The sequence below is a fragment of the Oncorhynchus mykiss genome, chromosome 20, assembly GCF_013265735.2.
Source record: "Oncorhynchus mykiss isolate Arlee chromosome 20, USDA_OmykA_1.1, whole genome shotgun sequence".
In the NCBI taxonomy this organism is placed as follows: domain Eukaryota; kingdom Metazoa; phylum Chordata; class Actinopteri; order Salmoniformes; family Salmonidae; genus Oncorhynchus; species Oncorhynchus mykiss.
In genome coordinates this window covers 3,047,797-3,309,473 of record NC_048584.1, presented here as the reverse complement: position 1 = coordinate 3,309,473, position 261,677 = coordinate 3,047,797, and the positions used below count along the sequence as shown (strand labels likewise).

Here is a 261,677-nt window from a genome sequence, read left to right as displayed (position 1 = left end):
TTTGTTTGTCTGTGTGTGTGTGTGTGTGTGTGTGTGTGTGTGTGTGTGTGTGTGTAGGGAATGTTATAGTGTGTGAGAGGGAAAACGAGTGTGACTGTCTTTGTTTGTCTGTGTGTGTACACACGTGTTGGCTCACCGTTGGTGCTGTTCCTCCAGTGCGTGTATCTCTCCCAGCTTGTCTCTCTGCCTCGCGATCTCAGCCTTCTGCCTGTTGATGATCTCTCTGTACTTGGAGAGCTCATCCTCCCAGCGAGGCCTCTCATCCTCCAGACACTTCACCTAGGACCCAGCACCGCGCATGCACAAGCGAGTGCACACACACACACACGAGAGAATCCCAATTTATACCTGGTGCTAACATGTGTCCTTTGTCCTGATCTTGTCCACATTCTGTTTGTGCCCACATTTTTTGAAAGGTGTCAGTGTTTTCCATATATGCATTTAGCAGCGGCGCACCTCCACTGCTAAATCGCAGCCGCCACTGCAATTTAAAAAATTATAATACAAATGACTTAATTTCAATAATTTTGGGGGGGGGTAAAAAAATGTCAGTATAAACTTAAATGAGTAAAACCAGATATAAAGCATGTAGAATAGATAATGGAGCTATATATTTTGTAATGACATAATCTTTGAGAACTAACAAATCATCCCCCCCAAAAAATAGAGTCAGGGAGATAAAAAAAAATTCCAGACATGTCATGGCATGGGGCCCCCCCATTGATTTTGTGATAATGTTTGAGTCACTCAGATAGCATAAGAACAAGGCATAAGCCATGGCAAAATGTGTATAATTGCAGGAAATTTGCTTTGAAACTGCAATTTTCTCTCATACCCATGACTAAATGTGTAGAATTACAGGAAAATAGCTTTAAAACTGTCAAATGTTCTCTCTGCCCAATGGCAAAATGTGTAGAATTGTAGGAAATGATATTTAAAACAGCAACATTTTGTCAGCAAAATGTTTTGTCTCCGGACGTAGTAAGGCAGACACATTTCAATACCATGTGTAAATGTGACAGAACTTAATTAGATAGCGAATGGATTATCTTGATTGGATAATGAAAGCCACGTTAGTGCAAGGTGTAAATGAGGCTAGAGAGACAGACACACACACGCAGAGGCCAAGACACACACACACACACACACACACCTTTGCCCGCAGAGTGGTCAGTTCATCCATTCCCTCATTGAATGTCCTCTTTAGGTCTTCTAGCTCCTTGGCCTTGGAACGGTGCATCTGTCAATTAAAGCAGAGGATTCGCTTGGTTAGCTAACAATCTGAAAAGCTAGTGTTTCAGATCCAATTGCCACCTATTCGCGATGACGTTACAAAATGCTTTCTAGAATATGTACTAGAATATGTACAGTAGTAAGAAGAATAGCTCATTTAGCATAATTTTAAGAATATTTTAAAGCTTTCCTATTTCTCAGTAGCCTGAAGTGACTTTGGGATATTACTCAAGCAATACGTGAAAGGTTTGAATCTGGAGAGCATAGGTGAGGTGAATGCAAACCAGCAATATCACTTCCAGTAAAGCAACATTAATCAAATTGAAGCTAAAACATCCTCATAAAAACAAACTTCCCAAAATACTACAAAATGTGCCCTTGAATTAAGTTCTCTTGGCAGTAATATCCATGGCAACGGGGCATTGCATAAATGAGAAACAGCAGTTCTGAAGTGTTTTGAGTTGTGACCGATTGCTTAAATATTGATAATTTCTCTGAAGTGTTAATCTTAAAAGAGGGCAGTGGATATGGGGCAGTGTGTAAGTGTATGTCGGTGTTGTGTTGGACCTCTAGCTGGTCTGTCTGTTCCTGTTTGTGTTTCTCCAGTTCGCCTTTGGTCTCGCGCAGCTTGGCGTCCAATTCGTTCGACTTGATCTCCTCTGACTCCTGAGAAAGCCGGGGGGGGGGGGGGGGGTTAAAGAGAGAAAGCACAGAGAGGAACAGGGGGGAAGGAGCAACAGATGGAGTGAGAGAGGATGGGGATAGAGAATTGAAAAATAAACCAGGATGTGGTAAGAGAAAGAGGAGTAAAGACAGATGGAGAGAAATCATAAGAGAGGAAGGAAAGAAACAAGAAGTAAAGAGAAAAGAGATCGATTTAAGGGTAAGATCGTGTCAGAAAAACCAGTGATTTCCACAAGAACACAGAGTAGCCAGCCAAATATAAAAAGTAGCCAGCCTAGCGATGCCAGGCCAGGGGGGGTCTGGCCCAAGAAGCTCTATTTTGGTGGCTTCTCTAATGCCTTGATTACATCTGAAATACACAGCGAAATAATTGAATACTTTATAGTTCATCTCCCAGATTGGAAAAATGTGTTGTGGTATTGTGTCTAAAGACATGACTGTACAATTGAAATGAAAATGTATGAATTCAGTGAATTGTTAGTTTTGGATATAGTCTTGGTCTAGGCCTACATGATCAGGAATAGTTTCCAAGTACAACATGAAACCTTTTTTAACATTTAACCTGTCTTCTCTTGAGATTAAAGTCTATTTACAGTTTTACTGCCAAATATTTATTGCAACAATGAGGTTAGTTCTTCAAATAATATATTTTCTTAAAACAAAAAAAATGAAGTAAATAGCACGCGCGCGCACGCACACACACACACACACACACACTTGTGGAAGAATTCACCCCCTTGGCATTTTTCCTATGTTGTTACCTTACAACCTGGAATTAAAATTAATTTAAAGGTTTGTATCATTTGATTTACACAACATGCCTACCACTTTGAAGATGAAAAATATTTTTTTGTGTGAAATAAACAAGAAATAAGACAAAAAAAACAGAAATGTGAGCGTTCGCAACTATTCACCCCCCAAAGTCAATACTTTGTAGAGACACCTTTTATAGCAATTACAGCTGCAAGTCTCTTGTCTCTAAAAGCTTGGCTCATCTAGCCACTGGGAATTTTAACCATTCGTCTAGGCAAAACTGCTCCAGGGCCTTCAAGTTGCATGGGTTCCGCTGGTGTACAGCAATCTTTAAGTCATACCACAGATTCTCAATTGGATTGAGATCTAAGCTTTGACTAGGCCATTCCAAGACATTTAAATATTTCCCCTTAAACCACTCAAGTGTTGCTTTAGCAGTATGCTTAGGGTCATTGTCCTGCAGGAAGGGGAACCTCTGTACCAGTCTCAAATCTCTGGACGACTGAAACAGGTTTCCCTCAAGGATTTCCCTGTATTTAGCGCCATCCATCATTCCTTCAATTATGACCAGTTTCCCAGTCCCTGCCGATGAAAAACATCCCCACAGCATGATGCTGCCACCACCACGCTTCACTGTGGGGATGGTGTTCTCAGGGTGATAAGAGGTGTTGGGTTTGCACCAGACATTGTGTTTTCCTTGATGGACAAAAAGCTCAATTTTAGTCTCATCTGACCATATGTTTGGGGAGTCTCCCACATGCCTTCTGGCGAACCCCAAATGTGTTCACTTATTTTTTCTTTTAGCAATGGCTTTTTCTGGCCACTCTTCAATAAATGTCCAGCTCTGTGAGGTGTACGGCTTAAAGTGGTCCTATGGACAGATACTTCAAACTCTGCTGTGGAGCTTTGCAGCTCCTTCAGGGTTATCTTTGGTCTCTTTGTTGACTCTCTGATTAATGTGTTTTTGTGGGCGGCCCTCTCTTGGCAGGTTTGTTGTGGTGCCATATTCTTAATGGATTTAAATGGTGCTCCGTGGGATGTTCAAAGTTTCTAATATTTTTTTATAACCCAACCCTGATCTGTACTTCTCCACAACTTTGTCCCTGACCTGTTTGAATAGCTCCTTGGTCTTCATGGTGCCGCTTGCTTGGTGGTGCCCCTTTCTTAGTGGTGTTGCAGACTGTGGGGCATTTCAGAACAGGTGTATATATACGGAGATCATGTGACAGATGACACTTAGTTAAATAAAGTCCACCTGTGTGCAATCTAAAGGTAATTGGTTGCACCAGATCTTCATAGCAAAGGGGGTGAATACATACGCACGCACCACTTTTCAGTTTTTTTTTTAAATATTTCACTTCACCAATTTCAACTATTTTGTGAATGTCCATTAGATGAAATCCAAATAAAAATCTATTTCAAATACAGGTTGTAACGCAACAAAATAGGAAAGGGGGATGAACACTTTTGCAAGGCACTGTAACTACAACCAGTTAGCATGTCGAAGATTTTAGAGTTCCGACTAGCACATGAACGCGTATGCATGCCAGCTGGAAATCTTTGCATAAGTTATTGTACCCTACTGATGACGTTACAAGCGTAATTGAGAAATTAGGGAGAGGTTTAATTAAAGAAGAAAGGATTGACTTTTTCAAATGCTAGGTAAAGGTCATCACATTTCACATTGGATTTCTTAACAAAAAGGTAAGACTGCAGTGGCGTTCTGCACATACAAGCTTGTTAGCAATCTAGCTAAATGTTTGCTCTGGTCCAACGTTAAACCAACTCTGAAGTTCAAAGACATTAAACTTTCCTCCATAGAAGTTGTTCATCTGTAGGTATAATTCTGTGGGCCCAATTCAGCTTCAAAGCAAGCTTCCTCCATCCTCTCTCGCTGTCTCCTCACCCTCTAACTTTCAGTTGCATCTCGCACCCTACACTGACAGGCAGCAGTGTGTTTGGCTTTCATTATGCTTAAACCATGCTGTTAGGGCAAAATAAAATGATCTTAATGAATTTCCTATTCAGATTAAATTGCTTACCCGCTCCACAGCAAGCTACTTTATCTGCACTTCATTTAATGTTTGCTAAAATCATAATAATACAAAAAAGTATATTTCAGAGGTTTAAAAAGGAACAGAAAGCAATTATGTAAACGGGTACTTTTTGAGGGTTTGAACCAGTTCAGAACTTTGCTGGTCGGAGCAGTGGAATAGAACAAAAAAAAGTATCATTCCGTTCAGAACAAAACGGACTGGCAAATTGAAACTTTTAAATTAAAAGTAGTAGAAAATGTAGCCATCTGTAACTGGCCGATTTGCCCACAGCCGGCACTAATGTAAAACATTGAATAAACATAATCAATTCCAAAGCAAAGATCTGAGGTCATATGTATTAAGTGTCTCAGAGTAGGATTTGCTGATCTAGGATCTAGGACCCCCCCCATAGCCATGTAATCTTTTTCATCGTGCTCTAAAAGGCAGAAATCTGCACTCCTACAGCATGTCGCTTGATACATAATACGGCACCAGATAGCATATGAAAGGATACAGCCCTCTACTGGCCCCTAGTGGACAGAAACTAGCCTGATTTCAGAATATAAATCACATGATACTTTCTTGGATTTCAAATAAAGCTCATCAACACAGGTTTTCCATCTTTGAAAACACACAGACGCACACCTGATATGTGCGGATCATGTCCTGGCAGTTCTTGCGGATCTGCTCCGTCTCCTCCTTGGCCTGGGTGAGTTTGGCCGTGGTCTCTCGTAGTTTAACTTTAGTCTCCTGTGGCGAGAAGAAGCAGGTGAATGTTACAGTTTTTCGCAATCACAGACAAGCATTTTGTGAACCCTGTACACACACACGACACAGAACTGTGGCCTTTTGCAAAACAGTAAATGTATTTTCAAAATGTAGTTGCCATCAAAAATAATTGGTACCATAAAAATTGCAAATACATTACACAAAAGAACACGACTGCCGACAAAAAGATGATCAAACATACATACCACTTGAGTCAAGTTGACAAAACAAAGTTAGCTTGTCTAAATAAATAAAAAACATTTAAATCAATATTTCTTTACAGTCAATCAAAAATGCAGTCACACAAATACAACCATCAAAATGTGCAGAATTATGGGTAATTCGGCTACTCTCATTTTATCCTTATTTCACCAAACAATTTCATAGGCATCAAATCAAAGATTGTTCCATCGGTATAATCACAAACCAATTACAATTACATTGCAGGGGTTGATGGCCCGGGGATAAGGCGAACTGAACAGTCAGGCAGGTGGAATTTGGTCCCGAAGACAACCGTTACTTTGCATTGACTATAATGTTCCATTTGTTCATGTGCATCACACAACAACAAAGAAACAAGGAAATATACAACAATTCTTCTCCCTACATTGTGTTCATAAAAGAAAAGAGATTATTTTCATCAGAATAATCTACTTCCTTTCATTTTTAACAAAAGCCTGACCACCTAGTTTAAGCTCAAAAAATAAACACAGGGGGAAAAAATTAAGCCTGCCAAATGCGGGTAAACCTTCTTAGGGCTCCCCTGAATTATTTCAACATTTTGTTAAAAATCGCGCAACATTTCAATGTCCTGCTACTCATGCCAGGAATATAGTATATGCATAGGATTAGTATGTGTGGATAGAAAACACTCGGAAGTTTCTGATAATGTCTGTGACTATAACAGAACGTGAACAGCAAGCGAAATCCCAAGAAAAACCTGGTCACAAAAACAACAGAAAAGTATTCATCCGCCAGTCTCTGAATTGTTTATTGCAGGCAAAAATAGTTAACGGTGAGGTTGCAGTACCTACAACTTCCACACGATGTCGCCAATACTGGCATTTTCATTTGTTTAAATCCTTGGTAAAATGACAAATAGGCCCTTCCTGTCATCCAGTAAACAGGAAGAGACTTATGGGAGAGAGACAATGGACCATGATTTCAAGAGTAGCTGCTATTGAATACAGATCGCCCAGTGATCAATTTGATCGATTATTAACGTTTACAAATACCTAAAGTTGGGTTACAAACGTAGTTTGAAGTGTTTTGTAAAAGTTTATAGGCAACTTTTTTAATTTTAAAAAATGACGTTGTGTTTTGGAACGAAGGTTTTCCATGATTCAGACGGGCTATATAAATTGACATTTTGGGCATACATGGACGGATTTAATCGGGAAAAAGACCCAATTGTGATGTTTATGGGCCATATAGGAGTGCCAACAAAGAAGCTCGTCAAAGGTAATGAATGTTTTATATTTTATTTCTGCGTTTTGTGTAGCGCCGGCTGCGCTAATTATTTTGTTTACGTTCCCTTCAGGTATTTCGGGGTGTTGCATGCTATCAGATAATAGCTTCTCATGCTTTCGCCGAAAAGCATTTTAAAAATCTGACATGTTGGCTAGATTCACAACGAGTGTAGCTTTAATTGAGTACCCTGCATGTGTGTTTTAATGGAAGTTTGAGTTGTATCGATTAGCATTTGGCGAGTAAACTGCCTGCTACTCTGTCACAGATGATAATATATGCATATTAATAGTAGTATTGGATAGAAAACACTCTGTAGTTTCTAAAACTGTTTGAATGATGTCTGTGAGTATAACAGAACTCATATGGCAGACAAAAACCTGAGAGAAAAATCCAACCAGGAAGTGGGAAATCTGAGGTTTGTAGTTTTTCAACTCTGCCTATCCAAGATAGTGTAAATTTGGTCCGATTGCACTTCCACTAGATATCAACAGTCTTTAGAACTTTGTTTGAGGCTTCTACTGTGAAGGGGGAGAGAAAGAGAGCTGTTTCAACCAGAGGTCTGGCAGAGTGCCCTGAGCTCAGTCTCGCACGCTCCTGTGAGATTTAGCTGCGTTCCATTGCATGTCTAAAGACAAAGGAATTCTCCGGTTAAAACATTATTGAACATTTATGTTAAAAACATCCTAAAGATTGATTCTATACTTCGTTTGACATGTTTCTACGAACTGTAACGTCAAACATTTCCTTTGTCTGGATCTAGTGCTCACGCCTCATGAATTTAGATTTGTGAACTAAACGCGCAAACAAAAAGGAGGTATTTGAACATAAATGGACTTTTTCAAACAACACAAACATTTATTGTGGAACTGGGATTCCTGGGAGTGCATTCTGATGAAGATCATCAAAGGTAAGTGAATATTTATAATGCTATTTCTGTCTTCTGTTGACTTCACAACATGGCGGGTATCTGTATGGCTTGCTTTTGTGTCTGAGCACTGTACTCAGATTATTGCATGGTTTGCTTTTTCCGTAAAGCTTTTTTTAAAATCTGACACTGCGGTTGCATTAAGGGGAAGTGGATCTATAATTCCATGCATTACACTTGTATCTTCTATCAAATGTCTATTATGAGTATTTCTGTAAATTAGTGTGGCTCTCTGCAAAATCACTGGATGTTTTGGAAGCAAAACATTACTGAACATAACGCACCAATGTAAACAGATTTTTGGATATAAATATGAACTTTATCAAACAAAACATACATGTATTGTGTAACATGAAGTCCTATGAGTGTCATCTGACGAAGATCATCAAAGGTTGGTGATTAATTTCATCTCAATTTCTGCTTTTTGTGACTCCTATCTTTGGCTGGAAAAATGGCTGTGTTTTTCTGTGACTAGGTGCTGACCTAACATAATCGTTTGTGGTGCTTTCGCCGTAAAGCCTTTTTGAAATCGGACACTGTGATGGGATTAACAACAAGTTTATCTTTAAAATGGTGTAAAATACTTGTATGTTTGAGGAATTTTAATTATGAGATTTCTGTTTGAATTTGGCGCCCTGCACTTTCACTGGCTGTTGTCATATCGATCCCGTTAGCGGGATCTCAGCCGTAAGAAGTTAAAGGCACAGTCAATTTAGTCTACATAAACTTCTGACCCACTGGAAGTGTGATACAGTGAATTATAAGTGAAATAATCTGTCTGTAAACAATTGTTGGAAAAATTACTTGTGTCATGCACAAAGTAGATGTCCTAACCAACTTGCCAAAACTATAGCTTGTTTACAAGTCATTTGTGGAGTGGTTGAAAATGTAGTTTTAATGACTCCAAACTAAGTGTATGTAAACTTCTGTATACGGGTAAGAGTTTAGCTACAGTTTCAAATATACATTTCAAATTTTGACAGAAAGTTGTTTTCATTGCAAGTTAAAGCATGATGTTAGCTAGCTAACATTACGTGTATAATTTGTGTGTAGTAATGATCTCTCAGAATGTCAATTCCGGATTGCTAGTTATAGCCAAATTTTGATTATTTAATTGACCTCCAACATGATTGGCACTACATTTATATGTCTGACATTATTTCTGTATTTTCCAGAGGTACGTGTAGTCGGGCTATGTGTTATCATTTTAGGTGTGTTATCACTTTCAGTTTCCAAGATGTTTCAAATCAAATCAAATTGTATTGGTCACATGCATATGCTCAGCATATGTTATTGCGGGTGTAGCGAAATACTTGTGTTTCTAGCTCCGACAGTGCAGTAATATCTAACAAGTAATATCTAACCATTTCACAACATATACCCAATACACACAAGTCTAAGTATAGAATACAGCATATACATATGAGAAGAGATATGTAAACATTATTAAAGTGACTAGTGTTCCATTTATTAAAGTGGCCAGTGATTTCAAGTCTATGTATATAGGCAGCAGCCTTACTGTGCTAGTGATGGCTGTTTAACAGTCTGCCCAATGCAACGGTGATGCGTTGGGCAGACCACACCACCCTCTGGAGAGCCCTGCGGTTGCGGGCTGTGCAGTTGCTGTACCAAGCGATGATACAACCCAACAGGATGCTCTCGTGCATCCAAAAGATTGAGGGTTTTAGGTGCCAAGCCAAATTTCTTCAGCCTCCTGAGGTTGAAGAGGCACTGTTGCGCCTTCTTCACCACACTGTGTGTGGGTGGGTGGACCATTTCAGTTTCTGTATGCAGTATTGTATTTGTATTTATTATGGATCCTGCTCTGCACATTTGGAGGTAAGTGAAACTTACCTGATAATGATGCATAAAAAAATGATTACGTTTTACATTACATTTTCCTTTGATAAACATATTTTAATATTATTTTGTTGTTTGCAGGTGCACTATCCTTCTGACCCTATGCAGCCAGGTTCCATCAACTTTTTAACCCATCACAAGTGTGGCTTGTTTGGTGTCTGCTGTGAAGGAATACCACAAGTCAACTACTTGACTGATGAAGGCATGTCATCCAGCAAAGGCAGCAGCGCAGTCATCAACTACATGCACCATTTCTTCACCAACTACGGAGTTGGGGAAACATGTGTGGACCCGAATTGTGATAACTGCGGTGGCCAAAACAAGTTTGTGCCTGGCGGACCATGCACAAGCTCCACCACAGTCTGGACCTTCACTTCCTGATCACAGGCCACATCAAGTTTGCTCCGACGGATGCTTCGGCCTCATCAAGCAGTGCTTCAGAAAGACCATTGTGACCATTTGTCTGAGATTGCTGGTGTTATGAAGGTCAGCACTGTGACAGAGGTCAACATCCCACAGTTGGTTGGACTGGAGGATGGTACGGTGCTGGTGGAAAGCTATGGCTGGCAACAACACCTGACTCTGTACTTCAGGCCGCTGCCACAGATCAAACAGTACCAGCACTTCAGGTGAATATAATTTTCATTGCATTGTATGAGGTTATTATTCTTATCTAAACTTGGGAGGTTAATTGACTTTGTCAGCCTAAAAGATGAGTAGACCTAATGAACAGCAAATGCACTAGCCTATGTCAATCTACTATCCCTCATAGTACAAAAGTTGACCCATTCTATTCTGTGTGAGAAATACATATTCCAAACAGTCTGAGACAGTTGTGGGATGCTCTAGATCCCAAATTAATACAACCACGAGCATCAAAATAACTGTTTTAAGCAATGAGCCTGACACAACAGATCAGAATTTTCAGTTTAAAATTGTGATAAACTATTAGGCTATTTCTTCACATTATAAGTGCAGGAAGGCAGTAGGCTATAAGCGTGAATGTTCCATTAGCAGGAAAATACCATTATCAAGTGACCACAAATGTGATTATGAAGGTAATGCTTTTATTATAAAGGTGCATTTATAAATGGTGAAAATGGTCTTCCCAAACTTGAAACTCACGCGCTACGCTGTGTATGAATGCCAGTTAGGCTGTACACTAGTTGTAAAGCAGATTAATGTGCTTCATTTTAAAAAGGTATTTGGACACTTTAGTTGTGATTAAAACCTTATCACAACATATAGGCCTTAATCTCGTCTTTACATATACTAAATAAGTGTGACCTTTGTTTTGATTTAGAATGAACCATTATCAAGCATTCGTCTCTGAAATAAATACATGTCATCTATGCACTTAAATAGCAAATGGAGGATGCTTTTCCCATGGTTAATTTTCATGCCAGCCAGGTACCCGATACTCCTGTTGTAAAGACAAGCAATGTGCTTAATACTAGGAAAGTTGATAAATAAATATAGTAGGTCTAGCCTTTTGAAAGCTGATGGAATCCTCCTCTTTTTAATAGAGGCCATCACTCTGTTTTCTCCTGCAATTGCAAAGCCTATAGAAATGTTGCGCAACATGAGCTCATACGCTCTCGTGAAGAGTTTGATTAGATTTTCGATAACATTTTCATTGATGTCAGAATGATTAGGAGGACAGTAGAGTGCTGAGTAACATGCAGTTAGGAAGTTTGGCAGGCTACTAATGACCAGCAGCAGCATCATAGCTTGGAGAAACCTGATTACCGTGACTAAACAGTCACCTGGAATTTGACTGCCTTCATGACTCGTGCCTGCCCGTGTGGCGGTAATACGGTCACTGTAACAGCTTCTTTTTACGATGTAAAATATAAAAGAGAATGATATCGACCCGCAAGGTGTGCAGTCAAATTACTAACATGAGCGCCAACGCTGATAAATATGCATAACACAAACTCATTACACTATTGTTGTTCTAAATTAAAACAACCTCAACATACAGTTAGGCCTAATTTAAATGTTATTGTTAAGTAATTTGCACAATCATCGCCCATTGTCATTAATTCAGTAATTGACATAGTTTGCGTCGCTTGACAGAGTCAAGGATATGTTTCGCATTATTCCAGAGGTCTACTGCAACATGATGAATGTTATCGTTTCCCTTACAAGACATTCGATTAGTAATAGAGTTATAGTAAATAAAACAGTTCCATAAGAGCTTATTTTTACAAAGAAAAAAATAAAATAGAATAGTATCAACCCCCAAGGCACGCATCAAATGATTTGCTGCTGATATGAGCATAACAAACTCATCATTACACAATTCTCTTTATAAATTAATTCAACCTCTTCACCCTCATCATTCAGTTAAGCGTAATTTAATTTAAATTGTGAAGTAGGTGCACAATTATCGCCCATTCACCTATTTGTCATTCATTCAGTAAGGAGAGAGACGCATTTGCGCCTGTAGCACATTGTCTTGGCGGGTTAAGTTACGAATAGGTGTGAAAAATAAAAGGTTAAAAGGCTCTAAATACTTTTCTATTTGCAATTTCAAAATTCTGACAAATGAGCAGTGTAAAATACCACCATTTAGGAAAGTCAGGGAAGGAGCCGGACAAAGCTTTTTATTTTTTTTATTTACAAAATCAAGTGTCAGTGGCCTTTGGCGGTTCTCGTGAGATTTAAATAGTTTTTCCCCCTCATCACTCTACACACAATACCCCATAATGACAAAGCAAAAACAGGTTTGCAATAAAATATAAAATTGAAATATCACATTTACATAAGTATTCAGACCCTTTACTCAGTACTTTTTGAAGCACCTTAGACAGCGATTCCAGCCTCAAGTCTTCTTGGGTATGATGCTACAAGCTTGGCACACCTGTATTTGGGGAGTTTCTCCCATTCTTCTCTGCAGAACCTATCAAGCTCTGTCAGGTTGAATGGGGAGCGTTGCGGCAGAGCTATTTTCAGACGTCTCCAGAGATGTTACATCAGTTTCAAGTCCAGGCGCTGGTTGGGCCACTCAAGGACATTCAGAGACTTGTCCAGAAGCCACTCCTGCGCTGTCCTGGCTGTGGGCTTAGGGTCGTTGTCCTGTCAACTGTGACAGGAGTATATAGACGGGTGTGTACCTTTCCAAATCATGTCCAATCAATTGAATTTAACACAGGTGGACTCCAATCAAGTTGTAGAAACATCTCAATGGACATGATCAATGGAACAGGATGCACCTGGGCTCAATTTCGAGTCTCACTGCAAAAGGGGTTGAATACTTATGTAAATAAGGTATTTCTGTCATTTATTTTTAATAAAACTGTTTTCACTTTGTCAATATGGGGTATTGTGTGTAGATTGCTGAGGATTTTTTATTTTATTTAATCAATTTTAGAATAAGGCTGTAACGTAACAAAATGTGGAAAAAGTGAATGGGTCTTTATACTTTCTGAAGGCACAGTAGGTGTCGATATGACAGCAGACAAAAAGTCCATGATTTTTGTATGTCGATACCATTGCAAATGTGTGTTTCCAGGAGTCGCATTCTCGCTTTGTCATCAAAACAGAGGTAAGGCATGATCTCTCTTAAGCGATCCCATGAAATGTTCTCTCCAAAGAAAGGTATCCCATATACAGTACCAGTCAAAAGTTTGGACACGCCTACTCATTATTTTTTACTATTTTCAACATTGTAGAATAATAGTGAAGACATCAAAATGATGAAATAACACATATGGAATCATGTAGTAACTAAAAAAATGGTTAAACAAATCCAAATATATTTTATATTGGAGTAGCCACCCTTTGCCTTGATGACATCTTTGCACATTCTTGGCATTCTCTCAACCAGCTTCCCCTGGAATGCATTTCCAACAGTCTTGAAGGAGTTCCCACATCTGCTGAGCACTTGTTTGCTGCTTTTCCTTCACTCTGTGGTCCAACTCATCCCAAACCATCTCAATTGGGTTTAGGTCAGGTGATTGTGGAGGCCAGGTCATCTGATGCAGCACCCCACCACTCTCCTTCTTGATCAAATAGCCCTTACACAGCCTGGAGATGTGTTGGGTCATTGTCCTATTGAAAAACAAATGATAGTCCCACTAAGCGCAAACCAGATGGAATGGCGTATCGCTGCAGAATGCTGTGGTCGCCATGATGGTTAAGCGTGCCTTGAAATCTAAATAAATCCAAACATTTGACTGGTACTGTATGTCTGACCAGAAGCTCTCCATATATACACCAGGCAGTGTCTCCTTGCTCCCTGTGCACGTCAGCCACAGTACAGTGCCTGATGTGACGTAGCATGTCAGAAAACAACAAAAGCTGGTGAGCGCGTTGCTGATGTTTTTTGCTTGAGATGTCAGGCCTGCTCTCTTAGTGATGACATTTTGTTCTGATAATCAGACTGTGGCTTGTTCTATCCCAACGATGCCATCCCTTCCACTCTCCTGCCTCACACCGTTTAATTTGGTGGTGGCACAGGCAGCTAGCTGCTCAGTGCGCATCGTTCACGCTTTTTAGTGCTTAGGCCTCGGAGGTGTAGGTTCACCTTCTGAGTCGTTTTCATTTAGATCTTGTAACGGTGCTAACGCAGCATGTGCATCCATCAAGTGTTATTTATGTGTTCATTTGTGATGCTATCCTTGATATGATCCTGCTAATGTCATATGCACGTGTGCGCACATGCAGCTATCCATCCAACGTTATCATGATTTGTAATAATAGATATTATACTTTATTAGAATTTTACATTGCCAGGTCATTGTGGATTACTAATGATATTATCTTCCATATTCCTACAGATATCTTGCAACTGGAGATTCCTTCAAAATCATTGCCTACAGTTACCGTGTACAGTGGTTCCTCCTTTAAAAGTTGCGAGCTTGCACCGTGGGACTTAGAGGTAGGCGTCAGGGCTTCATTGCTCTTGACCACCACAAGGGGTGGTTCCAATGATGATTTTTTGACGCGAGCCACCCGTCCCTGGGTGAAGATGGCTGACAAAATGTACAATTGAGAGGAATATTTTAGTTAATGTGATGTAGAGACAAACGTTTATGACAAAAAAATATGCGCAAAGTTAATTTACGGAAATCGCTATTTAGCAAGTTCTGACTTGCTTGTGTTGCGAGAATGAATTTGTAATTCGTGTTGTTTAATGTTTTAGGGACTCCTGAGAAAACCAGCAAACCAGGCTGTCGTCTTGTGAAACATTGGTGTAAAGAATCTAGCTAGCTAAAGCATTTACTGAAAATTGAATGTACAATTGAGTAAGCTTGCCTTGCAATGCAACTGAAGTAACATAGCTAGCTAACTATTTACTTTCTTATTGTGTAGTGGAATATAAAAAATAACTGTATGCCTATGGATGTGTAGCTAGCACAGTTGACATTATCGAGGTGCGGATGTTTACTTGCTACACAAGTAGTTTTTTTCCCTGTTTCGCCCGACGAACAGATTGTAGTGGTAAAATAAAAAGGGATACATTTTTAATGGAATCTAAGCATCACTCCAGTCAAAACAGGGTCTGCGAACATTCGATTACATTGATTTTCTATGGGCTCGAGCTAGTGTTCCAGTTTAGCCAACGTTCTGAAGCCGTTTTTCAGCCGGGTGAATTTTGACTCGTTCTATTGTCCAACCTATAGATAGCCAGAGTGAATTTAACACCCGAATGTCCATTGAGAAAGCACAACGACTATACCATTTAGCTAAGCTAAGAATGACGAGAATTATCAAGTCAATAAACGTTGGGTAGTTAGTTAGCCTATAGTTAACATACTGGCAAGTTTGATGTATAACTTCTACTACATACTGCTGTAATGATATGCTGTGTGGTTCATAAGGATAGGGAAGCTAACAAATTGTCAGCCAACATAACGTGCAAGGTAACTTATTTGAAAAGTCATTACTTTCTTACATTGAGAAGTAAGCTACCCCTTGGTCGTTAGGGCAAATCTGGTCTGTGATAGGAGGAGGGGGGGGGTTCACACCTAGCTAGGCTATTTGACTATTCTTTAGTAATGGTTGAATAGTCTATTGTTCAACTATTAACACCCCTCCCCAATTATGCAACAAATTTTTGTTCCCATCTCATTCCTTTCCCTCTTCCTCGCGTCATCATTCTTCTCCCGAGTGGCTCGCTTGTGGGCGTGCTGGCAGGATATGGCAGCATCTTCGGTTGTGCGTCAAGAATTCTGCATACAGTAGCACTATTGCATAGTTACAATGTGTAATCGTTGATGTCCCAGGAGCGGTAAACACTGTTGAAGTGTATAATTGTAATACATACATGCAGACACAGCATCATTCAAAGACTGGAGTTTGATATGACTGAAAAATAATGTCTCAGAGATTCATACCTGAACCACACCTTTATTTGCCAAGGAGAGGTGCATGATCAGTGAATATATTCAATGTACAGGCTAGAATGTGGGAATCTCATGCGTGGTAATAACTACAGTACATGTGTATATAGGACTTGCATCCTTGGCACAATAAAATTATTATATTCTACTCTATCCATATTTTTTTATTTTACCTGTATTTAACCAGGTAGGCAAGTTGAGAACAAGTTCTCATTTACAATTGCGACCTGGCCAAGATAAAGCAAGGCAGTTCGACACATACAACGACACAGAGTTACACATGGAGTAAAACAAACATACAGTCAATAATACAGTATAAACAAGTCTATATACGATGTGAGCAAATGAGGTGAGATAAGGGAGGTAAAGGCAAAAAAAGGCCATGGTGGCAAAGTAAATACAATATAGCAAGTAAAACACTGGAATGGTAGATAGCAATGGAAGAATGTGCAAAGTAGAAATAGCTTCCGTCCCTCTCCTCGCCCCTACCTGGGCTCGAACCAGGGACCCTATGCACACATCAACAACAGCCACCCTCGAAACATTGTTACCCATCGATCCACAAAACCCGCGGCTACTACTTCAAGGTCTCAAAGCGAGTGACTTCACCGATTGAAACGCTATTAGCATGCACCCTGCTAACTAGCTGGCCATTTCACACCGGTTACACCAGACTTGAAAAAAACTAAATATACACAGTGAGATATTTGGCGAAATACACCGACATGCCTCTCCGTAGGAAAACAATGGGGGGAGCTCAGCGTTCCAAGGGCAAAAAGTATTTTGGGGCTAGCATTTGATGACAACCAAGCTAGCTGCCCAGGCTTACATAATTAGAAAGAGGAGATTCTCATGAATAAAATGGCGTCCTACTTGGAAAAAATCTAAATATACACATTGCGAAATAAACAGACATGCCTAAATTTCCTCCCCGTAGGAAACAATGGGAAGACCGCAGAGTTCCAATATTATTTTTGTTGTTTACATTTTAACTATAAAACAATGTGAGTAGGTCTCATTGCCAACCATAGCAAAGCAGGCATTGTGACGTTGAACAATATGCTGGGAATAGAACGTTCGGAAGGCGAGTTGGTGCCACGGTGCTCAAATGAACTAATAGGAGCTGGCAGGGTGAAAAATGCACTAAAATAAGGCATGTTTTTTCACGATTACTTCAAAACGACACCAAGCAGCTGGGAAATATGGTCATATTATGAAACTGGGCTCCACGGCAGATGCAATTAACTTGTTCTTATCAGAAAATAACATTGTTAAAAAAATTCATGTGTCTAGCCTACTACAGTGCCTTGCGAAAGTATTCGGCCCCCTTGAACTTTGCGACCTTTTGCCACATTTCAGGCTTCAAACATAAAGATATAAAACTGTATTTTTTTGTGAAGAATCAACAACAAGTGGGACACAATCATGAAGTGGAACGACATTTATTGGATATTTCAAACTTTTTTAACAAATCAAAAACTGAAAAATTGGGCGTGCAAAATTATTCAGCCCCCTTAAGTTAATACTTTGTAGCGCCACCTTTTGCTGTGATTACAGCTGTAAGTCGCTTGTGGTATGTCTCTATCAGTTTTGCACATCGAGAGACTGAATTTTTTTCCCATTCCTCCTTGCAAAACAGCTCGAGCTCAGTGAGGTTGGATGGAGAGCATTTGTGAACAGCAGTTTTCAGTTCTTTCCACAGATTCTCGATTGGATTCAGGTCTGGACTTTGACTTGGCCATTCTAACACCTGGATATGTTTATTTTTGAACCATTCCATTGTAGATTTTGCTTTATGTTTTGGATCATTGTCTTGTTGGAAAACAAATCTCCGTCCCAGTCTCAGGTCTTTTGCAGACTCCATCAGGTTTTCTTCCAGAATGGTCCTGTATTTGGCTCCATCCATCTTCCCATCAATTTTAACCATCTTCCCTGTCCCTGCTGAAGAAAAGCAGGCCCAAACCATGATGCTGCCACCACCATGTTTGACAGTGGAGATGGTGTGTTCAGGGTGATGAGCTGTGTTGCTTTTACGCCAAACATAACGTTTTGCATTGTTGCCAAAAAGTTCAATTTTGGTTTCATCTGACCAGAGCACCTTCTTCCACATGTTTGGTGTGTCTCCCAGGTGGCTTGTGGCAAACTTTAAACGACACTTTTTATGGATATCTTTAAGAAATGGCTTTCTTCTTGCCACTCTTCCATAAAGGCCAGATTTGTGCAATATACGACTGATTGTTGTCCTATGGACAGATTCTCCCACCTCAGCTGTAGATCTCTGCAGTTCATCCAGAGTGATCTTGGCTGCATCTCTGATCAGTCTTCTCCTTGTATGAGCTGAAAGTTTAGAGGGACGGCCAGGTCTTGGTAGATTTGCAGTGGTCTGATACTCCTTCCATTTCAATATTATCGCTTGCACAGTGCTCCTTGGGATGTTTAAAGCTTGGGAAATCTTTTTGTATCCAAATCCGGCTTTAAACTTCTTCACAACAGTATCTCGGACCTGTCTGGTGTGTTCCTTGTTCTTCATGATGCTCTCTGCACTTTTAACGGACCTCTGAGACTATCACAGTGCAGGTGCATTTATACGGAGACTTGATTATACACAGGTGGATTGTATTTATCATCATTAGTCGTTTAGGTCAACATTGGATCATTCAGAGATCCTCACTGAACTTCTGGAGAGTTTGCTGCACTGAAAGTAAAGGGGCTGAATAATTTTGCACGCCCAATTTTTCAGTTTTTGATTTGTTAAAAAAGTTTGAAATATCCAATAAATATTGTTCCACTTCATGATTGTGTCCCACTTGTTGTTGATTCTTCACAAAAAAATACAGTTTTATATCTTTATGTTTGAAGCCTGAAATGTGGCAAAAGGTCGCAAAGTTCAAGGGGGCCGAATACTTTCGCAAGGCACTGTATCTACATGGATTTCATAGCACTCTCGTCGAGTGTACCAGAGCGCAGAATACCAGAGCACAGTAGCCTAATACACAAATAACCACATTTTGTTAAAAAAAATAGATGAAAAAAATAGAGATGTTGATTTAGATCCATAACAAATTACGGATCCATAACAAATTACTATGGGAATAAATATCACTGATTTATAGATGTATTGGAACAAAGTTGTCTAATAAAGGCGAACCATTTAGAATCCTCCAATCCTGTAGCCTACTCCCGACAATCACGTTGTACAGCACCATATTTTCCATTCCATCCAACGGAAACACCATAATATTAATCAAATTAATTAAGCCAAATTTCTTCAAATCAATTCCATATACTATGTTACTACAAAAAAGTTGTTAAATTCTCTGGTAATGCCAATATGGAATACTATCAAATGCTTCTCAAAGATGCCCTCTGGTGGTCAAACTAGCAATAACTTGCAGTAACAGAAGAAATGGCTGAGAATTAAGTGACGTGCCACAGAATGCAAGGTGTGCTGCAGTATAACGCAACTTTTAAAGGAGGAACCATTGTAGGACACTGCACAGTTGGGTGACCAGGGCCATCTGAGACTGCCTCCTGGGGGAATTTGAGCGTGTGAAGGCTACCTGTGTCCTGCATAACTTGGACACGCGTTCCAGGAGAGGATCTGCACCTCGTGTGCCAGAGGAAAGGTCTGCTGCTCTGCAGGATGTTTCAAGGATGGGGTCGAACAACGCAGTAAGAGAAGCAATCCTTGTGCAGGAGATCTTCATCCCCTACTTCTTCGAAGAGGGTGCTGTTCCCTGGCAATCCCATAGACTATACTATGCACAACCAAAGGCTCTTTCAAGAGCCTTCCGCATAGCAATAAGAGTCCATCTTCCATTTACTTAGCTATGTCAACTGTAGTTATTAAATTCCCAGTTTTTCTCCCTTTTATTTCTACTTCTCAAGTGAGGGTGCTGTTTAGGTAAGGGTGATGTCTGTACAAAACCAAAACATGCTCTTAAAATGTTAAGTGGGGGGGGGGGGGGGTGACCTGGGGGTTAAGATAGCGTCTGCCCCCAGATGGCCAGAAGGTCCGTTAGGACACACCGCAAGAGACACTATTATGTAATTGTGATGAACTGAGAGAATAGTATGTTTAGTTGCACTGTTACTCATAAAGCATTTGCAGTCTTCCCTGCTCCTCTGTTCTTACCTCTTTCCTTTTACAGTCTCTCACACCTCTCTCCCCACCTTCTCCCTCTGTTTTTATCATGCACACCAGATGTGTACCTGATTTAACTTAAATTACAATTCTAATCTTTATAATGCATGTATGTATTTAGAACACTTGGATAATGAACTTATTTCAATAAAGCCTTTCACATTCCCTACTGGTTGAAATTCTCTCATTTGATCAAATACTACACCTATCCTGTGCTTATCAGATCAATGCAGATGAAGGAAATTAACCGGTTTTAGAGTATTTACATGACACATAGGAAGTGTACTGTTTTTAAAATTATATTTCTGTATATATGAATTACAAATCAGCCTTAAGCTAGTTAAATCATGTTTCTAGTCTATTGCATAGTTACAACGTGTAACCATTGATCTCCCAGGACCAGGACTTGTAAACACTGTTGAAGTGTATAATTATAATACATTAATGCAGACACAGCATCACTCAAAAGACTGGAGTTTGATACTCCTGGTATTGGATAGGACTGAAAAAGACATGCATTCCTGAACTGCACCTTTATTTGCCAAGGTAGAGTCAATGAGCATATTCAATGTACAGGCTCCAATGTGGAGATCTAATGCTTGGTAATAACTAAATGTATATACACGACTTGCATCCGTGGCACAATAAAGTTAAATTACAGTGCCTTCGGGAAGTACTCAGACCCCTTGGTTTTTTCCACATTTTGTTACCTTACAGTCTTACTCTAAAATATATATATATTTTTTTTAATGTAAAACGTAGCAATCTACACACAATATCCCACAATAACAAACCAAAAACGTATTGTACAAATTTTTGCAAAGGTATACATTTTTTAAAACTGAAATACCTTATTTACATAAGTATTCAGACACTTTGCTATGAGACTCAATATTGAACTCAGGTGCATCTTGTTTCCAAGGAGATGTTTCCTTGAGATGTTAGTACAACTTGATTGGAGTCCACCTGTGGTAAATTCAATGATTGGACATGGTTTGGAAAGGCACACACCTGTCTATATAAGGTCCCACAGTTGACAGTGCATGTCAGTGTAAAAACCAAGCTCTCATAGTCCAAGGAATTGTCCAGTTCCCAGACAGGATTGTGTCGAGGCACAGATCTGGGGAAGGGAACAAAAACATTTCTGCAGCATTGAAGGTCCCCAAGAACGCAGTGGCCTCCATCATTCTTAAATGGAAGAAGTTTAGAACCACCAAGACTCTTCCTAGAGCTGGCCGCCCGGCCAAACTGAACAATCGGGGGAGAAGGGCCTTGGTCAGGGAGGTGACCAAAAACAGGATGGTCACTCTGACAGAGCTCTAGATTTCCACTGTGGAGATGGCCCAAAGGGCACTTAAAGGACTCTCAGACCATGAAAACCAGATTCTCTGGTCTGATGAAACGATGATTGAACTCTTTGGCCTGAATGCCAAGCGTCACATCTGGAGGAAACCTGGCACCATCCCTACGGTGAAGCATGGTGGTGGCAGCATCATGCTGTAGGGATGTTTTTTAGCTGCAGGTACTGGAAGACTAGTTAGGATCGAAGAAAAGATGAACGGAGCAAAGTACAGAGAGATCCTTGATAAAAACCTGCTCCAAAGCGCTCCGGACCTCAGACTGGGGCGAAGGTTCACCTTCCAACAGGACAATGACCTTAAGCACACAGCCAAGACAACACAAGAGTGGCTTCTGGACAAGTCTCTGAATGTCCTTGAGTGGCCCAGCCAGAGCTTGAACCTGATGGAACATCTCTGGAGAGACCTAAAAATAGCTGTGCACCAATGCTCCCTATCCAACTTGACAGAGCTTGAGAGGATCTCCAGAGAGGAACAGGAGAAACTCTCCAAATACAGGTGTGCCAAGCTTGTAGTGTCACCCCTAGAAGACTTGTTTCTGTAATTGCTGCTAAAGGGGCTTCAACAAAGTACAGAGTAAAGTGTGTAGATTGATGAGGGGGTAAAAAACAATTGAATCAATTTTAGAATGAGGCTGTAAAGTAGCAAAATGTGGCAAAGGTGAAGTGGTCTGAATACTTTCCGAAGGCACTGTATATTCTACTCAATCCATGGGCTTCATTAATACCATTCAGACTGTTTTGAAGTTGATACAACCGGCTATGATAGCTGAGGTTCATAACAAGGTTCCAGACTAATATATATACCAAACGTTTTAGGGTCCATACACAGATTGGCTACATAGCTAGCTACACATCCATAGGCATACAGGAATGGTTATCCTCCACTGCACAATAAGCAAGAACATAGTCAGCTAGCTACGTTACTTCTGGTGCATAGCATGAACATATCAGCAAGGCAAGCTTTTTTTCTTCAATTTGCAGTAACTGCTTTAACTAGCTAGATTCTTTACATCCACTATTTCACAAGACTTGTCAACTGGTTCTCTCAGGAGTCCCGAAAACATTAAACAACACGAATTACAATTGCATACTCATGTCACAACGGCCATTTTTTAATGATTTGTTGTGACGTTATAGTTACTTACATTTGCTTCCATCCTAGTATTTTTCTCAGACATCTTTGCTGAAGAAAGTCTCCAGCGTTGGGTTGCATAGCTTCAAATTCGTAATGGAAACCACTCGATATGACTGGTTATCGCCCAGCGGTCGCCGCTAGTGATTTGCATAAAGTTGTAAAATGTACTTTTTCCACCGCCTCCCACACCACGTTCGTGCCGCCCAACGGTCCCCTGCCCACTCTACTTTTCACCACTTTACTTCCATTAAAATTGAATGGGAAGTGGCGTTTCCCCACACAGCACCACGTGTTAGTGTACACGAAGGGTCACGGAGTGATGAAACTCAGAGACTCCAACAGGGTGAGTCAACACTTCTGTGAGGCAGAAATATAATTTGTTTGTGTTGTGCATGAAGAAATATGGAAAGTAAATCGTCACCACGAAAACCAAGTATTAGATGCGACTTTGAAGAACACCAAGCATTAGATGCGACTTTGAAGAACAGTGAGGATGCAGAAGATTATTTGGTCCTGACAGCTTCCTGATTATGATGAACAGGCTGAAATTCATTGTGGCAGAATCGTAGATTGTCTGGTCCGGACAGCTTCCTGATTATGATGAACAGGCTGAAATTAATTGTGGCAGAATCGTAGAATGTGTGGTCAGGACAGCTTCCTGATTATGATTAACAGGCTGAAATTAATTGTGGCAGAATCGTAGATTGTCTGGTCAGGACAGCTTCCTGATTATGATGAACAGGCTGAAATTCATTGTGGCAGAATCGTAGATTATCTGGTCCTGACAGCTTCCTGATTATGATGAACAGGCTGAAATTCATTGTGGCAGAATCGTAGATTATCTGGTCAGGACAGCTTCCTGATTATGATGAACAGGCTGAAATTCATTGGTGGCAGAATCGTAGATTATCTGGTCAGGACAGCTTCCCGATTATGATGAACAGGCTGAAATTCATTGTGGCAGAATCTTAGATTATCTGGTCAGGACAGCTTCCTGATTATGACGAACAGGCTGAAATTCATTGTGGCAGAATCGTAGATTATCTGGTCCTGACAGCTTCCTGATTATGATGAACAGGCTGAAATTCATTGTGGCAGAATCGTAGATTGTCTGGTCAGGACAGCTTCCTGATTATGATGAACAGGCTGAAATTCATGGTGGCAGAATCGTAAGTAGGCCTACCTCATAATTGTGACAGTATTTGGAAAGATAACACATTGGCAATTTAGTTTATTTTAAAATGGCAACGTCCAAGGCATTCTATTTTCTGTGTTGATAGTCCAACGGTAAAGTCGCCGTCTATTATTTGCTATGTTGATACGATATGGGAGTAGCCTAGTCTACAATATCTTTATTGGATGTGCTGTTATTATTTACTTAAAACCTCTTAAATGTAAAGTCCCCATATTTGGAGACCCGATTAGATGTATTTTATTAAATTCAGTCTGGTATGAGAACGGTAGCCCCTATCTGGAAAAGCAGGATGTTTGCAGAAAGCTGAGTATCTTGGCTATTGACCGGAGACACTTACTACCCTATATGGGCATACGATTGTATAAGGGAAGGCGATTAATCTAATTTCAAGATGGCTGCTACCTACATTCCGGTTAGCGTTGTGAAGCATAAATTAAATAAACACGGAATACGTTGATTCACACCGAAAGACAGGTCTCCTAAGATCATGAGGATGTCCTATTTGTCTGCCTGTGACCTACCGTTACTGACCTCCAGCCCCGAGAGTCAAAATATTTTTTTTTAACAACGTTTTCACCAAACAGCAAACATTTTACAAGGTAAGCTTCGATTTGGTCTGTGTTTGAGCTATAGCTACATGGGGGTATGAAATTAATCAAAGGGTTCGGTAGGAACAAATTTAGGCAATGTTATATGAGTTAATGGCAACATCGAATGTCCACCGAGTGACTATATCTTTGCGCATTAAAAATATGATGAAAACACTTGGATATCCCCTGCAATGTTTGACAGAGGTTGGTGTTGTATACATTTTGTTTTTATAACAAATAGCATTTAGGAATTGCAAATATGTAATAGCACTGGAATTATCTAATAAGACATGTCACTTTGGAGAGGTTTGGAGGTTTGGAGGGACACTTGGAAAAGTCCTGCGACCACACCTGACACCACTTACTACAACATTTTTCTGATATTGTTCACATGTTGTGGAAGCCATCTGATGTGTTTCCAGCTCTGGGCATCAATAATTAACTTATGGCTTGCAAACAAAAAGATGACTCTGAAAATAAAATATATTTTGTGTGTGCTTAATCTTGTGTATTCTGAACTACGTAACTCCTACCGATCTTCTGATAATTTCCTCATAATCTTTCCAAATATACCAAGTTATATTCATGTCAGAATCATGTAATTACACATGAATAGCAGTTACTTTTGGGTATGTCTATTTAGGCGGAAATCCACATTTTGCCATTACATCTGAGAGGTTTTTAATTGATAAATACAATTGTATATGAAAATATACACATTTGGTGATAGAGTTTATTCTATATTGAAATAGGCTTACATCATGATAGGCTACAACACAGAAAATAAACAATGTAGCCTAGTATGTTATATTTTACAGCACAGAACTTCCCCCAACCCCACAGTATTACTCTACTGTGTTGATATTAAAAATAAACACACTTGGTGATACGGGGTTTATTTTATATTGGAATAAGCCTACATCATGATAGGCTACAGAAAATAAACATTGAATGTAGCCTAGTAGGACAATGCTACATTTCCCCTACCACTCTAACAAAACAATAGCATAGCGCAGGCTATAACATTCTTACCTTTCAAATCTCCATTCCCTATAGGGAATGGTAGATCATTTAGTTTAAAAAGCATGAATGTTTGTCATGAAGGATTTTCTGCTTTTGAAATGTGGCAATTTTTACAATGTTGAACTAACTCCTAAATCTATTTTTCTTTTAGTCAAGATGATAAGATGAGCCAGACGAGTCAACCAACCCCACTGAGGTGGACAGAGATGGCAACCTCTTCCTTACCAGGTGAATGAACACTACAGTACTACTCTGCGCACCACAAGACTAAGAGATGGCACAGGACCCTGTTTTACCATCTCATTGACATTGCTGTGACCAACTGCTTCATCATGTACAAGAAACTCTGCCTATAAACAGTCATTAGTTTGAGCTTTCCCTTGGGTGCAATATTCATGAAGGCCAGTAGATGGGGACCTAGTCCCACTAATGAGTGTGAAGGGATGGCTTTCACCTGTGGCAGAGCATGTGAGTGACAGACAATTGTGTGATTGGGCTTTTTGTTTTGCTGAAAATTTGATGTGGACAGAAGTCCAAAAAATGTATATAGTCATTGGCTTGATTGATATTTGTGACTTGTTTCAGGAAACTAGGCGTATGTCGTGCATCACAACTTCACAGCAGTGCCATTTGAACGTACATTTTAGTTGGTTTAGCCACGGAAAAAGCCAGCAACCTTTCGGCTAGTCATGATTGGCTGAGATAATGAGTGGGAAGGACATGCCGAGAGATGAGTTCGGATTGGTCTGCCATGTAGCAAGCTTTTTTGAAAGCTATCGCGTAGTAGAACAGCATAACTGTTGCTCTCTACTTTCTGGTGGACCGAGTTTTGAAATCAGTGGAATTAGAGTATGATAGCTAAGGAGATGGGCTGTTGTATAAAACACCTGTCTCCGGATTACATCTTCAAACTAAGGGCAACTATGACATCCGTGACAGAGAGGGAGAAACGTCCATCCATGTATACAAGTAAGAGAGTCTAGCTAGCTACATTTTCCGATATTACACACTTCTAATTTTGTCAGAAAGATGTTTTCATTTCAAGTTGAAGTGTAATGTTAGCTAGCTAAGAGAGGGCACAGGACCCTAGCTAAAAAAGTATACTCTATCAGAGTGACCATCGTGTTCTGTTGGGTGGCAAGCTCTAGGAAAAGTCTTGGTGGTTCCAACCTTCTTCCATTTAAGAATGATGGAGGCCACTGTGTTCTTGGGGACCTTCAACGCTGCAGACATTTTTTAGTATCCTTCACCAGATCAGTATCTGTTTTTTATTTTTTAATACATTTGCAAACATTTCTAAAAACCTGTTTACACTTTGTCATTATGGGGTATTGTGTGTAGATTGCTGAGGATTTTTACTTATTTAATCCATTTTAGAATAAGGCTAAATGTAACAAAATGTGGATAAAGAGAATATGGCTGAATACTTTCCGAATGCACTGTATCTCATTGTTACCATACACCTGCAACAAGATAGCTATGGTAGAAGCTCTGTACAACAATGTGGAAAAATAAAAGTATCCAAAACACGTAAAGACCTCTATGGCCTATTTATTGCCTTACCTCCCTACTCTTCTGCATTTGCACACACAGTACATGTTTCTATTGTGTTATTGACTGTACGTTTGTTTGTGTGTAACTCTGTATTGTCGTTTATGTTGCATTGCTTTATCTTGGCCAGGTCACAGCTGTAAATGACAACTTGTTCTCAACTGGATAAACAAAGGTAAACATTTTTGTTTTAAGATTGAGAGACTAGTCAAGGATCATATCACCTCTACTTTACCTGACACCCTAGACCCACTTCAATTTGCTTACCGCCCCAATAGATCCACAGGCGATGCAATCGCCATCACTGCCCTATCCCATCTGGACAATAGCTCAGCATTCAACACCATAGTACCCTCCAAGTGCATCATTAAGCTAGAGGCCCTGGGTCTGAACCCCGCCCTGTGCAACTGGGTCCTGGACTTCCTGACGGGCCGCCCCCAGGTGGTGAAGGTAGGAAAAAAACACCTCCACATCGCTGATACTAAACCCTGGGGCCCCACAAGGATGCATGCTCAGCCTCCTCCTTTACTCCCTGTTCACTCATGACTGCATGGCCATGCACGCCTACAACTCAATCATCAAGTTGCCAGACGACAACAGTAGTAGGCCTGAATACCAACAATTACGAGACGGCCTACAGGGAGGAGGTGAGGGCCCTAGGAGTATAGTGTCAGGAAAATAACCTCTCACCCAACGTCAACAAAACAAAGGAGCTGATCGTGGACTTCAGGCACCCCCCTACCCACATCGATGGGACCGCAGTGGAGAAGGTGGAAAGCTTCAAGTTCTTCGGCGAACATGTCAATGACAAACGGCGAACACGTCAATGACAAACTGTGGTGAACCTCAGGAGGCTGAAGAAATTTGGCTCGGCACCTAGAACATTCAAACTTTTACAGATGCACAATTGAGAGAGTCTTGTCGGACTGTATCACCGCCTGGTACGGCAAGTGCACCGCCCACAACCGCAGGGCACTCCAGAGGGTGGTGAGGTCTGCCCAACGCATCACCAGAGGCAAACTATCTGCCCTTCAGGACACCTACAGCACCCAATGTCACAGGAAGGCCAAAAAAGATCATCAAGGACAACAACCACCCAAGTCACTGACTGTTCACTCCGCTATCATCCAGAAGGCGAGGTCAGTACAGGTGCATCAAAGCAGGGACCGAGAAACTGAAAAACAGCTTCTATCTCAAGGCCATCAGACTGTTAAATAGCTATCACTAGCACCTTAGAGGCTGCTGCCCTCTATACACAGACCTGGAATCACTGGCCACTTTAATAATGGAACAGTAGTCACTTTAATCACATTTACATATTTTGCATTACACACAATTCTATACTATTCTACTGTGTCTATGACGCTCTGACATTGCTCGCCCACATATTTATATGTTCTTCATTCCAATTCCTTTACTTTAGATTTGTGTGCATTGTTGTGAAATTGATTGGTATTACTATTAGATATTACTCCACTGTTAGAGCTAGAAACACAAGCATTTCGCTACAACCACAATAACAACTGCTAAACCCATGTATGTGATTTGATTAAAATCTTGAATTTGTTTTTAAATCTCCATTATACAAATAGTGCAAATTCATAATGCCCTTGAAAATCATAAACTAAGTCACACACAATCATACTGTATTTTGGCGTATAATAGTGTAGACTATTATTCTTCTGCCACTTCCATCATGTTTCTTCCTGTCTTTTAACTTTTGTTCTGATGCGATTAATATTCAGGCTTTGGCCACAGCGAATCTGTGTCTGAAAATCACAGATTGAGCCAATGGTTTTTCAATGGGAGTCATCCGTTAATCATCAACGGAGATGATTGTCTATCAAAAAACACGATGTTTGCTTTTTTAGTTTGTCCAAAAATAAACTTGAGTTGAACTTTTGACAGACAAAAATAGACAATTGAAGAACGCATGTAGGATTTCATACATGCTCATTCTTTGTGGCTGTCGCCTTACTATTCAACAGTGTAAAAAAATGCAGTTGGTCTTACCTTATGGGCCTCGGTCTCACTACTCAGCTTGTTCTGGGCCCATTTGACCTTGATGAGGTGAGAGTTGATCCCCTCCTTGACGTTCTCCAACTCCCGATTCAGCCTGCTCACCTCTCCCTCCTGAGGACAACAAGAGATGGATTCCATTAGGATGTAACAGGCACGGTATGCCATTTCATTTGTAATTAATGTTAAAGGATCACTTTACTCAAAAAACATATTTCAGTATTTTGTTCATTAGTCCACAGCAGTAAAGTTTCAGTAAAAAGCACACGTTGTGATAATGCAATAGGCAGCAGGTACAAAGAAAAACATTCCACCACTATCATGTTCATCATCATCAAAATCCTTTGAGCAGACTCCTTCCAATTACCTACAATAAATATGAAAGACTCAAGGCGAAATAGATTTTCCAGTGCAAATAAAGCAGCGGTGTCAGAAAGTCCATCTAATATTGCACCAGCGCCACCTTAGACATTAACCCTGCGTTACCTTGGCGTCGTGGAGCTGCTGCAGCCGGCCTTTCTCCTGGGCCAAACTGTTTCCCCTGAGGGCCTGGCGGTCCACCTCCTTGGTGGCCTCCCTCAGCCTCCTTTCCAGCCCCTCCTTGTCCCTGCGCAGGTCCAGAGCCTCCTTCTCCCCGCGAACATACTTCATCACCATGGCCTCCTTCTCCTGACGCGCCTCCTCACACTTCTTCCCAGCCTGGGAGGGACACATGAATTAGTAGCTGTTACATTGATTATATCATTATGTATTACATTGATTATATCATCAGTATAGGCTGGCGAGAGGAGGACGGCTCATAGTAAATGGGGGATGGAATGGAATCGATTGAATGGTATCAATCACATGTTCCATTAACTTCGTTCCAGCCATTAGTCCTACTATGAGCCTGTCCTCCGATGTAAAGTGCCACCAGCCACCACAGGTTAGTATGCAGTTATGTGGACAGGTAGACACAGACATGGACAAACATGCAGACACACATTCACTGATCTACACAGAAACACAGGCGCATGCATTATGCAAGTTTACACACAGACATGCAGAAAAATAGACAGAAATGATGCATGCTCAAGTGCACACTCATTCATGCTTAATTAAAACTCTTGTATTATATCTGGGGGTGTAGTGACGGTCTCCCTGATTGCATGTTGTAAGTGGATAGTGCTGCAATTGAACGTGGCAGTTTGGTTGAGGTTTCAATACAAAAATCCACAATGAGTATGTGTGAGATCTAAACAAGAGCCATACAAAATGGTAGGGCAGTGCATTGATAGGTCAGCTTGTAATCTGCCAGTTAGGAAAATCCTCAGTCATTGGTCAGGGTAAAAAATGCCAGCTGGCCCAAGGACAGTTGGGTGTTCTCACACAGGTGTGTTCATTTCTCAAGAGAACGCTTTCCCCTCGATCTGTCAGACAATATTAGCAAAACGTTACCATGCTCATCCTCAATTGATATCTCCATCAACACAAACACAAGGGACTATGTGCGAGGGAAGGTGAGAAAGAGTGAAAGAGAAATAGAAAGAGAGAGAAAGACAGACCGAGAGAGAGGTGGTATATTGCAGTAGTGTTCATGTCTGTATGGCAGAAATTGTTTGAGACTTTTAGAGATTTAGTGAGGGTAGAATGCAGGCGTCATCTTGAGATATGGAGTAATATTTAGATGGCGTGAAAAAGCTAATAAACTTCCCCAAAACAATCTTATATTGTTCAGCGAACAGTGAAATGGAATGTGTTATCTTTCCAGAGCTACCAGACCGTCACAGACCATTTTAGCCAAAAAACTTGGCTGCAAGTGGATCTTCTAGCATGTCAATAACCAAAAGCACACATAAAACTGCACTAAGAAATTGTTAATTGAACACAAAATAAAAAATGTTCAATGGCCATCTCAGTCTCCAGTTGAACCCCATTGAAAACCTGTGGTTTGAATAGAAGAGGGCAGTCCATAAACGTAGATGGACTTCAAGGATCTGAAAATATTCTGTATCGAGGAATGGTCCAAGATCCCTCCAAATGTGTTCTCCAATCTCATAAAACATTTTTGTAAAAGGCTCAGTGTCATTATCCTCACAAGCGGAGGGTTCTGGAATATTGAAGAGGGGTTCCAATAATTTTGACCCCTATCTTTGAGAAGAAAAATGTATTATTTGAAAATGTATTACTTTCTCTGAGCAATTGTCTTAGTATAAAATAATATTTTTTTTGCATACAATATAGCTCAGAAAAGTATTATTTCTTTTATAGAGTATTTGTTGCTCATCTATATCAAGGGATCCAATAATTCTGGAACCCACTATATAGGAATGGAATTGCCTTTTTCACTGCACCCCTTTGATTTGAAGAAAACATTTCCATACACGTTTGTAGAAGTGGTCAGGAAGATACCTTTTGGACCTGAATGCAAAAACATTCAGGTGATAGAGGTTCTCAAAGTTGACCCATTTTGCATACCACACGCTACCATGTAACTTCTTCATCACTGAAAAAGGTAAAACCGCTGCGAATTATATCAGTTGAAGGCTTACAAAGAGGGTTGTCAAATAACGTATAATTTCTTTAAAATAAAATGTTAACTAACGTCAACTATGTACAAAAACACAAACTCCACACAAAACAAAATCCTTGCAAATGTTGTAGCTTAGACCCCATTTTAAATAATCTGAGGTGTTTGTGTTGTGCTCACCATCGGTTGAGACCCAACATACACTTTAATACATGGTGAGTTTTTTATTTAACCTTCATTTAACTAGGCAAATCAGTTAAGAACAAATTCTTATTTTCAATGACGGCCTAGGAACAGTGGGTTAACTGCCTTGTTCAGGGGTAGAACAACAGATTTTTACCTTGTCAGCTCGGGGATTCGATCTTGCAACCATTCGGTTAGTAGTCCAATGCTCTAACCACGAGGCTACCTGCCGCCCCGTGTGTCATTTCAATCATAGAAAAATCCCTTCAGACCACCGTAAACTAGCTGGAACACAACTGACATTTTAATTGAATTGTCCACACACAGTTGAATATCAACTTGAATGGGAGTGCCTATTGTATTATCTGAGTTTCTATGATTTCAATTAAGTTGACTATGAAAGTTTACTATTGACAAAATAATTTAAAACAATGTGTATTCCCATTCAAGTCAACAGTTTATAATGGGTTGGACCTGCAACCATCTTGTGGTACCATTTTAAAGTTGAAATTTCAAATATTTTCACATTTTAGTACATTTATCAGCCAAACATGACACCCGCCCTGCATTCAAGAATATTCTTAGTCTCATCCGATGGCGGGCAAAACACATACACCTCAGATGATGTGGAAATAAGTGGTGGGTAAAACATGCGAAGATGACATCTGTATTTACGCTTATTTAGATAATTGACTTCAAAAGATACATTTGAGAGCTCATTCAGATCCAATATTCACATTCTGACCTTTTCTAAAACGGGCAAATATGTATGTTCAAATCAAACCGGTGTGGTCAAAATTCCCCTTTTTGATTGGTTTCACGTGGAACAACGTGAGGCGAAATTAGCTAGTTCAGTTACTCTAAATTGGGAGGGACTGTGTTTTCAATACCAGGGCTTGACATTAACCTTCTAATTTTTACTCGTCCGAAAGCTCAAATCACACAAAACATTTTCTGTAACACCATGGGCTAGAAAGGTGAATGAACATGTTGATGCTTTATGCAGGGAACCACTTTACAAAATAAAATTCATCATCATCATCGTCATTATTACCATACAGAAAATCAGACAACGTAGGATAACCTCTTGGCTTCCTTGTATATTCAAGCCTGTCTCAACATACAGCTCTGTAACAGTTCATGTAATAACACTGGTTATTGTAATAATAAATAGTAATAGCGTAACTTTCACATTTTTTATGTAATAAAACCTGTTCATGTAATACCTTGCCGGATAACGTAATAGGTAAGGGATAAACGTTGTGTACATGATCTGGAAATAATGGACGACCTGGTAAGGGCGACGCACAGCGGAGTCCCTCTGTGGAGTTCCTTAGTTCCAGAGAATGTACAGAGGAGGCGTTTATCCCGCTTATACCAAGGTTGCCAAAGAAAACAATCCTAAATCACACATTCAACAAAAGAAAAAAGAAGTCCTACTATTTCATCCTTTCACTAAACCTGGTCGTTAATTCTATCGGTTAGGTTGCTAGAGAAGCGGAATGGTCGTTAATTCTATCGGTTAGGTTGCTAGAGAAGCGGAATGGTCGTTAATTCTATCGGTTAGGTTGCTCGAGAAGCGGAATGGTCGTTAATTCTATCGGTTAGGTTGCTCGAGAAGCGGAATGGTCGTTCATTCTATCGGTTAGGTTGCTCGAGAAGCGGAATGGTCGTTAATTCTATCGGTTAGGTTGCTCGAGAAGCGGAATGGTCGTTCATTCTATCGGTTAGGTTGCTAGAGAAGCGGAATGGTCGTTAATTCTATCGGTTAGGTTGCTCGAGAAGCGGAATGGTCGTTCATTCTATCGGTTAGGTTGCTAGAGAAGCGGAATGGTCGTTAATTCTATCGGTTAGGTTGCTAGAGAAGCGGAATGGTCGTTAATTCTATCGGTTAGGTTGCTCGAGAAGCGGAATGGTCGTTAATTCTATCGGTTAGGTTGCTAGAGAAGCGGAATGGTCGTTAATTCTATCGGTTAGGTTGCTAGAGAAGCGGAATGGTCGTTAATTCTATCGGTTAGGTTGCTAGAGAAGCGGAATGGTCGTTAATTCTATCGGTTAGGTTGCTAGAGAAGCGGAATGGTCGTTAATTCTATCGGTTAGGTTGCTCGAGAAGAGGAATGGTCGTTCATTCTATCGGTTAGGTTGCTAGAGAAGCGGAATGGTCATTCATTCAATTTGAAATGTTGCTAGAGAAGCGGACTTTGATTTGTTCGATTGCTATGCCGACTGGCAACGTTCTTATCCCTTGCTTGCTAGCAAGCCAACTACAGCTAACACAGTCACGTCAAACTCTGCAAGTAGAATAAGAGCAAAGGACATGCACTTGCGTTTAAGCTGTTTTCTAGTGACATTTATTTGGATACATGATACATACAAGTTAAATTAATGGCACATGCACAAGTACAGTGAAATGCCTTTCCTGAAAACGCAAAACCCAACAACGCAATCATCAATAACAATGTACTAAAGACAAAAAAAACTTGAAAAAATAAGAAAGATTGAACACAATAGGTAAGTAAGTAAGTAAGCCTACTATATACAGGGTCAATCCAATACCATATTTACAATGTGCAGGGATAATGGAGTGACGGAAGTATAGTTGTAGTTTGAAGTTTTCAGAAACTTAAGTTGGAGTCATTTAACCTCGTTTTTCAACCACTCCACACATTTGTTAACTTGTTCAAACTATAGTTTGGCAATTGTTTTCAGACAGATTATTTCACTTATAATTCACTGTATCACAATTCCAGTAGGTCAAAAGTTTACATACACTAAGTTGACTATGACTTTAAACAGCTTGGAAAATTCCACAAAATTATGTCATGGCTTTAGAAGCTTCTGATAGGCTAATTGACATAATTTGAGTCAATTGGAGGTGTACCTGTGGATGTATTTCAAGGCATACCTTCAAACTCAGTGCCTCTTTGCTTGACATCATGGGAAAATCAAAAGAAATCAGCCAAGACCAGAGGAAAAAAATGTGTAGACCTCCACATGTATGGTTCATCCTTGGGAGCAAATTCCTGAAGGTACCACGTTCATCTGTACAAACAATAGTACACAAGTATAAACACCATGGGACCACGCAGCCGTCATACTACTCAGGAAGGAGATTTGTTCTGTAGAGTAGAGTTAGTTAGAGTTCTTTAGAGTTAAACGTACTTGGTGCGAAAAGTGCAAACAGCAGCAAAGGACCTTGTGAAGATGCTGGAGGAAACAGGTACAAAAGTATCTAAATCCACAGTAAAACAAGTCCTATATCGACATAACCTGAAAGGCCGCTCAGCAAGGAAGAAGCCACTGCTCTAAAACCTCCACAAAAAAGCCAGACTACGGTTTGCAACTGCACATGATGACAAAGATTTTTGGACAAATGGTCTGATGAAACAAAAATAGAACTGTTTGGCCAAAATGACCATTGTTATGATTGGAAGAAAAAGGGGGAGGCTTGCAAGCCAAAGAACATCATCCCAACAATGAACCACGGGGTGGCAGCATCATGTTGTGGGGGTGCTTTGCTGCAAGGAGGGACTGGTGCACTTCACAAAATAGATGGCGTCATGAGGGATGAAAATTATGTGGATATATTGAAGCAACATATCAAGACATCAGGAAGTTAAAGCTTGGTCGCAAATGGGTCTTCCAAATGGACAATAACCCCAAGCGTACTTCCAAAGTTGTGGCAAAATGGCTTAAGGACAACAAATTCAAGGTATTGGAGTGGCCATCACAAAGCCCTGACCTCAATCCTATAGAAGATTTGTGGGCAGAACTCAAAAGGCGTGTGCGAGCAAGGAGGCATACAAATCTGACTCAGTTACACCAGCTCTGTCAGGAGGAATGGGCCAAAATTCACCCAATTTATTGTGGGAAGCTTGTGGAAGGCTACCGAAACATTCAACCCAAATTAAACAATTTAAAGGTAAGGCTACCAAATACTAATTGAGGGCCCATGTCAACCTTCTGAGGGGGAAGAGGCGCGGTCACTCCTTCACAACTGTGTGAGTGTGTTAGGACCATTTTAAGTCTTTAGTGATTTGGACACCAAGGAACTTAAAGCTGCTCTCGACCTACTCGGCTACTCCGCTCCGCACAATTGGCCAAGTGCCGTCTGGGTTAGGGAGTGTTTAGCCGCAGTGCATGCTGACCAGGTCGCTAGGTGTACGGTGTTTCCTCCGACACATTGGTGCAGCTGGCTTCCGGGATGGATGCATTGTATCAAGAAGCTGTGCGGCTTGGTTGGGTTGTGTTTCGGAGGACGCATGACTCTCGACCTTTGCCTCTCCTGAGTCCCTACGGGAGTTTCAGCGATGAAACAAGACAGTAACTACTACCAATTGGATACCACGTAAATTTGGGAGAAAAGGGGGGGGGGTAAATAAAAAAAGAGAGAGATTTGGAGTTAATTGAATTTGGATTTTACGGCAACGCTCGCGGTGTGGACAGCATGTTAAAGCCGTCCTGACACTGATTTTATCACAGTGGGGATTGCTGTGGTCTGCAGTGGCGAGGTCTTTTGTTTGTGTTTTCTGCGAATGTGATACAAGAGTGTGTGAGGGTAGAAATAAGAGTTAATCTTAAGTTCGGATAATAGGATATAGACGTTTGCATAATAAGATGATTGAAATTTGGATAATAAGTTTTGATATAACGTTATCTTGGGGTTCCGTCCATCACTGCCCATCATAGAATATCTCGGGGTGGTATTGAGAGCGGGATGTTATTTTAGATCGTAGCAGAAATTCTACAGTTTCTGGGAGGCTAACTTTTTGAAATCTGACACAGCGGTTGCATTAAGGACAGGTATATCTATAATTCCATGTGTATAACTTGTATTATCATCAACATTTCTCTTAAATCTTTGTGGCTATGCAAAATCACAATGTTTTTGGAACAAGTGAATGTAACGCGCCAATGTATACTGAGTTTTTTTTAAGTAAAAATATAAACTTACATGTATTGTGTAACATGAAGTCCTATGAGTGTCATCTGATGATGATCATCAAAGGTTAGTGATTAATTTGATCTCTATTTGTGCTTTTTGTGACTCCTCTCTTTGGCTGGAAAAATGGCTGTGTTTATTGGGGTTTGGTGGTCACGTAACAATCGTTTGTGGTGCTTTCGCTGGAAAGCATATTTGAAAATCAGACACTGTGGTGGGATTAACAACAAGACTACCTTTAAAACGGTATAAGATACATGTATGTTTGAGGAATTTTAATTATGAGATTTCTGTTGTTTTGAATTTGGCACCCTGCACTTTCACTGGCTGTTGTCATATCATCAGAAAATCACATTGTAGGATTTTTAATGAATTTCTTTGCAAATTATGGTGGAAAATGAGTATTTGGTCACCTACAAACAAGCAAGATTTCTGGCTCTCACAGACCTGTAAACTTCTTCTTTAAGAGGATTCCTCTGTCCTCCACTCGTTACCTGTATTAATGGCACCTGTTTGAACTTGTTATCAGTATAAAAGACACCTGTCCACAACCTCAAACAGTCACACTCCAAACTCCACTATGGCCAAGACCAAAGAGATGTCAAAGGACACCAGAAACAAAATTGTAGACCTGCACCAGGCTGGGAAGACCTAATCTGCAATAGGTAAGCAGCTTGGTTTGAAGAAATCAACTGTGGGAGCAATTATTAGGAAATGGAAGACATACAAGACCACTGATAATCTCCCTCGATCTGGGGCTCCACGCAAGATCGCACCCCGTGAGGTCAAAATGATCACAAGAACGGTGAGCAAAAATCCCAGAACCACACGGGGGGGACCTAGTGAATTACCTGCAGAGAGCTGGGACCAAAGTAACAAAGCCTACCATCAGTAACACACTACGCTGCCTGGGACTCAAATCCTGCAGTGCCAGACGTGTCCCCCTGCTTAAGCCAGTACATGTCCAGGCCCATCTGAAGTTAGCTAGAGAGCATTTGGATGATCCAGAAGAAGATTGGGAGAATGTCATATGGTCAGATGAAACCAAAATTGAACGTATTGGTAAAAACTCAACTCGTCGTGTTTGGAGGACAAAGAATGCTGAGTTGCATCCAAAGAACACCATAGCTACTGTGAAGCATGGGGATGGAAACATCATGCTTTGGGGCTGTTTTTCTGCAAAGGGACCAGGATGACTGATCCGTGTAAAGGAAAGAATGAATGGGGCCATGTATCGTGAGATTTTGAGTGAAAACCTCCTTCCATCAGAAGATGAAACGTGGCTGGGTCTTTCAGCATGACAATGATCCCAAACACACCGCCTGGACAACAAAGGAGTGGCTTCGTAAGAAGCACTTCAATGTCCTGGACTGGCCTAGACAGTCTCCAGATCTCAACCCCATAGAAAATCTTTGGAGGGAGTTGAAAGTCCGTGTTGCCCAGCAACAGCCCCAAAGCATCACTGCTCTAGAGGAGATCTGCATGGAGGAATGGGCCAAAATACCAGCAACAGTGTGTGAAAACCTTGTGAAGACTTACAGAAAACATTTGACCTCTGTCATTGCCAACAAAGGGTATATAACAAAGTATTGCAATAAACTTTTGTTATTGACCAAATACTTATTTTCCACCATAATTTGCAAATAAATTCATAAAAAAATGTGATTTTCTGGAGAATTCTTTTTTTCTGACTTTGTCTGTCATAGTTGAAGTGTACCTATGATGAAAATTACAGGCCTCTCTCATCTTTTTAAGTGGGAGAACTTGCACAACTGGTGGCTGACTAAATACTATTTTGCCCCACTGTATGTCGTTGGACATTGGGGGCGGCAGGTAGCCTAGTGATTGGTTAGAGCGTTGGGCCAGTAACTGAAAGGTTGCTGGATCAAATCCCTGAGCTAACAAGGCAAACATCTGTCGTTCTGCCCCTGAGCAAGGAAGTAAACCAACTCTACCCCAGCCCCCCCCCTTCAGAGGGGCTGGGTTAAATTCGAAGACACCTTTCAGTTGTACAACTGCCTAGGTGTCCCCCTTTCCTTTCCTAGTAATAATATCAGGATAATTGTACATGGTTATGTAAGAGAGAGACCAGTCATATAATATGATATGGGAGTGAATTGTTATACTTGTTGGCAAGATATATGTTGCGGTGTCTAAGGGTAGGGCATGCTAAATTAAGTGCACATAAACATTGGGATATATGAAAACAAACTATTAATGATTTGGGGGAGTACAGTGCATAAAAACATTATATTTTGTTCGTAGTTAAAACCTTATGATATATTTTGTCTCTCTTTGAAATGTTTCCTGAGGCTATGGTCTTGGGAGAGCAGTGAGTGAAATTCTGCAGTGTTGTTAGCATAAAGGTATCCAAACTGTTTGTTTTTGCCATATGGTTTACAACACACACACACACACACACCTTACTAGTTATGAATATGGGTTAGTGCCGAGGTATCTTAAAGAGGCACACACACACACACAATTTTCTGAAGTCTTTATTTTCTGAGTTTTAATTAAACAATTATTTTGATAAGAAATGTACTGGAAACTTAATGTCAACTGGGATATGAAATGTTTGACTGTTTTTCATGAATTAGTCTAATACAGTGAGAAACACTTCTTTTAAGGGTTTGTATGACCTCTGTCCTGACTTTCCAGTGTGGTTTGATCGCCTTCAATGGAAAGCCATTTGGATGATGAATTTAAGGTAATTTGTAATACTGATAATTATGATGAAGTTTATAGTTCATAGCCATATTTGTAATTCACACCATCGGGAAGAGGGAGAGGGCGTTGCCTTTGAAAAGGGTAGGCTGTCTTAAGTCTATTTTACTATGACCATATGGGTAAAAAAAAAAATCGTTATGGGTAGTGATCCTAATTCGATTTTGTTATTTGAAATTGTTTTGTTTTTACACATGACACATGGAATTACCAGTCCTCTGGGGGTTTGGATTGAAGTTTACACACCTCAAGTGATATGTAGGAGTGTATTGAGTGATATTTGAAGGAGTATATTGTTGTGTTGCTTGTTCTGTTCTGTTTCGATACAAATCTCCCAGATTGAGTCTGCTGGAATTTCTCCTGGTGGGTTAGAGGTCTAACTTCCTGATCCTGTGGCTCTGCGATGAGGGGAGTATAAGCCAACTTTAAAAAAAACTGTTCCAATAGAATATGTTGTTATTCTCTTTCACATATGTTGAGATTTGTAGTAAGAATAATTGGTAAAAGTAATAATTTGTCATATAGTCCATGTTTGTCTGGATTTCCAGAATCAGAAATGAACTGAACTAAACTGTTGTTCTGATCTGTCCTTTCTCGAGGTTATCACGAAAGGTGACGTCAGATGGTGTCTTGATGCATAGCAGGGATAATTTGGCCGAGAACGGTGTGAACCTCAAAACCCCCTCTAACCGGCTGAAGAAGAGTGACAAAGGTGTTCAATAAGGCCCTGTCCGCACCACTTCTACCGAGAGACCTGAGTCTGAGCCAACAACCAGTGTACAGCCTCCAATCGAGACTGTCAACTGTTTTTTCTCTCATGCTTTTTATCTCAGGAGTGTGACAGGAGTCCACGTGGAGTGAGCAAGGAGAGAAATCCGTTCCAAAACTACGCTCATGTTGCTGGTATATTGGTTGGGAAATGGACAAGACATAATTGGTGGTAGAGGTGGTGGCGGCCCAGGTGGGATATTGAAATTGGGACATTATCATGGGCCATCCCCTTTGAACTGTAAAGCTATCTGAAGAAGACACCAGAAGAATCAGTGCCTGACGGGGGTGGGGTCAATGTGTGTTAAATTGAGGATTTTCACAATGAGTGATATGACCAATGTGAATCACTGAAGAATATCACTAAATTTTGAATTAGGTTTTGATTATGATTTGGAAAATGGATGGTTTTTTTTAAAAACTGAGTTTAGAAAAGAGTTTAAAATTTGAGTTTAGTATGTTAATAATTATATGAGAGAAGCAATTCATGTATTTTTGCTTGATTGGTGATAGGAGAGGGTGAACTCTGATCCTGAGAGTGAAACTGATCCTAATCTATAAGTTGCCTTATAAATAGGGGAATCATGATGCTTGTCCTGGGTCATATTCATTAGGCACCAACACAACATATTTTACTTAAACCAGGAGTCACTACCTGGATTTGTCCAACAAGATACGCTAAATTTAGTTTCTGGGATTTTTTCCACCAGGCTGGTCCATTGGAGTGTGCTAGATAACTAAAGCTTATTTTCTTAAACTCCATTGTTGCATGCACTGCATTATGCTTTTAATATGTGCTTTTCACGGTCTATGAATATATAGCCTTGAATCATATAAACTGTATGCATCTTTTGTTTTCTTCATGGGTTCGTGCAGATGACTGTGTAGCATGACCTCCCCAGACAAATTAGTAGAATGCTTAGAATTTGTGTTGGAGGTTTAAATTGGAGACGGTGCCAAGATTCTTGGGAGGAGGCTTAGCCCGTGCTATAGCAGCCGGTCACATGCAGGAACCCATGAAATTAAATATTGCTTTTATGCTTCTTGTTTTATGAAGAATGTATGCATTTTCTACAAATATTAATGTCTCTTTAAACCTTGTAATTTCCTTTTAAGTTGAAAGATTTTGCAAAATGGGGGAATGTGAGAGTGAAACTACAAGATTGTTTTAATGCTATTATAACATCAACTGATTGTTTTATGCAACTGAATAGGGTTCTTAAAAGTTTGTGTCTGTGTGAACTGAGAGTGGGCCTCTGACTTAATGCTGACAAGTAGATGTACGATGCCTAAGGCCACATTCCAATCATGTGAGAGAGATTGCGCCGATTTGACAGGAAGGTACAAGGGATAGATGGCTCAGGTATGGATAATTATGAGGAACCTTGTTTTGGGGACCAGACCCTGATTTCTACACAATAAGAACAGTATTCACTGCAGATACTGTCTGCTGTGAATTATTAGTATCTTTCATACAAATCCTAACCTTGTGACGATTCCATACATCTGTTGTTTGTTATGAACATTCAGGAGGGTGTGTCTTCGCTACAAAAAGGTGATGTATTCTTTGTGTCGGGGCTTTCAACGAATCACCTACGGGTGAGTCATCGACCAGCCATCGTTATTGCAGAGCACTCAATCGATTCACTTTGTATGTGTGTGTTGTATTGACCTGCTCCCTTATTAATAACTGAATACAGATTTAGTATAATTGACTTGTGTGATAAGTTTGTCTCTCCTCATTTGATAATACAGAAAATAACCACCACAACACCTACTCCCGTTGCCTGCTGCACTGCTGCTTGGATTCCACCTGGTGATCTGTTCACCATCTACCCTGGCCTGTCTCCCCATCTGGTACAGCTACCCCCACCACACTCACCCCTCTCTCCCGAGCTTTTACTCGCCTCCAGCACACACTGGAGCGAGTGACTCTGGGGCGAGTTACTCTGAACTTACAATGGCTAGCCCAAAGTTGTTATATATTTTTTTTTATATTGTGCATTTTGCTATTTGCCTCATGTCTCCTGCATGCTTTGTTGACTATGAACTGTCTTGTTTACCCAACCATGGGCCAGATTATGTTTGTTCCCATACTCAGGACTCTGACTGTCTATTGGTTACACAGCCCATCAACTGTTGCTAGCCCCAATTCTGACTCTGATATCTGCTTCACTGATTTCTGCTCTCATAAAAGCCTGGGTTTTCTGCACGTTAACACTAGAAGCGTATTACCTAAAACGGATCAATTGAAAGTTTGAGTTCACAGCTCCAATCCAGATGTGATGGTCATTACTGAGACGTGGTTCAGGAAGAGTGTTTTGAATACTGACAACCTTCCTGGTTATAACCTTTTTCGGCAAGACAGATCTTCCAAAGGTGGGGGAGTGGCAATCTTTACCAAGGATCACCTTCAGTGCACCTTCAAGCTCGCTCCTGGCCCCTTATAATGAGTCTGCATTTGTCCTGCTAGGTGACCTACACTGGAACATGCTTAAACCATCTGACCAATTCCTAAAGCAATGGGACTCCCTAAATCTTTCTCAGATTATTACTAATCCCACAAGTTATGACTCCAAAACACCCAGACATTTTTAGTTGTGGGTTATCAGGTGCCTATTTTCAATCACCAGGTGCACGGAGGTATATCCTAATCCGTTTTTCAAAAAATATCTTAAACCTTCCATAAATCACTCAGGCCGGCCCCCATTGGTAGAGGGCCGTAGTAGGGTACTCCCATAGCGGGCATGAATATTAGGAAGCCAGGTAAGTGCCAGGCTCTTCTCCTCAATGTTATCCTCACAAATAATCCTGATAGGTATCAGTCTGGTGTTTTCTGTAATGGCCTTAGTGGTGTTTAAAGCACAACTGTTTTACAGCCTGTGTTCGTAATAGCTTCTCAGTGAAGTGACCTGTCCTGATTAGTCACAAACGCGTGCTAAAAAACTTTAATGAGCAAGCCTTCCTTCATTAACTGGCCTCTGTAAAACTGTATAGAATCAGCTTGATCCCCTCTGTAGAAGACACTTGGACCTTCTTTTTAACAAACAAAAAGAAAATTATAATTAAAAATAGGTTTAGCCCTTTGTTCGACCATGATCTTGCAGAGTTACTCCAACTCAAGAATTGCATTTGGCGAATCGCTCGGCACAGGCATACTCAGGCTGACTGGCTCTCATTCAGGAAAATGAGAAATAAGTGCACTCAGGTTATCCAGAAGGCCAAAGTTAGTTACTTTAAGGAACAGTTCTGTCTTTCTAGGTCTAATCCCAAGAAATTCTGGAAAACGGTTAAATACCTCAAGAATAAACCCTCCTCCTCACAGCTGCCCATGTCCCTTAATGTTGATGTGGTTATTACTGACAAGAAGCACATGGCTGAGCTCTTTAATCACCACTTCATTAAGTCAGGATTCCTATTTGACTCAGACATGCCTCCTTGCCCGTCCAACATTTCCTCATCTCCCACCCCATCCAATGTCACTAGCCTCAATGCTCCTCCCACTTTTCCCCCTGCCCTGCTACAAAGTTTCTCCCTGCAGGGCGTCACCGAGTCCGAGGTGCTAAAGGAGCTCCTTAAACTTGACCCCAAAAAATCATCATCTGGGTCCAGGTTGCTTCCCCTACCATTGCCAAGTCTATCTCTGACCTTTTTAACGTGTCTCTCCTCTCTGGGGAGGTTCCCATCGCTTGTAAGGCCGCCACAGTTCGTTGTTTATTTAAAGGGGGAGATCAAGCTGATCCTAACTGTTATAGGCCTATTTCTATTTTGCCCTGTTTATCAAGTGCTGGAAAAACTTGTCAATAATCAACTGACTGCATTTCTTGATGTCTATCATATTCTCTCTTTTATGCAATCTGGTTTCCGCTCAGTTCATGGATGTGTCACTGCAACCTTAAAGGTCCTCAATGATGTCACCATTGCCCTTGATTCTAAGCAATGTTGTGCTGCCAAAGCTTTTGATACGGTAGACCATTATTGTGGGGCGGCTAAGGAGTATTGGTGTCTCTGAGGGGTCTTTGGCCTGGTTTGCTAACTTCCGCTCTCAAAGAGTGCAGTGTATAAAGTCAGAACATCTGCTGTCTCAGCCACTCCCTGTCACCAAGGGAGTACCCCAAGGCTCGATCCTAGGTCCCACGCTGTTCTCAATTTACATCAACATAACTCAAGCAGTAGGAAGCTCTCTCATACATTTATATGTGGATGATACAGTCTTATACTCAGCTGGCCCCTCCCCGGGTTTTGTGTTAAACGCTCTACAACAAAGCTTTCTTAGTGTCCAACAAGCTTTCCTCTGCCCTTAACTCCTCCAAAACAAAAGGTATTGTGGTTTGGTAAGAAGAATGTCCCTCTCCCCACAGGTGTGATTACTACCTCTGAGGGTTTAGTACTTGAGGTAGTCACCTCATACAAGTAATTGGGAGTATGGCTAGACAGTACACTGTTCTTCTCTCAGCACATATCAAAGCAGCAGGCTAAAGATACATCTAGATTTGGTTTCCTCTATAGTAATCATTCCTCTTTCACCTCAGCTGCCAAACTAACCCTGATTCAGATGACCATCCTACCCATGCTAGATTACGGAGAAATACCTTATTGATCGGACAGATAAGGGTACTCTCGAGCGGTTAGATGTTCCTTATAGGACACATCACTGCACTCTATTCTCCTCTGTAAACTGATCGTCATCTCTGTATCCTCGTCTCAAGACCCACTTGTTGATGCTTATTTATAAAACCCTCTTAGGCCTCACTCCCCCCATCTTAGATATCTACTGCAGCCCTCATCCTCCACATACAACACCTGTTATGTTGTCTCTACCTTCTTGCCCTTTGTGCTTTTGCCTGTGCCCAATAATGTTTGTACCATGTTTTGTGTTGCTACCATGTTGCGTTGTCATCTGTTGCTGCCTTGCTATGTTTTTGTCTCAGGTCTCTCTTTATGTAGTGTTGTCTCTTGTCGTGATGTGTGTTATATATATATTTTTTTTTAATCATGTTTAATCCCAGCCCCCGTCCCCGCAGGAGGCCTTTTGCCTTTTGGTAGGCCTTCATTGTAAATAAGAATTTGTTCTTAACTGACTTGCCTATTTAAATAAAGGTTAAATAAAAATAAATGACGCCTGATTAAATAACTTTCTCACATTTCTCGTGGAATTTGAACGGCCTTAATATTCCTATCAAGCATTCCAGCTGTCTTGATATTCTAGCAAGAAACCATATTGATTTAGCAATGCTCCAAAAACACACCTGCTCCAAAAGGACGCACTTAGAATAGAGTACTATTTGTACAAATTGACTCCTTTTTCATCAGCCCCAAACAAAACTAAAGGTGTAACCATAATGATATATAATAAAATGAAAATCACCGTCCTTGGTAAAGGCAAAGTCCAAGAAGGCATTATCACTTTCCTTTCCTTAAACGTATCCATAATGGAAAGAAAATTGCCTTTATTGATGTGTATGCTCCAAATTCATATGATCCTAAGTTTTCTGAATCTTTTCTGATTCTCTGAACATTATACATGTTAGAATTAACTTAATTCCAACTGGTTATTGAGAGACAGACATGAATGCCATTCTGGACATGCGGGACAAATCTAATAAGACCAACTACAATCCAAAAGCTCTCCAACGTATGTGACCTATTCCAGGAAGATAGGTATATGTAGCACATCACTACTTCACAGCAGAGGAATTTGAGAATTTCTTTGGAGCAGAAATGCCATCTGGAACACGTGCCTTAATAACAAACTTGTATTCCATCTGTAAATATGAATAAAATTGTTAAATTATTAGCCTAGTTGGTTTAGCCACAGAAAAAGACAGGAACTTTCCCGTTAGCCATGATTGGCTAAGATAATGGGTGGGCTGGACATGCCGAGAGATGAGTTCGGATTGGTCTGCCATGGAGCAAACTTTCATTTTATTTGATATAGTGTGTGTTTATCAGAGATAGTCATTAAAATGTTGCTACATAGGACCAAATGAAGGTGGTGGGTCATATATACTCTCGGATTGATGCCTGGCGACCTCATAACCCTAAAAAAAATATAAATATATTTTTTAAAGAGTACACTTTCTAATCAAACAAGCGAATCTATTTCGTACGATTATCTACTCCTCATTTTTCATTCATCAAGAAAATACATTTGACATATGATCATATCTGATCATCATGCTTATTAGGTTAAGATGAGGCAAGGTTTTAAAGACTGCACCAACAAATATGGCCACTCTGTTTCTAGCTCCTTTACAAGCATTTCTCTACACCAGCAATAACATCTGCTAAATATGTGTATGTGACCAATAAAATGTGATTTGATTATTACTGCCATATACAAATGTCTGAATCTTGTAAAAGAGCCACAAGCTAGCATGAGGGACAAGAAGTAGCTAGCGACATTGAGGTTTGTTTAGAGAAAAGTCAGCTAACCTTGTACGCTAACTAGGTATAATTAGATAGCTAATAGCAAGTTCAAATTCTCTTAAGATTTAAAAGCCAACAACATTTTTATAAAACAGCATATTATTGACCTAAAGGTTTAGTTGTGTTAGCCCTGTCGCCAGCTTATCCAGGATCAGTCATACATAGAACAACCATGTACTGTCTATCTATGGGAACAACTGCAACCTTTTTGCAAGCAACATTGAAATGAATAAAATATGTAATGCTCATTTTCTGTAGTCTAATTTTCATCTCCATACTGTACCTAAATGACCAGGGTTCCACTAAACAATTTATGTCAGCACTTAAAGGACATGTACAGAATCTGGTATATGGTTTGCCTATATTGTATAATTTTAAATTGAGAACATATAGTTCAACATGTAAACAATGTGCGAGTTTAGCTATTCTCTGCTTCAGATGGCAAATGACCAGTAATGCCCTCATACTGTAGGCCTATGCATGCCATATGATAAGATGCTAAATGGATTCACATAGTTGAGTGAGTGAGTGAGTGAGTGAGTGAGTGAGTGAGTGAGTATCAAATAAAACAGATTGGAGATCTTACAATTAGACAAAAAAGGGAAAGTTAATTTGAGAATACAACACACACACACATTGGACAGAACCACTTTTCCCTCTTTATTGCAGGATTAAGTGATTAATCGATATTGGACACTAGTTCATTATTAATAACAGATCTCTTAAGTTTAAACACTTCACTTCATATAATCAACACTTCAAAAAGTACAAATAAGCTAACTTATATGTTATGATCAGACATCTTAGTCTAAACAACAATAGATAAATGAGTAGTAAGAAGTAGGCTATTATTTACTAAAGCAAAATTGCAGGCAGGGTACCAAAAAATGTCTGCACCATTGAAGGTCCTCAAGCACACAGTGGCCTCCATCATTCTTAAAATGAACGAAGTGTGGAACTACCAAGATTCTTCCAAGAGCTGGCCGCCTGGGCGAACTGAGCAATCAGGGGAGAGGGGCCTTGGTCAGGTGGGTGACCAAGAACCGATGGTCACTTTGACAGGGTTCTAGATTTCCTCTGTGGAGATGGGAGAACCTTCCAGAAGGACAACAATCTTTGCAACACTCCACCAATCAGGCCTTTATGGTAGAGTGGCCAGACGAAAGCCACTCCTCAGTAAAAGGCACATAACTCACTCGGAGTTGGCCAAAAGGCACCTAAAATATTCTCAGACCATTAAGAACAAGATTCTCTGGTCTGATGAAAACCAAGATTGAACTCTTTGGCCTGAATGCCAAGCATCACGTCTGGAGGAAACCTGGCCCCATCCCTACGGTGAAGCATGGTGGTGGCAGCATCATGCTGTGGGGATATTTTTCAGCGGCAGGGACTGGGAGACGAGTCAGGATCGAGGGAAAGATGAACGAAGCCAAGTACAGAGAGATCCTTGATGAAAATCTGCTCCAGAGTGCTCAGGGCCTCAGACTGGGGTGAAGGTTCACCTTCCAACAGGATAATGACCCTAAGCACACAGCAAAGACAAGGCAGGAGCGGCTTCGGGACAAGTCTCTGAATGTCCTTGAGTGGCCCAACCAGAGCTGGGACTTCAACCCGATCGAACATCTCTGGAGAGACCTGAAAATAGCCCGAGTAACGGTGAAACGTAACAAAATGTGGAAAAAGTCAAGGAGTCTGAAGACTTTCTGAATGCACTGTAACTAGGAATAAAGTGACAGGTAGTAAACGGTAGCAGCAGCGTATGTGATGAGTCAAAAAAGTGCAAAAATGTTCAATGCAGATTGTTAAATAGTTAACCAAATAGCTACCCGGACAAACTACTGTATTTAGCAGTCTTATGCCTTGGGGCTAGAACCTGCTCAGGAGCCTTTTGGTCCCAGACTTGGCACTCCTGTACTGCTTGCAGAGAGAACAGTATGAGTTGGGTGGCTGGAGTCTGAAAATTCTTAGGGCCTTCCTCTGACACCTCCTGGTATAGAGGTCCTGGATGGCAGGAAGCTCGGCCCCAGTGATGTACTGGGCCGTACAAACTGCCCTCTGTAGCGCCTTACGGTCGTTTCGCCAAACAGTTGCCACACAAAGCGGTGATGCAGCCAGTCAAGATGATCTCAATGGTGTAGCTGTAGAACTTTTTGAGGATCTGAGGGCCAAATCGGTTCAGCCCCGAGGGGGAAGGGGCAATGTCGTGCCCTCTTCATGACAGTGTTGGTGTGTTTGGAACATGATAGATCCTTAGTGATGTGGACACAGAGGAACATGAAACTCTTGACCTGCTCCACTACAGCTGTGAATGGGGGCGTGCTAGGCCCTCTGTTCCCTGTAGTCCACACTCAGCACCTTTGTCTTGCTAACATTGAGGGAGAGGTTGTTGTCCTGGCACCACACTGCTAGGTCTCTGAACTCCTCCCTATAGGCTGTCTCATTGTCGTCGGTTGTCAAGCCTATTACCATTGTGTCATTGGCAAACTAAATGGTGGTGTTGGAGTCGTGCGCGGCCACGCAGTTGTGGGTGAACAGCAAAAATAATTTAGACAGGTTACCTTGGTGTTCTAGGGCACAGGGACTATGGAGGTCTGCTTGAAACATGTAGGTATTAGAGACTCGGACAGGGAGAAATTGAAAATGTAATTGAAGACACTTGCTAGCTGGTCAGTAAGCGTCCTGGTAATCTGACTGAATGTTAACCTGTTTGAAAGGTCTTCCTCACATTGGCTACGGGGAGCGTGACAAAATCACGCACAAAAAAATAAAATATATTACAAATATATTAAAATATATAAATAAAAGTATACTGCATAATGGAAACATGTGTTTTTGCTGTCCCAGTACCAACTCCATGACACACCAAACACTGAACAGGCTTGGAGCAGTACAGTATTGCCCTTGTAGCAGTTTAGGGAGAAAGTGCTTTAATCAAAGAGACAGAGGCAGTAGGGGATGGCACTTGAAAAGTTGATGTAGGTGTGTAGTAAACTTGTCTCAGACCTGGAGACTTGTGTACACTTCCTGAGCTATTGTCTACGCTTAAGCTTAGCAGGGTAACCGTCTTGTGGCCTGCAGGAGACATAGGTTAAAAACCAGTCTGTACCATTGGTGCCATGACTGGGATCTGTGAGGAGGTCAAATGGGTGGTGGAGTGTAACGAATGTAGTTCTGTAAACCATGCTTGCATGTTGAGTAACCTTATTTGATAACTAAAGAGGTTAGAGTGGCAGGCCAGTAAATGGAAAGTTGAAAGTTTAAATTCCAGGGCTGACAACAAATCTTGCGGGTTTGAGCCAGACAGTTGCTGTTGTTAAAACCTGGTCTCTTGTTACCTTGCTGATCTATGGGGCAGGATGTAAGCCTAAGCCAGGTTAGACGAGAGGTAGACCAAGACGCTATTGGGCCCATGAGCAAGGCACAACCACAAAACCATTCAAATGTGAAATCTTCTTTATCTCAGGGGAACTAACACAAGTCTTCAAGTCTTACACAAGGTTACTCACTGTATGAATATTCCTGTATGATGTGGATGAGTTTGTTTGTGTTTGTAACTGGCGGTGGGTAGTGGTATGTGCATCAAATTAAGGGAAGTAAATTCATTCGGCCCTAATCTATGGATTTCACCTGACTGAGAATACAGATACATTAAAGCTAGCTGTATCCGAAAACTAGTCAGTATCTGGTGTGACCACCATTTGCATCATGCTACGCGACATCTCCTTCGCATAGAGTTGATCAGGCTGTTGATTGTGGCCTGTGGAATGTTGTCCTCTCCAATGGCTGTGTGAACTCACTGGATATTGGCGGGAAATGGAACATGCGGTCATACACATCGATCCAGAGCATCCCTAACATGCTCAATGGGTGACATGTCTGGTGACTATGTTCTATGGAAGTACAGGAACATTTTCAACTTCCAGGAATTGGGTACATGTCCTTGTGACATGGGCCGTGCATTATCATGTGAGACATGAAAATGAACGGCAATGAGCCTCAGGATCTCGCCATAGTGCGAAGCTGAACATTGTATGCTGGAAAAACTCGGTTTGTTATTTCTGATTAAAACCAAACCGCTATTCATTAAAAATGAATACAGAGCTATTTCTTCTCCCAGAATCCCGCCTAAAAGACAGGTTGAAGCATGCTTGACAGAGACGATAAGCTGCAGGCCATCAAGAGAACAAATTTGGTACCAGATAAGTTTTGCAGTGGAGCCCACTGTCTGGAGAAATAAATTAACGGTGCCATCGCTGTATCTACCATGCTTTGTTTTGGGACAATTATAAGATTGAGGTGGCTGGACGCCGCTGGACGGCGTTGGTGATTGTTGGATGCATCTCCACCTTGATGTTTGTCTTCATCCGACTGGCCGGTGTTGCCCGGAGCTCCCACATCTGATAGCGGAGTTGAAGGAGCACAGCAAGAGGAGCAAGGCAATCAACAATGGTCGCATGTCACAGGCAGTGGAATCCGAAAACAACAGCCTGCCGCAAAGCAATCTACACTCCCAACAAGAGGCCCGGAGCGGATCGTCTTGCCGTCTAGCCTGATCATCCTGCACCTTTGAGGGTGCCTCTGTCTGCGGCCACAGTACCTACTAATATGATTTCGAAGTAGCCTTCCGTCCCTGCTCTGGATTGAGGGAGGCTTCTCCATCTGTCGGATGCCTGCACCAGGAGCAACGGGGTCAAGTAATCCTGCCTCTCGCCCGTCCATAAAGGGTTCTCTGAATCCTGTGAAGCGTGGGAGGATTTCCTCATCCTTCTCACAAGCTGTTTTTTTGGGCAGCTCCATGGTAAGAAATGTGACATTTCCTGGTGCAAAAACAATGTCCTATCCCGGAGATCGAGTAAATTACATTACTAAGCTGCTCCCTGAAGGGCAGATCTGAACAGCTGAAACTGGATTTTAAAGAGCTGATTGACTCTCTGCTAAATATTAACAGAAGGCCCATCATATCTGGCCCTGTGCACTTTTGAGAAAATGGCATTTGAATGTTTTGGTACTACTATTGGAGACCCCTTCTTTGTCTACACCAATTCAGCATCGTTCACACCCACTTTAATTTTAGTCCCACCCATATCTTTAAGGGTTGATCTGAATGTACTAAGAGCAGTCAAGCACCCAAGGTAACTTGCGAACAGCTCACTGAACATTACTCACCCTAGCAGAGAAAGCTGTTATGTTATCCAGGGGGTTGGTGACTGTAACTGTGCTGTCAGATTGTCTGTTCGTAAATTCAGAGAGTTTCGCGTTCAGAGCGCACACCGGACGCTCAGGTCGATGAGTAGGGTTGATCCGAACGGTCAGACCTCACGACGACAGTCAAGAACCAAAGCTAACTGGCTAACATTGGCTAGCTACTTCCAGACAAATAATGTGAGAATACCCCACTCTGACCATTTAACTCACCTAAGCAGAGCTGGTTAGGCTGTTTTCATGTTATCCAGGGCGTTGGGGACTGTAACTGCGCTGCTGGCAACATTTTAATTAGCTTTTTTGCCAACGTTTACTGACACCAGCCATATTCAACATGTGTTGAACGTTCGCAAATTAAACTGCGCTCTCTGGCACACTCAGACGAGAGTGCTCTGAAATCAGAGTAGACGGCCAGACTGAATTTACGAACGCACTCAAAATGGTTACTTGCATAGTCTTTTGTAAATACATGTAGCTATCTAGGTAAACAATAACCCATAATCCCTGCAGGTAGCTAACCAACCAGGTTCAATGTTAGCTAGCTAACATTAGGCTATAGCTAGCTAAGCAAATAGCTCTGAGATACGAATAAGGTCATACACGTAACGTTAGCTAGCTAGCGAGGTAAACAATGAACCATAATCACAACTCACTACCCCACATTAATTAGGTAGCCAACCAACCAGGTTCAATGTTAGCTAGCTAACATTAGGCTACAGCTAGCCAAGCAAATGCCTATTTCTGTCAAAATCAGAAACATGTAATATCTGATAAAGTAGCTAGCTAGACTTTCTTACCCCTATACATCATTCATGATTGGATGCGTCTCCTGTCGGATGCCATGGTTGCCCTTAGTTTGAAGATGTAATCCGGAGACAGGTGTTTTCTCCATCTCATTACCTATCATACTCGAATTCCACTGATTTCAAAACTCAGTCCTCCAGAAAGTGGAGTTTTAATACACAATACATTTTTTTTTAAATGGTGTTAGATTACCTAGACATACAGACCAGCTCAAAAGACACAAGTGTGCTATATGGCAAACCAATCCGAACTCATCTCTCAGCATGACCAGTCCACTCACTATCTGAGCCAATCATAGCTAGCGGGAAGGTTGCTTTTTTTTTCTGTGGCTAAACCAACTAGGCTCGTCATTTAACAATTGTATTCGTGTTTACAGATGGCATACAAGTTTGTTATAAAGGCACATGAAAGTTCACAGGAGAGCCATTTGAACGTAGACTTTACATTGTTCTCAAAATGTTTTTTGGGGCAGAAATGCCTTCACGAACATGTGAAGTAGTGAACCGCGACATATGCCTGGTTTCCTAAAACGGGTGACATATTTTCATAGTGATAGGTGTAATGGAATGGCAGAGATGGGGAGTTGACCGTGTGAAACTCACTGCATGCTGAAGACACATTGAGCTAATTTAAATATATAATACTGCTTGCCTGACATTTTTTTTCTACCTGTCTCGGACTGTCGTGCACTGCTATGCAAGGGTCTTCTTGACATCCTCTTTCTCCAGGAGCTTACCTGCTCCAGCCGGTAGGCAGTCTCTCTGTGCAACTGTTGCAGGGCGTTCTTCGCGGCGCCATCCTGGTAAACCAGTTTGTCCCTGGACTCCTTCAGCTCCCTCAGCAGCTCCTCCACCCGGCCCTCCAACTGGGAGAGACACAAAATACGTTGTAGGGTGAAGTTGCCCCTAGACACTTATCTTTGTGCATTTCCCCCCCCCCTAATGGTTAGGATAGGGGGAGGAAAAGATGATCCTAGAGCTGTATCTAGGAGAAACATCACCCAGGAGCAACAAAGAGTAGAGGACAGGTCCGTCAGGTTAGACAGGGACAGACCTGGCTTAACCTGCCTGACTGATAAGCATGCCAACATACATAACAGTGCTTCAGAAACTATTCAAAACCCTTCACTGTATCATCATTTTTCTGTGTTACAGCCCGAAAAAATGTATTAAAATGTAGATTTTTTTTGTCACTTGCCTACACACAATACTCCATAATGTCAAAGTGTAATCACATTTTTTCGAAATGTAAACAAATTATTTTAAAATTAAAAACTGAAATATTTGTAGTCAATAAGTATTCAACCTCCTTATTTACGCTTGCAATAATACATTCTGGAGCAGAAATCACTCTGTGACGACCTCATCTCTGTACCCCACACATACATTTGTCTGTAAGGTCCCTCAGTCGAGCAGTGAATTTCTAACACAGATTCAACCACACTGAATATCCCTTTGAGCATGGTGAAGTTATAAATTACACTTTGGATGGTATTTTAATACAACCAAGCACTACAAAGATACAGGCGTTGCCGGAGAGGAAGGAAACCGCTCAGGGAATTCACCCCGCGGCCAACGGCGACTTTAAAACAGTTACAGAGTTTAATGGCTTTGATAGGAGAAAACTGAGGATGGATCAACAACATTGTAGTTACACCACAATACTAACTTAATTGAAAGAGTGAAAATTAAGAAGCCTGTGCAGAATAAAAATATTCCAAAACATGCATCCGGTTTGTAACAAGGCACTAAAGTAATAAAAGGGCGCTGTACTGCAGCGCCAGCTGTGCCACCAGAGACTCTGGGTTCGCGCCCAGGCTCTGTCGCAACCGGGAGGTCCGTGGGGTGACGCACAATTGGCCCAGCGTCGTCCGGGTTAGGGAGGGCTTGGCCGGTAGGGATATCCTTGACTCATCGCACACTCCTGTGGTGGGCCAGGCGCAATGCACGCTAACCAAGGTTGCCAGGTGCACGGTGTTTCCTCCGACACATTGGTGCGGCTGGCTTCCGGGTTGGATGCGCGCTGTGTTAAGAAATAGTGCAGCTTGGTTGGGTTGTGTATCGGGAGACGCATGACTTTCAACCTTCGTCTTTCCCGTACGGGAGTTGTAGCGATGAGACAAGATAGTAGCTACTAAAACAATTGGATACCACGAGATTGGGGAGAAAAAGGGGTAAAAATGTAACATTTAAATAAAAATATTTTAAATTAAAGTATGTTTGGGGCAAATCCATTACAACACATTACAGAGTACCACTCTCCATATTTACAAGCATAGTGGATCATGTTATGGGTACGCTTGTATTCATTAAGGACTGCGTAGTTTTTCCAAAGGCCAAATTGTCATTGGAGATGCATACCAAGAAAACAGTGATTGTTCCTGAGTGGCCGAGTTACAGTAAAATCTACTGAAACATTTATGGTAAGATGTTCAAAAAAATGATCCTGTTTTTGCTTTGTTATTATGGGGTGTAGATGTGTAGATTGATGAGGGGGGAAAACTATTTAATCCATTTCAGAATAAGGCTGTAACATAATAAAATGTGGAAAAGGTCAAGGGGTCTGAATACTTTACGAATCCACTGTAGGTGTGTTGACTGTGATACAGCTGTATAGAAAGACCTGTTTCAAATGATAAACTTTAACCGCTCAATACAGAATAGCCGTGTGGGCGCAGTCCCTTGGAAATCGGTTGGGAACAATATCATTTGTATTTTATTCAGCTATGTTCAATTGTATACTTCTTACAATAAAATAATTCCACGGGAATTACAAGCACATATTTCTGCTAAATGAACAAGTGTAGCCCACATTGCCAGATCAAGGCCAAACATAAGGACAACTCAAAATATGCTATTCTGTTCATCTGAAATAGGCTACATTTCCCTCATATCATGTTTCTTTAGACCTGCCTAAAATAAATAGATTTACTGTGATGGTGGAGGCTCTATTAAATAGATTTGTTAGACTTTTTAAAATGTAGATGTTCCAAAAGGTCTGCATCTGTGGCTTTTAGGCTGTGCACGGAACTAGGAGATGCTAAATGTGTTTATCAGATCAGTGGATTACCATCAGATCAGTGGATTACCATATCAGATCAGTGGATTACCATATCAGATCAGTGGATTACCATATCAGATCAGTGGATTACCATATCAGATCAGTGGATTACCATATCAGATCAGTGGATTACCATATCAGATCAGTGGATTACCATATCAGATCAGTGGATTACCATATCAGATCAGTGGATTACCATATCAGATCAGTGGATTACCATATCAGATCAGTGGATTACCATATCAGATCAGTGGATTACCATATCAGATCAGTGGATTACCATCAGATCAGTGGATTACCATATCAGATCAGTGGATTACCATATCAGATCAGTGGATTACCATATCAGATCAGTGGATTACCATATCAGATCAGTGGATTACCATCAGATCAGTGGATTACCATATCAGATCAGTGGATTACCATATCAGATCAGTGGATTACCATATCAGATCAGTGGATTACCATATCAGATCAGTGGATTACCATATCAGATCAGTGGATTACCATATCAGATCAGTGGATTACCATATCAGATCAGTGGATTACCATCAGATCAGTGGATTACCATATCAGATCAGTGGATTACCATATCAGATCAGTGGATTACCATATCAGATCAGTGGATTACCATATCAGATCAGTGGATTACCATATCAGATCAGTGGATTACCATATCAGATCAGTGGATTACCATATCAGATCAGTGGATTACCATATCAGATCAGTGGATTACCATATCAGATCAGTGGATTACCATATCAGATCAGTGGATTACCATATCAGATCAGTGGATTACCATATCAGATCAGTGGATTACCATATCAGATCAGTGGATTACCATCAAATCAGTGGATTACCATCAAATCAGTGGATTACCATCAGATCAGTGGATTACCATCAGATCGGCAGTTATTTGCATTACCGACACAGCCCTAGCCAGGCAAAGAGGATGGGCTCCACCTCAAGAGTATGATTTCTCAACAGTCAGTTTTCTCTTGCCACCATGGCTTGATCTTTTGAAGGTTCAACCTGGGTTTTCATTAGTAAAGTAGGTTGAGATGCATTTGTGGGGGGGGGGGGGGGGGGGGGGGGGGAACAGTATTATTGCGGCATCAGTATCATTATTCACAATTGAGTGAACTTGTAGCATCTCCGTAAACTGCCGATATTAGATCATTCAAAAGGGAAACTCAGGTGAGAAGATGTCTAAATGGAAACCGTTGGAGTAAGTAGTAAGCCAGCCTTGTCCGAGCCAGCCATGAGGCAGCTTAATGGAAGTGACACCAGTCTGGAGTTGGAGTGCTTACCTTCTTCATGGTGCCCATGTGCTTTTTCTCAGTCTCCACCCTCCTCTTCAGTTCTTCCCTCATGGTGTCCTTCTCTGAGCAGATACCCAGGACCAGCTCCTGATGCTTGTTGTTTTCATCCAGTAGCCTATAAAAAGGTCAACAATCCAAGCGTAAGGGTACAGCCACACAGACGCATGAACAGGGATGGAAATTGTATATGAAGTATGTTTTTGTCCTTCAAAAGTACAATATCTCTATTAAAAAGCATAGCTTAGCAAAACTTTTCAAATAGACAAGAGGCCATTTTCTACAGAACAGGTTTGGGATATTACAGCTTGTGATTGCAGAACGTGCATAAGGATAGGATATAGGATAATTCATCTATCCACAAAAAAGGCAGGGATATACAGTAGACCTACAATGGTATCATGTGAATGTTTACTTGGCACACAATATACCAAATTATAGCGACATACAACTTGTAAGAATATTTTGAAGATAAATACACCACGCGTACTAAAGGTCAAGAGGGAATTAACAATCAATGGAAAGTGTTTTTTTTTCTGTAAAGGGGAATTAATTATCAATGGGTCAGAGACATGGGAGGAATTTGTCTAGGCATTGAGCCTGAAACAAGATACTTGTTATCTGGCCATTGGCCAAATTTTATTGCAAGGAATTCTAATTGGTCAACCACAGGCTAGAGTTGAGTTATAAAACTACATCCTGTCCCTTTGTTCTGTAGAGAGAATCACTGAGGACAGGGGAGAATGAACATCTACCTCTCAGCATAACATTTATGATTTGTCCCCTTTGAATAAACCAAATTTCGTCCCCGATTTGCTTTGGGGTTATTGAAGAGTAACATCAACTGCTAACAAACGTCAAGACTTTGTTACACATCACCATGGAATGGATTACCTTTTAATAGCCTTTTCCTGCTGCACATACTTGTACTGGATGCACTTCTCGAAAACCATTGGGGAGCCGTCCTGGTCAGCCTGCATGCCATTTACATGGGGTCCACCCTTGCGCCCCCCTCCCCCTCTCTCAGGCAGCTGGCAGGAGAACAGCTCCTGCTCCAGCTCATCCAATAGGGACTCCTGGGAGACCGACCGCTGGATCTGAGTCATGAGCTTGCGGCTGCAGTCCGTGTCGTAGGGGCTGGGCAAAGAGTTGGTGTTCGTGGGGGCCATCGTTCGTGGACTGGAAATTCCAGGGTCCGCAAAGGCAGAGCTGGGTGTGGAGGGTGTGGCTGGGCTATTGGTGACGTTTTCCTTTGTGGGGGAGGGTTCCAGGGAGCACTTGAGGGGGACATCGACATCTGCTGGTTGAGATTCTGCGTATCTGTTCGGAATAGCGGTTGAGCAGTCACCCACTCCAACTAGAATAGCGGGTGGAGATTCCACTGCCTTGCCCAGAAGCGACGACAAGCTTTCTATCGTCACCTCCAAAACCGAGTTGGTGCTTTCCAAGACCGAGAGTGGAGGTTCAGTTGTCTCATCTACAAGAGTTCTTGCGTCTTCGATTGAGGCTGTCCCAATATCACAGCTAATGTCCACATTGACAGACTCCTCTCCACCCTCTTGCTGGCACTTTTTCTTCTTCTCGTGTTGTATTCCATCTCCCTCCAGACTCTCCTGTTTGATGTCAATCCCCCTTTCTGCACAGACCTCATTTTCCTCCATCGTTGTGTCACTCCTGTTGCTCTTGTTGACCACTGATGACCCCTTTGGCAGGGAGTTGACCTCAGATTCCTCAGCCAGGTCTGAGGCAGAGGCTGGGTCAGACTGCTCCATGGTTTTCCTCAGCTTCACACCTGACACACAGAGACAGAGAGGGATGTGGGGTAGAGAGAGATCGATGGGATTGAGTAATATGAAACACTTCGAGCATAAATTGCACATATAGCCTAGGCCTAGAGGATACCCTTTGGAATTTGACAGGGCAGGAGGTAGGCTAATAGTTTTAATGGGACTTTTGCTTTAAATGGGACTAACACCACTTCCTTTTACAGTAACAGACAGCGATGATGGCATTAATTTCCTTTTCCTTCTTACCATTAACCCAGCGGGGCAAATCAGGGGTTCTACACTAACTTTTCCCACAGCATATGATTTGGTCACACCATTTTAAAAATAAATACAAATATAATTGATAATGACCTGGCCTGTGTCCCATAATGTGCCTGCATTCCATACAGAACCTGATGTGCCTGCATTCCATACATAGCTAGCTAGCTAATGTCAACAGGTTAATGTCAACACACCATAGTCATGGAGCCACAAAAATCGATCGAATGGTACTCTACTCATGACAAAAAAATCTGATTTGACATTATAGTGGCTATCGCTGTTTTGGTTGTTTGTTTTTTGCTTATTGACATTGCGAATATAATTTTGCCACAGTGCTGGGAGCTAACCAACCATGTTCAATGTTAGCAAGCTAACATTAGGCTCTAACTAGAACAGCAAACGGCTCTGTGAAACAAATAATAACAGCTATCAGCTAGCTAGCTAACAGTACACTTTAGCTTGAAATGAATATGATTTGTATGTTATTTCCAATACCACAATAGAATTTATTAGTTTATGTTACTCTAGGCTTTATGAGAAAAAAAAATTCAAGTCAATGTTCAATCAATGTTATTATTCATGGAGTGCCTTTGTTACAGCTATGAAACAGAAAGCATGTGTTGGAAGATGGTAACAACTTATTTTTAAAAAATTAAATTAAAATGCCCCAACCACAGTCAAAATCCAGGCAGTCAACTGATGAAAACATCAGCAGCTTAAACATCATTATAAGCGCTAAGTGGCCTTGATAACTATGAAATAACACGTGACCCGATTCAGGAAACTTCAGGATTCAGGAAACTAGGGTCACTACTTCACAGGAGAGACGTTTGAACGTAAATTTAATTTTTATCAAAATGTTTTCTTTTGTCAGAAATACCTTCTCGAACATCTGAACTTTCATATGTCTTAATAACAAACTTGTATGCAATCTGAAAATACAAATACAATTGTTAAATTACGAGCCTAGTTGGTTAAGCCACAGAAAAAGACCGCAATCTTCCCGCCAGCCATGATTGGCTCAGATAATGAGTGGGCTGGACATGCTGAGGGATGAGTTTGGATTGGTCTGCCATTTAGCACGCTTCTGTCTATTTGAGTTGTTCAGTATAATTAATCTGATTTAACACTGCTTTTTAAAAATAAAATAAAATGTATTGCGTAGTAAAAAAATAAAAAGACTCCACTATGCAAGTATCCATTTCAATAGAATGCCACTGCAAAAACTGTTTCAGAGCACTCTCGTCTGAGTATACCAGCGTACAGAATAACTGATGAATTTAGGAAAACTCGACACCAGTTGAATATTGTCTGTGTAAGTAAACGTCGGCAAAAAAGCATACCTAAATTGTTGCCAGGAATGTTAGCTAGCTAACATTGAACCTATTTGGTTAACTTTAGCTAGCTATGACAATCGGTTTGTATTGCTAGTACTCTATGGATTAGGATTATGGTTCATTGTTCAGATAGCATGTCTAAACAAAAGACTCCACTTCACCAGATGATTACAATGACCCATCAAGTTAGCCAGGTGTGTCTGACGGTGATTACAGCTATCTGGAATGTCTTTCAGCATCCGTAGAACACACCTGAATGTTCTAATGCCTCCCATCACAAAGACCTGTAGAACACACCTGACTCTCCTTCACCAGTCATACAATGAGAATGTTCTAATGCCTCCCATCAGAAAGACCTGTAGAACACACCTGACTCTCCTTCACCAGTCAAACAAGGAGAATGTTCTAATGCCTCCCATCAGAAAGACCTGTAGAACACACCCGACTCTCCTTCACCAGTCAAACAAGGAGAATGTTCTAATGCCTCCCATCACAAAGACCTGTAGAACACACCTGACTCTCCTTCACCAGTCAAACAATGAGAATGTTCTAATGCCTCCCATCAGAAAGACCTGTAGAACACACCTGACTCTCCTTCACCAGTCATACAATGAGAATGTTCTAATGCCTCCCATCAGAAAGACCTGTAGAACACACCTGACTCTCCTTCACCAGTCAAACAAGGAGAATGTTCTAATGCCTCCCATCAGAAAGACCTGTAGAACACACCCGACTCTCCTTCACCAGTCATACAATGAGAATGTTCTAATGCCTCCCATCAGAAAGACCTGTAGAACACACCTGACTCTCCTTCACCAGTCAAACAAGGAGAATGTGTGGCAACAATTTTGGTTCAACTATCCCCAAATCAATGGAATTGCAACCCTCTGCATGCACAATGCATTCTTCCATCACATGTGCAGCTGATTCTCAATATCACACACTAATTGAGCCCACACTATTACAGTCGCGGCCAAAAGTTGAGAATGACACAAATATTAATTACCACAAAGTTTGCTGCTTCAGTGTCTTTAGATATTTTTGTCAGATGTTATTATGGAATACTGAAGTACAATTACAAGCATTTCAAGTGTCAAAGGCTTTTATTGACAATTACATGAAGTTGATGCAAAGAGTCAATATTTGCAGTGTTGACCCTTCTTTTTCAAGACCTCTGCAATCCACCCTGGCATGCTGTCAATTAACTTCTGGGCCACATCCTGACTGATGGCAGCCCATTCTTGCATAATCAATATTTGGAGTTTGTAAGAATTTGTGGGTTTTTGTTTGTCCACCCACCTCTTGAGGATTGACCACAAGTTCTCAATGGGATTAAGGTCTGGAGAGTTCCCTGGCCATGGACACAAAATATTGATGTTTTGTTCCCCGAGCCACTTAGTTATCACTTTTGCCAAGGCGCTCCATCATGCGCTCCACCAAACTGTTCAAGGATGGTTGGGAGAAGTTGCTCTCTGAGGTTGTGTTGGTACCATTCTTTATTCATGGCTGTGTTCTTAGGCAAAATTGTGAGTGAGCCCACTTCCTTGGCTGAGAAGAAACCCCACACATGAATGGTCTCAGGATGCTTTACTGTTGGCATGACACAGGACTGATAGTAGCCCTCGCCTTGTCTTCTCTGGACAAGCTTTTTTCTGGATGCCCCAAACAATCGGAAAGGGGATTCATCAGAGAAAATGACTTTACCCCAGTCCTCAGCAGTCCAATCCCTGGCTTCTTTGCTGCCCTTCTTGACACCAGGCCATCCTCAAAGTCTTAGCCTCACTGTGCGTGCAGATGCACTTACGCCTGCCTGCAGCCATTCCTGTACTGGTGGGGCCCCGATCCCGCAGCTGAATCAACTTTAGGAGACGGTCCTGGCACTGGACTTTCTTGGGCACCCTGAAGCCTTCTTCACAACAATTGAACCGCTTTCCTTGAAAGTTCTTGATGATCCAATAAATGGTCGATTTAGGTGCAATCTTACTCGCAGCAATATCCTTGCCTGTGAAGCCCATTTTGTGCAAAGCAATGATGAACGCACGTGTTTCCTTGCAGGTAACCATGGTTGACAAAGGAAGAACAATGATTCAAAGCACCACCCTCCTTTTGAAGCTTCCAGTCTGTTATTCCAACTCAATCAGCATGACAGAGTGATCTCCATCCTTGTCCTCGTCACTCACACCTGTGTTAATGAGAGAATCACTGACATGATGTCAGCTGGTCCTTTTGTGGCAGGGCTGAAATGCAGTGGAAATGTTGTTTTGGGATTCAGTTCATTTGCATGGCAAAGAGGGACTTTACAATTAATTGCAATTCATCTGATCACTCTTCATAACATTCTGGAGTATATGAAAACACACAAATCGGCCGATTTAAACGGTATCAGCTTTTTTTGGTCCTCCAATAATCGGTATTGTTATCTGGGCTGAAAAATCATAACTGGTGGACCTCTGTCTACAGATTTTCTCTTCTCCCTGTTTTTTTGTTTGCTTGGAAATGTTGATGCTGGTAGGCTAATGCAAACAAAGCAGAAATTACAGTTTCAAAATATTCTGTGGAACACCAAACGTATTTTCATACTCAGGTCGTTTATATGACAGTCCGCTCCCGCTTGCAGCAGGAAAAATGGAAGAAGAAGAAACTGTAACCTAACATTTATAGTATAAATGCTTTGCCATTTAATTGGAAGTTTTGTTATCCTCCCACAATGTATGTAAGAAATGTCAAGTTATGTACAGTATCACTAGATTTGTTTTAAGATTAAAGTTATACTGTGCAACTTTTACAAGGTCTGGATGCCTTATGTGGAATATAATACAGCTGCATTAAACAGAGACCTTTTCACACAAGCACTGATATTTAACCCTTTCTCCTAGGCTGTCTCCTCCTACACATCTGTACAAACACTGTACAATCATTGTATCTTTATTGCTAGGCAGGACACTAAGTGATAAGGGCCATAAACTTTTATTTCACCCTTAACGTGACCTGACCTGATCTCGACCCCCCCTGCCCCCCATCACTAATCCAGGGCACTCTCCTCTAATCAATGCCTGCCAAGCTTAATTAACCATATACTTTCCTCCTACAGATAACCATTAACCTCTGGTGTAGCCCCTCGGCTATGGCACCCCTCATTTCTCTATTACAGCTGATGATTAATAAGGATGTAAACTCCATATATCATCACTTTCCAACCTTGTTGAGGATGGCTCGTTGTCAGGCTCAAAAAGCCTCAAATTTGCCTGGATGGCCACCAATTTGTCAAGCCTTGTATTGGTCAACCTGTTACGTAGTGACAGGGGTCTCAGGGTCAGGCAGCCAGGGAAGACCAGTCTGTGACAGAGGTGAGGTGAATTTTTGCAGGTACAACATTTTATTCTCTCCGTTCAGCAAACACTGGACAATCCAGATGAAAAGAAGGAGGGCGCCCAACAAACGTGAGTCAAAGTGCAATCAAAATGTTTTATCATAATTGAAAAGGAAAAAGGCACAACACGCACATAGGTTAAACTACTATGGTGGGCGAGAGTTGCGCCTTTTCAGTTTTCAATAAGTATGGATTACCCATTTATTTGTCTCTGCCAGCAAATAGTCCCCCTAAAAGGTAGGCTATGTCCTATAGGCCTATGCAAACATAGCAAGTGTCACTGTCATCATTCTTGCTGCCTCTATTGCTCTACTGCTATTAGATAGTAATAATAGCCACCTCATAACAGCCACCTCATATCGCTATTTGACAAGATAACTTGAGGCTAGAGCTGACCTTGCTGTAACGTAAACTCACCCCATTCCGTACAATTGTGCGCAACCGCGACATTCAAACGAGGCTACAAAGAAAACGAATGGGACTGTAGCGACTGTGTTGACTTCAAAATCTGGGGTGTGAACTAAGTTTCTATTCAAGCGTTGATCGACATGGTAATGGCTCTATAGTATTGGAGAAAAGTAGAAAAAAATGGACCCTCTGTTACACCGTGATGTGTCATGCCGTAACGTACAGCACACATAAAGCAACTATTTCTGTCTTACAAATCTCTCTCCACCGGGTGTAGCACTTCTAACATCCTTTAAAAACAATAAATGGACAGTGACGGGGGTAAGGGGGGATACCTAGTCCTTTTTTGCGTCATCATTGCATGCGATCATCATTCTCAAAGCCGTTGTTTACTTCTAAGATCACTTTAGCACCGCCCTAAAAACCCGATTCAAATTCGACATAAACCTTCAAATAGGTGTGTAATGACACATTATGTAAACTCTTTATAGTGTTTTATTTACATTTTAGAGGCGATAAGGTGATAAGTTGGACAGATCGAGTGAAAAAAGCCATTTTCCCACACAAGATCTCTCCTTCTCACTATCACGCATAGTTTCGCTTCCCCACCCGCCATTTTTTTTTAAACCCGAAGGAGCTCATTGCCTTCTTGAATTATGCAGAAACGGGCAGCGTGGAGGTCATCTCATTAATTTTGTTGGAAAGGGGAGAAAATGTGCTTTACAATGGTATTGACATTACAGTTGATCTGAAAGTATTACGTTTTTGGGGCACTAAAATAAGGTCAATTGTACGGACCAAGGCGATGTACAAAAGTGAGTGAGTTTACGTTAGTAGCTACTCACTAGCTTAGCTTAATCATTCACCTCAAGAGAGGGAATGAAACAATAGCTAACATTACATGTCAGTTAAAATCCTAGCTCAGCACTGCGATTAACCCCTCGTTATAAAAAATGTATGTTAAGTTAAACAGCAGTTACCTTGCCAGCTGTATCAGTCAACTAAAGAGTAGAAAATGAATGTTATTTTTAAACAACTCGGTGAAAGAGCGCAACGTGTACACTGAAATATGCTTAACTCTCCTGTGCTGGTCCAGCCAGCCTTCCAGAAGCTTTGCCTTCACACAGCCTGTCAGCCCACTCAGTGGTGTCCGTGTGGTCCTAAAGCACACTGTTGCCCTGTTTTGTAGCATATTCCAATGATAAAACTGGGGGACACACAAATTGTAGAATGTGGTGGGGTCATGCCCCTGACTGTAATTGCATGCATGTAGTTTCAAAAGTCAAAAAAGTGGTCTTAAAAAGTACAAAATAAAAACTTTATGCTTAAGTAATTTCTCCAAGGTCTTTACAGGTTGTTACACACATATATATATTATACACACACATTTTTATTGATAGATAGATAGATAGATAGATAGATAGATAGATAGATAGATAGATAGATAGATAGATAGATAGATAGATAGATAGATAGATAGATAGATAGATAGATAGGAGATAGAGATGTGTGGTTCGAAGGTATTGTACAGTGCCTTGCGAAAGTATTCGGCCCCCTTGAACTTTGCGACCTTTTGCCACATTTCAGGCTTCAAACATAAAGATATAAAACTGTATTTTTTTTGTGAAGAATCAACAACAAGTGGGACACAATCATGAAGTGTAACGACATTTATTGGATATTTCAAACTTTTTTAACAAATCAAAAACTGAAAAATTGGGCGTGCAAAATTATTCAGCCCCTTTACTTTCAGTGCAGCAAACTCTCTCCAGAAGTTCAGTGAGGATCTCTGAATGATCCAATGTTGACCTAAATGACTAATGATGATAAATACAATCCACCTGTGTGTAATCAAATCTCCGTATAAATGCACCTGCACTGTGATAGTCTCAGGAGGTCCGTTAAAAGCGCAGAGAGCATCATGAAGAACAAGGAACACACCAGGCAGGTCCGAGATACTGTTGTGAAGAAGTTTAAAGCTGGATTTGGATACAAAAAGATTTCCCAAGCTTTAAACATCCCAAGGAGCACTATGAAAGCGATAATATTGAAATGGAAGGAGTATCAGACCACTGCAAATCTACCAAGACCTGGCCGTCCCTCTAAACTTTCAGCTCATACAAGGAGAAGACTGATCAGAGATGCAGCCAAGAGGCCCATGATCACTCTGGATGAACTGCAGAGATCTACAGCTGAGGTGGGAGACTCTGTCCATAGGACAACAATCAGTTGTATATTGCACAAATCTGGCCTTTATGGAAGAGTGGCAAGAAGAAAGCCATTTCTTAAAGATATCCATAAAAAGTGTTGTTTAAAGTTTGCCACAAGCCACCTGGGAGACACACCAAACATGTGGAAGAAGGTGCTCTGGTCAGATGAAACCAAAATTGAACTTTTTGGCAACAATGCAAAACGTTATGTTTGGCGTAAAAGCAACACAGCTCATCACCCTGAACACACCATCCCCACTGTCAAACATGGTGGTGGCAGCATCATGGTTTGGGCCTGCTTTTCTTCAGCAGGGACAGGGAAGATGGTTAAAATTGATGGGAAGATGGATGGAGCCAAATACAGGACCATTCTAGAAGAAAACCTGATGGAGTCTGCAAAAGACCTGAGACTGGGACGGAGATTTGTCTTCCAACAAGACAATGATCCAAAACATAAAGCAAAATCTACAATGGAATGGTTCAAAAATAAACATATCCAGGTGTTAGAATGGCCAAGTCAAAGTCCAGACCTGAATCCAATCGAGAATCTGTGGAAAGAACTGAAAACTGCTGTTCACAAATGCTCTCCATCCAACCTCACTGAGCTCGAGCTGTTTTGCAAGGAGGAATAGGAAAAAATGTCAGTCTCTCGATGTGCAAAACTGATAGAGACATACCCCAAGCGACTTACAGCTGTAATCGCAGCAAAAGGTGGCGCTACAAAGTATTAACTTAAGGGGGCTGAATAATTTTGCACGCCCAATTTTTCAGTTTTTGATTTGTTAAAAAAGTTTGAAATATCCAATAAATGTCGTTCCACTTCATGATTGTGTCCCACTTGTTGTTGATTCTTCACAAAAAAATACAGTTTTATATCTTTACGTTTGAAGCCTGAAATGTGGCAAAAGGTCGCAAAGTTCAAGGGGGCCGAATACTTTCGCAAGGCACTGTAGATGTATTTCCACATCTAATGGGATCCTATGGGCAAATGGCGTAACATGATATGCCTATAAAGTATCTAAATATGTGGGATATTGACCGAAAACTTTCTTGGGATATCAAACAACAGTATAGGTAAGGGCTAAAACAGGTACACATGTCAAAATGTGGAAAATACACCTTTAAGTGGAGGATGCTCTTTACTGAAAAAACTCCAGATTGATTCTTTAAGTAAATTAAACAGGGTTTATAAAACTCATATTTCTATAAACCCTAACTTAATCATTCCAATTGTTTTTCAAAAAATATATAATAATAATCGATACAATAGTTGTAAGCATTGGTCCTAGTAAATAATTAAAGTTACCAGCAACTATACCTTAGAATTAGCTTATTATCATTACCGAAGCTGACCTAAAAATGTGGAAATTAGAAATGTGTTTTTCAGTAATGAAAGGCCCTTAGCTCAATCTGCAAATAATAGGAGACTGCCATTATGAACCAGCAAACAATTGACCACATGACTAAAGCCCATTCATTCCTCCATGTTGGTGAGGTAATTGTTCTCAAGGTTTTTCCCAATTTTAGTTTTTTGGAAAGGGAAGGTTAAGTGTTTTAAAGGGGGTGTTTGAGAATAAGGTTCTCATTCTGAAGAAATATAAGTGAAGAAATTAAATGAACTTGTGCTCATTTCTTACTCAATTTGGTACTGCCATAGTTAAAACTGGTTTCATGAGAATCACCCATGCAGTCGACATGTCGGAATTGTTTTTGCCCATAATGCAACACTTTGAAAGGCTGGTCATCCACTTTGTCATAAGTGATCCAATCGAACGCCCCACTGACTCCAGATGTTATGTCACAAAGCTAGGCTACCTGTTTCCCCAAGACAAAAGCTGTGTTCGAATACCCATACTGTATACTACATACTTAATGAGTATGTACTACATATGATATACTATTAGTTCATTGTAGTATACTTTAAACAAATGGTATCCTTTCAGTTGCATGTACTAACACTTCACCTGTCGACCAGAAGTTGATGATGTTGCTATGCAACCTCGTGCTAGCTTATTAGCATAACAAAAGGCTAGCTAGACATTTTACAATTTCAGATATGTTCGTAAGGTCAATCTGGAGTGCCAGAGTGTTGTCAGGTTGTCCGTTCGCAAATTCAGAGTGTTTTGCTCGCTCTCGGTGCTCGTCACTGGATGCTCTGGGCGAGGAGCATGGTTGATCAGTCAAGCACCTAAGCTAAACTGGCTAATGTTGGTTAGCTTGCTTGCTATTTCCAGACAAAAATGAGACAACACCTCACTCTGACCATTTTACTCGCCCTAGTAGAGCTGGTTAGGCTGTTTTCATGATATCCAGAGCGTTGTTGACTTTAACTGTGCTGCTGGGAACAATTTAATTACGCTTTATTGACAATGTTTACTGACACCGGTCACATTCAATGGGTGTTGAACGTTCGTAAATTCATCAGTTATTCTGCGTTCTGGCACACTCAGACAAACGTGCACTGAAATCAGAGAAGATAACCAGAATTAACAATGTCCAGTGAGAACGCACAATGACTATACCACTTAGCTAAGAATGACGTGAGTAATCAAAACAAGAAACATTGGATAGTTAGATTATAGTTAATATACTGCCTGGCAAGTTAGATGTATTAGAAGCCAACTAACGTTAGGTAATTGGCTAACATACATGCTGCTGTGATGCTATGTGGTTCGTAAGGATAGCATAGGTATCAAATTGTCAGCCAACATAACGTGTAAGGTAACTTATTTGAAAAGTTGTTACTTTATTACATTGCTCAACATTTTCTTAACATTTGTCATAATTAGTTAAAGCAATGAATTTGTAGCTGTGTTCGAATACCCATACTAACATACTGTATACTACATACTTAATGAGTATATGCTACATACTATTAGTTAATTTTAGTATACTATAAACGAACAGTATGCTTTCAGTTGCACGCACTCTCTCTTCGCCTGTTTATCGGAAGTTGATTCTGTTGATATGGAACCTCTTGCTAGCTTAACAAATTACTAGTTAGAAATTTTACGACTTCGGGTGTGTTCTTAAATTCAATTGGGAGTGCCAGAGTACGCTCGTAAATTCAGAGCGTTGTCAGATTGTCGTTTGTAATTTCAGAGCGTTTCACTCTCAGAGCTATTCACTGGATGCTCTGGCCGAAGAGTAGGGTTGATCTGAGTGTTCTGACCTCACAACTGCTGTAACACACCAAAGCTAACTGGCTAACGCTGGCTAGCTTGCTAGCTATTTCCAGACAAATGAGAGAACACCTCACTCTGACCATTTTACTGACACCGGTCACATTCAAAGGGTGTTGAGCACTCGTAAATTCATTATTCTGCGCTCTGGTACACTCAGACGAAAGTGAGCTGAAATCGGAGTAGATAGCCAGAGCGAATTTACAAAAGCACCTCAATGTCCAGCTAAGAATGACAGGAATAATTAAGTCAATAAACATTGGGTAGTTAGTTAGCCTATAGTTAATATACTGGCAAGTTTGATGTTTAAGTAGCCAACTAAATTTAGCAAACAACATACCGGTACATACTGCTGTAATGACACGCTATGTTGTTCGTAAGGACAGGGTAGCTAACAAATTGTCAGCCAATATAATATAAGGTAACTTATTGTTAAAGTCATTCATTTATTACATTGCTCAACATTTTCTTAACATTTCGTATAATAGGTTAAAGCAATGAATTTGTATCCCCTCTTGTTGTACTTCCGCTGCATATTGTCCTTCGTTTCCTTCAAATCTGAAAACGTTGTGAAGCCCCGCCCATTTCCGGAAGAACTGCATTATGGGCCCTAAAAGCACGGAAAGTGTCCACTGCTGATATACTTCGTATTTTGGCGAATTTAGTACGACATCCGGGAACTTTTGGTATACTACCTATACCCATACTATGACCAATACGCATACTATATACTCAATTTACGTCACAAATAGTGTGGTAGTGTGAGTATTCAAACATAACTAAAGTATTTTGTTAGAATACCCCACGACTGGAGGTCCTTTAGAAAATGATGGGGGCAGTGGTAATTTAAGATGGCACGAGTGCCATATAACTAGGATTCTGGTAATGACTCTGCCTGTGTCAAAAGTCAATAACCTAACTTAGCTACATACCCTATGTAACAAGTACAACCTAAGTTTGTATACAAGCAGGTGGCTAGACAGCTTTCGTCAGCTAGCTCATATGCCGCGTTTAGACCACCTGGGAACTCGGAACATACAAAATCATGGCGTCGGAGCTCTACAAACTGGCCCGAGTTGGGTTAACGTTCAAAAGATTTGTCCTAGTCGGGGCTCTACAAACTGTCCCGAGTTGGGTTAACGTTCAAAACATTCTTCCTAGTCGGAGCTAATTTTTTTCCGAGTTCCCAGTTGTTTTGAATGTGATAATATGATGCATAGCTGGTATTCTGGCTAGCGCAAGTCATATTGAATGCCATATATATTGATGTTGAAGTCATTTTCTATCTAGTAATGATACAACGACCAATAGAAATAGCTAGATAAACACATCTAGCAAGTTAGCTTACGTTAGCTAGCTAGCTAACGATAGCTAGCTAACCAACGCGTTAGCTACCACTAAAATGTCTTCTGTTAACTAGACAGAAAATACGATAAATTGATAGTTTGCATTGCAAATACCCACCTTATATGACATATCCATTTTGTAAGGTTCCGATGTTTCAAAAAAATCGACACTTTCCTTGACAGCTGATCCAGCTCAGCTGGTTACCCCCAACAAGTCGCTGAGGTGACAGTAACACCAGAGACGGAAAAGAAAACGAGACACCCCTCTCGCTTTTTTCCCCAGTTTTTTTTCTGGTTGAATGAAAGTCAATTAACTAAGTAGACCAACCCGGAACTGACAATCGTAAAAGTCCTGAGGGAGCTATTGACCACGTGAAGGTCCTATCTTCATTAATGCACCATCTTTGGTGACACATCAACAAACATGGCCACTGCAGGAAAGATCCTTGCTAGATTGGTTTGAACGGGAAGATGGCGGAAGTGGATGCTGAGTTCAAATTAAGCAGCGCGTCGGGTGAATTTGGTGAAGACGAATGTTGTGAATCGACTACAGAAGTATCTAAAACTGGAACTAAAAGGACATAGTCTAAAATTGGATTGGAGGATACGTGTATAAATGATAATGAATCGCTTCTTGTTGCGATGCGTTTGTTGAGTAAGAATGCATATGTGGGAAACCCGTTTGAGGTGTCAAATGGTGAAGTATGCGCTTGGAAAAGTGGAGTCTATCAGAGTGACCAGGAGTGGTCTTATTTTGATGAACTGTATTCATGAAGATGGCATTGGGCAAAATAATCCGGACAACAGAAGTTGTGTTTTGAACTTCGGAAGACAGTACCCGTCCTGTGGTGTAAAAATACTTGAAAGTACTACTTAAGTAGTTTTTTGGTGCATCTGTATTTGACTTTACTATTTATATTTTTGACAACTTTTACTCCACTACATTCCTTAAGAAAATAATGTACTTTCTACTCCATACATTTTCCCTGGCACCCAAAAGTACTAGTTACATTTTGAATGCTTCGCAGGACAGGAATTCATGTATTTACACAAAATCCCTGGTCATCCCTACTGCAGCTGATCTGGCAGACTGACTAAACACAAATGCTTTGTTTGTAAATTATGTCTGAGTGTTGGAGTGTGCCCCCTGGCTATTTGTAAATGTTTTAAAAAAATAAAATAGATGTATGTTGTCTGGTTTGCTTTAATACAAAGAATTTGAAATTAATTGTACTTTTGATACTTAAGTATTTTCAAAACCAATTACATTTGGACTTTTAATTTAGTGGGTGACTAACTTTTACTTGAGTCATTTTCTATTACGGTATCTTTACATTTCCTCAAGTATGACAATTGGGTACTTTTTTTCCACAACTGCACATGTCAAAGGAGTCATCTCAGGGTTGACGACATGTGTTCAGGTTGAATAACTGAAGATAATTCCTGGTGTGGGTGGTGCCCAGTGTCTGACCCGGTGGGTGAATGGAGAAAATAAGAACGTCTGTCGGTCCTGTTGTTTTTTTAATAAAGAGCAAATACCTACACATGTGTAATGAACCCATCATCTCTGCAGTGATTATTGAGTATCAAACATCTAAAGAACAATAAATACCCAGGTATTGATGGAATTATGTCAGAATTTTGCAAGTTATTTCCTGAATAAGTTGCTCCCTTCCTACTTGTGGTATTTTTAGACAGAATTAAAAACATTGTTCTCCCGTCTACAATGAATCAGGGATTAATAACACTGATCCCTAAGCCTAAAAAATAAATGCTTCTCATTGATAACTGACGTCCAATTTATCTTCTTAGTAATGACTATAAGATATTAGCATTGCTACTTGCAAAGAGAATAAAAAAGTCCTGGATTCAATCATTGATGAAACACAGTCATATCTCTAACAATCTCAGACTAGTACTGATGTAAACAATATGTAACAATATCTGTTGGTCTGTGGTGTGTAGTGAGGAGCAAACAGACACTGGACTTGACACATTTATTACGTTGCTTATTCCAGTTGCTAATAAGCATGCACCCATTAATAAATTGACTGTAAAAACTGGAATTGAAAATGTGTATGGTTGAGAGGGATGAGGCAAAATGAATGGCAAATAAGTCTGACTGCTCAACCGATTGGCAAACGTATTGCAAATTGAGAAATCATCTGACTAAGCTGAATAAAAATAATAAGAAGCTAGACTATGAAACAAAGATAAGTTAAATAAAGAATGCATGTAAAAGCTATGGAGCACCTTAAATTAAGTTCTGGGAAAAAGGGCAAACTCAGCTCCATCATTCATTGAATCAGATGGCTCATTCATCACAAAACCAACTGATTTTTTCAACTACTTTAATGATTTTTTCATTGGCAAGATTAGCAAACTTTAGAAATTACATGCCAGCAACAAATGCTGACACCACATCCAAGTATATCGGACCAAATTATGAAAGACAAGCATTGTAATTTTAAAATCCTAAAGTTAGTGGGAAAGAGGTGAACAAATTATTGTTGTCTATCAACAATGACAAGCCACCGGGGTCTGACAACTTAGATGGAATATTACTGAGGATAATAGCGGAAGATATTGCCACTCCTATTTGCCATATCTTCAATTTAAGCCTACTAGAATGTGTGTACCCTCAGGCCTGGAAGGAAACAAAAGTCATTCCGCTACCTAAGAATAGTTAAGGCCCCTTTACCGGCTCAAATGGCTGACCAATCAGCCTGTTACCAACCCTTAGTAAACTTCTGGAAAAAATTGTGTTTGACCAGATACAATGCTATTTCACAGTAAACAAATTGACAACAAACTTTCAGCGTTCTTATAGAGTAGGACATTCAACAAGCACAGCACTTACACAAATTACTGATGATTGGCTGAGAGAAATTGATGATAAAAAGATTGTGGGGTAAAAAGATTGTTAGACTCAAGTGCAGCTTTTGACATTATCGATCATAGTCTGCTGCTGGTGTCGTGGAAATATTCAGTCAATAATAATTCTCAAATAGCGGAGCATGTGTGTTCAAATAGACTTTTATTAATCAATATAACAAATGTCAGGATAATTCAGGAAGTAACTCCCTTTCCAATCAGGGCACAGACTTCTTATACATTGTTCCTCCTTACGTCATACCCATAGTAACTCCTCTTAATGACTCATCCCCTCTGGCATTTAGCCACCATTGTCTTATTGCCTCACACTAATTTTAGTTTGGTTTCATATTAGGGCATGGAACCCGTAGAGCCACAGAGACTGTTCAAATAGACAGACATGTTTTCTACTAAGACAGGTGCATAAATGTAGGACCCAAGCAACAGTCTTAGGTACTTTACATAAATAACCAGACATGTCATCCTGCTAACTCCTCTGAAAGAAACACCCATGTTCTGACAAAAAACCAAGAGGTGTGACCACAGCAACAGTACATAGTAGGCCATAACACAGTTACAGGAATAACCAGTCGTGTCCACACCCCAGACAGGTGCATGTCTAATGGTTTCTAATGACCGAGCACATACAGAGTGCACCCATCTTAATAGCTCTTCTACATTTAATAATTAACACACATGGTCTGGACAATTCTCAATATATCCCTCCTCTCGGGCTAAAAAGCCCCATACCTTATAATTTACCCCAGTACAAGTAAGAAAGGAAGCACCTCAGCCCCCCCTTTCTCATTCGTACAAGAGGAGGTAGGACCAAACAAACCTCCTCCCATAGCTATAAAGAAGTATAATATCCCTCCTCAAGCCATTTATCATTTAACATACAGTGTAGAAGCAAATGCATGCATTTCTCAGCCTTGCCCGAGAGTTTTAGTTATGTAAAATAAAATAAAAACAATAAAAACATAAAAAATACTAAACCAAACGTCATCAACCCTTATAATGTTGTTCTTAATATGACACCTAAACATATGGCCCTCCCACACAGACAGCTCTCTAACCACTATTCGGGTCTGTAATGAAAAGACCTGTTAAAAGGAATAAGGGCATGATCCATGGACTGTTGTAACCGGAAAACCCTATGTCACATGTCTAGGAGAACATATTAACAGAAGGTCTAACTTAATTTACTAACTTTATTTACTAAACATACTCTTTATCACAACACAATGGGCAATCACCCCTTTGATACAATGTACAAAGGTTCAATGTGATGATAATGTCCATCCCCTTCTGTTCAGTCTTTTGAGCACCACTTACATTGGTTAACAGCTGTGATCAGGATCAGGATCCTCATTATCCTCGACAGAACTGGATATATGTCAGGAAGTTCAACATCTATTACATTCTATAACAATTGAGGTCGTTCTTGATAGGTACGACAACCCCATCCTGCCCCTGGAGCTACACCCCATAGGCATTCAGGATTTCCAAATGGACAGTCCAACGGTCCACCTTTTTAGTATTGCATGGTTTTCCACTTCAGTCAGTGTATTGTCCAGGAGCTCCAAAAACAGGGTACACCTCCACAAATGGGTTTGTAATGACAGTTTTTACAGACATCTGTTTTACTGTGGTTTGGATGAGGAGAGATTTCAGTAAAGGTAAAACATAACAGAATACAACACCCATCACCACTAGTGCTATACCTATCATGATTACCATTTTTGTAAACATTGCACCCCATTTTCCCAGGATTGAGTCCAACCAGTCCCAGGCATGGGAATCATGTCCAGCATTGTCCTTTACTTCATGTCGTAGTCCTTTCAGCTTGGTCATTGCTTTAGTAAATGAACCATCTGGTGCAGTGTTATTGGGGATGAAGGTTCAGCATTCATCTCCAAACATAACACAAACCCCACCTTTCTCTGCCAAGAGCCAATTTAAAGCTTGCCTGTTCGGCCATGTCATTTTGCTAGTGGCCTGTACTTGTTCTCCCAAAGAGTCTGTATAGTTAATTAATCATTGTTGGTTATAGTAAATGTCATTTATCCATTCTAGGTTTTTGTTTGGTGTTATCCAAAGAAATGTTGATTCAAATCCTGACTTAACTCATCTCTTGCTTTGTATTCCCTGGGGGCATCTAAATAGACCTTGGGGTCAGACTTATATTCTCTCCTTTCTCAATGTTTTGTACTTTGTGGCTTAGCATCACTGGGATTACATTTAATGATAGTTATCTTTTGAATCAACCTAACCCTTGCACAAAGGCCTGTCCATTACCTTTTGGTAATGTCGCCCTTATCCAGAATAAATCTGCCACTACCACTGTCTGTCCTTCATATAGTTCAATTAATGGTAGTGCTAGAGTTTGATTGAACTATCAGGAGTAATTACTGTTCCCACCCAACTCCCAGCTGCTTGATACGCAGCCCTTTTTGGTGTGTCTGCATTCCAACTGGTGTTATTAGTTAAGTGTCATGTGGTCTCACATGTGCCTCTAAACTTCTCATGCTGTCCTTTTGTGCTGTTAAAACATTCATATGGTTGTTCATAATCTATTCAATATTTATATGGGGTCTCTAACCTCTGTGCTTCCACCCGTACATCCAACTCTTGACACCATTTTCCCCAGTCTGTTTGGTTGTAATATCTGTGAAAGTGTGGATTTCCCAAATATGACAAACATTCAGCTGCACAATAAGGCCTTTCTGACTCCCTCCAATAACAAAGTTTTTATTAAAGTCAGCACAGTCCCTATAATCATGAGGATTAGGTACCACCCACTAACTATTTTAGTGGAGAGGGTGCACACAATAAGCAATTTGTCAATCTTAATTTAGACGCTGGGTCACGACTCCCGCCGAAGTTGGCTCCCCCGCCTGTTCGAGTGGTGCTCGGCGGTCGTCGTCACCGGCCTACTAGCCGCCACTGATCCCTTTTTCTTTTCGGTTAGTTTTGTCTCATTTGTTACACCTGTTCCTATTTTGTACAGTATGTGCTTGATTTTCTTCCCTATTTAGCGTACAGAACTACCCACCACCAAAGGACCAAGCAGCGTGGTGTAATGGACTCCTGGACATGGGAGGAGATCCTGGACGGGAAGGGACCCTGGAGGCAGGCGGGGGAGAATCGCCGTCCACAGGAGGAACTGGAGGCAGCTAAGGCTGAGCGGCAACATGACGAGGGAACACAGCTGGCAAGGAAGCCCGAGAGGCAGCCCCCCCCCCCCCCCCCCCCAAAAAAAAAAATGGTGGAGGGGCACACGGGGAGTGTGGCAGAGTCAGGTTGGTGACCTGAGCCAACTCCCCGTGCTTACGTGGCGATCATGGGACTGGTCAGGCCCCGGGCTATGGGGTGAAATTGGAGGTGAGCGAAGGAAGCGAAGCCGAGACTGTGAAGGAGTTGATGGGGAGATTGGAGGAGAGAGCGATGAGAGAGCTCCTGTGTTGGTGCATGAGGCACTACATCCGCCTGAGGAAGAGTGTCCGCGATTTGATGTCACCTGAGTCAGCTCTCCATACTCGTCCTGAGGTGCGTGTTAGCCGTCTGATGAAGACTGTGCCAGCCCCACGCACCTGGCCTCCTGTGCGCCTCCCCAGCCATGCACGTCCTGTGCTAGCTTGGCGCTACAGATCTCCAATACATGCTCTGAGCCCGGTGCTCTACATTCCAGCTCCCGCATCTGCCGGGCTAGGGTGAGGATCCAGCCAGGGCAGATGGTGCCAGCCCTGCTCTCCAGACCTCCAGTACATCTCCTCGGGCCAGGATATCCTGCGTCGGCTCTGCTCACTGTGTCTCCAGTGCGTCTGCACAGCCCAGTGCGTCCTGTGCCTGCGCCCCGCACGTGCTGGGCTAAAGTCACCATCCAGCCAGGCCAGGTTGTGCAGGCCCTTAGTTCGAGACCTCCAGTGCGCTTCCACGGCCCGGTCTATCCTGTGCCTCCTCCACGGACCAGGCCTCCAATAGGTCTCTCCAGCCTGGTGAGTCTGTCATGACCTGGCCATAGAGAGGCTTTTATTCTCTATTTTGGTTAGGCCAGGGTGTGACTAGGGTGGGCATTCTATGTTCAATTTCAATGGTTTGTATTTCTTTGTTGTTTGGCCGGGTGTGGTTCTCAATCAGAGGCAGCTGTCTTCGTTGTCTCTGATTGAGAACCATACTTAGGTAGCTTTTCCCACTGGGTTTTTGTGGGTAGTTGCTTTCTGTTTTTGTGTCTGCACCAGACAGAACTGTTTCGGTTGTTCTCATTGCTGTTTTGCTATTCAGTGTTCAGTTCAACTAATAAAGGATGAACATGTACCACGCTGCACCTTGGTCCTCACCTCCTTCCAACAGCCGTTACACGCTGTATATTGAGCCCATTCATACCATTCATTACTTGCTACTTTCTTTACTATTTTGTCCTTGATTGTTCTGGGGTTGAATCACCAATTGGGGTTACAGTCACCATTTCTTGGCGTAAACTACTGGGATTGATTGGAGTGTTCCAAATGTTTTGGAGGTACCAAACTGGCACTGACGTTTCTGACCTATCTCTAATGGCAGTGGGCGGTAGCTGGGTTGTTACTGCTGCTGTTTTAATTACATCTATTACTGCTGTTGTCTTTACTACAGCCGTTACTTCTGTCTGTCTTGTCAGAGGCTCTAGTTTGTGGTCAAGTTGGATAATAGACACATTATTCCCTTCAAACCATTTAGTGCTAATTATTTCTATTATATATTCTTCACCTTCCTTTTGAACACACTTGTCCATGGTAATCAGCCAATTAGCTTCTCCTTTGTTTATTTTTATTTTACATCCATTTAAGTCCCAGATGGCTTCTCCCAACGTCTGATGATGATCCACAGAGTGCCATTTCTGGTAGAGGTCTGATTCTCCTAATTGAGAGGGACCTCTGAACTTCTGCACCCGATATTATTATTATTTGTGATGGAATGGGGATGCTAATCCTACTTTTATCCAAAGGAGATTTAATAGACACTTGTTTTCTTACCCTACTTCTGACATACTCTGTAGTTATAAGTGGATCTATTACCATGTTTCCTAGGTTTGCTGCTGTTGCTGTGAAGGCTATTTTACCACTCTTCAGTTGTTTTGATTTCCACTGTCAGACAGACCATGTGAGGGCAGAGAAGTCGATGGTAGGGAAATCTCCTCCCCATCCTCCTGCCGATGTTTCTCCATCCACTTTGACAGTGCCTCTGTCAGTGGTATCTGCCAGAGTAGGTGTGTCATCAGAAGCAACAGGCATGTCACTCCTCCCCATCCCTGGACTCTCCGGATCTTCAGGCTAGTGTATCTGTTGACTATTGGGAGTTGCGCAGTGGATCTTCTCTTCTTCTGTTTCCTCCGGACTCCTGCCTGGAGTATCAGCATCCTCTCCTTCCCTTCCCTCCGGACTCCTGCTCGGAGTATCAGCATCCTCTCCTTCCCTTCCCTCCGGACTCCTGCTCGGAGTATCAGCATCCTCTCCTCCGTTCCTCCAGGCCCTGCCTGGTGTATCAGCGTCCTCTCCTTCCGTTCCCTCCGGACTCCTGCCTGGAGTATCAACATCCTCACCTCCATTCCTCCAGGCTCCTGCCTGGTGTATCAGCAACCTTTCCTACCATTCCCTCTGGACTCCTGTCTGGAGTATCAGTATCCTCTCCTTCCGTTCCCTCCGGGCTCCTGCCTGGGGTATCAGCATCCTCTCCTTCCATTCCCTCCGGGCTCCTACCTGGAGAATCAGCATCCTCTCCTTCCATTCCCTCCGGGCTCCTACCTGGAGTATCAGCATCCTCTCCTTTCGTTCCCACCGGACTCCTGCCTGGTGTATCAGCATCCTCTCCTTCCGTTCCCTCTGGACTCCTGTCTGGAGTATCAGCATCCTCTCTTCCATTCCTCCAGGCTCCTGCCTGGTGTATCAGCAAACACTCCTTCCATTCCCTCTGGGCTCCTGCCTGGAGTATCAGCATCCTCTCCTTCCATTCCCTCCGGACTCCTGCCTGGGATAACAGCATCCTCTCCTTCCATTCCCTCCGGGCTCCTGCCTGGTGTATCAGCATCCTCTCCTTCCCTTCCCTCCGGACTCCTGCTTGGAGTATCAGCATCCTCTCCTCCGTTCCTCCAGGCCCTGCCTGGTGTATCAGCGTCCTCTCCTTCCGTTCCCTCCGGACTCCTGCCTGGAGTATCAACATCCTCACCTCCGTTCCTCCAGGCTCCTGCCTGGTGTATCAGCAACCTTTCCTACCGTTCCCTCCGGGCTCCTGCCTGGGGTATCAGCATCCTCTCCTTCCATTCCCTCCGGGCTCCTACCTGGAGAATCAGCATCCTGTCCTTCCATTCCCTCCGGGCTCCTACCTGGAGTATCAGCATCCTCTCCTTCCGTTCCCTCCGGACTCCTGTCTGGAGTATCAGCATCCTCTCTTCCATTCCTCCAGGCTCCTGCCTGGTGTATCAGCATCCTCTCCTTCCATTCCCTCTGGGCTCCTACTTGGAGTATCAGCATCCTCTCCTCCGTTCCCTCCGGACTCCTGCCTGGTGTATCAGTGTCCTCTCCTTCCGTTCCCTCCGGACTCCTGTCTGGTGTATCAGCATCCTCTCCTTCCATTCCCTCCGGACTCCTACCTGGAGTATCAGCATCCTCTCCTTCCGTTCCCTCCGGACTCCTGTCTGGAGTATCAGCATCCTCTCTTCCATTCCTCCAGGCTCCTGCCTGGTGTATCAGCATCCTCTCCTTCCATTCCCTCTGGGCTCCTACTTGGAGTATCAGCATCCTCTCCTTCCGTTCCCTCCGGACTCCTGCCTGTTGTATCAGCATCCTCTCCTCCGTTCCCTCCGGACTCCTGCCTGGTGTATCAGTGTCCTCTCCTTCCGTTCCCTCCGGACTCCTGTCTGGTGTATCAGCATCCTCTCCTTCCATTCCCTCCGGACTCCTTCCTGGAGTATCAGCATCCTCTCCAATCATTCCCACCGGACTCCTGCCTGGCGAATCAGCATCCTCTCCATCCATTCCCTCCGGACTCCTGCCTGGTGTATCAGCATCCTTTCCTTCCGTTCTCTCCAGGCTCAATGGTCATTCAATCACCCTTGGAGCTTTGGTGCAGTGATTTAGATGGTACCACATGATGCTTCCTTCCACCTGGGCGGCTGTTTGTGTTGCTAGGACCACCTTGTAGGTCCTAGCAGAATGACAGAATGACATTCCAGCTGAAGCTGGTGACTTCCTTCACTTCAGCTGAGCTTCTTTTAGTTTCTCCACTTTCTCCTCCTGGTTCCTAAGAGAGTGATAGCATAAGACTTGGAAAGCAACGAAAAACACAAAACATAACAGAATTAACAATGTGATAAGTTATGCATAAGTAGAGATGCATTAAAACCAAAGTCTGAGAACATGAAAATTCCCAACCTCTTTTCACCTGACTATATGCCTCCAGGATACTTTTCTGCTGGACTCCACAAAAATGAAGGACATAAAAAGCCTCCTCATGCTTTCGCCCAGTCGTCCCCTTTCTGGCCACAGGTTCCGAGAGTTGTTCCCAAGTTATGTCATTTTCACTTTGTTCCCCATCTCCGCCATTTCACCTGATAGGGACATCACCTGATATGCAAGTGTGTATCCCTAATCAACGTTGCATCCTCTTGAGGTAACCCAGCACTGTATATGCTTTCACGTTAATGCCTTCAAAATGTTTAGACTACAATTACCCCAACATCTATCCTCTTTCATATGATGCATTAACCAATAAAGCAGCCAACCCAACTATGATGTTAACCTTTTTGGGATAGGGGCTAGCATTTTCACATTTGGATGAATAGCGTGCCCAGAGTGAACTGCCTCCTACTATGTCCCAGATGCTAATATATGCAAATTATTAGTAGTATTGGATAGAAAACACTCTGAAGTTTCTAAAATTGTTTGAATGATGTCTGTGAGTATAACAGAACTCATATGGCAGGCAAAAACCTGAGAAAACAATCCAACCAGGAAGTGGGAAATCTGAGGTTTGTAGTTTTTCAACTCAGCCCCCATTGAAGATACAGGGTGATATTAGTTATGTTTCACTTCCCAATCCTTCCACTAGATGTCAACAGTATTTAGAACCTGTTTTGATGATTCTATTCTAAAGAAGGGGCTCATAAGGGCTCTTTGAGTGAGTGGTCTGGCAGAGTGCCACAGCCTCGGTCTGGCGCACTCACGTAAAAGGTATCTACGTTCCACTTCATTTGTACAGCCAAAGGAAATGCCCGGTTGGAACATTAATGAAGTTTTATGTTAAAAGCATCCTAAAGATTGATTCCATACTTAGTTTAACATGTTTCTACGGGCTGTAACTGAACTTTTTTTTAAACTTTTCATCCGACGTTCGACGAGACCTGAACACGCTTATTGGTTTGTTTACCAAACGCCCTAACAAAAGAAGATATTTGGACATAACTGATGGACATTATCGAACAAATCAAACATTTATGGTGGAACTGAGATTCCTGGGAGTGCATTCTGATGAAGATCATCAAAGGTTAGTGAATATTTAAAATGCTATTTCTGAGTAATGTTGACCATCCAATATGGCGGGTATCTTTTTGGCTGCTTTGTTGTCTAAAGGCTGTACTCAGATGATTGCATGGTTTGCTTTCTCCGTAAAGTTTTTAAAAAATCTGACACAGCGGTTGCATTAAGGAGAAGTTTATCTAAAGTTCCATGTATAATAGTCGTATCTTTATCGATGTTTATTATGAGTATTTCTGTAAATTGATGTGGCTCTCTGCACAATCACCGCATATTTTAGAACTACTGAACGTAACACACCAATGAGATTTTTTTTATATAAATATGAACTTTATCAAACAAAACATACATGTATTGTGTAACATGAAGTCCTATGAGTGTCATCTGATGAAGATCATCAAACTTAGTGATTCATTTTATCTCTATTTCTGCCTTTTGTGAATCCTCTCTTTGGCTGGAAAAATGGCAGTGTTTTTCTGTGGCTTGGTGGCGACCTAACATAATCGTTTGTGGTGCTTTCGCTGTAAAGCATATTTGAAATCGGACACTGTGGTGGGATTAACAACAATATTACCTTTAAAACGGTATATCCGTTTCCAGATGAAAAGGTTCAGAGTTTGCGTTAGGAATCTGGGGATATGGAGAGAAGAAAAGGTCCGTTATGCTCTGGTTTGAGTCACGTTGTACGAACTGGCGAGAGCTTTCCGAGCTAAAGGTTAGCTGATGACCGCTAGCAGTGGTTTGCTGACTGAAAGCTGGTAGCTAGTTAGCTGGCTAGCTTCAGTTGAGGGATTCCAGATCCGAAGTAAATAGAAATACTTTAGAAAAAATCAGATCCACGCCTTGGGTGAGGCGGGTTGCAGGAGAGCATTTAGAAGTTGAGGTTTAGGAAAATATTTTTAAAAGATATGCGAATAGAAATATATAAAAAGATATACGGTGGGGTAAAGAAGTATTTAGTCAGCCACCAATTGTGCAAGTTCTCCCACTTAAAAAGATGAGGCCTGTAATTTTCATCATAGGTACACTTCAACTATGACAGACAAAATGCGAAAAAAAATCCAGAGAATCACATTGTAGGATTTTTTATGAATTTATTTGCAAATTATGGTGGAAAATAAGTATTTGGTCACCTACAAACAAGCAAGATTTCTGGCTCTCACAGACCTGTAAACTTCTTCTTTAAGAGGATTCCTCTGTCCTCCACTCGTTACCTGTATTAATGGCACCTGTTTGAACTTGTTATCAGTATAAAAGACACCTGTCCACAACCTCAAACAGTCACACTCCAAACTCCACTATGGCCAAGACCAAAGAGCTGTCAAAGGACACCAGAAACAAAATTGTAGACCTGCACCAGGCTGGGAAGACTGAATCTGCAATAGGTAAGCAGCTTGGTTTGAAGTAATCAACTGTGGGAGCAATTATTAGGAAATGGAAGACATACAAGACCACTGATAATCTCCCTCGATCTGGGGCTCCACGCCAGATCTCACCCGTGGGGTCAAAATGATCACAAGAACGGTGAGCAAAAATCCCAGAACCACACGGGGGGAACCTAGTGAATTACCTGCAGAGAGCTGGGACCAAAGTAACAAAGCCTACCATCAGTAACACACTACGCCGCCAGGGACTCAAATCCTGCAGTGCCAGACGTGTCCCCCTGCTTAAGCCAGTACATGTCCAGGCCCGTCTGAAGTTTGCTAGAGAGCATTTGGATGATCAAGAAGATGATTGGGAGAATGTCATATGGTCAGATGAAACCAAAATATAACTAATTGGTAAAAACTCAACTCGTCGTGTATGGAGGACAAAGAATGCTGAGTTGCATCCAAAGAACACCATACCTACTGTGAAGCATGGGGGTGGAAACATCATGCTTTGGGGCTGTTTTTCTGCAAAGGGACCAGGACGACTGATCCGTGTAAAGGAAAGAATGAATGGGGCCATGTATCGTGAGATTTTGAGTGAAAACCTCCTTCCATCAGCAAGGGCATTGAAGATGAAACATGGCTGGGTCTTTCAGCATGACAATGATCCCAAACACACCACCCGGGCAACGAAGGAGTGGCTTCGTAAGAAACATTTCAAGGTCCTGGAGTGGCCTAGCCAGTCTCCAGATCTCAACCCCATAGAAAATCTTTGGAGGGAGTTGAAAGTCCGTGTTGCCCAGCAACAGCCCCAAAACATCACTACTATAGAGGAGATCTGCATGGAGGAATGGGCCAAAATACCAGCAACAGTGTGTGATAACCTTGTGAAGACTTACAGAAAACGTTTGACCTCTGTCATTGCCAACAAAAGGTATATAACAAAGTATTGAGATAAACTTTTGTTATTGACCAAATACTTATTTTCCACCATAATTTGCAAATAAATTCATTAAAAATCCTACTATGTGATTTTCTGGATTTTGTTTTCTCATTGTCTGTCATAGTTGAAGTGTACCTATGATGAAAATTACAGGCCTCTCTCATCTTTTTAAGTGGGAGAACTTGCACAATTGGTGGCTGACTAAATACTTTTTTGCCCCACTGTATACAAGGGACACGACAGGACAAAGACGTCTGACTGCTACGCCACCTTGGAATAATATCATTTTATGTCACGTTATTTAAGTGTCAGCCATTGTTGCCATTCGGTATAGGTGTCACGAATCCCGTTTCCTGAGTCTGTTTTTTGCCTATGTTCTGTCCTGGAGAGTTTTTTCCGGCGTCCTGGAACGCACCCTGTCTGGTTTCCGGGCAATGTAGCCAGTTGGGGTTTCTGATTACCCGCACCTGTATCCCATCAGCTATCTGCACACCTGGTCCTGATCATCATCTCTCCTCTTCATAAGCCCGGACCTGACATCCATTCCCTGCCGGATCGTTAGCCATGAACAGTATGTTGTGCCAGAGTATCAGCCTCAAGTTGGATAGAATTTGTTTTGCTGTTTGTTACGTATTGCTTGCCTTGAACTTACCTCCGTTTGTTCTGTCTTCAGTTACTCACCCGGATCATTTACCCCATTTCCGCCTGATCGTCGGAGGATTCCGCTTCCCCATTGGATCCACCTATTTACTCCCATCAACTCACCACCGCTACCCGCTACGCCACCTGGATATATCTACCCATTCACATTCACTTGTAAATAAATACTCACCTTCTTCCTACTCTCCTTGTCCTGGTCTGCTTCTGGGTTTGATTTTGAAGAAACGTGACAGAACGATCCGGCCAAGAATGAACCCAGCGGACCTGGATTCTGTTTGCCATGCCATTACCCAGCAGGGGAAGACATTGGGACAACACAAGACGGCGCTACAGGAGATAGTGGTTGCAATCCAGAACTTATCTGCTAGCTTGACACAAATCCAGGATCAGCTCAGTTTGCTGGCGATTCATTCACCACCTGTTTCACCCATCTCACCTGCCGTGTCTGATGCGGTTTCCTTCCGTGAACCCAAAGTACCGACGCCTGATAAATATGAAGGGGATTTGGGAAGATGCCGTTCGTTTCTTATGCAGTGTGGGTTAGTGTTTGATCTGCAGCCCCATTCTTACGCCACTGACAAGGCTAGGATAGCCTTTGTTATTGAACTGCTGCGTGGAAGAGCTCTGGAATGGGCTTCAGCCGTTTGGGAACGACAGGGGACCTGCATGGCTTCATACCAGGAATTCACGGGAGAGATGAGAAGGCTTTTTGACCATCCAGTCCGAGGTAAGGACGCAGCTAAACGTTTGTTCACTCTTCGCCAAGGAGCTCGCAGTGTGGCAGACTTTATGATCGAGTTCAGGACATTGTCTGTGGAGAGTGGTTGGAATGAGGAGTCACTACAAGCGGCTTTTTACCAGGGGTTGTCGGAGCAACTCAAGGACGAGCTGATATCCTATCCAGAGCCTAGTGACCTAGACAGCTTGGTCACTTTATCTATTCGGGTAGATAATAGAGTCCGAGAGAGAAGGAGGGAGAAGCAGTGGGGCCCATCAAATCAATCAGCAACTCGGTTACCATTCGGTTCAGGAAGTGAACCAGAACGTATTGATCGTTATTCCCCACACGGGATTAGTGGAGGGGTCTTGCCACCAGATCCTGAACCAATGCAAGTGGGGCGACACGGGCTAACTAAGGAGGAGCGCCAACGTAGACGTGAGACCAACAGCTGTCTCTACTGTGGTAGCTCAGGACATTACATCTCCGCTTGTCCACAGCGCTCGTTAAACTGCCCGGCTCGCAAGTTTTGGGAGGAATTTTAGCGAGCCAGATTCAACCTCTCAAGAATCCTGTCAGACCCCGTTTTCCTGCGACCCTTATGAATAAGGATCAGAGCTTAGAGATGAACGCTTTTATCGATTCAGGTGCCGATGGCAGCTTTATTGATGCCGACTTGGTGGAACAGCTGGGGCTTTCCAAGGAGCAATTGCCGGAAGCCATTGAAGCAACCACTCTGAACGGCAGTAGTCTGGCACGGATCACTATGAGGACTGAACCGGTTAAGATGTTGTTGTCGGGGAATCATTCAGAGTTTATCTCCTTCTTCATTCTGTCCTCGCCCCATGTTCCTCTGGTTCTTGGTTACCCCTGGCTGAAGGAACACAATCCCTCGTTTGATTGGGTGACGGGTAAGGTAACTAGTTGGAGCATTGATTGTCATGCTAACTGTCTTAGGACTGCCTGTTCTCCTGCCGTTTCCAGTCAGGTCAGTGACTCTGCTCCTCCTGATTTGTCCCTGGTTCCAGAAACATATCACGAGTTGGGTGAAGTATTCAGTAAACAGAAGGCTCAGTCCCGTCCTCCCCACCGACCTTATGACTGTGCGATTAATCTGTTTCCTGGAGCCGCCTTTCCCAAGGGACGGTTATACAGTATCTCTCGACCTGAACGTGAGGCCTTGGAGACCTACATCAAGGAGTCTCTAGCTGCAAGTCTCATTCGGCCCTCGTCATCACCTCTGGGAGCAGGATTTTTTTTTGTGAGCAAGAAGGATGGCTCTCGTCGACCGTGTATTGATTATCGGGGTTTGAATGATATTACGGTCAAGAACAAGTATCCCCTGCCCTTGATGAGCTCGGCTTTCGATTCTTTACAGGGTGCTACGGTTTTTACGAAGCTTGATTTACGTAATGCTTATCATTTGGTTCGGATCAAAGAGGGGGACGAGTGGTTGACTGGGTTCAATACTCCGATGGGACATTTCGAGTACCAGGTGATGCCGTTTGGACTGACCAACGCTCCTGCTGTGTTCCAAAGTATGGTGAATGACGTTCTGAGAGATATGATTGTTTTTTTTGTGTTCGTTTACCTGGATGATATCCTCATCTTCTCGAAGGAGCTTTCTAGCCACGTTCAGCATGTCAAGCAGGTCCTGCAGCGGTTATTGGAGAACCGTCTGTTCGTGAAGGCTGAGAAGTGCGATTTTCATGCCCACACGACGTCCTTCCTCGGGTACATCATCTCCAGGGGAGAGATCAAGATGGACCAAGAGAAGGTTCGGGCGGTTCGGGATTGGGTCCAGCCCGGTACGAGATTGCAGCTCCAGAGATTCCCGGGGTTTGCAAATTTTTATCGGAGGTTTATCCGTGATTACAGCCGGGTGGCCGCCCCTTTAACTGTACTGACGTCTTGCACCAGAAAGTTCTGTTGGTCTCCTGAGGCAGACCGAGCATTTCTAGATTTGAAGAGCCGATTCACCAACGCCCCGATTCTCTCTCAACCTGACACTTCCCGTCAGTTCGTTGTGGAGGTGGAGGTGTGGGGGTGGGCGCCATCCTGTCCCAGCGTAGCTCCATCCCTGCGCCTTCTACTCTTGTCGTCTTTCTCCAGCTGAAAGAAACTACGATGTGGGTAACCGGGAGCTTCTCGCTGTGAAGCTTGCCTTGGAGGAGTGGCGTCACTGGTTGGAGGGAGTGGAGCAACCGTTTGTGGTCTGGACTGACCACAAGAATCTGGCTTACGTGCAATCGGCTAAACGTCTCAACTCCCGTCAGGCCCGGTGGGCTTTGTTTTTTGGACGCTTCAATTTTTCCCTGACGTTCCGACCTGGGTCGAAGAACGGGAAGGCGGACGCCCTGTCCCGGATGTTCTCCAAGACGGAGGAGAGTGGGGCCAAGACTGAGACGATTCTTCCCCAGAACGTTGTCGTGGGAGCCGTTACATGGAGGATTGAGGAGGAGGTGATGGCGGCTCTTCGGACACAGCCCGGGCCCGATAACGGTCCACCGGTCGGTTGTTCGTGCCTGAGTCGGTTCGTTCTGCTGTCCTTCAGTGGTCCCACGCGAGCAAGATAGCTTGTCACCCTGGTGTTGCTCGGACTATGGCGTTACTGCGCAGACGATTTTGGTGGCCTGCCATGGGAGAAGATACCCGGGGGTTTGTTGCCGCTTGTCCTGTTTGTGCGCAGAATAAGAGTACCAATCGGGCCAGCTCTGGGCTTCTTCACCCCCTACCTATTCCCCGGCGACCTTGGTCGCATCTGGCCCTGGATTTTGTCACGGGGTTGCCCTCTTCTGTTGGTAACACGGTTATTCTGACCATTGTGGATACAGTGGCTTGCGAAAGTATTCGGCCCCCTTGAACTTTGCGAGCTTTTGCCACATTTCAGGCTTCAAACATAAAGATATAAAACTGTATTTTTTTGTGAAGAATCAACAACAAGTGGGACACAATCATGAAGTGGAACGACATTTATTGGATATTTCAAACTTTTTTAACAAATCAAAAACTGAAAACTTGGGCGTGCAAAATTATTCAGCCCCCTTTACTTTCAGTGCAGCAAACTCTCTCCAGAAGTTCAGTGAGGATCTCTGAATGATCCAATGTTGACCTAAATGACTAATGATGATAAATACAATCCACCTGTGTGTAATCAAGTCTCCGTATAAATGCACCTGCACTGTGATAGTCTCAGAGGTCCGTTAAAAGCGCAGAGAGCATTATGAAGAACAAGGAACACACCAGGCAGGTCCGAGATACTGTTGTGAAGAAGTTTAAAGCCGGATTTGGATACAAAAAGATTTCCCAAGCTTTAAACATCCCAAGGAGCACTGTGCAAGCGATAATATTGAAATGGAAGGAGTATCAGACCACTGAAAATCTACCAAGACCTGGCCGTCCCTCTAAACTTTCAGCTCATACAAGGAGAAGACTGATCAGAGATGCAGCCAAGAGGCCCATGATCACTCTGGATGAACTGCAGAGATCTACAGCTGAGGTGGGAGACTCTGTCCATAGGACAACAATCAGTCTTATATTGCACAAATCTGGCCTTTATGGAAGAGTGGCAAGAAGAAAGACATTTCTTAAAGATATCCATAAAAAGTTTCGTTTAAAGTGTGCCACAAGCCACCTAGGAGACACACCAAACATGTGGAAGAAGGTGCTCTGGTCAGAACTTTTTGGCAACAATGCAAAACGTTATGTTTAGCGTAAAAGCAACACAGCTGAACACACCATCCCCATTGTCAAACATGGCGGTGGCAGCATCATGGTTTGGGCCTGCTTTTCTTCAGCAGGGACAGGGAAGATGGTTAAAATTGATGGGAAGATGGATGGAGCCAAATACAGGACCATTCTGGAAGAAAACCTGATGGAGTCTGCAAAAGACCTGAGACTGGGACGGAGATTTGTCTTCCAACAAGACAATGATCCAAAACATAAAGCAAAATCTACAATGGAATGGTTCAAAAATAAACATATCCAGGTGTTAGAATGGCCAAGTCAAAGTCCAGACCTGAATCCAATCGAAAATCTGTGGAAAGAACTGAAAACTGCTGTTCACAAATGCTCTCCATCCAACCTCACTGAGCTCGAGCTGTTTTGCAAGGAGGAATGGGAAACAATGTCAGTCTCTCGATGTGCAAAACTGATAGAGATATACCCCAAGCGACTTACAGCTGTATTCGCAGCAAAAGGTGGCGCTACAAAGTATTAACTTAAGGGGGCTGAATAATTTTGCACGCCCAATTTTTCAGTTTTTGATTTGTTAAAAAAGTTTGAAATATCCAATAAATGTCGTTCCACTTCATGATTGTGTCCCACTTGTTGTTGATTCTTCACAAAAAAATACAGTTTTATATCTTTATGTTTGAAGCCTGAAATGTGGCAAAAGGTCGCAAAGTTCAAGGGGGCCGAATACTTCCGCAAGGCACTGTAGGTTCAGCAAGTTTGCCCACTTTGTTCCCCTCTCCAAGCTGCCTTCTGCCACTGAGACGTCCGAGATCCTGGTTAGGGAGGTGTTCAGGGTCCACGGGTTGCCCTGTGACATTGTTTCTGACCGTGGTCCTCAGTTTACCTCTGCTGTCTGGAAATCCTTCTGTTTGGCCATTGGAGCTACAGTCAGTCTCACATCTGGATTTCACCCCCAATCTAATGGTCAGGCGGAGAGAGCCAACCAGAAGATGGAGTCCACGCTGCGTTGTCTTGTCTCCTCTGATCCCACCTCTTGGTCATCTCATTTACCCTGGGTCGAGTATGCCCATAATACCCTTCCTTCATCTGCCACTGGGATGTCCCCCTTCCAATGCCTGTACGGATACCAACCTCCCTTGTTTCCTTCTCAGGAGAGGGATCTTTCGGTCCCTTCTGTCCAGGCCCACATTCGTCGTTGCCACCGGACCTGGCATCGGGCCAGGAAGGTCCTCCTTAGAGTTTCTGACCGGTATCAGATCCAGGCGAATCGTCGCCGTATTCCTGCTCCCGCTTATACCATCGGAGATAAGGTGTGGTTGGCTACACGGGATCTTCCTCTACGGACTGAGTCGAGGAAACTGTCACCAAAGTTCATTGGTCCGTTCGTGATGGAGAGAATCATTAACCCTGTTGTGGTCCGACTCAAATTGCCGGCAACGCTTCGAGTACACCCCACCTTTCATGTCTCCTGCCTCAAGCCGGTTCAACTCAGTCCTCTGTTACCCCCTCCACCTCCTCGGATGATTGGAGGTGGTCCTGTCTACACGGTGCGCCGCATCATGGACTCCAGACGGCGGGGTCGAGGGTTCCAGTATTTAGTGGATTGGGAAGGATATGGTCCTGAGGAGAGGAGTTGGATTCCTCGGCGTCAGATCCTTGACGATGACCTGCTTCGTGACTTTTACCGCCTCCACCCTGGCGCTCCGGGTAGTCCGCCCGGTGGCGTTCGTCGGAGGGGGGGGTACTGTCACGAATCCCGTTTCCTGAGTCTGTTTTTTGACGTTCTGTCCTGGAGAGTTTTTTCCGGCGTCCTGGAACGCACCCTGTCTGGTTGCCGGGCAATGTAGCCAGTTGGGGTTTCTGATTACCCGCACCTGTATCCCATCAGCTATCTGCACACCTGGTCCTGATCATCATCTCTCCTCTTCATAAGCCCGGACCTGACATCCATTCCCTGCCGGATCGTTAGCCATGAACAGTATGTTGTGCCAGAGTATCAGCCTCAAGTTGGATAGAATTTGTTTTGTTGTTTGTTACGTATTGCTTGCCTTGAACTTATCTCCGTTTGTTCTGTCTTCAGTTACTCACCCGAATCATTTACCCCATTCCCGCCTGGTCGTCGGAGGATTCCGCTTCCCCATTGGATCCACCTATTTACTCCCATCAACTCACCACCGCTACCCGCTACGCCACCTGGATATATCTACCCATTCACATTCACTTGTAAATAAATACTCACCTTCTTCCTACTCTCCTTGTCCTGGTCTGCTTCTAGGTTTGATTTTGAAGAAACGTGACAATTGGTTAGCCTACAATTAGGGTGTGGACATTTTAGGATTATTTTCCTCTTAGTAGCCCACTCCCGAATGGTCACATTGTACAGTGCCATAGTTTCCTAACAACTGAAACCCTGAGGCTTTAGTATTTCTTCGAATATAAACACCATAATATTAATCAAATTAGTTAATATCAATCCCATGTTCTTACAAATGTTTGTTTTTTAATTATCTAGTACAGATGATATTAAAAACTGTCAAATGCTTCTCAAAGATGCTCTCTGGTGGTCAAACTAGCACTAACTTGCATTAACGTAAAAAATGGCTGGCAATTAAAGAACGTGCAATAGAATGTTTCAGCAGCCCACAAGGTGTGCTGCAGTATGACGCAACTTTTAAAGGAAGAACCACTGGAGCTCGCACATTGTCTTAATCGAAATTATGGATTGCCTCTTATCCGCTTGTCATTTTACGCCATAGTTTGTACATCTCAATTTCAATAGAACCACATTTCTTTATGAAAGTCAGCCATATCAGCTATGCTATTTTCAAAGGCAGTAAATTAGGCTGAATTAACTGTTTCGCTGCCAGACAAGGCTCCGCTGGTAGCCAGGTGTAGCAGTGGTAAGGTGTTGGGACTGCTGTTGGTACTTTGTGGGCACCGTTTGTCACCGTTATAGTGCAATTAATGTAAGGTTTAGTGTTGTGTAGTGGCATTGCTGGCATGCATCCCACAAATGTTTTGTTGGGGCCACACCAAGATTTACATGCTAAAATTTCCACTGGCCACGAGTCTTCTTGGGTATGACACTACAAACTTGGCACACCTGTATTTGGGGAGTTTCTCCCAATTTTCTCTGCAGATCCTGTCAAGCTCTATCTGGTTGGATGGGGAGCATTTCTGCAAAGCTATTTCAAGGTCTATCCAGAGATATTTGATCGGGTTCAAGTCCGGGCTCTGGCTGGGCCACTCAAGGACATTCAGAGACTTGTCCCGATGCCACACCTGCGTTGTTTTGGACGTGTGCTTTGTGTCTTTGTCCTGTTGGAAGGTGAACCTTCACCCCAGTCTTATGTCCTGAATGCTCTGAAGCATGTTTTCATCAAGGATTTCTCTATACTTTGCTCCATTCATCTTTCCCTCAAACCTGACTAGTCTCCCAGCCATAACACTGAAAAACACCAGCACAGCATGATGCTGCCACCACCATGCTTCACCGTAGGGATGGTGCCAGGTTTCATCCAGATGTGACGCTTAGCATGGAGTCCAAAGGGTTCAATCTTGTTTTCATCAGACCAGAGAATCCTGTTTCTCATGGTCGGAGACTCTTTAGGTGCCTTTTGGCAATCTCTGTCATGTGCCTTTTACTGAAGAAGTGGCTTCCGCCTGGCCACTCTACCATAAAGGCCTGATTGGTGGAGTGCTGCAGAGATGGTTGTCCTTCTGGAAGGTTCTCCCATCTCCACAGAGGAACTCTAGAACTCTGTCAGAGTGACCTTTCAGGTTCTTGGTCACCTCCCTGACCAAGGCCTTTCTCCCCTGATTGCTCAGTTTGACCGGGCGGCCAGCTCCATTTAAGAATGATGGAGGCCACTGTGTGTTTGGGGACCTTCAATGATTCAAACATTTTTTGCTACCATTTCCCAGAACTGTGCCTTCGACACAGTCTCGGAGCTCTACGGACAATTCCTTCAACCTCATGGCATGGTTTTTGCTCTGACATGCACTATCAACTGTAGGACTGCCAGGAGAATTTTGTTCTCAATGTTCATAAACTGAACTTCAATTAAAATACTCTGTTACTAAGAATTTGTAAGGTTCTTATTAAAATGAAACGGACAGAGGCCACTACAATAGTCAGCATGTTTATTTACGAGAGCTCTGCTTATCATTTCCTGTACATTGGTCTATATACCTCACATTTCGTATTAAGTGTCCCTCCTCTTCTCAGAAACAATGACAATATAGTTCACAAGTCTTCTCCTACTCGTACATTGTCTGCCACCTGTTATACAATCTACTACAAGCCCAAGGTCTCTCCCCTCCCTGGGTGGGGACAGAATGTCCTGTAAGGAACACAGTAGTACAGCTTGTCTGTCGATAGCTCCTCTTATTTGTTTCACACTTGCACCCTGCTTGCATACTAAAAAGGAACAAAAAGTCCTTGTTCTCATTCTGACTAAAACTACACACATCAGATTTATAGCTGTATGATTCTAATACATTTCAGACAATCATACAGTGACAGGGTAGAATTCTATCAGTTATAGTTCTACGTTAAATGTGTACATAATTTAGTCATTATTCAGTAAAATCATAACAGGGACCTTATATAGACAGGTGTGTGCCTTTCCAAATCATGTCCAATCAATTGATTTTACCACAGGTGGACTCCAATCAAATTGAAGAAACATTTTAAGGATGATCAATGGAAACAGGATGCACCTGAGCTCAATTTCATGTTTCATAGCAAAGGGTCTAAATAGTTATGTAAATAAGGTATTTCAGTTATTTATTTTTAATACATTTGCAAAATTTCTAAAAACCTCTTTTCACTTTGTCATTATTTATTTTTTGATTTAATCCATTTTAAAATAAGGCTGTAACGTAACAAAATGCGGAAAAAGTTAAGGGGTCTGAATACTTTCCGAAGGCACTGTAGATTTGAGTTAAGGAGGAGGATTTAGGACAACCTTGCCTAACCAATCACTGTCTCAGTTTTTATTAGTCACCCAACTTCTTACAGTTTCTATAAATAAAAGGTATATCTATAGCTGGTAAAGAAATTATTATAAGTCAACTGGCTGACAATACTACACTTTTTCTGAAAGAAGCCAGTCTAAGCTAGAAGCTAGTATTCCCATATCGATCAATGTGATAGAATCCTTTCCCAAAGCATCTGGTCTATGTCTTTAACATTAATAAGTGTGAACTCATGGCTGTCAAAGACTGTAACACCCTCATATTATGATATTCCAGTGAAGGAAGAACATATTTAGGCATAACCATTCCTAAGGATCAGAAGTCTCGAGGCTTACTAAATTTTATCCCTCATATTAAAAAAAACTCAGAAGACGCTAAATCAATGGCTATAGCAGGACTTATCTTTAAAAGAAAGAGTAATAATCAAGTCTGAGGGTATCTTTATATTTTGACAGTAAAAAAAGCAGAGACAGACCAGATGCTTTTCAACTTTCTGTGGATAAACCGTACTCATTACATTAGGAAAACTGTTGTTATGAACAGTTATGATTGGTGGGCTGAATGTTCTGGACTTTCCTACCTTAAATAATACATTTAAGATCACTTGGATAGGGGGCGGAGCTAGCATGTTGGAGTGAACCACTACCGCTGTGTGTGAGAGGCTCCTGCAACTTTTTTGCGAAATAATCTAATTTAACCTACTTTATAGCACTTTTTACAACAAACGTTTCTTTCTAATACAAGATTGTAACTTTCTATGTGAAAATGCCAAGTAATAAGCGACCAAAGGACAATAAATCCACAGCGGAGGCCTACTCCCCACTAAACAACGAGACAGACATGGTGGAAGGCACAGGCAACAACGTGACACTTACAGAACTTACCCGGGCTTTGGGGGAGCTACGTGTTGCTATAGCTGAGGATCTTAAGGCTACTATTGCTGAACTGGACACCAAAATCGATAGCATCATTCGAACGGTCGCTTCGCATGGCCAGGGTATTGTGGACCTTGAGAAAGCTTCTGAATTCAACGCTGGTAAGATCGACGAGTTAGAGAAGCTATGCACATCATTGCAGGATAGTGTGCAGAGGCTTTCTGTGAAAGTGATCGACCTGGAGAGCCGATCCAGGCGTACTAACCTTTGCGTTGTTGGTCTGGCAGAGGGGGTGGAGGCGGGCTCTCGCCCCACCGACTTCTTCGCCAAGCTATTGAAGGATGCAATGGGATCGGATGTTTTGGCTTCGGATCCCCAGCTGGACCGTGCACATCGCTCCCTTGTCCCAGTGCCTGGACCGGGCCAACGTCCTCACCCAGTTGTCACAGTTTCAAGACCAAGGATCTTATCCTGCGTGAAGCTCGAATGAGGGGCAACCTGTCACATAAAGGGCACCCATTCCGTGTCTATGAAGATTATGCTCCCGATGTTGCAAAGCATCGCACCGACCACAGAGATGTCATGACCAAACTCTATAAACTCCATCTTCGCCCAGCCTTGCTCTTCCCTGCAAGACTAAGAATTACCCCGCCTTCCGGTGAGAAGATTTGGCTCTCCTTGGTTTTGGACACAGATAAGTTTACCCAGGAATATACCCCAATCCCCGGTACAGGTCCAAGATGGCGTAGCAGTGAAGACGTGTTTTGTTCGTCTTCTCGTGTACTTTTGTATATATATATATATATATATCAATTTTATTTTCAATCTCTTTTCGATTTTTAATTTGATTATACCTTCCGGTAACCTGCGTCACCCAATGTGATACAGAATCGCTATTATTTTTTATTTTAGAACACAAGAACCTCCAGAAGCTAACCAGCTAATTAGCTACACGCTATTTAGTCATTGTTAGCCACTGCTAGCAGCTTTTACCTTCTGCACAGATACCAGCCCTGTTTTTCTGCCTGGATAATACTCGCCAGTCTACCAGTATCGGACTGTCTCTCCACAACGCCGGATTCCTGCCGTAATCCCTGGACCACTACTTCTGATCTTCACAGCTAGCTTGCAGCTAGCTAGCTCACAGCTTGCAGCTAGCTAGCTCACAGCTAGCTTGCACTCACCGTGGCACCCAGTACTGAAGCTATCCCTGAGGCCCACCTCCCGATCTACTCAGCTGTTCAACAGAACCCCAATGATACACGGCTAGAGCCCAATACTCCACCGGATCCTTGCTGTAAACTCTGGACCTTGGCACCGGATCACCACTGCTACCGATTGGCTATAGTGGCTAACACCACTGCCACGAAGCTAGCACCAGTTAGCCGTGAGCCAGGCGAATCTCCCGGCTAGCAAACTAAATTCTACAATACCTCTTTCGCCATCTGGCTTGGATTCTCTGTCGACACGGCGCCCCTCCGCACCACCACGACTGGCCTGCCGACGAATACTCCATCCACTGTGCCTTCAACTGGCCTCCGTCGGAGCAGACGCTCCTACTAGCCCCGGGCTACTAACCTTAAACGCTGTGTCGCCCGCGTGCTAGCGTAGTGGCGTTACCTGTTCCACCTACTGCTGCCCCCTGGACACTATGATCACTTGGCTACATAGCTGATGCCTGCTGGACAGTCCATTAATCACGGTACTCCATTCTGTTATTTTTTTTTAATGTTGTATCTATCGGCCCCAGCCGCGAACTCAGGCTCTGTGTGTAGTTAATCCGACCCTCTCTGCCTAGTCATCGCCATTTTACCTGCTGTTGTTGTGTTAGCTGATTAGCTGTTGTCTCACCTGTTGTTTTAGCTAACTCTCCCAATCAACACCTGTGATTACTTTATGCCTCGCTGTATGTCTCTCTCAAAATGTCAATATGCCTTGTATACTGTTGTTCAGGTTAGTTATCATTGTTTTAGTTTACAAATGGAGCCCCTAGTTCCACTCTCCATACCTCTGATACCTCCTTTGTCCCAGCTCCCACACATGCGGTGACCTCACCCATTACAACAGGCATGTCCAGAGATACAACCTCTCTTATCATCACCCAGTGCCTGGGCTTACCCCCGCTGTACCCGCACCCCACCATACCCATACCTCTGCGCATTATGCCCTGAATATATTCTACCATGCCCAGAAATCTGCTCCTTTTATTCTTTGTCCCCAACGCTCTAGGCGACCAGTTTTGATAGCCTTTAGCCGCACCCTCATACTACTCCTCCTCTGTTCCGCGGGTGTGGAGGTAAACCCAGGCTCCGCATGTCCCCAGGCACCCTCATTTGTTGACTTCTGTGATCGAAAAAGCCTTGGTTTCATGCAAGTCAACATCAGAAGCCTCCTACCTAAGTTTGTTTTACTCACTGCTTTAGCACACTCTGCCAACCCTGATGTACTTGCCATGTCTGAATCCTGGCTTAGGAAGGCCACCAAAAATTCTGATATTTCCATACCCAACTATAACATTTTCCATCAAGATAGAACTGCCAAAGGGGGAGGAGTTGCAGTCTACTGCAGAGATAGCCTGCAAAGTAATGTCATACTTTCCAAGTCCATACCCAAACAGTTCGAACTACTCATTTTAAAAATTACACTCCAGAAATAAGTCTCTCACTGTTGCCACCTGCTACCGACCCCCCTCAGCTCCCAGCTGTGCCCTGGACACCATTTGTGAATTGATCGCCCCCCATCTAGTTTCAGAGTTTGTTCTGTTAGGTGACCTAAACTGGGATATACTTAACACCCCGGCAGTCATACAATCTAAGCTAGATGCCCTCAATCTCACACAAATCATCAAGGAACCCATCAGGTACAACCCTAAATCTGTAAACAAGGGCACCCTCCTAGACGTCATCCTGACCAACTGGCCCTCCACATACACCTCCGCTGTCTTCAACCAGGATCTCAGCGATCACTGCTTCATTGCCTGTATCCGCTACGGGTCCGCAGTCAAACGACCACCCTTCGTCATTGTCAAACGCTCCCTAAAACACTTCTGCGAGCAGGCCTTTCTAATCGACATGGCCCGGATATCCTGGAAGGATATTGACCTCATCCGGTCAGTTGAGGATGCCTGGTCATTCTTTAAAAGTAACTTCCTCACCATCTTAGATAAGCATGCTCCTTTCAAAAAATGCAGAACTAAGAACATATATAGACCTTGGTTCACTCCAGACCTGACTGCCCTCGAACCAGCACAATAACATCCTGTGGCGGACTGCAATAGCATCGAATAGTCCCCGCGATATGCAACTGTTCAGGGAAGTCAGGAACCAATACACGCAGTCAAGCAGAAATTTGCATCCTGTAGCTTTAACTCCAAAAAGTTCTGGGACACTGTAAAGTCCATTGAGAACAAGAGCACCTCCTCCCAGCTGCCCACTGCACTGAGGCTAGGTAACACGGTCACCACCGATAAATCCATGATCATCGAAAACGTCAACAAGCATTTCTCAACGGCTGGCCATGCCTTCCTCCTGGCTACTCCAACCTCTGCCAACAGCTCCGCCCCCCCCCCCCCCCGCAGCTACTCGCCCAAGCCTCCCCAGCTTCTCCTTTACCCAAATCCAGATAGCAGATGTTCTGAAAGAGCTGCAAAACCTGGACCCATACAAATCAGCTGGGCTTGACAATCTGGACCCTCTATTTCTGAAACTATCCGCCGCCATTGTCGCAACCCCTATTACCAGCCTGTTCAACCTCTCTTTCTGAGATCCCCAAGGATTGGAAAGGTGGCGTGGTCATCCCCCTCTTCAAAGGGGGAGACACCCTGGACCCAAACTGTTACAGACCTATATCCATCCTGCCCTGCCTATCTAAGGTCTTTGAAAACTAAGTCAACAAACAGATCACTGACCATCTCGAATCCCACCGTACCTTCTCCGCTGTGCAATCTGGTTTCCGAGCCGGTCACGGGTGCACTTCAGCCACGCTCAAGGTACTAAACGATATCATAACCGCCATCAATAAAAGACCTGGCCAAAGCTTTCGACTCTGTCAATCATCATATTCTAATCGGCAGACTCAGTAGCCTCGGTTTTTGTAATGACTGCCTTGCCTGGTTCACCAACTACTTTGCAGACAGAGTTCAGTGTGTCAAATCGGAGGGCATGTTGTTCGGTCCTCTGGCAGTCTCTATGGGGGTGCCACAGGGTTCAATTCTCGGGCCGACTCTTTTCTCTGTATATATCAATGATGTTGCTCTTGCTGCGGGCGATTCCCTGATCCACCTGCGCCACCCGGGAGGCCCTCATGTGTAACTCTTATGTTGTTGTCTGTTCACACTGCTATGCTTTATCTTGGCCAGGTCTCAGGCTAGTTGAGAACATGTAAGACGATGAGCCGACCAATGTATGGCGGTCAGAGCTCTCATTTAACGTTAAGTTTACTTTCTTCCTGGCTGTGTTCAGAGCGATGCATATTTGGGATGCCTTCCAGGTTTGATCATTGAAACTTTCGGATGGATATACTTATATTCCCCCATTTTTGTTTTGTTTCGTTATTTATTTTTCCATCCTTACATTATTCTTATTACCATACCATTTACTTATTGCTTGCAGGGGACTGGTGGTGATGGTTGGGAAGGGGCAGACGAAGACACCTGGTTAGCAAGTTGATGTTTTGTGCCATTCTGCCTTTGTCTAGCCATGGGCCGCTCTCCCGACTAGATTCCCACCAGCTCTCTGTAGTGCTTGTGTCTGTGTAGGTGTGCGTACATATACAGTGCCTTGCGAAAGTATTCGGCCCCCTTGAACTTTGCGACCTTTTTCCACATTTCAGGCTTCAAACATAAATATATAATATAGAATCAACAATAAGTGGGACACAATCATGAAGTGGAACAACATTTATTGGATATTTCAAACTTTTTTAACAAATCAAAAACTGAACTATTGGGCGTGCAAAATTATTCAGCCCCTTTACTTTCAGTGCAGCAAACTCTCTCCAGAAGTTCAGTGAGGATCTCTGAATGATCCAATGTTGACCTAAATGACTAATGATGATAAATACAATCCACCTGTGTGTAATCAAGTCTCCGTATAAATGCACCTGCACTGTGATAGTCTCAGAGGTCCGTCAAAAGCGCAGAGAGCATCATGAAGAACAAGGAACACACCAGGCAGGTCCGAGATACTGTTGTGAAGACTTTTAAAGCCGGATTTGGATACAAAAAGATTTCCCAAGCTTTAAACATCCCAAGGAGCACTGTGCAAGCGATAATATTGAAATGGAAGGAGTCTCAGACCACTGCAAATCTACCAAGACCTGGCCGTCCCTTTAAACTTTCAGCTCATACAAGGAGAAGACTGATCAGAGATGCAGCCAAGAGGCCCATGATCACTCTGGATGAACTGCTGAGATCTACAGCTGAGGTGGGAGACTCTGTCTATAGGACAACAATCAGTCGTATATTGCACAAATCTGGCCTTTATGGAAGAGTGGCAAGAAGAAAGCATTTTCTTAAAGATATCCATAAAAAGTGTCGTTTAAAGTTTGCCACAAGAAGGAAGAAGGTGCTCTGGTCAGAAGAAACCAAAATTGAACTTTTTGGCAACAATGCAAAACGTTATGTTTGGCGTAAAAGCAACACAGCTCATCACCCTGAACACACCATCCCCACTGTCAAACATGGTGGTGGCAGCATCATGGTTTGGGCCTGCTTTTCTTCAGCAGGGACAGGGAAGATGGTTAAAATTGATGGGAAGATGGATGGAGCCAAATACAGGACAATTCTGGAAGAAAACCTGATGGAGTCTGCAAAAGACCTGAGACTGGGACGGAGATTTGTCTTCCAACAAGACAATGATCCAAAACATAAAGCAAAATCTACAATGGAATGGTTCAAAAATAAACATATCCAGGTGTTAGAATGGCCAAGTCAAAGTCCAGACCTGAATCCAATCGAAAATCTGTGGAAAGAACTGAAAACTGCTGTTCACAAATGCTCTCCATCCAACCTCACTGAGCTCGAGCTGTTTTGCAAGGAGGAATGGGAAAAAATGTCAGTCTCTCGATGTGCAAAACTGATAGACATACCCCAAGCGACTTACAGCTGTAATCGCAGCAAAAGGTGGCGCTACAAAGTATTAACTTAAGGTGGCTGAATAATTTTGCACGCCCAATTTTTCAGTTTTTGATTTGTTAAAAAGTTTGAAATATCCAATAAATCTTGTTCCACTTCATGATGGTGTCCCACTTGTTGTTGATTCTTCACAAAAAAATACAGTTTTATATCTTTATGTTTGAAGCCTGAAATGTGACAAAAGGTCGCAAAGTTCAAGGGGGCCGAATACTTTCGCAAGGCACTGTAATTATTATTTGTACTTTATTATTATTTTCTTTTAGCATTTTAGTATTATGTATGTGTATATTTTAAATCAGTGTAGATTGTTATTCTGGGGTATGTGTCACGGTTTTCTGGCTTCTTACAGACTGGCAGCTCTGGCGGCTCCGTGCAGACTGGCAGCTCCTTGCAGACTGGCAGCTCCTTGCAGACTGACAGCTCAGGCTGCTCCATGCAGACTGACAGCTCAGGCTGCTCCATGCAGACTGACAGCTCAGGCTGCTCCATGCAGACTGACAGCTCTGGCTGCTTCATGCAGACTGACAGCTCTGGCTGCTCCATGCAGATTGACAGCTCTGGCTGCTTCATGCAGGCTGGCAGCTTTGGCTTCTCCATGCAGGCTGGCAGCTCTGGCTTCTCCATGCAGGCTGGCAGCTCTGGCTTCTCCATGCAGGCTGGCAGCTCTGGCTTCTCCATGCAGGCTGGCAGCTCTGGCCGCTCTATGCAGGCTGGCAGCTCTGGCTGCGCTGAACAGGCGGGAGACTCCGGCAGCGCAGGAGAGGAGAAAGGCTCTGGCTGCGCTAAACAGGCGGGAGACTCCAGCAGCGCAGGAGAGGAGAAAAGCTCTGGCTGCGCTAAACAGGCGGGAGGCTCCGGCAGCGCTGTAGAGGAGAAAGGCTCTGGCTGCGCTAAACAGGCGAGGCGCACTGAAGGCCTGGTGCGTGGTGCTGGAACTGGTGGTACTGGATCGAGGACACGCACAGGAAGCCTGGTGCGGGGAGCTGCTTCCGGAGGACTGGAGTGTGGAGGTGGCACAGGATGGGCTAGACCGTGAAGGCGTACTGGAGATCTTGAGAGCAGTGTTGGCACAGGACGTGCAAGGCTAGGGATGTGCACAGGAGGCCTGGTGCGTGAGGCTGGCACCGACTTCACCAGCCGACTGACACGCACCTCAGGACGAGTATGGAGCGCTAACCCAGGTGCCATCAAATCCCCAACACGTTCCGTCGGGCGAATTCCATGCAAAAAGCACCAACACAGCAACTCCCTCATTTCTCTCTCCTCCAATTTCCCCATTAACTCCTTCACAGTCTCTGTTTCGCTCACGTCCAACACCGGCTCTGGTTCTGGTCTCCTCCTTGGCTCCTCACGATAAACAGGGAGAGTTGGCTCAGGTCTGACTCCTGACTCTGCCACACTCTCCCTGAGCCCCCCCCCCCCCCCCCAAGACATTTTTGGGGCTGATTCTCAGGCTTCCATCCGCTACGCCGTGCTGCCTCCTCATATCTGCGCCTCTCAGCTTTCGCCGCCTCCAGTTCTTCCTTGGGGCAGCGATATTCTCCAGGCTGAGCCCAGGGTCCTTTACCGTCCAGTTCTTCCTCCCATGTCCATTTCTCCAGGTGGTGCAGCCTCTCCCACTGCAGCTGCTGCTGCCTCTGTTGCCTCTCCTGTGGCTCCTGCCTGTTAACATGCTGCTTGGTCCTTTGGTGGTGGGTGATTCTGTTACAGTTTTCTGTATGAGAAGGAGAGTCGGACCAAACTGCAGGGTGTCGATTGTGATCAATGTTTATTTAAACAAACGTAAACACGACTAAACACGAACACTACAAAACAATAAACGAAACCCGAAAACAGCCTATACTTATGTCAACTAACATCAAACAAGGACATCAAGACACTCAGGACAATCACCCACGACAAACTCAAAGAATATGGCTGCCTAAATATGGTTCCCAATCAGAGACAACGATAAACACCTGCCTCTGATTGAGAACCACTCCAGACAGCCATAGACTTTGCTAGAGAACCCCACTAGCTACAATCCCAAAACATACACACCAAAACCCCAGGACAAAACACACCACAATACAAAAAACCCGATGCAACACCCTGGCCTGACCCAATACATGAAGAAAAACACAAAATACTTAGACCAGGGCGTGACAGTATGAATGTTTGTATGTGCATATGTACTGTACATCTAAAACGGATCCTAACCCCTTAATTATGCAAAACTTTTTGGAGGACTGTAATCTTCCTGCCCTGAATCAGGAATATTCGAACTTCCTGAATAAGGAAATATCTCGATGAAATTCAAAAAACAATTAAATATCTAAAGAGTGGCAAGACCCCGGGCCCAGATGGATACCCTGGTGAATTCTATAAAACATTCAGCAACTTGCTCTCTCCCTACCTGCACAAAATGTTGGTTCAGGCCAATGAGGATGGAGCTCTCCCATCTACTTTGGATGAAGCGTTCATTGCAGTTATACATAAGGATAAAGATCCGGAAGAGGTCATACAGACCAATACCTCTCCTTAATACAGACCAAAAGATTTTAGCAAAAACTCTGGCTAAGAGGCTTAGCACTTTATTTGGCAAATTGGTCCATTTGGACCAGACCGGCTTTATCCCTAACAGAAACTCATTCTTCAATCTCAGGCGCCTCTTCAACATTATGTATTCTCAGAGGTTACCCAACGTGGACCTTGTCGTCATATCTCTTGACACCGAAAAGGCCTTTGACCAAGTTGAGTGGTCCTATCTGTTCAAGGCCCTACAGAAATGTAACATTGGAGATGGGTTCATAAATTGGATCCAGCTTTTATTTTGGAACCCCTGTGCGAGAATACTCACTAACCAATCATCATCGCCCCGATTGAACCTTTACAGAGGGACAAGGCAGGGTTGTGGGCTGTCGCCTATGCTCTTCGCCCTAATTATCGAACCTCTCGCTCAGGCGATTAGATCTCATGCAGCAATACATGGCTATAATACTAAAGATACTCTAAATAAGATTTCCCTATACGCAGATGACATCCTCCTCTATGTAACAGAACCCCAGGCTAGTATTCCAGCTATTCTTGATGTTATGAATTTGTTTGGTACCTTCTCGGGATACAGAATACATTTGAACAAGAGTGAATGAATGCCCATACGGTTGCAAAACAGCTCCTGGCTAGAACATCTCCCAGTTAAGTTAAGTTATCTTCAGAAAAATTTACCTACCATGGAATTGTAGTTACCAAACAATACTTCTTACTATTTAAAGATAATTTCCCCTCTGATGCAAAAACTCAAGGCAAACACAATTTTGGAGAACTCTCCCAATTTCTCTGCTCTGAAGAATTAATGCCATTAAAATGGTCTTCCTCCCACAACTGCTCTACCAGAACATTCCAGTATTCATACCTAAATCCTTTCATAAACAACTGGACTCAATTATCAATCCTTTCATCTGGGATTATAAAACACACAGGATAGGTAAAAAACACCTCTGTAAATCCAAGATGGAAGGAGGACTGTCTCTCCCAAATGTTATATTTTATTACTGAGCCTATAACCTCCGCGCTGTTACGTTTCTGCTGGATGACGCACTTCCGTCATCCAGCTGGCTTAGTATGGAGTGTGAGGAGTGTCACTTCTCTATGGGGGCTGTTATTTTGTCGCCTGTCAATCTGGAGATGTCACTTTATTGTAACAATCCTATTATACATAGCACAGTCCGAATCTGGAAGCAAATTAAAGTCCACTTTGAGCTTAGACCAATGTCATTCATGCTCCCTGTCTCCAGTAATCCCTCCTTTGCCCCCTCTAACCTTGATAACACCTTTGAGTGATGGGGAGAGTTGGGGATAAGTACCATGGGGAATTTATATATAGAAGGGACCGTTGCTTCCTTTGAGTTGCTGAGGGAAACTTAAAATCTTTCCAGAAGTAATTTTGTCAGATACCTACAAATTAGAGGACTATGTTAGAAAACACCTCCCAACATTTGGGAATGCTAAACCTTCCATGTTTGACGGATGCATAAAAATATGCCCCACCACAGATAAACTGATATTGCGTCTATATGATGCTTTTTAATCTGTTAGCACACCTTCTACAGATGCCATTAAGGCAAAATGGGAGGAAGAACTAGGGACTGACATCTCGGTGGCAGACTGGGTAGAGAGCTTGGAGAATATCCACACATGCTCCATTAATTCCAGACATCGTCTCATACAATTCAAGGTATTAGACAGATTACACTATTCCAAAACTAAACTGCATAGGATATTTCCTGATACATCCCCTATGTGTGATAAATGTCAGGCTGCGCAGGGTACACGAATCCACTGCTTTGCTCTATGCTCTAGCTTGCATGGTTATTGGTGTGGAATTTTTGGGATCCTCTCTGAAGTTTTGGAGACTTCAATAGACCCAGACCCGCTTCTGATAATCCTGGGAGTGTCTGATTCCCTAAACGGATTAACCAACCCCCCAAAACAACTAATCTCTTACAGTCTCATTTCGGCAAAAAAACTAATCTTGTTGTTTTGGAAAAGGAGGGAAGCGTCCTCTACCAAATTATGGCTCAGTGAATTGGCAAACACTGTACACTTAGAAAGAATTAGATATATTCTGAACAATAAATTATCAACATTTGATCATATCTGGCAGCCTTTCCTCTCCTACCTGGACGAGTCGGTGCTGTGAATTTGTACTTATTACTGCACTCTCAATTGTAATGTTATATTCTACCTTTGGGCAGCATGTGCTGGCCCGCCACCCGAGCAGTTGGGGGGGAATAGGAGGGAGAATAAGTGGGGGGGGGGGGGTGACATCTTCCCTCTTTCTTTCTACATGTCCTTGTTCTGTATGTCTTGTTTTGTAATATTTGTTTTGTACCTAGAACACCTGTTCCGGTCTGCTCTTTTATGTTCAGATAAGAATTGTATACCTGTCTTTTATACCTTACACCATTCTTGTGTGTGTTCAATAAAAATATTTGAAACAGAAAAAAGAAAAAAAAATCAATTGGATAAAACAATTTCTAAGAAGAACCACTTCTATGTGGAACTTTATTCCTCATCACGTCTTCTTTGGGTGGTACACAGAAGATAACAAATAGTGCTAAGTCTGTATTATGGCAAGAACAGCTCAAATAAGCTAAGGGAAACAACAGTCCATCATTACTTTAAGACATGAAGGTCAGTCAATCAGGAAATTTCAAGAACTTTTGAAGTTTCTTCAAGTGCAGTCGCAAAAAATCAAGCGCTATGATGAAACTGTCTCTCATGAGGACTGCCACTGGAAAGGAAGACTCAGAGTTACCTGTGCTGCAGAGGATAAGTTCATTAGATTTAAATGCAGGCCAAATAAATAAAGCCAAAGTTCAAAGTTCAAGTAACAGACACAACATCAACTGTTCAGAGGAGACTGCGTAAATCAGGCCTTCATGACTGAATTGATGCAAAGAAATCACTACTAAAGGACACCAATTTAGAAGAAAAGACTGGCTTGGGCCAAGAAACACGAGCAACGGACATTAGACCGGTGGAAATCTGTCCTTTGGTCTGATGAGTCCAAATTTGAGATTTTTGGTTCCAACCGCTATGTACGCAGAGTACGTGAATGGATGATATCCGCATGTGTGGTACCACCATGAAGAATGGAGGAGGAGGTGTGATGGTACAGGGGTGACTTACTGGTGACACTGTCTGTGATTTATTTAGAATTCAAGGAACACTTAACCAGCATGGCTACCAAAGCATTCTGCAGAGATATGTTATCCCATCTGGTTTAAGCTTAGTGGGACTATCATTTGTTTTTAAAGCAGGACAATGACTCAAAACACAATTTGACCAAGAGGGAGAGTGATGGAGTACTGCATCAGATGACTTGATATCCACAATCTCCCGACCTCAACCCAACTGAGATGGTTTAGGATAAGTTGGACTGCAGAGTGAAAGAAAAGCAGCCAACAAGTGCTCAGCATATGTGAAAATTCCTTCAAGACTGTTGGGAAAGCATTCCAGGTGAAGCTGGTTGAGAGAATGCCAAGAGTGTGCATATATGTCATCAAGGCAAAGGGTGGCTATTTTGAAGAATCTAAATTATATTTTGATTTGTTTAACACTTTTTTGGCAAAAGAATACAGACATTGGACAGAGGAAGATTGGAAAAATCTATTATGGACAGCCAAATCTAAGTTGGAGGAGTTCGGATCACAAAGAAGAACATTCGTGAGACGCAAAAAAATGAAAAGATGCTGGAAGAGTGCTTGACGCCATCTGTCAAGTATGATGGAGGAAATGTGATGGTTTGGGGGGTGGTGATAAAGTGGGAGATTTGTACAGGGTAAACGGGATCTTGAAGAAGAGGCCAATTTCCTCCAACATCAGGGCAATGACACAAAGCACAGCTCCAGACTATGCAATAACTATTTAGGGAAGAAGCAGTCAACTGGTATTCTGTCTTTAATGGAGTGGCCAGCACAGTCAACGGATCGCAAACCTATTGAGCTGCTGTGAGATAAGCTTGACCGTAAGAAATCAAAGTTTGAAGAACACAATTATTATTTAAATGTTGTCATCTAGTTGCGAAGTTGGGTACTGTAGCTTTTAATTTGCTAACTCTCGGGGCAGAGCTATTTCCTGTCAGAACATTCCGAGAACAACAGACAGACTACCTCTATTTTACCATTTTACTAGGCCTTGGTTAAAGTCTATAAGTACTTTTAGTTATTAGGACATGCTTTTGCTAATTCAAATTGTGTTTCGAGAATATTAATGTTTTTTACATGTTTATTCTAGTTTCTAAGTTCCGATGATGCTAAGCTAATTGCGCTAACTATTGCCCATTCACTTAACATTGTGTGTTACCATGCTAGCTAATGTTTCGTGACGGAATTTAGCTTCTTTGGGTTTTGGATGTATACAACTATTTTAAGTGTTCAGATATCTCTTGTGACAGAGCTAAATTATAGTTATTAGCGCCCCCCCCCGCAACAGTCAGTGAAAGTGCAAGGTGCCAAATTCAAAACAACAAAAATCTCATAAATAAAATTCCTCAAGCATACAAATATTTTACACCATTTTAAAGATAACATTCTCGTTAATCCAGCTACAGTGTCTGATTTCAAAAAGGATTTACAGCGAAAGCACCACAAACGATTATGTTAGGTCACCACCAAGCCACAGAAAAACACAGCCATTTCTCAAGCCAAAGAGAGGAGTCACACAAATCAGAAATAGAGATAAAAATGAATCACTAACCTTTGATGATCTTCATCAGATGACACTCATAGGACTTCATGTTACACAATACATGCATGTTTTGTTTGATAAAGTTCATATTTATATAAAAAAATCTGAGTTTACATTGGCGTATTACGTTCAGTAGTTCTAAAACATGCGGTGATATTGCAGAGAGCCACATCAATTTACAGAAATAGTCATAATAAACATCGATAAAGATACGACTATTATATATGGACATTTAGATAAACTTCTCCTTAATGCAACCACTGTCAGATTTTAAAAAAACTTTACGGAGAAAGCAAACCATGCAGTATGCCACGACTTCTACCGAAGTCGTTGCCTCTCCTTGTTCGGGCGGGGCTCTGCAGTCGACGTCACCGGTCTTCTAGCCATCATTGATCCATTGGTTTTGTCTTGTCTTGTCTTCCCACACACCTGTTTTCAATCCCATTCATTACCTGTTGTGTATTTAACCCTCTGTTTCCCCTCATGTCTTTGTCAGAGATTGTTTTATTGCCAGTGTAGTTTTATGTTGTATAGGTCCTCGTACCCATGTTTGTTTATATCTGTACATTTTAGTGTTATGGAGCATGTTGCGTGGACATTTATTAAAAGACTCTATTTACACTCCATTTTGACTCTCCTGTGCCTGACTTCCCTGCTACCTATACACACACGACGCTGACACAGTAAGCTGAGTACAGCCTTTAGACACCAAAGCAGCCAAAAAGATTGGGTAGTCAACATTACTCAGAAATAGCATTTTAAATATTCACTAACCTTTGATCTTCATCAGAATGCACTCCCAGGAATCAGAGTTCCACCATAAATGTTTGATTTGTTCGATAATGTCCATCAGTTATGTCCAAATATCTTCTTTTGTTAGGGCGTTTGGTAAACAAATCCAAAAGCGCGTTCAGTTCGCACAGAACGTCGGACGAAAAGTTTTAAAAAAGTTCTGTTACATCCCGTAGAAACATGCTAACCTAAGTATGGAATCAATCTTTAGGATGCTTTTAACATAAAACTTCATTAATGTTCCAACCGGACAATTCCTTTGTCTGTACAAATGAAGTGGAACGTAGCTACCTTTCACGTGAGTGTGCCAGACCGAGGCTGTGGCACTCTGACAGACCACTCACTCAAAGAGCCCTTATGAGCCCCTTCTTTAGAATATAATCATCAAAACAGGTTCTAAATACTGTTGACATCTAGTGGAAGCCTTGGGAAGTGAAACATAACTAATATCACCCTGTATCTTCAATGGGGGCTGAGTTGAAGAACTACAAACCTCAGATTTCCCACTTCCCGGTTGGATTTTTTCTCAGGTTCTTGCCTGGCATATGAGTTCTGTTATACTCACAGACATCATTCAAACAGTTTAATAATATTAAACTACTAAGTGCTAATAATATTCATATTCTAGCTTTTACGGCTGAGTAGCAGGCAGCTTAATTTGGGTACATTTTTCATCCAAGCTACCCCACCCCAAAGAAGTTAAGCTACATGGACACTTAGATTGTGTGTATATGTTTTGTGGCACCTTTCCTGTGACGCAAATTGTCATCATTTCTGCACGGTCATTTTGGCTAGCTAGGCTTATTTTCTTGCTGCTAGCTCGTGATAGAAATGCTGTTCTTTATTTGTATCCATTTGTGTGAATGTCTATAGTGATTTTTCTAATACATTTTCTCCTTTCTGTATCTGTAACAGTTTTACAAAGAAATATATTCTACTAAAGATTCTTAACAGCACCAGTGTCTCTCTGATTCTTTATTGGAAGAGTGTAAGCTGTCTGCCAAGCTTAGTAGCTTACACATTGTGAGGGCAGAACAGTAAAAACACTGACTACACGACAGGCCCAGCCACAGGAAAAGTGGATCCCTTCTTCACATTGCTATCCAGCCAGACTCTTCAGCCATCAGACTTCATCACAGGGAAGTAACCCTAGCTCATCATGCAACAACCAAAGGATCAAGGGAACACCCCAGCTTTCCTTCAGCATCCAGATGTAGAGGGCAGCCCATACAACACGCTGGAGACCAGGTCACAGTGCTCAAGCTCTAGAGACTAGACAATCAAACCTGACATCAGCTAGTGCTGAAGCTGCCAGGTCACAATGCACGAGTCCAAGGCATTCGAGTCACTCTAACCTGTCATCAGCTAGTAGTGCAGGCTCGTGCTGAAGCAGAGGTGGCACGCGCACTGGCTTCCTATGCTATACGTGAAGCGGATATCATTAGAGAACAAGCCTGCATAGAAGAAGAGCAGCAGAGGGTTACGGCTGAAGCAGCTGCCCTGGCAGGAAAGCAGAGGTAAAAGCAGAGGAAAGGAAAGCAGAGGTAAAAGCACACGAGCATGTTCTCAAACAGCCTGAGGTTCGGGAAGCAGCTGCCAAAGATTAAAACATGGAGTCACATCGTCTGATAGAAAGACAGATGACACCTCTCAGCACAGCTCAACGCACCTGTGAGTATGTACAACCATGTACATTGCTCCACCTCACCGTGACCCAAGGTCATTGGATTCATCAAAGGTCCATCCAGCAGTGGTCAACGTTGGTACAACCGGATGCTACAAAACTGAACCGGCCCTCCGATTTGGCAAACAAAGTGGTCATGAGCACAGAGGTCTACCTGTCAGTCCTTCAGGTAACCAACAGAACGGCAAAATATTCCCCCCTCTCCACCTCTCACCATTAAAAGTTACAGAGGTGAGATCATGTCTGTAGGAGAACAACTCCACAACATTGGGCGGTCCAACCAAGCTCACCTGCCGTCTCCTCAGCCACAACCACGGCCTGCAACTGCCTTCAGAGAGGACCCACCTGACACATCAGGAGCTACAGATGTAACTAAATACCTGATACATCGTGAAATGGTGAGTTCCGGGCTATTGAAGATTGAAGACTTCCAGAAGATATCCATCCAGAAAACTATTGAGCCTGGAAATCATCCTTTCTTAGCAACACCCAATATCTAAATCTGACAGCCAGAGAAGAGCTGGACCTTCTCTCCAAATGGCTTGGACCAGAATCATCTGAGCAGGCCAAGAGGATCAGATCGGTGCACGTCCACAACGCAACAGCAGGGCTCACGATGGTATGGCAGAGACTTGAAGACTGCTACGGTTACCCTGAAGTGATTGAAAACGCACTTCTACAGAAAATTGAAGATTTTCCGAAGATCACAAACTGCGCCTGGGTCGAGTGCTGGAATCTTGTCTGCAACAGGCATCGGATGCGGGTGATGATGAGCAATTTCAGGTGAGGGAATCTCTGATCTATCGTCGGGCATCACATTCTCTGAGACAACAAGAGAGCTTGGAGACATGCTTCTAGAGCTGGAGGCAGTTAAAGCTCTCATATCTAGACACATCTCACGGTGTCAATCCAATCATAGGGAAGCTCCCCTACAGCCTCCAAGAAAGATGGATCTCACAAGCGTTGAAATACAAGGAAGATCATCGGGTTGCATTCACACCGTTCTCCTTCTTCGCCAATCTTATTGTCAACCAAATGAGGACCCGCAACGATCCAAGCTTCACCTTCCTAAACACACGATCCAAGCTCCACAAATACTGAAAAACCATCGGAGAAGCACAACAGAGAGCACAGAACTCCAGTGTCCGTACCGAAGACAGAAGTTTCATCTCAGTCTGAAGCTAACCAGGCTCATCCCTCAAGAAAAACAGTTGAGGAACCAAACAAACCGTGTCCATTACACAACAAGCCTCCCCCTCTGGGAAAATGCTGCAGTTTCAGGAGCTGGACACTGGATGAACGCAAGTCTTATCTCAAGGACAACCACACCTGTTTCAGATGTTGTGCTTCAACCAAACATCTTGCAAAAGACTGTGAGACAGCGGTGCAGTGCAAAGAGTGTGACAGTGATACACATCCGTCTGCGTTACATTCAGGGCCAACCCCATGGAAAACGGAGAACTTCGTAGCCAAGAAAGACCATGGCGGGGAGCATAGGGCAGCACCTGCAGTAACCTCAAAGAGCACTGCGAACTGTGGAGAGGCAGTCAGCTCTAGATCATGTTCCAAGATATGCTTAGTCAAAGTGTATCCCGCAGGTCACTGTCACGTTTACTCCCTCTCCGGCCTCTAGGTCACCAGGCTGCTCATTATGGCTCACACCTGTCACCATCATTACGCACACCTACGCATCATCAGACTGACCTGGACTCCATCACCTCCTTGATTACCTGCCCTATATATGTCACTCCCTTTTGTTCCTTCCCCAGGCATCATTGTTTCTGTTTCCTGTCTGTCTGCTGTTTGAGTTTCTTGTTTTGTATTATGTTCTGTTTATTTATTAAAACACTCACTCCCTGAACTTGCTTCGTGACTCTCAGCGCACGTCGCTGCAGTCACAGAGAGAAGGCAGTCAGAATGTATGCCGTCTGAGATGAACAAAGCAACAGGTCGTTAGTCAGAACTGAGTTCTTAGACCTCTTCGCTGTCAGAGGTTCAGCTCCCTACACTCTGAAGACATGTTCAGGAGTTATGGAAACATCTGGGAGAAGAGCAAGCAACTACATTGTGGAGTCATTGGAAGGAAAAACATAGTTTACTCTTCCCACTCTCAGAGAATGTGACATGATGCCCGACGATAGATCAGAGATTCCCTCACCTGAAATTGCTCATCATCACCCGCATCCGATGCCTGTTGCAGACAAGATTCCAGCACTCGACCCAGGCGCAGCAATCCTTCTCCTGCACGGAAGAGACATACTAAGAGTGCACAAAGTCAGAGAGCAATACAACGGGCTTCACAATGCACCCTACGCACAACGTCTTGACCTAGGATGGGTCATCATCGATGATGTATGTCTCAACGGATCTCACAAGCCAGCTAAAGTTAGCGTTTACAGAACAAATGTGCTGGATAATAGATGCACATCATTCCTTGGCTCTTGTACTAACATCATTCAGATCAAAGAGAGAATGAATAACGCAACACAACTTTCGGAAGTTCAGAGTTGCATAGAGGCCGCTGTCCCAGCTGGAGATACGGACGACTTCGGATGCAGTGTTTGAAAGAACACAAAATGACGACAAGCCTGTCCCATTGATTGAAGATTGCATCTTCCTTGAGATCATGGACAGAGAAGTCTAAAAGCTGGGTAGCTTCTTTACCTTTCTTTTCACCCCGGCGTCAACTCCCTAACAACAGAGGACAGGCACTAAAAATCACTCACTTCTCTGCGAGAGAAAGCCGGACATGAAAGAACAGTTCCATGACTTCATGCAGAAGATCTTCGACAATGACCAAGCTGAAAAAGCTCCACCGTTGAAGGGAAAACAAGAATGTTGGTACTTACCCATCTTTGGTGTGTATCATCCCCAAAAACCAGGTCAGACACGAGTAGTGTTTCAAATCAAATCAAAAATCATTAGTCACATGCGCCGGATACAATAGGTGTAGACTTTACAGTGAAATGCGTACTTACGAGCACCTAACTGACAGTGCAGTTTAAAAAAATATGGATAAGAGATTTTAAAAAATACAGATGAGAATAAGAGATAAAAGTAACAAGTAATTAAAGAGGAGCAGTAAAAAATAACAATATATACAGGGGTGTGTGGAGGCTCTGTACCGTAATACAGGGTATTACGGTACAGAGTCAATGTGGAGGCTATATACAGGGTATTACAGTACAGAGTCAATGTGGAGGCTATATACAGGGTATTACAGTACAGAGTCAATGTGGAGGCTATATACAGGGTATTACGGTACAGAGTCAATGTGGAGGCTATATACAGGGTATTACAGTACAGAGTCAATGTGGAGGCTATATACAGGGTATTACGGTACAGAGTCAATGTGGAGACTATATACAGGGTATTACGGTACAGAGTCAATGTGGAGGCTATATACAGGGTATTACGGTACAGAGTCAATGTGGAGGCTATATACAGGGTATTACGGTACAGAGTCAATGTGGAGGCTATATACAGGGTATTACGGTACAGAGTCAATGTGGAGGCTTGTTACAGGGGATACCGGTACAGAGTCAATGTGGAGGCCATATACAGGGGGTTACGGTACAGAGTCAATGTGGAGGTTATATACAGGGGGTGCTGGTACAGAGTCAATGTGGAGGCTTGTTACAGGGGATACCGGTACAGAGTCAATGTGGAGATTATATACAGGGGGGTGTCGGTACAGAGTCAATGTGCGGGGCCACCGGTTAGTTGAGGTAGTATGTACATGTAGGTGCAGTTAATTAAAGAAACTATGCATAGATGACAACAGAGAGTGGCAGTTGTGTGGAGTGGGGAAGGCAATGTTAATAGTCTGGATAGCCATTTGACAAAATGTTCAGGAATCTTATGGCTTGGGGTAGAAGCTGTTTAGAAGCCTCTTGGACCTAGACTTGGCGCTCCGGTACCGCTTGTCGTCTGATTGCAGAGAGAACAGTCTATGACTAGGGTGGCTGGAGTATTTGACAATTTTCAGGGCCTTCCTCTGACACCGCCTGGTATAGAGGTCCTGGATGGCAGGAAGCTTGGCCCCAGTGACGTACTGGGCCGTTCGCACTAGCTTCTTTAGTGACTTGCAGTCGAAGGCCGAGCAGTTTCCATACCAGGCAGGGATGCAACCAGTTGTGCAGCTGTAGAACCTTTTGAGGATCTGAGGACCCATGCCAAATCTTTTCAGTCTCCTGAGGGGGAGTAGGTTTTGTCATGCCCGCTTCACAACTGTCATGGTGTGCTTGGACCATGTTAGTTTGTTGGTGATGTGGACACCAAGGAACTTGAAGCTCTCAACCTGCTCCACTATAGATGAGAATGGGGGCATGCTCAGACCTCTTTTTCCTGTCGTCCACAATCATCACCTTTGTATTGATCACGTTGAGGGAGAGGTTGTTGTCCTGGCACCACACGGCCAGATCTCTGACCTCCTCCCTATAGGCTGTCTTGTTGTTGTCTGTGATCAGGCCTACCACTGTTGTGTCATCGGCAAATTTAATGATGGTGTAGGAGTCGTGCCTGGCCGTGCAGTCATGAGTGAACAGGGAGTACAGGAGGGGGCTGAGCACGCACCCCTGAGGGGCCCCTGTGTTGAGGATCAGCATGGCGGAAGTGTTGTTACCTACCCTTACCACCTGGTTCGGCCCGTCAGGAAGTCCAGGATCCAGTTGTTTGACTCCAGCTCTAAGCATGAAGGAGTCTCCCTCCTCAGTGGACCAGACCTGAATAACACACTCCTCGGAGTCCTCATCCGAAAATAACGTATTGCAGTCACAGCTGATGTGCAACAGATGTTCTACTGCTTCTTTGTCAGAAATGACCACCGAGATTACCTGCATTTCCTGTGGTATGAAGACAACGACCTGAGCGAAGATACCACAGAATACAGGATGAAAGTACTTGTGTTCGGCAACAGCCCCTCTCCAGCTGTGGCCAGCTACGGCCTGAGGCGTGCAGCCCAGAAGGGTGAAGAAGAGCATGGCACAGATGTGAAACAGTTTTTCACTAGAAACTTCTATGTAGACGATGGACTTACCTCATTCTCCAGCGACGAAGAAGCAATTGACATCCTGTAAAGAACAAGAGAAATGTTAGCCTAGTCGAGCATGAAGCTGCACAAGATAGCCTCCAACAGCAGCAAAGTCATGGAAGCATTTCTTCCAGAGGTTCGCGCAAAAGATCTCAAAGATCTGGATCTAGGGGTAGACCCACTACCTCTTCAGCAAAGCTTAGCCATCAGTTGTAATCTGGAAAGAGACAGCTTCACCTTTCGTGTATCCCAAGAAGAGAAACTGTTCACAAGAAGAGGTGTCCTGTCCATGGTCAACAGCCTATACGACCCCCTAGGGTTTGTAGCACCTATCACTATGCAAGGCAAGGCTCTAATGAGAGAAATCTCTACTGAACATGAACGGGACACCCCTCTACCAAAAGAGAAAGAGATGCAGTGGAAAATGTGGAAAGACTCACTGATGGAACTCGAACAGCTCACCATCCGAAGGGCCTATGTCCCTGTCTCCTTGTCTTCCACCCAGCAAAGAGAACTGTGCGTCTTCTCAGATGCATCCACTATGGCCATATCAGCTCAGAGTGGTCGATGTCGAAGGAAGAAGTCAGGTTGGGTTCATCATGGGAAAGTCCAAACTGGCTCCACGTCCTGCTCACACAGTTCTACGCCTAGAGCTTTGTGCCGCTGTCTTAGCAGTTGAGATGGCAGACCTTATCATTGATGAGATGGACATTGAGATTCATGCTGTGAAGTTCAACACAGACAGCAAGATTGTGCTTGGATATATCACAACACCTCAAGAAGATTATATGTCTGTGTGTCAGATTAATACGCATAAGGAAGTCCACACAGCCAGACCAGTGGCACCACGTTAGCACAGAAAAAAATCCAGCAGATCATGGAACTAGGCCTGTGCCAGCAGTCATCCTCAAACACACCACCTGGTTCTCAGGCCCACTCTTCCTGACAAAGCTGGAGATAAAAGAGACTACTCAGTCAGAAACCTTCAAACTTATGGGATCAGATACTGACACAGAGATCCGGAGGAAAGTCACAACCTTCACTACAGAAGCTACTGAAGTCCAACTTGGCTCACACAGGTTTGAATGTTTCTCCAGCTGGAAGTCGCTCATCGAGCAATCGCAAAACTACTCCAAATAGCCCAAGCATTCTCCAGGGCTCCAGACAGTGACGAGGGCAACCATCTTAAACAAGCCAAAACCAACATCATCAGATGTGTACAGCAAAAAGTCTTCAAAGATTAACTCAATTGCCTCACCAAAATATAATAGGTCTCCAAACACAGTCCACTAAAGAAGCTGGACACTATCATCGGTAGGGATGGCTTGATAAGAATTGGAGGTCGCACAGGGGTAGCTGATATGTCATGGGAAGAGAAACACCCTCTCATCATGCCCAATAACCACCACGTCACCACTCTGTTGGTGAGGCAATACCACCAGCAAGTTGCACATCAGGGTCGTCACTTCACTGAAGGCAATCAACTCGGACTCAACCTTTAAGTCTTTACTGAAGACTCATCTCTTCAGTGGGTCATATGATTGAGTGTAGTCTGGCCCAGGAGTGTGAAGGTGAACGGAAAGGATCTAGAGCAACGAACCGCCCTTGCTGTCTCTGCCTGGCCGGTTCCCCTCTTTCCACTAGGATTCTCTGCCTCTAACCCTATTACAGGGGCTGTGTCACTGGCTTACTAGGGCTCTTTCATACCGTCCCTAGGAGGGGTGCGTCACTTGAGTGGATTGAATCACTGATGTGATCTTCCTGTCTGGGTTGGCGCCCCCCCCCCTGGGTTGTGCCGTGGTGGAGATCTTTGTGGGCTATACTCGGCCTTGTCTCAGGATGGTAAGTTGGTTGAAGATATCCCTCTAGTGGTGTGGGGGCTGTGCTTTGGCAAAGTGGGTGGGGTTATATCCTTCCTGTTTGGCCCTGTCCGGGGGTGTCATCGGATGGGGACACAGTGTCTCCTGACCCCTCCTGTCTCAGCCTCCAGTATTTATGCTGGAGTAGTTTATGTGGGGGGGCTAGGGTCAGTTAGTTTTATCTGGAGTACTTCTCCTGTCCTATCCGGTGTACTGTGTGCATTTAAGTATGCTCTCTCTAATTCTCTCTTTCGCTCTCTTGGAAGACCTGAGCCCTAGGACCATGCCTCAGGACTACCGGGCATGATGACTCCTTGCTGTCCCCAGTCCGCATGGCTGTGCTGCTGCTCCAGTTTCAACTGTTCTGCCTGTGATTATTATTGTTTGACCATGCTGGTCATCTTGGCCATGTTCTGTTATAATCTCCACCTGGCACAGCCAGAAGAGGACTGGCCACCCCACATAGCCTGTTCCTCTCTAGGTTTCTTCCTAGGTTTTGGCCTTTCTAGGGAGTTTTTCCTAGCCACAGTGCTTCTACACCTGCATAGCTTGCTGTTTGGGGTTTTAGGCTGGGTTTCTGTACAACACTTTGAGATATCAGCTGATGTACGAAGGGCTATATAAATACATTTTATTTTATTTGAAAGCGCATTCTGGTCAGCTGGATTGTGGATCATTGGAAGTAAAAGACTGGTATCCAGCATAATCTATAAGTGTGTGATCTGCAGAAAACGTAGAGGAAAACTGGAAGAACAAAAGATGTCAGACTTTCCTGCAGACAGACTTGCCTCTGATCCTCCGTTCAGTCATGTTGGACTGGACATCTTGGGACCCTGGATCATCACCTCTCTTCGGACCAGAGGAGGCAGCGATGAAAGTAAACGCTGGGCCGTCCTGTTCTCCTGCATGGGTACAAGAGTGGTACACATTGAAGTGATAGAGTCCATGTTCACCCCCAGCTTCATCAATGCTTTGAGAAGATTCTTCTCTATCCAAGGACCTGCAAAGCAACTATGCTTGGATCGTGGCACAAACTTCATTGGAGCCTGCAAAGAGCTGAAGATCAGAACAGCTGACTCTGAGATGAGTACTTACCTTCAAGACCAAGGATGCACATGGACTTTGTCTCCTCCCAGGATTCTGGAAGTTTGTTCTACTCGTCTCACACATGAAGTCCTCACTGCACTCACAGCTCGACCCATAAACAGCAAAAAAAGAAAATAACTTCACAGATCTTCACTGTAAAGGGTTTAAACCCTTTGTAAATCTTAATTGTAAATGGTTTAAACCCTTTACAATGAAGATCTGTGAAGTTATTTGGATTTTTATGAATTATCTTTGAAAGACAGGGTCCTGAAAAAGGGATGTTTCTTTTTTTGCTGAGTTTAGTATCAACAGGAACTGAAAGTATAGTTTCAACAAACAGGCATATGAATTTTGTACAGTTGTCACGCCCTGACCTTAGAGATCCTTATTATTCTCTATTTTTGGTTAGGTCAAGGTGTGACTTGGGTGGGAAAATCTGTTTTATATTTCTTAATTCCCAATCAGAGGCAGCTGTCTATTGTTGTCTCTGATTGGGGATCATATATAGGTTGTCTTTTTTCTTTTGGGTTTTGTGGGATCTTGTTTTCTGTATAGTTTATTTTGCCTTACAGAACTGTGCGCTATCGTTTTTGTCATTTTGCTCTTGGTGTCATCAATGAAAAGAACGATAAACGCCTACCCCGCTGCACCTTGGTCCGGTCCACAAACAAGAGCCGTAACAACAGTTGACCTCTTCATGCACTTACAAAGTTTCTACCACTGATTCTTGAACTCAAACTAATGCAAAACATGAATCATGGTACTTTTGTAATTACAGGTGTTCCTATAATGTACAGATATTATAAAATTCCTTTCAGCTTATTTGCTTGCTGCTAGCTCGTGATAGAAATGCTGTTCTTTATTTGTATCCATTTGTGTGAATGTATATTGTAATTTTTCTAATATATTCTACTAAAGATTCTTAACGGCACCAGTGTCTCCCTGATTCTTTATTGGAAGAGTGTAAGCTGTCTGCCAAGCTTTGTAGCTTACACATGGGGAGGGCAGAACGCATAGTTAATTAATAGTATGACTATCTGTAGCGCATCTACAGATGAAAAATCCGGACTATCCAAATAAATGTGACCCAGTGTATCGATGAAAATAATTTTAGGAATCGAATATACACTTAACCCATTCCAGCAGTGCATTGTAAACTACACCATAACTTTCAATTGTGGCTCGTTCCATTGTGCTACATGATTTCTCCATATTGGAGAATGGCTCGTTCTGTTTCAAGCATAGCCATTCGGCTAATAGCTTTTAGTACCCTATCATAATAATACAAATCATACCAACCTTTAAAGGGTTTATTTACAACCTCTGGGGTATAATGTGTTGGGCAAAGTGATATAGGACAGTCTGACATTAAATATATCCCCTAACTTGAGTTCACTGTTGGCAGCCATTTCCAGTGTGAAATGCTCAGTCTGAAGCCAATCGGCTATGGGTTTAAGAGCCCTATCATAATAATACAAATCATACTGTGGTATCCCAGGAGGTCTACCCCGGGGGATGGTAATAGAGGGGAGGTACGTGAGGCGACGTTGGCTCCCTCTGCTGGGAATGCGGGAGCTGGGCACCCGTCACAGACAGCTAAGTGTAGGTAATTAGGGTAAAGTGCCAACCAGCCGTGGAGGCCAAATAAAAGGAGCATGATGGCATTTTTCTTTGAATAACTGATCAGGGCATAGCACTTTCCATTCAGCTTCAGACTACTTTGATGTAAGGCCTTTAGTGACAACTTCTCTCTGTCACGCCCAACCAGAGCAGTTCAGTATTGCTTATCCAATGTTCACTAGATCTATCAATGTAATTTCCCCCAACACAATGTTCAATAACACTTATTAAAAAACAATTCATTGTGGGTAAGTAATAATGGTCATTGCAACTGCAAGGAGGACTATATGTAAGGTATTGAAGTATTTTCTTCACAATCCAAGACAAAATACAGGGTAACTTGTTGGCTACATTCACAGTACACTTGGACAAAAATACAGTCAAACAGATGTATTTTTAAATAGTGTCTGCTCTGAAACACCTCATTCACTACGTAGTGTGGTAAATGGGTTTCCACACATTGAACTGACACTTTCTACGCCAGCCAAGATTCTGGTCATTGACTACAATTACTCTTATCGTGCAGTTGTCACGATCGTCGTATGGAGCAGACCAAAGCGCAGCGTGGTTAGAATACATTATTTAATGAACACTTAAACAAAAACGAATAAGACAACCGTGACCGCCATATAAACAATGTGCTAACGTGCAACATAACAGACAATAACCCACAAGATACCCAAAGAAGATGGCTGCCTAAATATGGTTCCCAATCAGAGACAACGATAAACTGCTGACTCTAATTGAGAACCAATCTAGGCAACCATAGACCTACATAAACACCTAGATGGAAACAACCCGATAAATCTACAAAACCCCTAGACAGTCCAAACACCCTAGATGAGACAAACACACATACCACCCTTGTTACACCCTGACCTAACCAAAATATATAAAGAAAACAAAGAATACTCAGGTCAGGGCGTGACAGCAGTGCACTGTTTATCTGGAATTGAGTATTGAACGAATCCAAGCATCATTCATAACATACACACTAACTATATAACATACAATTATACTGAGTTTATAGAACATTAACACTTTCCTAATATTGAGTTGCACCCGGCCCCCCCTTTTGCCCTCAGAACTGCCTCAATTCGTCAGGGCATGGTGTCAAAAGCATTCCACAGGGATACTGGCCCATGTTGACTCAAACTTCCCATAATCGGCCGGATGTCCTTTGGGTGGTGGACCATTCTTGATACAGACAGGAAACATTTCAGCGTGAAAAGCCCATCAGCGTTGCAGTTCCTGACACAAACCAGTGCGCCTGGCACCTACTACCATTCCCCATTTAAAGGCACTTAAATAATTTGTCTTGTCCATTCACCCTCTGAATGGCACACATACACAATCCATGTCTCAATTGTCTCAAGGCTTAGAAATCCTTCTTTAACCTGTCTCCTCCCCTTCATCTCAACTGATTGAAGTGGATTTAACAAGTGACATCAATAAGGGATCATAACTTTCACCTGGATTCACCTGGTCAGTCTGTAGTGGAAAGAGCAGGTGTCCTTAATGTTTATTATACTGTGTACATGCATATATTACTACCAACCTCCAGGGAATTAGATACAGGTCCTGGTGCAGCCCAACCTCCTGCCTCAGCCCAACCTCCAGCTCCAGCCTCGGCCCAACCTCCAGCTCCATCCTCGGCCAAACCTCCAGCTCCATCCTCGGCCAAACCTCCAGCTCCATCCTCGGCCAAACCTCCAGCTCCATCCTCGGCCAAACCTCCAGCTCCATCCTCGGCCAAACCTCCAGCTCCATCCTCGGCCAAACCTCCAGCTCCATCCTCGGCCAAACCTCCAGCTCCATCCTCGGCCCAACCTCCAGCTCCATCCTCGGCCCAACCTCCAGCTCCATCCTCGGCCCAACCTCCAGCTCCATCCTCGGCCCAACCTCCAGCTCCATCCTCGGCCCAACCTCCAGCTCCATCCTCGGCCCAACCTCCAGCTCCATCCTCGGCCCAACCTCCAGCTCCATCCTCGGCCCAACCTCCAGCTCCATCCTCGGCCCAACCTCCAGCTCCATCCTCAGCCCAACCTCCAGCTGCATCCTCAGCCCAACCTCCAGCTCCATCCTCAGCCCAACCTCCAGCTCCATCCTCAGCCCAACCTCCAGCTCCATCCTCAGCCCAACCTCCAGCTCCATCCTCAGCCCAACCTCCAGCTCCATCCTCAGCCAAACCTCCATCCTCAGCCAAACCTCCATCCTCAGCCAAACCTCCATCCTCAGCCAAATCTCCATCCTCAGCCAAACCTCCATCCTCAGCCAAACCTCCATCCTCAGCCCAACCTCCAGCTCCATCCTCAGCCAAACCTCCATCCTCAGCCAAACCTCCATCCTCAGCCAAACCTCCATCCTCAGCCAAATCTCCATCCTCAGCCAAACCTCCATCCTCAGCCAAACCTCCATCCTCAGCCCAACCTAAGGTCTGTTTTTTCATGTACTTTTGCTGTTCTATATTATTTTGTCTCTTGGAATTCAAGAGTCAATGCAATTCACACTTGGCCTTAATGTTCTACTTGTCTACTAATAAATTCAAACTAAAGCTTTGTGGGAGTTTTTTCCTATCATGCTGTACCAAAATAAATTATCACCAACTCTGTGTGGCAATAAAGAGTCTTGCTGTGACCAGTGTAACAGACCAATCTAAAGGCACAACACACAGATGAGACGGGAGACCACACCAGTCCGTCACATTATTCCTTTTGATCTGGGTCGGCCATTGGTCAACAACCAATGGACCAGACTACTCTACACAAAAACTAAACTGAAACTATAGAAGAGCAAATGAGCCGTCGTGGGGCAGTGTGCCCACAAAAGCCTGGGACTTGGTTGGAGGCAGTACAGGCTCGTATTCAATCAGCACCAAACAGAATGAAAATGGACTGAAACTGCAAGGGACTAACTGAACTTGTCCTATAAGAAAGGCTTGTTTTTAGTTTTCCATTGAAAAGGGGAATTCTGCTAAGATCTGCACCAATAAATACAAACGAGTACTCACATAGGTTACAACAGATCTACCTAACTCTCTTCCTGGAGATCAACCATCCTGTGGGTATTCAGTACAACCCTAACATAACATATCTGATTCAGCTAGTTGAGGATCATGTTCCAGGCCCTGACCAAATTGCAGATAATGTATTGCATCAACCAATAGTTGCATTCCACGTCCTTTGCATGTCACGTCATCAACTGCGCAGTCGGGTATTAGATTGTTATACCGCTATATCATATGGGTTCCATTCCTGCCTGACTACATTGCAAACGCCTGTCAGATCTCACAAAGCTTGGATAGGTGTTTAACATATCAGCTAACCACATCCTATGATATAGGAATGTAATGCCCGACAGTAGATGACATGGCGCACAACCATAGGTTGATACAATGCAACGTCTTCAAGGTAATCAGGCAGGAACACCACCAGTATGTGGTTAGATGATATGTTCACCACAGGCCTCGCGTGGCCATCCTTCCAAATCTTGTCTTGGAAGTCTGGAGAAATCCAGTATAGGATTCTGGGTTTGGATGGGAGGGTAGATTTTAGTTCAGACCCTTATCTAACGCACCTAACTAACTGGATGAATAGTTGAATCATGTTAGTTATTACTGGGTTTGGAGCGAAAACATACAGGGTAGTAGCTCCAGTTGGTCAGCCCTGCAATAGTGATTTGGGATTTGTAATTTTTTTAAAATAAATGTAGAGGCCAATAAATCAATAAATAATCTGAACAATTTATGCTAATCTATTCCGCTAAGTATCCGTTATAATACACCCAGAAGTTATGAAGCAATGAAGACCCATGGAACGCACCCGTGTCGACCAGCGACGTGTCCGCGGGTTTGCAAAGCAACCGTACGTAGCCTTGCAATGAACGCACCGGTGTAGACCTGCAACCTGGGACTGGCCCGAAGGCTAGCAACGCGACCACGGGCTAGCAATGTCAGTGCAATGCTCACTTATTATTTATCAATTACCATTTTGCATCCTATGGCGGGCAAGGGAGGTCTGGGTGTCGGCGTGCTGGAAATGTGATCTCGCGTTATTGTGTCATTGTTAGTACAGTACATCTACACCACGATGTGAAACGTTGATTTGAACCTTCTGACCAACTAGTGGGTCAGGCGGCGCCCCACTGTTTGATTCATATCGCTTGATTTCTTATAATAGTTGATAATTATATCGACTGATTGCAATTGTATCGCGTGCACCGACAGAGGTGCAACCGATGAATATGCTTTAGACAAAACACAAGTATACATTTTGAAACATAAACAATATTTCCTCAGTTTGCCACTTGAAATTACAATATGGAGGGTCGTTCTAATGAAACTTCACAGTCAGAACAACGAACTTCCGATAACTCCGACAGCACATGAACGCCCCAAATATCTCACCTGGACAGGTTAAAATAAAGGACACATTTGAAAAACGAACACCATTAATTTGTCTACCCTATTGCCTCTTTAATTCACAAAAGGGCTCTAGAGGGCATAGATGATCTAAATAGCATAAAAGTATAATACAAAACCAATAAATATATATTTTTTGGTATATAGACAATGTAGACGTAGAACAAAAAAATAGCAATTAGCACGCGCAAAATGTGGAGCGCAGCGCAGCGCGTGGACATTGTCTAGTCCAGCGCGTGGGTGGATATCAGAAACGGAAAGGCACAACACCACGTGTGACGGTGAAAGACAGGTACATTCACATTTATCACCAAATTACATAACAAAGAATGACGTTCTCATTGGAAAAATTCACGTCTTTCAAGTTTACACTATAAATGGCTTTATATTCCAATTAGTTTTTATGCAGCCTTTGGGTTTAGCTACAAAATAATTGGCTAGCGTCTCGCTGAGTTTGCCAGTTCATTTCGTTAGTAGTTAACGTTACAGGAGATGGCTAAATAGTTAATTTACTAGAAAGTTAAGTAGTGATTAGATAGCTAGACTAATTGAAAACTTGTCTTCCAATGATATGGTGCAAACTCAAGGTCACTTAACTAGCTAGTTATATTGGGACACATCTTGCTAGCTATATTTCGAAGGCACATAACTTTTCACGATGATAGGAGAGGAAAATAACTACGTTCACCACCAGTTGGCTAGCTAGTAGTCATTCGTCAAACAACTTGGCTAGCTACATGGTTGCTCGCAAACGACGTGCCAAATAAATCTTGTAGTGATATGGTAATGTTTCAACAACCTAGCTAAGACTGTTTTAATATGCTCTTTGATTTAGGTTTGACAGCATGATCATGAACCGTGGATCTTTCCAAAACGTGATGCAACCCAACATGCCTTTGAGGAGGCCGTCAACCAGCCCAGCAGGTGCCACTGCAACCCCAAGGGTCCCTGGCTCAACACCAGACCGGCCTCTAGCGATCTCCAACGGGGATGGTATTTGTATGAATGTGCTATGCAATGTGTCAAATGATAGTTGATTAGTGAAAATGTCATTTTGAAATACAGCTCCTGGATTTATTTAACTGTAATGGCTGCTTGATATTCATAATTGTCATGCTGAATGTCTGTTATGAATACTGTAGTGATTTATTTAGGTAGGGTGTTAGGGGTCAAAATTATATTATGGTTCTGGTATTATACTTTGGATTCCATGCTATAGAGAAGCTTCTCAGGAACACAGAACACTTTATTTCATGCGGATACGACTTAACATTGCTGAGATCTTGTTTTCAAGTGATTGGAAAAGGTCAAAAAGGTTGCGGACTGGTCAATGTTAATCCCTAGTCAGTAGGGATGCATCGGAATCGGACAATATTAGATAAAAATGTCAACATCGGTTGGTGTCTAGTTGAACCTGTTATGGTTGAAATCCTGATACCGGGATCGATATGACAGCTACCAGTGAAAATAGAGGGCGCCAAAATTCAAACCACAGATTACAATTCCTAAAACATACATGTGTCTTATATCATTTAAAATCTATTTTCGTTGTTAATCCCACCAAAGTGTCCGATTTCAAATAGGCTTTTCAGCAAAAGCACTCTACAAACGATTGTTAGGTCTCCACCAAACCATAATAAGCACAGCCATTTTCCAGCAAAATGTAGTCTTCACAAAAAACAGAAATAAAGAGAATTAATCACTAACCTTGAATTATCTTCATCAGATGACACTCATAGGACTTCATGTTACACAATACATGTATGTTTCGTTTGATAAAGTTCATATTTATCAAAATATGAGTTTACATTGGCGCGTTACATTCACTAGTTCCAAAAACATCCAGTGATTTTGCATAGCAACATCATTCAACAGAAATACTAATCATAAATATAGATGATAATACAAGTTATACACATGGAATTATAGATATACCTCTCCTTAATGCAACCGCTGGGTCAGATTTCAAAAAAACTTTACGGAAAAAGAAATGCATGCAATAATCTGAGACGGCGCTCAATTTAAAAACATCATAGCCTCAAAGATGGCGTCAACATAAACAAGAAATTACATGATAAATATTCCCTTACCTTTGATGATCTACATCAGAAAACACTCCAGGAATCCCAGATCCAGAATAAATGTTTGTTTTGTTCGAAAATGTCCTTTATTTATGTCCAAATACCTTCTTTTGTTAGACGGTTTGGTATACATCTCCAAACTCTAATTCTGGTCAGTGTTATATCGGACAAAAAAATCAAAAAGTGATATTACCGGTCGAAGAAACATTTTAAACTAAGTACAGAATCAATCATTAGGATGTTTTTAACATATAGCTTCAATAAAGTTCCAACCGGAGTACTCCTTCTTGTCTTCGTGAGCAATGGAACGCAAATGACTGCCATGAGGAAAAAGTGAGATCACAAAATGGCTGCTACATAGACCTCTTTAGAATTTCTATTGATGGTTGACATCTAGTGTAGAGGTCGACCGATTAATCGGAATGGTCGATTTAATTAGGGCCGATTTCAAGTTTTCATAACAATCGGAAATCTGTATTTTTGTGCGCTTGATTTACCAATTTTTAAAAATATATATTTTTACACCTTTATTTAATCTTTTAACTAGGCAAGTCAGTTAAGAACACATTCTTATTTTCAATGATGGCCTAGGAACGGTGGGTTATAACTGCCTTTTTCAGGGGCAGAACGACAGATTTTCACCTTGTCAGCTCGGGGGATCCAATCTTGCAACCTTAACTAGTCCAACGCAATAACGACCTGCCTCTCTCTCGTTGCACTCCACAAGGAGTTACGCGAATGCAGTAAACCAAGGTAAGTTGCTAGCTAGCATTAAACTTATCTTATAAAAAACAATCAATCATGATCACTAGTTAACTACACATGGTTGATGATATTACTAGATATTATCTAGCGTGTCCTGCATTGCATATACAGTGCCTTGCGAAAGTATTCGGCCCCCTTGAACTTTGCGACCTTTTGCCACATTTAAGGCTTCAAACATAAAGATATAAAACTGTATTTTTTTGTGAATAATCAACAAGTGAGACACAATCATGAAGTGGAATGACATTTATTGGATATTTCAAACTTTTTTAACAAATCAAAAACTGAAAAATTGGGCGTGCAAAATTATTCAGCCCCTTTACTTTCAGTGCAGCAAACTCTTTCCAGAAGTTCAGTGAGGATCTCTGAATGATCCAATGTTGACTTAAATGACTAATGATGATAAATACAATTCACCTGTGTGTAATCAAGTCTCCGTATAAATGCACCTGCACTGTGATAGTCCCAGAGGTCCGTTAAAAGCGCAGAGAGCATCAGGAAGAACAAGGAACACACCAGGCAGGTCCGAGATACTGTTGTGAAGAAGTTTAAAGCCGGATTTGGATACAAAAAGATTTCCCAAGCTTTAAACATCCCAAGGAGCACTGTGCAAGCGATAATATTGAAATGGAAGGAGTATCAGACCACTGTAAATCTACCAAGACCTGGCCGTCCCTCTAAACTTTCAGCTCATACAAGGAGAAGACTGATCAGAGATGCAGCCAAGAGGCCCATGATCACTCTGGATGAACTGCAGAGATCTACAGCTGAGGTGGGAGACTCTGTCCATAGGACAACAATCAGTCGTATATTGCACAAATCTGGCCTTTATGGAAGAGTGGCAAGAAGAAAGCCATTTCTTAAAGATATCCATAAAAAGTGTCGTTTAAAAAGTTTGCCACAAGCCACCTGTGAGACACACCAAACGTGGAAGAAGGTGCTCTGGTCAGATGAAACCAAAATTGAACTTTTTGGCAACAATGCAAAACGTTATGTTTGGCGTAAAAGCAACACAGCTGAACACACCATCCCCACTGTCAAACATGGTGGTGGCAGCATCATGGTTTGGGCCTGCTTTTCTTCAGCAGGGACAGGGAAGATGGTTAAAATTGATGGGAAGATGGATGGAGCCAAATACAGGACCATTCTGGAAGAAAACCTGATGGAGTCTGCAAAAGACCTGAGACTGGGACGGAGATTTGTCTTCCAACAAGACAATGATCCAAAACATAAAGCAAAATCTACAATGGAATGGTTCAAAAATAAACATATCCAGGTGTTAGAATGGCCAAGTCAAAGTCCAGACCTGAATCCAATCGAGAATCTGTGGAAAGAACTGAAAACTGCTGTTCACAAATGCTCTCCATCCAACCTCACTGAGCTCGAGCTGTTTTGCAAGGAGGAATGGGAAAAAAATTCAGTCTCTCGATGTGCAAAACTGATAGAGACATACCCCAAGCGACTTACAGCTGTAATCGCAGCAAAAGGTGGCGCTACAAAGTATTAATTTAAGGGGGCTGAATAATTTTGCACGCCCAATTTTTCAGTTTTTGATTTGTTAAAAAAGTTTGAAATATCCAATAAATGTCGTTCCACTTCATGATTGTGTCCCACTTGTTGTTGATTCTTCACAAAAAAATACAGTTTTATATCTTTATGTTTGAAGCCTGAAATGTGGCAAAAGGTCGCAAAGTTCAAGGGGGCCGAATACTTTCGCAAGGCACTGTAATCTGACTGAGCATACAAGTATCTGACTGAGCGGTGGTAGGCAGACGCAGGCGTGTAAACATTCATTCAAACAGCATTTTCGTGCTTTTTGCCAGCAACTCTTCGTTGTGCATCAAGCATTGCGCTGTTTATGTCTTCAAGCCTATCAACTCCCGAGATGAGGCTTGTGTAACCGAAGTGAAATGGCTAGCTAGTTAGCGCTAATTGTCGTTGTGTTGCTGTTTCGAGCCCAGGGAGGAGCGAGGAGAGGCACGGAAGCAATACTGATACACTGGCAATACTAAAGTGCCTATAAGAACATCCAATAGTCAAAGGTTAATGAAATACAAATGTTGTATAGCAAAATAGTCCTATAATAACTACAACCTAAAACTTCTTACCTGGGAATATTGAAGACTCATGTTAAAAGGATCCACCAGCTTTCATATGTTCTCATGTTCTGAGCAAGGAACTGAAACGTTAGCTTTCCTAAATGGCACATATTTTACATGGAACATATTGCACTTTTACTTTTCCAACACTTCGTTTTTGCATTATTTAAACCAAATTGAACATGTTTCAATATTTACTTGAGGCTAAATCGATTTTATTGATGTATTATATTAAGTTAAAATAAGTTTTAATTCAGTATTGTTGTAATTGTCATTATTACAAATAAATAAATAAATTGTCAGATTTAAATCGGTATCGGCTTTTATGGTCCTCCAATAATCGGTATCGGCATTGAAAAATCATAATCGGTCGACCTCTAATCTAGTGGAACCCCTAGGCAGTGCAACATCATTCACATCTCAAGGGGATTTCATTGGGGACTCTTTTGAATACATACAATCTCAGGTTTCTGACTTCCTGTTTAGATTTCAACTCAGGATTTTGCCTGCCAATATGAGTTCTGTTATCACAGACATCATTCAAACAGTTTTAGAAACTTTAGTGTTTTCTGTCCAATACTAATAATAATATGCAAATATTAGCAACTATGACTGAGGAGCAGGCCGTTTGATATGGGCACCTTTCATCCAAGCTACTCAGTACTGCCCCTGCAGCCATAAGAAGTTAACGCCGACGTTAAAACCGATGTCAAAGCTACCTTGCATACCTATATAATGTAATGACGCCACGTAAAATTTTGCGCAACACAGCATTCCTAACCTAGCCCACAATGTCTGTTGTGTGGATCGAGCAGTCAACAAGTCGAGCAGTCATTTGTAAGAGGAAAACAATTTCAGCGAGACAACTCAAAGGCGAAATACATTAAAGCCAAGATAATGGAATTCATTGCCCTTGACAATCAACTGTTCTCTGTCGTGGGTGATGTTGGCTTTCGCCGACTGGTCGAGCACCGTTACACTCTACCAAGTGCGCTATTTTTTAGATGTTGTCCTACCGGAGTTACACAGTAATAGCGTCACTGCTATTAGCTTCACGACATACTATGGAACGCCGATTGGGTCTTTGCGTGTCAAAAAAGATACAGTAGCACTGTCAAAGCTGTGCAAACAAGCAAACACCGGCCAGGAACGATGTGTTTACAATACCGCGTTTGTAATAAAGCATCATTTGTTGGACTACTGGGGTAGTAGCTTTGGCTCGGTACCTACCTAGCACCAATACAGCCAGCCTGAAAACAATGACCAGTAGAAACTGCAGCCATTTTCATTATTCTTAGCAATGATTTAGGAATCCTTGTGAGTAAGTATTAGCAAGGTTGCCACTTGTTCGCTTATTGAAATTGAACTTCAATTCATGAAAATAAATAACTAGCCAGCTACTTAACCCTGTTGCCCAAAGCTACTTCCGGCGCCGACAGAGATGGCCGCCTCGCTTCGCGTTCCTAGGAAACTATGCAGTTTTTTGTTTTTTTACGTGTTATTTCTAACATTAGTACCCCAGCTCATCTTAGGTTTCATTACATACAGTCGAGAAGAACTACTGAATATAAGATCAGCATCAACTCACCATCAGTACTACCAAGAATATGTTTTTCGCGACGCGGATCCTGTGTTCTGCCTTACAAACAGGACAACTGAGTGGATTCCATGCAGCGACCCAAAAAAACAACAACTCCGAAAAAGAGGGAAACGAGGCGGTCTTCTGGTCAGACTCCGGAGACGGGCACATCGTGCACCACTCCCTAGCATTCTTCTTGCCAATGTCCAGTCTCTTGACAACAAGGTTGATGAAATCCGAGCAAGGGTAGCATTCCAGAGGGACATCAGAGACTGTAACGTTCTTTGCTTCACGGAAACGTGGCTCACTGGAGAGACTCTATCCGAAGCGGTGCAGCCAACGGGTTTCTCCACACATCGCGCAGACAGAAACAAACAACTTTCTGGTAAGAAGAGGGGCGGCGGCGTATGCCTTATGACTAACGTGACATGGTGTGATGAAAGAAACATACAGGAACTCAAATCCTTCTGTTCATCTGATTTAGAATTCCTCACAATCAAATGTAGACCGCATTATCTACCAAGAGAATTCTCTTCGATTATAATCACAGCCGTATACATCCCCCCCCAAGCAGACACATCAATGGCTCTGAACGAACTTTATTTAACTCTTTGCAAACTGGAAAACATTAATCCGGAGGCTGCATTCATTGTAGCTGGGGATTTTAACAAGGCTAATCTGAAAACAAGACTCCCTAAATTTTATCAGCATATCGATTGCGCAACCAGGGGTGGAAAGATCTTGGATCATTGTTACTCTAACTTCCGCGACGCATATAAGGCCCTGCCCCGCCCCCCTTTCGGAAAAGCTGACCACGACTCCATTTTGTTGATCCCTGCCTACAGACAGAAACTAAAACAAGAGGCTCCCACGCTGAGGTCTGTCCAACGCTGGTCCGACCAAGCTGACTCCACACTCCAAGACTGCTTCCACCACGTGGACTGGGACATGTTTCGTATTGCGTCAGACAACAACATTGACGAATACGCTGATTTGGTGTGTGAGTTCATTAGAACGTGCGTTGAAGATGTCGTTCCCATAGCAACGATTAAAACATTCCCTAACCAGAAACCGTGGATTGATGGCAGCATTCGCGTGAAACTGAAAGCGCGAACCACTGCTTTTAATCAGGGGAAGGTGTCTGGTAACATGACCGAATACAAACAGTGCAGCTATTCCCTCCGCAAGGCTATCAAACAAGCTAAACGTCAGTACAGAGACAAAGTAGAATCTCAATTCCACGGCTCAGACACAAGAGGCATGTGGCAGGGTCTACAGTCAATCACGGACTACAGGAAGAAATCCAGCCCAGTCACGGACCAGGATGTCCTGCTCCCAGGCAGACTAAACAACTTTTTTGCCCGCTTTGAGGACAATACAGTGCCACTGACACGGCCGGCAACGAAAACATGCGGTCTCTCCTTCACTGCAGCCGAGGTGAGTAAGACATTTAAACGTGTTAACCCTCGCAAGGCTGCAGGCCCAGACGGCATCCCCAGCCGCGCCCTCAGAGCATGCGCAGACCAGCTGGCCGGTGTGTTTACGGACATATTCAATCAATCCCTATACCAGTCTGCTGTTCCCACATGCTTCAAGAGGGCCACCATTGTTCCTGTTCCCAAGAAAGCTAAGGTAACTGAGCTAAACGACTACCGCCCCGTAGCACTCACTTCCGTCATCATGAAGTGCTTTGAGAGACTAGTCAAGGACCATATCACCTCCACCCTACCTGACACCCTAGACCCACTCCAATTTGCTTACCGCCCAAATAGGTCCACAGACGATGCAATCTCAACCACACTGCACACTGCCCTAACCCATCTGGACAAGAGGAATACCTATGTGAGAATGCTGTTCATTGACTACAGCTCGGCATTCAACACCATAGTACCCTCCAAGCTCGTCATCAAGCTCGAGACCCTGGGTCTCGACCCCGCCCTGTGCAACTGGGTACTGGACTTCCTGACGGGCCGCCCCCAGGTGGTGAGGGTAGGCAACAACATCTCCTCCCCGCTGATCCTCAACACTGGGGCCCCACAAGGGTGCGTTCTGAGCCCTCTCCTGTACTCCCTGTTCACCCACGACTGCGTGGCCACGCACGCCTCCAACTCAATCATCAAGTTTGCGGACGACACAACAGTGGTAGGCTTGATTACCAACAACGACGAGACGGCCTACAGGGAGGAGGTGAGGGCCCTCGGAGTGTGGTGTCAGGAAAATAACCTCACACTCAACGTCAACAAAACTAAGCAGAGGGAACACCCCCCTATCCACATCGATGGAACAGTAGTGGAGAGGGTAGCAAGTTTTAAGTTCCTCGGCATACACATCACAGACAAACTGAATTGGTCCACTCACACAGACAGCATTGTGAAGAAGGCGCAGCAGCGCCTCTTCAACCTCAGGAGGCTGAAGAAATTTGGCTTGTCACCAAAAGCACTCACAAACTTCTACAGATGCACAATCGAGAGCATCCTGGCGGGCTGTATCACCGCCTGGTACGGCAACTGCTCCGCCCTCAACCGTAAGGCTCTCCAGAGGGTGGTGAGGTCTGCACAACGCATCACCGGGGTCAAACTACCTGCCCTCCAGGACACCTACACCACCCGATGTCACAGGAAGGCCATAAAGATCATCAAGGACATCAACCACCCGAGCCACTGCCTGTTCACCCCGCTATCATCCAGAAGGCGAGGTCAGTACAGGTGCATCAAAGCTGGGACCGAGAGACTGAAAAACAGCTTCTATCTCAAGGCCATCAGACTGTTAAACAGCCACCACTAACATTGAGTGGCTGCTGCCAACACACTGACACTGACTCAACTCCAGCCACTTTAATAATGGGAATTGATGGGAAATGATGTAAATATATCACTAGCCACTTTAAACAATGCTACCTTATATAATGTTACTTACCCTACATTATTCATCTCATATGCATACGTATATACTGTACTCTATATCATCGACTGTATCCTTATGTAATACATGTATCACTAGCCACTTTAAACTATGCCACTTTGTTTACATACTCATCTCATTTGTACATACTGTACTCGATACCATCTACTGTATCTTGCCTATGCTGCTCTGTACCATCACTCATCATATATCCTTATGTACATATTCTTTATCCCCTTACACTGTGTACAAGACAGTAGTTTTGGAATTGTTAGATAGATTACTTGTTGGTTATTACTGCATTGTTGGAACTAGAAGCACAAGCATTTCGCTACACTCGCATTAACATCTGCTAACCATGTGTATGTGACAAATACAATTTGATTTGATTTGATTTAACGTTACAAGTAGCCAGCTAGCTTCATCTGGCTTGTGAGGCTCGACTGGACTGCGCTGTGAAGCTAGCCACAATAAGGATTAGGCACAATATACACTGCTCAAAAAAATAAAGGGAACACTTAAACAACACAATGTAACACCAAGTCAATCACACTTCTGTGAAATCAAACTGTCCACTTAGGAAGCAACACTGATTGACAATAAATTTCACATGCTGTTGTGCAAATGGAATAGACAACAGGTGGAAATTATAGGCAATTAGCAAGACACCCCCAATAAAGGAGTGGTTCTGCAGGTGGGGACCACAGACCACTTCTCAGTTCCTATGCTTCCTGGCTGATGTTTTGGTCACTTTTGAATGCTAGCGGTGCTTTCACTCTAGTGGTAGCATGAGACGGAATCGACAACCCACACAAGTGGCTCAGGTAGTGCAGCTCATCCAGGATGGAACATCAATGTGAGCTGTTGCAAGACGGTTTGCTGTGTCTGTCAGCGTAGTGTCCAGAGCATGGAGGCGCTACCAGGAGACAGGCCAGTACATCAGGAGACGTAGAGGAGGCCGTAGGAGGGCAGCAACCCAGCAGCAGGACCGCTACCTCCGCCTTTGTGCAAGGAGGAGCACTGCCAGAGCCCTGCAAAATGACCTCCAGCAGGCTACAAATGTGCATGTGTCTGCTCGAAAGGTCAGAAACAGACTCCAAGAGGGTGGTATGAGGACCCAATGTCCACAGGTGGGGGTTGTGCTTACAGCCCAACACCGTGCAGGACGTTTGGCATTTGCCAGAGAACACCAAGAATGGCAAATTTGCCACTGGCGCTCTGTGCTCTTCACAGATGAAAGCAGGTTCACACTGAGCACATGTGACAGACGTGACAGTCTGGAGACGCCGTGGAGAACGTTCTGCTGCCTGCAACATCCTCCAGCATGACCGGTTTGGCGGTGGGTCAGTCATGGTGTGGGGTGGCATTTCTTTGGGGGGCCGCACAGCCCTCCATGTGCTCGCCAGAGGTAGCCTGACTGCCATTAGGTACCGAGATGAGATCCTCAGAGCCCTTGTGAGACCATATGTTGGCCCTGGGTTTCTCCTAATGTAAGACAATGCTAGACCTAATGTGGCTGGAGTGTGTCAGCAGTTCCTGCAAGAGGAAGAAATTGATGCTATGGACTGGCCCGCCTGTTCCCCAGACCTGAATCCAATTGAGCACATCTGGGACATCATGTCTCGCACCATCCACCAACGCCACGTTGCACCACAGACTGTCCAGGAGTTGGCGTTAGCTTTAGTCCAGGTCTGAGAAGAGATCCCTCAGGAGACCATCCGCCACCTCATCAGGAGCATGCCCAGGCGTTGTAGGGATGTCATACAGGCACGTGGAGGCCACACACACTACTGAGCCTAATTTTGACTTGTTTTAAGGACATTACATCAAAGTTGGATCAGCCTGTAGTGTGGTTTTCCACTTTAATTTTGAGTGTGACTCCAAATCCAGACCTCCATGGATTGATAAATTTGATTTCCATTGATCATTTGTGTGATTTTGTTGTTAGTTGAATGTGCTATGTAAAGAAAAAAGTATTTAATAAGAATATTTAATTCATTCAGATCTAGGATGTGTTATTTTAGTGTTCCCTTTATTTTTTTGAGCAGTGTATAATTAGCGGTTTGCCTTCAAAATAAAAGTTTGACAGTGATGTAAATGAATACAAATACTTTTATTTTGAAGGCTAACTTCAAAGTCCACTATTGTGGCTAATCCTTATTGTGGCTAGCTTCACATAGATGGGTGCGACCACCATTAATCAAATAAGAACTGTCTTAGAAATTAGGGTTATTGTAGATGACACCTAGCTAACTATAGCTACTGAAACAGATGTCGTTTTGCTATGTTTTTGGGGAAGAACATTGTTTGCATCCATGAGCTAGCTAGCTTTTTTTTTAATGACCAGCACTGTAGGTGCGTGAGATCAGCATCATAGCATAGGTATCATTGTGACAAATGAAATACGAGTGAAACTGTAATCAATGTGTAATAACTACGTAAAACATTAATGAACGTGTTCAATTATTACGTTATGTGCAGTCATATTCACATGCAAGTTTTCAAATGATTTGTATTTTTACATTTATTTGACTGCTGTTTTTTGTCGAATTCTCGCATGGCGTCCATTGTTTGTTGCGTCACCTAACACCCTAATTCTAGCATGTAAATACTGATAATTATTTTCTTTGTCAAAGCCGAGGCCAGCCGAAAAGAAACCACTGTACTCACAAACGGCTCTATGGTATGCATTTATTATTTTTCAATTGTAATATCAATTTTCTATTTCTCAAATGTAAGGCCTACCTGAAAGGCAGTGACAACATGTGTAACATCCATCTGTTATTTTCCCTTGTAGAAAACAGCCTCTATGCCCCCATTCACTGTTAAGTTGTGCAACTACTGCAGTCAGCAAGGTTGGTCTTATTTCCCTGCTAATTTCTCATTGATGCATCACTTTGTTTGTCTTGTTCTACGGCATACTGTGAACAGGATTACTGTTACAGTGTATAACATAGGAGAAGCTTTCATGTTAACTCGCACTCAAATTACTACCTGTTTAGCAGCACGTGTCCCGCATTGGAAGGTGTATCCATAATCGGTAGACATTTCTTATTAAATCCGCATCCTTTAAATCACTGAATTGTGCACAACAAATCATTAAAGCCAGTTGTTGGATGCTATTGATCGACGTCTATAACCTGGGCTAGAATTGAATAAACCTTCATCTTTTACAGGTAACCTTCGCTGTACGCGCTGCAAGAAGACCTGCTACTGCTCAGTGGCTTGCCAGTCAGAGGACTGGAATGCACACAGGCACATGTGCAAGCCCAGTACCCCAGATACTCCCACAAGGTGAATATCTAACTAATCATGGTTTATGTTGGCTCAATCAAAGGTGATTTGTTGAATTGGATGTTTTAGTGCTGGGCAGGTAACTTTAACCCTTCTTTTTGCTTCATTTTTTACTTCATGTTGAGCTTAAAGGGGCAGTATGCGATTGCTAGATCCATTTCTGGACTTTTAAATGAGTGATATACCCAATGATTCTTGAAGAAAATGACTTAGTTTAACATACTCCATCAGAACCCAAAATATAAGCATTTTTTTATGAATCCATTGTTTGTACAATGTAATTGTAAATGAACACAGTATACCCTTTAAACATGGTGAGAACTATAATTTTGATCTCCGCTTATTACCTAATCAGTGGTGGGGTGTTTGCTTTGTTATTTTGAACTGCAGATTGTCCCTTTAAAAAACTTCTAAAATGCACCTTTCCCCCCCTCTTTTTTTACACCCTTCATCTCAAAAAGTGATAAGCCAAAGGAAATCCCAGCTTCACCGATGGGAAATGGGCAGAACCTGTCAGACTCCAAGGTATCATTTCTTCTGTGTTTATACGCTGTGGAGAAAAACACACTTTTTTAAATTGGCAAAATTTCTGATGCCCTACTCTGTAGTGATGTAAAGTTTGGCTCTTTTTACTGACTCAATCTGAACTTGTTCAGTCAAAATAAATCTTTAGATTTATTTGTTTCAGTAATGCCCAGAGCATGTAGGACCCCCTACCGGTGAACGATGAACTAAAAACTCAAAAGAATCATGTTTCTACAAGCCTCTCGTTCAATATAGGGGGCTTATTGGAGCTGTCATTTGTGACAGACTTATAAGTGTGCTTCAAACAATGTACATTTTGTAATGGTTTTGACTTGAGGTTATTATTTATAGGGGTGCCAGGTAGGTTGTGCCTACCAGAGAAAAAACATTGGTTTCTCCTTTTGGTTTGGGAGGGAATGAGTCCCATCTGGTCCGTCAAGTCTACACCAATACAAAGGACTTATGTAAAAGTCAGGATGGAAATAAACTTTTCATAAACCCTTAACATTGGAAAGAACTTAAAAAACAACTATTCTTTTGTGTGGGTTGTATTAGCAACATCAATGATTACACACACACATATAATATCACAATGTCCTGTACCTCGGGCCTAAAAAGAGTCCAGCCCGGTAAAGGAGTTCAGTGAACTCAAGTGACTTTTGTCACGCAATGTTTGTCCGTTCATTCAGTGTAGCGGAAACCCAGTATTAATCATACAAACAATATAACAATAATATTACCACAGAACTTTAAAGCGTATCAACTCTTACTAAGTCCTCAACTACAACTAACTACATAAATCATCACAGTATACATCACATCAAAAAAATGAAATACCGTCTACAAAAAGGTTGTAGTCAGTCGGTCAGTCAGTCAGTCAGTCAGACAATCCAGTCCGCCAACAGATCTCCAGCGGAGAAAGGCCACGAAGAACAGAGAGGTGTAGTCCACGGACGCAAAGAGTGGATCCGATCCTGGGTAAACTCTATTAGGCTACAAAACACACATTTAAAGGCAACAAAACAAACGGAATAGAGAAGCTTCGGAACTGAGGGTTGAACACATCCTCATTCACGTCTCCATCACAACCCCACTTTTGCGCAGCTGATGCTGGCCATTTAATTGGGAATTAAAGGGAAAGCCCCCTATTGGAAGGAGAAGCACTGAGACGGTTCAGAATAATTCAGGGCCGTCACAATTTGTGATTGACAGGCATTCAAATAAGATAATTCCTTGATACTGCATATGTTGGCTGAAGCGGAAAATTACATTTCAATCATGCTACAGAGCAGAGCTAGACCGATACTGATTGAATAAACTCCTCGATTGAGAATGACTATTGGCGGAATGCAATTGCTTGACTGCTGCGAGGGAGATTGCAAACGATATTGTGCCAAACTGCAGCAGACCCCAACCCCCCCAAATGATTCATTGTCGAGTTGAAATTTGTTGAGCAGAGACGAGCTGTGTTTTTGTTCTACAAAGCTATTTCCATCGATAATAATCAATTCATTGCATTCATTCATTGCACCATGCGATCGATTATTAATTCTAAACATGTAGTTTTCTTCTCTTTGCTTCCTGCAGCATGATCTATTTCTCTCTGCATACTTATACAGTTGGTGGTTAGAGCACATCTCCGGAGTCACTGAGCCAGAGGAGAGCATATTAATCCTGCTCTAAATAATTGTTTTCAAACTGCACATCACTACTGCTCTGACTCGAGTTGCTTAGAAAATTAGAGTGAGGGCCAGAATAGAGCACTGCTTACTACAGTGAGGCTGTTAAAGGAATATTAATGGAGCTGATACGAGTTAGTAATAAAGTGTTTATTTATAAAAAAATAAATAATTTGTACCTCTTTTTCTCACCAATTTTGTGGTATCCAATTGTTTTTAGTAGCTACTATCTTGTCTCATCGCTACAACTCCCGTACGGGCTTGGGAGAGACGAAGGTTGAAAGTCATGCGTCCTCCGATACACAACCCAACCAAGCCGCACTGTTTCTTAACACAGCGCGCATCCAACCCGGGTCCAACCCGACACCAATGTGTCGGAGGCAACCTTGGCTAGCGCGCACTGCGCCTGGCCCGCCACAGGAGCTGCTGGTGCGCGATGAGACAACATCGGTAGGATATCCCTACCGGCCAAGCCCTCCCTAACCCGGACGGCGCTAGGCCACCCGGGAGGCTAGTAAGTGTATTTCAACTTAAACATTAATAATAATTACAAATATATATATATATTTCCTTTTGTATTTGTACTTATTTTGTACTTAACTTCTGCCTTGAGCTACTACTATTCCTGGTCCAGCAGCATAAGACAGTTACTTACATACAGTTTAAAATACTACATGACATTACATTTCACACCTTACCCAACACATTCAGTGTTTTCCCTCAGGCCACCATTCCACAACCACATATTTACAATACAACATCCATGTGCAAGTGTGTGTAGAGTGCTTGTGTTATGTATTATGTGCCTGTCTCTTCACAGTCCCTTCTGTTCCATAAGGTGTATATTTATCTGTATTTTAAATCCGATTTTACTGCTTTCATCAGTTACCTGATGTGGAATAGAGTTCCATGTAGCCATGCCTCTATGTAGTACTGTGCCACCCTGTTCTGAGCCAATTGCAATTTTCCAAAGTCCTTTTTTGTGGCACCTGACCACACGACTGAACAGTAGTCCATGTGCGACAAAACTAGCGCCTGTAGGACCTTCCTTGTTGATAGTGTTGTTAAAAAGGCAGAGCGGCGCTTTGTTATCGACAGACTTCTCCCCAATTTAGCTACTGCTGTAGCAACATGTTTGGACCATGACAGTTTATAATCCAGGGTTACTCCAAGCAGTTTAGTCACAAACTTCCTCAATTTCCACACCATTTATTACAAGTTTAGTTAAGGTTTAGGTTTTAGTGAATGATTTGTCCCAAATACAAGACTTTTATTGTATTTAGGACTAACTTATTTCTTTCCACCCATTCTGAAAATAACTGCAGCTCTTTGTTAATTCTTGCGGATCAGTGGGACGCCATTACCATTTCGACACCTTCCTGTGACATTGCAGAGCGTCAAATTCGAATTAGTGACTATAAATATTAAACCTTCATGAAATCACAAGTGCAATACACCAAAATAAAGCTTAACTTGTTGTTAATCCAGCCGCCGTGTCAGATTTCAAAAAGGCTTTACAGCGAAGGCAAACCATGCGATTATCTGAGGACAGCGGCCAGCACACAAATGCATAACAAATCATTTTCAACTAGGGAGTTGCGACACGAAAGTCAGAAATAGCGATATAATGTATGCCTTACCTTTGAAGATCTTATTCTGTTGGCACTCAAAGGTCCCAGTTACATTACAAATGGTCCTTTTGTTCGATAAAGGCCTTATTTATATCCATAAAATCTCAGTTTAGCTGGCGCGCTTCAGTCAATAATCCCACTTTCCCCCCTTCAAAATGCATACAAAATGAATCCCAAACGTTAGCAATAAACTTATCCAAACAAGTCAATCAACGTTTATAATCAAACCTTAGGTACCCTAATACGCAAATAAGCGATACAATTTAAGACAATCGTTATTGTCTGGAAACACTACAGCCAAAATGGGGGCCACCTAGAAAAACTACATTTTCTGGCTCATTTTTCCAAAAACCAGCCTGAAATTCTTTCTAAAGACTTGACATCTAGTGGAAGCCCTAGGAACTGCAATCGGGTACGTTTTCGCCCTATTATAAAAGTGCCAGCCATTGAAATCAGTGAAAGGCCGTATTTTTTTATTTTTTGGGGGAATGGTTTGTCCTCGGTTTAACAGTTTTAGAAACTTTAGTGTTTTCTATGCAACTCTACCAATTATATGCATACCCTAGCTTCTGGGCCTGCGTTGCAGGCAGTTTACATTGGGCACGCTTTTCATCCGGAAGTCAAAATACCGCCCCCTATCCCAAAGAAGTTCAGTGTTGCAGTAATTTCACTTGCTGTAGTAGCTGAAGTGGGCAGTGTTGAGTCATCAACGTACATAGCCACACTGGCTTTACTGAAGGCAAGTGCCATGTCATTAGTAAAGATTTAACAAAAATTTGGGTCCTAGCCAGCTGCCCTGGGGAATTCCTGACTCTATCTGGATTATGTTGGAGAGGCTTCCATTTAAGAACATCCTCCTTTTTCTGTTACAGGTAACTCTTCGTCCACAATATAGCAGGGGGTGTCAAGCCATAACAAGTTTTTCCATCAGCAGATCGATGATGTCAAAAGCCGCACTGAAGTCTTTACAAAACAGCTCCCACAATCTTATCAATTTCTCTCAGCCAATCATCGGTCACCTGTGTAATATGCTGACCAAACCGCGCAAGTTGATTTTGTTCATCCACACCAGACACGATCAGGACACGCAGGTTGAAATTTCAAAACAAACTCTGAACCAATTATATTAATTTGGGGACTGGCACGTGGGTATATGCTCCTAAAAACCAATGAGGAGATGGGAGAGGAGGACTTGCAGCATGTTGAGGGTCACAAATAGAACCAAGTTCAATTTTTAGTGCCTGGCCACGCAGAAGCTTGCTGACGCTCGCGAGCAGTGTGGGTGCAATGATTGAATAACATGTATGTGTACATTTATTTTGCAACACTCGTGTGCTTGTTGGATGTACTTCCCTATCAGTGTGCTGAAAGTCTGTGAAATAGCATTGTATCTGGTCAAACACCAGTTTTTTTCCAAAAGTTTACCAAGGTTTGGTAACAGAGTGATTGGTCCGCTATTTGAGCCAGTAAAGGGGGCGTTTACTATTCTTGGGTAGCGGAATTACTTTTGCTTTCCTCCAGGCCAGAGGGCACACACTTTATAGTAGGCTTAGATGGAAGATATGGCCAATAGGAGTGGCTATATCTTCTGCTATTATCCTCAGTAATTTTCCATCCAAGTTGTCAGACCCCGGTGGCTTGTCATTGTTGATATGCAACATTCATTTTTTCACCTCTTCCACACTCGCTTTACAGAATTCAAAATAACAATGCTTATCTTTCATAATTTGATCAGTTATGCTTGGATGTTTAGTGTAAGTGTTTGTTGCTGGCATGTTTGCTAATCTTGCCAATGGAAAAATCATTAAAGTAGTTGGCAGTATCAATTTGTTATGAATGAGCCATCTGATTCAATGAATGATTGAGCTGAGTTTGCCATTTTTGCCCAGAATTTCATTTAACCTTTCTAGGGCAGGGGTTCCCTCGACAACATTCCGCTGAAAAGGCAGCACGCGAAATAAAAACATATTTTTTAGAAATATGTAACTTTCACACATTAACTTCTTATGGCTGCAATCCCATTAACGGGAGCGATTTGACAACAGCCAGTCAAAGTGTAGGGCGCCATTTTCAAAACATCAAAAATCTCATAATTAACATTCCTCAAACATACATGTATCTCATACCATTTTAAAGCTATTCTCGTTGTTAATCCCACCACAGTGTCCGATTTCAAATATGCTTTACAGCAAACGATTATGTTAGGTCACCACATAGCCACAGAAAAACAAAGCCATTTTTTTTCCCCAGCCAAAGAGAGGAGTTTCAAAAAGCAGAAATAAAGATGAATCACTAACCTTTGATCTTCATCAGATGACACTCATAGGACTTCATGTTACACAATACATGTATGTTTTGTTTGATAAAGTTCATATTTATCAAAATATGAGTTTACATTGGCGCGTTACATTCACTAGTTCCAAAAACATCCAGTGATTTTTGCATAGGCACATCATTCAACAGAAATACTCATCATAAATGTAGATGATAATACAAGTTATACACATGGAATTATAGATATGCCTCTCCTTAATGCAACCGCTGGGTCAGATTTCAAAAAAACTTTACGGAATAAGCCAGCCATGCAATAATCTGAGACGGCGCTCAGAAATATTTGTCACAATAGCTGCCATGTTGACGTCAACATAAACAAGAAATTACATGATAAATATTCCCTTACCTTTTGATGATCTACATCAGAAAGCACTCCAGGAATCTCAGGTCCACAATAAATGTTTGTTTTGTTCTAAAAATGTCCTTTATTTATGTCTTAATACCTTCTTTTGTTAGACGGTTTGGTATACATATCCAAACGCTCATTCTGGTCAGCGTTATATCAGACAAAAACTTCAAAAAGTTATATTACCGGTCGAAGAAACATTTCAAACTAAGTACAGAATCAATCATTAGGATGTTTTTAACATATAGCTTCAATAAAGTTCCAACTGGACTATTCCTTCTTGTCTTCGTGAGCAATGGAACGCAAGTGACTACCATGAGGAATAAGCATGATCAGAAAATGGCTGACTGCCAGACACCTGACAGATTCTGCTATCATTCACTCCCACAACACCATAGAAGTCTCATTATAATTTATAGTGATGGTTGACATCTAGTGGAACCCCTAGGCAGTGCATCATCATTAATATCTCAAGGGGATTTCATTGGGGACTCCGGTGAATATATACAAAGGTCAGATTTCTGACTTCCTGTTTTTATTTTAACTCAGGATTTTGCCTGCCATATGAGTTCTGTTATACTCACACACATCATTCAAACAGTTTTAGAAACTTTAGTGTTTTCTGTCCAATACTACTAATAATAATATGCATATATTAGAAACTGAGACTGAGGAGCAGGCCGTTTACTTTAGGCACCTTATTCATCCAAGCGACTCAATACTGCCCCCCAGCCACAAGTCCAATACAGCAAATGAAAGATGAACATTTTGTTAATCTACCCATCGTGTTCAATTGGTATAGTCGGGTATGGTAGGGTCAGGTTGGTATAGTAGGGTCAGGTTGGTATAGTAGGGTCAGGTTGGTATAGTAGGGTCAGGTTGGTATAATAGAGTAAGGTTGGTATGGTAGGGTAGGTTTGGTATAATAGGGTCCGGTTGGCATAATAGGGTCAGGTTGGCATAATAGGGTCCGGTTGGTATAGTAGGGTCAGATTGGGTCGGGTTGTTAGAGTAGAAGGGTCGGGTTGTTAGAGTAGGTGTGGTGTGGTAGGGCCAGGCTGGTATAGTAGGGTCGGGTTGGTGTGGTAGGGTCTGGTTGGTGTGGTAGGGTCGGTTTGGTATAATAGGGTCGGGTTTGTATAGTCAGGTTGGTATAAGGGTTGGTGTGGTAGGGCCAGGCTGGTATAGTAGGGTCGGGTTGGTATAGTAGGGTAGGGTTGGTATGATGGGGTCGGGTTGGTATTGTAGGGTCGGGTTGGTATAGTCGGGTTTGTAGGGTCAGGTTGGTATGGTAGGGTTGGTGTAGTCGGGTTGGTATAATAGGGTCGGGTTGGTAAAATAGGGTAGGGTTGGTATGCTAGGGTTGGTCTAGGTAGGGTCCGGTTGGTATGGTAGGGTCAGGTTGGTATGGTAGGGTCAGGTTGGTATAATAGTGTAGGGTTGGTATAGTAGAGTCAGGTTGGTATAATAGGGTCGGGTTGGTAAAATAGGGTAGGGTTGGTATGCTAGGGTTGGTCTAGGTAGGGTCCGGTTGGTATGGTAGGGTCAGGTTGGTATGGTAGGGTCAGGTTGGTATAATAGTGTAGGGTTGGTATAGTAGAGTCAGGTTGGTATAATAGGGTCAGGTTGGTATAATATTGTAGGGTTTCTATACTAGGGTCAAGTTGGTATAATAGGGTAGGGTTGGTACAACGTTTTTGCTCCAGGGACTGAGACATTTTTCAACGTTGAGCTTACCATTACAATGGCCGGAGAAGGGAATGGAGAAATCCGCCCATTCCTACCCCTCATACAATTTGTTGAACCTTTCACTTTGTAGTTCATGTACTTGTACAGTTGAGGTAAAAGATATTGGCACCCTTGCACTTTACAATGTGGAGCAAAATGTTCGTTTTTCTTTTTTCAAATGCTATTTTTACCATGTGAAATTACACTGTAAATGAGTAATTTTGTCCAGACCATTTTTTTTCTTGTTCCTGTGTGTTAGTAAATCAAGCAAATATACATGTGAACTAAGTTTTTTTTTTTCTTCTTCTACATAGAAAAAATATTGAATTGTGCAAGGCTGACTATATATTTGACAGGCAACTGTATGGAATGTATTAGTACATGTGACCAGTCAACTGAGGAGAACATTATTTTGAGATCTGTAACACAGTTAAGTTACCTGGCGTTTGCAGGTGAACAACGGTGATGTGACTTGCTCCCAGCGAGTGTACCTGCGGGACCTCCGTAAGAATGACATCACCAAAGGAATGGAAATTCAGGTTTGTGCTCTGGCCAGCTCCTTTAATGTCCTCCTGAGGTCATGTTTAGGTCTGGGAAAAAGTCTGACCTAAAAGGTCACCGTTGAAAGAATTCAAGAGGCAGAATTAATGACTTATTTTTTATGCATGTTTAGAAAATATGCTATGGCAATGTCTGATGTTAGAACAATGCACAGGTGTACAAACTAATCCAACATAACTTAATGTTCCACCCACACAACGACGATTGTCCTGTAGGTACATAGGCCAACATTATCAATGTAGTATGTTGAGTCTCATTGTGTTTGTGTACTCAGATGAAGTCTTCTCTCCTCCTGGTTGTCTGTGGCTTAAGGTGTCTGTGGTGGAGCTGCATAGCCCTGGTAGGTTTTTCATTCACGTCCAAAGCCCAGAGCTGGTTGAGGCTCTGAGAGCCGTTACTGTGGAACTGCAGAAGACCAACGGTGGCTCGCTAGGGACAGACTACAAGCCCGACACCGGAGAGGTCTGTGCCGTCAAATACTCCTTGGATCAGGTGATGAAGGAGAACACTGAGGAAAATTTGAAAAAATGCAGTTGTGAAAATACTACTTAGAGGCTTTAAAAATCCATACTATCTAATCCGTTGCTTATCTCCCTCTCTAGAACTGGTACAGAGGTGTTGTCCAGTCTGTAGCTGCAGATGATGGAAATGCTAAAGTTCTCTACATTGACTTTGGAAATGAAGAAGATGTGACACTGGATCGGATCAAGCCCCTCGCTGCCAGCATTGAACCCATTCCACCATGTGTGAGTTCATTGTGAAAATTCACCTCAGTTCTTTGAGAAGTAGAGTTCTCCTGGCTTCCACCAAACCCAGATTCGTCCGTCGGACTGTCAGATGGATATGGTGTGATTCATCACTCCAGAGAACGCACTTCCACTGCTCCGGAGTCCAATGGCGGCGAGCTTTACACCACTCCAGCTGAAACTTGGCATTGCGCATGGTGATCTTTGGCTTGTGTGTGGCTGCTTGGCCATGGAAACCCATTTAATGAAGCTCTAGATGAACAGTTCTTGTGCTGACGTTGCTTCCAGAGGCAGTTTGGAACTCTGTAGTGAGTGTCGCAACCGAGGACAGACGTTTTTTAGTAGCTATGTGCTTCAGCACTAGACTGTCCCGTTCTGGGAGCTTGTGTGGCCTACCACTTCACGGCTGAGCCGTTGTTGCTCCTAGACATTTCCACTTCACAATAATAGCACTTACAGTTGACGGGGGTAGCTCTAATTTGACAAACTGACTTGTTGGAAATGTGGCATCCTATGACGGTGTCACTGAGCTCTTCAGTAAGGCCATTCTACTGCCCATGTTTGTCTATGGCGATTGGATTGCTGTGTGCTCAATTTTATACACTTAGCTGAATCCACTAATTTGAAAGGGGTGTCCACATACTTTTGTATACGGTGCCTTCGAAAAGTAGTCAGACCCCTTGACTTTTTCCATTTTGTAACGGCCTTATTCTAAAATGTATTAAATAAAACTATTTCCTCAGCAATCTGCACACAATACTCCATAATGACAAAGTGAAAACAGGGTTTTAGACATTTTTGAAAATGTATTTAAAAAATAAAAAGATGCACCTAAGCTCCATTTCGAGTCTCATAGCAAACAGTCTGAATACAGTGGCCTCGGTTCTTAAATGAAATAAGTTTTAAGCTGGCTGCCTGGCCAACTGAGAAATCGGGGGAGAAGGGCTTTGGTCAGGGAGGTGACCAAGAACCCGATGGTCACTCTGACAGAGCTCTAGAGTTCCTCTGTGGAGATGGGAGAACCTTCTGAAGGTTCTCCCATCTCTGCAGCACTCCACCAATTAAGCCTTTATGGTAGAGTGGCCAGACGGAAGCCACTCCTCAGTAAAAAGCATGTGACAGCCCGGTTGGGGTTTGGCAAAAGGCACCTAAAGACTCTCAGAGCAAGAGAAACAAGATTCTCTGGTATGATGAAACCAAGATTGAACTCTTTGGCCTGAATGCCAAGTGTCATGTCTGTAGGAAACCTGATACCATCCCTACGGTGAAGCATGGTGGTGGCTGCATCATGCTGTGGGGATGTTTATCTGTGGCAGGGCATGGGAGACTAGTCAGGATCAAGGCAAAGATGAACAGAGCAAAGTACAGAGAGATCTTTGAAGTCCTGAGCAGGTTATCAGACTGGGATGAAGGTTCCTGATCCAGAGCGCTCAGAACTTCAGACTGGGGTGAAGGTTCACCTTCCAACAGGACAATGACCCTAAGCACACAGCCAAGACAACGCAGGAGTGGCTTCAGGACATGTCTCTGAATGTCCTTGAGTGGCCCAGCCAGAGCCCGGACTTGAACCCAACATCTCTGGAGAGACCTTAAAATAGCTGTGCAGCGACTCTCCCCATCCAACCTGACAGAGCTTGAGAGGATCTGAAGAATGGGAGAAACTCCCCAAATACAGGTGTGCCAAGCTTGTAGCTTCATACCCAAGAAGATTCGAGGTTGTAATCTCTGCCAATGGTGCTTCGACAAAGTACTGAGTAAAAGGTCTGAATAGTTATGTAAATGTGTTATTTGTTTTATTTTTAATACATTTACAAAAAAAATGTTTTTGTTTCATTGATATAGGTTATTGTGTGTAGATTGAGGGAATTTTTAAAATCAAATTTAGAATAAGGCTGTAAAGTAACAATGTGGACAAAGTCAAGGGGTGAAATTGTGTGCACCGAAGTTAATTTTCCTTCTTGGAAACAGATGAATTTGGAGTAATATTCAATGCCCAAATATTTCCTGCCCTATTTTATTTCAAATGCGTATTTATTCTTGATGAATTGCACTTGTTCACGTTTATTTACCACAAGCTTTTTCTTGCAGGCTTTGGAGTGCAGCGTCGCCGGGGTAACACCGGTGACTGACAGCTGGATGGGGGTGTGTTGCATAGCTGTGAGACAGCTGGTGGCTGGAAAGAGCCTGACACTCACTGTGGTGGACACACCGGAGAATGACCGCACCTACGCAGTGGACATCCTGCTGACTCCTATCGGTACTGTATCACAGGAAGGCTATGGTCAGTTGTGAATAATAGAAGGTGAAAGACTGAATCACCACATTTAAATCTCCATAATAAACCCAAGCATGATTAGTTTTTAGGAACATTGAGCATCTTTTTGGGCGCTCCTATTGGAGTACAGCTCTCAGTCCGTATACAGCGTAATTTGTCCTACAAAGTGTCGCTTTGAACCATATGGATGTCTTTGCATCATTCCATTTTTTTCTCATGTTTGTATCGCTGAATGCTTAACTGTAACACTATAATGTAGTAACCATACTCCCCTTTTTCTGTCTATTGTCCTTTGTATGACTATTGAAGTGCTTTTCACGTTGTCTGTCTTCATGTCTGCCATGTAAAACACACTATCTTTCTCTGACAGGAAAACAGCTGAGCACTTTCCTCATGGACCAAGGTTATGCTGTGAGGGAGGACGTCAATAAGAAACGCGCAGAACAGGACGTTGGTGAGCTGTGTGTCTATTTTATTTTGTCACCATTTTTGCAACAGTTTTTCCAAGTTCCATAATAATAATTGAATTCTGATTCAAATTCCTGCTGAAATGTGTTGTCTTATACTAATAAACTCAGCAAAAAAAAGAAGCGTCCCCTTTTCAGGACCCTGTCTTTCAAAGTTAATTTGTGAAAACCCAATAACTTCACAGATCTTCATTGTAAAGGGTTTAAACACTGTTTCCCATGCTTGTTCAATGAACCATAAACAATTAATGAACATGCACCTGTGGAACGGTCATTAAGACACTAACAGCTTACAGACGGTAGGCAATTAAGGCCACAGTTATGAAAACTTAGGACACTAAAGAGGCCTTTCTACTGACTATGAAAAAATACCAAAAGAAAGATGCCCAGGTTCCCTGCTCATCTGCGTGAACGTGCCTTAGGCATGCTGCAAGGAGGCATGAGGACTGCAGATGTGGCCGTACTGTGAGACGCCTAAGACAGCGCTACAGGGAGACAGGATAGACAGCTGATCGTCCTCGCCATGGCAGACCAAGTGTAACAAACCTGCACAGGATCGGTACACCCGAACATCACACCTGCGGGACAGGTACAGGATGGCAACAACTGCCCGAGTTAGACCAGGAGTGCACAATCTCTCCATCAGTGCACAGACTGTCTGCAATAGGCTGAAAGAGGCTGGACTGAGGGCTTGTAGGCCTATTGTAAGGCAGGTCCTCAATGGACATCACCGGCAACAACGTTGCCTATGGGCACAAACCCATCGTCGCTGGACCAGACAGGACTGGCAAAAAGTGCTCTTCACTGACGAGTCGCGGTTTTGTCTCACCAGGGGTGATGGTCAGATTCGCGTTTATCGTCGAAGGAATGAGCTTTGCACCGAGGCCTGTACTCGGGAGCGGGATCGATGTGGAGGGTCTGTCATGGTCTGGGGCAGTGTGTCACAGCATCATCGGGCTGAGCTTGTTGTCATTGCAAGCAATCTCAACGCTGTGCATTACAGGGAAGACATCCTCCTCCCTCATGTGGTACCCTTCCTGCAGGCTCATCCTGACATGACCCTCTAGCATGAAAATGCCACCAGCCATACTGCTCGTTCTGTGCATGATTTCCTGCAAGACAGGAATGTCTGTGTTCTGCCATGGCCAGCGAGGAGCCCGGCTCTCAACCCCCCCTTTGTTCAGGGACACATTATTCCATTTCTGTTAGTCACATGTCTGTGGAACTTGTTCAGTTTGTCTGTTGTTTAATCTTATGTTCATACAAATATTTGTTAAATTTGCTGAAAAGAAACGCAGTCGACAGTGAGAGGACGTTTCTTTTTGAGTTTACAAGGTAAAGGTTTTCTCCAGTTTGTTTTAATATTTAGTTGCTATTCCCCCTCTGCTCCCCTCTGCGCCAGACTCCCTAGTGAGTGCGTCCCTGGAAAACTTCCGCCGCCAGTCGGGGGGTAAGAACGAGAACATGGAGGCACAGCCACCTGACCCTCTGACCCAGGGACTGGGAGACACCTTCGCTGCCATGGTGACGCACCTGCAGTCACCTTATGACATCATCTGTCAGAAACTGGACAACGCCAGTGAGTACAACCTAGTGACAACCCATCAATACGCTTTTGCTTAATTTCTTTATTTGTGTTTTATTAAGGATCCTCTTTAGCTGTTATCATGGCAACAGCTACTCTTCCTGGGGTCCAGCAACAATATGGCAGTTTTACAATTTAAGATATTACTTGACATTACATTTCATAACACTTTTCACAACACATGAAGTGTGTTCCCTCAGACCACTACTCTACTACCACATATCTACAATACAGAATCCTTGTCTACGTGTGTAGAGTGCATGTATTATCATTTGTGTGTGTTCCTGTCTCTTCAGTCCCCGCTGTTCCATAATGTGTAAATGTATCTAGTTCTTAAAATAAATCTGATTCTACTGCTTGCATCAGTTATCTGATGTGGAATAATGTTCCCATATAGCCATGCCTCTGTAGTACCCTGCTCCTCCCGTAGTCTGTTCTTGACTTGGGGACTGTGAAGAGACCTCTGGTGGCATGTCTTGTGGGGTATGCATGGGTGTCCGAGCTGTGTGCAAGTAGTTTAAACAGACGACTCGGTGCATTCAGCATGTCAACACTTACAAAAACAAGTAGTGAGCCATGAGAGATTTACGTGTTGGCTCTCCGTGTACATCCAAGGGCCAACTGCCCTGTTCTGAGCCAATTGTAATTTTCAGAGGTCCATCTTGTGGCACCTGACCACACTACTGAACAGTAGTCCAGGAGTGACAAACCTAGAGCCTGTAGGACCTGCCTTGATAGTTGATAGTGCTGTTAAGAATTGTATCAGCATTTTGACAATGACAGTTTACAATCCAGGGTTACTCCAAGGAGTTTAGTCACCAACCAATTTCCACACCATTTATTACAAGTTGTGAATTTTTTCAATTTGATTTCATCTTTATTTCACCAGGTAAGCTTGTTGAGAACAAGTTCTCATTTACAACTGCGACCTGGCCAAGATAAAGCAAAGCAGTGTGACGCAAACAACAACAGAGTTACACATGGAATAAACAAGCGTACATTCAATAACACAATAGAAAAAAAAGAAAGTCTATGTACAGTGTGTGCAAATGGCATGAGGAGGTAAGGCAATAAATAGGCCATAGTAGCGGCGTAATTACAATTTAGCAAATTAACACGGGTGAATAGATGAGCAGATGATGTGCAAGTACAAATACTGGCGTGCAAGAGCAGAAAAGTAGATAAATATGGGGATGAGGTAGATTGGGTGGGCTATTTACAGGTGGGCTATGCACAGCATCCAGTTTGCCGAGTAGAATATTTGAAGCTATTTTGTAAATGACTTTGCTCAAGTCGAGGATCGGTAGGATGGTCAGTTTTACGAGGGTATGTATGGTGGCGTGAGTGAAGGAGGCTTTTTTTGCTAAATAGGATGCCGATTCTAGATTTAATTTTGGATTGAAGATGTTTAATATGAGTCTGGAAGGAGAGTTTACAGTCTAGCCAGACACCTAGGTATTTGTAGTTGTCCACATATTCTAAGGGTGCGGGCAGCAAACAGTTGAAAAGCATGCATTTGGTTTTACTCGCGTTTAAGAGCAGTTGGAGGCCACGGAAGGAGAGTTGTATGGCATTGAAGCTCGTTTGGAGGTTGGTTAACAGTGTCCAAAGAAGGGCCAGATGTATACAGAATGGTGTCGTCTGCGTAGAGGTGGATCAGGGAATCACCCGCAGCAAGAGCAACATCGTTGATATATACAGAGAAAAGAGTCGGCCCGAGAATTGAACCCTGTGCTACCCCCATGGAGACTGCCAGAGGTCCCGACAACAGGCCCTCCAATTTGACACACTGAACTTTGTCTGAGAAGTAGTTGGTGAACCAGGCGAGGCAGTCATTTGAGAAACCAAGGCTGTTGAGTCCGCCGATAAGAATACGGTGATTGACAGAGTCGAAAGCCTTAGTCAGGTCGATAAAGACTGCTGCACAGTGTTGTCTTTTATCGATGGCGGTTATGATATCGTTTAGTACCCTGAGCGTGGCTGAGGTGCACCCGTGACCAGCTCGGAAACCGGATTGCACAGTGGAGAAGGTATGGTGGGATTTGAAATGGTTATCTGTTTGTTAACTTGGCTTTCGAAGACTTTAAAAAAAGTTAGGGCAGGATGGATATAGGTCTGTAACAGTTTGGGTCCAGGGTGTCTCCCCCTTTGAAGAGGGGGCTGCGGAGCTGTTGGCCGGGGTTGGGTTTGCCAGGAGGAAAGCATGGCCAGCCGTTGAGAGATGATTATCGATTATCGTGGATTTTTCGTTGGTGACAGTGTTACCTCGCCTCAGTGCAGTGGGCAGCTGGGAGTAGGTGCTCTTATTCTCCATGGACTTGTGTCCTAAAACCTTTTGGAGTTAGAGCTACAGAATGCAAATTTCTGTTTGAAATAGCTAGCCTTTGCTTTCCTGACTGACTGCGTGTATTGGTTCCTGACTTCCCTGAAAGTTGCATATTGCGGGGACTATTTGATGCTAGTGCAGAACGCCACAGGTTGTTTTTGTCCTGGTCGAGGGCAGTCAGGTCTGGAGTGAACCAAAGGCTATTTCTGTTCTTAGTTCTACATTATTTGAAAGGGGCATACTTATTTAAGATGGTGAGGAAATTACTTGTTAAAGAACAACCAGGCATCCTCGACTGACGGGATGAGGTCGATATCCTTCCAGGATACCCGGGCCAGGCCGATTTAGAAAGGCTTGCTCGCAGAAGTGTTTTAGGGAGTGTTTGACAATGATGAGGGGTTGTCGTTTGAATGCTGGCAATGAGGCAGTGATAGCTGAGATCCTGATTGAAAACAGCAGAGGTGCATTTGGAGGGCAAGTTGGTCAGGATAATATCTGAGGGTGCCTATGTTTACAGATTTAAGGTTGTATCTGGTGGCTCTAGATTTTGCTCGCCTGAAGTAGAGTATATTGTGATAAATTGCAGGCCACACTACTTGCCTAGAGAGTTTTCAGCTGTTCTTTTCGTGGCTGTTTATTTACCACCACAGACAGATGCTGGCACTAAGACCGCACTCACAGCTGTATAAGGAAATAAGCAAACAGGAAACCACTCACCCAGGTTCGGCGCTCCCAGTGGCCGGAGACTTTAATGCAGGGAAACTTGAATCAGTTCTTCCAAATGTCCATCAACGTGTTAAATGTGCAACCAGAGGGAAAAACATTCGATATCACCTGTACTCCTGTTGAAGGAATTCTAAATTCCTCTGTATTATTGACCAATCAGAATTACATACTCTGTCAATGCATTCGAAGGGTTTGTAAAACCCTATATATTTATAAGAATGGACAGAGCCCCGGTCTTAAAAGTCAGGTAACAGCGTTTAATTCAAGAGAGTACTGGTACATACACATTTTTCCACAGGTTATAAACTGAAAATGACGTCAGCGTTTTCTAAATGTTCTCACACGGGTAGAGAGGCCCTATAGTTCTCGAGCCTTCCCTCCTCGCCTGAAGCCAAGGTCAGTCAGTGTAAATCAGCATTCTAGACAGTCTGGAGATAGTTCATTCATTTGTACAAAGGAACAGACCGTCATTGTTACTAAACTCCTGACTATATTATATACAATTGGGAATGGGAGCAAGAGAGAAAATTCATTATGTACAGTACATAATAGCATTTGGACTAGTCAGTCTTGATTTGAAATGTATACAAAATTAATCATCATTGATAAAAATTCCCTTAACAACTCCACACACAGAAACGTGTCCAAAGCTCTCCCTCGCCCTCCATTTGGTAAATCCGACCACAACTCTATCCTCCTGATTCCTGCTTACAAGCAAAAATGAAAGCAGGTAGCACCAGTGACTCGGTCTATAAAAAAGTGGTCAGTTGAAGCAGATGCTGAAGAACTGTTTTGCTATCACAGACTGGAACATGTTCCGGAATTCTTCCGATGGCATTGAGGAGTACACCACATCAGTCACTGGCTTTATCAATAATTGAATCGAGGACGTTGTCCCCACAGTGACTGTACGTACATACCCCAACCAGAAGCCATGGATTACAGGCAACATTCCCACTGAGTTAAAGGGTAGAGCTGCCGCTTTCAAGGTATGGGACTCTAACCCGGAAGTTTACAAGAAATCCTGCTATGTCCTGCAACGAACCATCAAACCGGCAAAGGGTCAATATAGGACTAAGATTGAATCATACTACACCGGCTCTGACGCTCGTCTTATGTGACAGGGCTTGCAAACTATTACAGACTACAAAGGGAAGCACAGCCGCTAGCTGCCCAGTGACCCGAGCCTACCAGACGAGCTAAATCACTTCTATGCTCGCTTCGAGGCAAGCACCACTGAGGCATGCATGAGTGCATCAGCTGTTCCGGACAACTGTGTGATCACGCTCTCCATAGCTGACGTGAGTAAGACCTTTAATAAACAGGTCAACATACACAAGGCTGCGGGGCCAGACGGATTACCAGGACGTGTGCTCCGGGCATGTGCTGACCAACTGGCAGGTGTCTTCACTGACATTTTCAACATGTCCCTGATTGAGTCTGTAATAACAACATGTTTCATGCAGACCACCATAGTCCCTGTGCGCAAGAACACAAAGGCAACCTGCCTAAATGACTACAGACCCGTAGCACTCACGTCCATGGCCATGAAGTGCATTGAAAGGTTGGTAATGGCTCACATCAACACCATTATCCCAGAAACCCTAGACCCACTCCAATTTCATACTGCCCAAACAGATCTACAGATGATGCAATCTCTATTGCACTCCACACTGCCCTTACCCACCTGAAAAAAAGGAACACTTATGTGAGAATGCTGTTCATTGACTACAGCTCAGCATTCAACACCATAGTACCCTCAAAGCTTCACTAAGCTAAGGATCCTGGGACTAAACACCTCCCTCTGCAACTGGATCCTGGACTTCCTGACGGGCCGCCCCCAGGTGGTGAGGGTAGGTAGCAACACATCTGCCACGCTGATCCTCAACACTGAAGCTCCACAAGGGTGTGTGCTCAGTACCCTCCTGTACTCCCTGTTCACCCACGACTGCATGGCCAGGCACGACTCCAACACCATCATTAAGTTTGCTGATTACACAACAGTGGTAGGCCTGATCACCGACAACGACGAGACAGCCTATAGGGCGGTGGTCAGACACCTGGCCAGGTGGTCCCCGAATAACAGCCTATACCTCAATGTAACAAGAATAAGATTGTGGACTACAGGAAAAGGAGTTAGCACGCCCCCATTCTCATCGATGGGTCTGTAGTGGAGCAAGTTGAGAGCTTCAAGTTCCTCGGTGTCCACATCAACAACAAACTAGAAAGGTCCAAACACACCAAGACAGTCGTGAAGAGGGCACGACAAAGCCTATTCCTATCAGGAAACTGAAAAGATTTGGCATGGGTCCTGAGATCCTCAAAAGGTTCTACAGCTGCAACATCGAGAGCATGGTTGCATCACTGTCTGGTACAGCAATTGCTCGGCCTCCGACCGCAAGGCACTACAAAGGGTTGTGCGTACAGCCCAGTACATCACTGGGGCTAAGCTGCCTGCCATCCAGAACCTCTACACCAGGCGGTGGCAGAGGAAGGCCCTAAAAATTGTCAAAGAGCACAGCCACCCCAGTCATGGCGTGATCTCTCTACTACCGCATGGCAAGCGGAACCGGAGTGCCAAGTCTAGGCCAAAAAGGCTTCTCAACAGTTTTTACCCCCTACCCGGGCTGTTTGCATTATGTCGCCTCGCTACTTTAATAGCCTTGCTACTCTATATAGCCTGTCTTTTTTACTGTTGTTTTTATTTCTTTACCTACCTTTTGTTCACCTAATACATTTTGCGCACGGACAAACTTTGATTTGATTTGGGTTCCGTGATAATTTGTGTGAGATTGAGGGTATCTAGTTTAGATTGTAGTACTGCTGGGGGTGTTCAGCATATCCCAGTTTAGGTCACCTAACAGAACGAAATCTGGAGATAGATGGGGGGCAATCAATTCACATATGGTGTCCAGGGCACAGCTGGGAGCTGAGGGGGGTGTCTGTAACAGGCGGCAACAGTGAGAGACTTGTTTCTGGGGAGATTCATTTAAAAAATTTGAAGCTCGAACTGTTTGGGCATAGACCTGGAAAGTATGACAGAACTTTGCAGGCTATCTCTGGAGTAGATTGCAACTCCTCCCCCTTTGGCAGTTCTATCTTGATGGAAAATGTTGTAGTTGGGTATGGAAATCTCAATTTTTCGTGGCCTTCCTAAGCCAGGATTCGGACATGGCAAGGACATCCGGGTTGGCGGAGTCTGCTAAAGCAGTGAGTAAAACAAACTTAGGGAGGAGGCTTCTGATGTTAACATGCATGAAACCAAGGTTTTTGCAGTTATAGAAGTAAAGCAATGAGACTTCCTGGGGACACACAAGGCCTGGGTTAACCTCCACATCACCCGAGGAACAGAGGAGGAGTAGGATGAGGGTATGGCTAAAGGCTATCAAAACTGGTCGTCTAGTGTGTGGGGGACAAATAATAAAAGGAGCAGATTTCTGGGCGTGGTAGACTTGATTCAGGGCATAATGTGCAGACGGGTATGGTGGGGTGCGGGTACAGTGGAGGAAAATCCAGGCACTGAGTGATAAGAGGTTGCATCTCTGGACTCGCTAGTTTTGCTGGGTGGCATGCATGTGTGGGAGGTGGGACAAAGGAGGCATCTGAGGCATGTTGAGTGGGACTAGGGGCTTCGTAGTAAACTAAAACAATGAAAACTATCCTAAACAACAGTATACAAGGCATATTTACATTTGAAAGAGCCATAAAGCAATCACAGGTGTTGATTGGGAGAGCTAGCTAAAACAACAGCGGGTAAGACAACGAGTAAGACAAGTTTTGGTTTAGGTTTTAGTGAATGATTTGTCCCAAATACAATGCTTTTTGTTTTTTAAATATTTAGGACTAACTAACTTGTCTTGCACCCATTCTGAAACTAACTGCAGCTCTTTAAGTGTTGCAATAATTTCACTTGCTGTAGTAGCTGAAGTGTGTAGTGTTGAGTCATCCACAGACATACTGGCTTTACTTTACGCATGTCATTAGTAATGATTTTTGTTTTTAAGTATGGGTTCTAGACAGCTGCCCTGGGGAATTCTTGATTCTTCCTTGATTATTTTGGAGAGGCTTCCATTAAAAAACAGCCTTCGTGTTCTGTTAGACAGGTAACTCTTTATCCACATTATAGAAGGGAAATAAAGCCATAACACACACTTCTTTCCAGCAGCAGACTATGATCAATAATGGCAAAACCTCACTGAAGTGTAACAAAACAGCTCCCATAATCTTTTGGTCTTTTGATCATCAATCAGTCATTTGTGTAAGTGGTGTGCTTGTTGAAAGTCCTTCCCTATAAGCAACCTGAGTCTGTCAATTTGTTCATAGTAAAATAGCTTTGTATCTGGTCAAACACAATTTTCCCAAAAGTTTGCTGAGCTAACTGGCTGATTGGTCCACTATTTGAGCCAGTAAAGGGGGCTTTACTATTCTTGGGTAGAGGAAATACTTTTGCTTGCCTCTAGGCCTGAAGGCAAACACTTTCTATTTAGCTTAAATTGAAGATATGGCAAATCGTTTTGGCAATAACGTCTGCTATTATCCTGAGTAATTTTACATCCAACTTCATGTCATTGTGTCATTTTTATTTTTATTCAGCATAGTCATGATTTTTCAAATTGCAATAAGTTTGTCAATCAGTTGGGCTGCCAGACTTATTTGCCATACCTTATGCCTCATCCCGCTCAACCATACAATTTTTCAATTCCTCATCAATATACGGGGATTTAAACATTTTTTACATACATTTTCTTACTGGGTACATGCTTATTAGTAACTAGAACAAGCAATTTCATAAATGTGTCAAGTGCAGTGTCTGGTTGCTCCTCATTACACACCATAGAAAGTCGTGTCTTGACTATCATTTAATGTGATTGACTGTTATTTTATAATATAATTACGTACAACGTTAAATTATTATGCGATTTAAATTACTCATGTAACAGTTAATTAATTAGTAATCTGGTGCACCACAAAGTTATTTAACGAGTTACTATCTCCGGACGAAACTTTATCATTATCTCTTACATCAGTCAGTCCATTTATTCTCATTTGCCTTCACTCCAAAACTCTTGGATATTTGCACAACCCTAGCATAAATGATGAATCAGCGATATACAAATTTGCTTAATTTATTTACTAAATAATCACAAAATTACATAAACACACCAACAGAATAGCTTACTAGAGTCACCAAAGTCCCTAGTGGACTAAACCTGACTGACAGATTTTTAGACAATGGAAAAGGGTGGGGACCGATAAAGAGAGGGAAAGAGAGTGGACTACATACATCAGCTGAGAAGTAGGAAATGTGAATACTTTCCACATGTACGGCCGCACATTCGAAATAATTTTTTGTAATTTGTGTAAATATCTGTATGAACATAAGATTCAACAACTGAGACATAAACTGAACAAGTTTCATAGACATGTGACTAACAGAAATTGAATAATGTGTCCCTGAACAAAGGGGGGTTAAAAAGTAAAAGTCAGACGTGCTCAATGGGATTGAAATCCGGGCTCTTCGCTGGCCATGGCAGAACAGACATTCCTGTCTTGTAGGAAGTCACGCACAGAACGAGCAGCATGGTTGGTGGCATTGTCAAGCTGGAGGGTCATGTCAGGATGAGCCTGCAGGAAGGGTACCACATGAGGGAGGAGGATGTCTTCCCTGTAACGCACAGCGTTGAGATTGCCTGCAATGACAAAAAGGTGGCTTTGTGCCCATAGGCGACGTTGTTGCCGGTGATGTCTGGTGAGGACCTGCCTTTACAACAGGCCTACAAGATCTCAGTCCTTCCTCTATCAGCCTATTGCAGACAGTCTGTGCCCTGATGGAGGGATTGTGCGTTCCTGGTGTAACTCGGGCAGTTGTTGCCATCCTGTACCTGTCCCGCAGGCGTGATGTTCGGATGTACCGATCTAGTTCAGGTGTTACACGTGGTCTGCTACTGCAAGGATGATCAGCTGTCCGTCCTGTCTCCCTGTGGCGTTGTCTTAAGCGTCTCACAGTACGGACATTGTAGTTTATTGCCCTGGCCACATCTGCAGTCCTCATGCCTCCTTGCAGCATGCCTAAGGCACGTTCACGCAGATGAGCAGGGACCCTGGGCATCTTTCTTTTGGTTGTTAGTGTCTTACTGACCGTTCCACAGGTGAATGTTCATTAATTGTTTATGGTTCATTGAACAAGCATGGGAAACGGTGTTTAAACCCTTTACAATGAAGATCTGTGAAGTTACTTGGATTTGTACAGATTATCTTTGAAAGACAGGGTCCTGAAAAGGGGACGCTTCTTTTTTTGCTGAATATTCCTGTGTTGTCTTCATCTTTTTCACTTGTGAAAGTTTGTCTAGCTTCTTCCAATACCTTTTACGCTCACTCTGGCATGTAGAGTAGTAACCATTTCAGCTTGGGCACGCATGTCTGGTCTTTAGTTTTTTAGATTTCTTAACGATTCGTGTCGTCCTGTTCACACCGTCCGCCTGCTTGGTCTCTAATGTAAATTTCGTAACCAGTCCTATCTATGTAAGCCCTCGGGGGGGAGCACAGACATGATTTACATGTCTGTGCTCACGTGGTTAAGACTTCATATGAAAATTAATTCTCTCATTTAGAAGTCTAACATCACATCTTCTCACAAATAGTTACATTTTTTTATTTATTTGTGGATGTTAATCTGATCACTGGAAAATATACACATTCAGAGATAGTGATGTTGTTCTACTGTCCTTACGTCTCAAATTAGTAATGATTTTATGTACACACAGACCCTTCAAACTGTTTAGAATACAGAAATATGGTTTATTCCTCCACTTTTGGATGTGTCATGGTAATTTCCTGTATTACTAAACATTGAGAGAGCAAACCACACAAGTCAGAGTATATTATAAAGTCCATCTTTAATCATATATGAGCTTCACACATAGCCCTGTGACTCTCAGATCAATTCAGTGTCTGTAAATGAACAGTTCTTAGTATCATTTATAACCAAGACACACCCATCTCAACTCACATGACGAATAACAGATCTTAGGAACATTACAAAGGGCCTTTTACTTGAGAGAGGAGTATCCCATAGCCAGACAGCATCCAATGGCATATATCAATATATCATATCTCAAAAACACCCCCTCCTGGACAAGATCAGAAAAGACAGTGAGCCTTTTAGGTCATATACTAAATCAAGATAAGGGAAACCTCAGAGGGAACATACAATAGTTCCAGACACTGCCATACTCCTCCCCCAATGGGAAAAGTAGGGAGTGACTGGTGTACAGACATTGTGGAGCCCTTCACATGGTTTAACAGATACATTGACATATGAAGACAAGCCTGACCTCTCCCCTCTCTGGGCCTCAAGTGACTAAGCCCAAGCAGAGAAGAGAGAGGAAAATGCAACTGCCAACAGTATTATCCAAAAGAAAACATCCTAATGACAAATATCTCACATAAGCATTATTATGTAAATAAACCATCTTATTTATCAATGTTACCTAACTAATTCTGATTCTGCTACCACAGATTTTTTGAGCGTTTTGGTGGGAAGAATATTTTTGTTATCCATAGGTTCTTTCCTTCAGTACTCCATGGCAGTGAAGAGTTTGTTTTGCAAGGAATTTTACGACCGTCATGAAACTGTGGAACGAGAGGCGGGAGAATCTGGCGCCTATGATCCTCACCCAAAAGGGCAAGTCATGAGAAGACCAACAAATATGATTTACATCAACAACATAGTAATCATTACAGAACTCATTGTATGACCTCTTATACACCTACAGTTGAAGTCTGATGTTTACATACACTTAGGTTGGAGTCATTAACTCGTTTTTCAACCACTCCACATTTTATTTATTTTTTTTAACTATAGGCAAGTCGGTTAGGACATCTACTTTGTGCATGACCCAAGTCATTTTCCCAACAATTGTTTACAGACAGATTATTTCACTTTTAATTCACTGTATCACAATTCCAGTGGGTCAGAAGTTTACATACACTAAGTTGACTGTGCCTTTAAACAGCTTGGAATATTCCAGAAAATTATGTCATGGCTTTAGAAGCTTCTGATAGGCTAATTGACATAATTTGAGTCAATTGGAGGTGTACCTGTGGATGAATTTCAAGGCTTAACTTCAAACTCAGTGCCTCTTTGCTTGACATCATGGGAAAATCAAAAGAAATCAAATAAATAGTAGACCTCCAAGTCTGGTTCATCCTTTGGAGCAATTTCCAAATGCCTGAAGGTACCACGTTCATCTGTACAAACAATAGTACGAAAGTATAAACACCATGGGACTTCGCAGCCATCATACCGCTCAGGAAGGAGACATGTTCTGTTTTCTAGAGATGAATGTACTTTGGTGCGAAAAGTACAAATCAATACCAGAACAGCAGCAAAGGACCCTGTGAAGATGCTGGATGAAACAGGTACAAAAGTATCTATATCCACAGTAAAACAAGTCCTATATCGACATAACCTGAAAGGCCGCTCAGCAAGGAAGAAGCCACTGCTCCTAAACCGCCATAAAAAAAAGCCAGATTACGGTTTGCAACTGCACACGGGGACAAAGATCGTACTTTTTGGTCTTTCTGGTCTGATTAAACAAAAAAAGAACTGTTTGGCCATAATGACCATTGTTATGTTTGGAGGAAAAAGGGGGAGGCTTGCAAGCTGAAGAACACCATTCCAACTGTGAAGCACGGGAGTGGCAGTGTCATGTTGTGGGGGTGCTTTGCTGCAGGAGGGACTGGTGCACTTCACAAAATGGATGCCATCATGAGGTAAGAAAATAATGTGGATATATTGAAGCAACATCTCAAGACATCAGTCAGGAAGTTAAAGCTTTGTCGCAAATGGGTCTTCCAAATGGACAATGACCCAAAGCATACTTCCAAAGTTGTGGCAAAATGGCTTAAGGACAACAAAGTCAAGGTATTGGAGTCGCCATCACAAAGCCCTGACTTCAATCGTATAGAACATTTGCTGGCAGAACTGAAAAAGTGTGTGTGAGCAAGGAGACCTTCAAACCTGACTCAGTTACACCAGCTCTGTCAGGAGGAATGAGCCTTAATTCAACCAAGCTTGTGGAAGGCTACCCAAAAAGTTTCACCCAAGTTAAACAATTTAAAGGCAATGCTACCAAGTACTAACTCAGTGTAATGTAACTTCTGACCCACTGGGAATGTGATGAAAGAAATTAAAGCTGAAATAAACCATTCTCTCAACTATTATTCTGACATTTCATATTCTTACAATAGTGGTGATCCTAACTAACCTAAGACAGGGAATTTCTACTAGGATGAAATGTCAGGATTTTTGAAAAATGTTTAAATGTATTTGGCTAAGGTGTATGTGAACTTCTGACTTAAACTGTATATTAGGCCCAGACTTTCGAACTTTGTTCGCTACTATATTGTGATCACTACATCTGATAGATTTGGATGTTGCTTTAAAGCAAATTTCTACAGCATTAGTAAATATTTGATCAATACATGTTCCCATTCTCTCTCTCCTTGGTGAGGATCGAAGGTGCCAGATCAGCTTGGCACATGGCTGACAGATAGCCAGAGAGGGATAGAGTTAGACCGGTTTTATGACTTAACAGCCTGTCATAGATAGTTTGCAGAAATTCTAATGCAAAAGATTGGACATTGGAACATTAATATCTGACGTCTGAATGTTAGTGGTCTGGGCGGATGGAAAGAATAATCCTGTCATATGGTTTATTTATTTGACTCCGTTAAGGATGGTATATCAAGGTAACAGTAACTCTGAAAGTGTGCTTGTCCTTTGTAGCATGTTTACATCTAAATGTGGTGTAAAATATGATTAAATATACTTTTTTGAAGATCGGATGTGATTTTAGCCTTCTAAAGGATAGTTGTTTTAAATATAAACTTGTGCCCAGTCAGTAACCACGCCCAAAAGAGCTCAGAGTTTGTGTCAGCATGACGGAACGCCCCCTTTGGCCAGAGTGCTTAAAGGACTTGCTAACGAAGTTTACATTGGTTGATGCTGGCGTGTAAAGTGGTCGGTAGCTTAACCTGGAATCAACCATTGAGACCAAGCAGACAGACGGTGTATCCTCGACATCATCACGAATGGTTAAAACTACAAGAGCAAAAATACGTGAAGCCGTGGTCCACATGTTGAGATGGTTAGAAACTTTGTACTGAAACCAGACAGCGTGGAGCGGTGGCTACACGGCTGAAAATGATAACTCTGAAACTCGCAATTTCTACAGAAGAAGAGAACCTCACCTAAGAGACCAGAATCATTTACAGTCTGTAGCTGTGCATGTAAAACGTGGTCCTAGAACTTTAACTAAAAGACACGAGGTGGGAAGGAAGAATCCCTCCTTTTGATAAAACTGTTGGTTCATCTGATGCTAACAAACACCCCAAGACCAGAGAAGCTCTACAACTAAGGACATTGTGACCTCTGGTGGACAACAAGAGCCTTACATCGAGCCACAACCCATAGACGTATCGATTGGTTTCAATAGTGACAACAGAGAAAGACCATATCTATAGATATTGCATTTCTAATCCGAATGAGCGGTGGTTAGGATGCTAAGTATTCTGGTAACCGAGCGTAGTTTCCAAAATGTATGTATGATAAGTTGACACTCTCCCTACCTTTCTATTCCCACTCCCTTTCCATATGTGTAACAAGCTGTCGTATCGTGTCAGTCCACTAGGGACTTTTATCTCATGTAAGTGTATGGCATTCTGTGTTATTTAGTTAATTAATAAATAAATGATTTCAGTGATTTCTGTCAATTTGTGTAGTACTGAGTATTCAAAAGGGCTAAGGTTCTTGCGGATCCACGTACTATGCGACGTTCAGAATGAGACTGAGATAATAATGGACTGTTATTGATTTCACGAACCTTGTTTCTTAAGCTACATATGTTAATGTGGGCTATTTTTAGCACTTCTGGGATGGTTGCTTGTTTCATTGCTTTACTGGGAAGCTTAGCAGAAGTAGACATGCTCATGTTATTTGTTAGTGCAAGGTGAGCTGCACGCACTGCACTTCCTACTAGGGCTTAACTGAGCTGGGCTTGTGTCATTGATAAGTCATTGTCTCAACACAGCCTTATAATGCTGTGAAATGATCCAGGAACCCAAATGATTTGGGTGGATACCATCCTTATAAAACTAGCTTTGTTTCCAGAAGAAATCAAAATTGTCAAATGTTACACAGGCTGCTGAAATGTTCAATGCCACGATTTAAGGAGCGCACAGGGCCAGATATGAGAATTTCCTCAATTAATATCCTGTGGAAGTGTACTTGCCTCAGTGAAAATATTAAATATACTGAACAAAAATATATTCACAAGATGCAACAATTACATTGATTTTACTGAGTTACAGTTCATATGAGGAAGTCAGTCAGTTAAATTAAATTCATTAGGCCCTAATCAATGGATTTCACATGACTGGGAATACAGATATGCATCTGTCACAGACCTTAAAAAATGGGCCCCACAATGGGCCTCAGGATCTCAGTTTTTTTGTGCATTCAAATTGTCATCGATATAATGCAATTGTGTTCTTTGTCCTTTAGCTTATGCCAGCCCATACTGTAACTGCCATCATGGGGCACTCTGACAACAGTGACATCAGCAAACCACTTGCCCACACAATGCCATACACGTGGTCTGCGGTTGTGAGGACGGTTGGACGTACTGCCAAATTACCGAAATTGTCATTGGAGGCGACTTATGGTAGAGAAATGAACATTAAATTCTCTGGCAACAGCTGGTCAGCATGCCAATTGCACGCTCCCTCACCTTGAGACATCTTTGGCATGGTGTGACAACTGCTCATTTTTGTGGCCTTCTCTCCCCTCTCCTCTCTCCCCAGCACAAGGTGCACCCGTGTAATTTATCATGCTGTTTAATCAGCTTCTTGCCAAGGTGAATTATCTTGGCGAAGGAGAAATGCTCACTAACAGTTGTACAACAATTTGTGAACAAAATTGTAGAGAACTTCAATTAACATCCCATATCTCTTGTACAGAGGGTAGTAACTCTTTGTCTGTGCTTGTTGGGCTGTCTGTAGACCAGTAGCGGTCGATGCTGTTTTAAGATGAGGGAGGACGATAATTTTTATGAGCCTTATTTCTATTACAGCATATTGGATGACTAGCATTCACATTACATTGAGCTGGGTGAATGGATCATCAATAGGTTTACGTTACTCAAATTTTCCCAATACCCATCATGAGGTTGCTACAACCTAGCCTATGCATAAGTTTACAACGTAGGTGCACAGGTTTGATAGAAATTTGAGTAATCCAAGTACCAACAGTGTCACATTCAATAACGTCTTGCACACACTTGCCTGCATCTAGCTGATATGTGGTGTAATCATTAGTTCAACAGGTGCAAACTAGAGTTTCTATTGGACAAATTAAGGTCTGTTTATCCACGTTTCGTTCCATTTGCTAAACATGAACAGAATTTGCCGAATGAATACACCCCTGATCACATGCAAGCACAGTTCACTTTCATAGCAACCACATACAAACTGCATGCTCACTTTGCTTGTTAATTCCTTCTCACATCTGCGCACTCAACTTCTCCCTTCGGGTGTGGACTCCAGTGCACAACACATCAGCTGTCTGTGACCAGGTGAAAAAAACTTTCCAAGCCAAATCATCTCAAAACCGCTGGACCTACATCGTTGTCACCGTATTGGCTGTCATAGGCAACATAGCTACTACAACTAACGCATTAGTAAACCCTCTACAATCATGCAGTACAGTAAGTAAGGAGTTTAGCGGTTACACTGGCGGCAATAAATGAATAAAACCAAAAGCTTACCTTGGAAGAGTTCCAGTGTTGGATAGCCATACCCAGCTAGCTAACATAGCATCCCTCTCTGTTTGAACTGGGTGTTTTGAGTAGGCTAAACTACCTAGCTGCATTTGCTAGCTAAAAAAAGTGAAAGTGAAAAAAAAAAAAAAGATCTCTTTTGCTTCTCCTATTTTTGAATTTATGTAAACTATTGTCTTTCTATCTCTCTTTGGGTCAACTACTCACCACATTGTATGCACTGCACTGCTAGCTAGCTGTAGCTTATGCTTTCAGTACTAGATTATCTGATCCTTTGATTGGGTGGACAATATGTCAGTTCATGTTGCAAGAGCTCTGATAGGTTTGAGGATGTCCTCTGGAAGTCGTCATAATTACTGTGTGAGTGTATGGAAGAGGGTGAGAACCTTGAGCCTCCTAGGTTTTATATTGAAGTCCATGTACCCAGAGGAGGACGGAAGCTAGCTGTCCAACGGCTACACCATGGTGCTACTCTACAGAGTGCTGTTGCGGCTACTAGACTTTTTTTGTTGCAATATTTGTTGACGCGAGTATATTTAGTATAGTGTTATCTAAAAATACATGTTTATGTTTTCCTCTTTATTTACCACCTTTAAGGAGCCTCCACTACTGTAGTACATTGACTCTTGTCCACTTGGTAGTGACTGCTGTCTCTACATGTGTATACTGTAGATGTGACTAGACTGTTACACTACATGACAAAGTATGTGGACACCTGCTCATCAGATTTCAAATTCCAAAATCAGTGTGCCCTCACGCCCCTACTCCACCACTACCACATATATACAGTAAAAAATCTGTGTTATCGTGTGTGTATGAATGGGTCTGTACCTTTTTGTGTGTCTCTTCACAGTCCCCATTGTTCCATAAGGTGTATATTTATCTGTTTTAAATCAAATTTTACTGCTAGCTTGAGTTACTTGATGTGGAATAGATGTCCATGTAGTCGTGGCTCTATGTAGTACTGTGTGCTTCCCATATTCTGTTCTGGACTTGAAGACTGTGAAGAGACCTCTGGTGGCATGTCTTGTGTGGTATGCTTGGGTGTCTGAGCTGTGCGGCAGTAGTTCAAACGGACAGCTCTGTGCATACATGTCAATACTTCCTCTTATAAATACAAGTAATGATGAAGTCAATCTCTCCACTTTGAGCCAGGAGAGATTGACATGCTTGGGGAGAGAGCTATTAATATTAGCTCTCTGTGTACATCCAAGAGCCAGCCGTGCTGCCCTGTTCTGAGCCAATTTAAATTTTCCCTTTTTGTGGCACTCGTCGTGTATGGAGGACAAAGAATGCTGAGTTGCATCCAAAGAACACCATACCTACTGTGAAGCATGGGGGTGGAAACATCATGCTTTGGGGCTGTTTTTCTGCAAAGGGACCAGGACGACTGATCCGTGTAAAGGAAAGAATGAATGGGGCCATGTATCGTGAGATTTTGAGTGAAAACCTCCTTCCATCAGCAAGGGCATTGAAGATGAAACGTGGCTGGGTCTTTCAGCATGACAATGATCCCAAACACACCGCACTGGGCAACGAAGGAGTGGCTTCGTAAGAAGCATTTCAAGGTCCTGGAGTGGCCTAGCCAGTCTCCAGATCTCAACCCCATAGAAAATCTTTGGAGGGAGTTGAAAGTGAACAGTAGTCAAGGTGCGACGAAACTAGAGCCTGTAGGACCTGCCTTGTTGATAGTGTTGTTAAGAATGCAGAGCAGCGCTTTATTTTGGACATACTTCTCCCTTATTTATTTACTGTTGTATCAATATGTTTTGACCATGACAGTTAACAATCCACGGTTACTCCAAGCAGTTTAGTCATCTCAACTTTTAGTGAATGATTTGTCCCAAATACAATGCTTTTAGTTTTAGAAATATTTAGGACTATTTTATTCCTTGCCACCCATTCTGAAATTAGTTGCAGCTCTTTAAGTGTTGCAGTCATTTCAGTCGCTGTAGTAGCTGACGTGTATAGTGTTGAGTCATCCACATACAGTGGGGCAAAAAAGTATTTAGTCAGCCACCAATTGTGCAAGTTCTCCCACTTAAAAAGATGAGAGACCTGTAATTTTCATCATAGGTACACTTCAACTATGACAGACAAAATGAGAAGAAAAAAATCCAGAAAATCACATCCTCTAGAGCAGTGATGTTTTGGGACTGTTGCTGGGCAACAGACTTTCAACTCCCTCCAAAGATTTTCTATGGGGTTGAGATCTGGAGACTGGCTAGGCCACTCCAGGACCTTGAAATGCTTCTTACGAAGCCACTCCTTCGTTGCCCGGGCGGTGTGTTTGGGATCATTGTCATGCTGAAAGACCCAGCCACGTTTCATCTTCAATGCCCTTGCTGATGGAAGGAGGTTTTCACTCAAAATCTCACGATACATGGCCCCATTCATTCTTTCCTTTACACGGTTGATTTCTTCAAACCAAGCTGCTTACCTGATTGCAGATTCAGTCTTCCCAGCCTGGTGCAGGTCTACAATTTAGTTTCTGGTGTCAGCTCTTTGGTCTTGGCCATAGTGGAGTTTGGAGTGTGACTGTTTGAGGTCAGAGCCAGAAATCCCACTGTACATAGACACTGGCTTTCCTCATGTCGTTAATAAAGACGGAAAAAAGTAAGGGGCCTAGACAGCTGCACTGGGGAATTCCTGATTATACCTGGATTTTGTTGAAGAGGCTTCCATAACAGAACATAGAGGGTTAATACAGGTAACTCTATCCACAATATAGCAGGGAGTGTAAAGCCATTACATTTCTTTCCAGCAGCAGACTATGATCGATGTCAAAAGCCTCACTGAAGTGTGACAAAACAGACCCCATAATCTTTTTTTCATTTTCTCTCAGGCAATCATCAGTAATTTGTGTAAGTGCTGTACTTGTTAAGTGTCCTCTGTAAGCATGCTGAAATTCTGTTGTCAATTTGTTTACTGTGAAATAGCATTGTATCTGGTCAAACACAATTTTTTTCCAGAAGTTTACTAAGGGTTGGTAAAAGGCTGATTGGTCGGCTATTTGAGCCAGTAACTCCAAGCCTGGGGGCACACACTTTCTAGTAGGCTTACATTTAAAATATGGCAAATAGGAGTGGCAATATCATCCGCTATTATCCTCAGTAATTTTCCGATCTAAGTTGTCGACCCCAGTGGCTTGTCATTGTTGACAGAGACAATTTTTCCACCTCTTCCACACTCGCTTTACGGAATTCAAAACTACTATGTTTGTCTTTTCATTATTTGATCCGTTATACTTGGATGTGTAGTCAGCGTTTGTTGCTGGAATATCATGCCTAAGTTTGCTAATTTTGCCCATGGAAAAAACATTAAAATAGTTCTCCGTATCAGTTGGTTTTGTGATGAATGAGCCATCTGATGAATGAATGAATGAATGATGGAGCTGAGTTAACTTTTTTTCCCAAAATGTCATTTAAGGGCTCTGTGCAGTCCAGTCAAGTTCTTCCACACCGATCTCGACAAACCATTTCTGTATTGACCTCGCTTTGTGGACGGGAACATTGTCATGAGAGTTTCCACAATAACAGCACTTAGTTGCCTGGGGCAGCTCTAGCAGGGCAGAAATTTGACAAACTGACTTGTTGGTAAGGTGGCATCCTATGACGGTGCCACGTTGAAAGCCACTGAGCTCTTCAGTAAGGCCATTCTACTGCCAATGTTTGTCTATGTACAGTTGCATGGCTGTGTGCTTGATTTTATACACCTGTCAGCAATGGGTGTGGCTGAAATCGCCACATCCACTAATTTGAAGGAGTTTCAACATACACTCTATATACACACATCTGGGTCGTTTTTCAGTTGGCTTAAAACAGGACAAAACATTTTGAAATGTAGAGGTACTAGGGTAAAGTTGCACATTTTGGGGATAATTCAGAGGTGGAAACTTTCAGTGGGAATTAACGGAAATCTGTCTAGAAACTAAAGCTTTGGTTGTCTTCCTCTCAGGCTTCAGTGTCTTCTCCCTGGACCTCCTCAATACTGTATCCACCTCTTGAACATCAGACTCTGAGGCCTTATCTTCACTGTCACCGTCAGGTTCTAATTCTCAGAGTACAAACTTGACGGACACTAATAAACCAAGTTTATTCTTACCAGAGGACCAATACAGCTGCATTAGACAAAGACCTTTTCACACAAGCACTGATATTTAACACTTCCTCCTAGGCTGAGTCTCCTCCTACAAATCTGAACAAACATTGTATCTTTACTGCTAGGCAGGACACTAAGTGATACGGGCCATAAACGGTTATTTCTCCCTTAACGTGACCTGCCTGATCTCGACCTCACTTCATCACTAATCCAGGGCTCTCTTCTCTAATCAATGCCTGCCACGTGATCACTTTCCCTACACTCAGTATATTCCAAGCTTAATTAACCATATAGTTTCCTCCTACAGATAACCATTAACCTCTGGTGTAGCCCCTCAGCTATGACACCCCTCATTTCTCTATTACAGCTGATGATTAATAAGGATGTAAACTCCATATATCATCACTTTCCAACCCTGTTGAGGATGGCTCGTTGTCAGGCTCAAAAAGCCTCAAATTTGCCCGGATGGCCACCATTTGTCAAGCCTTGTATTGGTCAGCCTGTTGCGTGCATTGTGTGTGTCTTTTGTGTGTTCCCAAACAAGGACCAGTTGCGCTCTTGAGGCGGCTGATGTTGGTGGGATTTGGAGGATGATGGTGGCAACCGGGGAAAGAGCCTCCGATCCACAAAGTCCCTTCCACCAGCAGGTGGCTGATGAGAGATGTTGGCACGACTGCCATATTGCATCTCCATCCCAAAGCCCTTGCTTGGAAGTGTACTTTGCCAGATTGCCAAGAACCGTGCCTTCATCTGGGCTGAGGTGGCGAGACACGGTGGTGATGACACCATAGGCCTTGTTGATCTCTGCACCAGACAGGATGCTCTTGCCAGCGTACTTGGGGTCCAACATGTACGCTGCGGCATGTATGAGCTTCAGGCAGAAGTCTTCATGCTTTTTGATGTATTTCAGAACTGCAGTTTCCTCTGCTTGGCTCAACAGTGAAGTGGTCAGGGCAGTACGGATTTCTTCTCTTACATCTGAAAGCAGAGTCTGAACATCAGATAGGATGGCATTGTCTCCCTCAATCCGTGTAATGGCCACTGCTATAGGTTTCAGCAGTTTCAGGCTGCTTACCACTCTCTCCCAAAATAGATCATCCAGAAGGATCCTCTTCATGGGGCTGTGCATATCGGCAGACTGATATGGCTATTTCTTAGAGAGTCTCCTTCCCCTCCAGGAGATTGCCAAACATGACACACCACCCCCAACAGGTGTTGCTGGGCAGCTTCAATGTGGTGCTCTTATTCTTCTCACTTTGCTTGGCGAGGTAGATTGCTGCTATAACTTGATGACCCTTTACATACCTAACCATTTCCTTGGTTCTCTTGTAGAGTGTATACATTGTTTTCAGTGCCATGATGTCCTTGAGGAGCAGATTCAATGCATGATCAGCACAGCCAATGGGTGTGATGTGAGGGTAGGACTCCTCCACTTTAGACCAAGCAGCCTTCATGTTCGCAGCATTGTCTGTCACCAGTGCTCTGTTGAACTCCACATCTAGCAAATGAGTAGATACTATTATACTATATTGAACTCTGCGTCCAGCATATGAGTTGTTAAAGCATGTCTGGTTGGAGGGGTGTATGCTGGGCGAAGAACATTCAGAAATCCCTTCCAATAAACATTGCCTGTGAGCGTCAGCGGTGAACCACTTGCATACACAGCTCGAGCAAGACATTCATCAGAATTTCTCTGACTACGTTCCTCCATTGAGTTAAACTTCTGATTCCAGGAGGACCATGAGCTGTTGCTATCGATGAGGTGTCTGATTCATAATTTTCACCTCAAATGGAAGTAGAGGGACTTTTGTCAGAGGTTGCTTGTTGTGAGTGCCAAGGGAACTTTTGGCACTTGGCCAGATGATTCTGCATCTTTGTTGCATTCTTCACATATGATTTGGCACAGTGTTTGCAAATGTACACAGCTTTTCCTTCTACATTAGCTGCAGTGAACTGTCTCCACATCCGATAATGCCCGTGGCATTTTCCTGTAAAGATTATAATTGTTTTAGTAGAAAACACTTACAGTTAAGCAGTTAGATTAAACAAATCCTTTGTAAGATAAATGTGTTAAAATGAAACAGATTAACACTCAGTTAACAGGCTCAAGCAAGCTAAAACCCACATGGTAGCAAAAACTAACTAGCAGAAATTGTTAACCAGTTAGAAATGACTTACTCTTTGCTGTAGGCTACTATTTACTATTTAACAAAAAATCATGTATGTCATATAAAATATAATCTCAGCAAAAAATGAAACGTCACGTTTTCAGGACTTTGTCTTTCAAAGATAATTAGTAAAAAATCCAAATAAATTCACAGATCTTCATTGTAAAGGGTGTAAACACTGTTTCCCATGCTTGTTCAATAAACAATTAATGAACATGCACCTGTGGAACGGTAGTTAAGACACTAACAGTTTACAGACGGTAGGCAATTAAGGTCACAGTTATGAAAAATTAGGACACTAAAGAGGCCTTTCTACTGACTGAAAAACACCAAAAGATAGATGAGGACTGCAGATGTGGCCAGGGCAATAAATTGTAATGTCCGTACTACGAGACGCCTAAGACGGTGCTACAGGGAGACGGGACGGACAGCTGATGGTCCTCGCAGTGGCAGACCACATGTAACAAAAAACTACACAGGAACATCACACCTGCGGGACAGGTACAGGATGGCAACAACAACTGCCCGAGTTAGACCAGGAATGCACAATCCCTCCATCAGTGTGCAGACTGTCTGCAATCGGCTGAAAGAGGCTGGACTGAGGGCTTGTAGGCCTATTGTAAGGCAGGTCCTCACCAGACATCACCGGCAACAACGTTGCCTATGGACACAAACCCCTCGTCGCTGTACCAGACAGGACTGGCAAAAAGTGCTATTCACTGACGAGTCGTGGTTTTATGTGATGGTCAGATTCGCATTTATCGTCGAAGGAATGAGCGTTACACCGAGGCCTCTACTCTGGAGCGGGATCGATTTGGAGCTGGAGGGTCCGTCATGGTCTGGGGCAGTGTTTCACAGCATCATCGGACTGAGCTTGTTGTCATTGCAAGCAATCTCACTGTGCGTTACAGGGAAGACATCCTCCTCCCTCATGTGGTACCCTTCCTGCAGGCTTATCCTGACATGACCCTCCAGCTTGACAATGCCACCAGCCATGCTGTTTGTTCTGTGCGTGATTTCCTGCAAGACCGGAATCTCAGTGTTCTGCCATGGCCAGCGAAGAGCCCGGATCTCAATCCCATTGAGCACGTCTGGGACCTGCTGGATTGGAGGGCGAGGCCCATTCCCCCCCCCCCCCCCCCCCCCGGAAATGTCTTGGAACTAGCAGGTGCCTTGGTGGAAGAGTGGGGTAACATCTCACAGCAAGACCTGGCAAATCTGGTGCAGTCCATGAGGATGAGATTAGTGTCGGGTGTTGCCACCAGCTGCGTTGACTTACTTTTGATTTTGACCCCCCTTTGTTCAGGGACACATTATTCCATTTCTGTTAGTCACATGTCTGTGGAACTTGTTCAGTTTGTCTCAGTTGTTGAATCTTATGTTTATACAAATATTTACACGTGTTAAGTTTGCTGAAATTAACACAGTTGACAGTGAGAGGACGTTTTTTTTTCTGAGTTTATTTACTCACCCAGTATTTTAATCAAAACTTACCAGAAAGCATGTAGTCCTTGGCTCAGACAGTATAGTAGTGTGGGCTCAATAGCATCTCATTAGTGTGCAAAATCTTGGGAATTAGCTGTACATGTGATGGAAGAATGCACTGTGCATGCAGAGGGTTGCAATTCCATTGAATAGGGGATTGTTTTAACCAAATAATGCCACAAGACCTAGAATTGCAATGTGTATCCCTCAAAAAAAGGTTCGCTGTTAGAACTTAAAAAAAAATAATAATTTAAGTAAAATTCCACAAATTCCAGGGCTTAACTCCCCATAGAAAGTATCTGCAAAGTTTCCAACCCTTTGCAACTAGTGATGCACCGATATGACATTTTTTGCCGATACCAATATCTGATACTTTCCTTACCAAAAAAAAACGATACCGATATTTAACATTTTTGCTGCTGTTTTAAGCATTCTAGTACAGTTAACTATTTAGAACACACGTGGATGCAGCGGTCTAAGGCACTGCATCTCCGATGCGTCACTACAGTCCCTGGTTCCAATCTAGGCTGTATCACATCCGGCCTTGATTGGGAGTCCCATAGGGCGGTGCACAATTGCCCCTGTGTCGTCCGGGTTTGGCCGGGGTAGCCGTCATTGTAAATAAGAACTTGTTCTTAACTGACTTGTCTAGTTAAGTAAAGGTTAGACACACCGCACAGACCAAAGAGTTATTTTTGGGGCATTTACTTATGTCCCCATTACCAGTAAAATATCATCAAAACCTATTTATTTCACTCACTTGCGGTGCTGTTTCGTTGTTTGTTTGTTCAGTCGTTTCATTCTCAACCAGGATTTCTATGGAACACCGTTTGTTCAGTCGTTTCATTCTCAACCAGGATTTCTACGGAACACCGTTTGTTCAGTCGTTTCATTCTCAACCAGGATTTCTATGGAACACCGTTTGTTCAGTCGTTTCATTCTCAACCAGGATTTCTATGGAACACCGTTTGTTCAGTCGTTTCATTCTCAACCAGGATTTCTATGGAACACCGTTTGGGTCTTTGCCTGTCGGAAAAATATACACTTATCAAATAAGCTTGTTGACCAATTAGGACCTGAATATGACTGCATGTCACATTTAACACATTCATACATGTTTTATGTAGTTACTACACATTGATTAATCAATCACTCGAATTTAATGTCACAACGATTCATCAATACGTATGCTATGATGCTGGTAAAGTTGTCTCGCGCACCTACAGTGCTGGTCAAAGTTAGCTAGTTTATGGATGCAAACAATGTTTTTCCCCAAAAACTTAGCAAAACGACATCTAGGTGTCATCTCAAACAACCCTAATTTATAAGACAGTTCTTATTTGATTAATGGTGGTCGGACCCATCTGTAAAGCTAGCCACAGTATTGAACTTTGCGGTTAGCCTTCAAAATAAAAGTTTGCATAATTCTACTATTTGTATTCATTTGCATCACTGTCAATGGCAATTTTATTTTGAAGGCAACCCGTAAATTCCACTATTGTGCCTAATCCTTATTGTGCCTTGCTTCACATCGCGGTCCGGTCAAGCCTCACTAGCCAGATGAAGCTAGCTGGCTGCTTATAACGTTAGCTTTGGGCAACAGGGTTAAGTAGCTGGCTATCTATTTATTTTCATGAACTGAAGTTCAATTTCAATAGGTGAACAACAAGTGGCAACCTTGCTAATACTTACTCACAAGGATTCTTAAATCATTGCTAAGAATAATGAACATGACTGCCGTTTCTACAGGTCATTGTTTTCAGGCTGGTTGTATTGGTGTTAGTTAGGTACCAAGCTGAAGCTAGCTACCCCAGAAGTTGCGGTCGAAACAACAAATTATGCTTTATTACCAACGTGGTATTGTAAACACATCGTTCGTGGCCAGGGTTTGCTTGTTTGCAGACTTTTTTTGTACAGCTTTGACAGTGCTACTGTATCTTTCTTAACACGCAAAGACCCAATCGGCGTTCCATAGTATGCCGTGAAGCTAATAGCAGTGACACTATTACTGTGTGACTCCGGTAGGGCAACATCTGAAAAATAGCGCACTTGGTAGTGTGTAGCGGTGCTCGTCCAGTCGGCGAAAGCCAACATCATTCACGACAGAGAACGGTTGATTGTCAAGGGCAATGAATTCCATTATCTTGGCCTTAATGGATTTCGCCTTTGAGTTGTCTCGCTGAAATTGTCTTCCTCTCACAAATGACTGCTCTACTTGTTGACTGCTCGATCCACACAGCAGACATTGTGGTTTAGGTTCGGGAATGCTGTGTTGCACCTGTAGCGCAACATTTTACGTGGCGTCATGTACCTACGTCATATGCACGGGAGCTTTGACATCGGTTTTTAAAATCGGGCCGATACTGATTTTTGGCATTTTTAGCTATTATCGTCCGATTCCGATATCTTTCCCGATATGTTCACCGATATATCATGCATCCCTGTTTGCAACCCTAGGAGGTACTGATAAAAAACAGTTTTTAAAACCTTTTGCTTTAATGTGCCCTAGTGAATTGAATGTAACCCTGTGGAGGTGATTCAGTCTCTTGTATCATGGGTGCTGAGTGTTGTATGTCTGTACAGGTGTGATCCAGGAGCTGCATCTGAAACTGAGAGACCACTGCTCTCAGGCCCCAGCCAGCCAAAACTTCAGACCTGCCCCTGGCACAGTGTGCTGCTCCCTATTCTATGGTAAGGACACTCTCTCTAATTCTGTGTCAGGCTAGAGTACTCACATTCACTCAGGGTACATACACGGTCAGATAAAGGACATATGATGAGCTCTCTCCTTTGATCTTAATCTTGACCTGGTTGAGGAAATTTGTGGAGCATTGCCAGCCAATGATCTCATCGCGGTTGGTAGTGGTGATCTTGTGGTGGCATATTTCTGCATAACAAATGGGGAGAGTTCCAAACTTCACACACCAGTCAGAGTTCTACTTAAACTACATCTTTAATAAGAGCTTTGCCATATCCTTTTTGACTTTTAATGATGCGCTATCTCTAATGAACCATTGAAAGTACCAACAGAAAAGTACAAATATCTTCTATAGCCAAGATACACCCCTTTCAACTTACATGACGAACCGCAGATCTTAGGAACAGTTCGCAAAGGTTAAGATTTGTATGAAAGATATCTATAAAACATAGCAGACATTTACTGCTGTGTCATTGTAAAGACCCGTGTATGGCCCTCCTACTCCAAACTGGAGCCGTCTCTCCCTGGTACGGCATAGAACAGAACCATTAGCTCATGTTTTCTGAAATGCTCTTTTGATTTTATCACCCAAAAGACATCGTAAATCTCCTCTGTCAGTGTTATCTCATAGAGGCCAATCCTCAGTAGAACACACACACACAATAGTTAAGAGAATATTCTGTTCTGTCGAATAAAACAAGCATTATAATGCAATTTTCTATGACAATCTCTCTTCGTGTGTACCTTCCCAGAGGACAACCAGTGGTACAGGGCCAAAGTGCTGGCCTACTCATCTGAAGAGAAGGTGTGTGTAGGCTACATTGACTTTGGCAACTCAGAGGAGGTGGAGCTGAGTCGCCTGTGTTCTATCAGCTCTGAACTCCTAGCCCTGCCAATGCAGGCCATCCCTTGTGCCCTGGCAGGTATGACCTATTACATGTTCAATTCAATGTATTGATTCATCTGGAATTTCTGCTTTTCTGGCGACATCTATTCATGTGTCATTCCATTTGTCCAAGGTGTCAATAACAACCTTATAGCAACTAAAGAAATGTATTGCCATTTCATGACTTTTTGATTCCTTCCTTTTCGTCTCAAACTCAAAGGAATCTCTAGTGCATTCAATTGTGTTTTACGGATAGTGGTGGTGTTAACCTGATCACTTACAAACTCATCACATTAAATAAAAAATTATTGCCTGTTACACACACAATCCCACCCCTCCCCCTATAGGAGTGCGTCCCACAGCAGAGGTCTGGTCAGAGGAGACTGTGCTGATGCTCAGGCGGATGGTGTGCAACCGATTCCTGCGGGTAGAGATCCTGGGCGAGCGGGAGGGTATGGCGCTGGTGGCCATGATCGACGAGGCCAGCGACCCCCAGGGCAATGTGGCTGAGATGCTGGTCGCCACAGGTTATGCCTTGCCTTCCAACCATCAGGACGAAGAGCCCACCACGAAGGGGCAGGCGGAAGGAGCCTGGATAGAATCATCTCATGGTAACTAGAAGTCAGACCTGCCAACCTGTACGGCAGTGTTTCTGCTGTACTCATTTAGCATTAAAGTCATCAATATGGTGCTAACTAGTAACAAGATCATGTTAAGAGTTTGTGATCTAGCAGCTAATGATTAACTCAGTGGGGTAAATGCATGGGCAACCTCATACTTGATCCTTCTTTATTTAGCAACAATATATTTCACCCTCTTCATTCAGTTAATTGAAATTCAATCATGAAGTCACATGTACAATTGTCAACTTCGATCTCATTTATTTAGTGAGGAGAAAGAGACATTTGCGCCAGGGTACAAACACCCAATGGTGAATTTGATATTTATTTAGCTGTCGCGAAAGATTTATCTAGTCTTCCTGAGTTCCACATGAAACATGACATAATACAGAATATTAATAGACTAGAACAGCTCAAGGACAGAACTACATCAATTTAAAATAGGCACACGTAGCCTCCTTATTAAAACATACACACAATCTAACTAGGTCAAATAGGGGAGAGGTGTTGCTTTCTGTTTTTTGAAACCAGGTTTGCTGTTTATTTGAGCAAAATTAAATGGAAGGAAGTTCCATGCAATAAGGGCTATATATAATACTGTATGCTTTCTTGAATTTGTTCAGGATTTGTGGACTATGAAAAGACCCCTGGTGGCATGTCTGGTGGGATAAGTGTGTGTGTGTGTCAGAGCTGTGTGTAAATTGACTGCAAACAATTTGGGATTTTCATTAATGTTTCTTATAGAAAGAAGTGATGCAGTCAGTCTTCAGCTCTTAGCCAAGAGAGACTGGCATGCATAGTATTCATATTAGCCCTTGAAGGCTCTTGAAGAGCAAGACATGCCGCTCTGTTCTGGGCCAGCTGCAGCTTAACTAGGGCTTTACTTGCAGCACTCGACCACATGACTAGACAATCGAAATGAGACAACTAAAGCCTGTACAACTTGCTTTTTGGAGTGTGGTGTCAAAAAAGCAAAGCATCTCTTTATTACGGACCGACCTCTCCACATCTTTACAACCATTGAATCAATATGTTTTGACCATGACAGTTTACAATCTAAGGTAACACCAAGTAATTTAGTCTCCTCAACTTGTTCAACAGCCACAACATTTGTTACCAGATTCAACTGAGGTCTAGAATTTAGGAAATGTTTTGTATTGGCCCCTAAAAGTGGTAGTAGTGGCCCATTCGGCACACCATGTAATTTCAACATGGACAATTGGGTGATATTTGGTTGATCAATAAGATTGAATTTCCAATGTGTCATCACTATGCTTTCAACCATCTAAAAGCACAACCAAATCCCAATGGAAAAACCATATCTGGTTTAGTCGTCACCTAAATGTGTTATCACACATTCAACTATTTAAATGCATAACAAAGTCAAAATTGTGAAACAGCCTAACTCCGCCATGGCTCGTTGGTCAAAGCCTATGGGGAAATAAATGTTTTTTTTAGGGGTTTTGGATCAATGCTGAAAATAAGGACTATGGTAAACACAGGCCTCTCATACAGTGCATTTGGAAAGAATTCAGGCACCTTGACATTTTCCACATTTTGTTAAGTTCCAGCCTTATTCTAAATTGTATTAAATTGTTTTAAATCGACACACAATACCCCATAATGACAAAGCAAAAAACAGATTTTAAGAGATGTTAGTAAAGGTATAAGAAAATAACTGAAATATCACATTTCAAATAAAATTGTATTTGTCACTAGGGCCGGTGAAATCCTTACTTTACAAGCCATTAACCAAGAATGCAGTTCAAGAAATAGAGTTAAGAAAATATTTACAAAATAAACTAAGTATAAAATAAAAAGTAACACACAATAAAATAACAATAACGGGGCTATATACAGGGGTTACCGTAGGTCAATGTGTGGGGGTACAGGTTAGTTGAGGTAATTTGTACATGTAGATAGGAGTAAAGTGACTATGCATAGATAATACACAGCAAGTAGCAGCAGTGTAAAAACAAGGGGAGGGGGGTGGGGTGGTCAATGTAAATAGTCCTGGTGGCCATTTGATTAATTGTTCAGCAGTCTTATGGCTTGGGGGTAGAAGCTGTTAAGGAGCATTTTGGTCCTAGACTTGATGCTCCGGTACCGCTTGCCGTGCGGTAAGAGAGAACAGTCTATGACTTGGGTGACTGGAGTCTTTGACAATTTTTTGGGGACCATCCTCTGACACTGCCTAGTATATAGGTCCTGGAAGGCAGGAAGCTTGTCCGCAGTGATGTACTGGGTACCCTCTGTAGAGCCTTACGGTCAGATACCGAGCAGTTGCCATACCAGACGGCGATGCAACCGGTCAAGATGCTCTTGAGTGTGCAGCTGTAGAACTTGTTGAGGATCTGGGGACCCATGAAGGGGAAAATATATTGTTGTGCCCTCTTCACAACTGTCTTAGTGTGTTTTGACCATGATAGTTTGTTGGTGACGTGGATCCCAAGGAACTTGAAACTCTCGACCCGCTCCACTTCAGCCCCATCGATGTTAATGGGGGCCTTTTCGGCTCTCCTTTTCCTATAGTTCATGATCAGCTCCTTTGTCTTGCTCACATTGAGGGGAAGATCGTTGTCCTTGCACCACACTGCCAGGTCTCTGACCTCCTCCCTAAAGGCCGTCTCATTGTTGTCGGTGATCAGTCCTACCACTGTTGTGTCGTCAGCAAACTTAATGATGGTGTTTGAGTCGTGTATGGCCACGCAGTCATGGGTGAACAGTGAGTACAGGAGGAGACTAAGCACGCACCCCTGAGGGGCCCCAGTGTTGAGTATCAGCATAGCAGATGTGTTGTTGCCTACCCTTACCACCTGGGGGTGGCCCGTCAGGAAGTCAAGGATGCACTTATTGATGAAGCCGGTGACTGAGGTGGTATACTCCTCAATGCCATTGGATGAATCCCGGGACATATTCCAGTCTGCTAGCAAAACAGTCCTGTAGCATCCGTGTCATCTGATTACTTCCGTATTGAGCGATTCACTCTTAACTCCTGCGTTAGTTTTTGCTTATAACCAGGAATCAGGAGGATAGATTTATGGTCAGATTAGCCAAATGGAGGGGGCGAGGGATAGCTTTGTATATTTGTGTGTGTGGAGTACAGGTGATCTAGAGTTTTATTTATTAATATTTTCTCTCTCTGGTTGCAGATGTGACATGTTTGTAGAAATGAGGTAAAACGGATTTAAGTTTCCCTGCATTAAAGTCCCCGGCCACTAGGAGCGCAGCTTCTGAATTAGCATATTCTTGTTTGCATATGGCCTTATACAGCTCATTGAGTGCGGTCTTATTGTCAGCATAGATAACTTTCTTGGTAGATAGTGTGGTCTACAGCTTATCATGAGTTACTCTACCTCATATTAAATACATCTTTAATATTAGACATCATGCTCCAGCTGTTATTGACACAAGCCACACCCCTTGTCTTTACAGACGTAGCTGCTATGTCCTGCCAATGCACAGAAAACCCAGCAAGCTCTATATTATCTGCGTCTTCGTTCAACCACGACTCTGAAACGTAAGATATTACAGTTAATGTCCCTTTGATAGGATAGTCTTAATCGTAGATCGTCAAGTTTATTTTCCAATGATTGCACGTTGGCCAATAGTACTGATGGTAGTTTACACACTCGCCTCCGAATTCTCACGAAGCACCCTGACCTACGCCCCCGTTTTCTCCTTCTTTACTTCTTGCGAATGACAGGGATTTGAGCCCTGTCTTGAGAAAGCGCTATATTCTTCGCGTCGGACTCATTAAATAAAACATCTTTGTCCAGTTCAAGGTGAGTAATCGCTGTTCTGATGTCCAGAAGCTCTTTTTGGCCATAATAGAATAGCAGCAACATCATGTACACAATTAGTTTAAAAATTAAAAAAATAAACAAAATAGCACATTTTGTTAGGAGCCCGTAAAAAGGCAGCCACCCATCCGGCTCTGTTCTTCCCCACATTTACATAAGTATTCAGACGATTAACCCTGTTTCTCCCATTCTTCTCTGCAGATCCTCCCAAGCTCTGTCAGGTTGGATGGGGAGTGTCGCTGCACAGCTTTTTTCAGGTCTCTCCAGAGATGTTCAATCGGATTCAAGTCAGGGCTATGGCTGGGCCACTCAAGGACATTCAGAGACTTGTCCCAAAGCCACTCCTGCATTGTCTTGGCTCTGTGCTTTGGGTCTTTGTCGTGTTGGAAGGTGACAGGAATCAGGAGGATAGAGTTATTGATAGTTTTGTTTCTCTGTGGAGTAAAGGTGATCTAGAGTTTTTTTCGCCTCTAGTTGCACAGGTAACATGCTGGTAGCATTGAGGTAAGACTCATTTCAGTATCCCTGCATAAAAATCACCGGCCACTAGGAGCGCCGCCTCTGGATGAGCCTTTTCCTGTTTGCATATGGCTCTATACAGCTTGTTGAGTGTTGTCTTAATGCCAGCATCGGTTTGTAAATAGTAAGGTCTATAGCTAATCATAAGATATTTGAACTCGGGCGAGCAGAACCTTGACTTCCTTATTAGAGGTTGCGCACCAACTGTTAATTTCTCTGGGATATGTGGGACGCTAGCGTCCCACCTCGACAACAGCCAGTGAAATTGCAGGGCGCCAAATTCAAAACAACAGAAATCCCATAATTAAAATTCCTCAAATGTACAAGTATTTCACACCATTTTAAAGATAAACTTCTTGTAAATCCAGCCACAGTGTCCGATTTCAAATCGGCTTTACGGCATTTTCCAGCCAAGGAGAGCCCTCACAAAAGTCAAAAATAGCGATTAAATTAATCACTAACCGTTGATCTTCATCTGATGGCACTCCCAGGACTTCATGTTACACAATAAATGTGTTTTGTTCGATAAAGTTCATCTTTATGTCCAAAAACGCACCAATTTCAAATGAGGTTATGTTCAGAAATGCATTGTCTCAAACAAACATCCGGTGAAAGTGCAGAGAGCCACATCAAATTACAGAAATACTCATAATAAACATTGATCTAAGATACAAGTGTTATACATACAATTACAAATACACTTCTCCTTAATGCAACCACTGTGTCAGATTTCAAAAAGGCGGCAAAAGCACACCATGCTATTATGTTAGGTCAGCGCCTAGCCACAGAAGACCATTCAGCCATTTTCAAACCAAGGAGAGGTGTCACAAAAGTCCGAAATAGCGTTCAAATTAAATCACTTACCTTTGATGTTCATCTGATGGCACTCCCAGGTCTCAATGTTAGACGATAAAGTTCATCTTTATGTCCAAATACCTCCTTTTTGTTTGCATGTTTAGTCCAGTAATCCAAATGCACAAGGCTCAGGCACTAAGTCTAGACGAAAAGTTAAAAAAGTTCCATTACAGTTTGTAGAAACATGTCAAACGATGTATAGAATCAATCTTTAGGATGTTTTTATCATAAATCTTCGATAATATTCCAACCGGCCAATTCCTTTGTCATTAGAAATGAAAGGGAACGGAGCTCGCGCTCACGGCCGTGCGCGATCAACAACTCGAGGCTTTCAGCCAGACCACTGGTTGAAACAGCTCTTATTCGCTCCCCTTTCACAGTAGAAGCATGAAACAACATTCTAAAGACTGTTGACATCTAGTGGAAGCCGTAGGAAGTGCAATCTGACCCTATTTACACTGTATATTGGATAGGCAATCACTTGAAAAACTACAAACCTCAGATTTCCCACTTCCTGGTTGGATTTTTCTCAGGTTTCCGCCTGCCATATGAGTTATGTTATAGTCAGACATCATTCAAACAGCTTTAGAAACTTTTGTGTTTTCTATCCAAATAGACTAATAATATGCATATCCTAGCATCTGGGCCTGAGGAGCAGGCAGTTTACTCTGGGCACGATTTTCATCCGGACGTGAAAAGAATTGAACCTCTAGTAACTCCCCATCCCGGGTCCGGGAGCGTAATCATCGACTGACACTAATTAGCATAACGCAACGGGCATAAATATTCCTAGAAAATATTCCTATTCATGAAAATCACAAGTGAAATTTATTGAGACACAGCTTAGCCTTTTGTTAATCACCCTGTCATCTCAGATTTTCAAAATATGCTTTACAGCCAAAGCTAGACAAGCATTTGTGTAAGTTTATCGATAGCCTAGCATAGCATTTTGTCCAGCTAGCAGCAGGTAACTTGGTCACGGAAATCAGAAAAGCAATCAAATTAAATCGTTTACCTTTGATGAGCTTTGGATGTTTTCACTCACGAGACTCCCAGTTAGATAGGGAATGTTCCTTTTTTCCAAAAATATTATTTTTGTAGGCGAAATAGCTCCGTTTGTTCTTCACGTTTGGCTGAGAAATCGCCCGGAAATTGCAGTCACGAAAACGCCCAAAAATATTCCAAATTAGCTCCATAATATCGACAGAAACATGGCAAACGTTGTTTATAATCAATCCTCAAGGTGTTTTTCAAATATCTATTCGATAATATATCCACCAGGACAATTGGTTTTTCAGTAGGACCGATTGGAATAATGGCTACCTCTGTATTTTACGCGAGAATCACTCTGGGAGCCATCAGGTGACCACTTGCGCAATGTAGCCGCTCACGGGTATTCTTCAACATAAATGCATAAAACTATGTCACAATGCTGTAGACACCTTGGGGAATATGGAGAAAAAGTAATCTGGTTGATAGCCTGCTCAAAGGGATGCATTGGAACGCAGAGCTTTCAAAAGATGAGTCATTTCCGGATTTGATTTTTCTCAGGTTTTTGCCTGCAATATCAGGTCTGTTATAGTTTTGGAAACTTTAGAGTGTTTTCTATCCTAAGCTGTCAATTATATACATATTCTAGCATCTTGTCCTGACAAAATATCCCGTTTACTACGGGAACGTTATTTTTCCAAAAATGAAAATACTGCCCCCTAGTCACAAGTTATTATTTCTACCCTAAAGAAGTATTTTTCCATTTCACTTCACCAATTTGGACTATTTTGTGTATGTCCATGACATGAAATCCAATAAAAATCCATTTCAATTACAGTTTAACTCAACAAAATAGGAAAAACGCAAAGGGGGATTCATTATTTTGCAAACCACTGTATGTGGCCTACCACTTCGCGACAGACGTTTGGCCATCTTGTGTATGTACAGAATTTCATGTTTCTAGGTCCCACAGTTTGTGGAGCGTTATAACTTCTTAGGGCTGCAATCCCGTTAACGGGATCGATATGACAACAGCCAATGAAAGTGCAGGGCGCCAAATTCAAAACAACAAATCTCGTAATTAAAATTCCTCAAACATACATGTATTTTATACCATTTTAAAGATAATCTTGTTGTTAATCCCACCACAGTGTCCGGTTTCATATAGGCTTTACAGCAAAAGCACCACAAACGATTATGTTAGGTCAAGCCACAGAAAAATTCAGCCATTTTTCCAGCCAAGGAGAACAGTCACAAAAAGCACAAATAGAGATATAAAATTAATCACTAACCTTTGATCTTCATCAGGTGACACTCATAGGACTTCATGTTACAGAATACATGTACAGTGGAGCAAAAAAGTATTTAGTCAGCCACCAATTGTGTAAGTTCTCCCACTTATAAAGATGAGAGAGGTACACTTCAACTATGACAGACAAAATGAGAACAAAAATTCCAGAAAATCACATTGTGGGATTTTTAATGAATTTATTTGCAAATTATGGTGGAAAATAAGTATTTGGTCAATAACAAAAGTTTATCTCAATACTTTGTTATATACCCTTTGTTGTCAATGACAGAGGTCAAACGTTTTCTGTAAGTCTTCACAAGGTTTTCACACACTTGCTGGTATTTTGGCCCATTCCTCCATGCAGATCTCCTCTAGAGCAGTGATGTTTTGGGGCTGTTGCTGGGCAACACAGACTTTCAACTCCCTCCAAAGATTTTCTATGGGGTTGAGATCTGGAGACTGGCTAGGCCACTCCAGGACCTTGAAATGCTTCTTACGAAGCCACTCCTTCGTTGCCCGGGCGGTGTGTTTGGGATCATTGTCATGCTGAAAGACCCAGCCACGTTTCATCTTCAATGCCCATGCTGATGGAAGGAGGTTATCACTCAAAATCTCACGATACATGGCCCCATTCATTCTTTCCTTTACACGGATCAGTCGTCCTGGTCCCTTTGCAGAAGAACAGCCCCAAAGCATGATGTTTCCACCCCCATGCTTCACAGTAGGTATGGTGTTCTTTGGATGCAACTCAGCATTCTTTGTCCTCCATACACGACGAGTTGAGTTTTTACCAAAAAGTTATATTTTGGTTTCATATGACATTCTCCCAATCATCTTCTTGATCATCCAAATGCTCTCTAGCAAACTTCAGATGGGCCTGGACATGTACTGGCTTAAGCAGGGGGACACGTCTGGCACTGCAGGATTTGAGTCCCTGGCGGCGTAGTGTGTTACTGATGGTAGGCTTTGTTACTTTGGTCCCAGCTCTCTGCAGGTCATTCACTAGGTCCCCCCGTGTGGTTCTGGGATTTTTGCTCACCGTTCTTGTGATCATTTTGACTCCACGGGGTGAGATCTTACGTGGAGCCCCAGATCGAGGGAGATTATCAGTGGTCTTGTATGTCTTCCATTTCCTAATAATTACTCCCACAGTTGATTTCTTCAAACCAAGCTGCTTACCTATTGCAGATTCAGTCTTCCCAGCCTAGTGCAGGTCTACAATTTTGTTTCTGGTGTCCTTTGACAGCTCTTTGGTCTTGGCCATAGTGGAGTTTGGAGTGTGACTGTTTGAGGTTGTGGACAGGTGTCTTTTATACTGATAACAAGTTCAAACAGGTGCCATTAATACAGGTAACGAGTGGAGGACAGAGGACCTCTTAAAGAAGAAGTTACAGGTCTGTGAGAGCCAGAAATCTTGCTTGTTTATAGGTGACCAAATACTTATTTTCCACCATAATTTACAAATAAATTCATTAAAAATCCTACAATGTGATTTTCTGGATTTTTTTCCCTCATTTTGTCTGTCATAGTTGAAGTGTACCTATGATGAAAATTACAGGCCTCATCTTTTTAAGTGGGAGAACTTGCACAATTGGTGGCTGACTAAATACTTTTTTGCCCCACTGTATGTTTTGTTTGATAAAGTTCATATTTATATATTAAATAAAATCTCAGAATACTTTGGCGCGTTACGTTCACTAGTTCCAAAAACATCCGGTGATATTGCAGAGAGCCACATCAATTTACAGAAATACTGTAATAATAATGTCGATAGATACAATTGTTAGACATGGAAAAATAGATATACCTCTCCTTAATGCAACCGCTGTGTCAGATTTTAAAAAAACTTTACGGAAAAAGCAAACCAGGCAATAATCTGAGACTGATTTTTTTATTTTTTATCCACCATGTTGGAGTCAACATTATAAATGATCCCTTACCTTTGATCTTCATCAGAATTCACTCCCAGGAATCCCAGTTCCACATTAAATGTTTGATTTAGTTCGATAGTGTCCATTATTTATGTCCAAGTAGCTACTTTTGTTAGGGCGTTTAGTACACAAATCCAAACGCTCGTGCAGGTCCTGCCGAACTTCGGACGAAAACTTAAAAAATATTACAGGTCGTAGAAACATTTCAAACTATGTATAGAATCAATCTTTAGTGTGTTTTTATCATACATCTTAAATAACCTTCCAACCAGAGAATTCCTTTGTGTGTAGAAAAGCCATGGAACGCAGGTCGCTATCATGTGAAATGCGCATTACCAGGACCTGGCTCTCTGCCAAACCACTGACTCAAAGAGCTCTCATCCGGCCACACATCACAGTAGAAGCCTATTCAAGTTTCTTAAGACGGTTTACATCTAGTGGAAGCCTTAGGAAGTGCACCATAACCAATATCCCACTGTGTATTCAATAGGGGCTGGGTTGAAAATCGACCAACCTCAGATTTCCCACTTCCTGTTTGGATTTCTTCTCAGGTTTTTGCCTGCCATTTGAGTTCTGTTATACTCGCAGACATCATTCAAACAGTTTTAGAAACTTCAGAGTGTTTTCTATCCAATACTAATAAATGGCATTACATGAGAGCGTGTGACCCATGGCCTTTTATACAATCATGCACATTTGCATCCTTCTAGGTCTTAAGGGAATTAGCATTTTATTAATCAAATTGGCGGAACTGGAAAAAGTATTTGCCAACTAATACAATTGGGCTACGCTGCTGAACCCCCAATAATATGAACACTTAAAGTTTCAGCTTGATAATATGCTTTCAGCAAGCACACTTATCGTTATAGTAGGTACAATAAAAATCCACACTGGTGCGTAGATCAACACCGGTATATCGTAAAATACCACATACTGCCCATCCCAAGACCTAGGTTTCAGGAAATGGCAGTAACGGGTGTTTCAAAAATACTTAACGCTCCAACTTGATTTTAGGCCTACTTCAGCATCACCTAAGGAGAACCCTTGATTTCAGGCCTACATCAGCATCACCTAAGGAGAACCCTTGATTTTAGGCCTACATCAGCATCACCTAAGGAGAACCCTTGATTTTAGGCCTACATCAGCATCACCTAAGGAGAACCCTTGATTTTAGGCCTACATCAGCATCACCTAAGGAGAACCCTTGATTTTAGGCCTACATCAGCATCACCTAAGGAGAACCCTTGATTTTAGGCCTACATCAGCATCACCTAAGGAGAACCCTTGATTTTAGGCCTACATCAGCATCACCTAAGGAGAACCCTTGATTTCAGGCCTACATCAGCATCACCTAAGGAGAACCCTTGATTTTAGGCCTACATCAGCATCACCTAAGGAGAACCCTGATTGTACGTTGAAACGTGTATACATTTCTCGTTGTGCCCATAAGTCTATAGCCTACCATTCCTACATGTACATTTGATTATTCATTTCGCAGACACTTTTATCCAGAGCGATTTACACGAGTAATTAGGATTAAATGCCTTGCTCAAGAACACATTGGCAGATTTTTTTTTCACCTAGTTGGCTCGGGGATTGGACCTAGCGACCTTTCAGTTACTGGCCCAATGTTCTTAACTGCAGTCTTTTGCTGACATCATTATTGGTCTAAAAAAGTGCATTTGCATGTTTGTTTCCACATGTGTGGGAACTGCACACGCGTTGTTGTGGGAGCCGTGGGCTTTACCACCACGCTGAAGAGGTACTGAAGAGGTATTCTTTAAAGTTGCCTGGTCTAAGAAGGGACCCTTCCAGTTAGATACTGTTGCTATCAGCCAGGTCAAGCTGAGTGAAATTCTGATGAATGTATGGCTCCCATTTGAGAAAGCAAATACTGATACCTGCTGCATGTCCTGCACATTATGTATGAAACAAGAATGTGATACGCTTTGCTACAACAAACCGGTTGGCTAGACAGGCTATAGATTGCATAGTGTGTCAATAGTTTGGCATGAAGGCTATGTTGTTGAAAAGGCCATTGATCAAAGCTAGATGAACTTTGCTAGTTTTGAAGCGTGTCCACAATGATGACGGTGATATCTTGCATTTGTTTACTGTTCTTCTCAAAATTAGGGGCCTTTTAGTTGTATGGGAGTATCTCACCCTTGCTATTCCATTTCTTTGTCTCGCAGTGGCCAAGCCTGCTGTGGCAGAGAAGCTACAGTGGACATGTGCTGAGCTTCCTACTGAGGGCCAGATGGTGGCACTGGTGGTCAGTGTGATGGAGAATCCTGGAGAGTTCTACTGCTACAAATATAACCAAGAAGGTACAGGCATTCTAAACATCTCACAGTAGGAGTGAGATTTTACTAGATTAGAATGAGGGAGTGTAGGTCTCCTGAGTGGCGCACTGGTCTAAGGCAGTGCTAGCTATGTAAGCCAGAAACCATACATGCTGAGGCTGCATTTATTGTAGCTGGGGATTTTAACAAAGCTAATCTGAGAACAAGGCTTCCTAAATTACACTTTCTCGGTGAACAAGTTTATTAGCAAGTGCATCGGTGATGTTTTAGCCACTGTGACTATTAAACCTTCCCTAACCAGAGACTGTGAATTGATGGCAGCATTGCGCAAATCACCTCTTAATCATGGCAAGGCGACTGGAAACATGACCGAATACAAACAGTGGAGCTATTTCCTCCAAGGCAATCAAAAGAGCAAAGCTTCAGTATAGAGACAAAGTAGAGTCGCAATTCAATGGCTTAAACACGAGACGTATGTGGCAGGGTCTACAGTCAATCACGGATTACAAAATGAAAACCAGCCCCGTCACGGACATCGACGTCTTGCTCCCAGACAAATTAACCAACTTTGCTCGCTTTGAGGACAATACAGTGCCACTGACACGGCCTGCTACCAAAGCCTGTGGGCTCTCCTTCACTTCCTTCTCCCTGGCCAACGTGAGTAAAACATTCAAACGTGTTAAACCGCGCAAGCTTCCGGCCCAGGCGGCATCCCTAGCCACGTTCTTGGAGCATGCGCAGATCAGCTGGCTGGTGTGTTTACGGACATATTCAATCAGGCAAACAACCTCTCACTCAACGTCAACAAAAGAAAGGAGATGATCGTAGGCTTCAGGAAACAGCAGAGGGAGCACCCCCCATCCACATCGACGGGACAGCAGTGGAGAAGGTGTAAAGTTCCTCAGCATACACATCACGGACAAACTGAAATGCTCTACCCACACAGACCACATGGTGAAGAAGGCGCAACAGAACCTCTTCAACCTCAGGATGCTGATGAAATTTGTCTTGTCACCATAAACACTCACAAACCTTTACAGCTGCACAATTGAGACTATCATGTCGGGTTGTATCACCGCCTGGTACGGCAACTGCTCCGCCCACAACCGCAAGGCTCTCCAGAGATTGGTGCGTTCTGAGCAACGAATCATCGGGGGCAAACTACCTGCCCTCCTGGACACCTACAGCACCCGATGTCACAGGAACGACAAAAATATAATCAAGGACAACTACTAACTGAGCCACTGCCTGTTCACCCCCAAATCATCCAGAAGGTTAGGTCAGTACAGGTACGTCAAAGCTGGGACCGAGAGATTGAAAAATATCTTCAATCTCAAGGCCGTCAGACTGTTAAACAGCCATCACTAACAGTGGCTACTGCCAACATACTCAAATCTCTGGCCACTTTAATATCACTAGTAACTTTAAATAACGCCACTTTAATAATCTTTACATCCTACATTACTCATCTCGTGTTTATATTCTGTATTCTATACCATCTACTGCATCTTGCCTATGCTGCACGGCCATGGCCCATCCATATATTTATATGTACATATTCTTATACATCCCTTTACATTTGTGTATAAGGTAGTCGTTGTGAATTTGTTAGATTAACTAGAAGCACAAGAATTTCGCTGCACTCGCATTAACATCTGCTAACCATGTGTATGTGACAAATACAATTCGATTTGATTGCTGTGTCACTGGAGATTCTTGGATCGAGTTCAGGCTCTGTCGCAGCCGGCCGCGACCGGAAGACCCATGGGGCGGCGCACGATTGGCCCAGCGTCGTCCGGGTTAGGGTTTAGCCGGCATGGATGTCCTTGTCCCATCGGGCACTAGCAACTCCTGTGGCAGGCCAGGTGCAGTGCACGCTGACAAGGTTGCCAGATGCAGTTTTTCCCCCCAACACATTGGTGTGGCTGGCTTCTGGGCTAAGTGGGCATTATGTCAAGAACCAGTGCGGCTTGGTTGGGTTGTGTTTCGGAGGACGCGCAGCGCTCAACCTTCGCCTCTTCCGAGTCCGTACGGGAGTTGCAGCGATGAGACAAGACTGTAACTACCAATTGGATACCACGTAATGGAGTAAAAGGGATACAAAATAAAAGAGGCTGTGGGAGCCTCACCTCAGAATGCATTTCCAATGACATATGGTTTCTTAAGTGATGATATGTTGAGTTAAAACTTCGCTTCTATACCACTACATACAATTGCAGTGTACACTGAACATAAGTATAAAAGCAGCATGTGAAGTGTTGGTCACAAGCTTTTCATGACCTGAAGTAAAAGATCCCTGACAAGTTCTATATGTACAAAAATATTATTTCTCTCAAATTTTGTGCACAATTTTGTTTACATCCCTGTTAGTGAGCATTTCTCCTTTGCCAAGATAATCCATCCACCTGACAGGTGTGGCATACCAAGAAGCTGATTAAACGGCACGATCAATACACAGGTGCACCTTGTGCTGTGGACAACAAAAGGCCACCCTAAAATGTGCAGTTTTGTCACACAACACAATGCCAAATATGTCTCAAGTTTTGAGGGCGTGTGCAATTGGCATGCTGACTGCAGGAATGTCCACCAGAGCTGTTGCCAGATCGAATGTTCATTTCTCTACCATGAGCTGCCTCCAATGTCGTTTTAGAGAATTTGGCAGTACCACCAACCGGCCTCACAACAGCAGACCATGTGTAACCACGCCGGATGTGTAGGACCTGGACTGGCTTCATCTGCGCAATAGTCTGAGACCAGCCACCAGGACAGCAGATTAAACTCTGGATTTGCACAACTGAAGAATTTCTGTGCAAACTGTCTCAGGGAAGCTCATCTGCTTGCTCGTCATCCTCACCAGGGTCTTGACTTCAGTTCGGCGTCGTAACTGACTTCAGTGGGAAATGCTCTCCTTCGATGACTACTGGTACGGTGGAGAAGTGTGCTCTTCACGGATGTATTACGGTTTCAACTATACCGGGCAGATGGTTTCGGTGGTGTTATGGTATGGGCAGGCATAAGCTACGGACAACAGATACAATTGCATTTTATCGATGGCAATTTGAATGCACAGAGATGCCGTGACGAGGCACATTGTCGTGCCATTCATCCGCTGCCATCACCTCATGTTTCAGCATGATAATGCACGATCCCATGTCGCAAGGATCTGTACCCAATTTCCCAGTTCTTCCATGGCCTGCAATACTCACCACACTTCACCCATTGAGCATGTTGGGATGCTTTTGATAGACGTGCAGGACAGCTTGTTCGAGTTCTTGGCAATATCCAGAAACTTTGCACAGCCATTGAAGAGGAGTGGGACCACAGGCCACAATCAACAGCACTGCATGAGGCAAATGGTGGGCACACCAGATACGGACTGATTTTCTGATCTACGCCTCTACCTTTTAAAAAAAAAAGTTATGTGACCAATAGATGCAAATCTGTATTTCCGGTTGTGAAATCCATGTATTAGGGCCTACTGAATTTATTTCAATTTACTGATTTCCCTAATAAAACACTCAGAAAAGTATTTGAAATAGTTGAATGTTAGACACGGTTAAATATGGTACACGTTATATTCACCTTTTTTATGTGTTTTATACATTCCCTGTTTTCACTGTAATTGACATTGCATCATCAGCGATATCTGTTTGTGTTGTAAGACCTGCAGGTTCTAGCGGAGCTGGGGGCTGAGCTGAAGCGGCACTGTGAGGCAGACATCACCCCTTTCACCCCTAGTGTGGGCGAGCCCTGCTGCGCTCTGTTCTCTGGTAAGAACAAACTACGAGATTAATCGAACGCCACTCGAACTGAATATCTATCATACTATATGGAGTAGTAAAAATATCACCAAGGACTCAAAGGCCCTCTCTCTTACTCCCACTGGTGCAGTGAATGTAGTCGGAAACTGTATATTATGGTTAATTAATACTGGTGTGTGTGCTCTCCCTCCACAGGAGATGGGGCATGGTACCGTGGTATGGTGCAGGGTGTGTGGGCTGGCAGTAAAGCCCGGGTGTATTTTGTGGACTATGGCAACACCAGTGATGTCGAACAAGCCCACCTCAGAGCGATCACCCCCGGGCTCCTCAAACACCACTTCCTGGCTATCCGCTGCTGGCTAGCAGGTGTGTGTGTATGACGGTTAAAGTAGTAACTTTTCTACATTGTCAAACTTTACAGGTTTTTAATGTAATAAGTTATTACATTATCCGGTGGTTGTAATGTTATCAGGTGATTAACAACTTTTTTGATGAATAATATAATAACTTTTTTGATGAATGTTTTTATGTATTACTACTTCCAATTTGATGCATATACTGCTAGTTACAAACACAAACTCATGCACATCTTCCCGGAATACTTCTATATAAACACACTCGCAAGCACACATTGAAATGTGCACAATCATACACACACACCCAAAAGTAACTGAATGCTCATAAATAGAAACTCACAAGCGCACACTGAAACCGGTCTAGTGGAAAGAGATTTTCAAAATACCACTATAACACTTCTTTACTTGGCCACTGTTCAACCGGAGCTTGTCTTTGTGACGTCACAGTACCCAAACCCTGACACGCCAGACCCACAACAGGCTGTGTATCATGATGAGTAACCTTGCTTGAGAGCTAGTTTTGAATCCAGTCTGTGCCCGGATGGGTGTCCGCTAGGAGGGGGTGGTCAAAGGTTTGAACCTCACCTGCATGTTGAGGAACCTTGTTTTACACTCCCCTGAGATAAAGATGACTTCTTGAAACCATTTTGTGCTTGTACCTTGCTCGAGAGCACAACGGCAGGAGATTAAATCTAGAATTAGATACCAGCAACCCTCCAGTTGCCGATTCACATCCACCAGATTTTTCCCATGAGACCCAGGATTCAAAGGTCTGCCCCTCTAACCTCAAGGCTACGTGTGCCGCCCCATAGCAAGGTAACAAGAGACACAGGTTTGACTGCTCTGAGAGATGACAACGCAGATGGACCCTATTGGTTACAACCCCCACATAGAGCAGATGCGATTTGGCACAAACAGAGTAATACATAAACATAGCTTTTGCTATGTTATTAGCTACATGTTCAGTTAAAGATAATGCTATTCATCAAGTTGTTACTCCCATGATAACGTAACAAAAACCTGTGGTAGCATAACTTATAATGTAAAGTGAAAGGTTATTACATTATCTCATGTTTTATTACGTTATCCGGTAAGTTATCTGTCATCTAACTGGTGTTATACATTAACCATTACTGTGTGAATGAATTACATTTTAATTCATGTCAAATCTCCAGTTGGCAGCCCATACCTTACTGACTTAATTGACACTAACAACCATTACAATGATTCACGGTGATACTAAAGTGATCATTATTACTGTTCTGTGCAGTGCGGACCATGTAAATTATTAAAGTTATCCAAGCAATAATAACTACTAGAGCAGTAAAAAAAGTTAATACAGTTAAGTAAATACAGAACATTTTTAACCCGGTCTTGCACAAAGAGAAGATTGTATGTACATGTTTGTGTATTTGCAGGATTTTTGGGATTTTGTTCATGATATCCTCATTCATAAAATTCTAATTGTTTTCAAACCTGCTCATATGAATATGGTGAGAAACTGTTGCAAATGTCAATGTGGAAAAACATAGCAAGTCATGACTATAAAATAGTCTTCCCCCAATCCCTGTAGGTGTTGAGCCTCTGAGCCCCCAGTGGAGTGCTGAGTCTATAGTCCGCTTCCAGGCCCTGTGTGTGGGCCAGCAGCTCCATGCACGTGTCCTCTTCATCACAGAGCGAGGCTACGGACTTCAACTGGACAGCAGTGGTCAAAACGTGGCCACCACACTGCTCTCAGAACAGCTGGCCAAAGCCCCTGGACAGAGCCAGGCCCTTGCTAAATCCGTTCCCACTGTCCCTAAAATCCCCCAGCAGAAGCCTGCCATTCAGAGAGACACCACCACTAGTGTGGGACCACCCAAACCCGCAGCCGCCAATGAAAATGAGCCGCCCACTGAGAAGCAGGTCAAGAAAAACAATCAGAGCAAGGCTAGTGCTCGGCAGCCGGTGTCCATCCCATTTGGATCCGATGGAACTGCATCTGGTGAGTTAGATTTACTGTATTTTCGGTATCAAGAATAGACTGTAACCATGTTTCCATCCAACCATTTTTAAAGTCAAGTACCTGTCGGATAAAAAAAACTCATGATGAGCCTGATGGAAATAGCAAATTGTCAGTGGACTTTCTTAAATGTTGACAAAACTAAATCTGTATCATTTGATTGAAAATGTGTCGACAAGTAGATGGAAACCTAGCTTGTGTAATAAAATAACTTTTTTGGACAACAGCTCAAGATTGGCTGCAATGTCACAGTTCATCTGTCTGTCCATGTCTTGCCTTCAGATCAAACAATTCTCCATTTTATTTCAGCATGAGCTTACATGACAGTGCTGAACCAATTAATTCAGTCACATTGCCAGTGCCACACACTTTTACAAGAACAATTTATGTTTATCAAATATCTCTTGTTTGTCTTTACTCGTGCCGTCATACAATATTTGTTGCTAATAAATTCAAGCGCAACTTAGAAATATCAACTCGAATTCCAACACGCCTGCCATCAATACAAGTAAATCATGATTCAGTAAATGTGGTTTGATAAGGAGTAATTTATCATTTTTCCTGAAACATTGGTAAGGTTATGGCAAAATAAGTATGTACAGTGCCTTCACAAAGTATTCAGACCCCTAGACTTTTCCCACATTTTAAGTTGCAGCTGTATTCTAAAATTGATTAAAATATTTTTTCCCTCATCAATCCACACACAATAAATACCCTATACAACAAAACAAGGCATGGTTATGATAGGCTAGACGGAAAGCTTAAAGATCATGTAGGGTTTCTGAGAGTGTGAGACGTCATTGGTCCCAGATATCAGTCTGTTTCAAGAGGAGATTAACGTCAGTCGGTCATTCAGATATAATGTTATATACCCTACAAATACCCTACAAGACGAAAACAGGTTTTTAGAAATTTTTGCAAAAAAAACAAGTTACCTTATTTGCATAATATTCAGCGGGTTTGCTATGTGACTTGAAATTGAGCTCAGGTGCATCCTGTTTCCATTGATCATCCTTGGTGTTTCTACAACTTAACTGGAGTCCTGTGGTAAATTCAAAAGATTTGGATGTATTTTGGAAAGGCACACACCTGTCTATATAAGGTCCCACAGTTGACAGTGCATGTCAGCAAAAAGCAAGCCATGAGGTCAAAGGAATTATCTGTTGAGCTCTGAGACAGGATTGTGTCGAGGCACAAAACATTTCTGCAGCATCTACATTGAAGGTCCCCAAGAACGCAGTGGCCTCCATCATTCTTAAATTGAAGATGTTTCAAACCACCAAGACAATTCCTAGAGCTGGACGCCCGGCCAAACAGAGCGATCGGGGGAGAAGGGCCTTGGTCAGGGAGGTGACCAAGAACCTCATGGTCATTCTGACAGAGCTCCGGAGTTCCTCTGTGGAGATGGAGAAACATCTCTGCTGCACACCACCAATCAGAGTGGCCAGACGTAACCCTCTCCTCAGTAAAAGACACATGACAGCCCGCTTGAAGTTTGACAAAAAGCACCTAAAGACTTTCAAACCATGAGAAACAAGATACTCTGGGACAGTTGTTTCTGATTGTGACAGTGTAGACAAGATGGCAGCAAGACAATGCCAATTCATACTTACTGACATAATGAAACAAATCCTACAAAGGTCCTACCACCATAAATGGAAATACCTCTGAATACCAATAGACCACAAGCTCACCACAGACGTAACAAAGAAATCCCAGCAGCGACTGTCAGTCATCAAATGTCTGTATAACATTTACATCAAACCTTAACTCCTTTTGTTAGCTACTTTACCAAGTATCTGACTCCCTACGCGCATATTGAAGCTATTGCTAGTACAACATTGTCAATCTCACAGGATTACAAACTGCATGAAAAATAATCTGACACCCAGTCCCATCCCTTAAAATATCACTCCTATCAGGTTGACGGTACAGGACAGTAAATCATTCAGTAAGACATTTAATTGATTCTGGAATTTAACATTTCCATGTGACTTCCTAATTGTAATGTCTGTGCACATCAGGGCTGGCCTTGACCAATTGATTGGTGAACATTTTTAAATGTGTATTTTTTCATATAGTGTGTTTTAATCAAATCAACTATATGCATTGACCTTACGGTTTGATGAAATAAGACCAATGCCTTAAGGGCAGAGATCTAGATAACCAGAATATTTGTTTTCTTTTACCTGATCCAACTATTCTCCTGCTGGCTTTCGCAGATTCCGCCATTACTTTCATTAAGTTGCCGGTAAGAGTCTGCAACTTTTCTCAAGTGGAATGCTAATTTATCTTACCATATCTACCGAAATGATTTGTGTGCCAGTTCTGGTTTTCATAAGCACATTTTCATGAAACCATTTCATTTATAATAACGTCTTCATATCTCAACCATTGTCATGTGATTAATCAAAATTCTATCCCAATCTAAATAAAAAATTGTACAAACCTAAAAAGTAACTTCCATTGCCACAACTATGTAATAGCCTACATATAGCCCATTTAAAAATATATATATTTATCCTATAAATCACATTGGCTACACATGGGCCTGTCTGCAACAAACTTGAAACATTGTATCAACTATTAACTTGGGTACGGCCAGAAGCTTGTGCTGGCGAGCAACGTTTCCAGTGCCACTGACACGGCCCGCAACCAAAACCTGCAGACTCTCCTTCACTGCAGCCGACGTGAGGAAAACATTTAAATGTGTCAACCCTCGCAAGGCTGCAGGCTCAGACGGCATCCCCAGCCGCGCCCTCAGAGCATGCGCAGACCAGCTGGCTGGTGTGTTTACGGACATATTCAATCAATCCTTATCCCAGTCTGTTGTTCCCACATGCTTCAAGAGGGCCACCATTGTTCCTGTTCCCAAGAAAGCTAAGGTAACTGAGCTAAACGACTACCGCCCCGTAGCACTCACTTCCGTCATCATGAAGTGCTTTGAGAGACTAGTCAAGGACCATATCACCTCCACCCTACCTGACACCCTAGACCCACTCCAATTTGCTTACCGCCCAAATAGGTCCACAGACGATGCAATCTCAACCACACTGCACACTGCCCTAACCCATCTGGACAAGAGGAATACCTATGTGAGAATGCTGTTCATCGACTACAGCTCGGCATTTAACACCATAGTGCCCTCCAAGCCCGTCATCAAGCTTGAGACCCTGGGTCTCGACCCCGCCCTGTGCAACTGGGTACTGGACTTCCTGACGGGCCGCACCCAGGTGGTGAGGGTAGGCAACAACATCCCCACCCCGCTGATCCTCAACACTGGGGCCCCACAAGGGTGCGTTCTGAGCCCTCTCCTGTACTCCCTGTTCACCCACGACTGCGTGGACACGCACGCCTCCAACTCAATCATCAAGTTTGCGGAACAGTGGTAGGCTTGATTACCAACAACAATGAGATGGCCTACAGGGAGGAGGTGAGGGCCCTCGGAGTGTGGTGTCAGGAAAATAACCTCACACTCAACATCAACAAAACTAAGGAGATGATTGTGGACTTCAGGAAACAGCAGAGGGAACACCCCCCTATCCACATCGACGGGACAGTAGTGGAGAGGGTAGTAAGTTTTGAGTTCCTCGGCGTACACATCACAGACAAACTGAATTGGTCCACCCATACAGACAGCATCGTGAAGAAGGCGCAGCAGCGCCTCTTCAACCTCAGGAGGCTGAAGAAATTAGGCTTGTCACCAAAAGCACTCACAAACTTCTACAGATGCACAATCGAGAGCATCCTGTCGGGCTGTATCACCGCCTGGTACGGCAACTGCTCCGCCCACAACCGTAAGGCTCTCCAGATGGTAGTGAGGTCTGCACAACGCATCACCGGGGGCAAACTACCTGCCCTCCAGGACACCTACACCACCCGATGTCACAGGAAGGCCATAAAGATCATCAAGGACAACAACCACCCGAGCCACTGCCTGTTCACCCCGCTATCATCCAGAAGGCGAGGTCAGTACAGGTGCATCAAAGCTGGGACCGAGAGACTGAAAAACAGCTTCTATCTCAAGGCCATCAGACTGTTAAACAGCCACCACTAACATTGAGTGGCTGCTGCCAACACACTGACTCAACTCCAGCCACTTTAATAATGGGAATTGATGGGAAATTATGTAAAATATATCACTAGCCACTTTAAACAATGCTACCTAATATAATGTTTACATACCCTACATTATTCATCTCATATGTATACGTATATACTGTACTCTATATCATCTACTGCATCTTTATGTAATACATGTATCACTAGCCACTTTAACTATGCCACTTTGTTTACATACTCATCTCATATGTATATACTGTACTCAATACCATCTACCGTATCTTGCCTATGCCGCTCTGTACCATCACTCATTCATATATCTTTATGTACATAATCTTTATCCCCTTACACTTGTGCCTATAAGGTAGTAATTTTGGAATTGTTAGCTAGATTACTTGTTGGTTATTACTGCATTGTCGGAACTAGAAGCACAAGCATTTCGCTACACTCGCATTAACATCTGCTAACCATGTGACAAATAAAATTTGATTTTGATTTGAGCCAGGACAGACACAGTTGTAGGCTATTTGTGCCAGGGATAAGGAGCCATGCCTAACTTGGGCAGGAGCGCACCGGAGCTTTATAATGCTTTAGCTCTTGTTCCTCTTAGAATATTAACTCAAAACTTTGTGGCACTCCTGCACCTAAATATAGACCGTACCAGTACCCAAAATGAGTACCGGAACCTATTTCAGTCCAAGTCCAGCACTGATAAGAAGTCATCAGGAAGACCTATTTTGTCACTTCCACTTGATATCTTTCCCATTTCACGCTGAGTGGTTATCGAAAAGGAGAGGGCTGGGAAGATTTTTTAAATACACTATCGGTCAAAAGATTTAGAACACATACTCATTCAAGGGTTTTTCATTATTTTTACTGTTTTCTACATTGTAGAATAATAGTGAAGACATCAAAACTATGAAATAACACATATGGAATCATGTAGTAACCAAAAAAGTGTTAAACAAATCCAAATATATTGTATATTTGAGGTTGTTCAAAGTAGCCACCCTTTGTCTTGATGACAGCTTTGTACACGCTTGGCATTCTCTCAACCAGCTTCTCCTGGAATACTCCTGGAATACTTTTCCAACAATCTTGGAGTTCCCACATATGCACATTGTCGAAAGAGAGCATTCTGGATAGAGAGAATTACATTGTGCATCTGGGCGCATGGTTAAGCCGACGTCTGCGTTGTCCATGCAGCATTTACGGTGATATGGCCTCAGCGGAAGTCAGGGCATTCCTATTTCTTGAGCTTCGTGGAGCAGTGCAGAGCTGTTGGCAAGGAAGTAAGTTTGTTTTCTACAGGATGTACCACTCTCACCTACCATCAACCAATCATGTCAATGCGGCGTTACACAGAGCCTTACCCATTGCTACAAAATTTGGGAAGCGAATTGCGATGCGGTACTGCGATTTGATTTGTCCCATGCATGTCTCTGGAGGCTCTGCAATTGTGTCACATATGGAGCCTTCGGCCACAATTCTCCATCAAGCATAAATTGGATTTTAGTCTAGGCCTCCGCTATGGATTAGTTGACATATTTTTGTGTCTGGTCGACCAACAACCAAACAATTGACCAGTCTACTAATTGGGGTCAGCCCTAATGCATATGTGTGGGGTGGAGGGGTGACTTGTGAGCTATGGAAATAATTGTATTTAAGGACATCAGCCAAGGAAACCGTTAGTCAATCAATGCTAACGCTAGTAATGCTAATCAGATGAACGATATCTACCTCAGCAGACAAATTCCCTCTGGACTGGAGAACGGTGGAGCTGCCTCGCAATGAGACCTTCCAGCCTTGCATAGCAGCCGTTGTCAGCCCCAGTCTATTCTACCTTTTCAACCCCAGCCATGGTGAGGACTCTTTCTCTCACTTCTCTCGTTGTTTGTGTCTACAGAAAACCATGTCAATTCTTACAGGTGTACAATTACACCAGACTCACCCACAAATGTTCTGTGTATACGGTATGAACACTAATTTATGTCTGTGTGTGGTCTAGTGTATGTGGAGAGACTGAAGAGTGTGATGATGGACTTGGCTGTATACTGCACCACCAAGGCCTTGCCTAGTCGGTGCAAACCCATTCCAGGAGCTGCATGCTGTGCCCAGTTTTCAGGTGAGGAGTCGTCGTTCCCCCCCCCCCCACACACACACACACACACACACACACTTTCATCAACTTGTGGACAGGACTTTGCACACACACACATGCACTCTCACTGCTAAAATACACACCCATTCATGTCTCGCTCCATCCACCAACGCCACGTTGCACCACAGACTGTCCAGGAGTTGGCGGATGCTTTAGTCCAGGTCTGGGAAGAGATCCCTCAGGAGACCATCCGTCACCTCATCAGGAGCATGCCCAGGCATTGTAGGGAGGTCATACAGGCACGTGGAGGCCACACACACTACTGAGCCTCATTTTGACTTGTTTTAAGGACATTACATCAAAGTTGGATCAGCCTGTAGTGTGGTTTTCCACTTTAATTTTGAGTGTGACTCCAAATCCAGACCTCCATGGGTTGATCAATTTGATTTCCATTGATCATTTTTGGGATTTTCTTGTCAGCACATTACACTATGTAAAGAAAAAAGTATTTAATAAGTATTCATTCAGATCTAGGATGTGTTATTTTAGTGTTCCCTTAATTTTTTTTGATCCGTGTATATCAGACACCGAAACCAGCTAAGCACCCACACACCATAACACCACAGAGATCATCCATTCTCCTACTCTGCATCTCACAATGACACCACGGTTGGTACCAAAAATCTCACATTTGGACTCCAGATCAAAGGACAGATTTCCACCGGTCTAATGTCCATTGCTCGTGTTTCTTGGTCCAAGCAAGTCTCCTTTTCTTGGTGTCCTTTAGTAGTGGTTTCTTTGCAGCAATTCGAACATAAAGGCCTGATTCACGCAATCTCCTCTGAACAGTTGATGTTGAGATGTGCTGTTACTTGAACTCTGTGAAGCATTTATTTGGCCTGCAATCTGAGCTGCAGTTAACTCTAATGAACTTATCCTCTGCAGCAGAGGTAACTCTGGGTCTTCCATTCCTGTGGCTGTCCTCATGAGAGCCAGTTTCATCATAGTGCTTAATGTTTTTTTGCAACTGCACTTGATGGAACTTACAAAGTTGAAAATGTACAAAGTTGAAATGTTCCAGATTGACTGACCACGTCTTAAAGTAATGATGGACTGTCGTTTCGCTTTGCTTGCTTGAGCTGTTCCTTGCCATAATATGGACTTTGCCAAATAGGGCTACCTTCGGTATACCAACCCTACCTTGTCACACACAACTGGCTCAAACGCATTAAGAAGGAAAGAAATTAACAAATTAACTTTTAACAATGCATTCAAGGTGACTACCTCATGAAGCTGGTTGAGAGATAGCCAAGAGTGTGCAAAGCTGTAAAGGGTGACTACTTTGAAGAATATCAAATATATTTTGGTTACTACATGATCCCATATGTGTTATTTCATAGTTTTGATGTCTTCACTATTATTCTACAATGTAGAAAATAGTTTAAAAAAAGAAAGGAAAAAAAAGGAATAACCCTTGAATGAGTAAGTGTGTCCACTGTAAGTATTCACACCCCTGAGTCAATATATGTTAGAATCACTTTTGGCAGTGATTATAGCGGTAGGTTTTTCTGGGTTTCTAAGAGCTTTGCACGCCTGGATTGTACTATATTTGCATATTATTCCTTGTAAAATTCTGCAAGCTCTGTCAAGTTGGTTGTTGATCATTCCTAGACAGCCCTTTAAGTGTTGCTGTAGATTTTCATGCCGATTTAAGTCAACTGTAACTGGGCCTGTCAGGAACATTCAATCTTGTCTTGGTCAGCAATTCTTGCGTATGTTTGGCCTTATGTTTTAGGTTTTTGTCCTGCTGAAAGGTTCATTTCTGGTCATGGAACATGGGACCATCACTTTACATGTTGCATTTATATTTTTTGTTCAGTATATAAACACATGTAAAGTAGGGATGCACGATATATCGATGAACATATCGAGAATCGTCCAATATTAGCTCAAAATGCCAACATCGGTATCGGCTGATGTCTAGTTTAATGCCGATTTTTAAAAACCGATGTTGAAGCTACCTTACATACCTATTTAATGTTGGTACATGACATAAGGACGCCACGTAAAATGTTGCGCTACACGTGCAACACAGCATTCCTAACCTAGCCCACAATGTCTGTTGTGTGGATCGAGCAGTCAACAAGTCGAGCAGTCATTTGTAAGAGGAAGACAATTTCAGCGAGACAACTCAAAGGCGAAATACATTAAAGCCAAGATAATGGAATTCATTGCCCTTGACAATCAACCGTTCTCTGTCGTGAATGATGTTGGCTTTCGCCGACTGGTCGAGCACCGTTACACACTACCAAGTGCGCTATTTTTCAGATGTTGCCCTACCGGAGTAACACAGTAATAGCGTCACTGCTATTAGCTTCACGACATACATACTATGGAACGCCGTTTGGGTCTTTGCGTGTTAAAAAATATACAGTAGCACAGTCAAAGCTGTGCAAACACTGGCCAGGAACAATGTGTTTACAATACCGCGTTTGTAATAAAGCATCATTTGTTGGACTTCTGGGGTAGCTAGCTTTAGCTCGGTACCTAGCTAGCACCAATACAACCAGCCTGAAAACAATGGCCATTAGTGTGTGGAAGTACTGACCTGATTGTATGAAATATGGACTATCCATTCCTTTTGACTATAGCCACATGAACATGGATGAAATCGAATATGAATTCATTCTCTTTTTGTCCTTCAAAAGTTGTTCAAGTCAACTATTTTTGGATGAGCTGCATACGGTACAAAGGCAAACATTGTGAGTTTTTTTTTATGGACAGTCATCTCTGTTGTCCATCACCTGTCAACGGATGGCTCAATCCCTCATTTTTTACACAATCTCAGTGGCGCTGTACATGTAGACTACATTCCTCTAGATGAGGAGAGCTATTGTTGTTTCACCCCACAGGTGATAAGAATTGGTACAGAGCCGTGTTCCTGGAGACCACAGAGACTGAGGCCAGTGTTATCTATGCTGACTACGGCAACTCCGAGAAGCTCCCCTTCGCCAGCATTCTGCCCATCCCCACAGAGTTCCTGGAGCTCCCTTTCCAGATTGCCCGCTGTGCCCTCACAGGTAAGAGGGGTCACACAAGGCAGAAGGCAACTGCACAGTCTGAAGTTAATGCCTAGCCCTGTAGCTGTGATCTTGTCCCGTTGTCTGTCTGGGCCTGTAGGAGCACTTTGAGATGTGATCTATGTCTGTGTGACTGGTCTGTCTAGTTTCTGTGGCACTCATTTTCTGTAGATAAAGAGGGATATGATCTATGACTTGTGTCTTCCTGTCAACTGCCTGTGTGACTGATTTGTCTTGTTTCTGAGTCTTCATCCTTGTATTTAACAAGTGCTCTGAGATGATACCTGTCAGTCTGTATCATGTTGTCTGTCTGCTTGGCCCTGGCCCTGCTGTAGGTAAGGAGCATTTCCCGTCAGTGTGGCCCGTAGAGGTCCTGGAGCTTTTCAGTGCCCTGCTGAGTGACGGCGTGCTGGCCTCTGTCCAGGACTTTGATGGCAACTCCAACCTGCTGTCAGTCACCCTCCAAATAGAGCGAGGCGGGGGCCACCTCAACACTATGATCCTAGAGGGCCTGCAGAGCACACAAACTGGCAGCGCCAAGACCCGCAGACAGGAGCCAGGCAAGACCAAGACCCCCATCATCGCCACAGCTCGAGTCACGCCGGCCACAGCTCCAGTCACGCCGGCCACAGCTCCAGTCACGCCGGCCACAGCTCCAGTCACGCCGGCCACAGCTCCAGTCACGCCGGCCACAGCTCCAGTCACGCCGGCCACAGCTCCAGTCACGCCGGCCACAGCTCCAGTAACTGGTGTGTCAGTTCAGATATCCGTGTTCTTATGGTACTAATAGACCGTATCAAAAGGATATTATAGTGTGTGGCAGGGAGCCTAGAGGTTAGAAAGGCCTACAACTGGACGGTTTCCAGTTCGAATCCCATGTGTGACAGGAAAATCTGATGCTATTCTAGGTATCATAGATGGCATTTCCTGCTGTTGTGCTCTTCAGCAAGGCACTTAACCCCTAGACTGCTCCAGGATCACCACACTGTGGCAATGTCTTGGGCAATGTAACCATTTGTTTTGTTTTTTGCATCTTGCTCATTGTGTTTGTAGTATCTTCTAATTAAATATTGCACATTAAACCTTTTAGATGAGCTGTAAATCTTATGTATTTTCAGATTATGCTGCCCCGACGAATATTGAACCCAAGGAACCACAGAGCCTAATTTGCTCAAAAAGTGTGAATGGTATGTCCAAATGACTCATCAGATACTGCTTACTTGATCACTTTGACACATTATTGGCACATTTCACCTAGCTGTTGGTTAAGCACTGACTCCAGTATTTGTTCTCCAGATTATGCCTCTCCATGCTGCTGCCGGGACTTGGTGCAAAAGGTGAAACACATTTTTCTACTATTGCTACTAACATATTCAGGTGGTGGCACCAGGCCATGATTTGGTCACACAGTAATTGTTACTTTGTCACGTAGTAGAAAAAATTACTTATAAAGTAATTCACAGTGCTAATGATATGATATGATTCAAGTAAATAAATACATTGTTTAATCTGACACATCCAAGAAAGATTGTTGCTATATTTTACTCTCAAATTAGGGCTCCAGAATTTGATTGATTTTGTTCAATCAAATCAAAGTTTATTGGTCGTGTACACAAATTTGCAGGTACATTGAAATGAGTGTTTCTAGAACCAACAGTGCAATAAAATAAACACACACACAGTCTTCCCAAAAATTAGGAAATATCAGAACGAGCAATGTCAGAGACCTTGACTTTTTCCACATTTTGTTATTATTCTAAAATGTATTTAAATGGGGGGGGGAAATGAAAATGACCATCTTAAATGAAATTACCAGCTGTGGAATGGCACTACTGGCTGTTGAGGTGAGAGAGGTCCCACAGTTGACAGTGCATGTCAAAGCAAAAACCAAGCCATGAGGTTAAAGCAATTGTTCGCAGAGCTACAAGACAGGATTGTGTCGTGGAACAGAAGGGTACCAAAACATTTCTGCAGCATTGAAGGTCCCCAAGAACACAGTGGCCTCCATTCTTACATGGAATAAGTTTGGAACCACCAAGTCTCTTCCTGCAAGAATTTCGCTTTGTCATTATGGGGTATTGTGTGTGTGTGTAGATTGAGGCCTTTAAAAAATGTTTAAATCCATTTTAGAATAAGGCTGTAATGTAACAAAATGTGGAAAAGGGGAAGGAGTCTGAATACTTTCCAAATGCACTGCACAGTCGTGGCCAAACGTGTGAAAATACATATTTGTGTTATTCTCAACAAAGTCTGCTGCCTCAGTATGTATGATGGCAATTTGCATATACTCCAGAATGTTATGAAGATTAATTGCAATTAATTGCAAAGTCCCTCTTTGCCATGCAAATGAACTGAATCCCAAATAAAAACAATTCCCTGCATTTCAGCCCTGCCACAAAGGACCAGCTGACGTGTCAGTGATTCTCGTCTTTGGGACAGGGGGCAGTATTTTCACGTCCGGATGAAAAGTGTGTCCAAAGTAAACGGCCTGCTACTCTGACCCAGAAGCCAGGATATGCATATTATTAGTATTGGATAGAAAACACTCTGAAGTTTCTAACACTGTTTGAATCATGTCTGTGAGTATAACAGAACTTATTTGGCAGGAGAAATCCCGAGGGCAAACCGTTTAGATTGTTTATTTTTTTGGTCAATGTGTTTTCATTGGGAATCCAGATTTCTAATCGACTTTCCTGCAATTCCTATCGCTTCCACTGGATGTCAACAGTCTTTAGAAATTGGTTGAGGTTTTTCCTTTGAGAAATGAAGAAGCAGCACTGTTCAGAACGAGGGTAGAGAGAAGTGTACTCTTTGTTAGAGGCGCGTGACCTGAAAAGCTCGCTCCACTTTGTTTTCCTCCGGTATTGAACACAGATCATCCCGTCTTCAATTTTATCAATTATTTACGTAAAAAAATACCTGAAGTTGTATTAGGAAAGTAGTTTGACATGTTTGGACAATGGTTACAGGTATCTTATGAGATGCGTGACTTAGAACCGGTTATTTTTTTGGATCAAACGCACCAAATTAATGGACATTTTGGATATATATCGACGGAATTAATCGAACAAAAGGACCATTTGTGATGTTTATGGGACATATTGGAGTGGCAACAGAAGAAGCTCGTCAAAGGTAAGGCATGAATTATATCTTTATTTCTGCGTTTTGTGTCGCGCCTGCAGGGCTGAAATATGCTTTTCTGTCTTTGTTTACTGGGGTGCTATCCTCAGATAATAGCATCGTTTGCTTTCGCCGAAAAGCCTTTTTGAACTCTGACATGTTGGCTGGATTCACAACAAGTGTAGTTTTAATTTGGTATCTTGAATGTGTGATTTCATGAAAGTTACAATTTTATAGTAATTTATTTGAATTTGGCGCACTGCATTTTCAATGGATGTTGGCCAGTTGGGACGCTACCGTCCCGTATATCCCAGAGAGGTTACACAGGTGTGAGTGTTGACGAGGACAAAGCTGGAGATCACTCTGTTATGCTGATTGAGTACAAATAACAGACTGGATGCTTCAAAAGGAGGGTGGTGCTTGGAATCATTGTTCTTCCTCTGTCAACCATGGTTACCTGCAAGGAAACACATGCCATCATCATTGCTTTGCACAAAAAGGGCTTCACAGGCAAGAATATTGCTGCCAGTAAGATTGCACCTAAATCAACCATTTATCGGATCATCAAGAACTTCAAGGAGAACGGTTCAATTGTTGTGAAGAAGGCTTCGGGCGCCCAAGAAAGTCCAGCAAGCTCCAGGACCGTCTCCTAAAGTTGATTCAGGGCACCACCAGTACAGTTCTTGCTCAGGAATGGCAGCAGACAGGTGTGAGTGCATCTGCACGCACAGTGAGGCGAAGACTTTTGGAGGATGGCCTGGTGGCAAGAAGGGCAGCAAAGAAGCCACTTCTCTCCAGGAAAAACATCAGGGACAGACTGATATTATGCAAAAGGTACAGGGATTGGACTGCTGAGGACTGGGGTAAAGTCATTTTCTCAGAATCCCCTTTCTGATTGTTTGGGGCATCCAGAAACAGCTTGTCCGGAGAAGACGAGGTGAGCGCTACCATCAGTGCTATGTCATGCCAACAGCAAAGCATCCTGAGACCATTCATGTGTGGGGTTGCTTCTCAGCCAAGGGAGTGGGCTCACTCACAATTTTGCCTAAGAACACAGCCACGAGAAAAGAATGGTACCAACATATCCTCCGAGCGCAACTTCTCCCAACCATCCTTGAACAGTTTGGTGACGAACAATGCCTTTTCCAGCATGATGGAGCACCTTGCCATAAGGCAAAAGTGATAACTAAGTGGCTCGGGGAACAAAACATCAATATTTTGGGTTCATGGCCAGGGAACTCCCCAAACCTTAATCCCATTGAGAACTTGTGGTCAATCCTCAAGAGGTGGGTGGACAAACAAGAACCCACAAATTCTTACAAACTCCAAGCATTGATTTATACAAGAATGGGCTGCCATCAGCCCAGAAGTTAATTGACAGCATGCCAGGGCAGATTGCAGAGGTCTTGAAAAAGAAGGGTCAACACTGCAAATATTGACTATTTTGCATCAACTTCATGTAATTGTCAATTAAAAGCCTTTGACACTTATGAAATGCTTGTAATTATACTTCAGTATTCCATAATAACATCTGACAAAAATATCAAGACACTGAGGCAGCAGACTTTATGAAAATTAATATTTGTCATTCTCAAAACTTTTGGCCACGACTGTAATAGTGTAAGACAGTATGACCAGTATATGAATAGAAAAGCTGTGTACAGCAGTAGTTGTATAGGATGAACCATAGTTATTTAACAATGTACATAGGGCAGTAGTCTCTAGGGGGAAGGGTAGCGTACCGAGTGGTAGCCGGGCTAGAACAGTGATTAAGGCTAGTGGTGACATTCAGTTTCTGTCTCTCAGTCCCAGCGTTGATGCACCTGTACAGTAAAATGTATTTTTTGTGCACTGGCTATCCATTGATTTGATTCTGTGAAATCTCATTCATTGAACCTTAATTAAAACACTAGAACAGCCAACGTCTTTTGAACATGGTCTTTTGAGCGTCGTGATTTAACAATTGTAATATCGCTGTCATTTTTAGTCATGTCCCCCACCGTCCTTGACTTTTCCTAAATAAGTCTTTCACAGACTTACGTTGTGAGAATTTCAATACCGCAGAGTTTGTTATAAGCAGTTTTACGAGGACACTCAACAGTTAGTTGCCCATCTCATAATGCCCATTGAAAGTACACCTGAACTATATCAAAACTAATTCCACACAAAAAATAATAAGTAGCATAATGGCAAGATTAAATAGACAATATTCTGGTGGTTGACAATATTATCAATTGTGAATGAAGAGACTGAACAGTGTAATTGACAAAAAATTGAAGACTTCACCACAAAAAAAAAAGAGCAGATTCTATGGTTTCTGAAACACCTACGTTTGCCAAACAACTCAAGGGTTCTTTTTGATCACTTTTTTTGTAGAATAACCTCTCTTTCATGCGTTACACACGTGAGCAGCCGTGGCAGCATATAGCCTAAGCACAGACTTGTTACATAACTTTAAATATGCTGTTCTTTTGAAATACTTTGTTTTTTAAGACCTGCCTAAACGAAATGATGAGTTTCTTTGTGATGGTGTATATTAAATTGATTTATTAGACTGTTAAAATAGACACGACAAGGGTGCGACATTGGCCTGGATTAGTATGCCCCGGCGGTTCTAGTGTTAAGGACCATCTTCTGCCCAAAGTGTAGAACCAACATGTTTTGAACCCCCTTCTCTTTCACAGATTGATCAACTGGAAGAGCACATTCTGTTCCTCATGGAGAAAATAGGTGGATTGTCAAAGTGACTGCCATACACAACTCTATGTTCTAGGAATATTCATGAATACAACATGTAGGTATTCAGTTTAAGTGATTTATGCTTTGCAGTTCAGTTGGGATGTTCCCTCAAGGGTTTTTGGTGGGTGAATGTTGCATCTTGGCTGTGAAAGGTATTTACATTATGGATATAATATGATGGAACAGCTCTCTTGATCAGGACTTAGTTTTAAACTTTGGTTTAAAATTGCTAATCTAATTGTTTTAGGTATTGTTTAACTGAAATGTAATCATATTTTACACTTTCATCATAAACTATATCATAATTGTACTTTACAGAAGTAAGCAATCTTAGAATTGTTATTGTTTTGTGACCATGTAGTCAGTGCATCAGTAATGTTAGGATGATTACATGATTATGTGCCTTCTCATTTAGTGTTCCACCATCTGTTGAAGAGGCATGGTTTCTCATTTACTTGTTTTAATTCAAGTTCAGTTTGGGATATGGAATGGCGTTGTGACATTAAATGAAAGCATTTACTTGAGCAGATTTCTTGATGGCTAACCAAACAGCACAGACTACATGCCGATTAGAAATGTGTTTTAGTGCTTGATCTAAGATACGACAACAATATTTATTTTCCTGTGTGAAATAACTTCGCTAGATATTTGGGCCCTCATTTGCTCCTTGTAGATCTCACTTTTTGTCAAATTATCAATGTTCAGTTTATGAGTTGAAGACCTTTAAAGGAGAATGTTGCTATTTTTCAACCTAATCTGTATTTTTGATGTTAATGGCATGTTATAAAAGGGTGAAGACACTTTTTTTGTGATTTTTACTTATTTTTGAGAAACTTACGTGATAGACTTGCTCGTTGTGCAGTGTGCGGGCATCCAAAAAGCATATCCAAAAACACCCAAATATGTGCTTTTAGAAACACGCTCTCAGTATCGTGATGCAGGTCTTTAGATGTTGTACACATGCAATCGTGTCATTCCAAACTTCATCCGCAACGTTATATTCCATTTTGTGCAAGTCCAGCGGTTTCCCTCACCAGCTTGTGCTACTTCTCTGTGTAGCCTGCGCAGCAAAGAAGAAACGGTAAGTAAGTACATTCATTTATTTGACACTTCTCAATATAAAAACTGACTTATACCCATAAGTTTAACAATGAAATCTTTTAATAAAATTAGTAAGCTTTGGTTTTCAGATGTAAGAATGTCCTTGTTTTTATTTAAAATCCTCGGTTTTAGTGGCTTTCAACTTTCTAAATCCACCCTGAATCTACTCTTCCTGTGGGATCAAGATTTTCCAGATGTTCTGCATCAAAACTAACCTAATCCCACTACCTTGGAGTTTTGAAAAATGCAACTACAACTTTGAATGATCAGAATAAAATGTTCAGTTTTGAAATACCCAATTCTAAGATTGAATCCCATCCGATTGACGAAATCCGATCAATAAAATTAATTTAAAAAAATAAAAAGAGCCTAATGGGATGTTGAAGCGTTGGGTAAAGTGGGGCAAGTGGCTGCCACAGTAGTTAGGTGGTTTGTGTCAAACTGAATTGCGCACCCTTTTGATTTATGATGGGGAGGTGTCCAGTGGTAATTAAAATACATAACCAGGTGGTTGTAAACAGGCTTTGTGAGGTACTGATTTTGTGGGGATAGAATTTGTGTGTGGGGGGGGGGGGGGGGGGGGGGGGGGGGGCTGTAGTTATGTTAAGACTAAGTTGTCAGGAAATAGTTGAAATAGGGGGGGAGGAGGAGGAGGTTGAGAGGAAATGGTATGTGTTGGTTGTGGTTAGTTTTTTAAAATGGTCTTTTCACTCATGGTATACAGTAGATAACACCGTAAACCCAAGGCTAAATCTGCATAAACATTGTTAGTTCACTGTTACCTCAACATCAAAGTCGCGCCTCTCTAGACCCCATTCTATATTGTAGTAGATGTAGGGCGGTTTGCATCGAACTCTACTTAAAACTGCGATTTATGAAGGGGTTTGTCCTGAGGGGTTATTAAAAAAGGTAACCAAGTGGTCACCTTGCATTGTATGTAAGCACTTTTTATGTAGGTTTTGTGTGTGCGCCGTTGGTTAGTTTAGGCACTCAAGGCTGAGAGGAAGGGGTTGTCCTGTCCTGTGATCAGACCAACCAGTTTGAAACCACCAACAAACTAGACAATAGGTTGTCTCTTGTATCCAAGTGTCTGTGTTGGAAGTGAGGGTTAAGACATGTCTTTGCTCCCCTTTCCAAAATGTTTTATAAATAGCCAGATACGTGACATTAACCATGTCCATCGTGGTTAATTTATTTAGAACCAGAGAACAGGGGTGATTCAAACATGATTATGTTTACAAGTTGTTACGAATCCCTTTTGGCCCGACAATCTAGGGGGGGTGGTAGCGAGACCCGTAACATGACTCATGCAAATTATAATAGTGGAAAAGTAAGACTGAGAACGAAATAACCACAGACAATTAAATTACCGTCAAACACATGGTTTATTGTAAAACACACGGTAATGGGGGGAGCAGGATAAGGGGCTGATCTGGACCCAAGGAAATAAATAATAAGTATCCAAAAACACCCCTAAGCTAGACTAGCCTACTTTAACAACAGCTAACTAACCAACCAAAAATACAGTGGGTGGTCCGCCCAGTTCTAACTAGTGTTTTTATACAAAGTATTCCTACGGGTAAGGTCGCCCATGGGCATACATATCTTGGTACCCCCTTTTCCCATCATCAAACAAACACCATAACAAAACCAACACTCCCAGGTGGGGACAAAGTGACAAAAACCGAACAAGTGATCTACAGACAGATGAGATTGAGCTCTCGAGCAAACAACAGACAGGGTTTTTAAACCAAGGGAAAGGGAATGTGTTAGGGTAATGGAAACAGGAGGAGGTGTGTCTTCTGATTAGCAACTGATTGGGGAATGATTGCCACCTGTGAGGAGGAGAGAAAAGAAATACACACACAGGATACCTGTATCCGTAACACTCCCACCCTTAAAAGAGCAACCCTAGGAGGGGATTGCGACCCAAAGTATTACAATGAATACCCACAAGATCAACAACAAAGTCAACCTTACTAAAATCATCATTTTTACACACGAGACAGCATCTGCTAATACATTTTCAGAACCTTTTTTATGCCGTATCTCCAAATTATAATTTTGCACAATAAGGGCCCAAGGCATTAGGCACTGGTTCTGGTTGTACATCCGGTGGAGAAACACTAAGGGTTATGATCAGTATATACAATCACCAGTAGGGCACTGGAACCAATGTATACTTCAAAGTATTGCAGGGCCAACAACAAAGCAAGAGCTTCTTGTTCTATTGTCGCATAGTCTGACATTTGTTCAATTTACGCGAAAAATAACAAACAAACGGAATGATCCACTCCACTCTTGTCCTGCTGCAGTAGAACAGCACCAGCACCTCTGGCACTAGCATCTACCTCCAGTTTAAATGGTTGTTTAAAATCCAGAGTAGCAAGTACAGGGGTATTACATAAGAGACCTTTAGCAGATTCAAAAGCTATTTTACAATCATGGGACCACTCATACGAGAGCTGGACTGAGCAAATCGGTTAATGAAGCAACTACCCGCAGAGACATTTTGACAGAAACTAAGGTAGTAGCCAACCATCCCTAAAAAGCTGCGTAGCTCTCGTCTGGTGGTAGGTGCGGGGAATGCAGTTATAGCCAAGACCTTGGCATCAACAGGGCGCACCTGTCCATGGCCAACCTCTTTACCGAGATAGGTAACAGTAGCCTTCCCAAACTCGCACTTTGCCAAGTTCAGGGTTAGAGAAGCAGCTGCCAACCGTTCACATACTACCCTTAGAGAGTCAACATGATTTGACCACTCAGACGAATAAATCACTAGATCATCAAGATATGCACTACAATTGGGAACTCCAGCTAATAGAGTTAACCAGTCGTTGGAAAGTGGCTAGTGCATTTCGCATCCCAAAAGCCATGACTGAGTACTGTAGGAAGTTGTCTGGGGTCACAAAGGCAGAAATCTCAGAAGCACGTGAAGTTAACGGAACCTGCCAGTAACCTTTTAAGAGGTCCAACTTAGTTACATACTTAGCACCACCTACAGTGTCGATGCAGTTGTCCAGTCTGGGTAACGGGTACGAATCTGGCATTGTGACAGATCCCGTCCAAAGGAGATCCTATCTCCATAATCAGAAAAGGCATGAGAGAAAAGGCAGTTGATAGCTTTGACTGGGATGCTGTGTACAGGTTGCTGGCTCGGACTCAGGTCTCACGGTAGAAGTGGTGGAAGACAGTTTTCATCGATTTTATTCCATCCATGCATCAAGATACCGTCTGTAGTCACAATCGCCATAACTTTGAGAGAGGACAGACCTAAACAACAGTTTAAGGCATTTCAAATCCAGACAATACCAGTCAAAAGTTTGGACACAGCTACGCATTCCAGGGTTTTTCTTCATTGTAGTATAATAGTGAAGATATCAAAAATATGAAATAACACATGTGGAATCATGTAGTAACCAAAAAAGTGTTAAACAAATCAAAATATATTTTAGATTCTTCAAAGTAGCCCCCCTTTGCCTTGATGACAGTTTTGCACACTCTTGGCATTCTCTCAACCAGCTTCATGAGATAGTCAGCTGGAATGCATTTTGATTAACCTCTTTAAGCTAGGGGGCAGTATTTTGATGTTTAAATCAAAAACGTGCCTAAAGTAAACTGCCTATTTCTCAGGCCCAGAAGCTAGAATATGCATATAATTGACAGATTAGGATAGAAAACACTCTAAAGTTTCCAAAACTGTCAAATTATTGTCTGTGAGTATAACAGAACTGATATTGCAGGTGAAAACCTGAGGAAAATCCACCCAGGAAGTGCTGTTTTTCCTGAAACTACTCTTTTCCTTTGCAATCCTCCATTTTAAAGGGATATCAACCAGATTCCTTTCCCTATGGCTTCCACAAGGTGTGAACAGCCTTTAGACATAGTTTCAGGCTTTTTTATTCTGAAAAATTAGCGAAAATGATCACATCGCGTCAGTGGATAGCCAGATGTCCTCAGATCTGTGCATGCACGCGCCTGGAGCGAGACCTTTTCTTTCTCTATTCTATTGAAAGGCTACCGTACGGTTGAAATATAATCTATTATAATAATTTATTGTTTATTTGACATGTTTCTACGAACTTTACGGATACTATTTGGAATTTGTCTGCTAACGAGCTAACCAAATGGATATAAAGAGAATCTTTATCGAACAAAACAAACATTTATTGTGTAACTTGTAATTTTGCACGCCCAATCTTTCAGTTTTTGATTTGTTAAAAAAGTTTGAAATATCCAATAAATGTCGTTCCACATCATGATTGTGTCCCACTTGTTGTTGATTCTTTATGTTTGAAGCCTGAAATGTGACAAAAGGTCGCAAAGTTCAAGGGGGCCGAATACTTTCGCAAGGCACTGTAGTAACCAAAAAAGTGTTAAACAAATCAAAATATATTTTATATTTATTTTTTACAAGTGATAACGTTAGTTCCGTTACTCCTTTCTCCATCTCTTCTATCGTCCCACAGCTGTGCCCTTGGAAGATAGTAAATAGAACAGGATGGGCTGAAGAACTCTAGTCACTTCTCAGAGGCCCTTTTTCATGCCGTGTGACCAGGTTACTCAGAAGCAAAGAGAAATGGAAACAACACGGGTCTCTGTTCCTCAAGCTTATCTCTATCCCATGTCCTTGACTACACTCCTAGACCAGCTGCGGGGAGTGAATGTGGAAGAGATGAAACCTCCTTTCTAGGAAGCACAGCATTGGCACTGAAGAAATGTCTTTACTATTGTTAAGCATATTAATGGTCAACTATAAATATTAAACAAAAAAAGGTAAATATGGGCCTCCCGGGTGGTGCAGTGGTTAAGGGCGCTGTACTGCAGCGCCAGCTGTGCCACCAGAGACTCTGGGTTCGCGCCCAGGCTCTGTCGTAACCGGCCACAACCGGGAGGTCCGTGGGGTGACGCACAATTGGCCTAGCGTCGTCCGGGTTAGGGAGGGTTTGACCGAAAGGGATATCCTTGTCTCATCGCTCACCAGCGACTCCTGTGGTGGGCCAGGCGCAGTGCACGTTAACCAAGGTTGCCAGGTGCACGGTGTTTCCTCCGACACATTGGTGCGGCTGGCTTCCGGGTTGGATGCGTGCTGTGTTAAGAAGCAGTGCGGCTTGGTTGGGTTGTGTATCGGAGGGCGCATGACTTTCAACCTTCGTCTCTCCCGAGCCCGTATGGGAGTTGTAGCGATGAGACAAGATAGTAGCTACTAAACAATTGGATACCATGAAATTGGGGAGAAAAATAATAAAAAAAGGTAAATGTGATTTTTCTGCCCAGTGACACAAGCCTACCAGATGAGCTATACTCACTTCGAGGCAAACCAACACTGAACCATGCATTAGAGCATCAGCTGTTCCTGATGACTGTGTGATCACACAGCCGATGTGAGCAAGACCTTTAAACTTGCTCACATCGGCTGACCTTCAAGACCTTTAAACATTCGCAAGGCCGCAGGGCCAGACGGATTACCAGGATGCGTACTCTGAGCATGCGCTAACCAGCTGGCAAGAGTGTTCACTGAAATGTTCAACCTCTCCCTGAAACATTATGTAATACCTACATGTTTCAAGCAGACCACCATAATCCCTGGGCCCAAGAACGCCATGGTAACCTGTCTAAATGACTAAGGCCACGTAGCACTCACATATGTAGCCATGAACTGCTTTAAATGGCTCACATCAACACCATCATCCTGGACCCACTACAATTCGCATAACACCCGAACAGATCCATGGATGAGGCAATCTCTATTGCACTCCACACTGCCCTTTCGTACTTGGACAAAATGAACACCTACGTGAGAATGCTCAGCGTTCAACAGCATAGTGCCCTCGAAGCTCATCCCTGGGACTGAACACCCCCCCCCCCCCCACCCCAGGAGGCGATGGTAGGCAGCAACACACATGCCACACTGACCCTCATCAAGGGGACCCCCTCAGGGGTGCGTACTTAGTCCCCTCCTGTACTCCCTGTTCACCCACGACTGTGTGGCCATACACGACTCCAACATCATTAAGTTCGCCGACGACACAACGGTGGTAGGCCTGATCACCGGTGACGATGAGACAGCCGTTATGGAGGAAGTCAGAGACCTGGAAGTGTGTTGCCAGGACAACAACCTCTCCCTCGACGTTAGTAAGACAAAGGAACTGATTGTTGAGTACAGGAAATGGAGGGCCGAGCACAGCCCCTTTCACATCGACAAGGCTGTAGCGGAGAGGGTCGAGTGCGTCAATCTTCTTGGTGTCCACATCATTAAGGATCTATCATGGTCTAAACACACCAACACAGTCGTGTAGAGGGCACGACAATGCCTCTTCCCCCCAGGAGGTTGAAAAGATTTGGCATGGGCCCTCAGATCCTCAAATGTTCTACAGATACAGCATCGAGACCAACTTGACTGGCTGCATCACTGTTTGGTGTGGCAACTGCTTGGCATCTGACCGCAAGGCATTAGAGGGCAGTGCATACAGCCCAGCCGATCTCCCTGCCATCCGGGCAGTGTCAGAGACTCCAGCCACAAAAACAAGATCCTCTGGTCTGATCAAACCAAGATTGATCTCTTTGGCCTGAATGCCAAGCGTCACATCTGAAGGAAACCTGGCACCATCCCTATGAATCCCGGTGAAGCATGGTGGTGGCAGCATCATAATGTCAGGATGTTTTTCAGTGGCAGGGACTGGGAGACTAGCCAGGATCGAGGGAAAGATGGATGGATAAAATTACAGAGACCCTTAATGAAAACATGGTCCAGAGCACTAAGGACCTTAGACTGGGATGAAGGTTCACCCTCCAACAGGACAATGACCCTAAGCACACAGCCAAGACAACACAGGAGTGGCTTTGGGACAAGTCTCTGAATGTCCTTGAGTGGTCCAGCCAGAGCCCGGACTTCAACCCAATCGAACATCTCTGGAGAGACCTGAAAATATCTGTGCATCGACGCTCCCCATCCAACCTGACAGAGTTTGAGAGGATCCGTAGAGAATAATGGGACGAACTCCCCACATACAGGTATGCCAAGCTTGTAGCGTCATTCCCAAGAAGTCTCGAGGCTGCAAACGCTGCCAAAGGTGCTTCAACAAAGTACTGAGTAAAGGGTCTGAATACTTATGTAAATGTCATATTTCAGTTTTTTTCCCATACATTTGCACATTTCTTAAACTTGTTTTTGCTTTGTCATTATGGGCTATTGTGTGTAGTTTGAGGGAGAAAATGTATTTCATGCATTTTAGAATAAGGCTGCAACGTAACAAAATGTGGAAAAATGTTAGGGGTCTGAATACTTTCCGAATGCATTGCATATGTGGGGCTCCCGAGTAGCACAGTGATCTAAAGACACACAGTGCAAGAGGCAGTAGGTAGCCTAGTGGTTAGAGTGTTGGGCCAGTAACCGGACGGTTGCCGGATCGAATCCCAGAGCTGTCGAGGTAAAAAATCTGTCGTTCTGCCCCTGAACAAGGCAGTTAACACACTGTGCTAGGCTGTCATTGCAAATACGATTTTGTTCTTAAAACTGACTTGCCTAGTTAAATAAAGGCTACATTTAAAAAAATAATAATAATTTAAAAGGAAGATCTTAGAAAATAAAAGTATTTTCACATTACTTGGTTCCTGCCGGATGGGGAAGGTTTTTATTTTTAGAACTCACAAAACAAATATATGTTAGTATAGGATTCTTTCTGTCAAACACTACTGTAAACTATAAGGATTGTGGGAGGTCTCAAGATTTTACTGATAAGTGGGACCAAATAACATGTCAAGAGGGATGGGCCTAATTTTGCATACAAAAAGGTACTCCTGATCGCCAGTGATATGACAATTCTAGCTGTATGTGTGTAAAGAAAGTAATCTATTCCTGTGGTTTGTTAGGGTTACGTTTTATTTCAAGTAGCAAAACAATTCACTCACCTAGCTGTAGCAGATCAGGCTGACTAGCCTAAATACATTTCCCAGAACTTGAAAACACCCACCTAATGGTGAAACGATTGTTTTTACACCCTTCGGACTTGGTGTGCAGGCCCTTAGGCATCTCTGAAAGTTTTCAATTGAACTGAATTGATAGATTGTAAATCCAGGATTAGCATGATTATACGACGTTATACGACACAAAATGACAAAAATAACCACACTACTCATTTCACAATAGAATCTTCATGTTTAATACAATAAAAGTGTGTTAAGATAGGCATTCATTTGATGTGAAGTAATTTAAACATTGTATTGCCCCAGATTCAAAGGGGGCTGCAGAGTATGGCAATATTTAGTAAATTCACAATAAAAACATTTTTTGGGTGGTGGGGGGGTTCATCTCCCTATACTATATATTTGTTTTTCCAAATCTTTTATAATATATTAATGTGGACAATAGCATTTAACACCAGAAAGCATTTAAAAAATATTACTTCTAAAAATATGATTTTTCCCTTAAATTCCATTCCAAAACAAGTGGAGCTAACACTCCTTTCAATACAGAATGGGCACTACATCACTGATAAGAGATTCATGTGTCGAGAGGATTCAAGAGTGCCATCTGTGTGATTGACAGGTATGTGTAAAATGTCTACTCAGTCGCCAGCATACTGTTCACTACTGTGGTTCATAGAAGTATTGTGTAATCAGGTAAAAACAAAAAAGACTGCAATAAAACTAAGATGGGGGGGGGGAAATAGCGAAGCTAGCACCGGATGTTTTCCCAAAGTTACTAGCAAACTATGGAAGCAATCCTGTAAATTGAACGTTGCAGCAACATTGGAAGAATGCAGTGTGCGAATTGAGACATATGAATTGTGAATGATAACACTTGTCACCACCAGTAATAGCTGCCTCTGCAGATGACAGAGTATTTCTGACTTTGGGACAAACATGCAGTGGATATGCCATGACGACCTTAAATATGTATGTGTGCTTTTGAAGGCCACCAAAGTGCTGTCAATTGAAGGTATTAATGATCAAATGTATGTGACTGTTGGACACTCAAACCATTTATCAATTGTCATGAGAATAACATTTAACAAACGTTTTGTGTTTCAGTTGTATAAACTGTCATACATTTCACGTATGTAAAATGTTAATGAATTAGATGTTTTAATTGAAGGACAATGCAAGGTGTCTTTAACCGTGGTAATAACTGACAATGTACCACACTGATATACAGTGAAACAATGTGGTCATTTGTGCTTTGAGACCAGATTCAGTTCACTTATCACATGGACTTCCTCCATTTTGACAAACAAATTCAGGCATACATCATTTTTACAAGCAACGAAATGAGTGAATTTGTAGGCCAACATAAAGGGGCCTTTCAAAAGAAAAGTTTCATTATCCTTGGCCATTGATAAGAAGACATTGATAACAAGCCATATATTGATCATGTATACTGGGTATACCAAACATTAGGAACACCTTACTAATACCGAGTTGCCCTCAGAACAGTTTATTGGGGCATGGACTCTACAAGGTGTGGAAAGCGTTCCACAGGGATACTGGCCCATGTTGACTCCAATGCTTCCCACAGTTGTGTCCAGTTGGCTGGATGTCCTTTGCGTGGTGGACCATTCTTGTAAAAAAAAACAGAAGTGTTGCAGTTCTTCACACAAACCGGTGCAAAGGCACCTAATACCATATCCCGTTTAAAGGTGCTTAAATCTTTTGTCTTGCCCATTCACCCTCTCAATGGAACACATGCACAATCTATGTCTCAAGGCTTACAAATTCTTCTTTAGCCCGTCTCCTCCCCTTCACATATACTGATTGAAGTGGATTTAACTAATCAGTAAGGGATCATAGCTTTCATCTGGTCAGTCTATGTCGCGGGAAGGGCAGGTGTTCTTAATGTTTTGTATACTCATTTTAAATACATTGACTCCAGTGGATAAAGTTTACTGACAAGCTTCATCATCTTCAACCTAATGAATTAATGTGTGTACATATAAACTGGCAAAATCTCAAATCCTCCTTGCTTGTGGTATGATGGAACATTTCCTGTGCCCTTGACCAAAAAACACATAACGTTTTTTTTTTTTCATGCAACAGATTAGCACTCTTTCCTGGCAATTGTGAAACTCAAAATCCACAAAAAATAAATCTCACTCACAAAGAAACCTGAGGATGACAGTAAAATGTAATCTTTAACAGTCACTGCTGGGAGTGCATTCTTGGTATGAATAGTTAAATTATTCGTACTTGACTTTGTTACCTCTGTTACATGGGATCATATGACAAGTGATTGCTCTTTGAGTGAGACCTAATCCCTTTTTAGGATTAATGATATTATAAAAACATTAAGACAAATAGCCAAAAATGTAAATTGTACATTTTCCAGCCGCTACCCTCCTGATTCAGTTGAAATTCAGCATATTGCCGTGATCTTTCATAAGGTACTGACCCGTGTAGCCTACATTCTTCGACAACTATTATGCTGCCGCGATAAGCAAGTCCCCTCTAATAGTCTGATGTCCTTACACACTTAATGAGACGTGGCTCTCCCAACCAACTAGGATCCTTACAGGGATTGTTTGATCTGGTTTCCGTGTGGTTGTATAATGTCAGCAAATAATCCCCAAACACTTGGGGATTATAATCCCCATACTTGCGTTCTAAATAGAAGGCATGTTGAGTATGCCAAAAATGTTTAGTTTTATATTATGTGAACTTTAGTACGCTTTAAAATGCCAAGATGTCATACTTATTTCAGCTTTTCATCTAGCAGAATTTGCTGCACAAGAAGAAGAACCGTCTTTCGAGACCCACGTGTCTGACAACAGCTGATAATGGCAGGACTCAACGCAATTGCGCATTAGATTAGGCATTCTTAGTAGGATGAGCCTAGTATGCTGATATGTGTAGCTTACTGCATTTATTTTTACTGAACAGTGCATTCTAAATAGTATGTAGTACTATCAGTACCACAGTATGCAGCTTGAGTAGTAGGCAAGCCAGTTTTCGGACATGGCCAATGTCTCTAGTAATCTACTTCATGTCAAGAAATGCCCCCTTCCCTCCAAAACTAAAATAAATGCCCTGAGGCATAAATAGTGTTAGCTGGGATCTTGGCCAATCAATCAAATGCTTGTACGCATGTCCAAATTTGGACAAGCTGGAAAATGAACAAGAACATTTTCAGATATTACAGATTTCAGATAACTGATTTCTAACCTTTTAACAACCCTACAAAACTGGCAGCAAATTTCCCGGGTCAGTAAAATAACATGGATATTTCACACAGCCTGTTGACAAAAACCAGATCAAATGTGACATCATTATTCCTAGGAATAACCTGAAGAGGCAAGTATCACCACCAACACATGAACGCAGCGTGCCACTGTAGAAATTTATTTGGAGAGCTTGTTTTGTGCCCAGCTACGCTACACGTGCAAAACGGCATTCTCTCCCAAACCGCGCAGCATCCTGCTGGACCTGGATCAACCCTGAATTTTGAGACCGCTCGGTTAGTGCGTGGTTTAGTTAGTCTCATCAGTCTGTGGTCAATGACGGTCAGTTAAAATACAGCTCCTTGGTCAGCATGGAGACCACGCAGGGGATCTGCTTCTTCTCGCTGAAACGTGGGTCCTCGGACCAGGACTCGAAGCTGGTGGCTACCATGTAGTTGACACGTGTGAGGATCTGCATGATCTCCAGCTGCTTACCAAACTCATTGAGGACGTTGCAGAGTGCCTGGACAAACCAGGAGCCGCGCCCAGGGTTCCTCCACGAATAGTACCCTGGGAAGAGTAGTTGCGTCACTCTCTCCAATTGGCACTGATGTGCGCTCACACACTTTACAAGTGCACAGACAGATTCTCTCACACAGTAACAAACACTATGAAAACAACTGGATAGTGGATGTGCGTTACCAGCTACCATGGTTGATTGGAACAACCAGGGTGTGAGGTAGAGATGGTGGCTGTGGGATTTCTGTCAGACTATCGGTGCAAGGAACATTTAGGAGCGGGCGAACTAGTTTAGCTGGAAATGTACAAGAATGCTGTGGGTTACCTGGCACGGTGGAGTAGGCAAAAAGGAAGTCTGCCTCGACAGGAATCTTGTGCCTGGGATTTGCATCCGTTTCCAGGGTATCATTGGGGGGCCCGGAATCAGTCTGTATGCCATCATCGAACTCAGAACCTCGACAAGCCTGGTGAATCAAATGAAAGTTGAGATCAGGAATATCTTTTCAAGGACCTAGTAAAAAGGGCAATATGTCTTATTAAGTTCTACAAATATGGCTGTATAGTTAGTAATCTGTCCATCAAGAAAAACAGTCACCTTGCATATAAATGGGATAACCATAATCTATATACATTTCTAAAAATAAGAGGTCCTGTAATTCAGGCTTGTGGAACACCATAAATTATTTACAAGTCCTTTTATTTCAAAACACTGCACAGCTCACTAACAGACATGGGGTAAACTATCTAGTTTGCCCTATGACCTAATAATCTTCACCTCAAATAAATTGTAAAAATCTCAAAACATATGAAAAAGAAAATCAGCATCTTGTATTCTAGGGTTAGACAACCTTTCACGTTCTGGTTCGAACCAGGTGCCAACTGACCATATTTAACCATGATTAATCATCTACCTCTTCTATAAGTTTAAGAAGCTAAGCTCAACAATAAATGCTTTAATCAAGCCTAGCTAGAACAAAAGCCTGGGCTTTGTGAAGCTGCCCAGCCCAGTGTTGGCTTTGGCCCTCACCTGGATGAAGAAGAGTTTGGGCTTGCCCACTAGACTCTTGCACATGTCACCCCTGAAGAGTGAGGTCATGCTCTTGATGGGCATGGCTCCGTCAGTGCCATAGATCATACCCTCCTCACCGTGACTCAGCAGGATGCAAGCAAAGCAGGAGCTGTCGCTGTGGTCCTCCTCTGAGGCTAGGACACACACACACACACACTTTTAGGGTTAAATAAACGTTTTAAATGCATTGCCATTCCCAGTTTCCTATTTATTGTCACCCTTATTTATGTGAGATGTCAATAAAAAGTAAGTAAAAGGTTGCAAAAAAGGCTAAATAGCTACTCCGATATACAGGCGAGGAGAAACGAGGGGATTTAAGCAATAGCACTAGGGCTGTCCCCGACTAAAAAAAAATCTTGGTCAATCAAGAATCGACTGTTCTTTCAACCAATCGACTGGCCCACATTTTCAAATGTGTGTTTTTCCATATCTTTCCATCCTTTGTGTTTAAAAAAAATAAGATTTAAGCAAACTGTTTGATTACATAATTAAGACACACAAATGACTAGAGGGAGTCCGACCGCAATTGATTTGATTGTGCTGGGCACAGACTTGCAGCGCTGTGTTAAAAAGCACTGTGGTTAAAAATATAATTTTAAAGGCAGTGAGTGACTGACTAGAACCCATTGTCTCTCTCTCCTCCCTGCTGTAGCGATCACCACAGAACATCAGTGTGTATCCCATGTTGCTGAAGCTGCAACATAATTACAGCCTTTCGGACTGAAAAGTTGTTACCGAAATCCCTAATTTATTTAGGAAAAACATTCCCTATTCCCTCAACCCTTGCTCTCTTTACATGACACATGTACACATCGCATGCACGTGACCAATAGGGCCTGACCTATAGCCTATCATAATCACATCAATAAATTGGTTATAAACTCTGAACACGTAACAGCAAAACGGATGCAGACATGATAAATAAACTCAAAATGGGGGAATGTTTACTGGTTGCTCAGGCGTTAAAAAGGGAGTAAATGTGAGTCGTTGTGGAAAATACTGGAGATCAAGAAAAATAAAGTAAGGAGCCAGCGCTGAGTGCTTGTCAAACAGGTGCTGTTAGGTTACAATATCATTTATCAATTAAACACAAAATAAATAAGTGTACCAGAGTCTGTTGTAACGGTTTTTTTTGTAAAACCTTTAGTACAGCAAAGACTGACTGTAGTCGCATTCAGCCGTATATGCAAATTCTGAAATGGAAACGGTTTAGGCCTATTTATTGTTTACGCTAATTATTCAATAGGTCGCTTTGTTATTTTATTTTAAAACTAAAATGCTTGATTGCATTTCAAATCATGAATGACTCGTAAATTATTGATTGATATAGGCCTAAGTTAATTCCAGTATTAAGACAGGATTAAACAGGATGCGCGCTTAGGCCTACTGATGATCATTATAATAAGTAATGTCATCATCATAAAATAAGGAGATGATCAAGGAAAAAGGAGGGTTATTATTATAATAATAATAATACATACCCATTTGGAACAGTGTAAACACTAAATCAATTCTAAGCAACACCAGAGGGGAAAAAAATAGACTATTACAGCATAACAAATATTAAAAACAGCTGAATTTGTGAAATTGTTTATCTGACATGTGGTTACATTAGACTTGTTGCTCAAGGACTCAATAGGCTATTAAACAAATAAATACTAAAACAGGCAACATAAGCAGGATCTGTCTTATTTCTGTAGATGCAGAGTTAAAGTCAGAAGTTTACATACACCTTAGCCAAATACATTTAAACTCAGTTTATCACAAATCCTGACATTTAATCCTAGTAAAAATTCCCTGTTTTAGGATTTTACTTCTTTCATCACATTCCCAGTGGGTCAGAATTTTACATGCATTTGGTAGCATTGCCTTAAACAATTTAAACTTGGGTCAAATGTTTTGGGTAGCCTTCCACAAGCTTCCCACAATAAGTTGGATGAATTTTGGGCCATTCCTCCTGACAGAGCTGGTGTAACCGAGTCAGGTTTGTAGGCCTCCTTGCTCACACAAGCTTTTTCAATTCTGCCCACAAATGTGCTATACGATTGAGGTCAGGGCTTTGTGATGGCCACTCCAATACCTTGACTTTGTTGTCCTTAAGCCATTTTGCCACAACTTTGGAAGTGCTTCACGGTTGGGATGGTGTTCTTCGGCTTGCAAGCCTCCCTCTTTTTCCTCCTCCGCTGAGCGGCCTTTCAGCTCATGCCAATATAGGACTTGTTTTTACTGTGGATAGAGATACTTTTGTACTTGTTTCCTCCAGCATCTTCACAAGGTCCTTTGCTGTTGTTCTGGGATCGATTTGCACTTTTCGCACCAAAGTACGTTCATCTCTAGGAGACAGAATGAGTCTCCTTCCTGAGCGGTGTAACGGCTGCGTGGTCCCATGGTGTTTATACTTGCGTACTATTGTTTGTACAGATGAACGTGGTACCTTCAGGCATTTGGACATTGCTCTCAAGGATGAACCAGTCTACAATTTTTTTTCTGAGGTCTTGGCTTTTGATTTTCCCATGTCGTCAAGCAAAGAGGCACCGAGTTTGAAGGTAGGCCTTGAAATACATCCACAGGTCCACCTCCAATTGACTCAGAAGCTTCTAAAGCCATGGCAATAATTTTCCAAGCTGTTTAATTAAAGGCACAGTCAACTTAGTGTATGTAAACTTCTGACCCACTGGAATTGTGATACAGTGAATTATAAGTGAAATAATCTGTCTGTAAACAATTGATGGAAAAATTACTTGTCATGCACAAAGTAGATGTCCTAACCGACTTGCCAAAACTATAATTTGTTAACAAGAGATGTGGAGTGGTTGAAAAACGAGTTTTAATGACTCCAACCCAAGTGTATGCAAACTTCCGACTGCAACTGTCTGTGGATGATGTATAAAGCCAGGCACATTTAACAGTTAGGCTGTTGATTATAGAACTAATTATGTTGGGGTTTCCTCTCTCCTCACTTTCCAAAGACAATTAAGGCAAGGGCTGTTTTCTCATCTCCTAACTCCACTGCTGCCTCCCCTGGTTAACTTGGCTATTATGCACATAGCAACAAGGTCTAGGAAAAGGCACCATTTCAACAGCGCACTGATGTGTTTCAGAACCGACCACTGTCCAATGCGGGAGAAAGCGAATTTGTAATAAAATAATGTCACATTAGTGTTGCAGCACTGTTCTTACATAATATACAGTGCCTTGCGAAAGTATCCGCCCCCCTTGAACTTTGCAACCTTTTGCCACATTTCAGGCTTCAAACAAAGATATAAAACTGTATTTTTTTGTGAAGAATCAACAACAAGTGGGACACAATCATGAAGTGGAACGACATTTATTGGATATTTCAAACTTTTTTAACATCAAAAACTGAAAAATTGGGCGTGCAAAATTATTCAGCCCCCTTAAGTTAATACTTTGTAGCGCCACCTTTTGCTGCGATTACAGCTGTAAGTCGCTTGGGGTATGTCTATCAGTTTTGCACATCAAGAGACTGAATTTTCTTCCCATTCCTCCTTGCAAAACAGCTCGAGCTCAGTGAGGTTGGATGGAGAGCATTTGTGAACAGCAGTTTTCAGTTCTTTCCACAGATTCTCGATTGGATTCAGGTCTGGACTTTGACTTGGCCATTCTAACACCTGGATATGTTTATTTTTGAACCATTCCATTGTAGATGTTGCTTTATGTTTTGGATCATTGTCTTGTTGGAAGACAAATCTCCGTCCCAGTCTCAGGTCTTTTGCAGACTCCATCAGGTTCTCTTCCAGAATGGTCCTGTATTTGGCTCCATCCATCTTCCCATCAATGTTAACCATCTTCTCTGTCCCTGCTGAAGAAAAGCAGGCCCAAACCATGATGCTGCCACCACCATGTTTGACAGTGGGGATGGTGTGTTCAGCTGTGTTGCTTTTACGCCAAACATAACGTTTTGCATTGTTGCCAAAAAGTTCAATTTTGGTTTCATCTGACCAGAGCACCTTCTTCCACATGTTTGGTGTGTCTCCCAGGTGGCTTGTGGCAAACTTTAAATGACACTTTTAATGGATATCTTTAAGAAATGGCTTTCTTCTTGCCACTCTTGTATAAAGGCCAGATTTGTGCAATATTCGACTGATTGTTGTCCTATGGACAGAGTCTCCCACCTCAGCTGTAGATCTCTGCAGTTCATCCAGAGTGATCATGGGCCTCTTGGCTGCATCTCTGATCAGTCTTCTCCTTGTATGAGCTGAAAGTTTAGAGGGACGGCCAGGTCTTGGTAGATTTGCAGTGGTCTGATACTCCTTCCATTTCAATATTATCGCTTGCACAGTGCTCCTTGGGATGTTTAAAGCTTGGGAAATCTTTTTGTATCCAAATCCGGCTTTAAACTTCTTCACAACAGTATCTCGGACCTGCCTGGTGTGTTCCTTGTTCTTCATGATGCTCTCTGCGCTTTTAACGGACCTCTGAGACTATCACAGTGCAGGTGCATTTATACGGAGACTTGATTACACACAGGTGGATTGTATTTATCATCATTAGTCATTTAGGTCAACATTGGATCATTCAGAGATCCTCACTGAACTTCTGGAGAGAGTTTGCTGCACTGAAAGTAAAGGGGATGAATAATTTTGCACGCCCAATTTTTCAGTTTTTGATTTGTTAAAAAAGTTTGAAATATCCAATAAATGTCGTTCCACTTCATGATTGTGTCCCACTTGTTGTTGATTCTTCACAAAAAAATACAGTTTTATATCTTTATGTTTGAAGCCTGAAATGTGGCAAAAGGTCGCAAAGTTCAAGGGGGCCGAATACTTTCGCAAGGCACTGTAACCATATATAATTTCAGGAGCACATGTTTTAGTCTGATGGACTGTGCCATCCCCATGGACTCCACAAATGGATCAGTCCTCTCTGATTTGCGCCTGTCTGAGTGGTGTCTTGTACACCAGTATTATAAATAATTTTCCCCCTACTGCTTGTCTAAAGAAATCTCGACCAACAGCCAATCGACTGAATTGTGTCAGCCCTTAACAGCACTAAAAGAGAATGTGATGGTGTTGGTGCCCTGTTTGAAAATGTATGCACTGGAACTGTAGGGGGGGTGACAGTGAGACAGGGTACTCTCACTGAAGTCGCCCCTAGAATAGATACTGATGTCAGGCCTACAGACAATATGTACTCGGTGTGTTACTCACCCTCTCGGAGAAGACGCTCCATCTTCTCACACGTCTGGTCGTTGTAGATGCAGACGTCGAAGCCCAGGCTCTTAAAGCACTTAAACAGTTCGCCTGCGTCTCGATCCGTGCCATTGCGTACATTCATCCCTGACAGACAATATGAACAGCATTCACTGTACTCTACATGTACAGAGTATAGCTTGCACAGTGTTATACAATAGGCCACTAAAATCAAGCTATATCAAATGGCAGGGCTCCAGACTAACATTTTCCCCTATTGGCACTGGTGCCACTAACTTTTTCAGTTGGTGGCACGAGCCCATAATTTGGTCGCACCCAAAAATAAACAAAATTGCAGTGTCACGCAATAGAAACAATAAGAGTAATCACCTTATAAAGTCATTAAAAAGTATTTCAAGATGTGTCATAGAATACTGAGATGTTAGATGTAACAACTTATTTATTGAATACTATGTCCAATCAGCAATGTATGACTCAAGAAATGTTGATATTCAACCTAATCCAGTGATTGTCATGAATTGAGTTGGCAGTCCTGTATTTAAAAATATATATATTTTACTGTGAAAAATAGGGTTTCAGAAAGCTGAGATCCTCCTCTCTTTATCAGGTAGTTAACTTCCAAAGTAGCGTTTTTTCCCTCAATTGCATTTTGAAATGTTACACAAGCAGAATGCATTTTTCAGGGTGCACGAGGGGGGAAGAGAGAGAATGTGCGAGGCTCCCGCATTACAGCAGCCGGCCCCAGTGAAACAGGCACAGTGGCAGGGCAGACACTTTCATTACAGGAATCATGACGTTAATGCACCTTAATGTTTGACCAACAAATGGAATGTTCTGATTGAGGTGACCAGGTAGAATGTGGGGCTTGCACCGGTGTGACCAATTCAAAGCAAAATGCGACTAAATGGTCGCAGTCTGGAGCCCTGAGTGGAAATGAACAGTCTTATAAAGAGTAACTGTGTTACATAAATATATTAGTGTTGTATAAGTTTAATAAAGCAGTGTGGATAATATAAAAGTGTTAGACAACCATGTATCCAAGTCAACATAAAAGGTGATGCCATACCCGTCTTTTCGTCAAAGTTCTTGTTGTTGATTATGATGCACTTGCCCACTCGCTGGTGGCTCATCTTATACTGGAATGTTGGTGAAACGATTCTGTAATGGCTTTCAGAGGAGTAGTCCTGCTCCCGCGTCTTGCCATCCTTATTCTTCTTACTGAGCCATAGGGAGAGAGAGAGAAAAGAGGTTAATTCAATCACATTTTATTGGTCAAACGCGGGGCTCCCTAGTTAACACTCGGGGCTCCCTAGTTAACACTCGGGGCTCCCTAGTTAACACTCGGGGCTCCCTAGTTAACACGCGGGGCTCCCTAGTTAACACTCGGGGCTCCCTAGTTAAATAAAAGGTTAAATAAAAGGTAAAAAACCTTCAGCAGATGTTATTGCAGGTGTAGCAAAATGCTTGTGTTCCTAGCTCCAACTGTATATAACAATACACACAAATCTAAAAGTCAAATAATGGAATTAAGAAGTATATAAATATTAGATTGCTCAATGTCGGAGTAGCATTGACTGAAATACAGTAGAATAGAATACGGTACATACACATGAGTAAAGCAGTATGTAAAACATTATTTAAACATGATTACAGTTGCCAGTGATTCCAAGTCTATGTATATAGGGCAGCAGCCTCAAGGTGGAAGCCTGCTAGTGATTCCAAGTCTATGTATATAGGGCAGCAGCCTCAAGGTGGAAGCCTGCTAGTGATTCCAAGTCTATGTATATAGGGCAGCAGCCTCAAGGTGGAAGCCTGCTAGTGATTCCAAGTCTATGTATATAGGGCAGCAGCATCAAGGTGGAAGCCTGCTAGTGATTCCAAGTCTATGTATATAGGGCAGCAGCCTCAAGGTGCAGGGCTACGTAACCGGTGGAAGCCTGCTAGTGATGACAAAGACGACACATATAGGTAGGTATCCATTGGTGCCTGGATAAATGTTTCAGGTAAAGTTACATCAAATGTATTATAGTGACTGACTTATGGTTTGTATTACTAGCACCAACAGACCAACCTGTTTGGACAGGCCTACGTCTATAACCTCTGGTAAACAACTCAACAAAATTCCTCTGCAAAGAGAATGTGGCATCACTTTCAAAGGGTGAATCTTAAAAAGGTTTTAAGCACTAGATAGAACAGTACACCTTCAAAACAGTACCCACATAACACAGGGCATTCTTAAAGAAAATACATGCCACTTTTAAAGTCAGACATGACACACATGCTACTGAAAAAATATATACATTATTGACCCTCACTGTATTCAACATAAAACCAAGGATAAAAAAATATCAGACCTTGATATAAGAGCGAGACATCCGTAAAAACAGTATTCTTACTCGAGGCTATTTCTGGGGAAGTAGGTAATCCAGAGAATGCCCTGCTTCCTTGAGAAAAGGCTAACTTGACACAACTCCTTTGATTACTTCAACATTAGACAAGCTAACATTTTTCAAAACATTCAGCTGACTTCAACAAATCGGGAATGCCAAAAAGTCATCCAAACACACAGAATTCATGAGAATCAAAAACATCCTTGAACCACTTACTCAGAGACCATTGAGCACGTACATTTTCAAATGAGGCATTAATGTCATGGCCAAATCTGTTGAAGTAATCCACTGGCAGGTGAATTATAAAGTTACAACATGTTCAGCTAGCTCGGGTATTAAGAAGTCATAAGTGAATCAAAGTATGTCCCCGACAGAGTAAATCTTCCCGAGTGACAATTCTCACAGACCTGTCATATTTCCATTCTGTAAAGGACCCATCCAGATAGGTAGGCCACAGTAGCGCATTGGGCTCACAATATCAGCATGTGTTCTAGAAGAGCCTAGTCATCAGGTTACCCAAGAACTGCAACAATGGGACCCCATACTCAGACGCATGCGCACATGCACGCTCACATGCACGCAGACACAGAAAATGGCCAAGCAGGCCATACTATACCCCACATGTGATCCAGAACTTTTCCATAGCCCCCCACCCCCTCCCTCATGGTGCCAGTGCCTAGCAGTGGTCCGAGAGTGGGCAAAGAGCCCTGCCTCTGTGGCACTGTGGGGGTGGGAGGGGTCCCTTACCTGGGTTCCTCATTAAGCGCCACGCCACTCTGCATCTGAAATACGTTGCTCCTCTTGTCTCGCTCCTTTTTTAGTTTTTTTGCCTTCTCTAAACTTCGAGGTGTTGATTTTTTGGGGCGTACGGAGCGGTTCGTGTGCACTAGGATCCTGACATGCTCTCTATACTCTATAGACACTGGACTTGGCCTGCGTGCACTGGGGAGGCGCACTGTAGCTCCCTGAGTCAGCAGCCACCACACCAAACCAGAGTTTTCTAAAGGCCTATTCAAATGACCCTGCACACTCTGCGGGGGTCAGGCAGGGCAGCACGTAGCCTTTATGGCTGCTGACAAGCACAGAATCCGCCTCTCTCTCTCTCTCTCACACACACATACGATTATTAACAAGCTATACTGTATGGTTATTAGTAGTTCCTGTATATGTGGTCAAACTGTATAACAGACTATAGGTTACTGTATGGTTATAAACAGCAGACTAGCTACATCCATAAGTGGGGTAGTCTAGGGAACAGCACTAGGTCTAGGTAACATGGTAGATTTTTTGGGACACTTTGAAAGGGGAGAGGGGTGCTCTATAGACCGAAAATCCTCGCAACAAATCAAGAATTTCAGTATTCAGGGCTTAAACGTGAGCGGGAATTGTGCTCTTGAAAAATAACATGACAGAGACGGACACAATGCGGACGCAGATAGCTACCCAGCAAGCCGGGAACATTCCCAGGACATTAGCTAACATTCCCATTCATTTCTAGTTAGATCAAACCCTAACATCCCAATAATGTTTTTGATAACGCCTTTTTTTTTTTTTTTTTTAACTAAGAAAACGTTTGACATTAAATTTATTCGGTTACCATGGAATGTTATAACACAATGTTCCAGTGATGTTGTTAAAACATCATTTCCGCAACAAAAAGTGGGAGATATAGAAGTGGTTCTGAGAAATCATCGGAGTGTTTTGCTGATGGAGATGCTATTCAAAACACCCTTACCAACCAGCACAGAACATACCTATTATACTCTCAAAGTTATAGTGTGATGTTAGGACATGACGTAAAAAAAAAACGTTCCCTAAACATACTTCAGCGATCATGCCTAGATTCAATGAAATTGGTTATGAGAAAACATTACTGGAATGTTCTGCTTATGCTGATGGAGGTGTCATGCAAGACACCTATAACAACAAGCACAGAACATACCTATAATACTCTCAAAGTTACAGCGATGTTCTGACTGTTCCAAAAATGTTCCCTCAATATACTTCAGATATTGCCAGAATACAATGAGTGGTTATAAGAAAACAATATTGGAACCTCCCATTATGTCTATGGACGCTGCCCAACATATTGTAGCAAATCTGCCATTCTTAAGACTGAAAAACGCTCCATCAAGGGACACCCCAATAAGTTATTCTTTAATGTTATGCCGTTACCAATAATGTTCTAAGAACATATAGTATTGATCATGGAAGTGGTTCTGAAAACATTACTGCAATGTCCTGTTAATATTGATGTATAGTGTAACATTATAGGAAGTTACTTCATTTATAAGCATAGCCTACATATGGCAATTTAATCTAAACTCATCAAAAAAGAAACATCCTCTCACTGTCAACTGTGTTTATTTTCAGCAAACTTAACATGCGTAAATATGTATGAACATAACAAGATTCAACAACTGAGACATAAACTGAACAAGTTCCACAGACATGTGACTAACAGAAATGGAATATTGTGTCCCTGAACAAAGTCAAAATCAAGTAACAGTCCGTCTCTGATGTGGCCACCAGCTGCATTAAGTATTGCAGTGTATCTCCTCCTCATGGACTGCACCAGATTTGCCAGTTCTTGCTGTGAGATGTTACCCCTCTCCCCTCTTTTGTCATGCTGGAGGGTCATGTCAGGATGAGCCTGCAGGAAGGGTACCACATGAGGGAGGAGGATGTCTTCCCTGTAACGCTCAGCATTGAGATTGCCTGCAATGACAACAAGCTCAGTCCGATGATGCTGTGACACACCGCCCCAGACCATGACGGACCCTCCACCTCCAAACATGGTAGATCGATCCCGCTCCAGAGTACAGGACTCGGTGTAACGCTCATTCCTTCGACGATAACCGCGAATCCGACCATCACCCCTGGTGAGACAAAACCGCGATTCGGCAGTGAAGAGCATTTTTTGCCAGTCCTGTCTGGTCCAGCGATTTTGTGCCCATAGGCGACGTTGTTGCCGGTGATGTCTGGTGAGGACCTGCCTTACAACAGGCCTACAAGCCCTCAGTCCAGCCTCTCAGCCTATTGCGGACAGTCTGAGCACTGATGGAGGGATTGTGCGTTCCTGGTGTAACTCGGGCAGTTGTTGTTGCCATCCTGTACCTGTCCCGCAGGTATGATGTTCGGATGTACCGATCCTGTGCAGGTGTTGTTACACGTGGTTTGCCACTGCAAGGACAATCAGCTATCCTTCCTGTCTCCCTGTAGCGCTGTCTTAGGCGTCTCACAGTACAGACATTGCAATTTATTGGCCACATCTGCAGTCCTCATGCCTCCTTGCAGCGTGCCTAAGGCATGTTCACGCAGATGAGCAGGGACCCTGGGCGTCTTTCTTTTGGTGTTTTCAGAGTCAGTAGAAAGGCCTCTTTAGTGTCCTAGGCTTTCATAACTGTGACCTTAATTGCCTACCGTCTGTAAGCCGTTAGTGTCTTAACGACCGTTCCACAGGTGCATGTTCATTAATTGTTTATGGTTCATTGAACTAGCATGGAAGACATTTTTTAAAACCTTTATAATGTAGATCTGTGAAGTTATTTTGGATTTTTACGAAATTTGAAAAACAGGGTCCTGAAAAAGGGACGTTTCTTTTTTTGCTGAGTTCACTTACATCATAATATTTTATTAGGCTATTGCCCAAACTTAGTTACATCTTTCTTGAGGAAGGTCATCAATGAGATTTTACTTGTGATCTGCTACTTCCCAGCCGTGTACTTAGCACACTGCACCACCAGGATGGAGTTGGATCTATACAAGTCTCACTGCTATGTCTTAGTAGATATTTGCATATATCTATTGACACGTCACCAAAATCTGGCAAGCAATAAGTTCATGTTAATATACAGTACCAATCAAAACTTTGGACACACCAATCATCATTAACTATTTTCTACATTGTAGAATAACCAAAAAAGTTACCAAAAAGTGTTAAACAAATCAAAATATATTTTATATTCTTCAAAGTAGCCATAATTTGCCTTGATGACTGCTTTGTACACTCTTGGCATTCTCTCAACCAGTATCACCTGGAATACTTTTCCAACAGTCTTGAAGGAGTTCCCACATATGCTGAGCACTTTTTGGCTGCTTTTCTTCACTCTGCGGTCCAACTCATCAATTGGGTTAGGATTGGGTGATTGTGGAGGCCATCTCATCTGATGCAGCACTCCATCACTCTCCTTCTTGGTCAAATAGCCATTAAGCAGCCTGGAGGTGTGTTGAGTCGTGATAGTGATGATCGTCCCACTAAGCCCAACACCATATGAGATATCGTATTGCTGCAGAATGCTTTGAAAGCCATGCTGGTTCAGTGTGGCTTGAAGTTTAAATAAAATCACAGACAGTGTCACCAGCAAAGCACCCCCACACCATCACACCACCTCCTCCTCCATGCTTCATGGTGGGAACCACGGTGGGAATCTCCACATGCTGGTTGAGAGAATGCCAAGTGTGTACAAAGCTGTCATCAAGACAAAGGGTGGCTACTTTGAACAACCAATACAATATATTTGGATTTGTTTAACACTTTTCTGGTTACTACATGATTACATGTGTTATTTCATAGTTTTGATATCTTCACTATTATTCTACAAATGTAGAAAATAGTAAAAATAAAGAAAAACCCTTGAATGAGTAGGTGTCCAAACTTTTGACTGGTACTGTACATTTGTACGGAAGTCGAAACATCTAAACTTGACATGAAATGAAGAGGACTGGTGAAAGTAAAAAGTATGAGGACCTTATCTGTGGCACAGTGGATTAGTTCATGGTTAAAACTACAAAGGTCACAGATGCAAGTGGGGAACAAACCTACAGTTGAAGTCGGAAGTTTACATACACCTTAGCCAAATACATTTCAACTCAGTTTTTCACAATTCCTGACATTTAATCCTGGTAAAAATTCCCTGTTTTAGGTCAGTTAGGATCACCACTTTATTTGAATAATGTGCAATATCAGAAAAATAGTAGAGAGAATGATTTATTTCAGCTTTTATTTCTTTCATCACATTCCCAGTGGGTCAGAAGTTTACATACACTCAATTAGAATTTGGTAGCATTGCCTTTAAAATGCTTAACTTGGATCAAACGTTTTGGGTAGCCTTCCACAAGCTTCCCACAATAATTTGTGAATTTTGGCCCGTTCCTCCTGACCGAGCTGGTGCAACTAAGACAGGTTTGTAAGGCCTCCTTGCTTGCACATGCTTTTTCAGTTCTGCCCACACATTTTCTATGGGATTGAGGTCAGGGCTTTGGTCATGGCCACTCCAATACCTTGACTTTGTTGTCCTTAAGCCATTTTGCCACAACTATGGAAGTATGCTTGGGGTCATTGTCCATTTGGAAGACCCATTTGCGACCAAGCTTTATCTTCCTGACTGATCTCTTGAGATGTTGCATCAATATATCCACATAATTTTCCTTCCTCATAATGCCATATATTTTGTGAAGTGCACCAGTCCCTCTTGCAGCAAAGCACCCCCACAACATGATGCTTCCACCCCGTGCTTCACGGTTGGGATGGTGTTCTTCGGCTTGCAAGCATCCCCCTTTTTCCTCCAAACATAACACTGGTCATTATGGCCAAACAGTTCTATTTTTGTATCATCAGATGAGAGGACATTACTCCAAAAAGTACAATCTTTGTCCCCATGTGCAGTTGCAAACCATTTTTTTATGGCGGTTTTGGAGCAGTGGCTTCTTCCTTGCCGAGCGCCCTTTCAGGTTATGTCGATGTAGGACTGGTTTTACTTTGGATAGAGATACTTTTGTACCCGTTTCCTCCAGCATCTTCACAAGGTCCTTTGCTGTTGTTCTGGGATTGGTTTGCACATTTCGCACCAAATTACGTTAATCTCTAGGAGACAGAACGCTTCTCCTTCCTGAGCGGTATGACGGCTGTGTGGTCCCATGGCGTTTAAATTTGCATACAATTGTTTGTACAGATGAACGTGGTACCTGTGCCCAGACCGCTGCAGAGTACGCACTCACCTCCCGGACCGTGACAGCCTCCAGCGGATGAAATGAGCCGGCACTCCGCACCCTATTCAGAAGAGGACAGCGCGAAGAGATCCAGACGGAGCTGGTGTGTCGAGACAACCTCATTGGAAGCACTCATCACGATGGCCATCCATCTGGATAATGTTCTTCGGGAACGTCGGCACCTCCATCGCATCTCGCTCTCCTCCTTTGGCCTTCCTGAGACAAAGCCTGAACCCAAGGAGGTAAGGTCCACACACCTCACCGTGGCAGAGCGATGCTGTCGGAGATGGCTGGGGCTCTGACCCTATTGCGGTCAGGAGGGGCACCAGCTTCAACGGTGTCCAGTGTGTCCCAACCAGGGGTCCACGAGGGCTGAGGGACGGCACCGTGATCATCCATTTCCCATGGTAGGCGTGAGTTTTCCATCATCACTTTCCACCAAATCCTTTCTGGTTTAAATTTCACTGGCTGGCTGGCCCTCATGTGTTGTTTCTGTAGCTCTAGTGGACTCCGGTGCCGCAGGAAATTTCATGAACAAGTTCAAGCACTAGATAGTTGACCACTGGGATCCGGGACAATCACACACACATCACAGCACCACTCACCATCACTGTGGGACCCTTCACCAAGAAACCATCCTCGACCTCCCAATGCTCCAACGTCACGACCCCACCATCTCCTAATCAAGGATGGAGGTCACTGCCTGGGCACCCTGATGTCGGAAGACCTGCTTTCCCTTACCCGGTGATTCCACGTCAGTTGAGAGTCCTGTGGTTGCCCTCCAGGCCGACATCGCAGATGTTTACTAGGATCTCTGAGAGGTTTTCTCCCAAGACCCGCGCCACAAGTTTCCCTCTTCATCGCCCCTGGGACTGTGCCCTCAACCTGCTAGCAGAAACTACGCCTCCGCGCAGCCGCGTCTACCCAGTCGCTGGCTGAAACCAAGGCTATGGAAGAGTACATCCAACAGGGTTTCATCTGCTTCTTCGTGGTCAAAGAGGGAGGTCTACGTCCGTGCATAAACTACAGATGTCTCAATTTCATCACCACCAAGTACCGCTACCCTCTTCCGGCCGCCATCGAACAGCTCCGTGGGGCCCGGTTTTTCACTGGACTGGACCTGGCGGAGTGCCTACAATCTGAACGGCATTCAGCACAATGTCTGGCCACTACGAGTACTTGGTGATTCCTTATGGATTAGCCAATGCTCCACTCCCCTTCTTGGTCAAATAGCCCTTACACAGCCTGGATGCGTGTTGGGTTATTGTCCTTTTGAAGAACAAATTATAGTACCACTAAGCACAAAGAAGACAGTATGGCGTATCGCTGCAGAATGCTGTGGTAGACATGCTGGTTAAGTGTGTCTTGAATTCTAAATAAATCAGACAGTCTCACCAGCACAGCAAAATTTCCTTCCACTCGGCGTCGTCCAATTAACAAAAAATATTGCCGTAAAGCGTGTGATTTGCGACATAACAAAATAAACGATAGAGCATAATATGAAACAATAGATGTTTTTTTATCGTTTGTTTCATTATCTCGCAAATCACACTCTTTACGGCAATATTTTTTTGTCAATTGGACAATGCTTTGTGTTCTTCCACACGTGCCTTGTGGAAGGAGATTTGAAACACAAACAAACATGGAGGAGAGTGAATGTGACAGAGACACGGAGCTCGTACCTAAGAGAGGGGCTACTTCGGTCACATGGATGTGGTTTGGGTATGACAAGTCTGACATGGACCAGAAAACCATCCTCTGCCAAATATGTCGCAGGCCGGTCCCGACCACAGACTCTAACACCACTAACCTCTTTTACCTACGCAAGAATCATGTGGAACAGGCCGGTCCCGACCACAGGATCAAACACCACTAACCTCTTTTACCACCTACGCGGGAGTCATGTGGAACAGGCCGGTCCCGACCACAGGATCAAACACCACTAACCTCTTTTACCACCTACGCAGGAGTCATGTGGAACAGGCCGGTCAGGCCGGTCCCGACCACAGGATCAAACACCACTAACCTCTTTTACCTACGCAAGAATCATGTGGAACAGTACGGAGAGAGTCTACAGATGAGACCCCAAAAAGTACAGTCGAGGGCTCAAAACATACCCCCGACTCAAAACGTTGCAAGAGGCTTTTGCCCGCGGCAAACCATATGGCAAAGAATCACGAAGAGGGAAGGAGATAACAGCTGCCGTTACAACGTACATCTGCAAAGACATGGCCCAGATTCACACTGTCAAGAAACGGGGGTTTCGTGAGTTGGTGCTAACACTCAACCCAAGGTACCAAACGCAAATTGAAATGACACATATTAATGCCAAAATAACTTGCAAAACAGGCAAGACACCCCCCCAAAATATAAATATACATATATATATTTTAGGCCTAAATTTTGTTTGCAACTATAGTTTAAGTGTTTTCCATTGACCTTTTAAGATTTTATACATTAATATTTTGATACATGCTTAATTGAAAATTTGCACAAAGGTTCTACATAAAATGAGAAATAATCAAATACGAGGAAGTACATTTTATTTGTTGAGTATAATTCAAAATGTAAGAAATAGGCCTTTACATGTGGTCATTTTATATAAACTATTGATTCATTGAATTTACAGAAAATGTGCTGTATCAATATGTACCTTTATATGAAATGAACTATATCGGATATGAGATTTTGGCCATATCGCCCAGCCCTACTGTGAAGCATTTATTTGGGCTCCAATCTGAGGTGCAGTTAACTCTAATGAACTTATCCTCTGCAGCAGAGGTAACTCTGGGTCTTCCTTTCCTGTGGCGGTCCTCACGAGACCCAGTTTCATCATAGCGCTTGATGGTTTTTGCGACTGCACTTGAAGAAACTTTCAAAAAGTTCTTGAAATGTTTCGTATTGACTGACATTCATGTCTGAAAGTAATGATGGACTGTCCTATAAAATGTGGCCTAAATTAATCTTAAAAAATCCATCAACATAGCATATTATTTATGCAAATAAAACACCAACATTTTAAGGCTTTAAAGAGGTGTACATCCATTTTTTTTTTTTTTAATTATGCCAAAGTTTAGGGTTATTTTCTCTTTGCCCTCCATTGTTTCTTTTCCCATTTTCTAAATCTCCAAATAACAATCTGTGCATGTGCCACAAACCTAGGCCCAGATTTCAATACCCCAGGTACATTATACGAGTGTTGTGTTAGTGTAGTTATTGAACCTTCCATTTTGGACTCTCAATGTCGAGTCCTTCCTAATATTGCGTTGCACCCCCTTTTACTCTCAGAGTAGCCTCAATTAGTCATGGCATGGACTCTACAAGGTGTCGAAAGCGTTCCACAGGGATGCTGGCCCACGTTGACTCCAATGCTTCCCAGTTGTGTCAAGTTGGCTGGATGTTCTTTGGGTGGTGGACCATTCTTGATACACACAGGAAACTTGGGTGAAAAACCCTGCAAACGTTCCAGTTCTCGACACAAACCAGTACGTCTGGCACCTTTTTAAAATGTTTAATTCAACCTTTAATTAACAAGGCAAGTCAGTTCAAAACCAATTTTTATTTTAATATGAGAGCCTACCGGGGAACAGTGGGTTAACTGCCTTGTTCACGGGCAGAACGACAGATTTGTACCATGTCAACTCGGGGATTCGATCCAGCAACCTTTCCGTTACTGGCCCAACGCTCTAACCACTAGGCACCTACTACCGTACCCCGTTCAAAGGCACAAATCTTTTGTCTTGCCCATTCACCCTTTTAACGGCACACACACAATCCATGTCTCAATTGTCTCAAGGCTTTAAAATCCTTCTTCAACCTGTGTCCTCCCCTTCATCTACACTGATTGAAGTGGATTTGATAAGTGAACGATACTTTCTGAAGGCACTGTATAATCAATACACAACTTCCAAGGAGTAGGGTATTTGACGCAAACATAAAAAGTATAACTTTTCCAATGTATACATTTACATAATCACATTCACTCATGGAAGGCAATTAGGCCCTGGCCAGCAAACAAAATATCTTGCTTCATTTTGTAAATGATTGTCATTTAGTTTACTGATTTGAAAAGACAAAATGTTTTTACTCTCTTCTTGCACACTCTGCATGGCTCGAGAACAATGACGTGATGTTGTACACAATTTGAGGACCCTTTTTGGCTCTAGCGCTACTTTCAAAACTACTGGCTTAAAAGTATTTTTGTTAAACTCTGCAGCCTCCCTTTCAGACAGTCATGCACTTACATGATGTTGTATGCATGTGTGGGTTCTAATTGTATGTCTCAAAGTACTTCAACTTGGCCTAGAAGTACTGTAGTTGATTCGGCCACATTATTTGAAAATACTAAAATACACAGAAAATAAGTATTTACAATACAAATACTTAAATATGCAAGTATTTGAACACAGGTCTGTTTAATTGCACGTAACCTGCACTGAAAGCAGTAGATAAGGTTTGTAGCACCCCCTTGTGGTGAAAATTAGTTGAGGGGGAAATCACATATCACACATGGTTCTTCCCCCTTCACTAATTTATTGAAACACTAATTATATATATTTTTTTTTATTTCCACCAACAGACTTTCAATAGTCTGAACATTAACACTCTTAAATGTTATGCTTCTACTTTTTTTTAATAGGCTGTTCTTGATTCTGGCTGTTGGTCGACCAATAAATATAGATTTTAAAATGATTACTCAGTTAAATATCGGTCCGAAAAGTCTGTTAATTGAATTTCATTCATGTTTTTATAGTTCATTTTACAGGCTTTAGACAGGCATAATATCTTAATATTATAAATGCCTTATGAGTTAAGTACCACTGTCCTACCATAAAACCCCAAATTTAAGATTGTATGGCTGTTGTTTATGTGTAGCTTCAAAATATGATTCTAGTGAGTCCTTGCATGTAGTGTATAGCTCCGCCAGGTTAAGACTGTTGATACATGCACCTCTTTCATGTCTTTTGGACAAGGTACTCACAATCCAAAGAGGAGGAATCTTCCCTTTCGGTCAGGTTTGGCATCTGTTACATCTTCAAGCTCCTCGACTTCTCCCTCTAGCGGAGTAACATCAGGTTCTTCTGCCGCCATCTATGTCACACACACAAAACATCAGCCAATTTATATAAACAGACATAACATAAATTATATTTCTTACATGGCTCCAGCTGGGCCTATTCATTAAAGCTACATTCCAGGATTTGAACAAATAAATAAATAAATAAATAAATAAATAAATACAAAATCCCCGCCACTTGGAATACAGCTGAGGGATGGGGTCAGGGAAATGTAATCTCTTCTAAATTCATAGAAAGTGCTCTAGATACAAGGACTGGCAGTCTTTGACATCCAAGATAGGTTTAATCCAGTGAGTCCCACCAGCGTGATTTACAACTACCTGCCCATTTTCAACATTATGTGTTTAACATTAGTCTGTGTGATTTAACAGCGTCTAAGCTAGAGCAGTGTTTGTGAGACAAGGGCGGATCCCGAAGGGGCTCAGGCCGGATCTTTTTTTACAAAAACGTCTGTACAGTCAATGGTTTGAGCTACAAACTATTAAAGCTATCTATGAATAGTTGAGACTCTCAAATACGCACGTGGAAACATGTTTTACTCTATGATACTCACAAGCTACACAAGCGTCTTTAGAAGTTAAGGGGTTCTTCTACATAGAAGATCATAGGAAATCCCAGGACATAGTGTCTATAATAATCTTACAGTTGCTGTCACAAACGCCACGCTGCTGTCACTGACTAGTTGGCTATTAATTTCAATACAATAGCCCATCTGTGTAAAGGACCGACGAGTTGTGCGTTCCGAGATGCCGTTCTGCACACCACTGATGTACTGCGACATTATTTGTCTGTTTGTGGCCCGCCTGTTAGCTTGCATGATTCTTGCCATTCTCCTTCGACCTCTCATCAACTAGCAGTTTTTACCCACAGGACTGCCGCTGACTGGATGTTTTTTTGTTTGTCGCACCATTCTCGGTAAACCCTAGACACTGTCATGCATTAAAAGCCCAGGAGGCCGGCCGTTTGATATACTATCATACCACGCTCAATGTAACTTAGAATGGGCAAAACGAGTGACCTAACGTTTAATCAAAAAGTTAATGAATGCCTCAATGCCCGTCTGTCTGCTTTAAATAGCAAGCCGCGTGACTCACTGTCTGTAGGAGCGAACCATGTGAATGGGGTGGTGTACCTAATAAACAGGCCCCTGATTGTACAGCATTCATATAAATACATTTTTATCAGGTTTTGCTTTGGCGGACCTTATTTTTGTATTGACACATTTAATGATATGGATATTTAAGCTACAGAATAGATTACCATAACTAGCTAGCTAATGTTATATTTGCTTTCGCAAACACAAGGCATTAACAAGGCATTCCGCCTTATCAATAGGGTTCTCAACTATAAACACCGCTACCGGAGGGACATTGAACTACAATCCCGACACTGTTTACATTTTGAAACGTCAATAATCAACGCTTGCGATACGATTTTAGAAACATATGGTGCGCTGTAACATGGAGATATGGGCATGTGGGAACAATAATCCTAGCCATATAAAAAGGTGTGTAGTAATTTAACCTTTTTTTTTTTAAACTTAATTATCGCTGATACCAATGTTTCCAAAACCGTACCTCATGCAATGTGTTAACATTCAGACTGAGCTTCGGGGCACTTAAAACTCCCCCGCCAGAAGATTCCTTATTCTATTCTAATGTATGGTATTTTAGTCAATGCCACTGACATTGCATATCCTAATATTTATATATTTCTTAATTCCATTATTTTACTTTAGATGTGTGTATTGTTAGATACTTCTGCACTGTTGGAGTTAGGAACACAAGCATTTCGCTACACATGCAATAACATCCGCTAAATATGTGTATGTATACAATCAAATGTGATTTGAATAGATGCTAGGTAGAACTGATATAGCTACAGTGCCTTGCAAAAGTATCCATCCCCCTTGCCGTTTTTGCTATTTTGTTGCATTACAACCTGTAATTTAAATATATTTTTATTTGGATTTCATGTAATGGACATACACCAAATAGTCCAAATTGGTGAAGTGGAAACAAAACTACGGAAAAGTGGTGTGTGCATAGATAACCCTGAAGGAGCTGCAAAGCTCCACAGCGGAGATTGGAGTATCTGTCCATAGGACCACTTTACACCGTACACTCCACAGAGCTGGGCATTAGGGAAGAGTGGCCAGAAAAAAAGCCATCACTCAAATAAAATAAGAACACATTTGGTGTTCGCCAAAAGGCATGTGGGGGACTCCCCAAACATATGGAAGAAGGTACTCTATAATTTAGCTTTTTGGCCATCAAGGAAAACACTATGTCTGGCGCAAACCCAACACCTCTCATCACCCCAAGAATTTCATCCCCACAGTGAAGCATGGTGGTGGCAGCATCTTGCTGTGGGAATTTTTCCCCATCGGCAGGGACTGGGAAACTGGTCAGAACTGAAGGAATGATGGATGGCGCTAAATACAGGGAAATTCTTGGGGGAAACCTGTTTCAGTCTTCCAGAGATTTGAGACTGGGATGGAGGTTCACCTTCCAGCAGGACAATGACACTAAGCATACAGCTAAAGCAACACTCGAGTGGTTTAAGGGGAAACATTTAAATGTCTTGGAATGGTCTAGTCAAAGCCCAGACCTCAATCCAATTGAGAATGTTGTGTAAATCAAATGATACAAACCCCCAAATGTTTAATTTTAATTCCATGTTGTAAGGCAACAAAACGGGAAAAATGCCAAGGGGGTGAATACTTTCACAAGCCACTCTATATCAGTTCATAGCTTGAAGAATGATAGCCAAAAGGCCAGCAGATGGTGAAATATTGAGTTGTGTCATCTTACCGTCCAAATGCACTGTATGCAGTCGGCAATACATTCGTGTCCCTCGTGGACCGGTTCATACCTAAAACATTCTCCATTAGGGCTGCATAGGCTTGGATTTCCTCAACTTATTTTAATGCTTAATTCATGAATGACTTAATTATTTAATGAGCAGGCATGCTACTAGTGGCTAAACGCTAATCCCGAATGTTATGTATCGGCTTTATCCAATCAGGTTGAAACTATCAGCCCAGGGGTTCTGTTTCTTTTACGCCTGCTGCATTAGCAGCATCTCATTAGAGGAAAATAAGACTGTTCTCAGGGCAGACCTGGCTGTAGCTAGGTATATTAACTAAGTTAATATACACCTGAAATATTGTACTATTTTATAGTAATTTCCTATTTTTATATTGATGTCTACCCAATGTGGACCTGACAGAGACAATGGAATATTTTCAATGTTTAGTAAGTTAAATATTTTGGGCTTTGGAATTTCCATAAAAAAAACACTTTATAATGCAATTCATGTTTAAGAAAGAAAAGAAAAGAAAGTTGGCTGAACGCGATACACAATATCCGGGATTAGCATTTAGCCACTCTAGCATGGTGGTGGGAAATGGTTTCACAAAGAACGTACGCATATTTTCCACGTTTTGTCCACCGTCTCGCTATTCAATAAAGTTGAGGAAATCGAAGCCTATGCAGCTTCAATGGGTTGTTTTATGTACGAAACGAGGGATGCCAATGTATTGCCGGCTGCATACAATGCATTGGTACGGTAAACTGACACGACTCAATATCGCCATCAGCCGGCCTTGGGTCTGGAAGAATGATTGAAGTCCAAAGTTTGCAAATGCCACACCATACCAAAACCACAACCACAATTTGTCTAGCTAGAAATATCTGCTCTATATTTTGTCCAGCCAGAGGTAATTCATTTTGAGGAACGAGCCCCCGACGGAAGTCAAGTTTGGAAGCTGGCTAGCTAGCATTGCAGTAAAGTTAGTGCCACAACAAGATGATCAACAAGACAGTACGACTTACTTTTGTTTTAAGCCGTTTGTTATCTAGGGAAAAACCTTGTGTCTGTCAAAACTGGGCAAAATATAATAGCTAGTTCGCTATATAGCATAACTATTATAATTCGTGTTCGTCAAGGTGATGCACCTCCACCTTCAGCTCACAGGAAGAAAGTGAAAGTAGCGGCATAGCGTTTCTGAACATACTGATGCCGCGTTCAAAACAACTGGGGAAATACGAGGTCAAATAATGACGTCCGTGATCTTCAAGTCGGAATTCTAGAAAGAGACCCGAGTTTTTTACCCCATTAAAAAAAAAATGAGAGGCCCGAGTTGCAATTCCGAGTTGGACAACCGTTCAAATCTATTTCTCTAAATCGGAGAGATCTGTAGTCAGAGATTTCCGAGTTACGAGTTTTCACAGTTGTTGTGAACGCGGCATGTACTGTTTCTGAAGCCATGGGCGCAACAACGCGAGACTTCCGGGAACGCTGGCGAAACAGACCAAGCCGAGGCTTGAGAAGTGAAACATTCTTCCTCAGTTGTTAATTTTCTGGTAATATAAAGGCATAACCTACATTCGAGCCAATGTTATTACTACAACCTGTGTTTCGTGTTGATAACTGCGTAAATTGCTCTCAGACAAGGTAATTTATATATTCGGCTCTAATTACCCCCCCAAAACAAAATACTAACTAATATACAATTTAGATGAATTAAGACAAATACATAAACAAATTGGTTAAAAAAATAGAAAGTGGTGTCTGTTTTTAGTGACTTTGTTTTCAAAACAATTACACTTACATGAAACACAGACCTTTATATGAAGTAGTTTTAAAATTCCAGACGTAAAAATTAATGGTGAAAAACGATTGGAAACATTACCGGGTTTTATGGGTCCCCTGTGCCGGACAAGAGTCAGAAACTGCTTCTCCAATCTTCAGAATGTACAGTTTAGGTAGCACTCAAAACTTATTTTTAGGTTGTGTTTTATAAATTCACTCTTGAGTAGGGTTGAATATTTTCCTGGTATTTTACAAATGTTCCATCCCGAGAATAAATCCCTTTTCTTCTGGGTAACCTGGTATTTCCTGCCAAAAACGGAAGTGCCATTGAAAAGCATTATAAAGCATATTAATAGGCCTATGTCTGGATTTGATTAGAGTTGTGATTGAAAATTCAAGCCTGATGCTACCTGAGCCTGATGAGCCATACTTTAATTACATTTGATGAGCCCTACATTAAAGACGTTTAATGAGCCCAAACCCAAATGATTGTGCCATTATCCCAATACATATATGATATAGGCTACTGCACGACAGAAAAAACATAAAAGCCCATTGATGTAGCTAGCTATATGTTCTTGGGTAAATGCATGAAACTAGCTCCAGTAGGCTAATCTTTTTGACTGTGGACTGTATTACTGCACTGTACTTTATTATATGACTGGAATTACGCACATCGTTCAAACCATGGTAAAGCAGTGAGAGAACATGTGATTCTGGTGCAGCACATGCAGCCTACAAAGTTACAAGTATAGGCTAGTGAATTTGATTTTAATTTTGAAACATAATATAATATTTGTATAATTAGTGTATATACCTTTCATAATATTTCCCCCAATGTTATTGGCCTACCTACTCTTTCTCTCTTTATTGTTGCTGCATTCCTTCCTCCCTTTCAACAGATAAATGAAATAAGTTTAGTTGTCCTTATCTTCATCCTTCTGACATCCTTGAATAATATAGGAATATAATTAGATGCAGAAGACTTTGATTGGTTATGGGTCTGAATAAATAACTGCTATAGCCTATCGCCACCGCGCGTTTGCTCTTCTTTCAAACTACCGTTGAGCTCTATTGGCTGCTGTATATAACACTCAGCAAAAAATAGCTTGCATCCCTCTTCGAATACCTATTGGTAAAAATGTCCTGCGTGCTATTGTAGTCCAAGGAGCGTTTTTTTTTAGAAGAGGCTAGCAGAGCACAGGTGCATGCATATTGAGCAAGAGACAGAGGCTATAAGTTAGAAAACGTATTATGCATAACCCATCATTAATTTGTTAAATACAGGGCATTCGGAAAGTATTCAGACTCCTTCACTTTTCCCACATTTTGTTACGTTACAGCCTTATTCTAAAATTGATTAAATATTTTTTTCTCACATTCCACACACAATTCCCCATAACGACAAAGCGAAAACAGGTTTTTAGAAATTTTAGCAAATTGATATGTAAATAAGTTGTCCGTTTTTTAAATTATTTTTATAAGTATTCAGACCCTTTGTTATGAGACTCAAAATTGAGCACTTGTGCATCGTGTTTCCATTGATCATCCTTGAGATGTTTCTACAACTTGGAGTCCACCTGTGGTAAATTCAATTGATTGGACAGGAAATTGGACATGAAACCCCACACCTGTCTATATAAGGTCCCACAGTTGACAGTGCATGTCAGAGCAAAAACCAAACCATGAGGTCAAAGGAATTGCCCGTAGAGCTCCGAGACAGGATCGTGCCGAGCACAGATCTGAGGAAGGATACCAAAAAATGTCTGCAGCATTGAAGGTCCCCAAGGTCTTCGATTCTTAAATGGAAGAAGTTTGGAACCACCAAAATCAAATTTTATTTATATAGCCCTTCGTACATCAGCTGATATCTCAAAGTGCTGTACAGAAACCCAGCCTAAAACCCCAAACCAAGACTCACTTAATGTTCAAATGGTTTGTTCAGTTGTCCTGAGTTCACTTAATGTTCAAATGGATTGTTTTCTTAACGTTCTTTGAACGTTCTCTTTTAGTTGTATGAAGGTAGCGGGAACGTTATCTAAAGGTTACAACGTTGGGAACACACACAGCCAGGAGTACAAAATTAAATATGAAAAATTAACAGAATTATAATTTCAGTTATCAATTTGTTTTATAAAACGGGTTCGGGGGAAAATCTGCAATCTGATTGGCATAAACACACAGGCTGGCATAATGAAATATTAACAGTTCTTATTTTTGTTCTAGGGATTTACAATTTAACCCACTGAAGACATTTTTTATTTAAGTATACTCGGTCATAACAGACTTCATATGGGCAAATAAAACTCAGAATAAAAAGGTACATTTTTTGTCTTCCAAAAATTTAAAATAACTGATATTGGCACAAGATTAAGGGTATGTTTGAACATCACTAACACAATTACAGTTAACAAAAATGTACACTTAGTACAGTATACAATATAAAAAATTCAGCTCAATCTGTTTTCCATTAGGTTTCTATGGCAATCCCTTTTTAAGTAGAAATATGCTTGCAGTTCCTATGGCTTCCACTAGATGTCAACAGTCTTTAGAAATTGGTTGATGTTTTTCCTTTGAGAAATGAAGAAGTAGCCCTGTTATTTTCATGTGTCACTCCAGATGCACTCTAATGTTTTGGTGCGAGCTGAGCACAGTATTTCCCGTCTTAAATTTGATCGATTATTTACGTTTTAGGATACATCAATTTGGATTAGGAACGTTCTTTGAAATGTTTGGACAAAGTTTACAGGTAACTTATTAGATACTTTGTAGGCATGTTGGGCAAGATGGAACCGGTGTTTTTCTGAATCAAACGCGCCAAATAAATGGACATTTTGGGGATATAAAGAAGCAAATTATTGAACAAAATGACCTTTTGTGATGTTTATGGGACATTTTGGAGTGCCAACAGAAGAAGATCTTCAAAGGTAAGGCATGAATTATATCATTATTTCTCAGTTTTGTGTATCACTTGCCTGGTTGAAATCTGATTGTCATGTGTTGGTATGCTGGGCGCTGTCCTCAGATAATCGCATGGTCTGCTTTCGCCATAAAGCCTTTTTGAAATCTGACACTGTGGCTGGATTAACAAGAAGTTAATCTTTAAACCAATGTATAACACTTGTATGCTTTTTGAATTCTTATTATGAGTGTTTCTGTTTTTGAATTTGGAGCGCTGCAATTTCACTGGGAGTTGTCAAATCGATCCCGCTAAAGGGATTGGCACGCGAAGGGATCCATAAGAAGTTTTAACACTCACAATTTTAGTTAACAATTCAGGAATCTGCAATCTGATTAGCACACACACACACACACACACACACACACACACACACACACACACGGGATTACATAATTGTCTCATCTGAACACTGTCTATGGTACAGGGGACTCAAGGGCTCACTCTTCCACCACCTCCTCTGCAACCTGTAAAACAAAGAGTTCCTAATTAGTTAAATACTAATATTAGGGTTTTTAAGGATAGTGTCCTTCCCAAAATGTATCATTGCCCATTGGTATTTAACTTGTGCTTAAAAAATGTTCAGTGCTTTGACCAGAAATCAAAAATCATATACATTTGCTGGGTTTTAAATCCAAACCAGAATAGAGAAATAAAACATGACTCAATCCAATGCTTAAATGAGGGTAACCTTTGGTGAACACTTAGGGAGGTAGAGCAGGGTTTCTCAAACTATGGGTCAGGACCCAAAGTAGGCCCTGGTTATGTGAGAGGTGGGTCACATTGATAATCACATATACTATTTCTTCTTAGTTCGGGTTGTTGGACAGTTCATTCCTAATTTGGGTCTAGAGCTGAACCTCTGATTTAGAGAATCAGGACATAACACAAATCATGTCACATACACAAAGGTGATGAGAGAGAGAATTCTGTATTGGTCAGGAAGCAGACTGGGAGCAAGACCTCGGCAGAACCCTGACTGGGAAAGATGGTCCCCACCTGGGACAAATTATTGTCACTGGCTGTTGGTGTACTTTGTAAGAGCCATTTTGCCAATATGTGGTCGTGAAAACTGCACTGCACAGAAAGCACCCTGAGGATGATTACTTTCTGTATAGCAGTGACATTGGTTGTGATGGCAGTGCCTCAAGTTCTGCAATCAAAGGATCAAGGAGGGGAAGCCTTTATCCTGCATCATCAAAAGCCTCTGCACTCACAATGACTAAGGAAGGGATGGCAACTATACTATTGCTATACACGCTCTTGAAGAGAAACTTGTGTTGAAGGAATGAGAGAGAAAACAAACAGAAGGAAAGTACAGAGCTTGAACTGGACATCAAATATCAATGTTTAAAAGCAGTGAGTAGAGGAGTGACTTGAGATGACATGATAGCTCTCACTAGGATGGACTCAACAAAAACACAAATTGCTCAATGGCTAACACTGAAACAAAACACAAACTCTAATTCCATGTCACACTGTAAGGGGTGCGTAACTGGTGGCAGGGAAGTCAGACGCAGGAGCGCAGAACTGGGTAATAACCGGAGCAGTTTAATTATCAAACCCAATGGCATCCAGAACTACAAAATATGGGTACAAAACCCGTCGCGCACCAGTCAAAAATGTGCACAAGCTCGTACAACAAACAATTTCACACATAGACATGGGGGGAACAGAGGGTTAAATACACAACAAGTAATGAGGGAAATGTAAACCAGGTGCGTGGGAAAACAAGACAAAACAAATGGAAAATGAAAGGTGGATCGGCGATGGCTAGAAGACCGGTGACTCCGAACGTTGGCCGAACAAGGAGAGGAACCGACTTCGGCGGAAATCGTGACAGTACCCCCCCCTCCCCAACACCGGCCTCCGGGATGACCCGAAGGGCGAGATGCAGGGCGATCCGGACGGAGACGGGGGAACTCCCGCGGCATTGAAGGGTCCAACACATCCTCCACCTGAACCCAGCATCTCTCCTCCGGACCGTACCCATCCCACTCCACGAGGTACTGAAGGCCCCTCGCCCGACGCCTCGAATCCAGTATGGAGTGGACGGAATACGCCGGGGCCCCCTCGATGTCCAGAGGGGGCGGAGGAACCTCCCGCACCTCAGACTCCTGGAGTGGGCCAGCCACCACCGGCCTGAGGAGAGACACATGGAACGAGGGGTTAACACGGTAATCGGGGGAAGAGTTGTAACCTGTAACTAACCTCATTCAGTCTCCTCAGGACTTTAAATGGCCCCACAAACCACGGCCCCAGCTTTCGGCAGGGCAGGCGAAGGGGCAGGTTTCGGTTTGAGAGCGGTCTGTGCTGGTTTTCTGGCGCACCACGTCCCACTGAAGGTGAACATGAGTGGCGTCCCAGGTCTCCTCCACGCGCCTGTACCAGTCGTCCACCGCAGGAGCCTCGATCTGACTCTGATGCTAAGGCACCAGAACCGGCTGGTACCCCACTACACACTGGAAGGGGGAGAGGTTAGTGGAGGAGTGGCGGAGCGAGTTCTGGGCCATCTCTGCCCAGGGCACGAACACCGCCCACTCCCCCGGCCGGTCCTGGCAGTAAGACCTCAGAAACCTACCCACATTCTGGTTAACTCTCTCCACCTGACCGTTATTCTCGGGGTGTAAACCCGAGGTAAGGCTGATCGAGACCCCCAAACGTTCCATGAACGCCCTCCAGACCCTTGACGTGAATTGGGGACCCCGATCAGACACTATAACCTCAGGTAACCTGTAGTGCTGGAAGATGTGCGTAAAAAAGGCCTCCGCAGTCTGTAGGGTCGTAGGGAGAAAGGGGCAGAGGAAGGAGACGGCAGGAATGAGAGAAATGATCCACAACAACCAGGATCGTGGTGTTTCCCTGTGATGGGGGTAGATCGGTCAGGAAATCGATCAACAGGTGCGACCATGGCCAGCTTACCTCTGGGCAGGAGCCTAGGAGCCTTACACTGGGCGCACACCGAGCAGGAGGAAACATAACCCTCACGTCCTTAGCCAAAGTGGGCCACCAGTACTTCCCACTCAGACAGCGCACCGTCCGACCGATGCCTGGATGACCAGAGGAGGGTGACTTGTGGGCCCAATAGATCAGCCGGTCACGGACAGCAGACGGAATGTACAGACGCCCAGGCTCTGCACGCAATGCCTGCTCAATGTCCGCATCCAGCTCCCACACTACAGGCGCCACCAGGCAGGAGGCCGGGAGCATGGGGGTGGGATCCATGGGCCGCTCCTCTGTGTTGTCATGACGTTGGCCTGGGGGGTAGGTTTATGACATTCATAAATACCTCTTCCCCCCTTTTTCCTCTCTCTACCCTACTGATGTTACATTTGCAAAACTCTTGGTTAACATAAAGATTCTGGGAACATCAGAAGGGGGGGAATTAACTATATTCTGGTAATCCGACCAATGGAACATATGCGGTGGTACTTAATGAATATGATGTCAGTTCGGTTGTCATCTGAGACATTCTCATCAATGATAAGATGACATAAACTCTACAGTGGAAAGTCTACACATCAGAGTTATCGGATTCACATGGAATTGTTGTTGAATTTAAATGTTTGAATATGAAATTATGTGTGATGGGATGAAATGGGATTTTAGTTTCTAAAATGTGAGATCTGGTTTTTCATAAGATAGGGCTCTGCTCAATCAGTGGCCCACCCCTGTGAAGGGACACAAAACTTTTGAAACACGCCCTCCTCTCCCTTCCTATATAAGCCCTTGACCACAATGTAACCTCCGTTTCCGAGGATGTAGGATGACGGTCCGATGTCAAAATGGTTCAGATAATAACTACAGAACGAAGCCAACATCAGCGTGAGCTTTGGTGGCGAATGGTATGAACTTTGAACTCTTATTCACTACTGAAGCGATACCTCCTAGCCGTTGAGTTAGCAACAGCCGCTGAAAACGAGGGTTAGGAAGGAACAGACAGAGTATCCCGTCTACCACACAACGTCGTTGCTACAACGTATTCAATTTACCAGCAGAGACATTCTTCAAAAGAACAAAGGACTCGGTTGGGCAACACGGCCTTCCATCTACCAACCACCTACCGAAGCGCAGCTCAGAGTAAATATTTATTGAATTTTCCTTTTCCAAATGGGCGGTAATTTAGAATGCATAAGATACTGTATTTACGATAGCACAGCTTCGGCCTTTTGTTCCTCAGTCTTCCCACTCATACCCAGACCCTTTTCTTTTGTGTAACAAGCTGTCATATCTGTTCCGCCCGCTAGGGACATTTTCCTTTATGACGGAATTTGTAATCAAGTTGTGATTTGATTACAGTGGGGCAAAAAAGTATTTAGTCAGCCACCAATTGTGCAAGTTCTCCCAATTAAAAAGATGAGAGGCCTGTCATTTTCACCATAGATACACTTCAACTATGACAGACAAAATTAGATTTTTTTTCTCCAGAAAGTCACATTGTAGGATTTTGAATGAATTTATTTGCAAATTATGGTGGAAAATAAGTATTTGGTCAATAACAAAAGTTTATCGCAATACTTTGTTATATACCCTTTGTTGGCAATGACAGAGGTCAAACGTTTTCTGTAAGTCTTCACACACTGTTGCTGGTATTTGGCCCAATCCTCCATGCAGATCTCCTCTAGAGCAGTGATGTTTTGGGGCTGTTGCTGGGCTACACGGACTTTCAACTCCCTCCAAAGATTTTCTATGGGGTAGAGATCTATGAGACTGGCTAGGCCACTCCAGGACCTTGAAATGCTTCTTACGAAGCCACTCCTTCATTGCCCGGGCAGTGTGTTTGGGATCATTGTCATGCTGAAAGACCCAGCCATGTTTCATCTTCAATGCCCTTGCTGATGGAAGGAGGTTTTCACTCAAAATCTCACGATACATGGCCCCATTCATTCTTTCCTTTACACGGATCAGTCGTCCTTGTCCCTTTGCAGAAAAACAGCCCCAAAGCATGATGTTTCCACCCCCATGCTTCACAGCAGGTATGGTGTTCTTTGGATGCAACTCAGCATTCTTTGTCCTCCAAACACAACGAGTTGAGTTTTTACCAAAAAGTTATATTTTGGTTTCATCTGACCATATGACATTCTCCCAATCTTCTTCTGGATCATCCAAATGCTCTCTAGCAAACTTCTGATGGGCCTGGACATGTACTGGCTTAAGCAGGGGGACACGTCTGGCACTGCAGGATTTGAGTCCCTGGCGGCGTAGTGTGTTACTTATGGTAGGCTTTGTTACTTTGGCCCCAGCTCTCTGCAGGTCATTCACTAGGTCCCCCCCGTGTGGTTCTGGGATTTTTGCTCACCGTTCTTGTGATCATTTTGACCCCACGGGGTGAGATCTTGCGTGGAGCCCCAGATCGAGGGAGATTATCAGTGGTCTTGTATGTCTTCCATTTCCTAATAATTGCTCCCACAGTTGATTTCTTCAAACCAAGCTGCTTACATACTGCAGATTAGGTCTTCCCAGCCTGGTGCAGGTCTACAATTTTGTTTCTGGTGTCCTTTGACATCTCTTTGGTCTTGGCCATAGTGGAGTTTGGAGTGTGACTGTTTGAGGTTGTGGACAGGTGTCTTTTATACTGATAACAAGTTCAAACAGGTGCCATTAATACAGGTAACGAGTGGAGGACAGAGGAATCCTCTTAAAGAAGAAGTTACAGGTCTGTGAGAGCCAGAAATCTTGCTTGTTTGTAGGTGACCAAATACTTATTTTCCACCATAATTTGCAAATAAATTCATAAAAAATCCTACAATGTGATTTTCTGGATTTTATTTCTCTCATTTTGTCTGTCACAGTTTAAGTGTACCTATGATGAAAATTACAGGCCTCTCTCATCTTTTTAAGTGGGAGAACTTGCACAATTGGTGGCTGACTAAAAACTTTTTTGCCCCACTGTATGTGTAATTCTGTGTGATTAGTTAGGTATTTAGTAAATAAATAATTAAACCCAATTTTGCAATGCTGGTTCAACTTGTTAGCCAGGGTTCGTGCAGATAACCAAGAATTTCCAACTTTCAGATGAGACTGAATTAAGATGACGATTAATATTGACTGCTATTGATGTATAATATTACTAGGTCTTTAAGAGTTTATTCGGAAGATAACAGCTCTATAAATATTATTTTGTGGTGCCCGACTCTCTAGTTAATTACATTTACATGATTAGCTCAATCAGGTAATATTAATTACGGAGAAATTATTTCATAGAATAGCATGTCATATCTCTTAATCCGGCATAGCCAAAGACAACAGTGTCATACAGCCGGGACAGTGCGTCTGCCTTCACGTTCTGGGAACCTGGTCTGTAAGAGAGGGTGAAAACAAAATGGGTGAAAAACATGGCAAACCTTGCCTGGCAAGGGTTCAGTCTCCTCACCGCCCGGATGTATTCCAGATTACGGTGGTCAGTCCAGATGAGAAAAGGGTGTTTAGCCCCCTCAAGCAAATGTCTCCACGCCTTTAAAGCCTTGACGACAGCCAACAGCTCCTGGTCCCCCATGTCATAGTTTCGCTCTGCCGGGCTGAGCTTCCTTGAGAAGAAAGCACAGAGGCGGTGGCGTACCCGAGCACTGAGAGAGTACGGCTACTATCCCAGCCTCGGACGCATCCACCTCCACTATGAATGCCAAAGAGGGATCCGGATGGGCCAGCACGGGAGCCGAGGTAAACAGAGCCCTCAGATGACCAAAAACCCTGTCCGCCTCAGCTGACCACTGCAAACGTACCGGTCCTCCATTCAGCAGTGAGGCAATGGGAGCCGCTACCTGATCAAAACCCTGGATAACCTTCAGGTAGTAATGGGAAAACCCTAGAAACCGCTGCATCTCTTTTACCGTGGTGGGAGTCGGCCAATTACGCAAGGCTGAAATGCGGTCACTCTCCATCTCCAGCCCTGAGGTGGAAATGCGGTACCCTAGGAAAGAGACAGACTGTTGGAAAAACAGGCATTTCTCAGCCTTGACATACAGGTCGTGCTCCAACAGTCGACCAAGCACCCTGCGTACCAGGGACACATGCTCGGTGCGTGTAGCGGAGGATATCAGAATGTCATCAATATGCCCCACTACACCCTGCCCGTGCAGGTACCTGAAAATCTCGTCTACAAAGGCTTGGAAGACTGATGGAGCATTCATCAACCCGTACGGCATGACGAGGTACTCATAATGCCCTGAGGTAGTACTGAATGCCGTCTTCCACTCGTCTCCCTCCCGGATACGCATCCTGAGGTCTAGTTTGGTGAAGAAGCGCGCCCCGTGCATTGACTCAATCGCTGTGGCGATCAGAGGTAGCGGGTAACTGTACCTCACAGTGATCTGATTGAGGCCTCGATAGTCAATACATGGGCGCAGACCTTCTTCACAAAAAAGAAACTCGAGGAGGCGGGTGAAGTGGAGGACCGAATGTACCCCTAACGCAGGGATTTGGAGATATGTTTCCATAGCCGCCGTCTCCGCCTGTGACGGGATACACGTGACTGCTGGGAAGTGCGGCGTCTATCAGGAGATTTAACGTACAATCCTCCCGTCAATGGGGTGGTAATTGAGTCGCCTTCTTTTTGGAGAAGGCGAGAGCCAAATCAGCATATTCGGGGGGAATGAGCACGGTGGAGACCTGGTCTGGTCTTTCCACCGTAGTAGCACCAACGGGAACCCCTAAACACCTCCCCGAGCATTCTCGCGACCACCCCGTGAGAGCCCTCTATAGCCATGAAACAGTGGGGTCATGATAAGCTAACCAGGGTAGGCCTAGCACCACATGAAAAGCAGGAGAGTCAATAAGGAAGAGACTTTTCTCTCCTTGTGACCCCCCTGCGTCACCATGCCCAGAGGAGCGGTGGCCTCCCTAATCAACCCTGACACTAATGGTCGACTGTCTAAGGCATGAACTGGGGCATAGCCACTTGAACGGTGGGGATCCCTAAACTACAGGCAAATGATCTGTCTATAAAATTCCCAGCCGCTCCTGAATCGACGAGCGCCTTATGCTGGGAATGCGGGGAAAACTCAACAAACAAAAACATGTGTGCAACAGAGGGCTTCTGTGTGAGAATGGTGCCTTCTCACCTGGGGTGACGCCAGAGTGCCCTGCCTGCTGCCTCGACCCCCAGAGGGACCAACCCGGCACCGACTGGCAGTGTGACCTCTGCAGCCACAGATGGTGCACGAGACGGAACCTCCTCCGGTCTCCCTGAGCGCAGCACCTCCCAGCTCCATGGACATCAGAGCGGTGGTGCTGGGGGATGGAACCGACAGACCCCGCTCTGGACGTCCGCGGGTAGCCAGCAGGTTATCCAGCCGGATGGACAGGTCCACCAGCTGGTTGAAGGTGAGGGTGGTGTCCCTGCTGGCCAACTCTCGACGGACGTCCTCGCGCAAACTGCAGCGATAGTGGCCGATCAGGGCCCTGTCGTTCCATCCCGCACCGGCGGCCAGGGTTCGAAAGTACATTGCGAACTCCTGGGTGCTCCTCATCCCCTGCCTCAGATGGAAAAGGCATTCCTCGAAATTGTCCAGGGCCACTTCTCTTTCTCCCCACACGGCGTTGGCCTACTCCAGGGCTTTCCCCGAGAGGCACGAGACGAGGGCGGACACCTTCTCACAGTCCGAAGGAGCCGGGTGGAAGGTTGCCAGGTAGAGCTCCAGCTGCACCAGGAAAACTAGGCAGGGTGCAGCCATGCCGTCGTACTCCCGGGGAAGGGCGAGACGAATCCCACTAGGACCGGGTGAAGGGGGGGGGGGGGGGGGGGGGGGGGCGAGTTGTGGAGACCCGGGTAGTGCTGGTGGAGGCACTGGAGGAACTCCCTGTCTTTCCCAGCGGTCCATGGTTAGGACAACACGGTCCATTGCGACGCCGAGACCTTTCAAAGCAAA

The 261,677-nt window shown here is 42.7% G+C and overlaps 3 protein-coding genes across 10 annotated transcripts in view; 1 reads left to right on the top strand and 2 right to left on the bottom strand.

Moving 5' to 3' along the window:
• Window positions 1-71,420, bottom strand: part of ccdc186 (coiled-coil domain-containing protein 186) — a 129,656-nt gene extending 58,236 nt beyond the window's left edge. For both annotated transcript variants that reach the window (XM_036955616.1, XM_036955617.1), the window contains exons 1-10: window positions 71,059-71,420; window positions 57,934-58,831; window positions 57,031-57,157; window positions 53,397-53,525; window positions 29,583-29,795; window positions 29,091-29,210; window positions 5,352-5,456; window positions 1,801-1,899; window positions 1,154-1,240; window positions 137-279 (exon numbers count right to left, since the gene is read on the bottom strand). In XM_036955616.1, coding sequence (XP_036811511.1) covers window positions 137-279; window positions 1,154-1,240; window positions 1,801-1,899; window positions 5,352-5,456; window positions 29,091-29,210; window positions 29,583-29,795; window positions 53,397-53,525; window positions 57,031-57,157; window positions 57,934-58,811 — 1,901 coding nt within the window. In that variant the 5' untranslated portion in view covers window positions 58,812-58,831; window positions 71,059-71,420. The remainder of the gene's footprint in view (window positions 1-136; window positions 280-1,153; window positions 1,241-1,800; window positions 1,900-5,351; window positions 5,457-29,090; window positions 29,211-29,582; window positions 29,796-53,396; window positions 53,526-57,030; window positions 57,158-57,933; window positions 58,832-71,058) is intronic.
• Window positions 71,421-125,614: 54,194 nt separating this feature from the next.
• tdrd1 (tudor domain containing 1) lies at window positions 125,615-213,580 on the top strand. 3 transcript variants are annotated; one of them, XM_021575467.2, is made up of 26 exons: window positions 125,615-125,714; window positions 126,258-126,415; window positions 137,484-137,530; window positions 137,645-137,702; window positions 138,024-138,141; window positions 138,603-138,666; window positions 146,837-146,923; window positions 147,258-147,437; window positions 147,548-147,691; window positions 149,780-149,948; window positions 150,337-150,420; window positions 151,836-152,012; window positions 178,247-178,354; window positions 179,114-179,284; window positions 179,595-179,858; window positions 191,449-191,583; window positions 195,222-195,329; window positions 195,516-195,686; window positions 197,250-197,660; window positions 203,486-203,602; window positions 203,749-203,865; window positions 206,754-206,921; window positions 207,257-207,670; window positions 208,040-208,108; window positions 208,218-208,258; window positions 212,726-213,580. In XM_021575467.2, exons 2-26 carry the CDS (start codon window positions 126,268-126,270, stop codon window positions 212,786-212,788), a joined length of 3,633 nt encoding a protein of 1,210 aa, XP_021431142.2. In that variant the 5' UTR covers window positions 125,615-125,714; window positions 126,258-126,267; the 3' UTR covers window positions 212,789-213,580. The 3 variants fall into 3 exon arrangements, with proteins under 3 accessions (XP_021431142.2, XP_036811510.1, XP_021431141.2); XM_036955615.1 differs by having other exon boundaries at window positions 149,780-149,972; window positions 203,489-203,602; XM_021575466.2 differs by having other exon boundaries at window positions 149,780-149,972.
• An 8,439-nt stretch (window positions 213,581-222,019) lies between these two features.
• casp7 (caspase 7, apoptosis-related cysteine peptidase) lies at window positions 222,020-250,086 on the bottom strand. Of its 5 annotated transcripts, none has more exons than XM_036955611.1 (7): window positions 249,952-250,086; window positions 245,159-245,268; window positions 232,863-233,014; window positions 231,794-231,922; window positions 226,581-226,756; window positions 225,879-226,017; window positions 222,020-225,604 (listed from the first exon to the last, which is right to left on the bottom strand). In XM_036955611.1, the coding sequence occupies exons 2-7, from the start codon at window positions 245,266-245,268 to the stop codon at window positions 225,378-225,380; spliced, it is 933 nt and encodes a 310-aa protein (XP_036811506.1). In that variant the 5' UTR covers window positions 249,952-250,086; the 3' UTR covers window positions 222,020-225,377. The 5 variants fall into 5 exon arrangements, with proteins under 5 accessions (XP_036811506.1, XP_021431140.1, XP_036811507.1 ...); XM_021575465.2 differs by lacking the exon at window positions 249,952-250,086 and adding an exon at window positions 249,092-249,433; XM_036955612.1 differs by lacking the exons at window positions 245,159-245,268; window positions 249,952-250,086 and adding an exon at window positions 234,934-235,119.
• Between the last annotated feature and the right edge of the window lie 11,591 nt (window positions 250,087-261,677).

Bases quoted from the DNA above. Each gene is read 5' to 3' on its own strand.
- tdrd1 (XM_021575466.2), top strand. From the start codon at position 126,268: ATGATCATGAACCGTGGATCTTTCCAAAACGTGATGCAACCCAACATG. The intron at 147,692-149,779 runs GTGAGTTCATTG...TTTTTCTTGCAG, and splicing joins TTGAACCCATTCCACCATGT to GCTTTGGAGTGCAGCGTCGC. The intron at 152,013-178,246 runs GTGAGTACAACC...ATGTCTGTACAG, and splicing joins TCAGAAACTGGACAACGCCA to GTGTGATCCAGGAGCTGCAT.
- casp7 (XM_036955611.1), bottom strand. From the start codon at position 245,268: ATGGCGGCAGAAGAACCTGATGTTACTCCGCTAGAGGGAGAAGTCGAG. The intron at 226,757-231,793 runs GTGAGTAACACA...TGTGTGTCCTAG, and splicing joins GGAGCGTCTTCTCCGAGAGG to CCTCAGAGGAGGACCACAGC. The intron at 225,605-225,878 runs GTAACCCACAGC...TACTCTTCCCAG, and splicing joins TGCCTACTCCACCGTGCCAG to GGTACTATTCGTGGAGGAAC.